Below are 288,358 nucleotides of genomic sequence, written 5' to 3'. Positions count from 1 at the left end.
AGGAGAGTGGGCATTCATATTGCCTTGCCACATGTCTCCCTTCCCCCACATCCTGCTTGCTTTGGGGGAAGATCCAGTAACAGACCTGGTTGGGTTTAAAGCCATACTTAATAGATAAAGACAGATTTTAATTTTTTTCCTATTTTGCTTTCCAAAGTAATAACTAGCACCCAAGGTGACCTTAGCCAAATTTTAGTTTTCCCTACAAGTTCTTCTATAATTTTTAAACAAAGCTTTAAGTAGTCTTTTTTTGGGAGAGCTGATAGCTCTGCCCTCTCCTGCCGCTTTTGAGATCAGAAATGGAGGATCTGGCGGCTTTTTAGAAATTACAGATTTTCGATCCTCAAAACAAATTAGGTTTTTTATGATTTGCGCAAGAAATCACATTAAAGATGACCACGACACTCTTTTTTCAGCCTGATTTAAAAAAGTACCTTTTGATATTCCAATTTCTTTATAATTTTGCCTTCTAACCAAAATTTTCCCCATTATAATCTGACTTAAACACAAAGTATCTCCCAAGCACTTATGGATCCATGGGGTTCCGAAGCTGACATGGGCTCTACGCATAGTTAATCTTACCACCATCGCTGGTGTTGTTTCTGCTCAGGTGAATCCTTCTTTCTCCAGTAGCGCACCATTAATGTTGGTGTTGCAAGGGTTCAGGAAGCCCCAGTTCGGGTCGCCATTAATGCCAGTGTTCTTGTCCCAGCATTAAGAAGCGTTCAGCAATCTGGAGAAAGGCTGTGGGTAGATTAAGTAAGAGTCCAGAGACGAAAGATAATTTTGAAAGGCATTGGGGGTCAGAGGAGCTTTAGCTAAAGGAGCTAAAGGTCCAGTTCTTCATTCGTAGTCTCTCTTGTCTCAGGACCCCTGCTTTTTATTAACACAATTTGTCCTAAGGCAAGGTGGAGATAATACACTTCAAAGGGTAGGGTACAGAGGCATTGTCAGATTGAGGAATAGCCTACAGCTGTTCAGGTGTTTGGCCAACAGGAGGCAATAACATGTAGATTAAGATGCCCTGAGCTGTCTGGCAGTAAACAATTATCCTATTCAGGTTTGGAGAAAGTGCCTTCCAGCTGTTTCAACAGGTAATTACATATGTGACTCAGCCCTTGTTGAGCCCCCAAGTTTCATCAACCTTTTGATAAAACTCTTGTAATTATGACATGCTGGAATTGGCTTCTGGCAGTAGCCCACTGTTTTTCCCATTTTATGGCCATCAAAATTACCTGGAGAATATGCTAAAATACAGCTTGCTAAATCCCACTTCAAAATTTTTGATTCAAAAGTCTTGGGTGGGGCAAAGAATTCACATTTCTAAGAAGTTACCAGACAATGCTGATGCTGCTGGTCCAGGGGCTACACTTTGAGAATCACTGATTTAGCCCAGTGGTTTCCAAACTGCTCAGCAGAGCCCTAGGACTTCTGAAGAGCCACCAAGGAGAATTCATTGCAGAGGTTGGGAAAGGTGCTCTGGGACTGTATGTCAGCTCCAATCAGAGCATCTCCATGAACATCTGTTTTACATATTGGACTTCCATGTAGACCTCACAAGAAAAAAGTGTTCTAAAACCTTTTCTTAGAAATCCTTTATCTTATGTGGATCTATCCCTTGCACTGAACTTATAAACTCATCATGATTCTGGACTCAGGTTCCGCTGCCTGCTTCTTTGAAAGCCAACTCTCGAGCAACAGTGCCAATGCAAGGAAAGGTGGTTTATTCAAGTGTTGGCAGCCTGAGAAGATGGTGGACTCCCGTCCCAAAGACCATCTTAATATCTCAGTCCAGGCAGGGTTTTTGTGTTTTTTTTTTTTAAATCCTCACCTGAGGACATGTTTTTATTCATTTTTAGAGAGAGAGGAAGGGAGAAAGAGGCAAAGAGAGAAACATCAATGTGAGAGATAAACATTGATCAGTTGTCTACCATACACATCCTGACTGGGATCAAACCTACAACCTAAGTATGTGCCGTGACCAGGAATCAAACCCACAACCTTTCGGTGTATGGGACGATACCCAACCAACTGAGCGACCTGACCAGGGCATCAGGGGTTTTTATTAGGAAGGAGAGGGGAACTAGAACAAAGAAATCAGGGGGAAGTGATCTGAAAGTTCTCTACATCTAAGTCAGCACAGTCCATTCTGATGATTATCTTGAAACTGGTCAAGAGGAGGTCTGGTTTTTATGGTTGAAAGCAAATATGGAACTGGAACATCTGGTTGCTGGAGTTAGCCTGAAGCTAGTTTCTGAAACTTTCACAAATATGACATTTGTCTATCGGTCACATATTAGTTAATTCATCTTTTACAAAAACACTTTTAACAGAAACAATGTTAAAAGAATAGAGGGGTGGGTTGCAACCACACAGCCTGGCTCTTTGATAGTTTTTTTTTCTTTTTTAAATTTTATTTTATTGTTTAAAGTATTACAAATAGTAGTACATATATCTCCTTTTTTCGCCCATTTACCTTTCCCCAGCCTCCCTTTCCCCCTGGCACATGCCCTCATCCACCCCTCTCCCAGTGTCTTGTGTCCATTGGTTGTGCTTATATGCATGCATACAAGTCCTTTGGTTGATCTCTTTCCCCCTCTCCCCAATACTCCACAGCCTTCCCGCTGTAATTTGACAGTATGTTCCATGCTTCACTGCCTCTGTATCTATCTTTTTGCTCATCAGTTTATAATGTTCTTTATTATCCACAAATGAGTGAGATCATGTGGTATTTTTCTTTCATTGACTGGCTTATTTCACTTAGCATAATGCTCTCCAGTTCCATCCAGGTTGCTGCAAATGGTAAGAATTCCTTCTTTTTTATGGCAGCATAGTATTCCATTGTGTAGATGTACCATAGTTTTCTAATCCACTCATCTGCTGATGGGCATTTAGGCTGTTTTCAAACCTAAGCTATTGTAAATTGTGCTGCTATGAACATAGGGGTGCATATATCCCTTCTGATTGGTGTTTCTAGTTTATTGGGATATATTCCTAGAAGTGGGATCACTGGGTCAAATGGGAGTTCCATTTTTAGTTTTTTGAGGAAATTCCATACTGTTCTCCACAGTGGCTGCACCAGTCTGCATTCCCACCAGCAGTGCATGAGGGTTCCTTTTTCTTCGCATCCTCACCAGCACTTGTCATTTGTTGATTTGTTGATGATAGCCATTCTGACAGGTGTGAGATGGTACCGCATTGTCGTTTTGATTTGCATCTCTTGGATAATTAGTGACTTTGAGCATGTTTTCATATGTCTCTTGGCCTTCCTTCTGTCTTCTTTCAAAAAGTATCTATTTAAGTCCGTTGCCCATTTTTTTATTGGATCATTTATCTTCCTTTTTTAAGTTGTATGAGTTCCCTGTGAATGTTGGAGATTAAACCTTTATCAGTGATAACATTGGCAAATATGTTCTCCCATACAGTGGGCTTTCTTGTTGTTTTGTTGATGGTTTCTTTTGCTGTGCAAAAGCTTCTTATTTTGATGTAGTCCCATTTGTTTATTTTCTCTTTAGTTTCCATTGCCCTTGGAGAGGTATCAGTGAAGAAATTGCTTCGGCGTATGTCTGAGATTTTGCTGCCTGTGGATTCCTCTAGTATTTTTATGGTTTCCCATCTTATGTTTAAGTCCTTTATCCATTTTGAGTTTATTTTTGTGTATGGTGTAAGTTGGTGGTCTATTTTCATTTTTTTGCATGTATCTGTCCAATTTTCCCAACACCATTTATTGAAGAGACTGTCTTGACTCCATTGTATGTTCATGCCTCCTTTGTCAAATATTAATTGAGCATAGTGGTTTGGGTTGATATCTGGGTTCTCTATTCTATTCCATTGGTCTATATGTCTGTTCTTGTGCCAGTACCAGGCTGTTTTGAGAACAGTAGCTTTGTAATACAGCTTGAATTCTGGTATTGAAATCCCACCTACTTTGTTCTTCTTTCTCAGGATTGCTGTGGCTATTCAGGGTCTTTTTTTTTTTTAATTCCAGATGAATTTTTGGAGAGTTCTTTCTATGTCTGTGAAATATGCTGTTGGTATTTTAATGGGGAGTGCATTGAATCTATAGATTGCTTTGGGTAGTATGGACATGTTAATGATGTTGATTTTACCAATCCATGAACATGGTATGTTCTTCTATCTGTTTATGTCTTCCTCTATCTCTTTTTTCGGTGTCCTGTAGTTTTCCGCATATAGGTCTTTTACTTCCTTAGTTAAGTTTATTCCTAGGTATCTTAATTTTTTTGGTGCGATGGTAAATGGGATTGCTTTTTTAGTCTCTCTGTAAGTTTACTATTGGCGCATAGAAATGCCATATATTTCTTGGCGTTAATTTTGTATCCTGCTACATTGCTAAATTCATTTATTAAGTTTAGTAGTTTTTTTGATGGAGTCTTTAGGGTTTTTTATCTACAATATTATGTCATCTGCAAATAAGGATAGCTTTACTTCTTTTCCAATTTGGATGCCTTTTATTTCTTCTTATTGTCTAATTGCAATGGCTAATACTTTCCGTACTATGTTGAACAGGAGTGGTGAGAGTGGGCATCCCTGTCTTGTTTCTGTTCTTAGGGGAAATGGTTTTAGTTTTTGCCCATTGAGTATGATATTGGCTGTGGGTTTGTCATATATGGCTTTTATTATGTTGAGGTCTGATCCTTCTATTCCCACCTTGCTGAGAGTTTTTATCAAAAATGGGTGTCGGATTTTATCAAATGCTTTTTCTGCATCAATTGATATGACTATCTGGTTTTTATCTCTCAATTTGTTTATGTGATGTATCATGTTTATTGATTTGCAGATATTGTACCATCCTTGCATCCTTGGGATAAATCCTACTTGGTGATGGTGTATGATCTTTCTGATGTACTGCTGGAGCCGATTTGCTAGAATTTTGTTGAGGATTTTGGCATCTATGTTCATGAGGGATATTGGCCTGTAATTCTCTTTGATTGTGTTGTCTTTATCTGGTTTTGGTATTAGGGTGATGCTGGCTTCATAGAAGGAGCTTGGAAGTGTTCCTTCCTCTTGAATTTTTTGGAATAGTCTGAGGAGGATAGGTTTTAGTTCTTCCTTGAATGTTTGGTAAAACTCCCCTGTGAAGCCATCTGGCCCTGGGCTTTTTGTTTGCTGGAAGCATTTGGATTACTGCTTCAATTTCTTCCATAGTTATTGGCCTATTGAGATTTTTAGATTCTTCCTGATTGAGTTTTGGAAGGCTGTATTTTTCCAGGAATATGTCCATTTCCTCCAGGTTGTCTAGTTTGTTGGAATAGAGTTGTTCATAGTATTTTGTTAAACAATCTTTTGTATTTCTGTGGGGTCTGTTATTTCTCCTCTTTCATTTCAGATTTTGTTTATTTGGGTCCTATCTCTTTGCTTCTTGGTGAGCCTGGCTAGAGGTTCATCAATCTTGTTTATCCTTTCAAAGAACCAGCTCTTGGTTTTGTTGATCTTTTGCATTGTTTTTTTTTTTTTTTGGTCTCTATGTCGTTTATTTCTGCTCTGATCTTTATTATTTCCTTCCTTCTGCTTACACTGGGCTTTTCTTGTTGCTCTCTTTCTAACTCTTTGAGTTGTAGGGTTAGGTAATTTATTACCATTGTTTCTTGTTTTTTTGCAGTAGGCTTGTAGAGCTATGAACTTCCCTTTCAAGACTGCTTTCACTGTGTCCCATAGATGTTGGATTGTTGTGTTTTCATTGTCGTTTGTTGTCATGATGTTTTTTATTTCTTCTTTGATCTCTCTGGTAACGCAGTCATTGTTTAATAGCATGCTATTTAGTCTCCATGTGTTTGATTTTTTTGGATTGTTTTTATTGTAGTTGATTTCTAGTTTTATGCCATGGTGATCTGAGAAGATGCTTGATATGATTTCTATCTTCTTGAATTTGAAGAGACTTTGCCTGTGACCCAATATATGGTCTATCTTTGAAAATGAGCCATGTGCACTTGAGAATAATGTATATTCTGTGGCTTTGGGGTGAAATGTTTTGAAGATGTCAATTAATTCCATCCAATCTAGTGAGTCATTTAGGATTGATGTTTCTTTGCTGATTTTTTGTTTAGAGGATTTATCCAGTCGTGATAGTGGGGTATTAAAGTCCCCTACTATGATTGTATTGCTGTCTATCTCTACCTTGATATCCTCCAGAAGTTTTTAAATGTATTTTGGTGCTCCTGTATTGGGTGCGTATGTTTACCAGAGTTATTTCTTCTTGTTGGATTGCTCCTTTTAGTATTATGAAGTGGCCTTCCTTATCTCTTGTTATGTCCTTCACTTTGAGATCTAATTTGTCAGATATAAGTATTGCTACCCCAGCTTTTTTTTCATTTCCATTTTCCTGAAAAACCTTTTTCCATCCCTTTACCATCAGTCTGTGTGCATCTTTTTTTCTGAGGTGGGTTTCCTGTAGACAGCAGCCACTGGTCCTGCAGGGGACTGTGCAGTCTCCAAAGGACTAAGCTTTAATATGAAGCAGAAACTCAGGACACTGGCCCTCGTTTTGGTCTTGCTGAAGACACAGTTGGACTTTTTTTTACAGCAGTATAGACCTAGATGGACATTAGAAACTCATCTTGTCACACCAACCGCATTCTTCCATGTGCGGATCCTTGGAATGCTTTTCTTGTGATCCCATGGAAGAGCCTGATTTCCACCAGCAGTACATTTATGTGGGGAATTCACATAGACATGATAAATCCATGAAGGTCCCAAATACAGTGAGGCAATATTGGGTATGTAAGACATATTGGACAAAAGACTAAGGGAGGTAATGGGGTATTAGATTTCAGAAGTGAGAATGAGCACTTTGCAGGCAGTTGAAGAACGGAGCATGCATGGCAGCCAAATCCTTGCTAGGTGACTTAGAAACAATGGGACACACAGGGTACCTTGTTTACCATATTTAATTCAAATTAGGCTAAAGGGACAAACTAGGATCTCCTTTCTGAATTAGGTTTCTGTCTGAATCTCTTGAGCAGGAAAGGGGTGGCGGGGGCGGCGGGGGGAGGGGGGGGGGGGAGAGGCTCAAAGGTTTTTTTCTGAGTCTTTTTTTTTTCTTAATAAATAGCTTAAAATAAATATCCCAAAAAGTAGCTTCGAGGGGGCAGAATTTTGGTTCCTTCACATATGTACTTTTCTTTTTTCACCTGACTTTTTTTTTGCATTTTTATTCAAAAGAATTTAATTTCAAATTTCTCTTACATGATTCTGACAAATCAGTTTTGTCTGAACAGAAATATTGTCCTCTTGGCATAAAACCCCAACTTTCAAAGAAGTTTCCAAGGATTGAGCAACCATTTTCTATTCTGGGAGCACCTGAGGGTACCTGTGACAGAGAAAGAGAAAAGAAAATGGGGGGATAGCATTAAGAATGGCCATTTGTCTATACTATTATTTAAATTATGCAAAATAGACTATGCCGTATATTAATAGTAGCAGCTAACAAATTTCGCTCTTGCTCTCGAAAGAAAGTGCCCTGGTTTCTATCATGTGATCACTCTACTCACTGAGCATTTGTTTTGTGCTATGTGATCCTCAAAGTGCTTGATATGGACTCATTTTTTATGTAGTCATGGTCCCATCCTATATAATAAAGAGGGAATATGCAAATTGACCATCACTCCGCCGCAAAGATGGCTGCACCCACAGCAGAGGCCGAATTCCCGTAATGAGCCTTAACGAGCAATCAACAGGGATCTGAGCCCCCCCCCCCGTCCCCATGGGGCTTGACAGGGGACCTCAGGCCATGCCCCTCACCCTGGCGCCAGGACGGGGGACCTCAGGCTGTGCCCCCCACCTGGCAGGGCTTGACGGGGGACCTCAGGCTGCATCCCTGCCCCGGTGCCAGGCTGGGGGACCTGAGGCTGTGCTCCCTGCCTAGCTGGGCTTCATGGGGGACCTCAGGCCACGCCCCCCGCCCAGCGCCAGGCCAGGGGACCTCAGGGTGCTCCCCTTGCCCCGGGCCAGGGGACCTCAGGCCATGCCCCCCACCCCGGCACTGGGGGACCTGAGGCTGCACCCTCCTCCCGGTGCCAGGCTGGGGGACCTGAGGCTGTGCCCCCCGCCCAGCAGGGCTTGACGGGGGACCTGAGGGTGCTCCCCCTGTCCAGCGGGGCTTGATGGGGGACCTCAGGCCATGCCCCCACCCTGGTGCCAGGCCGGGGGACCTGAGGCTGCGCCCCCCACCTGGCTGGGCTTCAGGCGGGACCTCAGGCTACACCCCCCCACCCCGGTGCCAGGGGACCTGAGGCTGTGCCCCCTGCCCAGCAGGGCTTGACAGGGGGCCTCAAGGCGCACCCCCCGCCTCGGCCCGGGGTGGGGGACCTCAGGCTGCGCCCCTACCCCAGCACCAGGCCAGAGGACCTCAGGCTGCGCCCCCTGCCTGGAGTGGCTTAATGGGGGACCTCAGGCAATGCCCCCCACCTGGCAGGGCTTGATGGGGCCCTCAAGGCACGCCCCCCCCCAACCTGGTGCCAGGCTAGGGTACCTCAGGCCATGACGCCCTCCCTGGCACCGGGCTGAGGGACCTCAGGCCATGACGCCCTCCCTGGCACCGGGCTGAGGGACCTCAGGCCATGACTCTCGGCCCAGCGCCGGGCCAGGGGACCTGAGGGTGCACTGGGAGACCTGAGGCTGTGTCCCTGCACCCGGCATGCTCCAGAGGACCTGAGGCTGCGTCCCTCCACTCGGCGGGGCTTGATGGGGGTGGGGCCAGCTGGATCTGGATCTTGCCCAATGGGGTGGGGTCAGCTGGGTCTTGCACGATTTTGAGGCATTGCGGGTGGGCGGGGACTTGACTCTGGGTCCTGCAGCACACCCCAGACTCTGACAGGAGGAAGATTTTCATATACATTTTACTAATTTTCTTTCATCTCTGACACTTCTATTATAGAGAAAGGGCTAATAGCAATATTAAAATACTTCCTGTAATTAATCCCCTTTTAATGTGCATGAATTTTGTTCCCCGGGCCACTAGTATATCATAAGAACATTACCAATTGAAGACAATTAACCATTCAGCATTAGCTAGAAGGATATTGTGCAAGCTATTAATAGACTCCTCTTAGCATTTTCATTAGTCAGGAGTATAATGGTGTTGGGAAAATCTAATAAAGGTAAGCAATGGTAATTGGTTGTTGTGGATTAATCAACGCAGACCATATAAATTTTGGATTTAATCATCACTGTTTGGAAGTGTTCTGTGTCTTTTCAGGGAAGATGAATGAACATTGAGAGAAAACTGACATTTTTTTCTCATTAATGACACTTCTTTTCATTAAACATGAGTTTTATCACCAGTAATTATCTTCTTTCTTTTAGCAGACTGGTGTAGAATCATACAGCCATAATTAAGTGGAAATTATTGGTTTTATTTTTTTTCAAATATATTTTTATTGATTTCAGAGAGGAAGGGGGAGGGAGAGATTGAAGCATTAATGATGAGAGGGAATAATTAATTGGCCGCCTCCTGCACACCCCCTACTACTGGGGATTGAGCCTGAAACCTGGGCATGTACTTTGACTGGGGATTGAACCAAGACCTCCTGGTTCATAGGTCTGTGCTAACCACTGAGCAACCAGCCAGGCTGGTTCTTTCACTTTGCTCTTCTGTGTAACAAAGGCTAAATGCATTTTAGTTCCCTGACAACTCTGTGAATATTCTAAAAACCATTGAATTGTATACTTTAAATGGGTGAATTGCATGATATATGAATTATCCTATATCCGTGGTTGGCAAACTGCGGCTCTTTGGACCCTTGAGTGTGGCTCTTCCACAAAATACCACGGCCAGGGCGAGTCTATTTTGAAGAAGTGGTATTAGAAGAAGTTTAAGTTTAAAAAGTTTGGCTCTCAAAAGAAATTTCAATCGTTGTACTGTTGATATTTGGCTCTGTTGACTAATGACTTTGCCGACCACTGTCCTATATAATAAAAGCCTAATATGCAAATTGTCCCCTGGACTGGGAGTTTGACTGCTCGCTATGATGTGCACTGACCACTAGGGGCGGCATGGAACATGGTGATGTGGCACTGGCAGTGGGCGGCAGTGAAGGTGCTGCTGGCCTCAATGGGCCCCAAAGAGAGTGAGACTGTGGCAGGATTGTGGAGCAGGTGAGTGGGTGGAGCCAGGCCAAGGTGGGTGCAAGCAGGGACCTGATCGCCCCTCTGATTGCCCTGCAGAGGGCGACCAGTGGTGGCGGCGGGGGCAGGGCATTGAGGGGGGCGGACGGGGCGACCCTGACTAATCGCCCGATCAGGGCTGGGCCCCAGGCTGGGACAGGGAACTGGGGGTGGATGGTGGTGACCAACCTTCCAGGCACCTGGGCAGGGGGCTGCGACCTCTCACCGGCTACCTGGGGGTGATGGGGATGGAGGTGTGGTGAGAATGTGGGGTGTCCATCGAGCTCCCTCTCACTCCCCCTGCTACACTCCCCTGGGACGCCAGGGCTTGTGCATCGGGGAAGCACCCGCGCTCAGGTGCTGGGCACCCGTGAGGAGCCTGCCCCGCACCTGCACGGCCTCTTCCTGGTGAGCCAGGTCACAGCCACCGGGACTGCAGTGGCCGATCAGACTCCCCGAGGGTTTGTGTAGGAGCCAGTCTGTGAGGCTGGCCGGGAGAGAATGCACTGCCCGCTCAGCTTCTGAGCGGCGCCGCTGGGTGGCCCAGAGGCCCACGCTGTGCCCTGGCCTGCAGTGTCTGGCCATGCTTACCACATCTTCACGTGGGGACTCTGCCATGACTCAGGCGGGGGTGGGCGCATGGGGCCCAGGGGCCCAGATACTGCCCAGGGGCCCAGATGTTGCCCAGGGCGCAGAAGTCAGCTGGGACCTGCCCTTCCACGCCAGACGCTTGTGCTTCAACCGCTGGCCAGGCCTAGGGACCGCACCTGTGCACGAATTTCACGCACTGGGCCTCTAATATCACAATAAAGCTGTTATCAAACAAACAAAAAGAAAATGAGGGGTAAAAGTAGTGAGGAAAACTTCGAGAAAGCATTTATTTCACACTTAGTAAAATTTCCACTAGATGGCAGTAACACTCCAGGAATAAGATTCCTAAACTTCTTGGAAAAGGCCTAAATCTACTTGGAAGGCGCTGTGGAGCATGTTTCGCGCAGTCTCCGGCCTGGTGCAGAAATCCTTTAAATGGATTTACTCTTCAGATCATAGTAATTTAACTTTTAAAATCTAGTTCTCAATCCTGTTGATCTCACTGTAGTCTAACAAAAGAGACACTCCTTTTGAATCAAACTCTACACGGGGCTCAAATCAGACAAGATACTATGAAGAGTAAATATTAAAAATAATGTTAAGATTCAGTAAAGTGTATTTTTAAACCTACAGTTAATTAAAGTTTCTTTATTGTAAGTATCCTAAACTCTTTATTCTTAGTTCAACTTAGTTTGATCATGATTTTAAAAACAGGTTAAAAAAATAGACAAAATTAAAAGTAAGCTAAACAGCAAGATTCATGCTAAATCCGATTAAGAACTGGCAGCTATCTTAAGGAATTGTAGAGGTAAATATCACACCCCCGATAAATTCAGCAGATCTTGCAAAAATCACTGTTTAATATCAGTCACAGCCTTTCATGGCTCTGTTAGGCTAGAAGAACTAAGTAGCTTCCATTGGCAGGCTCATCCCATCAGCTAGGCAGGTCGGCAACTAGTCTTACTGCCAAAAGCCACATATTGAGAGGTTGGGAAGCGGCCTGGAACCTGCAAGCAAGTGCCAAGCTGCAGGATTCCTCTACTCTTCATCCTGGTATTTGGCTGCTTCCTACTTTCCAGCTGGAAGTGGGAAAGTGGTCCACACAGGAATTCTGATAGCGCTGGGCTGAGCTGGGGATCCTAATTTGAGGAAGTGACAATACAATCCCCAGAACTGACTTAACAAGACCAAGCACAATATTCACTAGTGTAATATGACACGGAACCAACTGTTTCCATAAGTGTGGAGGGGAGAAGTGATTCCATCAACTGGGACTAGCCCGGAGGGCTTCCAGGAGTAGGTGAGATCTGAAACAAGTGCTGAAGGGAATGTAGGTATGAGTTGGTATTTGGGAAAAGGTAGACACTGTGGCTAGGAGGAAAGATGTAAAAAAAAAAAAAGATAATTGCAAATATGCCATCAACATTATTTCGTTCTTCCATGATGAAATGAAGGAAAATATGATTTAATTCTGAATGCAAGAATAGTATATAACGGTCATAAGATTTTTTTTGTGTGAATGTCTTTTACTTTTTCTTCCCCATCCTTTGCGTTTCTACCACCAATATCATACTAGATGTTGGCTTTCTATTACTAGTAGGCTTTGCTACTAGATTCATAAGTGATGAATCCACTACTTTTACCATCACCAGTGAGATTTGTATTTTCATATGTTTTCTTGTTACTAGTCAGCACCCTTTATTTTCAGTATAAAGAAGTCCCTTTAACATTTCTTTTAAGACTGGTGTAATGGTAATGATAGTCTTATGGGGGTTCCCTTGTATGCAACAGATTATTTTTCTTTCGATGCTTCTAGGACAGCAAGACATGTGTAAAGCTTCCTTTTGGGAGATACTGGGGTTTGGAGCATGGTAGAGGGAGGGTGCGAAGATGACACCTGCTGGCTGGAATTAGGTAGAGGGAGAGCATATATATGGTGCCGCAGAGAGAGGGAGGGAGAAAGGGAGAGAGAGAGAGAGAGAGAGAGAGAGAGAGAGAGAGAGAGAGAGAGAGAGAGGAGAGGAGAGAGAAGACTAACACTGAAAACAAACAAAGATAAAGATAAAGATAAAATAAAGATGCTGGCTTCTAGATATGTGCTGAATGAGATGCTGCTCCTCAGGCCTACACTTTAGGAGCCTCATTCACGTAATGTTGGTTGCCTTCTTGCAGAGCCCTGGGGCAGGTGAGTCTAAGCACCCAGGCCCTTTAAGAGCCATTTCTCAGATCCTTATAGCCGTGGGTCTCATTATGGGGAGCCCCATAAGTTTTCAAAGCTAAATGTTTTGAGAACTCACCTCTCAGGTGAAGATCTTAAAAGTTGGGGTGCTTGATGTGGGGTTCAGACCCTTCACTCCTCAGGAAGAAGCTCCTGGTTTTGAGTTCTCTTTATGGTGAAATTGTGGTTCAGCCTCTGCCCAGCTCACTGTTGTTTCCCTCTTGTTTGTGTGATGTGAGGGCCGGAGGTTTTTAGGTGTTTTTCCAGAGGAAGTTGTCCTGTGTGTAGCTGCAGATTCGATGTGTCTATGGGGGAAGGTGAACCCAGGATCCTCCTGTCACCAGAACCTTCTCAGCGTTTTACTCTCAAAAAATCCCTCTCTGATGGGAATCAAGAACCATGGGCTGCGATTGTGGTGGCAAGACCTCAGAGAGTCTGGAACCTTTACCTCTTCGGCAAGTTTTTTTGTCTTTTGTTTTTCTTCTCCTGTGTAGATCGTCAGTGAACACCCTTAAGATGGAAAGGGCCTGTGTGCTTGTCTTCAGGGACAGCACAGCAGGAAGAGGAAAAGGCGATGACTGCCCTTGTTGCAGCTGGTCTTGGGAAGGGGACGGAACCCTAAGGGTTGGGCCGATGGAGGCAGCTTTAAGAAAAAGGGAAAAGAGCAACGAGGAGGTGGCTCGGGAGCAGGTGTGGGCCAAGAGTGTCTTGGGAAATCACAGGCACTAGATATCTGACTCACAGGTTCTTCCATGGTGGGCTTCTAGAAGGTTCTGGTACATTCTCAGTTAGTACTCTCCCAAACTGCCTGCATGATGGAACCATCTTAGGAACTTTGAATAGTACAGATTGCCCGCCCCCCCCATCCCAAGTCTGAGCCCAGAACTGCAGAATCAAAATCTCCAGGAGTGGGGCCCACAGGTCTCTATGTAAAAGTCCCTTGTTGACTCTCTTGCAGTTTATTCAGGTGGATATTTAGGAACCACAGCTGTCAACATATTAAAACTTATACATAAATAATTTCCCCCAGAGAAGCAGAGTGTGTTGTTTCACTCCATGAGTGTCTTTTTTTTTTTAAAAATATTTTATTAATTTTTTACAGAGAGGAAGAGAGAGGGATAGAGAGTTAGAAACATCGATGAGAGAGAAACATCGATCAGCTGCCTCTTGCACACCTCCTACTGGGGATGTGCCTGCAACCAAGGTACATGCGTCAAGGGAATCGAACCTGGGACCCTTCAGTCCGCAGGCCGACGCTCTATCCACTGATCCAAACCGGTTTCGGCTCCATGAGTGTCTTAAACCCAGGCACTAGCATAAATAAAATCATGTTATGGTACATGATACATATTAATACATTTTGACAAATAACATTTACTGGTTAATGATATTTATAGTACTTTTAAACTTTCCCCCATCCTTGCTTATCTTTATTATAACTACTCTGTAAGGTAATTAACCAACTTAATGAGTTCCTAGTGTTGATTGGGAACGAACGGTGCTGGGTAGACAGGGAAAGGGTTATTGCTCCCACATCACACATTGGGAAATGGATTGTAAGTGACTTAACGAAGGGCCCAAGGCCAGTTGTAAGTCAGGAGTCAGGACCTGCAGTGATAACCTGGCTCATCCTAGATGCTTGGAAAGCTGTGAGCTCACCTTGCTTGAGGTTGTCACAGTTACCTGGGGAATCTCCTAAATATCAGTGAGGGCTTAATGTATCCATTTTTCAAACCCTGTTGTTCTCTTTCTGTTGTATTCAAGCTTTTAATTACACAGGAAGAAATCTTTTAACGTTTCCAGCTCATCTCATTTTCCTTGTAGGCTGTTAGAACAAGTGATCTATAACAACTGACTCCAGCATCAATTTTCTCTTTTTGTCTTTATAGTCTCTTTCCTCTCCTCTTTGCTCCACCCAAGTAACTGTAATTTAGGTCACACAATTCCCCCTCACCGTTAATTAGAATAGACACTTCTGAAAACTTTCTTCATTCCCCACGGCCACCCTTTTCCTGCCTTTCACATCCTCTTTTCCCATGAGCTACCAGTCTTTCCTCAGTCCCTCCTTTTCCTTCTTATCCTTCCAGTTGTTTCTCCAGTCATCCCCACACAGGCCCTAACTGGGTCCCCTGCTTCTGCTCTCCTCACTCATCACACCCTACACACAGCTTCCAACAAAGAATTCTCTACAGTCAACATCCAATTCAAAAGGCCATGTAGGCCCTTCAGAGCCTGTGCTATTAGGTCTAAATTTTTATCCATCTTGATCTTCAATACCCTTAAATGGTTGTCCTTTTATTCACCATACTCATACTTTGCAACCATCCCTAGTAACTTTATCACTCCTGCCAGACAAATAGATTTTATACTTTCTACCATGTGCTCATTCTGTCCAGGACATCGCCTCATGAAGAAGCTCCGTCTTCCTATGCCTTGCCAGGTGATGTCACTCAGCAGCAAGTTCTTCTCCCGAGGCAGCGTGGACTTGAGAGAAAACACAGCCTTTGGTCTTGGGTAGACACTGGTTCAGACCTTCTACTCTTCAGAAGCTTTGTCACATTGGGAGAGCTACTTCACTTCCACTTTCTCATCTTTAAGAGGAGGATGTCGACCCTTTTTACAAGTCTATGGTGAAGATCTCAGATAATTTTGACTAGCCCACAGTGGACACAGATTAAAGCTGGCTGCTACGATTACACTAAAAACAACTAGCAATCATTGCTCCCTCTCCTGAGTCCCTCTCCGGATAGAGTAGCAATTGGTAATTGTTTTCATGTTTTTCATTTGCACTGTTTTAACATGCATATGATTGTGCTTTGTTTGTGAATTTTAAAAATATTTCAGAACATATTTGAGAATGATTCATGTTCCTCAGTAGGCTGTGTTTTAAATGCTCTTATTGAGCCTTTCATTGGAGTTTAGGACAGTTTAGTTACTAAACTTTAGTACATTATAGTGGGGGATAGTATTTTTCTCCATACTGTCTCAGGTTTGGAATTTGGAGGTACTTCGAGGGTCTATTTGCTGGGAATCTCCTTTTAGGTATCTACACTGAGAACTGGCACTCTGTTGTTACTGAAAGGGGCCAGACAAGGAGGAGCCAGGACCTGGCAGATGGATACAGTCTGTGAGGGGCTGGGGCCCATACTGGGAAGAAGGTCCAGCTGCTGGGAGTGAAGGGAGTAAAGCTAGTAGGGAGATGTGAACCAGTATGATTTAGAGGCCCGAGGACATTCAGGGATTGGACTTTAGTCCTTGGGGGAGGGGACTGGCCCAGTAAGAGCAAGGTAGAGTTCTAGTTTTCAGGGGTCCCAGGCAGAGACTTGCACAAGAGACTGGGCAGAGGAGAGAAAGTTACCTGGCTTCTAGGGTACTCAGAGGTCAAGGGGTGGACTGAGAGTTTCAACCCTCTAATTACATGGTTGACTCCATTGGCAATCAGCCCCCACCTTAAGTGCTTTCCAAAAGTCACCTCATTACCATAAAAAAGACAAGTCACCTCTGTCCCTCTAATCACTTAGGAAATTCCAAGAGTTTTAGGGTCTCTGTGCCATAAACAGGGACAGAGACCAAATATATATTTCTTATTATAAATCACAATATCCCAGGAATACGATTTGCTGAGTACCAACAATATAGTAGGCCATTCTGCTAGTCATTGAACATAAAGCCATGCATGAGACAGTCTCTTTTTTCAAGGAGCTTAGAGTCTTAAGGAGAAGACAGACATCATTAAACATCAGCATGATGACAATATGAATCATCCTTTTTGTCTTTGCCCTGCAAGTTATAACCAGTAGGACACCCGTAACCCAACAAAGGATGCTTTGCACAGCACACCAGGATGCCTGCGAGATCCATATGTATGTACATCTGAAGGTGGGTGGACTGGACCTGGTGGAGGCAGTGGACCCAAAGGAGCAGTGGTGGCAGAGCCCACGACCAGAGACTCCAGGAAATGTGGCAGCACCTGAGACTGGAGGCTCCAGGAACTGTGGTGGTACCTGCGGCCCAGGTATCCCCCCTCTTCCCAACAATGGCAGAAGTGAGATCCCAGCCCTCCAGCACCCACAAACCTGGTGTCACCAGCAGTTGATGATACTCTAAGCACATGGTAACCAAAAGAAAGTGATACTTATATCAGACAAAATAGACTTCAAGGCAGAAAAGATAACAAGAGACAAAGTTGAACATTATATAATGATAGAGGAGACAATTCATCAAGGAAACAACATTTATTAATATACTAGAGGCCCAGTGCATGATTGAATCATGCACGTGTAGGGCCCCCTACACGCTTTCGCTTTTCGCGGTGGAGCTGGGTGCCTGTCCGCTGGTGCACCAAGCCTTTCAGAAGCCTCCCGCTCAGCGGAGGCTTCTGAAAGGCCTGGTGCCGGAGCAGATAGGCACCCAGCTCCCCCGCTTTTGATGGTCCGCGGCCGCTGAGGCGGGCTGCCCTGCTGTTGAGAGGCGCAGCTGGGTGTCCGCGGCAGGCCCCCTCAGCGGCCGCGGATCTGGCCGTTGAGAGGCACAGGGGGCGGGAGTCCCGCCCCCTGCGCCTCTCAACAGCAGGGTAGCCCCCCTCAGTGGCAGCGGATCCATGCCTCTCAATGGCCGGATAGGCCACCCCGAGTCCCGCCCCCAGCCTCCCACTGCCCAATCGTGGGCGTAGCGGAGTGATGGTAATTTACATGTTACTCTATTATTAGATAGGATATGCACCAACATAGGAGCATCAAAGTATATAAAGCAACTTTTAGCAGACCTAAAGGGAGACACTGACAGCAATCCTATATAATAAAAGCGTAGTATGCAAATTGTCCCCTTGACTGGGAGTTGTCCATGAGTTTGACCAGGGGGTGGGGCTGGCCGGGGGAAGGGAGGGGAGGCCCCGGCTGGCAGCCGGCAGCTGCTATGGACCCTAACAGTGCACAAATTTTGGAGGAGGCAGGAGGCAGCCGATGGATGTTTCTCTCTCACATCGATGTTTCTCTCTCTTATCAATGTTTCTCTTTCTCTCTCCCCATTTCCCTTCTTCTCTCTCTAAAAACAAAACAAAATAACAAAACAAAATAAAACAAACACACACACACATAGAAGAAAAATAGGTGGCAAGCTTATCTTCTGGACATTTGTCTTAGCAATGTTTTTGTGTATCTGACTCGAAATGCAAGGGAAACAAATGCAAACCTCCCCCCTTCCCCTCCCCCAACACACACACACACACACACACACACACACACACAGAAGAAAAACAAATAGGATTACATCAAAATTAAAAGATTTTGTACAACAAAGAACCCATCAACAAATTGAAAAGGCAATCTACTGAATGGGAAAAGATATTTGCAAAACGTATGTCTGATAAGGGGTTAATGTCCAAAATATATAAAGAATTCAATAGCAAAAATCCCAATCCAATTAAAAGTGGGCAAAGGATCTGAAATACATAGATATGCAGTGGAATACTATTCAGCTATAAAAAGATGAGATATTATCATTTGCAACAATATAGATGGACGCTGAGTATATTATGCTCGGTGAAATAAGTCTGGAGAAAGACAAATGCTATATGATTTCACTCATAGGTGGAATATAGAAGACAGTACAACAAAACAAACAAAAACAAACAGAGGCAGACAACAAGTTGGTGGTTACTAGAGGGGAAGAAGGTGAAGGGAGGGGAAATAAAAAAGGGGATCAATTGTATAGTGATGGATGAAAACTAAACTTTTGGTGGTGAGCACGATGTAGTATATGCGGATATAATGTCATACATATGAAACTTATATAATGCTGTAAACTAATGTTACCTCAACAAAACAAAACAAAACAAAACCACCCAAACACCTGTTTTCTGACTTAAAGGTGCTTAATGTAGAATGAAGGACGTTCATGATAATGTTAATGACCTTTCTAAAGATCATTCTTCAATAACCAGAAATCTCATCTGTGCTTCTCTTTAGAATAAACTCTGTCAATTTAAAAAACAAAACAACCCGGCTGGTGTGGCTAAGTGGTTGAGCATTGACCCATGAACCGGGAGGTCAGGGTTCGATTCTCGGTCAGGTCACATGCCCGGGTTGCAGGCTTGTGCAGGAGGCAGTTGATTAATGATTCTCTCTCATCATTGATGTTTCTCTCTTCCTCTTCCTTCCTCTCTCTGAAATAAATAAAAACATGAAAACAAAACAAAACAAAGCAAACAAAAATTATAAGTAACTAAGTAAATAGTTAAAAGTATATAAAGAAGCACAGGATGCTGGAGAATTGTATGAGCCTTGAGACTTATTTTCAGTCAGATGAAGGAGTACAGGGTCAGGAAAGAATGAGATTGGTTCTGGGATCCTGTAGGTGGGGGCTGAGTTGAAGAGCCTGTAGGCAGAGGAGGCTGGGCCGGCAGCCCTGGCTAGGGGGATCTTGGTTTTACAGTTCTAGATACTTCCTGTCAGAACCCCCGCTGGGATAATTTCTCCCTATGTTTGTGTGACTTTCTCTACCTGTTTGTGCTTGTCCAACTTTAAGTTCTGTCAGCCCATCAGGCAGGAAACATCTTGTTGTGCAGGTGAACTCCAGAACTCAAAATGTGATTTCTAGCAAAAATATATATTTACAACATGGTTGATGAAGTTACTGTCCCTAACATGTATAGTCTAGGACAATCAGCGAACATTTCTCAAGTTCAAATTTATAGGAAGATGATTAACAGTAAGAACTACCTAATATTTGGACTATTAGGCTCAGTATGATATACAAAAGTCATTTGAAGAAGTATTAACTAATCCATTGAACAGACACATTTAATTACCTTATTTATTTACACAGTTTTCTCCAGCAATTGAGTCCTGTTCATGCTTACTTTGTTCTAGAAAAAAAGAAAGCTATACGATGCAGACAAACTTATTGGAAGATGGAGGTGGTGGTGGCAGCGGTACGGGTGGATATAAGGGAAGAGCAAAGGAAAAACAAGATAAAAAGTGACTGAAAGTGATATTTTAATTTAAAAAATTTATTTCTAATACTTGTTTTGAAATTGGGATATATTTACAGTTAGTGAAATTTGGTTGACTTTACAAATTAGACTTAAAAAAATATTTATTCCCTAAAACTCATTTTTTATGAGTTTGGATAAATGCATACCATTGAGGATCCATTACTGTAGTCAAAATACAGAACGATTTGATGATCTCAAATGTTATGTTTGTTTCGGATTTCTATTGCCATGTTTGGGTATCAAGTTTACAAGTACACTTCTCATGTGATAGCTCATCCTTGGCATCGTGCCTTCAATTCCAGTACCTGGCCCAAAGTGGACGGTGGTGCCTTTTAGGGAGTCCGATGTGGCTAACTGATGACTGAACACATATTTCATTTCGTTTTACATGTATCTATATATGTACCAGTGATGCCTTGTCCCTTGCTAATGACACACACCCGTTTGCCTCATCTCTGATCATTTCTCTGTGTATGCTCCCCAAAATGGGAGGATTAAGTCCCAAGGTATACACACAGGTGAGGTATTTTGTACGCCTCCAGGTTGCCCTCCAGAAAGGTTGCACCATCCACCCCCTCACCACCAGCGTATGAGACTGACTGTCCCAGGGTGGCCTACAGATTGCAGAAGGATGACCATGCAATTGATTTTCTCAGCCAGTGGCGAGGGTGATACTGAGCTGAGCATTAGAATTGGCAGGTTGTGCTCACAGCCTTTACCAAGATATTGATCATTAAGTTGATCAGTGGGAACTGGGGTCAAAGAGCAGCTGAGCAGAAAATCTTGAATCTTGTCACCAGGTGTGGGATAGTGGAAAGATCATTAAAGTGGTGGTCTGGAGGCCTCGGTTCTGGGGTCTAATAAATGTTAGATTTCTTTTGCTCCCTTTCTGATGGTCACTTGTCTCGCTGATGGCACTGCTCCCAGCTCTCACCCTGAGTACGGCTCTGAGGGGCATGCCTGCCACTTCGCCAAAGGAGCACGGTGAGCGTTGTTAACAGGGAGAGACGGCAGATGCTTCTTGGTGAAGAGTGACACAGAACGGGACTGCTCTTGTAGCCCAGCTGTTTGTTATGCCTTTCAGAGGCAGTGATTCAGATCTTATCCCAAGAGCACATTCTAAGAAGTTTCCCATAACAGGAGAAAATGCTGCTGGTGGTTAGTCAAGACGTTTACATGTCCCTTGGTGATGGATCCCTTGTGAGTCATGGTGACTGTGATGCTCAGCATTCAAAAGACACAACCCTGCAAAGAAAGACCGAAGCTTAAATTGTCATCCCTGGGGATACGTCCTTGCAGAAAAATTTACCCATCAATTGGTAAGAGCTGGGGATATTGGGCAGCTGCATCTGGGTAGCCCATTGATTGGCACATACTAGGTTCTTACTGGATGAATGAAACATAATTAGAGCAGGGATAGGAAAGTGTTTAGGGGAAGATTGACATCAATCAGTGCTAACATGGTGCTTGATTCTGTGGCTGTTACATGTACTAGAAGGCTCTTGCACAGTGCTTGATGCAGGGAAGGACATCAACGTTGTAAGTGCTCCAGTAAAGGATGAACAAAAGCTATGGGGGTACAGCATTCAGAACCCCAGCAAGAGAAGTTTTATTGCTCCTTTAGGGCTTAATCCCTGAGCTGGAAAGAAGTACATTTATTTCTCCGGTCCAATGTTTCAATCATAACAAGAAAGTACTATCCATACACTAGGCTATCTTCGATCCTCACAGCTGGATGGGGTAGGTTCCACTATTGTCACCCCAATTTTACAGATGAGGCAACTAACCCCAATAGGGTAGCTTGTCCAGTGGTATTTGTCTACAAAGTGGCAGGGCCAGGCTTCACCCACAGGCAAGCTTAATCCCAGAGCCCCCACTCTCGCTCTCATGCAATGTGTCCTCTTAAGACACACAAGGCCTGTTCTGTGTTCTCTGTACCATGTCACAAGGATATTTCCCCCAAATGAGGCATCTGGTCACTTTCAAAAAAGAGAGGGGAGGAAGTAAACTCATTACTACTTACCAATTAACCACCACTCATTTAGCAAAGGAAACAATTAGGATAAAATATCTTGATCATGGAAAGAATCAAACGGCCCTTCCAAACCAACATTTAAGGCACATTTTCTGTGGCCTGGCTTTATCCCTGTATGGGTGGTAGATGGACTAACCTTTTCATTTTTTTCCCCCCTGAACATTTTGACATTTTATAGACGTACATAAATGCATTTGTGAAGTGCTCATAATTTGAAGTTTCTGCATAGCACTCCTCCCTGTATTCCTTGCCACGATAAACATGCCCAGATAGCAAGTTCACAGAAGGTTGTGAGCTTTGAAGTCTTGGAAAAAATCCGAAAATTATATGACAATGTTGTATATGTAATCACTGGTAAGAGCAAGCCAACATCTCCCCAAGTGCCAGACACACGGCCCCTATAAATCCCGGGCTAAGAGCGGAGAGTGGTGGTCCTGTTTACTTAAACCGCAGGAGGGAACGGGCATGGTTAGCGTCACGGTAACCGACACAATCAGCAGATCCAAACAGAATTGCTGCTACTAGTTGTGTGCATTTAGATGTCATGCCTGTATCCATAGTTCAGAAGAAGAAAGTCTCCACACTCAAGGCTGGATTAAATAAAGCAGCTTCAGCTTTCATTGAAATGTATGTCAGCGAATTACTAAATGCCTGAGGATCGTACAGTTCAATCCTGAGGAGATAAAGATTTATCAGGGAGAATTTACACTCTTTTGGAGGCCCTTTGAAGTTCCATCTGTGTTCTCTTAACTGGACTGGAAGTTTCCCGGTCAGACCCAAGAGGACCCTGGGACGTTTCTCTTTATGGTGCTCTGCTCCAATGGCCTCAGTATTTAGTTACCGTTTTATGTCTATCAGGTTTCCATTAGGATGACCGGTGAAAGTGTGTCCAGGAAGTAGACTTCAGTTCATTGCTTAGCAGAACGCATCTGATTATCGTGTTGCTAAGGTCCCATGTGGAATTCCTGCACTTAGACTTTTCAGACAATTTGTTCCCCACACTTTTGGAAAATTATGCAAATTGTGATGGGTTGTTTTAAGTTTGAAAGCATGTCTAGGAGTATAGATAAGTGTGCACTGAAAATGTCACCCGAAGCAATATTGATGGACAGATGTGACATGTGAAATGCTCTGGGTTTATCTCAAGCAATTCCCACAAACCACAGTGAGAATGATTCCTGGGAACAGCATTCAAATGGAAGGTTCTCTGAAGTGTGATACCATCAAGTTATGGTGGAGTGATTACAGAGTGAGAGCACTATGGAAAGACTCTTCAGAATATTGGCAGAGGGTGGAATCCAAATGAGGAAATCTACAGTACCTCCTTGATAAACCCACAGCTTGAGAGTTTGTCACACTAAATATTTAATATGGATGAAACTGAATATCTCAAAAAGAGAAAAGAGAGCTTTCAGATTTCAACCCGCTAAGGACTAAAGAATGGCAACATAAAACCTTTAAAACTTTCCTCTAAGGTTAGATTTTGAAGTTCAAGTTAAGATTGTCATTCTAGACAGAGCCCCTGAACATTCAGGCATCCTGAAGGATCTGGTTAATAATGTGCAGGTTTCATTTTACTGATGAGAGTAAAAATAACTTCACCCTCATATCTGAGGAGTCTCAGAATGACTGTTGACCTTGAAATGTTCTCTCTTCCTGCTTGGTGATAAGCTAGCAAGACTTGGACATAAAGCTCAAATAGATGGACTGGGGACATGCCATCATCTTTGACTTTCCTCCTCTCCTTTTCCTTTCTGTTGCCAAGTGTTATTTAAAAATTTTTTTTCTTTATTGATCAAGATATTACATATGTGTCCTTATCGCCCCATTGCCCCCCCCCCTGTCATTCCCCCACTCATGCCCTCACCCCCCTGTTGTCTGTGTCCATTGGTTAGGCTTACATGCATGCATACAAGTCCTTTGGTTGATCTCTCCCCCTTACCCCCACGCTCCCCTACCTTCCCTCTGAGGTTTGATATTCTGATCGATGCTTCTCTGTCTCTGGATCTGTTTTTGTTCATCAGTTTATCTTGTTCATTATGTATATTCCATAAATGAATGAGATCATGTGATATTTATCTTTCTCTGACTGGCTTATTTCGCTTAGCATATTGCTCTCCAGTTCCATCCATGCTGTTGCAAATGGTAAGAATTCCTTCTTTTTTACCACAGCATAGTATTCCATTGTGTAGATGTATCACAGTTTTTTAATCCACTCATCTGCTGATGGGCACTTAGGCTGTTTCCAAATATTAGCTATTGTAGATTGTGCTGCTATGAACATAGGGGTGCATATATCCTTTCTGATTGGTGTTTCTGTTTTCTTGGGATATATTCCTAGAAGTGGAATAAGTGGGTCAAATGGATGTTCCATTTTTAGTTTTTTGAAGAAACTCCATACTGTTATCTACAGTGGCTGCACCAGTCTGCATTCCCACCAGCAGTGCACGAGGGTTCCTTTTTCTTCGCATCCTCGCCAGCACTTGTTTGTTGATTTGTTGATGATAGCCATTCTGACAGGTGTGAGATGGTGCCACATTGTTGTTTTGATTTGTATCTCTCTGATGATTAGTGACTTTGAGCACGTTTTCATGCGTCTCTTGGCCTTCCTTTTGTCTTCTTTGAAAAAGTATCTGACAGGTGGCGCCTCGAACAGGCACCTGAAAACACTGGAGAGGTGATCCGGCCAGAAGCGCGCGACAGGTTATAGAGGTTGGTGCCGGGAAAGGACGTTCAGTCAGGAGTAAAACTATGGGGCAAAGTAGTAGCTCTGAGTTGTTCTTGCAAGTTCTGCATAGCTCGCTCTCGCTTCGCGGTGTAGCAGTAGAGACTAAAGCTTTCTAATTTTATAGCCTTTGTAAAGAAGGTGTGCCCTTGGTTTCCCGATTCTGGCACTATTAATATTGAAACCTGGAAGAAGGTGGAAAAGCGCATACAGGGGTACTTCCAAGCAAACGGGCCAGAAGCTGTTCCCGTGGACGCTTTCGCTTTGTAGTCGCTCGCTAAGGACAGAGTAAATGGTTAATGCAGAAAACGGGGAGAGCAGGGAGAGATAGGTTTTTGTTGATTTTGCTGGGTACAACCAGCTCTGCTGGTGTCCTTGGTTTCTTGCTTATCTGAACTCTGCTGGCAAAACACAGTGAATCTTCTCTGCCCGTTTTCTTCTCTTTAACCCTTCCAACGCACATGAAGACTGAGCCTGGCAGGGTAAGGTTACTGGGTACTTCTTGGGCGGTGTTGGAATATTCAGCAAAGGAACTTTAAGATATAATATCTTTAATGTTTAAGTTTTGAAAATCTCTGTCTCTCAAAAAGAAATATTTTTACCAGCTCTTAGTTTTATCACAGAAGGTCTAAGTCATAAATGTTGATCTAAGAAATTCTGGCTGTTTAGTTTTTAGGATTCATTAAAGGATTGAGGTTTCAAAGAATAAGGAATACTGAGTAGAAGGTCTGAGGCATGGTTATGCATTTTTAAAGGACATAGAAAGAAGGTTTAAAGGCTAATTTAGAAGTGTCTGTTTCAATAGAAGGTTGTGTAGGTGTAAGAAGGAGAAGAGATATGTTGTAAAGAAATCAAATAATACAGGCCAGTAAGCCAGGAAGAGTAAATAATTTGCATTCTGCCTCCCTAAACAGAGAGTAAATAGCTTATGCCAAAGTACTTAGGGAGGGACTAATAAAAGAAATCTAACAGTTACTGTTTTTTTATAATTTGAAAAGTCCGTAAAAAGGACTGGCAAGGAAAAATTCTATCTTAAAGCAGGTCAGTGTATTTTTCTCCTTATACAATTCCTCCGAAATTTGGCAATACATTTCTTTGCATAAATACAATAAGATTGGTTTCCAATAGTGGTTTTATTAATCAGAAACTTTAACTGGAGTATGTTTTAAAGAGCCCTGCCTGAACTCTGAAGACTTGAAGCCAATAAGAGTGCCATGGAGAAAGCCTGGTATCCTGCTTGGTAGCCCTGAAAATAGCTGGTGCTGGAGCATCAGGCCCAAACCCTACCATCACTGGCGGTTGGTCAGAGTAGAAGGGGAGCAATAAGGGCGCCTCTGCGTCCCTGCGGGACTCCCACGCACTCTGAGCCGCAACGGGTAGGAGGGCTACTGAGATGGGCCTTAAAGCCTAGGGCGTGGGCCCAGGTAGGGCCACTACAGGTGAGGATTCACCTAACTCAGCAGGTACTACAGGCAGGCCTGACAGCAGCTGGATGGCTTGGCTTCCTGGCCCTACGGGGCACATTAAGATTCAATCATGAAATTCCGGCAAAGGTAGTCAGTTACCATTCTTGTTATGTTTATGCAAACAATCAGGCCAAATTAAATACAATAGATAAATTAATCTTGATTTGGCTCTTTGGATAAACATGGGGGTAATTTTGAGGAGAAAAATTCTACTTCAATATTAGTGATTAAAACTGAAAGGTTTTCTTTCCCTTCCACCAGACCATTTGTTACAGTTTGTCTCCGCCAGGTCACAAGCCCACCTCCTTCTGTGCCCAGGCCTCATTGTCCCTCTGACAGACAGCAAGGATCTCTTGGCTCTGAGAGAAACTTCTGACCCGCCTCAGCAGGAAGTAGCTAGAAGAGCCTAACGACGTCCATTTTCCCTAAAAGAATTCAGAGCCAGGATCCTTGAGGTAATATATTAGGCAGTTAGACAGATATGAGCAGAGCAAGGACGATGGGCCAACTAGCACTACCAGATGCAATTAAGTCTTTCCATCTCTACCTATGTGAGACAAGGGAACTCCCCAGAAGCAAGAGGGAGCAAGGCTGCAGATGAAGCAGCCCAGGAGGCTGCCCTAAAACCAGTGGGGCCTCTACAGATTCTAGTGACTTCCAAACCCTGACCTACCCATCTCACCAGCTTACATAAAAACCCAATCTAAAAAAGCTGAAATCCATAACCAATCTTTACTCAAGTTCTTACAGGCTTTACAGTCTACCCAGAAAGCAGTCCAGAAGCATCTCTGATCGGGTCCATCCTTCCACCTTGGTGACTCTGACTGACTCCTACCTGGAAAGGACCACCTCCACAGCAATCAAGGTCGACGAAATCCCGATGTGGCTTAAGGGTTATACTTATGCTATGTCTTATCCCTTGGGGCTGCAAATTGATTTCAACTCAGGTTGCTAACATCATGATTAGTATAAAAAGGCTGCAACTGCAGCAAGAAAAGGAGCAAAGTTTTCTTCATTTATAATAAATTAAAAAGGGGGAATTGTGGGAAAATTCATGGGGCCTCCCTATAAGGGCACTGGATAGACGGGCCTTGAAAAGGGTCTGTCTCTAACTGGTGTTCTTATTCCAAGGCAGCTGCGTGATTGCCTGTCCTTGGAAAGGGGTCACATGAATGTTATTTAAGCAAACTGTAATAGTAACAGATATAGAGGTTAAGTGTTCTTGGAGTGAACTTTGCTCAAGGAAGAGTGGATTGATTAAGAGTCCATGTCTCAAGGATTGCTTTGTCTCCACAAGGAGGTGCGTGTGGCTCGCTGCCCAGACCTATAGCATGACGCCCGGGAGTTCGGGAGGGGAGCCAAAATTTAGGATATAAATGTACTGCTCTCTGTGAATAAACTTGCCTTCAACAGCATCACTGTTGTTGGTCCTCCTGACCCCCGCTTTTGCTTCTCTTTCTTTCTTTTTCCTCGTCACCGTCTCCTACTTTCAGGATTACCCTGTTCTCTGTCAGAGCAGGTCTCCGACAAGTATCTATTTAGGTCCATTGTCCATTTTTTTATTGGATTGTTTATCTTCCTTTTGTTACGTTGTATGAGTTCCCTGTAAATGTTGGAGATTAAACCCTTATCGGTAATAACATTGGCAAATATGTTCTCCCATGCAGTGGACTTTCTTGTTGTTTTGTTGATGGTTTATTTTGTTGTGCAAAAGCTTTTTATTTTGATGTAGTCCCATTTGTTTATTTTCTCTTTAGTTTCCATTGCCCTTGGAGAGGTATCGGTGAAGAAATTGCTTTGGCATATGTCTGAGATTTTGCTGCCTGTGGATTCCTCTAGTATTTTTATGGTTTCCCGTCTTATGTTTAAGTCCTTTAGCCATTTTGAGTTTATTTTTGTGTATGGTGTAAGTTGGTGGTCTATTTTCATTTTTTTGCATGTATCTGTCCAATTTCCCCAACACCATTTATTGAAGAGACTGTCTTGACTCCATTGTATGTTCATGCCTCCTTTGTCAAATATTAATTGAGCATAGTGGTTTGGGTAGATTTCTGGGTTCTCTATTCTTTTCCATTGATCTATATGTCTGTTCTTGTGCCAGTACCAGGCAGTTTTGAGAACAGTGGCTTTGTAGTATAGCTTGATAGCTGGTATTGAGATCCCACCTACTTTGTTCTTTCTCAGGATTGCTGCGGCTATTCGGGGTCTTTTTTTTTTTATTACAGTTGAATTTTTGGAAAGTTCTTTCTAGGTCTGTGAAATATGCCATTGGTATTTTAATGGGGAATGCATTGAATCTATAGATTGCTTTGGGTAGTATGGACATTTTTATGATGTTGATTCTACCAATCCATGAACACAGTATTTTCTTCCATCTGTTTATGTCTTCCTCTATCTCTTTTTTCAGTGTCCTATAGTTTTCTGAGTAGCCAAGTGTTATTGATTCTATCTTTGGCATACTTCTTGAATCTAAACTTTGTTCTCCATTCCCATTGATAGTGCCTTAATTTCAGGTACTATTATCAATTACCAAGATAATTGTGAGAGGCAATAATCTAACCCTAGAGACTGTTTTTCTTCCTTATTTCCCACTATCTCCTTTTTTATTTTATTTTAAATTTCTTTGTTGATTAAGGTATTACATATGTGTGCCCACTATCTCCTTCTATACTCTGTATTTCCCAGACATACTGAAGCATTATGTTTGACAATCCTTGCAGATTCTCCATTGTTCTGACTTCTCTGACTTTGCTCCTGCTGTTCTCTCTACCTGAGTGGCTTTCACTCCTTATTGTTGTACACATAAATCATACCACCTTCCAGGCCCAGTGCAAATGCGTTCTCTTCCCTGAAGTCTTCCCTGATCATGAACCTCTTCTCGCTCTGTGTCCTTTCCCATTGCAACTTTCTTTCTACCTTTATAAGGGCATTTATAACAGCAAATTTGTCATAATAATTTGTTATGTTTTATTTCTTCTACTAAACTCTAACTTTTTAATGTAAGAATCCATGTCTAATTAGCACAATTAACACAAGCTTAGGATGTCTGGTTCTGTAATTTTTATTCTGCAAATCATGCAACTAATGAAACAGGATACTAATTATATAATGGTACAGATTGTATCTAAAAATTGTCAATAACTTGTCTATTTTCATATTAGTTTTCTGGATGCCAAACCAGAGGCCAGTTGCTGAATGACTATTATAGTGTGATTGTTTTATAACCAGGCATTGAACCAATGGGTTTTTTAGCATTAAGTTTTACAAAAAGCTAAAAGGACAAAATAAATTTGATAAAAGTTTTGCCTGTGAAATGTTATAAGTAGAATCATTAAAATTTCCAGAATAAAATATTTCTTTCTAATGCTGAGAAAGTGTTGAGACATTCAAAAGTAGTAGTGACATTATTTTACAATCTTTATTGTTTTACTAGAGGCCCAGTGCACAAAATTCATGCATGGGGGTGGGGTCCATTAGCCTGGCCTGCACCCTCTCCAATCCAGGACCTTTTGGGGCAGGTCCAACTGCCTCTTACAATCCGGGACCACTGGCTCCTAACTGCTTGCCTGCCTGCCTGATCACCCCTAACCCCTCTGCCTGCCTGCCTGATTGCCCCATAACCACCTCTGCCTGCCTGATCACCCATAACCACCTCTGCCTGCCTGCCTGATCGCCCCTAACTGCTCCCCTACTAGCCTGATTATCCCTAACTACCCCCCTGCTGGCCTGATCGCCCCTAACTGCCTCTGCCTCGCCCCACACCAGGGACCCAGGATTCCCTCCTCTGGCCGGCTGCAGGCACCCAGGACCCAGGCTGGCTTCGCCCGGGCTGGCCGCAGCTGCAGGAAACTGTGGTCGGTGGCTTTGCCTGGGCTGCAGCCACAGGCGCCTGGGACTGCAGGGTGGGCGGCTTGTCCCTCTCCTGGGCCGCAGGTGCAAACACAGCCTCTGGCACCTGGGATAGCAGGGACCGTGGGGCATGCAGATTATCCCTTTCCCAGGCCGCAGGTGCAACTGCTGGTGCTTGGGACTGCGGGGCGAGTGGCTTGTACCTCTCCCAGGCCAAAGCCTGGCTGGTCCTCATTCCTCTCTTGCAAGCTCATTTGTGCCTGTGTTGAGTGTCTGAGCCATTAAGGCGTGATGGCATGAGGGTGTGAAGGCGTGAGGGCGTGAGGGCGTGAGGGCGTGAGGGTGTGAGGCTGTGAGGGTGTGATGACTATTTGCATATTAACTCTTTATTATATAGGATGTACTACTAATTATAATTAATTTTAATAATACATGTAAGTACTGTTAGTATCATTCCTAATAATATACTAAGAATTTGAAGAAGAGACTTTTGAAGTATATCAATGCTTTTAGATACTGCTGTTAAAATTAAATTATGGGTTATTTGAATGCTGCTCTCTCTTTTTTTTAAAAAAAAAATATTTTATTGATTTTTTTTACAGAGAGGAAGGGAGAGGGATAGAGAGATAGAAACATCGATGAGAGAGAAGCATCGATCAGCTGCCTCCTGCACGCCCCCTACTGGGGATGTGCCTGCAACCAAGGTACATGCCCTTGACCAGAATCGAACCCAGGACCCTTCAGTCCCCAGGCCGACGCTCTATCCACTGAGCCAAACCGGCCAGGGCGCTGCTCTCTTTCTTTACCTAACTGTACTGAACTAGAATTTATATTTCTAGTATGTCTATGGGGCTCAGATACATCTAGGCTCTTATATGGAATGAAAGGAGGCTTTATATACAGAAGCAGAGGTAGTTGATAGGCTATGCACATAGATTCTAAAAGCAGACTGTTAGGTTCGAATTCTAGTTCTGACACCTTCTAGCTCCGCAACTTTATGAAAGTTTCTATTGAAAGTTTCTATTGAAAGTTTCTATTGAAAGTTTCTTAATAGCTCTTTCTCTGATTCCTTATCTGCAAAAAGGCATATGTCACAGGATTGCAAAACAACAACAACAACAACAACAACAACAACAACAACAACAACAAACACTGTAACTGTGTGTAAAGCACTTAGAACATAGTAAATACTGCACAGCTGTTAGGAGGTCTTACCTATCACTATTATTGTTGATTGGTAGATTTAGGAGGGTTGCATAGACATTTTAATCTGAGCTTATTATTTTGTAGATAAAGAAACTGAGGCCCAAAGAAGTTGAGTACAGTGGTTCCTCAGGTCCCGAGTCCTCATCACAGGGGTGGTGGGCTCTTATATTCTGTGCTAGATTCAGTGATGTGTGTGGGGCATTGACTTGCCACTCTCAGGTACTGGATGCCCAGACAAGTAGACAGGCGAAGATTACAGCAAGGCACGTAATTGATCGTGATGGGAAGTGCAGCATCTCATGGGAGCTTGGAGGAGTTCCAGATTTCTTAGAGATTCTCATAGGGGGTTCCTCGGGGAAGTGATAATGCAGGGAAGAGCTGAAAGATGTCTTAGTCTGTCCAGGCTGCTATTACAAACTTCCATAGATTGAATGGCTTATAAACAACAGAAATTATTTTTCATGTTTCTAGAGGCTGGAAGTTTGAGTGACAGCATGGTTGAATTCTGGTGAGGGTCCTTTTCCAGGTTGCACACTGTCTCATTGTGTCATCTCGTTTTGTCCTCACAGGGTGGAAGCACAGAGGGGGAAAAAAAGCTATCTTTTGAGGACACCAATCCCATTCATGAGGAGGGCCCTATTCCAATGATCTCACCTAATCCTTGTTACCCCCAAAGCCCCACTCCTAATACCATCAAAAGCAGGGGTTTCAACATATGAATTTTAGAGGGACACAAACATTTAGTGCATAACAGATGTGAAAGACTGAGCCAGATAAAGGAGGCAGGGGAAGGGCATTCAGGCAGTGTGTGCAAAGGCCCCAACATGCATCTAACGTATATAGAAAAGCAAAGAAGTTCAGTCTGGCCAAAGCGTGGAGACCTCTAGCTTTCTTTGCAGCAAATGAAAATCTTCTTAGACTCTACCCTATAATTTCAATACTGGCCGACTATTAACATTTTTGCATTTTACTGAGTTCAATAATGTGCCCTAAAATTCATGTCTACTCAGAACCTCAGAATGTGGGCTGATACGTAGAATAATTAATTAAGTTAAAGTGCGATTCTACTAAATCAGGGTGGGCACCAAATTCAATGTCTTTATATGAAAGCCATGTGAAGACACGAAGACACAGAGGAGACGCACAGGGAGAATACCATGTGACACGGAGCAGAGAGTGGAGGGATGCATCTACAAGCCAAGCAATATCAAGGGTTGCCAGCAACTACCAGGAGCTAGAAGAGAGGCATGAATAGATTCTCCCTCAGTACTTCCAGAAGGAACCAACCTTTGCCAACACCTCGATTTCAGACTTCCAGCTTCCAGAACTGTGAGGGGATAACTTTCTGTTGTTTTAAGCCACCCAGTTTGTAGTAATTTCTTATTGCAGCCCTAGGACACTAATACAGCATTCTTGGTATGAGTAATTCTTCCAGGTAACAAGAAAAAGATACACACGGTCTGCCTTCAGTGATGGAAATGAGTGTGGTGGGTCACAAGTTACTCACTCTATTATTTACAAGCCTTAACCAATGTGGCTGCTTAAATCTTTTATTTATTTATTTATTTATTTATTTATTTATTTATTTACCAAATATCTATTTTTTTCCTCACTAAACTACGATGGATAAGTACTGAAAAAGAGTCCCCAACAAGACTTTAAATAGCCAACTTAACAGTATTTTCCAGCTCAAATAAGCTCCTTTTGATTATTTAGTCTTTTTAGGGGCTTGGGGTGTCCTTCGCACCTGCTCCTCTCTAAGAGGGCATCTGGGTAAACGGAGAATTCATTTGACTTTGTGACAATGAGGGAGGTGGGAGCCTTGGATCCCTGCTGGGTCCACTGAATTCTTTTTGCTCAAGTAGGTAGCTATCTTTAATCTGCCCTGGGCTTTGCTCTTCATCAGCCACAAGGAGGCAGGAACACAGCCTCAAGGGTCTGGAGCCATCTTCCTCCTCCAGTGCTCTCTTCCTGCTCCCAGCTTTACTGGATTTGATGTCATGCTGGACAAGGGCACCCCTTAGAGCTGGAGGAAACAGACCACTAACCCAGATTTCCTAGGTGCCTTTACATCTTCCTGGATGCTTCTATAGTCAGCTTTTTCTTGAAGCTTAGGCCCCAAGGTAGGAAAAACCAGGAGTCTGCTGTCTGTCTCCATTGTTCCCCTTCTTTCTCTGGTCTCTGGCATGTCTTAACTCCAAGTCTCCTCCTCCTTCTCCTCTGGGAAGATACTATGTTCCCTTGTCCTGATAGACAACTTACACTACAGCACAGCCCAGCACCTTATGCAGAGAAGAATGCATTCAGGTTGCTTTCCTCAGAGGCGGGATACCCAAGGCAGTGCTTGAAGCCTTCAGGACTCAATGCCTGCCTAGCCTGGTCTGTGAGTCACTAGGACCTAGTTATTACTGTCACTGAGATACTACAGCGATGATGACCTCACTTCTGCTCTCCACATTCACGAATGCTGTAGGATGTGTGTTTGTGACTCACTCCAGCCATTTGGAATGGAAATGCAGGTGACAGAGAAGGCTGCAGTTCTCTGAGGCTGGGGGGAGTAGTAACAGAGAAGAGGGGATAAAAACTATCAGTGACATTTTTTTTCCTATTGGACTATTAGCTTATGGAACTAACAAGATCCTCTCTACTTGTCTCCTACTCATCTTTTAGGATTCAGCTTCACGTTATCCTGAGGTTTACCTTGACAGCTTCACAGTCACATAGAAATAAGTGCTTCTTCTCCTGTAGTTCCAGAGTGTATCTGGACAGAGGGTACTTCTATTAGAGCTCCTACCATATTGCATCACAGTGACTTATTGACAATTCATTTCCCTTCCCACTAGAACGAAAGGTTCTCACTAGGGCAGGGACCAAGTCTTGGTTATTTTGGGATCCCCAATATCTTGTAAAGGGGTTGGTACTGAACTGGGGCTTGGGAAATAGTGATGAATGTATGAAATGTCCTAGAGATAGTCCTGATTAGGAGCCTGAATTCATTTGATCTTAGAGCCTGCACTTTCCAGATGACATGTAAGAGGTAGGGGTTTTTCATCTATTGATGTGCAGGGCAGGCTAAAAGGGTAAAGAGATAAAGGGAAAAGTTTCTTTAAAGCCATGTGGCCCTGGCCCTTCCTTCTTGCTTGGATGACAGACTGCTAAGGAGAAAGTGGGGCTGGGGTAAATGTTCCTGAGTCTCTGGCTGTTCCTGTGTCCTGAAGGTTCGAAGATGGCAAGAACCATCAGTGTCCTGACACTGATCCAGATGCAGTTCCTTCCAGATGGACTCCTCCATTCTGGCAAATACCACTTACTGTTGTAAGGACTTCTTGTGATGTTAATCTATAAAAAAGTAGAGCCCCAAAATATTTCTTGGGTACTTATTATGTGCAAAGAAGACACTGTGCTGTCCTGATAGTAAGAGATACATCATTTTGAGGAGTGTTCCTCTCACTGTTGCCAACAGTCTATCCCAGGATTCAGTTTTGGTTGTGGAACACTTGCCATTTGGAAACTAACTGTTAGAATGACTTTTACAACTAGGTATGCCAATTGTCTGGCTTGGGGTTAGGCTGTCTGGTTTAGAGCTAGGTCATCTAGTTTTGGAACACATGTTTCAGCATGCATTTGAAAGGGCAATTTAAATGCAAGTCACCTGGTTTGGGTGAGTTGGATTGGAGAACAAGCTTCCTGGGTCCTACTCTTCTCCCTTTTGTCTGAGTGTCTGCACTGAAAGGGATATTCAGGAGAGCCAGTGAGGGAAACTCTGAATTGCTTGTGAGGAGCTGGTCCCCAGAAGTGACTTAAAAAAAATTTTTATTGATTTTTTACAGAGAGGAAGGGAGAGGGATAGAGAGTTAGAAACATCGATGAGAGAGAAACATTGATCAGCTGCCTCCTCCACATTCCCCACTGGGGATGTGTCCGCAACCAAGCTACATGCCCTTGACCAGAATCGAACCTGGGACCCTTCAGTCCGCAGGCCAACGCTCTATCCACTGAGCCAAACCGGTTAGGGCCAGAAGTGACTTTTAACACCCAGAAAAAAAAATTTAAACCATATTAGTTTAATTTTAATGTAGTGGTGGATTTATATTATTTTTAGTTTACTTTTGATTTCTGAAATTTTAACAGTAGAGGAAGAAACTCCTCTATTCCTAAATCTGCATCCCTATCCAGAGCTTAAACGTCTAAAACAATGTCTTCCTTCTTGCATTCTCTGATTTTCTTTTTGTTCTTTTTGAGAGTTGAGTAATAACTAAAACTCAACTGTGAGTCTTCTTATGAAGATGGAAAGTTTCACATAGGAAATGGCACCACCAGAAATGGGACAGTCGTTCATGTTGGCCAACGTAAGGAAACCTACTTTCTGACACAAAAGGTTAACTAACCAGCAGGAAGTAATTGATGAAGAGATTGTGGGAGGAGGAGTTGACTTGCTTTCTCTTGAACTCCAGCCCACCACACCATGGGAAGTGCCAGATAATAAATGAAACTACAAGAGGTTAGAAAACTCTACTTCTTTTTTTAGATACTAAAGACCACGAGGGTATGTGTTATTTGAAAGGTTTGGTGAACCTGTTCCTGAATGGGAAGTGAGTAGGTTTTAGTCACTGAAAGGAAGAGGGCAGGGTGGGGCAGCAATATTTTTAGTATCCTTCTGTTAGCAGCACCGTGGGCTCTTGGTTCTTTAGTTTGGTAAAAAAAAAATAATTTAGAGCCAAGAACTCTAGCACAAGGGGACGTTTATTTAGAAAGCAAAGGGAAAGTACACTAGAAAGGAACAATCGAGCGGGCTGCTCAGAGATCTGCCTTGGCCTTTTAGAAAGTCTCAGAGGCAGAAGAAAGTGAGCCAGCTGGGCTGCGTGAACTCAGGAAGCAAGTTACAGAGGCACATGAAGGGCCATTGGATAAAGAGAGCAAAGATGGACACCTTAGGGTCCTTAATCTTAAGGTTTTTTTTTTTTTAAAATCTGTTTTCTAAAGGCAAAAATTTTAGGAGATCTCAGGGGAGGATCTCAATAGAATATTCATCAGTTTTCCAGTTGTGTCCTTTCAGGGTCTTGGTCTCTACTTATTGGTTGGAGCTAGGGTAGAGGGTCATTAATCACAGCTTGTCCTAATGTCAGCCATGGCATTGTTTCATCTGATTTTGCTGCTTTTCTGAACCTGGAGCTGAAACACAACCGAGGCCTAGATGTTATCTCTAGTTTGACCCAAACTCTGTGGTTAACAGACCAGAGGCTTTGTTCCTAAGATTATTTGATGCTGATCAGAACCTCATTGTCCTGAGGGCTGAATGCTTAAGGGAGTGGTGGTGCAAGGGAGAAGGAGGCAGGTGAGTGAGGGTGCTGGATCTGTCTCAGTTTCCCCATTCTACTTGCCAAGGAATTTTCTGGGCTTCTTACTATCCTGCCTTACTTCTGTCACCTGCTGAAACTTTTTGTACTGGTTTTCAAACAATCCCGTGGGATTCAGGAAGAATATACTAAAACTTCTATTTATTCTGATTGATCTCATTCTTTAAAACTGTCTATTTCTCGTGTTGTCTTATAGAAAGGATATACTTGGGTACTACTGTTCTAGAGAGAAGAGGAGAAAGCAAGTGGTTGAATCAGAATGGAAGGAACAGAAGATATAGAGTAGCTCAGACCTCAGAGGTCTTCCTTCTCTTATAATGAAGGGAATGCGGTAGCCATTGGGGAGATTCTGTAGAGAGAGCAGGGAGGACATTGACCATGGTTAGGCAATGTGACAGATGTTGGGTTATGTGTTATTTGTTCTTGTTCTATCACTGCACACACACTTTACTCATGCATTCATTCCTTTATTCATTTAGTGAATATCTCATTCAATTGTCACAAATAGCAAAAGGAGGTTTTACTTTTTCAAATTTTACACCCAGGAAGCTAAAATTTAAGGCATTAAGTAATTTGTACAGTATTTTATCATTTATACTGCAGCAGTTCTGAAGCTTTAGTGCGTAGGTGGGTTTACAACATAGACTCCAGGGCTCCTCTCAAAGGGATGCTGCTTCAGGAGGTTCAAGCTAGCTTCTCATCTGCTCACAGCAGGTGGATTGTTCAAGAATGTGTTTATAAAATTGGGAAATACTTTGTTCTGTCCCCCCTTTTATTGTATATGTTTAAATCATAATTTTAGGCCACAGGTACTTCTCTGTCATCCGGGTTGACACCAAGGCTTGGTTTGACATATCAGTGAACTCAATCTTTCTTTCTTGGTATTAAAGCAAGCAAGCAAACAAACAAATTAAAAACACACACCCATCAACCCTTGCAATGGCTACATTCCAGGGAATTGATGAAATCTTAATTAGGTTCATTTCATTGTGATTAAATTGAATTGACACAAAGTGATGATTCTACTGCTTGGCAGTCCCACAATCAACAGCAGAGCCGCTTTCTCCTTTTATTATATAATCCCCTCATCTGCAAGTCTGGCTCCTCCCAGCACTTGACAAGTGTCTCATGAGCAGGAATCACATTTTTTTTCATCTTTCTATATCTCAAAAAGTGCCTAGCAGAGTATTTGCATTTGTTGAATAAAAATATGTTTAAATCCATTTCTTCCAACTGACAGGAAGAGTGGCAACTACTGTAATGTTATGTTCTTGAGATTGATGAAGACCTTTGGGACTTTAAATAATGGGACAAATAAATCTGATGCTCTGTGATTTTAAGTATATAATTCTATGACACTGTAAAATTATTTTTTATTTAAATACCCAAAGATCCATCTGCAAAAGATACTTGCATTTCTAAATGAATGAATATTTCAAAATGATAAGAAACCAGTGCTTGGAACCTCTCTCTCTCTTTCTCCCATACACACACACACACACACACACACACACACACACACAGACACACACACACACACACACATTATGAAAGCTTCATTCATGAGATAAGAATGAGCATCATTGTGTGATGGGCCCTTCTCTATCCTTTCTACTTGCTTCTCCTATTAAGATTCCTTGCTCTGCCAGTGTCCTTAGTTATGAAAATAGTTTGATTATATCAATTGACTAATCCTATATAATAAAAGCCCAGCGACCAAAATGGTGGAACAACCAGAACGATCAGAGACCAGAATGACCACAGCCCCTCACCCCGGCCAGCCGCCCCCCAGCGAGCAGTTAGGAGCGATCAGGCAGGCAGAGGTGGTTAGGGGCTATCAAGCAGGCAGGCAGGCAGAGGTGGTTAGGGGCTATCAGGCAGGCCGGCAGGCAGGCAGGCAGGCAGGCAGGCAGGCAGGCAGGCAGAGGCGGTTAGGGCAATCAGGCAGGCAGAGGTGGTTAGGGCAATCAGGCAGGCAGGCAGAGTGGTTAGGTGCAATCAGGCAGGCAGGCAGAGGTGGTTAGGGGTGATCAGGCAGGCAGGCAGAGTCGTTAGGGGGATCAGGCAGGCAGGTGAGTGGTTAGGGGTGTTCAGGCAGGCAGGCAAGCAGATAGGGGCCAATGGTCCTGGATTGCAAGAGGGATGTTTGACTGCCGGTTTAGGCCTGATCCAGAGATCGGGCCTAAACCGGCAGTCAGACATCCCCCAAGGGGTCCCAGATTTCAAGAGGGTGCAGGCCAGGCTGAGGGACCCCCTGCTCCCGTGCATGAATTTTGTGCACTGGGCCTCTAGTTAGTACATAAAACTAGAGCATTTTAAAGCAATTTAGAGCTTTTTAAAGAAGCATTTGGCAAGAATATTTTTATTTTTATTTTTTTTTTTTTTTATTTTTTTATTTTTTTTTATTTTTATTTTTTTTTAATTTCTTTATTGATGAAGGTATCACATATTTGTCCTCGTCCCCCCATTCCCATCCCACTCCCTCCCCACACATGCCCCCACCCCCCTGTTGTCCTTAACCGCTGGTTAGGCTCATATGCCTGCACGCAAGTCCTTTGGTTGGTCTCCCCCTTTACCCCCACCCTTCCCTACCCTCCCCCTGAGGCCCGACAGTCTGATCCATGCCTCCTTGTTTCTGGGTCTGTTCTTGTTCATCAGTCTATGTTGTTCATTATTTCCCCTAGATGAGTGAGATCATGTGCTATTAGAAATACACTTATAAGAACCGAAAATGAGACAGGCAATAATGGTTATGGTGACAGGCAAATGAATCAGTGTGTAGTGAGTTTCTTTCTGGGCCAACAGTTCTTTTGAGACCCAATTTCAATGTCCAACAGTTCCTTATGTGTACATGTCAGCACTGACATTTCAGTTCTGGATGGTGGACAAATGGTGGTAATGCAGGTCCGACTCTGTCCGGTTTGGTCCTGGGCAATCTGCAGTGATGCACAGCTGCTAACTGCTAGTATGGGAAGGCCACATCAGCGTCTTCCGTCTCTGGACTGCTTCTCTTCTGTCTTCATGGCTGGAGTAGTCCTGTCGATTCCTCTCTTGCTGGAATCCACATGGTCTCGGAGTTGTTTTCTGAAAATATACAAACATATTCTCGACCAAAGGTTAATAAAGGAATATTTTCTATAAATTTGACTGGGGATCCTTTTTCAATTTTTGCCCAAATGATTTTCCTCTGGCTTGTTTTGTCACCTTGTGTGTTTTTCATGGGTGTCTTGCTTTTAGCCTTACAATTAATTTTCTAACGTATTAATTTTCTAGATGTAATTTACTTACAGGATATTTTTCCTTACATGATATTCCTCTACTATCCCCTCCTTTTTTGATTTAAATGTTAGGAGGCTTTTGAAAATTTTATAATGTATTCTTGGTGGCTTTTAAATTTTAATTTTTTGCACTATAATATAGCTGTTTTAGGTTCATTATATGGTGCACACTTTTATCATGAGATGAAGTACCAATAAAAATTTTAGTTGACTCTTTAGGAACACCTTTTTGTCTGGTACAATTAATTTTTCTAGAATATTCACTTGTTTCAACTAGCCAATTTAAATTTGTCTGAAAACTTGACTACTATTTTACTGTCAAATTTATTACTCTAACAATAATCTTGTTTTACCCTGTAAATATTGGTGGAAGGGATTATTTGCCTTCTTGAGTAGGTCCTGAGCATTCCTGGTGGTAGGCTGGATTTAGATATCGTAAACCCCCTTCCCCACACCATGGGTACAGGGCAACTCAAACAATTCTTGTTGGAGTGAGAGGGCAGCTGCTGTCGGCCAAGTCTCTGTCGGTCACCTGGTTCCTGATCTGAGCTGGGCATGGGAAGCACAAAGCAGCCATGGGGGCAGGAGACCTCCCTCAGAAGGGGCTAGGATTCAGGCCCCTGCAATGTTGGGGGGGTGAGGGTCTGTGCCCCACCTCTGTTGATCCCCAAATTCTCTCCTGATGGCCCCTCTGCGACTGTGCCTGTCTTAGGTTGTTCCTTCCTTGAGGAATCTTACCCGTCTCTGGCTAACCAGCCATCCTCCGGGGCCAAGCAGGGTGATGTGAGGTTCAGTTTTGTCTCCTTGGTAGCCTATGCCCCCGTGGCCTCCATGCCCAGCACCTGCCTTGGGATCCCCTCGCCTGCTGGCGGGGCCCCAGCACTGATCACATATCTTTTGGAACCCAGGTTTCTTCTCCAGGGAGGGCTCAGTTCGCCCTACTGGGTGATAGACAGATCCATGGCACCAGTCGTCACGAGACTTCAACCTCAACATGAACTGATAGCTCATGCAACAGCTGTGAGCAATTGAATTGTGAGAAGAGGGTCTCTCTTGGCCTAAAGGGTAAGAGGGACCCATATAGAATGCTCAGGTGCCCTCCCAGGAGGCCCTCTACCCAATGAAAAGGGTTAAATCCTTACATGTCCTTTTTAAATTGCTGCCAGACATTCAAAGAATTAGTTTGTATGTTTGCTTGGGATAATTGTATATTATGCTGTAGTAATTCTAAAGTATCAAGAGATGTGTTAAGTTTGTCTCCAAGCACCAGACATATGACTTTTTTTATTTTATTTATTTTTTATCCCCAAGGGTGCGAGGAACTATTATAAGTACAGGGGGTGTTCCAAATCTGGGAATAATTTTTAATGACAGTGTAGGATAATATCATGTAAGGATATTCTTTGTTCTAGTCCATAGGAATTCCCTTTCAGACTGGCTGTCCATTTCTTTTTATATAGACAAGGTCTTAGTTACATTTTCTGCACCTCCACCGGGGGCACGTAATGATAGTAGTGACACCCTTTCTTTGGTGTCCACACAAGCCAGAAACCTCTCTTTAATTGTACACACAAAGGGGCATTGTTTTGATTTCGTATCATACAAAAGGGAAGCTGGGTGGGGACCCCTATGTATTTATACTTTCTTGCCCCACCCATGGACCTCCTTGATGTCCAGCGTGTTTGGTATTATTGGTACCTACATTAGTCAGAGGATCAGCCCACGTAAGGGGTCTTACCCATGAAGGGTCAGGAGCGTAAGATCAAAATACTTACCCTCTTGTCCCCGGTAAAATTACCGTACATCTGATGGTTGCTAGCGTGGCTAGAGAGGCGTTCTCAGGCATTTTTGGGTTTCTGGTTACCTCACAATTTCTTCCCTGCGGTTTGACGTTCTGATTGATGTTTCTCTGTTTCTGGATCTATTTCCCCCACATCGGTTTATGTTGTTCATTATATTCCACAAATGAGTGAGATCATGTGATATTTATCTTTCTCTGCCTGACTTATTTCACTAAGCATAATGTTCTCCATCTCCATCCATATTGTTGCAAATGGTAAGAGCTCCTTCTTTTTTACCGCAGCGTAGTATTCCATTGTGTAGATGTACCACAGTTTTTTAATCCACTCATCTGCTGATGGGCACTTAGGCTGTTTCCAAATCTTAGCTATGGTGAATTGTGCTGCTATGAACATACGGGTGCATATGTCTTTTCTGATTGATGTTTCCAGTTTCTTGGGATATATTCCTAGAAGTGGGATCACTGGGTCAAATGGGAGTTCTATTTTTAGTTTTTTAAGGAAACTCCATACTGTTCTCCACAGTGGTTGCACCAGTCTGCATTCCCACCAGCAGTGCACGAGGGTTCCTTTTTCTCCACAGCCTCTCCAGCACTTGTCATTTGTTGACTTGTTGATAATGGCCATTCTGACAGGTGTGAGATGGTACCGCATTGTTGTTTTGATTTGCATCTCTCTAATGATTAGTGATTTAGAGCAGGTTTTCATATGTCTCTTGGCCTTCCTTCTGTCTTCTTTCGAAAAGTGTCTATTTAGATCAGTTGCCCATTTTTTGATTGGGTTGTTTATCTTCTTTTTGTTAAGCTGCATGAGTTCCCTGTAAATGTTGGAGATTAAACCCTTATCGTTGATATCATTGGCAAATATGTTCTCCCATGTAGTGGGCTTTCTTGTTGTTTTATTGATGGTTTCCTTTGCTGTGCAAAAGCTTTTTATTTTGATGTAGTCCCATTTGTTTATTTTCTCTTTAGCTTCCATTGCCCTAGGAGCAGTATCAGCAAAGAAGTTCTTTTGGCATATGTCAGAGATTTTTTTGCCTGTAGATTCCTCTAGTATTTTTATGGTTTCCTGTCTTATGTTTAAGTCCTTGATCCATTTTGAGTTTATTTTTGTGTATGGTGTAAGATGGTGGTCTAGTTTCATTTTTTTGCATGTATCTGTCCAATTTTCCCAACACCATTTGTTGAAGAGACTGTCTTGACTCCATTGTATGTTCATGCCTCCTTTGTCAAATATTAATTGAGCATAGTGATTTGGATCAATTTCTGGGTTCTCTATTCTATTCCATTGATCTATATGTCTGTTCTTGTGCCAATACCAGGCAGTTTTGAGAACAGTGGCTTTGTAATACAGCTTGAAATCTGGTATGGAGATCCCACCTACTTTGTTCTTCTTTCTCAGGATTGCTGTGGCTATTCGGGGTCTTTTTTTATTCCAGATGAATTTTTGGAAAGTTCGTTCTAGGTCTGTGAAGTATGCCGTTGGTATTTTAATGGGAAGTGCATTGAAATTATAGATTGCTTTGGGTAATATGGACATTTTGATGATGTTGATTCTACCAATCCATGAACATGGTATGTTCTTCCATCTGTTTATGTCTTCCTCTATCTCTTTTTTTAGTGTTGTGTAGTTTTCCGCATATAGGTCTTTTACCTCCTTAGTTAAGTTTATTCCTAGGTATCTTAATTTTTTTGGTGCGATGGTAAATGGGATTGCTTTTTTAGTCTCTCTTTCTGTAAGTTCATTATTGGTGTATAGAAATGCCATAGATTTCTTAGCATTTATTTTGTATCCTGCTACTCTGCCAAATTCATTTATTAAGTCTAGTAGTTTTTTGATGGAGTCTTTAGGGTTTTCTATGTACAGTATCATGTCATCTGCAAATAAGGACAGTTTTACTTCTTCTTTTCCAATTTGGATGCCTTTTATTTCTTCTTCTTGTCTGATTGCAATGGCTAGTATTTCCAACACTATGTTGAACAGGAGTGGTGAGAGTGGGCATCCCTGTCTTGTTCCTGTTCTTAGGGGAAATGGTTTTAGTTTTTGCCCATTGAGTATGATGTTGGCTGTGGGTTTGTCATATATGGCTTTTATTATGTTGAGGTATGATCCTTCTATTCCCAGCTTGCTGAGAGTTTTTATCAGGAAAGGGTGTTGGATTTTGTCAAATGCTTTTTCTGCATCAATTGATATGACTATATGGTTTTTATCTCTCAATTTGTTTATGTGATGTATCACGTTTATTGATTTGCGAATATTGTACCATCCTTGCATCCCAGGGATAAATCCTACTTGGTCGTGGTGTATGATCTTTCTGATGTATTGCTGGATTCGATTTGCTAGAATTTTGTTGAGGATTTTGGCATCTATGTTCATGAGGGATATTGGCCTGTAATTCTCCTTCATTGTGTTATCTTTACCTGGTTTTGGTATTAGGGTGATGCTGGCTTCATAGAAGGAGCTTGGAAGTGTTCCTTCTTCTTGAATTTTCTGGAATAGTCTGAGGAGGATAGGTTTTAGCTCTTCCTTGAATGTTTTATAAAACTCCCCTGTGAAGCCGTCTGGCCCCGGGCTTTTGTTTGCTGGAAGCTTTTTGATAACTTCTTCTATTTCTTCCATAGTTATCAGCCTATTGAGATTTTTAGTCTCTTCCTGAGTAAGTTTTGGAAGGTTGTGTTTTTCTAGGAATGAGTCCATTTCCTCCAGGTTGTCTAGTTTGTTGGAGTAGAGTTGTTCATAGTATTTTTTGACAATCCTTTGTATTTCTGTGGGGTCTGTTGTTATTTCACCTCTTTCATTTCTGATTTTGTTTATTTGGGTCCTCTCTCTTTGTTTCTTGGTGAGCCTGGCTAGAGGTTCATCAATCTTGTTTATCCTTTCAAAGAACCAGCTCTTGGTTTTGTTGATCTTGTGTATTGTTTTTTTGGTCTCTATGTCATTTATTTCTGCTCTGATCTTTATTATTTCCTTTCTTCTGCTCACTGTGGGCTTTTCTTGTTGCTCCCTTTCTAATTCTTTGAGTTGTTGAGATAGATGATCTATTACCATTTTTTCTTGTTTTTTGAGGTAGGCCTGTAGAGCTATACATTTGCCTCTCAGGACTGCTTTCATTGTGTCCCATAGGATTTGCAATGTTGTGTTTTTATTGTCATTCATCTCCAGGATGTTTTTAATTTCTTCTTTGATCTCATTGATGACCCAATCATTGTTTAGTAGCATGCTATTCAGTTTCCAAGTGTTTGAGTTTTTTGGAATGTTTTTATTGTAGTTTATTTCTAATATTATGCCATTGTGGTCTGAGAAAATGCTTGATATGATTTCAATCTTTTTGAATTTGGGGAGACTTTGCTTGTTACCCAATACGTGGTCTATTTTTGAGAATGTCCCATGTGCACTTGAGAAGAACGTATATTCCATGGCTTTGGGGTGAAATACTCTGAAGATGTCAATTAGGTCCATCTGATCTAGTGTGTCATTTAGAATTGCTGTTTCTTTGCTGATTTTTTGTCCAGAGGATTTATCCATTGATGTCAGTGGTGTATTAAAGTCCCCTACTATGATTGTATTGATGTCGATCTCTCCCTTGATATCTTCCAGCAGATTTTTTATGTATTTGGGCGCTCCTGCATTGGGTGCATATACGTTTACCAGAGTTATATCTTCTTGCTGGATTGCTCCCTTTAGTATTATGTAGTGGCCTTCCTTATCTCTTATTAAGGCCTTTACTTTGAGGTCTATTTTATCTGATATAAGTATTGCAACCCCAGCTTTTTTCTCATTTCCATTTGCCTGAAAAATGTTTTTCCATCCCTTCACTCTCAGTCTGTGTGAGTCTTTTGCTCTAAGGTGGGTCTCTTGTAGACAGCAAATATATGGGTCATGTTTTCTTATCCATTCAGCTACCCTATGTCTTTTGATTGGTGCATTTAATCCATTTACGTTTACTGTTATTATTGATAAGTATCTGTTTGTTGACATATTTTTCCTTAGTGTTTGTGTTTCTTCTTGCCTTTCTCTTTCTTCTTTTTACAGCAGCCCCTTTAGCATTTCTTGCATTGCTGGTTTGGTAGTGATGAACTCTCTTAGCCCTTTTTTGTCTGTGAAGCTTCTGATTCCACCTTCAATTTTGAATGATAGCCTTGCTGGGTATAGTATTCTTGGATTCAGTCCCTTGTTTTGCATCACTTTGTATATTTCATTCCATTCCCTTCTGGCCTGGTGTGTTTCTGTTGAGAAATCAGTTGATATTCTGATAGGAGATCCCTTGTAGGTAACTTTCTGTTTCTCTCTGGCAGCCTTTAAGATTCTTGCTTTGTCGTTGGTGTTCGTCAATTTAATTATGATGTGTCTTGGTGTCGGTCTTTTGGGGTTGAACTTGTTTGGGACTCTGTGTACTTCTTGGACTTGGATAGTTTTTTTCTTGCCAATATCAGGGAAGTTTTCTGTCATTATTTCTTCTAACAGGTTTTCTATTCCTTGCTTCTCTTCCTCTCCTTCTTTTATCCCTATTATTCGAAGGTTGTTTCGTTTTGCGTTGTCCCGAAGCTCCCTTAGGCTCTCCTCTTGCTTTTTAAGTCTTCTTTCCAGTTGCTGCTGTGTTTGTGTGTTTTTTCCTACCTTGTCTTCTAATTCGCTGATGCGGTCCTCAGCCTCTTCTACTCTACTCTTTAAGCCTTCCATTGTGTTCTTTATTTCAGCTATGTCGTTCTTCATCTCCTCTTGGTTTCTTTTCATGTTGGTGACATTTTCATTCAGCTCCTTATAGCTCTCATTGAGTTGTGTGTATTTCTCATCCATCCGTTTGAACATCCTTATAACGAATACTCTGAATTCTTTCTCTGTTAAGCTGCTAGCCTCAAGTTCATTTAACTCGCTTTCTGGTGTTTCTTCCTGTTCCTTCCTTTGAGAATTTCCTTTCTGTCTTCCCATGTTTTCCTGTAATGTTTTAATTGTAGTTCCAATTGCTTTGCTACCCAGGATCTTTTGGTGATGGTGCTACTGGTATAATCTCTCAGTTCTCCTGGGCTTGGCAATCTAGTGTAGCTCCCTTCTTGAGCTACTTGGGTTCTCTTGATGTAGGCCTGGAAGCTTGAGAGGCACAACTATGGTGTCTAAAAGTCAGCAGCTATGGAGTGGGGTGTCCCAGTTTTTGCTGTCTTGCACCCTTAGTTGAAATCGCGCGTGTCCAGTGGGAACTCACAGTGGCACCCAGGAACCGTCTGTTGGGGGAGCTCCCAGTGGCTCCCACTAGCACCCTGTGTGTAGATGGGCTCAGGGTGTCTGCCTATTGTAAATTCCCTTCTGTGAAGGTGTGTTTGCAGGTGCACAGTTCTGACGCACTTTGAGGGACTCTGGCACTGAAGTTAAACAGCTAGGGTGTATGTGGGAAGTTATTCAGGAGAAAGGAATTCAGAGTTTTTGCTGTGGGGCAGCGCGTCCTTGGCTGTACAGAATAACTCCCAGCAGAGGCTCACAGCAGCTCCCCAGAGAACACTGTGGATATATGGGCTTGGGGTGCCTTCCTTTGCTGTGGCTGAGAGTTTGCCAGCCCTGGAGTGTGCGCGATCTTGTGGCACACCCGCTGGCGCACACCTCTGACGCAATTTGAGAGACTCTGGCACTGAAGTTAAACAGCTAGGGTGTATGTGGGAAGGTATTTGGGAGATAGGAGCTCAGATTCTCTGCTGTGGGGCAGCGCGCCCTTGCCCGCACAGAATCACGCCCAGCAGGGGCTCAGAGCAGCTTTCCAGAGAACCTTGTGGATATATGGGCTCAGGGTGCCTTCCCCAGCCGTGGCCGTGAGTTTGCCAGCCCTTGGGTGTGCGCGAACTGGTGGCTAGCCCGCCGGCGCACACCTCTGACGCAATTTGAGAGACTCTGGTACTGAAGTTAAACAGCTAGGATGTATGTGGGAAGGTATTTGGGAGAAAGGAGTTCAGATTTTCTGTTGTGGGGCAGCACGCCCTTGCCCGCACAGAATCACGCCCAGCAGGGGCCCAGAGCAGCTTTCCAGAGAACCCTGTGGATATATGGGCTCAGGGTGCCTTCCCCCGCTGTGGCCGCGAGCTTGTCAGCCCTTGAGTTTGCCAGCCCCCGAGTGCGCGCGAACTGGTGGCGAGCCCGCTGGCGCACACCTCTGACGCAATTTGAGAGACTCTGGCACTGAAGTTAAACAGCTAGGGTGTATGTGGGAAGGTATTCAGGAGAAAGGAGTTCAGAGTTTTTGCTGTGGGGCAGCGAGTCCTTGGATGTACAGAATCACTCCCAGCAGGGGCTCACAGCAGCTCCCCAGAGAACACTGTGGATATATGGGCGTTTGCCAGCCCTGGAGTGTGCGCGAACTGGTGGCGCACCCGCTGGCGCACACCTCTGACGCAATTTGAGAGACTCTGGCACTGAAGTTAAACAGCTAGGGTGTATGTGGGAAGGTATTTGGGAGATAGGAGCTCAGATTCTCTGCTGTGGGGCAGCGCGCCCTTGCCCGCACAGAATCACGCCCAGCAGGGGCCCAGAGCAGCTTTCCAGAGAACCCTGTGGATATATGGGCTCAGGGTGTCTTCCCCCGCTGTGGCCGCGAGCTTGCCAGCCCTTGAGTTTGCCAGCCCCCCAGTGCGCGCGAACTGGTGGCGAGCCCGCCGGCGCAAAGCTCCGAAGCCCCCTGGCACTGAAGTTGCACCGCAGGGGTGTCCAGCTATTTAGGAAGAGGCAGTTCAGAGATTCTACTTAGGGCCGTGCACCCTTGACTTTGCAGAATAACCCCCTCAGGGGCTCTCAGTGGTTCCCAAGCACTGCCTGGGTAGTGGAGTGCCCGGGTGCCTAGGGCTGGGGACTCAGCGAGTCCTGAGTTCCGGCGCTGGGGAGGGGGAGGTTGCACTTACTGCTTTCAGCGGCTCACTTTTGGAGATGGAGGTCTCAGGGTTCTCGTTTCTGCAGCTGGGGTGGCAGGTCTTCTACCAGAGTGGCTGTAGTGACCAGGTTTGCTTCCAAGACCAGACTAGGTGGTGGTAAGGTTAGGATCCTAGTCTCTAGCAGTTCCGTTCTTAAAGATGGCGGGGTCTCTGTGCCACTGGTGTCCTCCCTGGAGTGTTTGCAGCGGTCTCGGGGTTTTGCCAACCAAGACTGCCTGGATTGGATGCCCCCTGGAAGAACTGCAGGGTCTAACTGTCCCTATTTCATTCACACACACACCCACACAGGTCCACACACACCTCTGTCATTCCTTCACTCGATCACACGCTCACCCTCCCAACCTACCTGCCGGTCGCCATCTCTCCTCCCATCAAGAATATTTTTAGTAAGTCAAGGAAAGGCATCTCTAGCCTTGAAATTTCAGGGAAAGTGACAAGGCATATGCACTTTTTCTGGCATCAGAAACTCCCTTGGGCAAATGTAATAAAAACACAACATGTAGCTCCTTAATGTGCACTCACACCTTTACAGTGCATGTCTGTGTGTGTGTGTGTGTGTGTGAGAGAGAGAGAGAGAGAGAGAGAGAGAGAGAGAGAGAGATGCAAAACCAAAGACACAGTCCTTATAGTCCTCACCTCAAGCAAAACATTCTATGAGCAGGTAGGGGAGATAGCAGACAGTTTAGGATAAGTGCAGGTGGATAGTACCAAACCCAGTCTCTAGTAGTGCCCACGAGGGAGGGACCAGAGATGCTGGGAAGATCAGAAAAGGCTCGGGTGGGCACATAGAGGCTTGGGAACTTGCTTAGAATCACCTGATCTGTCACTGGTGGAGACAGATCTGAGCCCAGATATCTGATTCTCCACTCCAGTTCTCATCCCTCTTGATGGCTGCATAGGACTCCTCTATACAGATGCACCTTAACTTATTTAGCCAGTCCCCTATCTTTTTTTTAAATTTAATAAATCTTTATTGTTCAGATTATTACAATTATTTCTTTTTCCCCTCATAGCTCCCCTCCACCCGGTTCCCACCCCACCCTCTGCCCTTACCTCCCCACCTCTGTCCTCAACCATAGGTGTACGATTTTTGTCCAGTCTCTTCCCGCACCCCCACACCCCTTTCCCCCTGAGAACTTTCAGTCCACTCACTTTCTATGCCCCTGATTCTATTATATTCACCAGTTTATTCTGTTCCTCAGATTTTTAATTCACTTGATTTTTAGATTCACTTGTTGATAGATATGTATTTGTTGTTCATAATTTTTATCTTTACTTTTTTCTTCTTCTTCCTCTTCTTAAAGAATACCTTTCAGCATTTCATATAATACTGGTTTGGTGTTGATGAACTCCTTTTGCTTTTTCTTATCTGTGAAGCTCTTTATCTGACCTTCAATTCTGAATGATAACTTTGCTGGGTAGAGTAATCTTGGTTGTAGGTTCTTGCTATTCATCACTTTGAATATTTCTTGCCACTCCCGTCTGGCCTGCATAGTTTCTGTTGAGAAATCAGCTGTCAATCGTATGGGTGCTCCCTTGTAGGTAATTAACTGTTTTTCTCTTTCTGCTTTTAATATTCTCTCTTTGTCTTTTGCTCTTGGCATTTTAATTATGATGTGTCTTGGTGTGGTCCTCTTTGGATTCCTTTTGTTTAGGGTTCTGTGTGCTTCCTGGACTTGTAAGTCTATTTCTTTCACCAGGTGGGGGAAGTTTTCAGTCATTATTTCTTCAAATAGGTTTTCAGTATCTTGCTCTCTCTCTTCTTCTGGCTCCCCCATAATTCTGATGTTGGTATGCTTGAAGTTGTCCCAGAGGATTCTTACACTATCTTCAACTTTTTGGATTCTTTTTTCTTTTCCAGTGGAGTGTTTTTTGCTTCTTTGTATTTCAAATCTTTGACTTGATTCTTGCGTTCCTCTATTCTGCTGTTGGGTCGCTGTATAATATTTTTTATTTCAGTCAGTGTATGTTTAATTTCTAGTTGGTCCTTTTTCATATCCTTGAGGGTATCACTAAATTTATTGGCCTTTTCTAGGAAATTCTTGAAAAACCTTATAACCGTGGTTTTGAACTCTATATCCAGTCATTTGTTTTCCTCCATTTCTTTCATTTGTGATCTGTTTCTTTGTCTCTGCATTTTCACTGCTTCCCTGAGTTGGTAGGGTAGTTTTGTGTGCTAGGTGTCCTATATGGCCCAGTGGGTCAGCCTCCCTAGTTACCTGAGGTGGACACTCTTGGTGTACCCCTTTGTAGACTGTGTGTACAGCCTTGCTGTAGTTAAGTCTTGATTGTTGTTGGTATCACTGGGAGGAATTGACCTCCAGGCCAGTTGGCTGTGAGGATCAGCTATGTCTATGCCAGGAGAACTTCTGTGCTGGAGACAGCCTTATGAGACAAGATTTGCAAAATTGCAAAAGCCTCTGTGCTCAGCTTGGATGGGGCGGAGTCTCAGGGCTGAGCAGACAGTCTTGGCTTCCCGTCAGCCCTGGGCCTGAGGCCCCTGGGTCTCAGTGTCCCTCGGTAATCGCTGCAAGCACCTCTGAGAGAAAGCCGCCCTCAAGTTTCGCCCACTGCCAGACAGTCCAGTTTCTCCCCCAATGAATCTGGATTCACAGATTCTTGCCCAGAACTGGGGTTCAGTGCAGTCGGGAGCTTCTGGTTCCCTCCAGCTAGAGAAAGCCAGCAGCACACTCAGTAGTCAGTCCTCTCTGCGCACACTTGCGCGTGCGCCTCCAGACCTCTGCCTTTCGCGGCTCCCCTGAGTTTCCTCCTGACAGTCCAGATTCCCCTTGTAAGAGCCTGAGTCCCCAGGGGCTCATCGTAACTGGGGTTCAGTGCAGTCGTAACTGGGGTTCAGTGCAGTCGGGAGCTTCTGACTCCCTCCCGCTAGGGAAAACCAGCGGCAACCTCAGCAGTCAGTCCTCTCTGCCGCACTCGCGCGTGCACCTCCAGACCCCTGCCCTCAGCAGCTCCCCTGAGTCTCCGTGTGCCTTTCTCTCTACCTAACAGTCCAGACTCCCCCCGTATGAGCTTGGGTCCACAGGGTCTCGCCCGGAACTGGGGTTCAGTGCAGTCGGAACTGGGGTTCAGTGCAGTCAGGAGCTTCCTTCTCCCTCCCGCCAGAGAAAGCCAGCCAGGCACTCAGATGCCCTTCCTCTCTGTGTGTGTGTCTCCGTACCTCAGCCCTTTGCAGCTCCTCTGATTCTCCGTGAGCTTTCCTCTTTCCTTCTAGTTGTAGAATTTCCACTCAGCCAGCTTTCCTGTGGTTCTGGATGATGTCCGTTCTGTCTTTTAGTTGTAGTTTTGAAATTGTTGTGCAAGGCAGCAGTTTAGGTGCTTACCTATGCCGCCATCTTGGTTTCTCCCAGTCCCCTATCTTTAAGACATTTTTAGTTGTTTGCTTTTACAGACACTGCTATAACTAACATATTTACAGATATGTTTGCTTGTTTGTGATCATTTGTAAAGTAAATTTCTAAGAGATGGAAACATACACATTTCTATATTTAAAGGCATTCCTTAGTTTCCCTCTAAAAATATTTTACAAATTTCTATTCCCACTAATGGTGTAGGAGAAGATACTGATTTCCTTATACCAAATAGTTGCCAATATGATAAATTAAAAAATGGCTATAGAGGCTATACTTAATTTTTTTAAAATTTAAAAGTTTTTCATTTTAAATATTTTAAAGAAACAATTGCTTCATTGCATAGGCTGTTTGTTCTTTGTCCTTTTTTTAAAATTTGATTTTTTAGATAGAGAGGAGGGGAGAGGAAGAGAGAAATAGAAACATTGACGAGAGAGACACACTGATCAGTTGCCCTCTGCATGCCTCATACTGGGGACCAAGCCTGCAACCAGGGCTTGTGCTCTGACTGGGAATTGAACCCAGGACCTCTTATTCCATGGGATGATACTCAATCCATTTAGCCACACCAGCCAGGCTCTTGGTCCTTTTTATCATCCCAAAAAGAAAGCTATCATTCTTGTTTCAAGAATTTGCCGTTCCTTGTTACTGTAGAGCCTTGGGAGGGAGAGGCCCTCCTTTCCCTCTGCCCTGGCTCCGTGGAAAGCTGGGGGCTCAGGACCAGATGTCCTAGAAGAATGGAGTTGATAATGCACAGGGGATCAGCTTGCGCTGGTGATAGAGACATGATGAAAACATACTTGGTTTCAGTACTTAACTGCAAATCTGATGCAACTTCTGGAAAATCCATAAATGGATTTAGACATATTTAAAAGGGACTATAATCCTTTCATTTTAAAAATAGTCACAAACCAAAATATTTTGTGTTCACCTAATCCCACGTTAAAAGCCAGAACTCTCTCAAAGCGATTTTGAACTACAAAGTCAAGTCCATTTCCTCCATGCATTTGTTCTTTGGCATCCTCAGGGTTAACTGTTTGCTTCTTCTGAGCTGAAATTCAGGCTGTTGGGAAACAGGAAGTGTCATTGCCCTGCCTAGTAAATGTTGCATGAGTGTGCTTAGCTTTCACCCATAACAGAGTTGAATTCCCCCTTGTAATGACTAGAAAAACACACAAACCGACCCTTGCTAATGCCTTCATGTCTGGGAAAAACAGGTGAGAACTCCAAAGATGTTTGCTTATCTCTCTCCCTCAACCAAGGGCTGATAAAAGTTTGGTAAGCAGAAGTGGTAGCTGGTCACCCCTTCCGTTGTCCGCTTCCATCCTTCTGAACTCTTGGTTCCCACCGAGGAAGTCAACCTCCAGAAGCCAGCCTCCAGGGAGCTTCCTTTTGTTTCTCCAAGATTAACCAGTTCTGCCCTGGCAGCAGCAGGCGGCAGCGATCGAAGGAGAGACTCTTCTGGGCTTTTGGTGTTTTTCCAAGGAGCGTTTTCTCCCCCAATTCCTCACTGGTAGTGAAACTGCTCTCCCACACCATCTTCCTCTTTTTCTGATGAGGTGCTGATTCTGATCTGCCACTTAGCTGCTTCCGGCGGTGGTAAGTGGTCAAGAGTGTTTTTCCCGGAGTTGGTCTCAGGTTTTCAAGAATGTCCCCTAGAGACCCAGCCTGTTTTCTCTGTAATTACTAGAGCTTTCAGAATAGCCTTGCGTTTCGCACTGAGACGGTCATGGAATGGGTACCTGTTTGATCTTCCTGCACAGCTGGGAAATCTCCCCTGTGGGGGAGAGGGTTAGGTCCAGGCTGAGGTGAGTCGGAGGGGAGCTTTCAGGAATTGGTGACTTGGGGAGACTAAGGAGTGCTAGCTCCGTGCTGTTTGGGGCTTTCCTTTTCTCTTTTCCATGTGGTTGAGGCTGAGCAAACTGTCTTTTTTATTCTCCTCTTACTAAAAAGTAAATTTGGGAAAAGTTAGTTTGGTATGGGAAATCGGACACTTTCTTTGATGTGGATTTTTCTAAATCCTGTAATCAACACCTATTAAACAGCAATGGGAGCAGCATCATGTCCCGTTTTTTTTTCGTGTGTGTGTGTGTGTGTGTGTGTGTGTGTGTGTGTGTGTGTGTGTTTTAATTGGTGGGTATTTATCACTTCCTTTCATAGGAGTTAGTTTTAGTTTTTTGTTTTTTTTTGTAGGTAGTGCACCTGTTCAAGGTGTTGTTTTTTCTGTGGTCAATTCATGCTTTGGACACGAACAGTTTGCCACTAAGCTCTTCCTCTGAGGCTTGAGGGATATGCTTTCAGTTCTGAGATGTGTCTGAAAAAAATTCATCCTTCTAGTCGTTTCGTTGATAGACATGAGGGACTCTCAGGTCCCTTGTTAACAATGAGCTGTTTTGAAGAAAAAAATACTGGCAAGAAACATTAATTGGGGGCTGAAGGTTTATTAGAAAGAAGATGAGGAAATACCGTATCACATATGTGATTCCAACATCCGTGCCCACGATCTGTCACCTTTGCCCAGGTGTTGTTCCGTGCTAGTAGCCTTGGAGCAAAATGTAAATTCAGAGTAGATTTTAATTTATATTTATTTTTTGTGCTTTTATATTGTTTCACCATGCGTGCATCATTAAAAAGGAGGGGCCAAGTGATTTTTATACCCCTGGCAGATATATTGTTTTTCCACAGGAGGATTTTATTTTGTGTTTACATGGTTAACTAGAAATTTTCATTTAGCAGGGAAACACTTAACCTATCATATCAAAGTAAACTGGAAATTGTAGCTCTCCTTGAAACAAACTTCTATATACTTGCAAGGCATGGACAAGAATTAGATGCTAGTATTTGTTTTCAGGATTTCTCATGAAAAGTAACAGAAAATGGTAACCTCCAAATGTTACACATTTGTAGCACATGTCTAAAGTCTAACTTAACTTCTTAGCAATATTAAATATTTTTCAAGTATTAACAAAGAAATTTCTGAGTGCAAACGTTAAATATTATTGATCATCGTGTTTGCGGAAACACTCTCCTCCCGTAATTTGAGGCCACCTTTATTTCCTCTCTCCTTTTCTTTACTCCACTCTGGTTTGCTGAGCACCTACCCTTTGCCAGGCTCTGGGCTAGGTGCTGAGAGGATGAGAGCTCAGTTAGGCAAGCATGGCATTTCATTTCAATGCACCCCTCAATGACCCTTCTTTTGAGGTTGAGTGTCCCCTAGGGACTCTGTCCTTGTCCTTTTATTGACTTATCCTCACCCTCTGTCCTCTCCTCACTTCTCTTTATTCTTGTTCTTCCTGAGTGAGATCATTCATTTCCCATGACTTCAACATTTCCTTATATGTCGATTCCAAGTCTGCAAGTCTGTCTTTTCTCTTTAGTGCTGACGATATTTTCAGTGACCCAGAGGCCGTTTAAGCCTAATGGGTTCAAACTGAACTTATTCTCCCACCCCAGGTCCTGCTCCTGCTCCTACACCTTCTCCTCCTCTCTCTTCACTGCTGTATTTGACATTTTAGACAACGGCACCTCTATCCCCTCATTGTCCCAAGGGAAAAACCTGGAAGTCACCCCAGATTTCTCCTTGTTCTGCACCATAACATATGAGCCTTTTATAAATTCTGTCAGTTCAACTGCAGAAACATCTCTAGGATCCAGCTCTACTTGCCTGCTGTCATTACTCCCCCTTCTCTCTCCACGCCAGTCCATGCTGAGAGAGTAACCTTCCTAAAAACTCTGACAGCAGGCACTTGCATGGAGAGAACAAGAGAGCGAAGACAATGGACAAGGGGGGCTGGATTCTAATCATACATTCTATGAAGAGATCTCTTCTGCCTTCCTATTACCTGCAGGGTCAACCACAGGCTCTTGACCATAGTGATGCTCTCTGTCATCTCATCTATCAAATGGAGATAGTCTCTGACCATAGAGTTTTGGTGAGGATTAAATGAGATGATATATGTCAAGTGCTTAGCCTGAGGTCAAGTACCCAGTGAATGATAGTGATGATGATAACAATGATGAGATTTTGCCTTCTTTCAGAATCTATCTCTTATCTATTTTGCCAGCCCCAGATCACACCACATCCTTCCATGCTCCCTGCAGTCTGGTTGCTATGACTGCCACTGCTCCTCAAACCTTCTCTTTCATGCTTGATCTTTCCACATGTTTCTCCGTTCACCCGTCCTTACCTAATTTTATTAAGCAAAATCTATTTCTTTCGAAAGGATTCTACTTGGAATCACCATCTGTGAGGTCTTAGCTGACTCTGCAAAGCAAGCTTGGTGACTCCCTCCCCTCTGACTCCATGGATCTCGGTCCCTTCTTCTATCATAGCCCTGCACATGCCACGCTAATGATTCTTCCATGTATCTGTCTGTCTTGTCTTTCTCAGACTGTGGGCTTTTGAAGGACAGATGGGGCCTAATGATCTTTGCCTCCCTCTACCCAGCCCAGGTTTGACATAGAATAAGCACCTGATAACTGATGATTGAACATCAGTAGGGATGGCTCTTGGATTTGATAGGAATTTTCCTACTTGTGGAGAGTTAAAAATACACTTAATAATAAGAACTTCCTTTTTTGAGTCTTAACTTGGTAACAGGAGGCACTGTGCTCATTCCTTTACAGTCATGACCTTATTTAGATTGCCTAGTGATCCTGGAGTTACCCTGATGGCCGCTTTGACAGATAAAAAAACCAGGGCTTAGAAGGGAGGGGAACTTGTGGAGGTTACAGGGCTAGCAGGACCAAACCCAGCGCTCTACTCTAGTACTGGTGGATGAATAGGGAAGTGAGAAGGGGAGGGAAGAGGACCAAGTCAGGGGAGGCATTTTTGGGAAAGAAAGGCAGGATGAGGAGGGTGAAAATACACAAGGGAGGCAGAGAGAGCAGGCTAGGGAAGGAAGAAAAAGGGAAGAAGAGAGAACTAGGAGACCAAGTTGGAAAATGAGCAGGGGATAAACAGGACGAGGAAGGGGAGCAGGGTTCCCAGTGCTTTAGAATTCTGTGGCTGGGTAACAGCTGCATGCTGAACAGAATATAAACAGACTTCAGTGTTGACATGACAACTCACAACAAAATCAATCTGATATATATTATATGGGAAATAAAATAATTTATTGTTGAGGCATGCAAGTTAAATATAATTGCTAAGCAATTTATAAATTTGGCTGTACTAACCACCACTTTTATAAACATACATATAAATACGCAGACTGGCTTAAATTTTTTTTTTTTACTTCTATTTTTGCCCAATATCTACAATCTGTAAGCACTATGGTTCTTGGCAGCTGTCACTGACACCAAATATGATTAAAACATTATCTACACCTTCCACCCTAAAACTACACTCCAGTTGCACACAGAGGCCTGGGCTGATTCCTCATCCCTCATTGCTCTCACCTTCCAAGGCTGAGATTTCCCTGCCCTCTTACCCCCAGGATTTCCCTTCCCTGGGTTCTTAGAGCTGTGCTCTGGGGCCTGACCGGGGGTTATCTCGGGAATATTCTTGGGCTGGCAGGGATGGTTGCCAGCAGATATGACTGCAAGGCTGCTGTGTCCAGGGGTGGGAGGACTCAATAAAGCATTGCTTTTCAGCCTCTGGGAACCTAGAGCTGTGGGAGGAAAGCCGAGGGGTAGGACCAGAGACGATGGAGGGCATCATGAGGAGAGAAGGGACTGGTTCCCTAAACCTGCCATCACAACTTCCCATCCTCAGACCCCACTGTTGTTCACGTTAAAGTTGTGGGGAGTTAAAAATACACTTAATAATAAGAGCTTTTTTTTTTTTTTTTTTTTTTTTTTGAGGATTAACTTTGTAGCAGGAGGCACTGTGCTCATTCCTTTATAGTCATGGCCTGATTTAGATTGCCGAATGATCCTGCGAGTTACCCTGTTCAAGCAGGTGGCTTTTCAAGGTTTACTTAAGTTCACCCTGATGCTGGCCTCCCAGGGAGCCCCCCCTTTTCCCACTCTTGGTTGGGTCAGTCCTCAGAGAGGTGTGTTGGGTTGGAAAGCAAGTGCTGTAGTGAGAAATATGAAGGAAATTCAGGGAAACAGGGAAAGGAAACTGGAAGATTGAAAGAGGAGAGAAGGTGGGGAGTAGGAAAGACAGACTGGGGAGGAGGTCAGGTGGGGAGGGAATACTTTTACGGAGTGAACTGTATATGCATGTTTATTTAACCTCACATCACCTCTGGGACGAAGGCAATATTATCTCTATTTTACAGATTCAGAGGTTGAGTCTTAGGAAGGCAAAGTGGCTTGGCCAAAGTACCACTGGAGAGAAAGTACCTGAGCTGGGATTGGAACCTGTTGTCCTAAAAGTCTCTCCTGCATGGTACAGTCTCCAGAGGGAAGAGGAAGCAGAGTTGGGGAAAGAGGAAGACAAGCAGAACAGAGCAGAGACTGGAGACTAGAAGGAGCGGAGGGCAGGAGGTCCTCACAGGGGGTGAGGACTGGGGTTAGGCTCGTTGAAGATGGATGGGTCCTTTCCCCATTGGCCCATCTTGTCCCCGAGTCCTGAGAACTGGAGAGAACCCACTGCTAAAAGGACATAGAGGATTTCTCCCAGTGGGGGAACCCCAGTTCTTCCCTGGACCCTGAGATAAAGCCAGGCAGGAAGGGGCTCACCTGGGCTTACTTGCCCTGAGAGAGCTGCCAAGAATGTGCCCCATGCTACTCTCCTGTCCCGGCTTTGAGTGCCCCTGTCTCTTCCCCAACCGCCCTGGCTTCTTTCTTTTCCAATCTCCTCCAATTCCTTTGCCTCTTTGTCACTTTACCCTATAGTTTCAGTCTTCCTCCACTGGCTCTGCTCCCTCAGTTTATACCCATGGCTCTGTCTTCCTATGCAAACACATCTCTGTAAAGTCTCATTACCCATTTACATGCATTTCCTTTATTTTACTGCAGAATGTCTTAAAGGAGTTAAATTCACTGTCCTCATTTCACCCTAACACTTATGTAGATACTTTGACAAAGAAAGCCTTAAACATAACTAATACAGTATACCCACTTTCATTGTGTGCCCCATCCCCAACAGCCTCCCCCCCGCCTCCCCCCCCCACCCCCCCCGCCTGTGGGTTCTGAAGCTTGCAGAGCTTATTTGCCCAGATTCTGTGATGATTTAGTGCTAAAAGCAGGACTCCAAGATCAGGCTGCTTGACTCCAAAGGACAAGCTTCCAGCCACCACATCCTGTTGCCCTTGAGAGGTCAGTAGGCTGTCCCCTTGGAGGCCTCTTGGCGAGTTTGCTATGGCCAGAGTGGATTGTTGGTCCTGTAGACGTAGGACCATATTTCAATAGCATGCCAAAACCAGACCCGTCTTTCTGGGGCAGACTAATATTAGCTCAAGAGACGGATGATATCAAATAAAAATGACAACATATTAACTCAACATGTGTAATAGGCCCTGGCCAGGTAGCTCAGTTGGTTAGAGCATCGTTCCAATATACCAAGGTTGTGGGTTTGATCCCTGGTCAGGGCATATACAAGAATTAACCAATGAATGCATAAATAAGTGGAACAACACCTCTCTCTCTCTCTCTCTCTCTCTCTCTCTCTCTCTCTCCTCAATCAATTAAAAAAAATGCAATGAAACTGCCAGGAGCACCAGCCGCTCACTTCGGCATGACTAGTGCATTTTCCCCCCTGCAGGCAGACTTCCGTGGGAAAGCAAGTTATTATCAGCAGGTTGCCTAGTAATCCTGGCATTGGAGTAGGAGAATTAAATATAATAACTTGATTGTTGAATGGTCTCAGATTATTAAAGGGCATTTCAATTTAATCCTTTGCTTAAGGCATTGAGTTACCTGGGTGTCCCCATTTTAACTATAAGTAGGGACCTCCTTGAGGAATCATAATATGGACAGGATGCCCTCTTCTCTTCTGCTGCTTCAGCTTAAATGTCATGTTATCACCCTCAATCTCAAGGTGTTTGAAACCAAATTCTTATTTTCCCTGAACAAACTGGAGCCATTTTTTTTTTTTTTCATTAGGAGAATTATTTTCTGGGCCAAGAGTCAAAACCTGAACTTGAAATGTAAAAAAATAAAATTTTCATGCAAGTATAACTTTCAATCTTTTTAAAAAAAAGAAGTTGTTGCACTTTTAAACGAATTAAAGGACATAAAATAGTTATTATTTCTTAGCTACTTTTTTCTCTTCTTACTTTTCCCACTCCTTTATTTCTTATAAAACACCCCCAGGGCTTTCACACAAGGAAACCACCATTTTAATCCCTTGGGTAAGATGAAGTCAAGGTTAGGATAAGACCTGCAGGCAGCTCTCCTTTTTTCATTTCCTCTGCTTTGGGGTGATGTCAAAAAAAGAAAGAAAGAACGTATTCATGTAAATATTGTTTGCTTCAACACTTGTAAATGGTTGGATTTCAAAATCCAAAATTCCTATTTCTAGAGCTAGCTTTCACTTTAGCAAGCCTTTTTTCTCACCTGATTTTGTTTACTCTGATTTCCTTAGACCTTCACTGATCCAAAGGTTCAAGAAAAGATGACTTTGTGTTTACTCCAGCATCCTTTAGAGGTGAAGCAAGTGTCAGCTGGAGTATTTTGGTGAGTTGATGAATATGCAGGAATGAAAGAACTAAATTTTACTTTCTCTAAGTGAAACTAGAATCTGTTACCTTAGACTCCTCCTTGAATATGCCTGGATTCCACTGTTACAAGGAAAAGATTGGACTGAAGGAAGCATAGACCTGAAGGTCAATTATTAATTTTTGTTGTAACTTGATATCTTAGAGCAGTGGTTCTCAACCTTTCTAATGCCGTGACCCTTTAATACAGTTCCTCATGTTGTGGTGACCCCCAACCATAAAATTATTTTCTTTGCTACTTCATAACTGTAATTTTGCTACTGTTATGAATTGTAATGTGAATATCTGTGTTTTCTGCTAGCGGGTCTCAACCTGTGGGTCACGACCCACAGGTTGGGAACCACTGCTGTAGAGCCTAAGACGATCGGAAAACAGGGTTGCCTAAGACCACCGGAAAACACAGATATTTACATTACGATTCATAACAGTAGCAAAATTACAGTTATGAAGTAGCAACGAAAATAATTTTATGGTTGGGGGTCACCACAACATGAGGAACTGTATTAAAGGGTTGCGGCATTAGAAAGGTTGAGAACCACTGTCTTAGAGAATAAAAACAGTTGACTAAGATCATTAATAAAAGATAACTTTCACAAATCTTATAGAAATATTGTTTAATTCATACAACAGTGATTATAGTATCACTCTAGATTAATTACGAAGTAGAGAATATTTTGTATAAAAACAAAAATGGATTTAAAATAAAAGGTTTTAAAGATACTTTAAAAATGGTATTAGATCTCTCTCTCTCCCAATTTTTTTTTTTTTTTTGGAGGCAAGCAAAATTTTTGGTGGCCTTAAAAAAAGAAAAAAAAAAAGAAAATGGTATTAGAGAAAGTAAAAGCAATGAAATAGCTGTATGACTTAAAGGTAATTTTAGAAAAAATATGATATGGCTTTATGTTTTATTATCTAGGGGCTTTTATAATTAGATGTTCTTATAGGAGGATCTAAAATAAGAGAGACAAAGGGCTACATGGATAGTTTCTCTTTAGTTACTTTTATGTTGCACAAATGTACTTAGGCTCATCTTTTGTACTGGTTATCTGTTAGTACTAATCCCTCAAGGCAATCTAGCAAACCAATAAGGAGAAAAAAAGAATAAGTTGGCCAGCGGCCAGTGCTCTTATTAACTTCCCGAGAGATTGAATTTGTGCCTGCATTTTCATTGCCACCTGTCAGGGTAGAGTCCCTCTTGACACCTTGCCTAAAGAATCACTCTTCCTTCCACCTGCTCCAGGGACTCTGGGCCATGAAAACAGAGCATGTTCACTTAGTCCCCAGAGAGAGTTTTCAAGCCCTAACAAGTTGGATTAGAACTTGCTGATGAGCTGTAACCTTCTGGCCAGATGGGGCCACCCGATCCAGATGTCATTGTTTCAGAATCTATCCACCCCTCTCCCTGTTGCCATTTTTATCTGTTGTGGCCATTTTTTTGGGAACAAAAGAGCCGTTCATGGACAAAAACCCACTTCTGTCCATGTTATTTCTCATAGGAAGTCTTCACCTAAAAAAAAAAATCATTTTTGTGAATCTTATTTTTAAATCCTCACTTAAGGATATTATTTTCATTGCTTTTTTAGAGGGAGAGAGAGAAAGAAACATCAATGTGGGAGAGACACATTGACTGTTTGCCTCCCACACCTGCCGCGACCAGGGCCAGGGATCAAACCTGCAACCCAGGTATGTGCCCTTGATTGGGAATAGAACCCATGACACTTAGGTCCAAGGGCCAATGCTGCAACCACTGAACACACCAGCCAGGCTTGTGAATCTTTTTTTTTTTTATAGCCAGAGTGCCTCCTCTTGTCTTCCTCCCCCAAGATTTGCTTATTTCCTCCTTCTTTCTTGTGCTCTTCAATTTACCTGCAACACTCCTCCTACTGCTAAACAAATATTGCTTGTCCTTTGAGATGCTTTCTAGGCCGGGTATGGGGTGCACAGGAGGATGGGGACCAGTCAGAGGGAGGGAGCAGCCAAGAAAGCCACTATGACCTCTAGTTTGGGAAGATTTAAGGCACTTGGGTCTGGGGTATGGGAAGGGATAGTTGCTAAAAGGGAAGTGCATTTTAGCATTGGGAAGCCCTTGTTCCATTCTTTTTAGAAACTGAGGATATCCATATTTTATTCATTTAGCAAATGTTTATTGAGCACTATCTGCCAGATACTGGAGATACAACTATGGACCAGACAGATGAGGTCTCTGACCTACTGGAGTCTTGGACTATTGGGGAAACAGCCAACATACCAGGCAAATATGTTCTGGGGTGATAGGGGCTCTGAAATGGGAGGTTCTGGGTTCTTTGGGAGCACGTTGGGAGGTGCTCCTATCTCTGATTTGGGGGACTAGGAAGGTTTTTTTAGAGGAAGTGATGCATGTGTTGATATTGAAAAGTAGGAGTTAGTCAGGTGAAAACGTTAGAGATGGGGTTAGATGGTAACAGGCAGAGGGAAGAGCATGTGGGAAGGCCCTTGAACACAGTATAGATGTGAGAGGGTGCAAGGAGGAATGAGGGCAGTGAGGAGAGTGTTCAGAAATCGGGCTAGAAAGATGAGCAGGGACCAGGTTGCAGAGGGTCTAAAAAATCATTTTAGAATTTGATCCTTTTTCCCCCTAAGACCAATGGGAGGTGATTGGAGGGTTTTCAGCAGGGGGGTGGGGGGGTGACATGATGCCATTTACCTTTTATAAGGATGACGTTGGCTTCAATGTGGACCCTGGTCTATAGGCACGCAAGGCAGGAGCACGGAAACCTGTTTGGAGGAATGTAAGGGAAAAGCAATCACTGGTCAGCAGGCACGTCCTAGAGGCTGGGGTGGGGGGAGCAGTTAGGAGGGGAAGGGGGATTGTCTTGGGCAGCCTCGGTGGCAGTGGTAGAAGATGTGGGAGAAGAAACAAAAGAGTTATATATTTGAGGACCTGTCCCTATTTGAAGCAGCACCTGGCAGCAGGACCCCCATCTTCTTGCTCAGATTGGTTTTAGTCACTGGTCCCTAGAAAAGCAGTGGATTCCACAAAGTGCCTTTGGCCCTATCTGTCAGGCATACCCCGGGGAAGTGGGGGGTTGGGAGGGGGAGAGGGGGCTGAGCCCTCTGCAGGCTGTTGCTTTTCTTGGAGGTGTTGGATGGGAACTCATGGATCTGGGAGCATGATACGGGGAAATATCGATGGTTTCAGGCTTTTTAGCCTCTGGAAGATTAATAGTGCATAAACTTTAGTGTTGATAAACTTCCTGCGTCCTCTTTTCTTGTGACTACTGAGCCATAAGTCTTGGTCTTTCTCTCTTTTGGTCTCCATATGACTGACCAACTTCTTTGTGTACTAGTATGTTTCCTGCATCCTGCCACTCCACTGCGTTGAGCAGGCAGCAAACAGGCCATTTCCCTTCCTAATGGAGAGAGCTTGTACTCAGTACCTCTGCCTACCTGGCCGTGTGTTTGCTAAGGTGCCTGAGCTCATTTCCATGGTCTACTCACAGGCGTCCTCAAACTACGGCCCGCAGGCCACATGCGGGTGTTTTTGCTGTTTTGTTTTTTTACTTCAAAATAAGATATGTGTAGTGTGCATAGGAATTTGTTCATAGTTTTTTTTAAAACTATAGTCCGGCCCTCCAACGGTCTGAGGGACAGTGAACTGGCCCCCTGTTTAAAAAGTTTGAGGACCCCTAGTGGGTTCCCGAAGTTTGAAATCATTTGTTTTCCCCTTTATTTATTCTAAATCTTTAATAGAGTTTACTATATGAAAGACATTGGAACAGATGTAGGGAAAACAATGAAAGATAATAATGACAATATTCTGGTGTTTTTTTTTTGTTTTTGTTTTTTTGTAATTACCTGGAGAAGACTATTCACATGAGAATAAATTGAGGAAACATTTTGGTTGTATTTTGTTCTCTAGAACCTGGCTGATAATTACCTCTCACGTGTAACTCCCATGGTTTAGCAGTGGTTCGCAGCTCCGGCTGTGGGAAGGAATCACCATAGCACTTGAATAAAAGGCAGATGCCTATGCAAATGTCTAACCACTATGCTGCACACCTGAAACTAATGTGATGTTGTATGTCAGCTGTGACTGGAAAATAAAAAGGCAGAGGCTGGAGCTTCACCCCTGAGATACTCTGATTCATAGGGTTTGGATTATATTAGAAAATTTGGCTCAATTTTAATGCCAAATTGAATAGCACACTTGTGCTTACCTTAAGTTTGTTTATGTAGCCTTTATAGTATAAATAGTTTTATATAGAATTATTTTTGTATAGAATTATTCTTATCTAGTTAGATTTGAGCCTGAGACATGGGATCTGTTATTCCTTACTGTGCCAATGGCTTCCAACTCACCTAGATCTGACTAGGAAAAAAGTGAATGGATAGAAATGTATGGTTAATGAGCACTTTTCAAATAGTAATGCTGTGCACTTTTCTTTTGTAGGCCAACTGTTGAGACCCGGTGAAAAATAATCGGTGCAATAATGTTCTGCAGTAAAAAGAAACCACTTGGTAAGTACTGAGCTCTTCAAACGATACAAAGCGAATATGATTTTTAAATTAAACTAAAGTTTATTTTGTGGAAGAGTAATTTATGTACAAAAAACCCACAGATCTTAAGTGTTCAATTTGATGAGTTTTGACAGTTGTGTACATCTGCGTAACTACCACCTGAAAACAAGATACAGAACATTCCAATCACCACAGAACGTTTCCTTACGCCCCTTTCATTCATTCTCCCTGCACTCCACACAACCGTGTCTGATTTCCATCAGTTAGTTTTGCCTGTTTTTGAAATTAACATAAATGAAATAATAAAGCACATATTCCTGTGTCTTGCTTCTTTTACTCAGCATAAGGCTTTTTGACACACATCCATATAGTTGACACACATCAATAGTTTGTTCTTCATTTTTTCTTTCAAAGCAGTATTACATGGTATCAATGTACCAATATTTAAAACTAAGATCACACAGTTAGAAATAATTTTGGTTCACGATGGCAGGAAACACATGTTGTTTTCTTGGTTGGGTAATTGGTTTAGCTGAACAGCACGAACAATATTCCAGTTTCTTTAATATAGCATCCTGGCCAGAGAGCACTGATGTTCTCTTTTGCCTCTAGTTAGTGACAGACATTTATGTAATTTTTTTTTCAATGAATGTGTATTTAATTAATTACCGCTATTTTCTCTATATTTGACCATAGACTTTTTAGAGACAAAAGGCAGGATTAGAGTTGATCTAATGCACTGTTCCTCCATGTAATAACATTTCTTGACAGGTGATTAACCTACTTAGAGAGGCAATTGTTTCATGGTGAAGTCTATTCCCTTTTTGGGCACTTATTTATTGCAACATTCAGCCTCATAATGAGCTGAAATCTGTCTCAATGTAGTTCCTACCCAGAGGTCCTTAGTTATACCCTCTGGAACAAGACTTTCATTATTCCCAATGCCAACCTAAGAGTTTAGAGCTATATTGTCATAATTTTTTATTTTTTTCAAATGAAATGACTTATTTATATCAAATCACTGGTATAGTCTTGACAGTGTAAACATTAGATTGACCAGCTTTAACAGGGACACGTTTCCAGCAGCTACTGCTATAGGGTTTGCTGTGTTTTGGTGACACAGCTGGGGCTGTGCCTGCTCTGGCGCTGATTTGCAGAGAAAGCTGAGGCCAGCCCCTTCCTCTTGTTCTTGTTACAATGGCCACACGACTTGAGGGACTGTCATTTGTGTCACTCTCATTTGCATCATTATGACTGTGCATGATGCACATCTTTAGGCCATAGCAGTTCCTGTAGATCTGGTATAGTTTTATGACCTAAAATAGCCACTCACTTACACACTCAGCCAACAAATGGTTTTGAGCTTCTATGGTAGGTGAGGTAGTATCAACCTTTCTTGATTTCAAGTAGTTTTTTATGATTCCGTATAATACATGTGTCCTCACACAGTTATCAAGTTTACAGTAGCAATAAATGCTGGGGTTCTTTCCCTGCATCTAGAAGGGTTCAGGAATCTGGAGAAGGGCTGTGAGTAAATTAATAAAGAGACTAGACATGAAATATGAAATTGGAAGGCATTTTGGGGAGCCAGAGGAGACCTAGCTTCAGTCCAGAGGAGACCTAGCTTCAGTTACCAAGTTCTCTGAATGTCTGGACCCCTAGACTTTTTACAAACACAAATTGCCCTAAAGCAAAGCAGATATACATATCAAAGGTAAGGTTTGGTAGGCATTATCAGGTTGGGGGAACGGCCCTCGGCTGTTCAGCTGTTTGGCCAGTAGCAGGTAATAACATGTAGATTTTCAGGTTTGGGGAAATGCTTTCAGATATTCCAGCAGGCAATAACATTATTCAGCCCTTCTGAATATGTAGTAGAAGCCCATCAACCTTTTGATGAACTTTTTGCATTTTATTATGCCACGCTGGAATTAGCTTCCAGCAAATAATAGCTTGAAAACAGTTTACTAAACATTCCTTGAAGTGGTATATTTACCAGAGGAGCACAGACTTCTAATCAGCCTGGGGTTGTCAGGAGAAAAATCATGCAGAAGTGGTATTTTACCTCAGTGAGATATATAATATCTGTAGCATTAATTATGGTGTACTCACATTTATACCAAATTTTACAGAATCATCAGGAAGCTTGGATCAGTGATGCTGTACTAGTATATGACAATATACCAAATACTAGAGGCCTGATGCATTAAAATTCATGCAAGAGTAGGCCTTCCTTCCCCTGGTTGCCAGCACCAGCTTCCCTCTGGCACTTAGCACCTGGGCTTTGCTCTGGAACTGGCTTCATCCAGAAGGACGTATGGAATGACATCTGGAAGGATGTCCGGTCTAATTAGCACATTACCCTTTTATTATCTATACTAATAATAGAGGAATATGCAAATTGTCCTGGACGCTGTCATAGTAACAGTATTGACCAGCAGGCTGCCTGGGATGACAAGGCCGGCAGGGGGATTAGTGAGGGATGACCAAACGACTGAACAGCAGGCTGTGTGGGGTGACCAGGCCGGCGGGGGGGGGGGGGGGGGGGACAGTTGGGGGCGACCAGGCTTGCACGGGGGGCAGTTAGGGGTGATCAGGTCAGCAGGCAGAGGTGGTTAGGGGTGATCAGGCTGGCAGGGGGGGAAGTTAGGGGCGATTGGGCAGGCAGGCAGGTGAGCAGTTAGGAGCCAGTGGTTCCAGATTGTGAGAGGGATGTCTGACTGATGGTTTAGGCCCAATCCCGGGGGCCTAAACTGGCAGTCAGACATCCCCCGAGGAGTCCTGGATTGGAGAAGGTGCAGGCTGGGATGAAGGGAATCCCCCACCCCTGTGCACAAATTTTGTGCACTGGGCCTCTAGTTATAGATAACAGGTCAGCCACAGTGTTGTGGGAACACAATTATTTTCTCCCAGATATGCTTTATTGTTTATTAATTCCACATTTCTAGAAATCTCACATTCTTCAAGCTGTAAAAGTGTCAGCTAATTGACTCAAATATTTAAAATATTAAGATTATAGTCTATTTTCTGTTTGTTCTTTGTAATTCACCCTTTCTGTGTAGCTTGATGGGAGGCCTGAAGACAAATCATTTTAAGACATATATGTGCTTTTCTACAGAGCAATCAAGAAGAGTATTGCTCTTATGTAAAATACCTAATTCAGATTTCATGTAGTTTGGTAATATGGAAAACAAAAGGAGTAGATAATTAGAGGCTTTCTTTTAACTTGCTAAAGTTGCTCTTAACTCCACAATGTGGGGGTGTGGAGCCAGCATGCTCCACAGTGGAGCCCTTAGTATGTTTATAAGGTGCGGGGTGCAAAAAATCAGACCAGGGTCACATATGTCTTTTGTGGGCCCTTCCTCCAAAAATATTTAAAAATTATATCTTACAATTATAGATATAAAGACAAATATAATCCAGATAAAAATCTTTACTGTGTATCCAGTATTATGTTTATTTTTCCTTCTCATCTTAAAATATATGAAAATTTAAACATTTTTGTGTGCCCCTCAGAGTACTGTGGATGCTAGGCACTGTGTCTACTGTGCCTACAAATAAAGCAGTTCTTTGGTGGAAGTTTATATACCTGCTTCTCAGGCACTTTTGAGCATATACGCTAGCAAGTACTGCATTGGTTCTGCAATAAAGGGTTGGTGATAAAAAAGACGAATAAGACATGGAACCAACCTTTAGAGGTACTATGTCAATGCCCATAAAGGTACACATATGTGTATTAATATATATGTTTTTTTTCTGCTTGGATTTACCCCTTATGGAACAACAACAAATCCAAAAGCTGTTTCTCGAGGAGTTATGCAATCATGCTTGTGAAGGAATTAGTTTTTGTTGAACTTGCTTTTTGTCTACTATAGTAATTTGTCTGTAAAATCGGATCGAGTTTTTTTCAAGATCATCTATTTTCTTTGTTTAGCTAAGAACTAGGCCAGTGCAATGGAGTGCCAATCATTACTGACACAGCTATGACACTTAAGACAGTGCTGGCTTCACAAAATCTTTCTTGTAACCTGGGGGTTAGTACTGGCTCAAGAGCTCTCTTCTACTTTTTAATAACTGTTGGGGTCCAGAGAGGAAAGGGCATGGGAAAACTTTTTTGTGCTAGAGGGGAGGCCCCTTATCTGGATCCCAGCACCGTCTGACCTGAGGCAAAGGGTGATGGGGGTGGGGGAGGGGAATCAGAGTGGCAAAGATCTTAGCCCCTGTGGCTAAAGTATTTACTTTTGCAAATAAAAAACTAAAACAAACAAACAATGCAAACTCATTTCTGGTGCTGCTCTCAGGGCCTTGGGATGGAAAGTGCAATGAGCTGAAGCTTAAGTTTCTGTGGCTTCATGGTATGCCTGCTTCTGGTGGAGTCTTGAGGGCAGAGAGGTAAAGGGGTGGGTGATTGAAGATCAATCAGGATCCTGACGCCTTTGCAAAAACTCACTTCTCTCTTGAGATGAAGGGACATTGGACATTTTGAGCAGGGGAAAGAGATGATTCTTGTGGTAGACAGGGTAATGCCACCTCCCACCACAATGTCTATATCCTAATGCTTGGAACCTATGAATATGTTACCTTACCTGGGAAAAGGGACTTTGCAGATGTGATAAAGTTAAGAATCTGGAGATGGGGAGCTATCCCTGGATTATCCAGGTGAGCCCTCTGTAATCACAAGGGTCCTTATAAGAGGAAGACTGGAGAGTCAGAGACGGCATTGTGACAATGGAAGCAGAGGTCAGAGTGATGTGGCCATGAGCCAAGGAATGCGGGCAGCCTCTAGATGCTGGCAAAGGAAAGGAACAGAGTCTTCCCTAGACTTTCAGAAGGAACTAGTCCTGCGGCAACACCTGTAAGATCCATTTTCAGACTTCTGACTTCCGGAACAATAAGTTAATACATTTCTGTTGTTTGAAGCCATTAAGTCTATGGTGATTTGCTAGAGCAGAAATAGGAAATGAATATATTTTTAAAAGGATCACTCTGTTGCTCTATTGAAAGTAGATCATAGGGATGGGGCAGAAGCAGGGAGCCCTGAGGGGCGGCTATGGCAGCAGCTGCGGGGAGAGGTGAGGTGACTTGGACTAGAGTGAGGGAACACGAGGGGGCGAAAAGATGGCAGATTTCCTTTCTTCCCAAAGTTCTGCCTCTTTTATCTCTTTTAAAAAATATGTATTGTTTGAATGCTTCACGAATAGATAAAGTGAGGCTCCCATTTTTTCTTTTGGTCTTTTCACGCCTGGTCGTACAAGGAGGAGCAGCCGAGGAGGAGCTGATGTCCTCTTGCGAAGTGCATGCTTCACCCCATCTCAGGTGGCAGGCCCCCTCTACCAAACTCCCTTCAGTGAGTGACTGCAGCTTCGCGTGGATAGGTGCTTGCAGAACCCCCTAGCATTCCCCAGAGTTTGCATTCAGCACAAGTTCCCTTCAGCGCTGCCTGGGGCAAGTGAGGATGCCTTTTAAACACCCCTTTGGCCTTGGCTTTCCTTTCCTCTGGGTTCGTGGCCTCCCTGCTGTGCTGGTGTTCCTGGGCATGCCTACCCTTCCCAGCAAATCCCTGTCTTATTGGTTTCTCCTTCCCGGCTTAGAACAGACCCTTGCTCAAAGGAGCTCAGAAAATAATTCTGGAATAAATAAATCACTTTGTCTTTGCTCCAGCAGATTTTATTTGAAACATGGATTCAGGGGTTTGAGACACAGAAACCGATATGTACTAAAGAAATGCAATTTATAGCCCCACACATTTCAAAAGGACAGCCACAAGCTTTGAAAACCACAGTTTCCTGTGCAACCCCTGAGGTATCAGGCAGATGAGAGACCTCCTCACATTTCTTTCTCACGTGTCTCTCTTTTCCACCTGGGTTTTTTCCCTCTCACTTTGTGACAGGTGGCTTGCTTTCCTTTGGATGGCTGAAATGTGTCTCACCACGGAAAATTAAATGTCCTCTAGCTTCTTTTAGTCTCTCGTGATCCTTGGGGTAGATCCTGTTTTCTTTTTTTTCTTTTTGAATGGGGTACTATAAAAAGATGAAGCTATTTTCCATCTTTACTGAAAGCATTCTGATCCTGGCCCAGTCAATAAAAATGCAATTTTCCCTATAGATAATTAAATAGTAAAAGAATGTAAGTTTTGCCCTGGCTGGTGTTGCTCAATGGATAGAGCATCGGCCCATGCACAAAGCGTCATGGGCTCCATTTCCCGTTAAGGCAGTGGTTCTCAACCTTTCTAATGCCGCGACCCTTTAATACAGTTCCTCATGTGTGGTGACCCCCAACCATAAAATTATTTTCGTTGCTACTTCATAACTGTAATTTTGCTACTGTTAATGAATCATAATGTAAATATCTGTGTTTTCTGATGGTCTTAGGCTCTACAACAGCGGTTCTCAACCTGTGGATCAGGACCCACAGGTTGAGAACCGCTAGCAGGGTCACCTAAGACCATCGGAAAACACAGATATTTTCATTACGATTCATAAGAGTAGCAAAATTACAGTTATGAAGTAGCAAAGAAAATAATTTTATGGTTGGGGGTCACCACACATGAGGAACTGTATTAAAGGGTCGCGGCATTAGAAAGGTTGAGAACCACTGCGTTAAGGGTACATACCTGGGTTGTAGGTTTGATCCCTGGCTACGGTCGGGACTCTTGCAGGAGGCAACCAATCAATATCTCCCTCTCTCTTTTTTCCTCTTTCTCTCCCCCTCCTTTCCACTCTCTCTAAAAATCATTGGAAAAAATATCCTCAGGAGGTTAACAAACAAAAAAGAATAAATTTAAAGAATGTAACTTTTGAAGCGGGGTTTGGGAGAGTATTCTCAGCAAGGACTGCCCAAAGGCTCCAAGGCGAGGGCAGACGGGTTTTCTAGGAAGCCTCCAAGGTGAAATAGAGAAGCCTAGAAGCGATAGAATGTAAGAGGTCACAGGGTCACAAGGTGAACTGGAAGGGGGCATGTGATTTGAAGGACATTCTGGATTATTGCATTCTATGAGAAAGGCTTCTTTTCTCTCTCCTTGATCTCTGGACACAGGCCCTCACTAATTTGCATTTTCCAGTAATCCCTGCACAGTACCACCAGCCATCTCTTTATATACAGAATTTATTTCAAGCTTCCTTTACAAGGGAGGCAGTTTGGCATTTGAATTCTGATCCTACTGCATAATCTTCCTAGGTATTTTTTTTCATCTGTAAATTGAGGATCATAATAGTATGTATGTACCAAATAGGTCTGCTTTGAAGATTGATGAAATAATACACATGAAATAATTCATATAGTATCTAGCTTTTAACAAATGATCAATAAAAGTTAGCTCTTATCATCATCATCATCATCATCATCATCATCATCATCATCATCCTCCTCCTCATCATGTTGCAGTAAGTCTTAAGTCTCCAGTTGTGAATCTATGCTTAGAAAGCCACATGCCACAAGCTTACTGTATGAACATTTTACTGATTTTACTTGTAACTGGTATAATACAATTTATGTATACTGGAAGGAGAATGAATCCATAAAAAATTTTACATTTCTTTGAGAAGATATAGTAACCTTGGGAGGCATAAAGCTCCCAATAAATCAAAATTTCCAACTATCTGGACCTGATGAGCAAACTGGCTCAGTCTAGAGGAAAACAAACCCAAGGCCCTTTATTATTTATTTGAATCCCCTAACTTTGTTTCCAAGCATTTTTTTTCCTGAGGACAAGAATAAAAAAAATTGTGGCAAGATTTTCTTTTTTGCCTTGATTCTCCTTAGTTTGCTGCTTAAATGTCAGTAAGTCCCACCAGCTGCAGGTCACCACTGCATTTCAATAGGAAACCCCGATTTGAGACACATCTTTTTCATTTGTATTAGAGTGTGCGCTTGGAGTCGAACCAGGAAATCTTGGAGACTGAATTCTTTTCTTCAAAGCTCTCCCTACTCATTGTTCTTTCCTCATGTCTTTAATGAATTGGTTTGGCTCCCAAGCACACAGGCCAGATTGTGAAGAATGAAAGAAAATTAAGAAAGGAAAAAGCTTAAGTTATTGATTTGGCTCAAGGGAATTTTTCTGAGATCTGACCCAACCCAAAAAGCCACCACCACCAACAAAACCCAAATGATACCCCATGTGTGGACATAGGGACATGCTTCGGGTTTGGATGGGGACCCACCTTACTGAGCAAGTGTCAGTCCATGCCATCAGGGTTTTGTACAGGGACCCCAATTTATCCATGGTGTTTCATCATTTCATGATTTTGGGGATCTAAAGCCAATTGCCTGAAGGCTGTCTCCTAAGCCACATTTGGTAAAGGACAAAATGCTCCGGTGTTGATTGAACAAAGAGTCATGTTTGCTAACTACAGACTCATAGTTGCTGCAATTACTCACAGGTCCAATGGAAGCCTCCTAAATCTTCCTCTTATCTTTGATCTTGTTAACAGAGCTGCTGCATTCACTAACTAGTCTTAGATACTGAGGTGTTATGAACTGTTCACAGACAAACTAATAAAAAAGATGTAAATGACTAGTCTTCTCTTGCCCACTGGAAGTGAAAGCTGGGTAATATTTAATTTATTATGTTATGTGGGAGAAGAGCCCAGATTAAGAGTTGGGTGTTGTCTTAAAGGACCTGGAGTAGAATCAATAGGGATTTGCCAGTTTCCACTAAAAATATTCAGAAAATTACTTCAGACCCTTTTGGGAAATAATAATATAACCAACTCTAAGACTGACTATCCATTTTTCAGCTATTTGCTATTAAATAAAGTTTTCTGATATTTTTCTGTTTACAAAATACATTTTCTCACTTAATAATGGCAGCACAAAGTGGCATTATTTTATGGAGGCACCGTTGGTAAGGAGAGGTCATGAGTTTACATATGCTTACATGGATGATTTGGTGGAAGGAGATCTTGGGCCTCTTGCTTCAAGATCCAGGCCTCCATTGCATTTACACCATTTGGAATCAAAGCCTCTTAAAATGGCAGATGATTTGGATTTTGACTCAGGAGATGCAGGGGCTCAGCTACCTTCCCAAAGCAGTGCTCAGTATTAGGTAAGAATGGCTTTATGGTGCTCAAAGGCCAGCCATGTGAGATTGTGGAGGTGTCCCCTTCCAAGACTGGCAAGCACGGCCATGCCAAGGTTCACCTGGTTGATATTGACATCTTTACTGAGAAGAAATATGAAGATATATGCCCGTCAACGCATAATATGGATGTTCCCAACATAAAAAGGAATGATTTCCAGCTGATTGGCATCCAGGATGGGTATCTATCATGGCTCCAACACAGTGGGGAGGTGCCAGAGAACCTTACACCTTGGCAAGGAGACTAAGCAGAAGCATGGGGAGGAGATTCCCATTACAGTGCTGTCTACCATGACAGAGGAGGCAGCTGTTGCAATCAAGGCCCTGGCAAAATATCTGGCTCCCAGGCTGGTGGTGGGGCAGTCACTACTGTAGAGGCCCCCTCTGCTCGCTTGGCCCAGCTCTGGCCTGGCCTTTAGCTGGACTCTTACACAACTTATGTGATGTTTTATCTTGGTCTTCCTTACCCCCCAAACTGCTGGGGAGCCCCTGTTCTTCACCCTGCTCCCTTGGCCAGGAGTGAGTGAGCCATGGTCTTGGTGAAGCTACCCTCTTCTTCTCCCCTAGAAATACAACCCTGAAAGGGGAAAGGAGGCAGGTGCTGCTTGTGGTTTAGGCTTCCCTCACCCCACCCCAATTCATTCTGGAATCAGAAAACTGTGGGTTCTGGCAAATGGTCCTTGTACTCTCCCACACCATCCCTGGTCTTGTCCTTTGCTCCCCCGTAGCCCTTTACCCCAAGCACCACCCCTACAGACTGGGAGCCAGCCTCCTTCCCATGCCTATGTCTCTCCACAAATCTCGTTAACAAGAGAGGGAAGAGGTGGAGAGGGAAGGGGCATCTGGGAGGACCCTGCCCCATGGGCTTCACACTTTGTTAAAATCAAACCTATATTTGCTTCCACTCCACTTTACTTTTATAATTTAAAATAAATGTTTTTCCTGTTGCATTTTCTTGAATAGTTATTTTTGAGGTGGTCTTGTATATAAATACTCTTACATAACTAAACATTTTTTTTTTATTGCTCCTTCACACTTGCTTATTTGTCTGGGTATAGAATTCTAAGTTCAAAAAGATTTTTCCTTAAAACTGGAAGGCATCAGTCCAATGTCTTCTGTCATCCTTGTTGCAGAAGAGAAATTTCATGGTCTGATTCTTATGTCTCTGGGACTAATCAATTTGTTTTTCTTCTGGAAGTTTTTAATGTTTTGCCTTTGTTTTTGGAACTCAAAATTTTACGCAGAACTGTGGGCCCACTTTCTTTCATCTTGATTGGCACTTGCTGACCCTTTCACTTTGAAGAGTCATGTCTGACTCTGGTGCAGGGAAATTTTCTTCTATTTATTTGACTATTTCCTCCCAGTCATTGTTTATGTTCCCTTCTCCTAAGTTTTCTCCTCACATTTTCCTCCTCTTTGTCATTTTGGAATGTATTTTGGGAGATTTCTTCAATATTATTTTACAGTTTGCCTATTAAACATTTTAACTCCCAAGAACTCTTTCTTGTTCTCTGTTTTCTTTGTTCCTATCCGCTTATTCTTGTTTCATGGGTGCCATGTCTTCTTGAATATCCTTCAAGGTACTAATGAGAATAAACAAACAAACAAACAACCCCCTCCCCCCACTTGTTTTTGTTATTATCTCCTCCACTTGGGTTCTCCCTTTTCCTTTGTGCTATAGGTTTGTCTCAGATTTCCGGTGACTCATGGTTGCTGGCTTGTATTTACAAATGGAAGGCTGGATGGATTCGTGCAGTTGTAATTATCCCAGCCAGGCCCCTCCTTTAAATAGGAAAGCCAGTGATGGAGCCAGTTCACAGAGAGGTGCTTCTTAGTCCATTCTGGCTGCTATAACAGAACACCATAGACTTACTGGCTTACAAACAACATGCATTTATTTCTCACAGTTTGGAGTCTGGGGAGTCCAAGCTTAAGGCATCAGCAGATTCAGTGGCTGGTGAGGGTCTGCTTCTTGGTTCGTAGACAGTTCCCTTCTTGCTGTGTTCTCACACGATGAAAGGAGCAAGGGAGCCTCTTACAAAAAAGCTCCGACACCATTCATGAGGGCTTCACTCCCATGACCTAAATACCTTCCAAAGTCCCTCCAATACATTGGGGATTAAGTTTCAACCTGTGAATGTGGGGGAGGTATAAACCTTCAGTCTGTAGCACTGTGTGTTGTTAGTCCAGCAATGTGGCAAGCCCACAGCTGCCGCCGTGAGGCAGGCTTTCCAAGGCCGGAGTCTGCTGTAGCTGACGTGGAGGTTCAGAACTGCTTCTCTCTTAGACCTGGCACCCAATCCTGGTTTCCTCCCCGGGCATGTTGCCTACTCCTTTAGTGGGCAGGGAAGCGGGTATGTGGCCCAACTGGCTTAATTATTATTTAATTATTCTGGTGATGCTCCAAAACTAAGGTGATCAGATCATTTATTTTCCAAACTAGGACACTTCTGAGATTAAAAGGGAGCCCTATTATTTCATCAAGACAATAGGCATAAACTGGACTGTCACCCTAGCCCAGTGGTCGGCAAACTCATTAGTCAACAGAGCCAAATATCAACAGTACAACGATTGAAATTTCTTTTGAGAGCCAAATTTTTTAAACTTAAACTTCTTCTAACGCCACTTCTTCAAAAAAGACTCACCCAGGCCGTGGTATTTTGTGGAAGAGCCACACTTAAGGGGCCAAAGAGCCGCATGTGGCTCACGAGCCGCAGTTTGCCTACTACAGCCCTAGCCATAGCACACTCTCAATCTTTGTATTTATTGACTAAATTTGGAATTTTTCTGGGCTTCATTGGAAAGACCCACTCTTCTAATTTTTTTGGTTAGAACTGCTATCTTTTTTCCCCCCAACTTGATCCTTATTTCTATACTATTTTCTAGACTTTCTTTAAAATTTATGAAGCTCTACTAAACCCCACTCTTATTTTCCAGCACTGTTTTGTTTCTATTCTTTTTTAAAAAAAACACACCATGTTTTCTGTCATGTTAGTGGGACCTGAAAGGAAAGGGAGGTAGAAAGATATACTCAGTTTGCTATCTTGAACGGGAAGCTCTTTTACACCACTTTAAATATGTGCTGCATCGCTTTATTGTATATCTGTGTGGTGTATCACTTTGCTCCTTTTGGGAACCAAATGCAGTGATAACAGTTGTTCAGCAGTGAGCTTACACTAGTGAATCATAAATCCCTTGGTGAATTCTTAGCTTTTATTACTCTCACTTCTGGAAGGAAATCACGATGCCTATGAAAGATCAGGCATTAAGTCATTGAACCTCTGAGCAATTCTCAGTGGGAGTTGTTTATGGGGGATTTCTTTTGAGCTTCCTCTTCTTGCAGGATATGAATTATTGCCAAGAAGCACCCACCGTCAGCACATGAAAGAATGTCAACTCCTGCAAAGACAATTCAGGCCTATCTTAGTCAGGTTAAAGGCTGGAAACTGTAGGGATTTAGAACCAAAGCCTTTACTTTGCAGAGCTCAGTGAAGGGTTGGAAAATCTTCTGCCAGGTTTAGGCATGAAAACTCAGTTCAGAAAGACAATACTTACTGGAAGTACAGAAGCAAAGATGAAGACTTAATAATAAGAATTTAGAAGCAAAAAGAAGACTTCCTGGCTCTAACAAGGTCTCATGGGACAAGAGCAATGAGGATACTCAGAAGAGGATCCACACTTCCCTAACACAGAAATTACTTCTTTGGCTACTTTGGGAAAGGGCTAATCTCAGCCCTTGGGGAGGGTGGTTACATGGAGACACTGGACAGGAGTCAAGATTCTGGTGTTTGGAGTGAGTAAAATTAGACGCAGAACTATAAAATGTTATACTTGGATATACTTCATATAAATATGAAATAAAAATGATCATCATCTAAATATATATGATCTGAACTAAAGCCAATTAATATGCAAATTAGCATATCCAATTTTTGATTTGCAGCTAAAGATAATTTGTAAATTACTTATAGGATGCCAGTAGACCAGGGTAACCTTTGCCATACAGAAGAGGCACCCCACCCCCACCTTCCTAATATTAATACCCATTGTTTTCCTGTCAGCAGTTTTACTATATCTGAGTTAAGGTAGGGGTATATAAACAAGGGTACATATATAGCTTTTAAAGCTTTTAAGTCCCCTCACCCTCCAAAATACTATTTTGAGCTTTGATAATTTTGCCCTTTGTTGGGGAATCAGCAAGAAAGAGGGGATGATGCTTTTATAGCCAAAGTTCTTAACCTTCCAGGATATGGTCGGTTAAGAGGTTGCTTCCTGACGGGTTCTGGATTTCAGAGTTGTACACGATAGGGGAAAGGCCCTCAGGTGTCATCAGCTGTGGACATCAATCCAATGTTGTTCTTATCAGCAGTTAGGTAAGCTAGACTGGAAAACATGAACAATCATAGGGAACTGACTTCCTTAGTTGGGTAAGAAGGAAGCCATGTTAAGTGGATGTCAAACAGACAAATACTCTTCAAATGGTAGAAACTCAACTGTAACCAAAGACAGAGTGTCATTTGTCAGGAGCATTCCTCAGAGGTGAACTTCATACTTGGAATTTGAGCCACAGGGGCTATAGAGACATTTAGATTCTCCTTGGACTTTTGGGAAAATGTAGTCAGTTCTTATAATTTATGGTACCTGGCATATAGGGGATGGGTGCGAAGATAAGTTCCTTTCTTCCTTGAAGAAAGGAACTTATCTTCATCTCCTTCATCTCCTCCCTCTTCATCTCCTCATCTTTCTCATTTCCCTTCTATTTTCAGCTCTGCTTATATTTTCTTTTCTCTTGGTCTTCCTTTTCCCACCCCTAATATGTGCTTCTAAGTTACTTTCCACCTCCAGTCTTCTTTATCTCTTGTTGTACCTACTCTAAATTCAGACTCTTATCCCTATCCCATACTTTCTATCACCTGTCACTTATCCAAGCAGAGAGCTGCAAGATTCAGGTATTCACATGTGAGATGGTCAGGCCATTAAACCATGAGAATCTAACATTGACATCTGGTGATTAGTTGGCCGACCTTCTTCCCATAGCTTTCATTATTCCCTCATTACCCTTTGTCAATGCTGGACCCGGCAAATATGGAGCAAGAACTTGCTACCCGTACTACAAAAATATGCTCTGCTGTTGTTTCTGGGGCACTATCTTTTCCTGCCCTTTACAAATTTTAATTTCTGCACTATCATAATCTTTGGGGTTGTTTTCCTTTTATTTTGTTATTTGTACCTGTGTTTGCCTTTGCTTTTAGGGGATGTAGAGGTGTCCCGTGATAGTAGCCACAAAAATCAAGGCACCAGAGAAGAATATAGAAGGACTTTTCTGGAAGATACAGGTGATCTGGAATGAGGCAGAAGAGGAGTGCTAAGATTGCGTTCATGAGCCTTCGTTCATGAACCCCTCCATGGGCCCCTATGAGTGAGCCAAACCAGGGGCCTGCCCCTCAGGCCAAAGCTATGGAAAGCAAATAGGTCTCTTTCTCAGAAAGACTGGAGGTGTGTTTCAGTTTGCCATCTGTTCAGTGCCCTGAGGGTGGTAGTCTGCTAGGAACGGAATTTCTGACAGCCCCATGGGACCCAGGCACGAAAGCTCCCCTGGCCTCCAGAGCCAGGTGATCAAGGGGCATCCCCTGGGTGGCAGCTGCAGAAACCAAGTCACAAGACATAAAAACCAGGGCACCAGACATGTGTAGAAGCTCCCCTCTAGGAGATACTGGTGTTCCGGTGAGTGGCAGAGGTTAGTGCGTGAAGATAGTGCCCACTGGTTGGAGTAAGGCAGAGGAAGATTGAAAAAAAAGAGGAAAGAAAAGGAAAAGAGAAAAAAAAAAGAAGAAAAGAACACAGAAAAAAGGAGGAAAAGAAAAAGAAAAAAGGGAGAAAACAAAGATGGCACCTGCTGGCTTTTGTAAGGCAGAGGTGGAACAGGAAGATGGGCCCGCCAGCCTCCCTCCTGGGGAGTATCCCAGCAGGCACCTCTCCTCGGGCCAGTGCTTTAAACCAGCAAGTGAGTCTTTTCACATCATCTGAGCACTTTCAAAGGGCTGCTTCTATGCTGGGCTCTGGGGTGGGTGAGTCTATGTGAGCCCTTTAAGAGCCAGCCCTCAATTCACTGCAATACCCTTCTCTCATGGGTGTGAGCCCCGCTGGTCTTCAAAGCCAGGTGTTTTGGGGGCTTGTCTCCCAGGTGCCAGTCTTAAAAGTTGAGGGGCTCTGGTGTGGGGTTTGAACCCTTTGCTCCTCAAGGAGAAGCTCCAGTTTTGAGTTTCCTTCTGATTGTGGGTTGGTGTGGGGTGTATGGTAAGATTGTGTCTCAGCCTCTCCTACCAGCTTTGATGTGGTTTACCTGATGTAAAGGGGTTGCTCTTGCAGTTTTTAGTTTTTTTCCCCTGAGAGGAAATGTTTTCATATATAGCTGTAGATTCCGTGTGTCCATGGGAGAAGGTGAGTATGCGATCTTCCTATGTCACCATCTTGAGCCAGAACTCTGCATTTGCTTTCAGAAGAGGTTTTATTTTTGGCTACATCCAGCTGAGGGCAGGTCTCAGTCTTCAGATGATGTGGAGTTCCCCTCAATAGCCTGGGTGGTTTACAAATATCACCCTTGACTCCGTGACCATAAGGTCAGCAACTTCACTGGCTGTTTCAGGATTGTTTTGTTTGGCTATGTTATACTTTATGACTTTGTAGCAAAAAAATAAATAAATAAAATAAAAAAATCCTTCCCAGAGTGGCATTTGATTTCAGCAGCTCCTTCTCCTTTAGGAACTACTTGAAGTTAAGAGAAAGAGTCTTTGTGTAGCTGAAGTGTGTAGAAATTGGAGACACGTAATGTTTTGCTTTATGGCTGGCATCAGAAAGACAATGAGAAACATTTTAACTTTCCATTTTTGGACTTTCCAATACATGTTCCAACATTTAGGCTGGAAAAAAAATCAATGCCCTTCAAATTTCAAAGGAAATAATTATTGTAACCTTGATGAAATTCAAAGTAACCTAAGAGATGTTAGTTTAATGAGTTATATGTTTCTTTGGGTTGAAAATTTAATTTCATACCTGATTTCTCTTTCTCTTTAGAAGTGGAGCGGATAGTAAAAGCTAATGACCGTGAATACAATGAAAAGTTCCAGTACGCAGTGAGTAAAATACTCATAGTACACTCATGCTGGGTAGGCCTTACCTTAAGGGCAGTAGGATTGATGCCTTCTAGAACTTTAATACTTCACTAGAAACTTTCTTTGTTAGCCCATTTTAATAGCAAGGTGTCATATCTATCTACATATATAAAAACCTAATATGCAAAGTGTCCCCTTGGGAGTTCCACTGACTGGGAGTTCAATCACTCGCTATGACGTGCACTGACCATCAGGGGGCAGCACGGACTGAAGGAAGGCCCTGGCTGGCAGCCAGCAGCTGCTAGGGACCCTACCCGTGCATGAATTTCATACACTGGGCCTCTAGTGTTTCCATAAACACAGAACTTAGTAATATTTATATACTTATTTCTATTTTGCACTGAGTGTTTTTTTTATGATTATGCGAAGAAGATGAAATATCTTTCCCAAGAATTCATGCTTAGTCCACTTTGGTGCCCATTTGGGCACTAGAATACACAGGAATAATATGAAATGGGTCTCTATGGTAGTACTTAATGATTGAAGTGGTGGTAATGGCTGATGGGTGATGAATGGCATTTGGAGGATTTTCTCTAAGCAACTCAGGCTGTATGTAGGAGAAAGTTCCCAGATCCTGAATGATTATATTTACTGAGTGGTGAGAAAATGACTAGTTAAAATGTGTTCTTTAAGTTTGAACTTAACTATTTTTTAAAAATAGTTAAGGGTTTTCTTCATCTACATAAATATTTACTGAGTGTCTACTAACTGACTGGCACTGTTCTAGAAACTTGGGATACATTGGTGAACAACTTCATGAGTTATATCATGGGCCCTCATAAAGATCTCCTCATTTTTCTATGATTCAACCTAAATTGCTACATGGAGTCTTTTATTAGCTCTAAAAAAGATAATTAGTAGAATTGATTCTGTAGGTGACATGTGGCCTATCCAATTGAGTACCAGCACATTAAAGGAAGAAAGTCTCAATTCAAAGCGGATTTTGATGACTATTAAGGCGTAGAAATGTGAGTGTCAAAGGGAAAATTGTGGCAGTGTCCATCTAGGCACTAGCCAGAGTAGAGAGAAATTTGGCTAATGGATTATTTTTAGTATTTGTTTTTCTTTTATTTAGCATTTGATTTGTTTATTTCTCTGAGCATTCTATTGGTAGGTCTTTCCCATATATGGGGATGGATGCATTTGGTTAGTGCAGCTTAATAATATTAAATTTCAACAGAGGTAGCTAACTTCTCTTTTCTCATGCTGTGCTAATCATATAAACTGTGATTATAACTTAACGTTCAATGTAAGCTTCCTTACAGGGGTCAATACACTGTCTCTGTGACAGATTTCTCACTGTAAAGTCATATATTGGCATTCTGATTTTATTAATCCATCTTGCAAACTTCGTTAAAGTAAGTCTGCCCTTGAGAGAAGGAATCACTCTCAGGAGGCAGATGAACATGCTTCTTAGCCTGAGAGAGGGAGGGACTATAATTTTTCATGGTGATTAATGTTTTGCTGTATGACATCTAGTCATTTAGCCCTTCTGGCCATCACCAGAATTGGCCCCCTGCCTTTCTGTCCATTCTATAGCCAGTCCTTAAACATAGATATTGATCCTTGAAAGTCTTGACCATCAAACCCTAAATCAGAGGTGTAGACATGTGTATATTTTAAAACCTTGGGAAAAAACAGAAATAAGTAATCTACTATAGGATAACTATGCATGTAAGTGCTTAGCTGCATTTACTTGTTTTCCAACATATAAAAAGTGTTTTCATTCTGTAAGTAGAAACTCTATAAGGGAAGTCATATTTTATTTGCATTTTGTAGTTATAGTTCTTTGTACTTAATTTATGAATATTTTAAATGTACAGAAAAGTACAGGAAATAATATGACACCTGTATGCCCATCACCAGGTTGAATAGATGTTAATAATTTGCTGTGTTTGCTTCAGATCTTTCTTTCTTTTAAAGGTAATAACATGCCAATGATACAGAGATGAGATGGTTTTCTTTTGAGCTTGCATGATACTGAACAAAAGCACACAGATGTGTGGCTATGGCTGTGTTTTCTATTGGGTTTCCTAACAACAAGACAGTAGAACAATTGACTTGGGTGGTGAATACACAATAGAGTGTACAGATGATGTGTTATGGAATTATGTACCTGAAACCTGTATAATTTTGCCACTCCAATCTACACTAATAAAAGAGTAAGATGCAAATTGACCATACCTTCGCAACACCCACCAGCCAATCAGGAGTGAGTATGAAAATTAACCCAACAAAGAACACCATGGCGACAACGCAGGCGTTCTGCACCGCCCCAGCCGCTCCGGGCCTCTGGGCAGTGTGGGAAGGTGAAAAGGTGGCTCTGGCCAGAGTGAAGGCAGTGCTGGCAGCCAGAGGAAGGAAGGCCCATTCTTGCATGAATCTTTGTGCATCGGGCCTCTAATAAATTTAATAAAAAGAAGAAAAAGACAATAGAACTGTATTCTGCAGCTGCATCAAATAAAACATGGCAGTTCGGTCACTGAGTTTGTTCTTACCAAGGAAAGAACAAAACCCATAATGGGCCAGCAAAACCAAGAATGACAACATGAGCTGAGAAAGGGGATCTGCAGTATACAGAGGTGCAGGTCTAATGACCACGACAATGGCTCAGAGGGGATGAACCAGGTCCTCCTAGAATGAGCATGCGTCCCCACTTCTAGCTATCAGTTGGAGGTTTCTTGATTTGGGAACTCTCAACAGCATGGTGGGTCATACATGAGTTGTGGGGCCTCTCTCAGTCTCAAATGTGGGATAATAAAAGTACTTATTTTATCCAGTTATTGTAGGATTGAAGTAGAATAACACACAATGACCTTTTGAGCCAGTCTATGTAGATATGGGATTTGATTGTAAGGCTTTTAAATATCCTTTTAAGAGAGGCAGAATCCAGGGGCCTTTTGCTTATCTTTAACAGTTATTACCCCAAGTGGAAATGGATTTGAAGAGACCCTAATTAATCCCAGGGAGAATGGCCGTAATAATTGAAGTAATATTCCTACCTAAAGACTGAGAAGGAAATGGGAATAAACTGAGACTTATTATAAAAAAGGTGAAAGGAGAAATGATAAAGGCCCCTCAAGTGTAGTGGAAAGAGTGTTTTGGGATAAGATAGACCATAGTTTGAATCCTTTCTCTCTTTCTTATTTCCTAACTTGTGATCTTGATTTGTCTATTTCTCTGAGCATCAGAGTTATTTCTTGAAATGTGGAATTTTCCTCATAGGATTATTTACTGAAGGATCAAGTGAGATAATTTGTATAAAATATTTGATAATAGTAAGACTAGCTAATATATTAATACTTACTATGTACCTGTTAAAAATTTTATATGAATTTTTCTCTTAATCCTAACATGGCTGTGGGCAAATACTCATAATAAATCTTAGATTTTCTGTAAAACACTGGCTAAAGTAAGTTATCAGTGATAAAAATGTTAGGAAGATACTGAGAAATTGGCTAAAATTGTATACTTTTTGCAGCAGGTGACATGCCCCAAATTAGCAAATCTGTGATATTAAAGATATGAAAGTTGCTGACAAATTATGCAGATGATGCAAGAATAGAGAAACAAATGTACCTAAAACAAGAAGATTACTGGTGATTGTGGTAGTAGCTATTTCACCTCCTTGCCCCACTTAATAAGCTATATGGAAGTGATAATAATTCAATGAGATACTTATTGATTATTTACTCAATAAAGCATTTGATGAGAAGATTTTGCTGATGTTCTTAGTACATGTTAACAGTGATAATAATAAAATAAAGTTAGCGATGATGATGATAAGAATAGCTTACACATATATAGTGATTACCATACAAAAGGCATGGTTCTAAGCACTCTACTATGTTGAGCTTATTTAATCTCACAACTCTATGAAGTATTTCACTTTTATGTATGAAGTAAGTGTCTCACTTTTATGTACGAAAACATTGAGGCACAGAGATCTCAGTTAAGTGGCTTGCTCAAAGTCACACAGCCAAATAATGATTCCCATTCTCACAGCTGTGTACCAGGTGTTTTGCACATATTGCTAATCTTCCACCAAACAGATAGATGAAATGGGGCTTCATTTAGTAAATGAGGTCACATAGCTAAGAGGTGGCAAAGCTGGAATGCTAATTCATAGTGACCAGAATCCAAAGGTTTTTTTCCCATGATACCAGGCTGTTCTTTTGACCAATCCTGAAAAACAATGAACAACAACAAAAATAAACAAACCAAAAATCTCCCAAATCTCTGCTCCTTCCCTCACATACTTACTGGCAAAGTTTTTAAACTCTGGAGGCAAAGGCCGATAAAAGTGATATAAAATGTTACAAATGTGAGGCTAAGAATGACCTTAAATCTTATCCTTAGCATTTGTAGATGAGAACTTGGGAGAAAAATTTACACAAAGTTCAGATGAATGGTGTGATTTCCACAAACACTAAGCCTGGCCAAGAAAACTTTTCTCTTTGAAGGCCGAAGTAAGATATTTCAGTACCTAGAGAACCTTAATTTAACAACAAAGCCTAAAGTTTCAAAGTATATTATAGGACATAGCACAGGCTTAAAAACTATTAAAAGTGCTTTCAAAAGGTAAAGCGTTTAGAACATAAACAAAAGACAAGGTTAATGATTCTAAGTGAAATTAATTGGTGAGTTAGACATGATATTGTGAAAACTAGAAGGTAGAAAACATAAAATTACAAGAGGAATTTCAGACTGCCAAGACGTGTAAAACAAAGTAGGATTGGAGAGTGGAGGGAGAGCAAGCCAAGTGCTAAAATTATTATTCTCATTATAAAGGAGTTCAAAGGTTTCTTGGTTAATAATAGGAATGAATAATGGAAGTAATGAAAACAGTATTGTATTAAAATATGTTAATATTAAAAATGTTAGAGTGGGCCAAGCAGCCAGACTCATTATCCCTATTAAAAGGAGTTCAAAGTGAATGGTAGTAGTGAAAATAGCTGTAGCTGTATTAAAATGTATTGATGTAAAAGAAAATAGTCTGAAAATGTATTAGATTAATTAGAGCTGTTTTCTGGCTTCATTCAAAAAGAAAGAAATGGTGTTAGAAATCATTGGTTTCCACTAGTTCTTGTTCTCTCCTTCTCACATAGGCACAGGCACACTCTACTCTCATTCAAATTCTTAATAGAATTTGAGAAGGGAGATGAACTCATTTGAGTGATAAGAAAGTTATCCAGCCTCAAACTCAGAAACTTTAGTAAAGCTGAACACTTAATAACTTTTATCTGAGTGTATTTCATGCACAAAGGTAGATGTGAAGTTTCTAAAGATTTTCTTTTTCTTTTTTCCCTTGAGCTTAATTATTGATCCTATCCAGGAAGTGCACAGGTTTATGTGAGTTGGTGAAAAAAATATATTTTATTGATTTTTTTTACAGAGAGGAAGGGAGAGGGATAGAGTGTTAGAAATATCAGTGAGAGAGAAACATCAATCAGCTGCCTCCTGCACGCCCCCTACTGGGGATGTGCTTGCAACCAAGGTACATGCCCTTGACAGGAATCGAACCTGGGACCCTTCAGTCTGCAGGCCGATGCTCTATCCACTGAGCCAAAACAGTTAGGGTGAGTTGGTGAAAATTTAACCAAATAGTTTTCCATCCAAAAATTGAGATTCCAACACTTTAATTTATTCCTATTATCTTAGAATGTCTTATTGATATTGTGATTATTGGATGGAACCTGTAGCTGCGCTGTGATCGATAGAACAATGACTATTGAGTTTTTCAAAGAGTGTTCACCCAGTGAGACAACATAGCTGACTCAGCAGATAGTGTGACAATGACATCACCAAGACTCTCTTCTACATTTCCCTCCTATTTAGTTAAATGGGACTTTGTATGTTTCAACAATCACCTTTATTTTCTCTTGACTCAGAATAAGTGGTTAAGAGTGGAGTAGAGAAATGTGATCCACCATCATTGCGGGTCTGTGAGCTTGGATTGGACCTCTTTAGGCTCACGTTATGATAACGTGTTTCTCTAGGACCAGAGTGGCATAACAGTAAAACTGTATGTTCCTGTGTGTGTGCGTGAATTAATGATTGGTTGTCTTTTTTTTTATAGAACTAAAAATGATTTAAAAAATGATATATTCACAATGTGCCTACTGTATGCCTAGCAATGTGCGTGTTTGTTGACTTACTTTCCAAAGTGGTTTTTGAGGCAATGTACAAAAAGAAGATAAAGCTCAAGGGAATAAAAATACACGAGGAAACGAGGTGGGCCCTAAAGTATATGTGTGGGGGCTAAAAATACATGGATACTTTTCCTCCTACCTCGTAACTTCTTCTGGCTGGGCCCATAACCAAATTAAGAGAGACAGATTAACAGGAGAACAAGTTTAATACATGCGTATGGGGAATTCACATAGACCGTGATCATTCCACGAAGATTCCGAAGATAGTGAGGAAACAACATTGGGTATCTAAGACATTTTGGACAAAGGACAAAGGGGAAGAAGGGGGTATTAGATTTCAGAAGTGAGAACGGGCTATTTGAACACACATGGCAGGAAAATCCTTGCGAGGCAACTCAGAAACAGTGGGACACAGGGATTTTCTAGCTAACAGACACCCACCTGCCTGAATCCCTCTTGTTTACCATACTTAATTCAGGTTAAGCTAAGGCAGCATCCTAACATCTCCTTCCTAAAGCAGATTTCTCTGTCTGAATCTTAGGCAAGAAAGGAGGAAAGGTCCAACGTTCTTTTGTGAGTCCTTTGTTTCTTAACAAACACTTAAAATCAATATCCCCCAAAGCATATTCAGGGTGGCAGAATATTGGTCCCTTCACACATTAGCAGGCCCTATTTGCTTAGACTGGCAATGCGTTGAGCTACTGGGGCTATTAAGAGAAGGGATATACATTGTGCTCTCCATTTTCAAGGAGCAACCAGAAAAAAAGAAAGAACTTGACCATAGGTAATCATCCAAAGGCAATGCTAAATTCTAATTGTGTTAGGGAAATGAAGGCTCCAGGTGAGTGGAAGTGTTTGAGGAAGTGTTGCCAGAGGAAATGGGAAATGATTCCAGCCTTGTTTTTCTATTTACCACTAAAGTTAGGAAGGAGAGACAGCAAAGTCCTGGAGTCTAATTGGTGGTGAGGTGTGTGTCGTAGGAAATTGTGGCTCAGATTATAGTATGTTAAAAAAAGAGCTTAAATACGAGGTAATAAGTTTTCAGGAGCTGAGGAGTCACAAAGTGAAAAGGGATTTTATTGCCCTCCAAATGAAATAGACAGATATTCAGATGGAAATGCCCAGGTAAATATGGAATGTAACTTGGGTGAAGTTAGAGCTGCAGACTAGAGATATCTGGAAGGAAGTTCTTAAAGGTGGGAGAAAAGTAGAATTTGTTAAGCAGTGATGACTGAATTGTGGGGTGTTGGGGTGGAAGCTCTCAGTAAAGACTGGGAGGGAAGGAGCCCAAGAAATGAGCAGAGAGCAGCAAGGATTGAGAACAAAGAGAAGCCAGTGGGATGAGCGCCTAGGGCAGTGGTCAGCAAACTTATTAGTCAATAAAGCCAAATATCAACAGTACAATGATTGAAATTTCTTTTGAGAGCCAAATTTTTTAAACTTAAACTTCTTCTAATGCCACTTCTTCAAAATAGACTCGCCCAGCCCTAACTGGTTTGGCTCAGTGGCTAGAGCATCGGCCTGCGGACTCAAGGGTCCCAGGTTCGATTCCGGTCAAGGGCATGTACCTTGGTTGCGGGCACATCCCCAGAGGGGGTGTGCAGGAGGCAGCTGATTGATGTTTCTCTCTCATCGATGTTTCAAACTCTCTATCCCTCTTCCTTCCTCTCTGTAAGAAAATCAATTAAAAAAAAAAAAGACTCACCCAGGCAATGGTATTTTGTGGAAGAGCCACACTCAAGGGGCCAAAGAGCTGCATGTGGTTCGTGAGCCGCAGTTTGCCGACCACGGGCCTGGGGGAAAGAGCCTCTCAGGAAACAGGGCTGGGTAGCCCTGTATCTGACGCCTGGTGCCCATGAGATTAAGAACTAAGGAAAAACACCTTTAAGTCAGCAGGAAGCAACCAAAGAACCTCTAAAGAAAACAGTTTTAATTTTTCTTTAAAAAGTTGGGATTTGGAAGTCAGAGGGCAGGAAGAAATGCAAGGAAGAAGAGAGTAGGGTAGAGTCCACTCAATTAAGAATTTGTAATAAAAAGGAGAGAAATACTATAGAAGCTTTCCGGCCCAGGGAAATGAACCATTTTTGAATCACTCGTCTCGCATATTTTGCCTATCCAAGTACATAACGTCCATGGAAAGGTAAAAGTAAGTATTTTCTTTGGGAGACTTTTGGGATATCCACATGCAGGGACACGTCCCAGTCCTGCTTTAATCCCCAGCCTGATGGGAACTCTGGGTTTCTCTTTCTTTTCTTCACGAGCTGCATGTGTAGTTGCACTGCCAGCATGCGGCAGATCCTCACCAAAAGGCCTGATAACGCAACAACTGAATAGCTCAGATGACGACAAGCAGCGTGACAAGTTGGAATTAAGTTGTGGAAAGTGCCAGTAACTTGCATTAGTTGTGGGTTTCTGGTTGTTGGTTGTTGCTTTGTGTGTGTGTGTGTGTGCGTGTGTGTGTGTGTGTGTGTGTGTGTGTGTGTGTGTGTGTGTGTGTGTTAGGGCATTACCATAGTAACGGTGGCTTTTTAGCAAACATTGAAAATGCCTTCTGTTTTGCGTGCTGTTATGTGAAAATTATTCTACGTTCTATATGACAGTTTTTATTTATCTTTTTGTAAATAATTTAGCTGTAGGAGAAAAGATAATTTTTGGACATCTCTCCAATTCACTCTGGATTCAAGAGTTTTAAAGTATAAACATTTTATCTTTTTGACATCTGATTTATTTAAAGAGTGTTATTCTTTAGCTAAGCGGTTGCCTGATTCCTTGTTTTCTTAATTTGTTTGATCTGTTTTAATCTTTTGTTTTAGTTTCTGAATTCCTATTCCTAAACGTTCTAAAATGGCACATTCAGATAGTTAAAAAATCTTGTGTTTTACCCCCTCTAAATTGTTATCTCATTCACAGCTTTATCATATTCAACAAATTCTTCTGTTGTGGGAATTTACAAACATAATCCTTGGTATTAAAGAAATCCAGCCGTCTGAAAACTAGTTTCATAGGATCACAATTTTAATTCATAAATTCCATATTTGGACTATTTCTGTATGGTCCAATAACTATTTTGACAAAGGACTTAATTTGCTATTTTCAGGAATTTGTCAACTTATTTGTCTCAATTTTCACAGCTGGTATGATGTCACTAGCATAATCCCCCTATTCCTCAATAACCCCTTCATATAAAATTTTAGCTCTATAGAGTTGGCAATGTTTAGGGAGGTATTGTAAGCACAACACGTGTAGCAAATCCCTCACCTTATGAAATCTGGATTCATGGAATTAGAGTTAGCACGGCCAGTTGCCAGTTCCCTTTATCCATAATCTCTTTTTATACAGAATACCTGAGGACCAAATTTCACTCAAAGTAAATAGCTTTTTAAAATATATTTTCAGTTTTTGAATTTGGTGATACCTCTTCAGTTAAACTTCCTGGTTACCGATAACCACACCTAGGTTTGGAGTCTAACCTCAAATGCCAGTCAGTGGTGACTGCTTCGCAGTTAAAGAGGCCTTCTTGCTGAGCAGCTGTTACATAGGTTATTAGGGCATCTTTAGAACTTCTCATCGTTTAGAGGCTGTCAATAGGTACTGTTTATCATATAACTAACTTTTGGGGCACTGGAACACACCAGAACTAAGAATTATTTTGTCTTACACTGTCTTTATACGTATTAAAATCAAGAATCCTCTCTAGAATACATAGGCATCTTGTCTGAAATGCCTGTACTTCACCCAAACAGGCCGGAAATGAGGTGGGAGTGAAAATCTTCGAATAAGATGTGGGGGTGGGGGGTGAGGGCAAGGTTAGTCTGCATGTAAACATTAGCTTTTTATAAATATTGTAACTGATGAGTATAAAGTAGAAAATAAATATAGTTATACATTTGTTCTCTAAATTGTTAAACTTTAAAAATATAATTGGCTGCTAAAAATAGAGTGTGAGGAAAATTGGTGCCACTTTAAAAAATGAGATCTTGGGCCATAAATGCAGCTGAACTAGATATAAACATTAGTTCACAAATTAATGCTGTCAAAGGAATGAGTAATTGAACCAATGACACTTCATTCTAAATTATGTGGTATGATCAAACACAATCACCTGGAATTTTTATATTTTTCTTTATACAGAGGTTATGTATTCTGTGTTTTTGTTTTTTTAAGAGAACATTTGAAATCCCACAGATTGACACTTTCTATCAATCCTCACTGTCCTCAGTAATCTTGGAAGTTTCTTTAAATTACATACCACAGCAGAGAAACTGGATTGTTTTTGTATATAGCACTGTATCCACCTGAAATGCAATCACAGTGTTTGTGTGTGTGTGTGTGTGTGTGTGTGTGTGTGTGTGTGTGTGTGTGTGTATCTTGTACATGACATTCTGAGAGTTAACAATGCATGAACTTATTTTATAAACTCTTAGACTATGTGTTTGACTGATAAAATATGTACAGTACTAATGTCAGCCATATCTTAAAAGTGAGCCAATAAATATTATTGTATAATTTTCTTTGGTCAGAAACATTTGGACGAAGTAGTGCCACTCAACTCAGGTTTTCTTCAGTGCCATTTAGCAAACAACTGTCTTTAGTCTATGCAATTAGCAGAAATTTGTATAATGCAATGGAATATTTATTGTTGTCACACTTTAAATCTCAAACGAGGGGTTCTTCACTATTCTTCTAGAACTCCATCTAGCAAAATTAGAGGAAGGGCCCTAAGGATTTATTTTTGTTCAGAGAAAAAGCCTACATTTTCAGGCAAAACAGATGGGCCTACTACAAATCATAAAACCTGTCTACTATCTCAGCCCTCCAGAGAGGTTTGGGAATGTCATTTGTGCTTTCTGGGGGTTAGTTGGATAAAATTGGACAGCTACAATTTTTCAGTCCCATGTGCCTCCTCAATAAAATTACGAGTTTGCAAATTGACTTGCAGACACAAAGCAGCAACTATCCTGAATGTTGTTGGGCTTTTTTCCCCCTTTTTTTGGTAAGCGGGAACATTTTCCAACCAGACTCATGCCATTTAGTTTTCCAGTGTTGATCACACAGTTGTATAAAGCATCAAACCTGAAGGGGGCTGATTGTTATATATACTTGCATTTCTTTGCATGGTCTCATTTGAGATAATTGGTGTAAGAATCTTGACTGTTTTAATATTCAGAAACATCAAATAAATGGAAATAAGTTAAAAAGAAAGATAGTTAAAAAATCTTGCTAAACTAAACCTCTCAAGTGTTTCTTATTTACCTGTTCCAGGCTTGTGATATTTCAGTACACCTATAACTGGTTTCATTTCATCTGCTTTGTGAAGTAAATTTCAAGTAAATCCACACAGATGTGGCTTACTTATTTATTTTACTTATACTTTCTTCATTGCAATGATATGAAGTTTAAAGTTTATAAGCAATATATAATTGGAATTAGAAGAGTTAATAAGCTAACTTTGATGTTAGAATTTTGGTGCTGTGTTATAGCCTAGCTATAGTGAAATAGGTTTATACTAAGTCTGAGAATGAAAAGATAGAGCAGGAAGAAAAGTAACTTCCTGTGTGAAGGGAGAATGACAAATGAAAATTTCTTGGTTGGCAAGTGGATTATGAGAGTCATCCATAAATCAACCATGTGGATAAAGTTGGGCAAGCTCAGTAACAGTTGAGAGTTAACAGAAAAACCACCAACCCCAACGGTCTCAAAGTGGTTTTTAATCTTGTTTTGTAATTTTCTTTACTGGACCAAATAGTTAGGTTCTGTGAATCATATTATTAAAAGATGGTAACTATCATATTTGACATTTTGTAGTTGAAAGATTAATCAGATCATCCATGTTAAAAAATGTAGCCTCAACATGTGCACCATTACAAAACCAGTACTCAGATTACTGTTGTATTTTATATCTGCCTTTCCATGCAGTTCCTTACAAAAGCAAGCTATTTAGGCATTAAATTTAAATTTGAAAACACTTTATAAATGACTAGAGGCCCAGTGCACGAATTCGTGCACGGGTGGGGTTCAGCTGGCCCGGCCCCAATTGGGGTGGATTGGGGCTGGGCCTGTTGGGAGGAGGGGATGGCAGGAGGTTGGCTGGCCAGCCCGCCCTGATCAGGTTGGGGGGGACAATCTGGGGTGGGGCCAGGTGGGAAGACGATCTTTGGAAGGTTGACTGGCTGGCCCCACCTCCCACCCCCTCAACCCTGATAGGGCCGGTTTGCTGGCCACAGTGGGCATCATAGTGACCTGTCGTTCCAGTCATTATGGCATTACGGTCGCTGGCTTTTTATATATATAGATTCTAGGGGTTGATTATGGGCCACATCTATAAATGTATTAGTATATACAGTATGTGTGCAGGTAGGTAAGGTTGTCGTTGTAAGAATGTGTGTACATCTTTGTAAGAATGTTCTGGCTTGAACAGGGAAGAACTAGTCTGAAAAATTAAGCAAAGGACAATAATCAGATTCTTACATCCAGATCAGTGACCTATACCTATAGCTGCTGATCCCCTTGTCTTGCCTTCTCTAGCAGCCTTCATTGTCCTGTGTTTCATGCCTGCTCCTTGCTTGCAAGCTTTTAGAGCTGTGGCTGTCCAGGTGCAAAGTAGACTGTGTTGCGGATAGTGACACCATTCTGCACCAATATTCCAAAAGTGCTGGGAAGAAGAGTTGTTTTGTAGAGAACTTGACTGCCTTCTCTGGTACTGTTAAGTTAGCCTCAGTTCATGATGGACTCTCAGTGCGAATTATCCAAGCAAGCATGTCAAACTCAAAGGCTAACATGGGCCAAATAAACAAGGTTTGTGGGCTGCAAAAAACAAAAGCTTCAATTTTCATAGAAACGTAGGTTTATTTCGATAGGGACATGCTGAATACAAAGGGCTGAAATAAATGAGTAATCAGTAACATAAAATAACAGAACATTTTAATAAAAATTAATATTTTTTCTTGAACATTAACTTACCAGACACTGAATAACTGCACAAATTAATAAGCATAATGCAAAATAAACCTATTTTTCTTGTTCTCTGAAAGCAAAATATTTCCTGTTACGCACACCAAACAAGTCAGTCCAAGACTAATGACGTGGCTGGGCTGCAAAAATATTCATTGTGGGCCGAGAGTTTGACATGCGTGCTCTAAAGCTTTCCCATCCACTTCTCTCTATAGAATTCTCACCAACTACCTATCTAGTCTGTGTATATTCCACTAGGGGAGGGGAAACCACTGCCTCCCCAAGCGACCTTTTCCGTCTTTGGATAGTTTTGATTTTAAACAGTTTTTCTATCAATTGAGCCACATTAATCTTCTCTTGCTTTTTTATCCGTTATTGTAGAATTTCTTCTGAGGCCAAAGCAGAGCCAACATGTCTCCTGTTTTACGTGCCTTTTTGTTGTTGTTGTTGATAATTTGTATTTAAAATATCAAACTTGGGTTCACTGAGTAGACTAACTCCAGGACAATCACCTGCAATTCCCTTTCTTTTCAAAGAGCTTCAGCTTTTCTATAACCTCTTAACATGGATTGCTCCAAAGTCAAACAATATTTTGGAAGTCATGTGACCAGCTTGAAGTAGAATTATTAATATAGCCTAAAATGGCACTAGCATTTTGTTGATTTTTTGACTCATGTTAATCTCACATTAAATCTCATTTTCATCTGTATCTTACTTGTCATAGAACTTGGCACACAACAGGCACTTATTCTGTCATTAAATCTTCTTTTTATTAACGTGTCACATGTGGACTTAATGAGCATGTCGTCTACATCTTTATTGATATCTGATCCAATGGGTCAATAGAAAGGGAAGCTCTGAGGATGGAGTTCAGGCATTTTTAAGCTCCCCAGGTGATTCTAGTGAGCAATCAGGATTAAGAATCACTGATGTAAGTTATTAATGAAAATATTGTGTACAACATAGTCAAAGACAGAGCCATGTGCCTCATCACTAGATACTTCCCTACAAGTTGCCACTGGGCCATTAATCATTACATCCTATTGATTTAACTACTATACTTCACGATTCTATAATTAACTTCTTGCTGCCAACCCATTTTTTTGGTTTAAATATGTTATATTATATCTCTCTATCCTAAAAAAATTAATGTATTACAGAACTGGTTTAGACAACTTCTATATTGAAGCAGAATGAATAATTGAAATTTGAAGATTCCTTTCCAAGTCATGTTTCTATGATTTTTGCAAACCACTTAGTCCCATGTTGCGATATTTTAAACACTCTTGGAGACCAAATGCCACAAAAATGCTATTGTTCTAAGCAAGACATTTTTGAGGTTAGAAGCACAAATGGACTGAACTTCTTCATGATGTTGTGCAGAGGAAACGTTGTTCAGACTTTTCTAGGTGAGAAAATAAGCTAAAGGAGTGTTTGACTTTTTTCTTCTCCTTTACTCTCTGAAAAAGTAATAAACTGCATGTAGATATGGTGCTATAAAATGTGAAAGATTTATATTTATTCTAGTGCCTATCTTTCTTTGGCAAAAGTACTTCTCTAGGTATGTACTAGAAATTACTGGTTTGTGTTGTGAATTACTAACAATTTTATCAGCTCATATTCTGTTCTGATAAGTAGAATTGCTTTTCCACTATGTATTATTTTGTATTTTTTTTTCAAATGGGTTTCTCTCTCTTGTATTGAATAATTAGTAAGTGTTTATCATTTTGCTAAATGCCTTTAGAGACTTAACAAAAGCATAGAGATAGGTCTTCACCTCCTCAGAAACTTGCTATCCCCTTGGGATTTTGATATTATTTTATATGCATAAATGAAATGACAGTATAAGAATTTGTAATATTATGTATGAAAATGAGTGATGTTAAACTAGTAATTAACATTTTTACTATATTTGAATTTGAAGGACAATTTTCTAAGAAGAGATGAATTCTTTTCTTTAATTTGTTCAATTGGTTATATATATATATATATACCATAGTATATATGTTGTTGTTGTTGTTGTTTAAAGTATTACATACTAGTATGTTTCCTTTTTTCCCCCATCAACCCCTACCCGGCTACTCCCACCCCCAATAAATATATATTTTTAATGGCGATAAATATCTTTGAAAAATATGAGTGGTAAACTACCATGTGCATGTATATAGTATAAAAATGATCTAACTGGAGTTGGAAACTCCACTCCACTTTTTTCCCACTGCACTTGAATCCCTGTCTGGATTTGGGGAACCATTTGGTTACTCAAAAAGCCAAGTGCCAGTCACCTTAAGCCCATATAAACCTAAACTGACTGAATGAAATTATGAATTCACTCAAAAGTACTTCTGGGATAAACTGAAATGGAATGTTTTGAGTATAAAAGGCAGTTGAATTTTATATAAGTCAAATATAAATTTATATATGTAATTACTAAAAATCAATACTTAAAATATTTTGATACTAGGGGATAGTTCTGAATTTATGTTTTATGAACAAATAATTATGAATAAAATGCTGAAACCATACAGGTCTAATATGCATTGCCTGTGAAAATATTCAGTATTTTTCATTTTATCATTTAAAAGAAAGGATTTTTCCCCTCTTCCCCCCATTTCTTTTCTTTACTGTGTCATGCTCCCCCTTGCCTCCACATACCTGTTGAATTTCCTCCATGGTTCTTTGTTTTCCAATTTAATGCTTGATCCGGTCTTTTTATTAGGCAGGGCTTAAATTGAAAATGCATGATATTTCTTTTCATCCAATGTACTTTTCTAAGGATTGAAGGAGAAGAAATCTAGAAAAATATGTTCAGCTGAGTCCAGAACACTTTGTTTTTGTTGTCTAAGTCTAAGTGTCAGGCATTTCAGTATTTCACCTGTGACACTGATGCAGGTCCATGGTCTAGTGGTAAAATCAAGTATCTCCAAAGACTCACAATCTATAGGAGACAAATGGGGACTTTTTTGGACTAATTTAATTGAATTGAATTATTTACATAGCCTTTTAAAATAACTGTGAAACCTCTCTTTTAAGCGTATCTAAACTCTTAGAGGCCATCTGCTTCTTGAAGTTGGTCCACAGGACTTAGACCAGCATCTTTGCCCTCCCTGGGAGTTTGTTAGAAATGCAGAATCTCAGGACCCACCACAAAACTATTAAGTCATAATCTGCATTTGAACAACCTCCCCAAATGATTCATATACAAATGTTTGTGAATGAAACATTTGAATTTCATAAACACTGGATCCTTCCACTATTCTTACTTTAGTTAGGAGTGCCCTAAGGATTTTGGCAAAAGCAAACAGGTGAGGAGGAAAAAGGTATTTAATGATCAGGTACCAATGTTAATGCTTTTTATGCATTATCTCACCTGATCTTCACAAATCTGCTTGGTAGATATTATCAGTTACATTTTTCGGATGGGGACTAAGAGATTTTTTTTTTTTTTTTTTTTTTTTGGGACTAAGAGATTTTTTCCCCTCCAAGTCACTTAGTTAATAAAATGTGGCGTCGCCTATCAGATTCAGGACTCCAAGCTCTCACTTTTTCCTAATACTCAATGATCTCCTGGGACAATTGGCATTTACCCAAGTATTTATTAACTGGGTTTGTTGTTGTTTAATGGTGAATATGACTTAGATATATATTTTTTGGAAAATGACCTCAAGAAGTTCTCGAATCTTTCCTGAAATAAGATTTGCAGGGAGGGTCTTTCTTCTTAATCTATGCATCTCAAATTTGAGGATTGATTTGTCATTTTCCAAATGTAACTGCTTTCTTCCCTCCCTCCCTTCTTTTCTTTTCTCCCTTCCTCTTTCCCTTCCTCCCTCTTTTTCCCCTTCTTTTCTTTCCTCCTCTTGTTCTCTGCCTCTTCTTCTTCTTCTTTACAATAGTTTTTGTTTAATTAGGATATATTGAAAGTATTTTAGGTTACCATTTTGCAACAGAAACTTGGCATATTTCAATGGCATTTTCAGGGAAACTGTGGGGCTTTCATAAATGAAAAATCCAGTCTGAATTCAAGGTGTGGAGGGTGTAGAATGCTATGAGTTCTATAGGCTGTGATAAGCTCCTTCCTCAATTCCATGCCAATGGTAAGTGAAGTGCTTTCAACTAAAGCTACTTATGAATGGACTATGCCATACCATCATATCTTACTTCCCATGTCTACCCAGTTGCCTGATGCTTTCCTGTTTCCAAGATCTTTCCTATCAGCAAGGAAATCCTCCTCACATTGAACCGTTAGAAATTAAGTATTACCCTCCTTTGGGTATTTGAATGATCATGGAGATCAGAGGCCAGAGACAGTGTTTGACTCAAAGAGTTGGCCTGAAAGTGATGCATCTGCATCCCCCTCCACTCCTATTCCAGGAGTAGCACATTGCCAGGCGTATAATAGGTGTGTACATTTTTGGTAGAGGGCTTCTCTGAGTCATTGCTATAGACTACTTCTTATTTGTTCATTTATTCATGCATTTATTTAAAAAACACAATTATTATTAAAAATTAAGAAGTGTTATTACAAATTAAATCATTAAGAACGACAATTATTCAAGAATTGCCATGCACCTGGCACAGGGGTGAGGTACATAGATGTGGACAAGACTCATTGGTATTTGCCTTCAAGGAGCTCACAGTCCAGTGGGGCCACTTCTTCAGGTTTAGAATCAGAAAATTTCCTAGAAGCCCAAGGGCATGCTGGGGGCCAAGCCTCTGGTGTGGTATATGCAAGTGCTTTCAAACTTTCTGGATGTCACTTTCTCTACTAAGGCTATAGGCAAGTCATTTCACTGGAAAGGACTGTTGTGGGAGAATATCTAAAATGGGGTTGATATAAACAATAACTATTGGGTGAACATCAGTTTCTCAAAAAGGCCCCTAGGTTTCATTTTCTCTACGCCCTTCAATCCCAGTCCTATTTGTAGTGCCACTGGTGATTCTCAGTGGGAAGCACAGAGCATAGTCTTCTGTTTTCATGAAATGCCTCATGATTCTGTTCTTCCAAACCCACCAACCTCTCTGGCTTCTTCCTCCCTGAAACCAACACACTTGCATAGGGGTCTGGGTGAACTTCATTTTTGAAACTTGCTTTTGATGATGGGAATGAGGAGGAAGAATGTGGTCGAGGAATGCACTGGGGAGGAGGAATATGAAGGAAGTGGGATGAGATGGTGGGCAAGGTGTGGGTGCTGCAGCCAGAAGTCCCTCACTCATTCATGTGTTCATTTATTCATTTAGGAAAAAGGGGGAAGAATCTGGTCTGCTTTGTTCCAGAGCAGCTTTGTACACTCACTGTTACTCACAGCTGGCTGCCCCAGGGGTGCTTGGGTGGATCATGAACTATTAAATAAATGAGTGCCCACTGCAACTTGCCCTGGAGCCTGGTACTTACAATTGCTCCTGTGAGAAGCAGCTCGGTTACAAATCTGCTCAGCAACTTAGAGCATCTGTTCTAGTGAATTTTGTGACTCACATTTGAAATCACTGTGCATTTTCTGTGTTCACATCATGGCAGCCTTGCTCTGCTCAGCACTCATATGAGCTTCTTGAATCTCTGTGTCAGCTCTTACAAAAGACAACTGCGTACTTCTGTGTATATCATTAGGGAGACCCACTGCCGCTTCCCCAAAGCAAATTTAGAGTAGTCTTTGTTTTAACTTAAGATTTATCCTAAGCAAAATCTCCAAATTTGGTGAAAATTCATTAAATCCTTTGTGTCTGATGTGATCACAAAAAATAAAAGAATGACACTTCAATTTATTTGTAAATTATTATACTTATTGTGTTTTAATGATAGAAGATGCGTTGAAGCCTCTCTTCCCCCTAACTCCATGTAGAGAATTTTCCTTCTGTGTCTCCCCACCCAGTCCTAGATTCTTCCCTCTCAACACCTTGACTCCCAAACAAGAACCACCCAATAAACAAAAAAACACAAAGCCAGGTGGCGGGGGTTTGTCTAAATTGAGATTTATTACTCAACCCAGGATAAGAAGAGGCTGGAGACCATGAAAAGCTAGGAATGTTTTAGGGCGACATCTTTATGAGTTGGCCAGGGGTCCCAGTTGCCCCAGCACTCTGCAGAGGGTGGGGGCTCAGAGCTGCACTTCCCACCTGATCCCCAGGGGGTCAGGAGAAAATTTCACGTTACCCCAGAGCTGGTGTTATTTGTGTAGAACCTTAGTGTCAGATTAGACTATTTGTAGTGTGTTATTATAACCCCTCAGCCCTTTGGGAAATTCTTTATGGGTGTCTTTCCTCGTTAACTGGACTTTTCCATTGTGCGTTTGTTATTGTCGTAAACACTGAGGTCCTGCCTGAAATTTGGCTTAGTTCCCAGACTGCACAGCAACATGAACATGGTCTAATTTTTAGTCCTAATAAACAAAGCAGGTCGTATGCACTAAGTTGTCCAAAGACGCAGCTGTAGTTTGGGAAACTGGCCTGAGCAAGCTAGCCTCACATTAACGTAAAGAAATGCCCACCCTGGACATTCAAGGTCTCTAGAGCCCTAGAATGAGATGGGCCGATGGACCAGCACTCAGGGCCTGCTACCAATCAGATGGCTGAGCTACAAGAAGGAGGCACAGAGGAGCTTTGACAAAGCAGTAATAAGAGGCAAACAAATCATTAGGGATGCTCTATAAAGGTCCCACTGAAATACAACCTTTTCTTTTTTTTTTTCTTTTTTGCATGCCTTCATTTTGTTTTACCTCTTATCTGAAGGCATATTCTAGTTCTCTCTCTGTATAATTTAAGAGTATTCCCAATCCTTTTTCAGATGTCACAAAATAAAAGTTAACATTTTATCTAGAACTATTTAAAAGTCTTTATATATTGCATGAATCTAAACACCCAGGAGGAAAAAAAACTGTGATTAAATTAACCTCAGAGGGAAATGTAATTTGTTCCCCTGGTAATTGCCCCAAATTAGTACTTCGTGGATAAATTACTATTTATAGGCTATTTACTAGCTCTAGAACAGTCTTTCAGATGCTGGAAACTATACCCTGGCCTGAGGGTAGAAAAAAGAACAAGGTTTATGATTTGCTTTTTGGGGAGACTGAGGCTGGGAAGCACGCCTAGTCACAGTCTGAGTTTCTGAGGTCTACAGCGGAAATGAAGCGCCCCAGACAAGTCCTGTGAAGCTCTCCCTAGATTGAGAGGATTGAAAATGACTGCTTTAGCTGATTGAGTTAATGTGCACAGGGAAGACCCTGTGCTTTAGTTTAAGACAGTGGTCGGCAAACTCATTAGTCAACAGAGCCAAATATCAACAGTACAACGATTGAAATTTCTTTTGAGAGCCAAATTTTTTAAACTTAAACTTCTTCTAATGCCACTTCTTCAAAATAGACTTGCCCAGGCCGTGGTATTTCGTGGAAGAGCCACACTCAAGGGGCCAAAGAGCCGCATGTGGCTCACGAGCCGCAGTTTGCCGACCACGGGTTTAAGAGGTTCTCTTCTTCACCAGATCAAGAATGTTTTACAAGGGTCAGTGAATTCAATGGTCATGAGGGAGTGTAGAAACTCTTTGTTTTTGACTCATTTCCCAAGAAACACCATTTGGGAGAACACAGGAGTCTACAAAACATAGCTTTTATGGGCAACCCTTGTCCTGCTCTAAGCCTCAGTTTCCTTACCTGTAAAATGGCACTGAAATAGCAATAGCTCACTGGTTTTTTTTGAAGATTATCTGAGATGATGTATGAATAGTGCTCAGCACAGTGCTTGGCATATGTAAGTAGACAGTACGTGTTAGTTGGTGTCATTGTATTACAGAACCATACATTCTGCATTTTGTGTCCAAGTCTTGGTGACATGTAGGTCACCTCATTTCCTTCGACCATAACAGTGTCTTCAAACTTTTGATCATGTTCTCTACTTGTAAAAAGAAAACCTTTCCTATATATACATTTATTTATATACTAGTGCCCTGGTGCACGGATTCATGCACATTGAAAGGAAATTAATTAGAAGGTGGCCAGCGGGCAGAACTGGGTGAGACAGGCCGGATAAGCCCTGGAGCCAGACTCCCGCGGACCCTCCCTGGTTGGCCGCACCTGGGGTGGTGCTGTGGCTCAAAGGGCATCTGTGGAGTAAGTGGTGCCCCTCGGCCTGGCCTGCAGGGATTGGGCCGAAACCAGCTCTCCGACATCTCCCGAGGGGTCCCGGAGTGGGAGAGGGCACTCTGCAAAGTAGCTGTTATACAGGGTGTGGAATGCAAATGCAAGTGTGCAGCAAACCAGATTCGGGGCCGATAGTGCCCTAGCAACAACATAACCCATGGTCAAAGGTAGAATTGCGCGGCTCCGTGAGGAATCAGACTCCCTCCTCTCTGGTTTTGGGGTGCATCACCCAAGAACTGCTGCTGCCAAGTCACTGCAGCTTGGCAGCTCCTGTGTTGAGCGTCTGCCCCCTGGTGGTCAATGCGCATCATAGCGATCGGTCAGAGAGTCGGACACTTAGTATATTAGCCTTTTATATATAGAGATATTTATTTATATAACTATATGTATATACATAAGTATATGTATGTGTATATCTATATGGTAAATACAATCTGTGCATTAAACATTAGTGACTTTAACTTAAAATTCTTTTGTTAATATATGCAGAAAAGTTATTTTTTTCTGATAGCCTGAAGAAGTATTTTGGGCATCCCTTGGCGGGGACTGGTGCCCCAGCGGTCTCATCAGATAGGGTAATCTTGAGCTAGCATTAACCTGCAAAGTCAAACAGCAGGCTTCCTAAGGGAGTCTTGGCAGCCAGGTGCTCCTGTTGTGTTGCTGTTTTCTTCATAGCACTGATCACTCTGTTAAATTGTGTCATCAGTTTACAAGTTGATGGTCTGTTCATTCCTGCCTTGTTCCCCACAAATATATTATAACTTGTGCCAGGGAGACTTTGTTTATTCATACCTGCAGTCCTGGCTCAAGGACATAGTGCCTGATGCATAGCAGACCCTCAGTTGAATGAGTAGGTGAATGCAGGGGGAAACATACCCTCTGCTTTTCCCTCCCACAAATGTTTTTGTTGATGGTGGAGAGCCCAGGCTCAGGAGAATGCTACCATGATCATGGTTGTAGCCAATGTTGACTGGCAGCTGTCTGTAAAACCTCTTCTGTGGCTTGCCCCTCTCTCTCTCTCTCTCTTTTATAATATATTTTATTGATTTTTTACAGAGAGGAAGAGAGAGGGATAGAGAGTTAGAAACATCGATGAGAGAGAAACATCAGTCAGCTGCCTCCTGCACACCCCCTACTGGGGATGTGGCCGCAACCAAGGTACGTGCCCTTGACTGGAATCGAACCTGGGACCCTTGAGTCCGCAGGCCGACTCTCTATCCACTGAGCCAAACCGGTTTCGGCTTGCCCCTCTCTCAACAGTGCTCATAGAGGGGCACCATCCTCTCTTCTTGGCTCCCAAAGCTGAATGCAATGGACTCCGGACTGGGCACCATTTGACAAAGCTGAGAAGCTGTGGTTCTGCCTCGTACCAGTGAGGTGCCGGACGCCGAATCTCCAGGCCCATTTGCCCCAGACATCATTCTTTTGGAATCTTTACATAAACATGGGTGTTTCACATATTTCCTGAGTGGTGCAAATGCCTTTAGGCCACTTCCTTTTTTATGCAAGTTGTCTGTGGACACAGTTTCTTTTTGGTTTTTGTTTTATGGTTTAGCGATAATCTCTCCTTAAGAGTCATGACTGTTTTTCTCTCTGGAATTCAGATTGTACCATAACAGTATTATATCTGCCTGCTCTTATGGCAAGAAAACTAGGCTCCCTCTACCCCACCACCCAAACTCCTGACAGTTACTTTTTATAGTTGTTATGACATAAACATGTTTCATCAAATGTGGAAAGATCTTTTGATAGTGCTCAGACCGTGGTACTCATTGCGAAAGCTCCTGGGGTTTGGCCTGTGGGATTCGCAGACGCAGGCAGTGTCCCCAGGCAACCACTGAACACACGCATTTACGCTTAGCCTTCAGTGACTCATTTTTTAAGGCAAATAACAGATAAAAATAAACTGTTATACAAAAACGTAAGCTGATCTTATATATATTATTAGTGTCCTTACCTGGTGTTTGGTTGGTTGGGAGTGAAAGAAAAATCAATTCAAATGGACTTAGACTATAAAAGAAATGACAATATAACTAAAAGTGCAGGGATAGGGCTATCTTCAGGAGAGGCTTGGCCTACTTTCTCTCTCTGCATTTCTCAGCCCTGCATCTGCAGTGTAGGGTTTATTCTTGGCAGCATCCCCTCTCAGGATCCCAAGATGTTATCAGTGACCCCTAGTGCTACTTCAGGTTGGAATCCAGTAGGAAAGAGAAAGCCTTATATCTCCAACAAATCCCCAGAACTGACATGGGTCATGTGCTAATCCCTGAATTTTAAAATTGTAATTAGGAGGATAGGCCATGTGGTTGGTTTAAACTAACCCGGGCCTGACCTTGGAGTTATGGACGGGAGTTGAATCCATCCAGACCACAGGACTAAGCAAGTTGGAGCCCTGTTAGCTGAGGTGAAGGGCAGGTAGTCAAATAGCGGTTCTACCTGACATTCAAACAGGACTGGATGTGCAGCACTGACGTAGGTTTCTGACGTTATTGTTTGGAGCTGGTGTGTCTTGTGTCTCCAAAGATTAGGGCTAGTTTCCATATCTGGTTGTGGTGGCCGTTAGTCATGTCCATCGGTGTTTCTGTCTTTCTGCCATTTGGGTACACGGCGATTCTTTCTGGTCAGTGAGTTGTAAGCATTCGGATTAAAGCGTTAAGTTGTGGGTGTGAGGCCCTCCAGAGCGCTCTCTTTCCCTCTGGTACCGCAACTTGAAGCATGTGAAATGGTGTCTGGTCCATTGAGAGTAACTGTGATGAGCAGCGTCTCCCTGCTGGCTCATGTTGGATGTAGTAGCACGAGCAAGAGGCAAACACTTACTCAGTTAAGCTATGAGGATTCTGGAGGTGTTTGTTACTGTGGCATACCCAGTTTATCCTGCCTCGTACATTGGATTGCCTAAATTCATTTGTATTATTTAGGGGTTGCTCACAAACCCCCTATATTTGTATAATTCTTACAACTTAGCAAAAACGCTTTCACATCTATGATCTCCTCTCCACAATAGTCCTATATATAGACGAAAAATATTAGCTTCATTTTGCCAGTAGAAGAATTGAGGCAAACTCCTCAAATGTTCTATTTACAGTGTTTATTATTTTCTATTTGTTTTGTTTTCTTAAGCAATACAATTACACAATCAAACTGTACTGTAAAGAATCATGTTGCTCATTTTATTAATATTTTATTTGATGGCCCACCTCTGAAAATTTTGCTGTATTTTTCCCCCACACCCAGCAGTCAGTGTTGAAAATGTAAAGGACTTTGGTCACTGCCGCTTCTCTTGGAAAGCTTAGCTAAGGAAGTGGCTAGCTATACAGTTTGCCTGCATTGAGCTGTGTCAGGAGCAAAGAGAAACACTCTTGAGGGGGGTTGAGAGGGAATACAAGGAAGCTGTAATCATACATCGGGCAATAGAGAACCGGGACTCTTACTGAACAGGATGACTCTTACTGAGAGGAAAAGGTAGATATACAGGGTTTCCCTTGGCCAGAAAGTGGCAGAAGACTAGCAATACAGAGTGGAGGAGAGAGCAGGAGCTGATTGCTCTGAATGCATAGGAGACATCTGCTGTGCACTGAATTGGGGGAGCATTAGGGTGAAGAGTGCTTGGATTCAAATCCTGGTTCCCCCACTTATCAGCTGTGTAACCTTGCACAAATTACTTGATCTCTCTGACCTTGGATTCCCCTTATATGTAATTGGGATATTAGTACCTATTTCATAAGGATATTGTGAGGATAAAATGAGTTGAGAAATGTAAAGGTCTTAGAACAGTACACACAGTAAAAGCTTGGTAAATATCATCATCCTATATAATAAAAGGGTAATATGCAAATAGACCGAACAGCAGAATGAACACCTGTAGCCCCTTGCCCTGCCGGGCCCCACCCTCCAGTGGGCCCCCCACCCCGATTGGGGTTGGGGCCGGGAGGCAAACCACCTGCAGCGGTCCCTCACCCTGGCTTGCCCAGACTCCGATGGCCCCCATTGGGGTGGGCCGGCTGGACCCCACCAGTGCACAAATTCGTGCACCAGGCCTCTAGTCAATAACAACAACAACAACAATAATAATAGTTCTAGCTGGTTTGGCTCAGTGGATAGACTGTTGGCCTTCGGACTGAAGGGTCCCGTGTTCAATGACAGTCAAGGGCACATGCCTGGGTTGCAGGCTTGATCCCCAGTAGTCGGTGTGCAGGAGGCAGCTGATCAATGATTCTCATCATTGTTGTTTCTATCTCTCTCCCTCTCCCTCTCCTTCCCTCTCTGAAATCAATAAAAAATATTTAATAATAATAATAAATAATAAATTTGTTGCCACCCTTTCTGCCACCATGTTGGTCCAAGCCACACATTATCTTTCACTTAGACTAATTCAAAGACCTCTTCATTGGTCTTCACATCTATTCTTGTGTCATTTTGTTTGTTCTCCACCTGGTAGCTAGGTTAATGTTTTAAAATTAGAATTCATGAAGTTACTTCTTTGCTTAAAACCTTTCAGTAATTCCTTTTTTACTTATGCTTTTAGTCTTTATCATAAAGTATAGCTTCCAAGGAACTTGTTTCTCTGCCTCAGTTTGTGCTGACATCCATAGTAGATCCCCAAGTGTGCCATCTTCTGCCAGCCTCAGGGCCTTTAGACTAATATACTTTAGAGGAGCAATGCCATTTCCTTATCTTGATGTTGCTTTTCAGCTGGAGGGGTCTCTACTGGGGTGATACTTCTCTTTCCACCTCTACTCACTCTGCCCCATGGGAGGTGGAGTCATGTGTCAATCTCAGAGGAATACCTGGGCCTCCTGAATTTGGCTCTGCCCTCTTCCTCTCAGAGGTGAGCTTCCTGCAGGGAGCAGGCCTTCTCTGATGTTCCTCTAGCAGTGGGCTCTTTCCCACTACCTAGGAGGTCTGCCCTGTTCTGCAATTGCCTCTGACTGTGTGATTAAGCCTACCTCACTATATAGGGTCAGTTAACTGGCTCACCTGCCTAACAAACTAAAGCCATGACTTCCAGCCTGGCTTCCATCAGCACTAAAGATGCTATATGGGTTCTTCAGACGTGTTTCTTTCTACTTTGTCTTTTCCTTTTCCTCTTCATGATTGTCCTCCTCTGGATTGGGGTATTTCTAGTAGTCTGTGGTAGAAAAGCTAAGAGGGTCATGGACATCTTCCGTGCTGTATTACGGAATGAACTATGCTAAAATTTGACTGTAGGCTGGCTCAATGAAACTGCTGAATATCAATGTGGCTGATTTAAGGTCTTAACAATGTTCATATTCTTGGACAGGGCAGTGGAAATGAAAACATTTCCCCCCACTTTCTATTGGAAAACAAAGGTAAATGGGTCCAGAGAGTCTCCAGGAGGGGGAGCCCTGGTTCCTTGTTCTCAGTCACAGCTGTGAGGATTTGCATCATCTGTGACTAAGTCACAACAGAGCCAGTAAACAAACACAATCATTGCTGGAGTTTAAGCAAATAGGAGAAAATTGTCAGTTGGCATCATCACTTTATACCATGCAATTAGCTGTTCACCTATGTGGAATTCAGTTTTGCAGAAGAATTTGTATTATAATTCTTGCCATGGTTTTGAATGTCACAGCCAATGTTCAGTCTGTTCTTTTAGTAAGATACAGGCTCACACTTAAACTAAATTTTTAGTTTACACTTAAACTAAAACAAACATAAAAAACAAAAATAGGAATATGTGATTCTTTTAGTTAACTGCTTTTTCTCCTTAGTTTTTCGCTTCCTTATAATGTTTTCTAAGTTTCTCCTTTAGAAAAATGTGTTGTTCAGTCGTCCCTCCCAGCCCAGCTCTTGAGTAGATAACTCATTGTAAAATAGCCATCATTTACTTAGAGAACAGCTTTTAGCACATTACTATGCATCAGACCAACTAAGCTGGATATTCTTCTCTTGACACCTCTCTTACTGTCCCACACTTATTGCCAGAGGTGGACACATTGATTCATGGTAAATGTTAAAAATGGCCATTTAACAGGTGACTATTTTCTTTAAAGAGTATCAGTGATTACTAGGAATCAGTGTAGGTTCACTTAAAACAAGGTACACTGACTAATCTCAGTTTTAAAATATTAGTGGATGGAAACACCCTGGGCATGCTGATTCTGAATTTCAGCACTACTCCAAATTTCATGTTTTCTTTGTAGATAAGATAGATTGAAGCATCATGGGAGTATAGTTAGGTGGATTTATAAATGGTTAAATAAAACATACTTAGTATCTTTATATATAAAAGGCTAATATGCAAAGTGTCCCCTCAGGAGTTTGACTGGGAGTTCAATCTCTTGCTATGATGTGTGCTGACCACCAGGGAGTGGCACAAAATGAAGGAAGGCCCCGGCTGGCAGCCTGAAGACCCCGATTGGCCCTGATCGCTAGCCAGGCCTAGGGACCCTACCAGTGCACAAATTTTGTGCACTGGGCCTCTAGTGTTTTATATAAACACTTGAGAAAGATGTTAATAATAATCTGTGTAGAGATCTCCAGCAGTTTGCCAAAGTTTTATTTTTTTAAATTTTTTATTGATTTCAGAGAGGAAGGGAGAGGGAGAGATAGAAACATCAATGATGAGAGAATCACTGATTGGCTCCCTCCTGCATGCCCCACAATAGGGGATTGAGCCCTCAACCTGGGCATGTGCCCTTGACCAGAATCGAACCTGGGACCCTTCAGTCCGCAGGCTGATGCTCTATCCACTGAGCCAAACCAGCCAGGGCAAGTTTTATTTCTTTAATTAAAAATTTGGGGTTGTATTTAACCCTGTTCATTTTTAAAAATTCAGTTTATTGGGGTGAGATTGGTTAATAACATTATGTAAGTTTCAAGTATACAATTCTATAATACATCATTTGCATATTTTATTGTGTGTTTAACATTCAAGTCTAGTCTCCCTCTATCACCATATATTTGTTCCCTTTACCCCTTTATCTACCACCGCCCCTGCAACCATCTCCTCTAGTAACTAACCTTCTGTTGTCTGTGTCTATGGAGTTGTTTGTTGCTTTCTGTTTTATAACTCACATACGAGTGAAATCATATAGTTCTTGTCCTTTCTGACTGACTTATTTCACTTAGCATGCTACTCTCAAGATCCATCCATGTTGTTGCAAATGGCAGTATTTCATCTTTTCTTATGGCTGAGTAGTATTCCATAGTATATACTGTATGTACCACATTATCTTTATCCAATCATTCATTGAAAGACACTTATAGCCCTGTCCTTTTTAATGTATAGTCTATAACTTCGGAAGAATAATAAAAGGCATGTGTTTGAAATTTTCTGATGACACAAAGCTGGGAGGAATATTTAATAGTTTGGGATAGTTCAGTTAAGGTAAATATTTCTTTATTAGGCTGGTATACTAGGAATATACAAAATATCTTGTACATTGATATTTTAAAAAATCAACTGTATATGCTTAATGGGAGACCTGATTTAATTGTAATTTATGAAGAAATAATCTAGAGATTTTAGTTCATCAAAACGCAATATGAATAAACAGTGAGATACAATTGCCGAAATGACATTTAAGAACATCTGTCTCTGTTCTAAAGGGATTAGTTGAACTAAATTTTTAATATGTGTTTGGTTCTGGACACAATGTTTTAAGAAAGATGCAGAGAAATTGGGAAAATTCCAGAAGAAGCTGATCAGGAAGAGCTGTCTATAAAATAAGTCATGGAGAATGGCTGAGGGGTTCGAGAATGTCTGGACCAGAGTGCAGAAGGTTTATGGGAGACCTAGGAGTGACTCTTGAAAATTTGAAGGTTGTCAACATACAAAGGGCTTAGATTTGGGTTAGGTTACCCCAGAGATGGAATTTGTCACATGTCAAGAAGTTATAGGGAGGCGGATTTGGGTTTCTCATTATAAAAACCTTTCTAGCAATCTTCATTCTACAATGGAGACAGGCTGCCTTGCAAGGTGGTTAGTGTCCCACCACCGAAGACTTTCAATGACAGGTGTAGGGGCCCTTTGTCAGAGTTATCAAAAGGGCCAGGCTTTAGGAAGGTGTATCAATGATCCTTGAAGTTCCTTCCAATCTTATGGGCCCCAGCATGAGCTCAGTGTTTGCATATAGTAGGTGTTCAAGCAACATATGCGGAATCAATAAATGCATAAAAATAAAAAAAATCTCAGGGGCAGACCTTTGCACTTGATATATATATATATATATATATATATATATATATATATATATATCAATATATATATATATATATATATATATATATATATATATATATATCAATAAATGATTTTATGGCATTGAACAGTAATTTCACGTAGTTTCAGGAGCATATCATCTTAGAAAAAATGAAGGCCTTGGGCCACACAGAGTTTAAAATTTCCTAGATAACTGGCTTATATTTCTTGCTGTGGTATAACCCATTCTCAGCCTTGTAAGTTTTAGAGCTATTTCTGGTAATGAACAGGCTTTGCCTCAAACTGACATGATGCTATTTCTTTTCCAGGATAATCGTATCCACACATCCAAGTACAACATTCTCACCTTTTTGCCAATTAATTTATTTGAACAGTTCCAAAGAGTGGCAAATGCCTATTTCCTTTTTCTTCTGATTTTACAGGTAATGTTTATGCTGTATTTCTTCATGATCTCTTTGTTAAAAGTATTCATATAATTTGAAAAAGTAAGTTAATTCACTTAGTTAAATGTTCATGATTAGGTAAAACCATCCTTATGAGATTTTTAATGTTATTATTGCTGTTTCTCTTCACAAATGTGGGAGGGCTAGGAATGGGTAAAAACTAGCACATTCATCATTTTAAACACTGAGGTAATTTTAAAATGCAGTCTTGCACTTTACTTGAACCAAGCCAGAGCCTAATGATTACTGTTCACGGCCTCTCCCCTTTCTTTATCTCCCTCTCATGTCAACAGTTTGGGTATTGCCAGAGTGAAGACAATGAGTCTAGCAGAGTGGTAGTTTGTGGAACTTAATATGGCAAATTCATTTGCATCTAAGAACATTGTCATATTTTGCATATATATTAAAATAAATGATGTATGATATATGTTATTTCACTCTACAATGATTTTTAAAAATAGTTTAAGTGGTTAATTGGTAGTTATAAACATTGCTTTTTCCTCCTATTTGACTAAAATTTTTCCTCCTATTTGAAAGAAAAAAGCATAGCTCACATTAGCCAGTTATTTACTTAGTATTTATTTCAGGGTAATTTAATCACACTAAACTAGTAGATTCAGAATGTGCTGGAATCTGTGTTAATTATAGGAGGTAAGAAGATAGATTAGATGTGTGCAGTCTAGATGAATAGTTTGAGGACTATTTTTTCTTTAGTTGAATAATTATTTGTATTAAGAATCTTTTGATTATAAGTGGCAAAAACTTAAATTCTTTTAAGCAAAAAGGGAATATATTTAAGAATATATGTCATTTCATGTATTACTGGATTTATGGGCAAACTATTTCAACAGATTGTGATGTTTCTTTTCTCTGTTTTCCTTCATGTTGGCCTATTCTCTCACAGGCTTTCTGTACCTGGTAGATGCTAAAAGCTTTAAACTTTTATTTTCCCAGCTTCAACTCCAATATGTGTGTGTGTGTGTGTGTGTGTGTGTGTGTGTGTGTGTGTGTAAGAGATATATATATATATATATATATATATATATATATAGAGAGAGAGAGAGAGAGAGAGAGAGAGAGAGAGAGAGATTGGCCCATGTTGAGTTACACCTCTATCCGTAAACCGATCACTGTGGCTCAAGAATTTTTCTAATATGTTTGTTAAAATTTTATCTTTATTATTGAAAGTATTACAGATGCCCCCTTTGTTTTTCTTCCCATTTACCCCCTCCACCTGCCTTTTAAAAATTGATTTCAGAGAGAGGAAAGGAGAGGGAGAGAGATAGAAGCATCAATGATGAGAGAATCATCGATCAGTTGCCTCCTGCATACCTCACCCTCCCCAACCCCCACTGGAGATTGAGCCACAACCTGGGCATGTGCCTTGACAGGGAATCAAACTGTGAGCTCCCGGTTCATGGGTTGACATTCAATCACTGAGCCACACTGGCTGAGTGTGGCTCAAGAATTTGATGCAATGATTGTCTTGACCTTGATCACATGCCAAAAACTAGAATCAGGATGGAATCAGTGCACCAAAATTACATGAACTAAAAGTAGAAGGGGGTGGGTAGATCCCTAAGAAAATAAGGGTTAGTTGAAAGAACTAAATGTTAAACAGAAAAAACAACAACCCACAAATGATGAATGTGCATCTTACAATTTATTGAAGAGACTTTAGAATCCTAGATTTCTTTCTTTCTTTCCCCCCCTGTGAATTTGCTTTTGGTTTCTTCATATAATCCTTTGTACCATTCCAGAATTTTGAGCTCATTTCTCCAATGGATTTCTTATTTATGGTCAAAGACTTTTGTTCACAAAATTTTATATCCAGAAGGGGCCTTTGGGAAAGTTTAGTTCAACCTCCTTCCTTTTATTGATGAAGAAATTAGACCTAGAAACATTAGATGATGTATAATGCTTTTACAAGTTAATGATAGAACTGGTTCTAGAATCCAGCTTTTCTGCCAACAAGCCCAGGGTTTTTCGTGGTACCTCAAAGTCTTTTGAGGTTTGTTTGTTTTTAAATTTTATGTGGAAGCTATTATATAAAATTAAGTTTAGAGTTGTTTTAATGAGGCCTGATCTCCATACACTGACCATCTCTACCCAACCCTTTCCCGCCTGAGAGCCCTGAACCACCTCCAAATGGAACCCCACTTGAAAACCACCCAAGAGAACATGCCGGTTGTCATGGTGCCTCTCGCAGGTGGAGGTATAGGCACAAGGCTTTGGAGTCAAATAGATCAAGGTTCAAATTTTAACAGCTCTTGGCCCAATTGCTTGACCTCTTAGATAGTTATTTATACAGTGGAAAAATGATATCCAAGGCTGCAGCTTTTCTTGACTCTGGGACACCATTCATAGTGCATTCTGTATTTTACACTGAGGTGCTATTTACATGGAATACAATCCCTAAGGGTTTATATAAAACAACTTGATACAGAGTCTAACTCAGTGGACTTCTCTCAAGATTAAATGACATGATATATGGAAAGTACTTGGTACAGTGTCTGGCTCAAGGTAGATGCTCAAAGAATCTCTTTTTTAGGAATTGGTGAGGAATTGGCAAAATTGTTAAAAATTGAGATGAGTAATTGAGAAAAGACAGGTGATGTTTATTTTTTTTTAAAAAAATATTTATTATTATTATTATTATTATATCCTCACCCGAGGATATTTTTCCATTTATTTTTAGAGAGTGGAAGAGAGAGGGAAAGACAGAGAGAATTATCGATGTGAGAGAAACACATTGATTGATTGCCTCCCATATGAGCCCCGACCAGGGCCTGGGCCAGGGAGGAGCCTGCAACCAAGGTACACACCCCTGACTGGAATAGAATCTGGAACCTTTTGGTCTGCAGGCCGATGCTCTATCCACTGAGCAAAACTGGCTAGGGCTTATCTGGGGGAAGATCATCATCTATGAAAGACTTCACGAAGCTTACTTCTTAACTTGTTATAAAAATTATATATTTTATCAGGAAGTCTGAAAAGTGGTTCAATGATATGTTTATTCTATGTACCTTATAACCGAATGCAAACAGAAAGTCATTCTATATGTATATAAATAACTGGAATATAATCCCATTAATCTTTGGCAAGTCTTAGAAAATTAAGTGACAACATTTGGAAGATATACTTACCAAATTTAAAAGCCCTAAACTGTTTAAAATGTTTATTTCAGCTAATTCCAGAAATTTCCTCCTTGACCTGGTTTACCACCATTGTGCCTTTGGTCCTGGTGATAACTATGACAGCTGTCAAAGATGCTACAGATGATTATGTGAGTATTTGCTTTTGAGCATTCCTGAGGTCTCAATTTCAATTGTGACCTCTCAGAAGTAGAAAAAAGAGACTCATTTGGAATTTTTAAATTAAGCTCTTTTGGTCAATATGATACAAAAACTCTCTTGCTAGTTGATCATTAATACAAGTCATAGAATTAGCAATGATTTGAATAATGACATCTTTGCAATAAATGCCTGACTTCCCCACATTATATGATCTATCAGGAATAGTACTCATTTAGGTACATGAGTTCCCACAACTTGGCTTTAAAGGCCTTATTCATATAGACGTACTTCATAGGAGAGTAAAATGGAAGAGCAGAAAGAAAGACGTTTTGGAGAAAGATACCTTACCATACTATGTTCTAGCAACGTAACATGATGCAAACCACTTCTTTCCTTGCCTGAATAATGTGACCAATGACATCAGCATTGTAAGAAAGACAAAACAAGATGCTGTGATATTGATGTAATATTTTGAATATTTTTAAAAGGCAAAAGCACTAATTTTGATGATTATGATCTATGAAATCAATTTCATGATATTCCCCCTTGTTCATCTGTGCATTTAGGCTAATTGGTTTGAAACAACACCTTATATTGTAGCTTATAACTATCTAATCTTGGCAGTTCACGTAGAAAGTCTGATCTGAATGGCTGCTAACTTATGAGTTTAGTAGAGGAATCATAATATATAGATTCTTCTAAGCAACATAAGATATTTACATTACTGGAATACACAATAAGAAATAGGATCACTTGGGCATAAAAACAGAAATCCACATCAAATGTGGTTCAGTATTATACTTTGATTTTAAAAGAGTACTCAGTATTTAATGAAAGTTCAGTGTTAACAATTATAATTTCTAGAGAATAAAAGTACATGTTGTTACAAGTAATTTCTTGGCTTCAAAGAAATCCATAAAACAGAATAAATGATGTTCCAGTAAAGTATTGAGCACATATGTAAGAGAAATGGAAGTCCTCATTCTCTGTTGAAGACATTAAAATTAATGTATGGTTTTCTCTGGAACTATGTGGCATATTGTCTTCTTAGAAACAACTAAAAATGTGTGGAAATTGGAAGAGCATGTGGTTAGACTTGTTCCGCTGGTGACACCCAGAATAAGGTTTAGTGAGAGGGGCCTTGATTCAGATTTAGAACACGTAGAGATGGGTCCATGGTAACCATAAGCTGTGCTCATTTTGGGCAGATGGTGATAGTGTTCAAATGAACTGAGAGTACTTTCAGTGTCCTTGCTTGTGCTGACAAAGTATGATTTAATGTGTTTTTTCACAAATACTTTGATTTTTAGTTTCGCTACAAGAGTGATAATCAAGTGAATAATCGGCAATCTGAAGTGCTCATTGACAGCAAGTAAGAAATACATTCTTTGCTTTATCTTTAAGATTTCTGGGACCACAAGATGGGGTCTTGACAATGGGTGGCTTTCTCTTTTAATTAAATATATATGTCTTTCCCCCTTTATTGAAAATTGCAATGTAAGTCCATTTTGTGTTCATGGTTCTTTTTCATGCTGATCAAATGCTTGTGCTGAACACTCAGCTTCTACTTCAAATCCCTTTGGAGTTTCTTTTGTGGAACACAAACATATCATTGTCACTTTCCATTTCTAGGTCCAACACTGCTTAGAACTGGCACACATATGATGTCTTGTATGTAGAAGATGTCTCATAAGTACTTGCATATTTAATTTGGTAATTTCTGAGGAGTATTGCTAGAGAGACTTTGACACATTACTGTATCAAATGACAGTGATAAGAATTTTTTATTCACTCATTAACTGATTTTAGAATGAATTATTCACCATAACAGATTTTTCATTGCTTTTAAATTCCTCTGTCAATAAAGAAATCTTTATGGGAATGGTTCTTGAGTTTGAAATGCTTTAAAACATGTATTTACAAACAACAGAAAAAACTGCTCCAGAAAACTTAGCAAAAAGTAAATCTTCATTCCACTGTTTCTTACTCTTTATCTCTTTGTCCTGTTTTGGCTAATAATAAAAGATGGAAAAGTAAATTTGTGGCAAGTACTTCAACATTATCAACAACATCTTCCCATGATTTTTTTAAAAAAAATATATTTTTAAATTGATTTCAGAGAGGAAGGGAGAGGGAGAGAAAGATAGAAACATCAATGATGAGAGAGAATCATTGATTGGCTTCCTCTTGCACGCCACACGGGGGATCGAGCCAGCAACCCGGGCATGTGCCCTGACCGGGAATCGAACCATGACCTTCTGGTCATAGGTCAACGCTCAACCACTGGGCAACACTGGCTGGGCATCTTCCCATGATTTTGAATCATTTGGATGCTCTGAAGAATATAATTTTTAAAGGAAATATTGTAAACAAATTAATCATATGAAATGAAAAATTTCAAGAAATTAAAGCTATTGAGAGGGGCTAGGTAGCCTAGACAATAACTAATAGAATTGAACTAATTAATCTCTTTTCATTACTAAATTTTGACCAATGACTAATTATGTAATGAATACATATAGTTTTTCTGTGTTGGATTATTTTAGAAAATGATGTTAAATACATGGTAAAGAAATATGACCTTAATCTAAATCCCTCGTTATAGAGATAGAGACTCTCAAAGTGTGATCCTGGTGTGTGGATAAGCCATAAAGATGCCTGGAAACTTGTGGTTCAATTCCAAGTTAGCAGGTTTTGAATTGTTGCCACTGTAGTATGGTGTTTAAAAGCATGGGTTTTATACTCAGACTTTAGGTATGAGTTTAGTCCTGACCCTGAATAATTCTGTGGTCTTAAGCAAGTTCTGAAGAGATAGTGACTTTTGTAAGCTAATGTGGTGTGTGGCTTTGAGCTGTACTCTTGCATATCTTGACTTTCTCAAGTCCTGCAGTTCTGACTTGCTATTACACTGACATTAATATGATTTGGCTAATTTCCTAGGAACATCTGATGATCAGTCTTATTATCTTGACATATCATCTTTTATAAAGTGTGTTAAAATATGTACAGTTGCATAATGAATTTGAACTAATGGACTGAGTATATCTTTTAATGTCTCTCAAATTACCAGTTAAAATTTGTGTCATTATATGGACAGTGGTAGATATTGAAAACCCTACCTAGAGGCCATAGGTTAATCCAGTAACTTAGATATTCAGGAACTTGATGATCAAATGTCTCTCACACACACTAGCTAACATTGTCATTACTATTGGAAGTAGCATTAGTGTCACTTTCTTGTGGTTTCATTTAGCTTTTTGTTGAGTCCTTATGAGGTAGCATCTCTTTGTAATTCAATATGGTGTGACATTTTTAAAAAGTACTGTTGCTGATGTTGTAAAGTTGAAGGGAGAAGCACATATCATTGAGAATGGAGTATTCTTTAGGATTCAGTTAAAATCAGGCACGATTTTCCATGTGTAAGATTACCTACTACTGTGAGTTCCTTGAGGGCATCTTTCTTGATCAGGTCTGTGTCCCTTGAGCCTAACACAGTGTCTGTTAAATTTTCAAACTGAGCAGTAACAAGTGTCCTTGCTGAGAGGGAATTTACCAGAAGAGCTTGATCTGTCAAATTTTGCTGAGTCCCATCACTAGCCAACTCCTGTGGCTGGGATGGTGGTCTTCGTAGAATGTACTCAGGCTCTGGAGATTGGCTTTTCACTTTTTGGTTTTGAGAAGTTGAAGACATCAAATGGGCTTAGGTCTGAGATAGACCAGGGCGGTTTGAGTCCTCCTTGGAGCTGGTTGTAGTTGAGGATGCAGTTGGTCTCTGATCAGACCATCACTACCTTCCTGTGCTCACTCCCTGTGTGCATTGCTTCTAAGGGCTTACGCCTGCCACTTTCTTCAAAGCACTACCCTTGGGCTGCTGGAGCCAACGATTGATTGGTGTGGGAGTAAGAAAGAGCAGCACCCCTGCCTCAAATTGAACAAGCTGTGAGATATAATTTGCACCCCTGAGCTCCTGTGGAGACCAGGCTGAGGATGGGACTTTGCCTGCAATCACACCCTTGTGTGGCTTCTTTTCTTCATTGTGTTGCTTCTCACTTCTCTTACCGGTTTATCCCAGAAGTACTTTCCTATGAGCCAAGTGCATGTGAATCTGCATCTCAGGTTCTGCTTCTTGTGAGCTTGATCTAAGATAGTAGTTAATGAATACTTAACCCCATGGCAATGCTAGTGGAAAATATCAGAAAAGTGCTTTTGGGTCTACCCTTGGCACCTGTGGGTCATAATCCAGGGATAAAATAAAAAGCCTGGAGAAAATCATGGAGTCCAGGTATTTCTGGAGGTGAGTGTCATACTGGGGTGGGCACCAGCAGGTACTTGTGGCTTCCCTGTGTGCTCCTGTTGGAAGGTCTTGGACTTGGGGTTCATCAGGGCAGCAGCCATCATCAGCTTCTCCTGGAGCAAGAAGAAGCATGCGGGGAGGGAGTTGCCTGAGGGGAAGGGGTACAATGAAAGCACTTTGCAGGGAACCTGGGTCTATGTAAGTGATCACTATGTGACTTTGGCAATTAATTTTCCTTCCGGGCATCAGGTCTCTCTCTTTCTGTGCTCAGAAGTGAGGAAGGTGGGCAGCTATGTTCAGATTCAATACATATGTATTGAGCACCTACCATGAGTGGGCCACAGTACTTCCACACATAACTCTTACAAATCCCAAGGTGTGAGTAATAGTACCTCATTTTAGAAATAAAGTGATTAAGACCTAGAAAGGGAGTGACTTGTTCAGGCAAGTAAGAATCCAAATTAGGCTTCTACCCATTCATAAAGCAATGTGTAAGTATGAACGTTGTGGTCTGATCATATCTATTTATTTTATATTTGAAGGGCTTTGTTTACTCATCGTTTTTAGCACTGTGCAAGCTGTGATGTTGGACATTGTAAACCTAAGCCACAAAATAACTAGAGAAATAAAACCCTTCCTTTATAACCTTCTTTTTCAATTTTAGTTTTTTGGTTTTGTTACTCATACTCCTTTAAAATCAGGACTAATCTTCTGCACCTGCAATCTGTTATAATATGTGAAAGTGCGTAAAAAATAGGTGTTGTATTTGACTTGAATAAAACGTTTTGGTGACTTTAGTTTTAAAAGTAAGTAGGAGTGCCCTGGCCAGGTGGCAGAATTGGTTGGAGCATTGTCCCATACACCAAAAGGTTGCAGGTACAATTCTAGGTTGGGGCACCTATGGGAGGCAACATCTCATATTGATGTCTCTCTCTCTCTCTCTCTCTCTCTCTCTCGTCAATAAAAACATATCTTTGGGTGAAGGTTAAAAAAACCACACTAAGTAGGAGTGGCATGATTCCATACAGTAAAAATTAATATGACTGCCAAATAGAAGGTGCACATTCTTGCCTCAGGTAAGACAACATATATCTGCTCACTGAATCTGTGAATATCAATAGACTAGAGACCCGGTGCACAAAATTCATGTATGGGGGGGTGTCCCTCAGCCAAGCCTGCACCCTCTTGCAATCTGGGACTGCTGGCTCCTAACCGCTTGCCTGCCTGCCTGCCTGATCACCCCTAACCCCTCTGCCTGCCTGCCTGATCGCCCCTAACTGCCTCTGCCTCAGCCTCCACATCTGGAACCCAGGCTTTCCTCCTCCAACCAGCTGCAGGCAACTGGGACCCAGGCTTCTCTCCCTCTGGCCGGCCGCAGGCACCCAGGACACCGGGAGGCACCACCCAGGCCTTGGCTTTGTCAGGAAGGACGTCTTCTGGTCTATCTGGCCTAATTAGCATATTACCCTTTTATTAGTATAGATACCCAATGTTTCATAAGAGGAGGTTTCCTCAAGTCATGCTAGCATTAAAAAAAAAAAAAAATAAAATATATATATATATATATATATATATATATATATATATATATATATATTATTGATTTTTTTACAGAGAGGAAGGGAGAGGGGAAGAGAGTTAGAAACATCGATGAGAGAGAAGCATCGATCAGCTGCCTCCTGCACACCCCTTACTGGGGATGTGCCTGCAACCAAGGTACATGCCCTTGACTGAAATCGAACCTGGGACCCTTCAGTCCCCAGGCCAATGCTCTATCCAGTGAGCCAAACCAGCTAGGGCTCATGCTAGCATTCTTGGCCACCATGGGAGCAGGTGAGGGGCTATGAGAGGGCATCTGGAAGTTGCTGCAGAGGTCATTTAACCCGATCTCCTCAACCTGGGCTGCATATTATATCCATGCCCCAAGCCCCAGCCCAGCTCACAGCAATTAAATGAGGGTCTTAGAGGTGAGGCTCTGGTGTTTTTATAAAGTTTCCAAGATGACTCTAACATGCAGAATTAACAGCCTCTAATGGCAGCCATCTCTTTACCCATATCTATATCTCTATGCTTATTTCTCTCTAATATTAAAAGCATCTAAGAAAAGAAATTCCATTAATTCTTAAAATGGTAAGCATAGTTTTCCATATTATAACTCTCCTTACAAAAGAATGATTCTATAATGCTTAAAGGCTGCATAACATTCCATTAAATGCATGTCTCATAATTCAAATGAGTACTTCCTTATTGTTTGATATTTAATCTGTTTTTAATTTAAAATATTGTTTTTTGATCTTTCTGAATTATAGATTAAATCTGGGTTTTTGGGATGTATTTATAAACTCACCTAGGAAGATTACATTGTACCCATTATTTCCTATATGAAGTAATTAGAACTTGAAGCATTATTTCTCAGTCCACTGAATATCAGAGAATCTAGGGTTTTAAGTGTGAGCAGGACCAGGTTGGGCATATTGACTAAATCCTGGGAGGGTTCAGTTTCATCAAACATGGGGGTTCCTGGATGGGTGGCTCTCAGACTTCCAAGTTTATGTTTTCTTTTAAAAAAATACTTTTTATTGATTTCAGAGAGGGAGAGGGAGAGATAGAAACATCAATGATGAAATAGAATCATTGATTGGTTCCCTCCTGCATGCTCCTCACTGGGGATCGAGCCAGCAATCCAGGCATATGTCCTGGCAGGGAATCGAACCATGACCTCCTGGTTCATAGGTCACTGCTCAACTACTGAGCTATGCGGGCCAGGCCAAAGTTATTTTTTCTTAATCATGGAAGAAACCCCCCCAAAGTTCTGTTTTTAAAAATGTATTAGTGACATATGCAAACCCCCAAACATCAATAATTTGAGACAGTTGAATATAAGTTTTATGTTATAATTACTAGCTACATAGCACTCATGTGTAAAGTATGTACATCAGTTGTGGTCTGCAGAGTTCCTGAATACAATTGGGCAGCGACTGGGCAGTGTGGCCATCAGATCCTTCAGGAGGCTGTGATGGAACTCTTTCCATTTTCTTTGTCCTGCCAGATTAGAGGCATGTAGACTGACGGTCAAAAGATCTATCATTTGCTGCTGAATTATTGGAAATAACTTACCCAAGAGAGGGGGAAATTCATGTATGGCATTGCCCTCTGTTGGATTTGATCCAAAATGTCAGTCGTGGGTAAGAGTGGATTATTATTATTAAATATGCTCCTCCTTTTCCTCTTTGGGCACCTGCAACAAAAAATACCAAAGATCATTGAACTTCATGCATCTGAAGCTGACACATAGTTGGTGAGTCTGTGTGCTTCTTGTAAGTGGGGGAGTGGGAACGCATGAGGTTTTGGGATTCTTTTGGGAGACTGATGAACCCTGCATTGAGTTACCTTGTCTTCATCAAGGCTTTGTTGGCTTGCAATTGGAGTGGAGGCTTCTGTGGTTAAACACATGGCAGAACCCCAACTTTCTGAGATTTAAAAAAATTTTATCTCCAGCCCACCCAGATCATTTATATGTTATTAGAGGCCTGGTGCATGAATTTGTGCACCAGTGGGGTCCCTCGGCCTGGCCTGCGGGATCGGGCTGAAACTGACTCTCCGACATCCCCTGAGGAGTCCCAGATTGTGAGAGGGTGCAGGCCAGACCAAGGGACCCCACCAGTGCATGATCAGGGCCAGGGAGGGATGCAGGAAGTTGGCCAGCTGGGGCCGCGAGCTCAGCGTCCTGCTGGCCCAATCAGCTACCCCGGCCACCCTGAGTCCCGCCCCCTGCGCCTCCTGCTGGCCCAATCGTGGGCGTAGCGGAGTGATGGTAATTTACATATTACCATTTTATTATGTAGGATTACACTTTAATTGGTTGAACGGCTGACCGGACACTTAGCATATTAGGCTTTTATTATATAGGATGAGGTACCACTGGGACTAGGGGACAGCTATTTAGGGTCTATATGAAGAGACTGCCTATTTGAAAGGAATATTGAGGCAAAAAACTTGATTCTTCTTCTTTCAAACAATGCTAATAAAACATACTATTATGGGCTTAAATGACAATGAGTTCAAAAGCAAGCTAATGGGAGTACTCTCAATGCTTTTTTCCCAGAGGAAGTTATTTAAAAATTAATTTAATTTTTAGCTCATGCTGCTTACTCACGGAAAACATGTTTCAAAAATAGTTTCACCCTCAATAAATTAATTTCAGTTTCTTCAGTCTTGGATTGATCATTTTTTTGCGCAGTTTTTGCGTGTCAGTTTTGCAGATGGAACTGTCCATTTGCCAATGTGCTGGTTTCTGTATGTGAGCCATGACACTGTTAAGGTTCTTATAAATGATTCTCTATTGTAATCAATTATTATAGTGCATAAATACAATTTTTTTCGTGTTAAATTTGTAAATGGTGACTATTTCCCCAAATGAAGTACATCTTGAAATAACAGGAAACTATAACACTTTCAAAACTCTGTACATGGGCTTTTCAGAGGCATCTCCTGATTTCTTTTTAAAATTTATATAATCCAGATGTTAGCTGTTCCCTTTTTCTCCTCTTAAAGCTCCCTCAGGTATCCTCCCCTCCCCTCCCCCCCCCCCAAAAAAAAAAAAAGCATTAGAGAGCAAGGTAGAGTTGAATGAAGATTTTGTGGGGTTCATAAATGAGGGGTTTTATATCATATAGTTCATAGCAAACAATGTGAAATCCCATTTTAACATTTTTCTTCCTCAAAGTTCTCTTTCTGCTGCTGGCCTTGTGTAATCTCTTCCCCATTCAGTGCTCAGTGTAGTTGGCTGCAATCTCATTCTCTCAGTATTTGGGGCCCCTCATATTTATCTCCCTTTTATTACTCAAAGTACTTTGGTTCATCCTTGGCTCTGAACTCAAACCCATCTCAGCTGCTCACTAAAATAGCAGATTCTTCTGTAATGAGGACCCACTTATTTTGCATGACAATGAAAGCTTAAAATACACCATGTTCTAGGTAATATTTAAAACTTGATTCTCTCTACTTAAAAAAAAATAGATTTATGTATCTCTTCTCTGTTGTCATAGGGAGGAGATCTAGAATTTCTTTTGAAAAAATAAACCCAAACCTAAATCACAAAGGCCTTAGGGAGTAAATAATGTAAAGCCCTCTTAAGATCTTAAAATCTGAAAGCTAAAGGAGATTATAATATTACAGTGAGTAAATTTGGTTTTAATCAGAGCCCACATGTTGTCAATACCAAACCAAACAAATGTTTTAACAGCATTTGTTGATTAACTACTTACTGTCGATTAACTACTTACACATTTCTCCTACAGGGACATTTTGCTTTAAGTATCCTGAGATAGTATCAATGAGTTAATTTCTTCCATGCATTTAGATCTGTTTGTTGTAATAGGAAATTAAGAAAACTTAAAAGAGTATAAAGAAAATATATAGGTTACTGTTGGTTCTAGTGCCCAGCTTAGAGTATAAACTACAATGAACTTGTGAAGGCATTTTATTGATCCTGTTTCTCCCCAATCTTTACTTTCTCTCTCTTTTTTTTATCCTTTCAACTCTTCCACACAATATTCATTTAAAAAATAATTATTTTACTATACATTATTGTCATGGTTTGAATGATGGTCCCCCAAAAGATATGTCTACTGGGGCCTTGAATGTAATCTTCTTCAAAAAAAGCGTCTTGGCATATATAATTAAGTTAAAGATCTTGAGATGAGATCATCCTAGTAATCTATCACAAGTGTCATTACAAGAGAAGAGAAGGAAAGAAGACACACAGCAAAGCAGATAATGTGAAGATGGAGGCAGAGATTGGAGTAAAATAGTCCAAATCATGGAATGCCTGAGGCTACCAGAGTTGGGGAGTGAGGCATGGATCAGATCTTCCCCTGGAGCCTCCAAAGTGAGTGCTACCCTGATGATGCCTGGATTTTGGACTTTAAGCCTCTAGAACTGAGAGAGAATAAGCTTTTGCTGTTTTAAACTATCTAGTTTGTAGTAATCTGTTATAGCAGACCTTGGAAATGAACGCTCTCTTGTTTTTAGCTTTTAGTTGAGAGGTTCTGTTTGTTCATTTGGTCATTTTCTTTTTACTCAATAGACATTTATGAAATGCCTACTGTGTGTCAGGCAGGATGCTATATGCTAGGGATGCAAAATTAAATTAGACACAATTTCTGCCTTGAATATAATGCAGTCATACATATATGGTATTCAATAAGCTTATCTGTAGAATTGTCACAATACTCTCAGCATTTTATTGTTTTTACTAATAAGTAAGGCGAGTGAGCAAAATGACTAATCTCATTAGGAATGTGCAGCTTTTGAAAATTCTTATCAATATACAGGCTCTGTAGACAAACCAATGCCAGGTGGCAAAAAAAAAATTCAGTAGGATTTGGGAACCTGGTTGGAAATGGTGCCTTGAAGCTGTAACTCAGGCAAACACTAAACCACCTTTCAACTTGAGTAGTATTCTCAAAAACTAAGATCTATTTCCTTATTTCATGCCAAGAATTAAAAAAAAATTTCTTTCTGCTTGTTGACTTTTGGCAAGAATTAGATGTGCAGAAAAAAGAAGAAAAACAAAGAGGGGCAGAGAACATAGAAAGTAAGAGTAATTATCTCTAAATTATATCCAAAGACTCAAAGTACCTGGGAAATCTGGGGGCTATAAGAGTGATATTGTCAGCAACACCTGGAAAGAGAACTTTGGCAGTGGCATTGTGGACCAGTTGCCAGAGATAAGGAAGGAAAGGAAAGTGTAACTTGGATTGTGATGCTAAACATTGCAGAAGGAAGCAAATGAACCCTAATGATTGAGAAAGAATAGATTTTGAAGATGGTGGGGTGCGTGGGTGGGAAGAGATCAACCAAAGAACTTGTATGCATGTATGCATAACCCATGGTCACAGACAATAGGATGGTGAAGGCCTGGGTTGGGAGTGGGGGTGGGCTAGGGAAATAAAGGGAACATATGTAATACTTTCAACAATAAAGGTTAAAAAAAATAAAAGTTGATAGCATTTTTAAAAGGAGAACATAGGTGCAATAAAGTTTGCTTTCTGTAAGTTTTAGAAAAGAAGTGAGCATTCATTCAAAGTAAGTACTTACTGGATTTTAAATTTGACTAATGTCCTATGTTAAGGCCAGTGTGAGAGAATTTGAAGGGGAAAGAAGAAAAGCAAAGTACTGAGAAATGGAATTAAGATTAGAGAGGGCTTCATGGAGAACACAGGAACATCAGTAAGATAGAAGGGGCTATGTTAGCAACAAGGGATGAATTTTATTCGGATCATTTAATTTGCTCTGTGTGCCAGCCACACACCTGTTAAGATTTCATCAGGGACATGAAGTAGAATTCTACAGGGGCATTCAGAGTAGTGGCAGGAATTTATGTTAACCACTCATCCACCTATCATTCAAGCCACACTTATGTGACACTCCCATATACCAGCCACTATGCTAGATACTGGGGATATAGGGATTACTAAGACCTACGTTCCTTCCCTCAAGGAGCCTGGAGTTTAGGGGCAGAGATGGACAAATAAACAGACTATTTTACAGGAATAAGTGCCATGATAAAAGGAAACCTGAGATGCTGTGGGAGCACACACACACATGTGGGAGGACCCTAACACAAGTTGGAAGGCCAGTAGCAGGGCTGTTATTGTCTCAGAATAACTCATGGAAGAATCGGCCCCCAGCAAAGATCAGCCACTGAAGAGCTAATTGAATGATAGGGTGAGAGAGAGGGGAGATCAGAGGAGGATTAGGGAAGGATCCAGGTTATAAAGGATGGCTAGCTCTTCATATTATAAGTAGAAGGAAGCTAAGAACATGCTAGATGAAAAATAAGAGAGAAGATCTGGCATACATTCATTCTTTCCCTGTCTCTTTCCCATCTCCCCAGCTATGTGCTCTGGTAAAGTGTGGTCCATGACTGCCATCCTCATATATAGACTGGTCATATAGGACTGCTGGAACCTGCATTGTCTTTTCCACCCCATGAGGCAGGAGGGTGTTGGGAAAAGCCCACCGGCCTGGTGGCAGGAGGCTGAGGTCTGGTCCCGGCTCTCTCACTAATTGGCTGTGTGACTAAGAACCATGGACTTCAGTTTTCTCAGCTTAAAACAAGAGGGTTGGATACCGGTCATTTTCAAACTCTTTCCAATCGGCAGAGCCCTTTCAAATGAAATCTTATATGGAAGCTCAACATACAGAGCAGATATAAGTGTTGCTGCCCAGGATGAAACTTGGTGGGGGTCCAGATGTGTTCTTGGCTGCTCTCTCATCCTCTGTGGTGGTCCTGGAGGGGCCTCTATGGACATCACTGGGCTGTATGGTGCTTGTCCAAATGAGGTCTGAGAACTGCCTGGGTCCAGATCAACTGGGCACAAATTCTTGAGCCTTTTCCCAGACTTCTAGAATCAAAACCTCTAGGTTTGAGACCTATGACTCTATTTTAATCAGCCCTTAATGGAATTCTTATGCACATTGAAATTTGAGTACCATTGGGCTGGATACTTCAAGGTTCCCCTCACTCTTTAAATACTGAGACTCTGTGACCCTCTTTAGCTTTGTTGTGAGGGTGAAGAACCTAAGAAGGGAAGTCAAAGACTCTACAGGATAAAACGGGGAGTCAGAAGTGTAAGGGTGGATATTATGGTAATAACAATAATAGTAATAATAGATGCAGTAATAGTAATAACAATAATAGATGGCAGTGGAAGAGGAGAATTGGATATAAGCGAATAGGTTACAGAATGGATTAGGGAAAGTAGAGAGCAACTTTAACCACAGGATCTTCTAAAACTGAAGATAGTGTATTCCAGATGGATGAAATTGTCGCAAAAAGTGTCAGGAGACAATTCAGAGCATGAGGCTGCCAGGGGTAACACCCTGATGAGATTTTTCCACAAATCCTGTGCTCACCTCTGTCATAGCACATAGCATCTTCACGGTCTCCTTACCATTCATGTATTTGTCTATATATACTGAGGCTGTTAGGTGATGGGAATACAGTGAACCCAAACAGATAAATAGTCATGCTGAGTGGCATTTAATTAAAAACTGAGGCAAGAGTGCTGCTAAGGAAATGATTATAGCTCTAAAAAAAGAGGTGTTTGTTTGTGTGTGTGTGTGTGTGTGTGTGTGTGTGTGTGTGTATGTGTGTGAGAGAGAGAGAGAGAGAGAGAGAGAGAGAGAGAGAGAGAATTAGGCAAGGGAGGGGGTGATGGGACGAAAAGGAGAATTGCAGATAGAGGTAACGGCATGTGCAAAGGCTCTGTGGACAGAGGTAGGGTGGGGATTATGAAGGACTGAGTGCCAGAAGCACTGAGAGAAGAGCGGTGTGAGATGAGGCCGGACCCTGCAGGGCCTTGAAGACCATGTTAAGAGTTTGGAAGGTGGGGGAGGGTGGGTGGGTGGGAAGAGATCAACCAAAGAACTTGCATGCATATATACATAACCCATGGACACAGAGAGTAGGGTGTGAAGGCCTGGGGAGGGTGGCGGGAGTGGGCTAGAAGAGGTCAATGGGGGAAAAAAGGAACATATGTAATACTTTCAACAATAAAGATTTAAAAAAAAGAGTTTGGGTCTTTTTCTTAAGAACAGAGAAAATACATGGAAAGGATTTACCTTTTGAAAAGCTCATGCCTGCTGCATGGGGGAGAAAATCAATGGAGGGGGCCAGGGTAGATGTAGGGAGGGGGTGGCTTTCTATTGCTGTACTTGTCTGTTCTTATACTACTGTCAGTTACTGGAGATTGAAACAATCTCTATATTCCCATTACATCCCTGAACAGTGTCCTGTATCCAGATGATGCTCAATAATTATATGATGGATGAGCTGCGTGCATTTAAATGAATTAAATGAATTATTTGGAGTCAAGGTCAGAATACCTTTTATGTACTTTACTTTCCCCCTTTTTCTTTCCTCCAGCTAATATGGGGCAAGGGGAGGTGTTCACATATTGCAGGTTCTTTGACCATCATTGTCTGCTGTCATTGCCACTTGAGACTGGTATTTGCTGTGGGGTATTTGGATAACAGCCCCATCTTTAATCCAAGCACTCAGTGTTACTGGGGGTCTCCCTGTAACATTGCTACACCTTAATGTGCCTGGGGCCATGCCTGACATTTAAAGAAAGGGACAGGATTAAGTCCATCTGGGCTTCACTTGAATGAGCAGAACTCAAGGTAGTGTTTGAAACAATGCTTACTATTTCTTTTGTAGCTACTCCCTCCCTCGGCACCCCCGTCACAGCATGTTGGAAAACAAGCACGTAGGAACCTGGGACAGAGGTGCCGAGATAGGCTTCCTCATGTCCACCTCAGATGTTGGCCTCCAATCGGACTTTCTGAACTGCCTGGCTAACAAATCCTGTTAACCCAGATTGCCTCATCTGGTTACCTTGCCCCTCACCAGGCATTTCTGTTTAGACATGTTTTCCCCCTTCACACAGCTAAATTTAAGGCTAAATTTTCAAATCAAATGCTCATGTGGCTGGTTGCCTGAGAAATCACATGTGGGAGCTGAGAGACCCACACAGGGAACTTGCCCTCGCTTCTGGAGAGCGGGTCTGGAAGCCATATGAATTGTAAATAGTTTTAAAATGTAAGAAAGTAAAGCGTTCTGCCAAAAGGCGAGAGCGGAGTTTCTCTCCCCCCCCCCCCTTTCTAGACTCAGTTATTAGGTATCTGTTGAAAATTACTGACCTCTATCATACAATCTGTTTACTGTCTCCATCAGCTGCGGCCGGACCAGCCAGATTTACCCCCCCCCCCCCGCCCCTGAGGACTCAGCTCTGCCAACACTTGCTTTATTAGAAATAGGGTTGGGGGTTACAGCTATGAACCACGAGTACAGTTGTTAGATACATGATTTTCACGGAAATTTGCCTTTGTTCATGGAATACTTCCTTCTGAAACTTGGGTGATAGAAATAGGTTAATATTTTTTAAAACAACAGAGCCTAGTCCAGCTGGTGTGTCTCAGTGGTTGAGTGTTGACCTATGAACCAGGAGGTCAAGGTTCAATTTCTGATCAGGGCACATGCCCGGGTTGCAGCTCCATCCCCAGTGTGGGGCATGCAGGGATCAATGATTTCCCCTCATCATTGATATTTCTCTCTCTCTCTCCATCTCCCTTCCTCTCTGAAATCAATAAGAATATATTTAAAAATATAAAGTAACAGGGACTAATTTTCCAATAAGAGCAAGAGAGAAAATGAATAGGAAAAGGGACATGGCTTCCTTTACTTGCTCCCCACCAAGTACCTAGCATACTACGACATCACTGCCCATGTTGAGAAACATTGCTCAGCATATGTCCCGTGTCTTTGTGCTTCCTTCTCTTACCTGATCTTTCATTACAGAAAGTAGTTCCATAGACTTTTGTTGTTGTTGTTGCTTTTGGATTTCATTCTTGTGGGCGCCAAGGCACAGAGACAGTCACTATTTCTTACATATAGACTACCAGAGACACCCTTCCATTCTGTATTGGCAAATATCTTCAGCTTCCTCTCATTTTCCTCTTGTGTTCCAAATTTTGTCCTTTTTTTTCTGTGTTGTATTTCTCACTCCTCTTCTAGGGTAAAGAAAAAGAAAACTAGAGTTGAAATACAAAGAATGATAGGAAAACAATATTCAATATAGGCCCTTTTTGTCAAATATTTTAATTGATTTGTAGGAAGGAAGGGAGGGGGAGAAAGAGATAGAAACATCAATGTGAGGGCAGAACATAAATCGGCTGCCTCCTGCACACCCCCCACTGGAGATGGAGCCTGAAACCCGGTTTTATTTGTAATCTACAAAAATATATGTGCCCTGATTGGGAATCAAAACAACAACCTTTTGGTGCGTGAGATGATGCCCAACCAGCTGAGCCACGCTGGCCAACACAATATAGGCCCTTTTAATTAGGGAACATCTTAGGATATTAGATGTCTAAAAAGGTAGAGATTATAGCAGAGTTTATGCAAATAAATATGCAAAGGATCGCAGCATAAATGCTTACAATTGGCGTGCAGATTTGTTCATGTTCAGTTTCAAATCTGGTACTGATAATGTCGAACTGCTCAAATGGTACCTAATTGTTGGCCACCATCTCTGGCATGAAATCTCCCAATTAACCAAGTCAAAAATACAATTCCCAGCAGTGGGTCTTGTGATTAGGAAAGAAATTCAAAAGAGAACAGATTGCTTATACACATATTGAGATATATTTTTGAAGATTACGAATAAAACCATCAGGCCTGAAACCCTCTGATAGCCAGATAACAAGGGGCTTGGGGGAGTGTGAGGCCAGCCTGTCATTGCTCTGAAGCAAAAAACTTCATCCTGGAGCTGGGTGGAGCACACATATAGAGTGTTTCCCAGAAAGCAATTGAAAGGGCAAGATTTTGGCAGAAAGGTTTCATTTTCCTAACAGAGAAAACCAGAGTCTATTCCAGACAAAAGGCGTCCTCTAGATATGTCCAGGGAGCAGAAAATTCTAGAGTCTTTGGGATTTGAGTAATGCCAGAGAGCAATAAAGGGCTTGCATTAGAAGGCCTTTATTACCCCTCTGGCCTCCAAAACATAAGAAATGGAACCACCATTTGACATATCAGTCCTCAACCCAAAGCTTTCAGCTGTTCCAAGGACTTACAGAGTGGAGGTCTATGAGGCATGGGCCAGGGGGTGTGTAAGGACCTCACAAGAAGCCAAGTTTACCTAGGCCTGGGAGCTCTAGTTCATGCCCTACATTGGGGCAGGGGAGTGTGTTAGCAGCTCCTGCTTACATCCCAATCCTACTGGCTTAGATGGGAAAAAGCTGAGAGGGCTCAACAATACAGCAGGTCTCATTGGGGCCAGTTGAACTATTGTCCCAGCACAATTAAAACCAGATATATGGCTTCTCTGAATAAAAGAGGAATGTTTAGGCCTTAGTTCTCCAAATATTAAGTATTTTCAATGTACTAAAGCTGATTAACATGCCATTGCTAGTTTCATGGATTCAAGCTTTGTGGGGAGAGAGAAAAACCAGTGGATAGTTTCAGTATAGCGTGTATGATGATGGAAATATGCACAGACTGCCAGGGAAGTACTCAAGAGGGGATACCTAGCCCAGTTTAGGGGTCAGAGGAAGTTTCCTGAAAGAGGTGAGTCTTTAACTAAAATTAATTTTAAATAGTCAGAAACCCAGAAAAGTAAAAATTTATACTTTTTAAAAAGAATATTAACCCTTGTATTTATTTGTTTATATTTTATAAATATGCATAATTGCAAAGAAGCCCATAAAATATATACAATTTTGTATTTCAGTTTTTTTCTTTTGATACAATAACTCATATATTGACATTAAAAATTCCTTGAAAACATTTTTAATTGCTGAATAATAGATATGCTATAATCAGTTATTTCTCTATTGTTGGAAAATTTTTTCTATTTTTTTGTATTTAATGAATGACTCTCAGAGGAACATCTTTGTATATAAGTTTCATATGATTATTTAATTATTTCTTTAGGCTAAATTTCTAGGGGATTGAGACTTTGCCCTTTTAAAAAGATTCTTTTTATTTTTAAAAGATTCTTAATACATGTTATTATATTCTAGGAAGTTTGTGCCCATTTATCTTCCCATTTGAACAAATGAGTGGTTTTGCCACTCGATCACAACTTTGAATATTATCTAGGCCACTGGATAAGTATAAACAGGTGTCTTGTTATTTTAAAAATGCATTCATTTCTAGTGAAGATGATTATTTTTTTCAAGTATTTATTAACTGTATTATTTCTCTTTTTAGTGATTTGTCTACTTATATTCATTGCCCATTGTTGGTCTATAGTATATTTTGTGTCCTGTTTGAGAATTTATTTAAAATTTTGTCTTCTAACAAATTCCTCCAATGGGAAACACCCCTGATTGTACACAGAGATATTGCTTCAGGGTTTTTGCTAGTGTAGTGTGCATACTGAGCATAGTTTTCTAAGCAGGACTGGATTGTGCTAACTTATCTACATTCCAAACAGTTTTCTTTCTATAGGATAATTCAGATCAAAACACATTCCTGCTAAAAACTCCTTAGTAACTCCTCTCCCCATTCCTTACTGTCACAGCACCTGCTTCAATCAAGCTTCCAGCTCGCCTTTCTAACATTGTCTATAGTTGCGCGGAACTACTTGTTTTGCTTAAACCTGCGATGTGCTCTTTCCCTTCTCCCTTTTTCATCCATCAGGGCTCAGCTCCTGTGTTACCCAACTTTGGAAAACCTCTGATAGCTATTTCAGGCAGGTAAAACAGTCAGTACCTCTCTGTGCTCCCACAGCAGGTACCTGTTACCCGGTTAGAGGTAAGCATGACATTGTAACAGTCCATTTTAAGCCTCCCCCTTGACTGTGGCCTGTTTGGGCGGGAACCACACTGCATTTATCCCCAGTGCTTGGCCCACTACCCGGCTTGTAGTAGGTGCTCCCTGCTTGTTGAGTTCAGCAGAATCCACTTTTCCAACCAGCAACATACATTCAGGACATAGATAATAATAAAGAAATTGGAAATTTAAAGACATAAAAGAAGTTGGCATCCTTGTGGATGTACATCTTCCCTTATAGCCAGTCAGCAGTACGTACTTTGAGGAAAATGAAGAATGCTTTTATTCTCTAAACTGTCATGCTTTGCCCTGCAATGATTCATCGTATCTCTACCTTCTTTCCATACTTTGCAGTTATCTCTGCTATACTTTCTTAGGGCCTTCTGAGCAGGTGTAGGTATGTGGAATTATTATTTACTTCAGCCCTAGAGCTAAATGCATTAAGCAAACAGCATGAGTGACCATGTAAAAAATTAGTCCATTCAAACGTTCGTTCAACAAATATGTATTAAGCCCCCAATATGTGCCAGACACTGTGTTATACTCTAGGGATATACCAGTAGAAATAAGCAGGACTACAAATTTATAAGAAGCCCCTGTCTAGTGAGAAAGATAGACAATAAAAATAAAAATAAATAATATGATTTTAAGCAGTAACAAGTACAACAAAGAAAATAAAATAGAATAATACAAGAGTAATGGGATGGGACAGGAGCTGATGTTTAAGTAGGGTAGTCAGAGAAGGCCCCTTGTAGAGATGATATTGAAGTTGAGAGGGAGCTATCCATACCAAGATCTTAGGTCAAAGGAACAATAAGTATAAATGCCCCTAAGTGAAAATGAATTTGACAGTAAGATGTTGACTGTGGGTTGAGTATTGTGATAAAGAGGAGTTCTGCGGGGTTAGAAAGAGCAAATTCTTGTAGGTCACAGTGGGGAATTCAGTTTTATATGACATGTAATGAGGAGCTATTGGAGGGTTTTAAGCTGGAGAATGACATGAAATGACAAAAAAGACTTCTTTTACTACTGTGTCAACAGTGGACAGTAGAGAGAGGCAACAACAGAATTAGGATGTCAAATCAGGAGTTTCCTCCTGTCATCCAGGTGAGATGATGATGCCACACACTTGGGGGAAAGAATCAGGAATATATGTATCTTATTATGGGTTTTCAAACACATGAAAATAGAACAGTACAATGAACTTTTATTTATGTAATAACCATTTGCAGCCACCATCAACCTACTGGTATTTTTGTATCCATCCTCACTTTTTATTGTCTGGGGTATTTTAAAAGCAAGTTTTTTATGTCATATCACATTATCAGTAGACACATTAGTGTTTGTCTTGAACAGATAAAGATTTAAAATGTATTTAGCCATTATACAATTACTACACCCAATAAAGTAGCAGTACTTCCTTAATATCATCTAATACCCAATGATTGAAATATTTTAGAAGGTAGAGCCAATAAGAGCATTGCTGTATTGATTGTGTAGGAAGAATGAAATCAGAAGTGGTTCTTAGTTGAGGTTTTAAGATGAGGAAAACTGAGAAGGAACATGTTATTGTGGTGGTAGGTTTTTTTTTTTTTTTTTTTTGGTTGTTGTTTTTTCCCTGGACTGGGAGAACAGAGTTCTATTGAGATATTAGTCATTCTGTAGAGATGTAGAATGGGCAGTTGAAATTTACTGGAGATGTCTAGCCTGAAGATAAATATTTGAAAATCATCTGGCCAACTATCATGAGAGTCCATCCTCTGAAGAGAGGAGCGCTGGGGCACTCTAAGATTTGACGATGGGAAGAAGAGAAAGGGCTGGCTAAGGTTTTGAGAAGGGGTGGCTAATGAAGTAAGAAGAAAGCCAAGGGAATGTGGCACTCTAGATTTAAAGCAAAGAAAGTGAAGAAAGAGGAAGTAGCTAACTGTGCTGGGTAAAGTGAAGACTGAGAACTTAATCTTGAATTTAGCAACATAAAGAGAGTTCTATTTGGAGTAATGAAGACAAAATCCTGCTTGGAGAAAGCATGGGAAATAAAAAAGTGGAGATAATGAACATAAATAGCTCTTTGAAGACTTGAAATATAAATAAAAATGTACTATCCTTATAATAATAAAATCAGTCACAATACTTTAAAGTATACATTATTTTGTAGCTTACAAAATGCTTTAATAAATTTATCTTATATGAAACTCTCAGATGTTATAATAGATAGGTGTTTAAATGTCAGGTGGGTTTATCCCATTTTCAAGACCTTAGGCTTGCCATAGCTGGTTTGACTTGAATAGAGTGTTGGCCTGCGGACTGACGGGTCCTGGGTTTGATTCCAGGTCAAGGGCACATGCCTGGGTTGAGGGCTTGTTCCCCAATAAGGGGTGTGGAGGAGGCAGCTGATCAGTGATTCTCTCCCTCTCCCTTCCTCTCTGAAAAAAAAAAAAAGACTTTAGTCTTATGACTAAAGAGGTATTCTGAGGGCTCGGCATGCGCCTGCTAATGTAGGTCATAGTGGGTATTTCCAATTTTGGTCAACTTCTTGCCTAAGACACATGGCTGATTGGATGAACTGGGACCCAAGTCCATGTCTTCTGATTCCAATGACATGACTCTACTATGTTGCATCATTTTTGTCATAAACAAGAGGTCAGGATTCTTCCTGTTAAGAATATCAGGATAAAAAATATTTGATTCCAACTTCTGGTCCACTCTGAACAGTATTTTGTTTTTGCAAGCATCACGATTGTACCTACAATGTCATCTTCAAAGGACAGCATTTTTACTATAAAATTTCTTAGTTTTTGTTTAAACAATTCATTAGGGTTTGTCATTCATGATTTTGATATATTACCTTGAATTTGTTTCTCCTCATCATGAAGGTGTCAAGGGTACAAAACTGATGGTTCATTGAAAGGAAGCATTCTAGTAATTGTGAGCAATAAGATTTATATTGGTCTTGGGATAAAAATGAATGACATAATGATTGAAGCTTCAGAAAACAGAGATGTTTTACTCATGACCACAAATAAATCCTGATTGAAATCTGTTTGGTGTAATGTTAAGTCATGATTCTGAGAAGCCAAATCTAGAGGGACCAGAGTAATATAGTCCAGGCATATAGTTTTCTGATGAGCTCATCATATAAGAAGACAAAGCTGGGAATATCTTGAGGAATGAAAGTTAATGCATCCTTATTAGACAATTTCTCTGGTCTATCAATTTTTGCTGGGTTTTTTTATGAAAGCTCTGTGGCAAACAATCTAACACTGAGGTCATTCTCCTAAGGTACAGGTATTTTTTATTGCTGACTAGAAGAGTGTCCGCATGCTCCAGGTACCAGAAGGCAAAGATGATTTAATCAGGGTTATTTGAGAACCAGATTTATATTTTCCCACTAGTCTCTAGGTTTCTTTATAACCACAGTCTGTACATAACTCCAACACTCAGCCCAGTGCCTAGCTCAGAGTGCTCATTTTGTGTGTATGATGGTCTTGAACGCATTAAGGAAGGGTTGGTGGTACCTCACATGCCAGTTGGTTATGTTCTAATTAAGAATTCTACCTATATGCTGTCCTATTTCCAAGAAACGTAAAATGATAAACATTACAGCCCACTATAAAGTAATATTTTAAATTTTTCCTAAAAAGTCTTGAGGAGTTAATGTGTCTGCAAATGTAGTAAGCAAATAAACTCATGATTTTCCAGTGATATCCTGTACTTCATTCTCCCAAAGTAGGAATGCTATTTCCAGAAAACTAGGTTCTCTGACCAGAGCAAACCAAATCACACAACTGAGAGGTGCCTTTGCTTTATTTATGTTGATATGGCACGTATTATTACTTGGCATGTTAAACATTTTTTTCCCCTGGCTTTTGGTTCTCTCTGACATTTGGTTCTCTCTTAACCTGGCCCAATATAGAAAAATTAAAAATATCACTAGAGTCAATGGGAAAACACATACAACTTTTATCCTGGAACCAATATATTCAGGTTTGATTCTCTTCCATTTGGGAGCTATCTACTTTTTGGAGTGTTTTTCAAAAGGAGAAGTTATTATTCACCACAGAACTGGGTAAGAGCATATTCCCCAATTTCTCAAAATAAAGTAGGCAACTTAGATAAAGAGAATGGTTAATCTACTCAGGCTAAGGTGATTGCTTATATATTTTTCATCAAAATATGTTCTTTATATAAGGAATATTTCAGAAACAGTGATTCCTCCCCCAGGCCCAACCATAGACATTATTGTTAGGACATTTAGGTAGTCAGTGGTTATCTGTAGACTATTTTTTTAAAAAATGGAAATGTACTGAAAATTTATCTTCCAACTTTATTTACTAATCATTGGAAAAAGGAGTCAATTGGATAATTCAAAGTTTTACAAAATTATTCTGCAGTTTTAAAATAGAGTTGGAGAGAACACAAATATTGACTCTATAGACTTGAAATGATACTAGTGAAAGGTGAAATGGCTTAGCATTAAAAAGGAATATCCTCAATATGTGAACATGCTGATAGCAAAATTGAGAAGTGGGCTTTCAGTGTATAGAGGATGCTCTGCACATCCCCTTTCCACTCTGCAGAATATATTTCTGCAGCTCCTCCGTTTTCCTATTGCCTGTAGGGTTATCTACATACAACCTTCCACTCTCTGGAATTGCACTTGGCTGAGAAGAGTTGTTTTGCTCAAGTTTAGCTATTCTTGCTGGGATTAGACTGCATCCAATGGCGGAACAAGGCCAAGGTATCTGGCCTGGCCCCCAATCTCCAACTCTGACGGGCATTCCAGCTCCAGAGCTCCACATGGGGTCGGCTGAGCCGCTGTTGTGATCGCCATCAACAGCCCATTTCCTCCCTCTGCCCAACTGTGTTTCCTTCACTTCCCCAAAGGTGTTAATCCGAAGAGTACTTGCCAATACACTTCCTGCACACAGATCTCCCTCTGAAAAACTACTGCTGAGAAATCTGAGCTAAACCTAAATAATTCTGTTTTCTCCACAGCCCATCTAAGGTATTTCCTTTAGCATTCATATGTGAGAGCAGGTGGAATAGTCTTCCTCTGGAAATAATTTGTGGTCTCATCATCTATTAGCCAGGTATTAATGGAATCCTACTAAGAATTACAGAAGACAAAGGGTCTTAAGAGATGGATTCAGGAGAAGGGTTTCAGTTCAGGGAAAAGATTAAAGAGAGCACATTTTCTGCACACCTCTCAGTTGGCTTACACAGTTCAGGTAAATCTTGGTAAGTGAATTGATCATTCTATTTTCAAAACAGTAGGCTACATTGTGTATGTATTTCTATACTCCTACTAATGCACAATAGGAGCTATACGGATTTATATAAATTAAGTGAGACCTCTCTAAGATTGATTACTTTTTTTCTCAGCAAATTGTTGAACTAAATTACCTACACTGTAGGACTGCATCTTTTAGCATCTCCCCTTCTTCCCACCCTTTGCTCCTGGCAAAATTGGTGTGAGAGCATCTTCAGCAGCTGACCACAGACCTCCCCATGTGATTCTGCCTCAGCATAAGCATTGTGCTAATAAGAAGGGAGGGAAAGGGGGGAGCATCTGTATTCTTCAAAATAAATAGATTCCAAAGATAGGAATATTATGCTATTCTCAATGTAATGAGATTCTGTTCACTAGTCTGTTGTTAGAGGATTTGGGCCAAGCTGTATGTCTTCCTCTAGTGTGACTCTGACAGCAGTGGGAGTGAAAAGAACCAGAAACTGCTGCTGTCCACTGAACATCTGTGTCATGTGACCATGACTGCACGCTGTCTTCTGATCGGCTGGTTTTAAACACTGGGAGCGTGCACTATTGCTGTGATCAAATTTCTTCAGCTCCTTCTTTTTCTAAATAGGCAATACATAAGTATCAAAGAAAATAAAGTAAAAGAGAACAATAAATATAGTTTTATTAAGAGCATGGACTTTGTAAACTCAGGTTCCAATCCCAGCTCTGCCACTTACATGTGACCTTGGAAGAGTTTATTTTTCTTTTTTCCTTCTCCATTGGTCTTTAAAATACCTATATTAATGCCAAAAATTTATAGACTGAATATAATCCAAACAGTACAAAATAGTGTACAATGAAGTCTCCTTTCCATTCCACTTCTCTTTATTTCCTTTATCTTGTGGCAACCACTTATGCATGTAGGAACAGAGATATGTGTAGGTATATCGCTGCTTCAAAACATTGTTAGAACCTTACCATGCAGTGTTCTGCACATGCTTGTTTTAACCTAATAATTAACTTCTAGAATATTTTATATCAGCACATTTAGACCTATATTATTCTTTTTGTGGCTTCATTGTATTCCATTGAATAGATGGTTTACCCTGGTATGTCTATCTAGTCCTTTTTGGTAGGCATTGATGGTTTCTAATAGGTTGATATTACAAATGACACTGCAATAAACATCCTTGTACAATCACTTATTTTTTTAAAATATTTTTTTAAATTGATTTCAGAGAGGAAGGGAGAGGGAGAGAGATAGAAACATTAATGATGAGAGATAATAATTGATTAGCTGTTTCCTGCACACCCACACTGGGGATCGAGCCTGCAAATTGGGCATGTGCCCTGACCGGGAATCGAACTGTGACTTACTGGTTCATAGATTGACGCTCAAACACTGAGCCACACCAGCTGGGTGGTAAGATCACTTCTTTAAAGTGAAATATTTATATCAAAATGTGTAGGCATTTAAATTTCTGATAAATGCTTCAAAATACGTCAGATATCTCAATTTCTCTGAACCTCAGTTTTCCATTCTATAAAATGAGAGTGACAGCCTATTTCATAGGGTTGTTGTGAGGATAAAATGAGATAAACACGTGAATAGCATTGTCAGATATAGCAAATTAAAATATAGGATATCTAATTAAATTTGAAATTCAGATAAATAATGATAATATTTTAGTATAAGTATTCCCAAATCTTAATGAGATATACTTAAAATTATTTGTTTATCTTACATTCAAATTTAATTAGGTATCACTTATTTTATTTGGCAATCCTGTACATGGAGGAATCACCACAGTCCCTGGCACTAAATAAATGTTGGTTGCTATAATTCTTATTAGACATTCAGGAAAATGCTGTCATTCAACAAATTTTTTTTTGGAATAATCATTTTGTATTCATTAATTTATCATTTTTTCAACAAATATGTATTGAGTGCCTACAATGAACTAGGCATTATCCTGAGGAAACAATGGTGAATAAAACAATGTCTGTATGAGCAGAAGAATATAGGTCTGAGATGAACTTGAGACTAAAGAAGAAACCACACTTAGTGTATGTAAATTGATTGGTTTATTAGGGGAGGTCAATAATATTGACCTTCTTTATTGTGTTCTTTTTCTAGTATCTCAACCCATCTGTTTTTTTTTTTTAAACAAGTAATTTATTTATTTATTTTAAATATATTTTTATTGATTTCAGAGAGGCAGGGAGAGGGAGAGAGATAGAAAAATCAATAATGAGAGAGAATCATTGATTGGCTGCCTCCTACATTCCGTACTGGGGATGGAGCCCACAACCTGGGCATTCACCCTTGACCAGAATTGAACCGGGGACCTTTCAGTCCACAGGCCAATGCTCTATCCACTGAGCCAAACCAGGCAGGGCTTCTATAGCTTTTGAGGAAATCCTCTTTTCAGGAATCAATACTGCTAATGGGCAACCAGGTGCATTAGAGTATGGAAAGGATGAAAGAAGCCTTCAGAGCTCCTCCCTCTGTCCCTTAAGGCTTTGGCAATGGGTTTGTGCAAGGTAAAAACTTGATTTCTAGCTTCTGCAGCCAAAGCTTCAGTGACATGGATCATGGTAGGTGTTACCTCACTCTCAGACTTTAAGAAGATTCTCAGCAAAGCCTAGCAGCTCTTGGGATGCTACAGCTCATCAGGAAGAAGCAGGTTCAACAATTGTTAGATGCAGTTTGCTCAGTCTCACCACCTTTTCTCAGAACTCAGATTCTCTGATGTTCTGAGAGTAGACATTATACAGGCATGCCTCATTTTATCGGGCTTCACAGATGTTGCAATCTTACAAATTGAAGACAAGACCCACCACCAGCAAAAATATTATGATTCATTTGTGATACTCGCTTCATTGTAGTGGTCTTGGAACTGAACCTGCAATATCTCTGAGGTATGCCTATAGTTAATGGGTGTATTAAAATATTTTTTTTCTCTAAGTAATTCTAGTCACTATTCTGTGGCAGTTAAACTCCATATGTTTTATGGTGCCATTGGAATTTAAATTTTATGAGATCTTTTCTTGAATTTTGGCTTATTTAACAATTGGCTTGTGACTTTACTAAGGTAAAAGCTATCTTACAACCCCATCTGTTTTTGAAAAACCTGGTTCAAAGAAGCATTAACTAGATTATATCCATTTAAAAGCCTGAAATGAAATACACATATTTTAAAGTCTTGGAATATCTTGATTCGGTGCAATGAATTGAATTAACTTGTTTTCAGAATAGTCCTATATTGCAATTCCTCCATGAGATCAGAAGGCCTTTCCCCAACAAAAGTAAAAGCAAAGTTTGTTTGTGTCAATTCTGTGAAGCTAAGTGTCATTTTCACAGCCCATGAGGTCATCCTGTGTCCCCCTCACAGAGCTATGGGGCAAGCTTGCTTCAAACACCAGCCGTGAAAACAGCTGTGATGCACATGGAGAGGCAGAGTGTCCGTTTTCATTATTTTAGAATGATGACAAAATGCAGTCACTATACAAACTCAAACTTTAGAAGAAGTCTAGAAATATTTTGAAGACGAGCTTTAAAGCAAATCTTCCTATCTGCCTCTCCAGTCCTGCTGGTATGTCTTTTATGTCTTGTCAGTGGTGGTGGGAGTGAGTAGAATGAGAAAAATGGTGGAATTTAAAATAGAAATGATTTGAATGCATTTGCAGGTCTTTATCAGTTTATACTTGTTCAATAAGTTTGGCTACTTCTTAGATATTACCCTTAGTATTCATTAAAATATACCTCTGATGTTCTAGTTAAGTACATGTATAATATGGTAAGATAGAATAAAAAATAACATTAAAAATTATGCTTTGATTGTACTATACACACTGATTGTTCTGTAGGTGTGTATTCAAATAAGGAGTTTAACCAAGGTATCACATACTTCTATAATCCTATCTAATAAAAGAGTAATATGCAAATTAACCATCACTCTGCTACACCCACAAACCACACACACCAGCCAATCAGGAGCGAGTATGCAACTTAACCCAACCAAGATGGCTGCGGCCACAGAGCAAGCAGGAGGCTTGGGTTTCCCTGGCAATGGAGGAAGCCAAGCTTTCCACACACCCTGGCCAGCCCAGGCCTCCACTCAAGGCTACAAAGTTTCAATTATAGAAGATAAATAAATCCCAACAAAAATGGCGGCAGCCACGGAGCTGGAGAGAGCAAGAGGCTTGAGTTGCCCCCGGCGATGGGAGAAGCCAAGCTTCTGCAGCCCTGGCCTGCCTTGGCCTCTGCTTAAGGCTACAAAGTTTCAATTTTAGAAGATAAATAAATCCCAGATACCGGGGCCTCTGCTTGGGTCACCAAGGGGCGTGGCCGGTCTGCAAACCACCACAGGCCCCTCGCCAAGCCGCCTCACACCCCAAGGGAACCCCCACCCTGATCCGGGACACTCTTCAGGGCAAACCAGCTGGCCCCCACCCATGCACCAGGCCTCTATCCTATCTAATAAAAGAGTAATATGCAAATTGACTATCACTCCAACACACAAGATGGCTGCCCCCATGTGGACACAAGATGGCCACCACAAGATGGCCAGCAGGGGAGGGCAGTTGGGGGCAATCAACCCTGAAGGGGAGGGCAGTTAGGGGTGACCAGGCTGGCAGAGGAGGGAAGTTGGGGGTGACCAGGCCTGTAGGGAAGGGCAGTTGGGGGGCACCCAGGCCTGCAGGGGAGAGCAGTTGTGGGGGGACCAGGCCTGCAGGGGAGGGCAGTTAGGGGTGACCAGGCCTGCAGGGGAGGGCAGTTAGGGGCAAACAAGGTAGCAGGGGAGCAGTTAGGCATCAATCAGGCTGGCAGGGGAGTGATTAGGGGGTGATCAGGCTAGCAGGCAGAAGCGGTTAGGGGCAATCAGGAAGGCAGGCAGGCGAGCAGTTGGGAGCCAGCAGTCCTGGATTGTGAGAGGGATGTCCGACTGCCCGTTTAGGCCCGATCCTACTGGATCGGGCCTAAACGGGCAGTCGGACATCCCTCAAGGGGTCCCAGATTGGAGAGGGTGCAGGTTGGGCTGAGGGGACCTCCCCCCCCCCCCGTGCACGAATTTCGTGCACCAGGCCTCTAGTTTACCAATATCTACAGGCCCTTTTTCTTCAAAACTCTAATTACATTTATAGAGTGTTAATTTCTCCCCTCTAAAATAATCTATTTTGTTCTTCCTCTTCCTCTTCATACAGTTTCTTCAAGTCATGTTTCTTTGTAAGGGTTATGTTCTCTTTTTGATAGAATGATGTCCTCAAATCTAACTGACATGTCCATTGTGTCAGTTAATGTAATGATGAGGTAATTAAATAGTGCTGGATTCAGGGTCAACACCTAGGGAATACTGCTTGCTGTTTCTTGACAGATTGCTAATAGTTTTGGATAATATTTCTTTTGAGGACATTTATCTTATGATTGTGTACCTTCACAACATTTTGCTTAAAGCTCAGAAAAATTTTGTATCAGCCTGCATTGTTGCCTGGTGAACGATCTCCACAGCCCATAGCCCACAGAGGTGTTATTGTGTTACATGGAATTTGCGCATACCAGAAAAAAATTTAAGATTTCAAATACTGTTAATCTTAAGACTTCGGAGGCAAAATATTGGAGTACTTTTAGGAGAGAATGTTCTATTGGAACAGGTGGAGAAGATTAGGTGATCAAAGATAGGGCCTTTGGGAAGAGAAGCTTAGAGAGACTGAAAGGTATATGTTCTGGGTAGCGGGTAGGCAGGTGGCAAGAGAAAAAAAAGAAAGAGGGCTAGAGTGAGATAACATAAGGAATCCTGGATTCATATAGTATTATAGGTACTTTCTGCTTTTTTGGACTATTAAATGACATGAGCAGATCAATAATCAGATCTTAGCAAAGCATGATCAAATGCATTATTCTGAGTGTTTTTCTGCATCTGGAAATATTTAATAAGTTAAAAAAGCATATATTAAAATACAGGTGGGTAGGAGGGGAATGGACATGAGGATTTTATCACTCCTCTCTATGGTCCCTGTAGGACATGATGTTTATAATCATAGATATCAGGGATTCTTTCCATGCTCTAGAGTTTTGCAAAATTTTCCTTAAAGAGGTTTCGTTCTAGTATTTTTTCCAAATGTAGCAGTTAATTCAAGTAATTCCCTTTGATATCATCGCACCTTGAAAACACCTTTCCGAAAGCTTTGGTTTTATAGAGGGAAATAAGATACTGAATTAGAGAAAAACAAATTAGAATTTAAGTAAAAAACCTTCAGGTTTTGGTTTGTTCCCTCAAATAGTGGCTATTGCCACTTACCTGTGCAAACGTAACTGTCAAATGTGCACTCTGAAATGTATTTGAGCTCCTGTCATGTTTCCTTTCCACTATGGTTGGGGTTTCTTTTCCATTTTGTTGGGAGAGGTAAGGTGTAGTCCTTCCTTATAATGTATAGGTAGGAGGAATAAGAGTATGAAAGTGGAACTTAATATTATTTCAGCTTCTTCCTGACACAGATGTACTTTATTTTTTTTAAATTTTATTTTTCAAGACAGTTATATTCAATATAATTTTGTATTCATTTCAGGTGTACAGCATAATGGTTAGGCAATCATAATGCTTTACAAAATGTCCTCCCACCCCCGGTATTTCCACTACCCACCTGGCACCATTCTTAGTTATTACAATATTATTGTGAGCAGATGCACTTTCAATAGAGACTTCCAGACAATTCAGTAGCAGTGCAATTTCCATCAATAAAGACATGGTCTCCATATTGGTCTGTTCACAACAACTTTTACCTGAAACTCTGTCCCCTAGGAAATGTGGCTAAGGCTCCAAAGGAGGTGTCCCCAGGAGAAATAAACCAGCACCTAATCCGTACCTGTAAACATAAATAAAATGAGATTTAGAAGGCTTGTTAGGTTCTTCTGTTGTCTTTGAACTAGATAAAGTGCAGGAAAGTATGGCTTTGGAGAAATGATTGAATTCTGGCTAGAGATGAAAATGCTGCAGTTGAAAACTTTCCAGAACAACATGTACTTGGATCCATATTAAAGAAAATATTTTTGAGTGTTTAAGCCAAATGACCCAGCAGGGTTGATAGTGTGAGGCATACTTCACAGTTGTATAAATATTTAAAACTGTTTTCCAGCCTATAAAACAAAGTAAATTAGGTTGTTTTTAAAAACGGCATAATGAATTTAACCTGCCCACCTTAACTTGTTGAGGAACCTGTCCTAACATCCCAGCCTTCTCTCCTGAAAGGGAATCGCTCAGAAAAAAAGTGTGATGAAGGCTTGCAACTCGGAAAACAAGCTGGTTTACGAAGGTTTCAGAGTTTCAAAAGGGATGATCAGGGTCAGGGTAGACTGCCACAGGTGGTCTGTTTCCAGGTAGCCTGTCTGCCTAAATTGTCACTAGGGGCCCAACCAACGAGATACAACAGCTTTTCATCATAAACTCCTTTGAACTCGATGAACAATAAACTCAGGGCTCCGCTGTATACAGGAGCCTCAGACAAAGCAGTACAGCACCTTGGCTGTGCTGTTCTCAATTCTGAGCTGCTGGCCCTTGCCGTTAGAATGCCACCAAGTCCACCCTTAGCCACAGGGCTGGATGACTTGTAGGTGGTCTTTCTCATTCAGTCTTCCGAGGCTGCTGCTTCTTCTTCTTCTTTTTAAAATATATTTTTATTGATTTCAGAGAGGAAGGGAGAGGGAGAGAGAGAGAAACATCAATGATGAAAGAGAATCATTGATTGGCTGCCTCCTGCACGCCCCCCACTGGGGATCGAGCCCGCAACCCAGGCATGTGCCCTTGATTGGAATTGAACCCGGGACCCTTGAGTCCGCAGGTCGACGCTCTATCCACTGAGCCAAACCAGCTAGGGCCCGAGGCTTCTTTTATCACCTGTGTTGTTCTTGTCCTTTCCAAAATTTATTCTCTTGCATTTATTCTTACCTGCATTTTAGCTATTGCTGTGACCTAGTCTCCCTTGCCTCTAATACTATTGTAATTAACCTAGTTATTAATAATAGGAAAGGAGCAAAGGGAAGGCCAAATATTATAGGCAAGTCATTTGGGCAGCTTCATCAGGAAGCTACCTTACACTCCCCAAGGGGTCCAACAAAGGGGAGATAGATGCATGCCCAGTAATGTTGGGGTACCATAGGGAAGGTGCTTGCTGTCAGTCACACCTGAGAACAAAGGTCATTGGCCAGAATGGGCATGGACACTGCAAGGGCGTGAAATTTGGGGTATTTAATCCCCTGAACAAAGGAGTTCACTCTCTTGTGCTCCTGGGACTCTTGTGCTCCTGGGACTCTTGAGACTTGTGTGACTCCGGGCTTGTGGGACTCCTTTGCATTCGCCCACAGGGCCCACGGTCATGTGGATCCCCACACACAAAGGACTAATGGACTGCATGCTGCTGTGCTAGACCTGCCTGATGTTGTACTGGACCCGTCTTCCACGTGGAAAGGAAACTCTGGGCACTGCCTCTGCTTCTAGCTCTACTGAAGGGTGTAATTCAATGGAAATAAAGTTTTCTACATTTCTCATCCTCTTGTGGGTGCCTCCAAAAATGCTTATTCCAGCTGTACCACAAGAACCCCACTCCCACTCACAGTGGGGAAAGACCACCCACATTTTTCTCTAATAACCTCTAATAACCTCTCTATCCTCATTCACTTATTGCCTTCAGTTACACAGACTCCTGAGACAATGACAATAACAGAGTTTGAAAAGAATGTGGTGACCGAATTTATCCTTGCCTCCCCCGCCCCACTTAATGTTCTGGCCAAGGAAATGCAAGCAAGAGTTAATAGCTTCTATATAAAACTGGCACCATGGGGTGGTGGAAAGAGCACCCAACCATCTTGAGTTTACCCCCATGGCTATCACTAACTCACTGAGACCCTTTGGCCAAGTCAGCTGACTTCTCTGGACCTTGGTTTCCACATCACTCAGGTAAAAGATTTTGTCATGTAAGGTCCTTTGAATTGAGCATTCTAGAAAGCCTTGTGTGCTTCTTTTGTCATATGATGCTCCATTGTGTATACTAGTACATTCCCTGAACTCTTTTCTTGATCCTGAAAATAATTAATTTTGTTTTTGTTCATAGATTGCAGAATGAAAAATGGATGAATGTCAAAGTGGGAGACATCATTAAATTGGAAAATAACCAATTTGTTGCTGTGAGTATTTAGTATTGTTTGAATAATGTACATTGGGTTGAAACATACTGCAGTATTTACATTTGCAAATTTAGTAAATCTATACTAATGCACAGTAATTATAGAGGGAATGCCATGATGCATTTGTAAGAAGTATCAATTATAAAATGTTTTAAAAGACATATTGACCCTAGCTGGGTAGGTCAGTTGGTTAGAGCATTGTCCTGATACACCAAGGTTTCGGGTTTGATCCCCCATCAGGGCACATAGAAGAATCAACAAACAAATGCATAAATAAGTGGAACAACAAATTGACGTCTCTCTCTCTCTCTCTCTCTCTCTTCTATCAATAAAAATATTGAAAGATATATTGACTAATTACTTTCAATGACATGGTAACTCAGATAAAGCTGAATGATTATCATCTTATCTATTTCCTTTGGGATCATTTAAAGTAGTGGATACAAAAGATTTACAATTGTTTGATTAAATAAGAGCTTTTAAAATGCTCCAGAGTAACTTTCAAAACAGTTTGTCCTCCCATAATTTGAATATTATCCTTCAATAATGGAATTAATACTGTTAATTTAAAGTATACTTGAAGAAAAGATAAGCTACAGGAAGAGAAAATGTATGCTCCATCTGAATTATTGCAATCAGGAAGTTTCTATTATTGTTTTGAATTGCTTTGTATAGCAAATGAAAGGACTAGAAAGATGAAGTTGACCTAAACTGCCTTCCTGGCAAGAATAGGCTTTGGCTTTCTCTGGACTCATTAGGTGTCTCATCTAGTCTTTTTCAGCACCTGTCTTGGACATCCTTCTAGAGAGGCCATTTTGTGGTCTAATTGCCCTCTTTGTTATTTTAAGTTTTATGGCTTCAAGTCAGAGTTACTTGTTTTATTCTAATTTCTGTAAATAAATCCTCCTTTTAAAAATATGAGACAGAAGAAAGTTGGGAATTTTCAGAGAAAGATGTGTTTAAACATTTATCTGAGTCATATTGAAGAAGAAGCTTCTTGCTACAGTGTAGAGGTGCAACATATGATTTTCTACATGAAAAAAAGGTAAATGGGCAATGTTCTGTTTATAAACAATTACTAATTTGTGGGAGTGAAATATATGAGCAAAGATTTTTTTTAAAAACAAAGAGCCTATGATGTTCATTCTTCTCCCTTCTCTTCTTCTTCTTTTTTTTAAAATATTTTATTGATTTTTTACAGAGAGGAAGAGAGAGGGATAGGGAGTTAGAAACATTGATGAGAGAGAAACATTGATAAGCTGCCTCCTGCACACCTCCTACTGGGGATGTGCCCGCAACCAAGGTACAGGCCCTTGACCGGAATCGAACCTGGGACCTTACAGTCTACAGGCCGACGCTCTATCCACTGAGCCAAACCTGTTAGGGCTCCCTTCTCTTTTAATCATCTTTTTGTTAATCTCAAATCAATTAATTTATAAAAAACAAAAATAATGATACATCTAGTACATATTATTGCACAACATGCATTTATTGTATGTGAAATTTAAAATAAAAACATTATCGATAATCTCACACATTTTCATGACTTTATTCTGATTTTTGTCTATATTAACATATTTCCCCCTAAGTGTACTCATACCGCATGAGATATTTTTGGACTTCTATTTTTGGACTACAAAAAAAGAAAAGATAATATTGTAGATGACAAAGAAGAACTCCATGTGTGAGAATGCCTTAAAAAATAAAGGAAGATCCAAATATGGAGTTCCAATAAATTCTACAAATTTATCTTTCCTCCAGGTTATCGAGCCACTATCCCAATATTTTCACCTTTGTACTTTTGGTTTTTGAACACCAACAAAGCAAAGCAATAGAGAGCAAAATGCTTTGTTTTTTGTTCTTTTTTGTAGTTGTTATTCCAGTGACTTTATAGTCACCAGACTAAAGAGTGTACATTTTGGGGTCAGAGTTCTGAATTCTAGTTTCAGGTCTGCCCTCTAAGCTCTGAGTGGTCATGCTATGGTGTGAAATCTCTTGGAGCCTTGGGTTCCTCAATTAGGTGTGTTAACACTCTCACCATGACTTTGTAAAGGCCATGGGTTTTTTACAAGTTTATTTAGCTCAATGGTCGGCAAACTGCGGCTCGCAAGCCACATGCCGCTCTTTGGCCCCTTGAGTGTGGCTCTTCCACAAAAAAACATGCGGGCGCGCACATACAGTGTGATTGAAACTTCGTGGCCCATGCGCAGAAGTCGGTTTTCAGCTCTCAAAAGAAATTTCAATCGTTATACTGTTGATATTTGGCTCTGTTGACTAATGAGTTTGCTGACCACTGATTTAGCTCATCTAATGCTTGTGGGGCCAGAGATGATCTTTCCAGATTTCTTATCCATACAATGGGAACAGTAGTACCTTTTCACAAAATTGTTGAGAAAATAAACTGATGCAATTATGCAAGAGTGTTTTGTAAACTCTTAAAGACTTGTACAGCTTCTAGGTGTTATCATTGCTTGAGGTTTGGCTTCATTTATTTATTAACTCAACAAGCATTACTTATGCCTAATAAACCTATGAGGATAATGTCATTGGTTCTGAGGACTCAATGAAGTTCAGTGAATTCTTTTCAGGTTTTCTAATTGGAGTATTTGTTTCAGGTTTTCAAGAGTCAAGGACTTGGGTTCTTTTTGTTGTTGTTGTGGAAGGTGGGGGAAGGGGCGCTACTTCATTCTTGGGAGACACAGTTAAGCCTCTCTTGACAGGGCACGGGAAAAGGCACCAAAAATTGAGAGAAGAAAGTACAAATGGGCTTGTAAGGAAGATGGTTTTGGTTGGAATTAATGACTGTTTGCCTGCTACCCCTCCTCCCCCATGAGTTCCAGTAATCATGCTTTCCCTGTCCTGAGGAATAAATGGGTTTGCATTATCAAGGCTCTTCATCTATGAATGAGTCACAGAAGTCTGTGGTGGCAGAAGTTATTTTCTGACTTGTCCCAATGTAATCTAAACATACTCACTGTAGAGGAAAGGTGTGAAGAATGTATACCATTCTTGAGCTAAAATTACCCATCTTGATTTTTTTGTTTGGTTTTGTCAATCTTCACTGGAGGATACTTTAAGAGAGCATGGAAGGGTCTGGGCTGGGTGAGAGGAGAGAGAGGGAGAGAGAGAGAGAGAGAGAGAGAGAGAGAGAGAGAGAGAGAGAGAGAGAAGAAGAAGAAGAAGAAGAAGAAGAAGAAGAAGAAGAAGAAGAAGAAGAAGAAGAAGAAGGAGAAGGAGGAGGAGGAGGAGGAGGAGGAGGAGGAGGAGGAGGAGGAGGAGGAGAAGAGGGGGATGAGGGAGACACATCGATTGTCTCCTGTGTGAGCCCTGACTTGGCCAAGGATAGAACCTGCAACTCATTCCTTGACTGGGAACCTGACACCCTTCAGTGCACAGGCCAACACTCTAACCACTGAGCAACAGAGGCCAGTGTAATATCCCGTAGGTCCATCCATTTGGTCACAAATGTTTCATTCCTTTTTATTGCTGAATAATATTCCATTGTCTATATATACATATTTATACATTTCACATCTTTATCCATTTTTCTACCGATAACCAGCAATTCCACTTCCGAAGAAACAAAAACACTAAATTGCAAAGCTATGTGCATCCCTATGCTCATTGCAGCATTATTTACAATAGCTAAGATGTGGAAACAAAATCCCTTATTTTTAATATAAAATTTGAAACTTGACATAAAATAAACAGCCTCTCAATATAGCAAGGTACCAGAATTCTAAAGTTAAATTTTAATGTCATTTCCAAAGCTCAAATGGACAGCCACATAGAATGATTTCTCTCGGTGAGAGACCAACTACTCAGTCTCTGAATGTTTTCCACTGTCTTTTACCACATTTTCTATTCTATCTTGCCCTCTTGCTTAGTCTCTGCTTTATTTTCTCTTTCCTCTTGTTTAAATCCCACCATCCTTTTATTTTTCCAAATTATTTTTAATTTAATTTTTCTTTTAACTTTTCTCTTTTTAAAACTTACTTGTCTCTATTATTTTTCTATTGTTTTCAACTTCCTCCTTCTACTTCACTTATGTCTTTCCCCATCTTTTTTTTTTTTTTTTGCCTGCCCCCTGCTCTTATATTTCCATTTATCTTATCTATTGGGAAAAGTTTTATATTTTCCATCAGTAATGATCAAAGCAAGAAAAGAGAATTTTATATATTTCTTGCAAAAAAGTAAATGAAATGACTACTTATCTTTATGATATTTCCTGCCCTTGCTTATGTTCTAATGGTCAACGCTGTGCAAAACAGAAACAGGTAAGTAGAGGGAGGGTTTGATCCCGGGCATATAACAGAAAGGTGGAACAGGATTTCACCTCTCTCACTTTTCCTCTAAGGCTCACTGACTCATAGTGGTGGAGAGATGATACAACATAGAAGGCTTTCAACCAATCTCCTCTTCTCAAATATTCTTTATCCTGATTTTTTAAAAATAGGCTGATCTGCTTCTCCTATCAAGTAGTGAGCCATATGGCCTTTGCTATATTGAAACTGCTGAGCTTGATGGGTAAGTTGTTAAAGTTAGAATAATTAAGTAGATTGTTTTTTAAAATTTATTTAAGAGTAATAGTTTTAGGAACAGGACTTAAATCCTAATCCTATTCTTCATTTTATTTTCTTGGAAGAAATAGGAGTCTAAATTGCAAAGTCCATTTGCTAATTACTTTGCAGACTTTTTGAAAACTCTGTCTTTTCTCTTGAATTTATTTTCTTTCAGTAACAGTGAACCAAACACACATATGTAAATAACATCGCACAGGGATGCTTCATTGAGATTCCTCAGAAGGGTTCTTTTTTGGGTTGGTTGGTTTGTTTTTAATTTCAAGTGTTTCTCCAAGGAAAAGGAGAGGAGTAGTGGTCAAGATCTGAAGAAAGAAGGACCAGGAAAGAAGATGACCTGTTGGAACTGGACTGAATGACGACAGGGAAAGAAAAAAGAGAAATGGAGTTTGATGCAGCTTTGACATTGAAATTAATTTAGAATTTAGTTATAGACTAAATTAGAGTAGTTCTGTTTCAGTAGATTCAATTAGTCTGTCTGGCATAAGAACATTTATTGAATGCTTACATTAAAAAAAAAAAAACACCACCATACATGTTCTATAGATGGATTTTATAATTTAATCCTGAAGTAGAAGTATATATAAGCCCCATTGTATAATAAAAAAAACCCCCCACAAAAACAAGTCTTAGAAAGACTAAGTAATTTGTCTCAAACTTCTAAAGACTGATGACAGGACTCAAACCTGGCAGCCTGACAAAAGGGCCGATGGTTTTAAAGACTGCCTCCCAAATCAAGAGAAAAATTTATAGCAATAAACATGCAATTTAAAAGAGAAAAAGTTTCAAATCACTTTCATCTCAAGAACATAGAAAATAGAAAAATAAATCTAAAGTTTGCAGAAGGAAGGAGATGAAAACAAGAGCAGAAATCAATGAACTTGAAAACAGGAAAATAATAGAAACAATCAATGAAACAAAAAAGTTGGTCTTTTGAAAACATCATAAAATTGATAAATCTTCAGCAGGACTGAAAAAGAAAAAAGCGAAGTCACAAATTAATAGTATCATGAATGAACCAGGGAATGTTATGACAGGTCCTATAGAAGAATAAGGAAATACTATGCACATAAATTTAACAACATAGATGAAACGAACCCATCTGTAAAATAACAAAACACAACCCACAAACTATAAAAATTAATCCAATATGGAGTAGATATTGAATAGCCTTATAATTATTAGGAAAATTGAATTCAAGTGTAAAACATAAAACTATAAAACTTTTAGAGAAAAACATAGCAAATCTTCAAGATCTAGGGTTAGACAGAGTTCTTAGACTTGACACAAAATTCATGACCCATAAAAGGAAAATAAGGTAAACTGGACTTCATCAAATTAAAAGTTTTCTGTGTAACAGAAAAAATAAACTACACACTAGGAGAAAATATTTGCACACCATCTATCCGACAAAAGGTTTGTATTTGAATATGTGAAAAATGCTCAAAACTCAATAGTAAAAATACCCCAAACAATTTAATTAGAAAATTGGCAAATGATATGAAGAAACATTTCATCAAAGATGACATACAGATGGCAAATAAGCACATGAGAAGATATTCAACATCACTAGCCATTAGGGAAATTAAAACCACAATAAGATATCACCACATACCTATCAGAATGGCTCAAATAAAAAAATAGCAGCAACTCCAAATGCTGGCAAGGACGTAGAGAAATGGGATCACTCACACATTGCTGATGGGAATGTAGAATGCTACACTCACTCTGGAAAGCAGTTTGGCAGTTTCTTAAAAAACTAAACATGCAACTGCCATACAACCCAGCAATTTCACTTCTGGGCATTTATCCCAGAGAAATGAAGACTTACATGAAAACTTGTACACAGATGTTTATGGCAGCTTTATTTTGTCTAGAAACAACTTATATGCTCGTTAACGTGTGAACAGTTGAACAAACTATGGCATATCCATATCATAGAACACTACTGAGTAATAAAATAGGAATAAACTATTGATAAATGCAACAACCTAAATGAATCTTCAGAAAATTATGTTGAGTGAAAAAAAACCACTCCCAAGAGGTTACTACTATATTATTCTATTTATATACCATTCTTGAAGTGGCAAATTTATAGAAATGGACAACCGACTATTGGTTGCCAGGAGTTAAAGATGGTAGGAGGAGACAGGGAAGTGGGTGGGGCTATAAGGACAACCTGAGGAGTCCCTGTGGTGATGTAAACGCCCTGTATCTTGACTGTGTCAATGTCAATATCCTGGTTGTGATATAGTTTTGCCAGATTTTATCATTAGGGGAAACTAAGTAAAGGGCACATAGGATCTTTCTGTATTGTTTCACATGCTGAGCCAGATTAAGGAAGAGTATATGGCACGACAATGAAGGGATTAATCTGGAGTCTTGGAAAATATTATTTTTATCATAAGGAGTATGTGTGATTATTTTCCCCTTTAGTTTCTACATCTGAAGGTGGAAATGAGATATTGGAGAGAATCCTGAGGAAGTAACTTAAAACGATGATACACTTTGATGAATGACATGATGTACTGAGTAGGGTAAAGGAATGAGGACTGTCTGGCCTAGTTGGTGTGACTGACTACCTCTAGTATTTGAAAAGTTGTTTAAATGAATGCATTCGTTAGTCCTTTAATCTCAGCACTACTATCTCACTCTTGTCTGTCAAGTCCAGCTCAATTTCTGTTTCAATTATGAAGTTATTTATTATCGCAATCTCTACTCACCTCTGCCTCCTAGGAATTAATAGATTTTGACCAATGAGGTTACTTTTAAAAAAAGTAACTTCAATTATACAACCAACTTCCCTGCAGAAAGCTATTTTACCAATGGGGATACTTTGAGTTGGGTTCATATTGTCTTAACATCATTGTGAAACTAATTTATGGGAAGTTTAGATTAAATGCCCTCTCAGGTATCTGCTTCTAGGTTCTCTAAATTCTATTACTTCAAGGTTTGACATGTACTTCCAAAAGGTGATATTTGCTTTTTATCTACCACTTGTTTCCCTCAAGAGGACAATAACCCTCTTGGGGCATCATTGAGTGACATGGTATGTATTCAATAAATATTTGTTGACTGAATGAACCCAATACTAAACATTTTCATAAAAGATAGAACTATGACAGAGAAGCTCCAATAGAAGAGAATTCTTTGAACTCAGTGAGAAAAACTGGTGTGGCAAGCTCTTAAACGTAAGATGTGAATGATGGTCATGGAATCTTCACTGCTGGTCATTTCATGAACACCAGAGAGCAGCCATCTGTCCAACGTATGTGTGGTCCTGCCTGGAAGAAGATGAGCAGCTCCCTGTGACTTGCTGAATTCCTGTTTGGTTGTTTGATTTTAGATTCTTGGCTTGATTTTCCAAGAAAAAGAAAGCTGTATTCCCTTTTCCATTTAAATTTCAGCTACTGTGAAATTAGCCATGACCATTTTTTGCAAGTAAAACTCCTGTGTAGATTGACTCTGGAGTGATACTGGCCTCCTTTATTTGGCAATTGTGCTCCCCTCCCTATTGTGTTTTGTAACTCATGCATGATGTCTGAGTATTTATTATGTCCTCTGTTCTTTCAAACAGCAAAACAGATTACTGTGTTGTTATACAGATGTGCTGTGGGTAGAATGCCAATTCTTAGGAGCCGGCAAAGCCCTGTCTGCTTTCCTGAGATAGTGTGTGAGATGTGAATAACATTCAAAGGGAGTTTCTTGAATCTCTTGTGTTGGATTTGGCATGTGCTGCACCCACCTGATTGCTTTGTATAAGATGCTGTTGGGCTGTTCCATATAAAAATTCATGTCATGTCAATTAATTTCACAGGGAAACGAACCTTAAAGTTCGCCATGCACTATCAGTTACCTCAGAACTTGGAGAAGATATTAGGAGACTTGCAAAGTTTGATGGTGAGTCTTTAAAGTAGAAAAACAAAACTCTCAAAATCAAAAAGCTTTTGTAACAAAAATAGAAACAAGCTAATGACCTGAAATCCAATTTATGGTTTGTTTGTTTTTTATTTGGTGAAAGGACATAAAATTCTCTAGGCACCAGAGCCTGTAATCTCTTCTCACGCTAAAGAGTAAAAGTGTTTACCAAGGGAGAATGACTTTATTAGCTCATCATTCATTTCGTTCTTGTATCTTCTCCTCTAGATTGTGTTCCCTATGGTCCCACAATACCCTTACTTGCCTTGCTTTGGCCTCTCTGGCACTGTACCAGGTATATAAACTTTCTGAGGATAAATACAGACCATACTTTTATTCCTGGCTCTAGGTCTAACCATTCCTTCATTCTCTGACATCATAACAAACACCAAATGCTAGACAGAAAACTTTGTGAAGACAGTAATCATGCCTCATATGTTTCTGTATCTTTCCTAGTGCCTGGCATAATGTTTTAAAGATAGTAGGTGTGTAGAAAGAATATTCTGATTTATTAATCAGTTGGTCAATGGTTGCTCTTTATTTTAGACCACGGTTTTATCACCATCTTCACACCATTCAGCCCAGGCCCCTGCTCCTCGGCATGGATTCTCCTCTGCCTGTTCTATTCCAGCTATGTCTTCTTGTTTTCTGTTAAAGCTGTCACAGAAAAACAAAATCCTTCAAGAATCCAAGGAAAGAGCCATTAATAATAGAACATTAGGCACCATGACAGGCTGTGGAATCTTTGGGGCCTTCCTATCACCTCTCAATGGTCTCTTGCTTTACACATTTGCGTGTCTGGCCTTGAATATCAATATTTACATACAGATTGGTTTTATTTGTTAATTAGAGGCCGGGTACACGAGATTCATGCACTTGGGGGGGGGGTGTCCCTCAGTCCAGCCTGTGCCCTCTCGCAGTCTGGGAGCCCTCGGGGGATGTCTGATGGGGAGCGGGCCTAAGCTGGCAGTGGGACATCCTTAGCGCTGCTGTGGAGGCCGGAGAGGCTCCCGCCACTGCCGCTGTGCTCTGGCTTCTGGCTGAGTGGTGCTTCCCCTGTGGGAACGTACTGACCACCAGGGGGCAGCTCCTGCGTTGAGCGTCTGCCTCCTGGTGGTCAGTGCGCATCATAGCGATTGGTCGTCCCGCTGTTCGGTCGATTTCTATATTACCCTTTTATTATAAAGGATGAATATTTATGAGTTTGAGACTATCTTCCAAAATGTTTTCTTTGGAGTCCACTAAAGGAAAATGTGGACAAGGGTCTTAACATGATCCCATGAGTTAAAGAACAGGTAAATTTACATTATAAAGTTTCTCCATTGCATAGTTTAGAATTTATATTACATGTACTTTGCATTTACTTGTAAACTTCCATCTGGATTTTGTTGATATTTTAATCTCTCTTAAAATTATATCAAATATTTATAGAAAAAAATATTCCTCCAGTTTGAGATTTAAGTCAGGAAAGAGCCAGGAAACTTTGAATGGCCCAAGAAATATTTTGATTAGTTTAAAACAAATTACAAATTTTCTACTAAGTAATTTTTTCAATGAAATTTTACTGTTATGTGAATCCAAGAAAAAGTAATTTGTGTCCATGAATTAAAATACTTGCTTAAAATACCTCATAGAATATTTATGGAATCCTAAAAGGGCAACTTAAATATAATTTACCATTATGTACTCCTTTCCTGCTGGAATCATACCTTTGTACCTCTGTCAATCTATGAGGAGGTAAAAATTCATGATTTATTAGTTTTCTTTACCATTAAAAAGCAAAAGATGATTGCTATAATTATCTAGTTCACTTTGTTTCATAAATATTGGCACAGAAAGCCTACACTATGATTCAGTTACAGACAATCTTGAAATCTCAGTGGCATAAACAGTAAAAATTTATTTCTTGCTCATGTTATGTTCTGATACAGGTAGGGTGGCATTCTCCATCTTGTAGCCATGGTGCCTAGACTAATGGCCTCTAGGGGCAACACATCAGAGAAAGGGTGAGATAAAAGAGACAACCTTATGTTTAACTATTTCTTTCTCTCACATTTCATTGGCTAGCATGAGTCACATGGACCTGCCCTAACTGCAAGGGAGCATAGGAAATAACAAGTATGAATATTTATTGACTGCTAAGTGTCTGTACCATGCCCTTCAAGAACTCTGATCACAGATAGTGTGTAAAAGGCCAGGCTGAATTACATGGATTTCTTACTTGGAACCATAGACATGAGCTCTAAGAATTATCCTTGTTTTTTAAAAAAATTTTATTTATTGATTTTGGAGAGAGAGAGAGACAGAGAGAGAGAGAGAGAGAGAGAGAGAGAGAGAGAGAGAGAGAGAGAAAAGAGAGAGAGAGAGAGAAACATCAATTTGTTGTTCCACTTAACCATTCATTGGTTGATTCTTTTATGTGCCCCAACTATGTAGTGGGATGATGCTCTAACCAACTGAGCTATCTGACCAGGGCCAAGAATCCTCCCTCTTAACATGAGTCTTTGTCTCTCAATAACCCGTCCTACTTGACTTTTTCTTTTTCTCGTAGCACTTATCACCATCTGATGTACTCTATAGCTTACTTATTTCTAAGTTATTCTTTATTGTCCATCTCCACCTGCTGCAATGTAAGCTGCCCAGAGATCTTTATTTTGCTCACTGATATATGTCTGGCTTCTAGAACAATATCTAGCATATAGTAGATGCTCAATAAAAACTTGGCCAGAGTGTGGGGGCCAGGATCAGTATCAGGCCTCACAAAGACATGGGAGATAAAGGGAGGGACTGGGAATAGACTGTGAAACCATGGAGCCTTGAAGGGCAAAGCTAGAGTGCTGGGTGTCCTCCTCCAGCGGGCAGGTGGCTCAGGGAGAGGGATCATCTGGTATGGTGGTTTTATAATGCTTTTACATCAAAATCCTTTCTTCAAACACAGTTTAACATAGAAGCCCCAAATTTAAACCAATATAGTGGTGTTGCTCAGGCTGAAGTAAGAAAACACTTCCTCACCTAACACAATTTCTTTTTACAGATGGGGTATCCTGAAGGGTTAAAGGACTTGCTTACCTGGTATACATAAATTTGGTCTCTTTAAATTCTTCATAAAATGTATTCTTACAGTGCAGTAGTAATTATTACTTACTAGATGTGGCCTGAGTTTGCATCACACAGCATAGGTAACTCATAAAATCTCTAATGTGTGTGTGTGTGTGTGTGTGTGTGTGTGTGTGTGTGTATACACTAAAAGCCTGGTGCATGGAATTCATGCACAGGGGTGTGTGTCCCTCAGCCCAACCTGCACCCTCTCCAATCTCAGACATCCCTCTCACAAATCAGGACTGTTGGCTCCCAACTGCTCACCTGCCTGCCTTCCTGATTGCCCCTAACCGCTTCTGCCTGCCAGTCTGATCACCCCCTAACCACTCCCCTGACAGCCTGATTGATGCCTAACTGCTCCCCTGCCAGCCTGTTTGCCCCCAACTGCCCTCCCCGGCAGGCCTGGTCACCTCTAACTGCCCTCCCCTGCAGGCCTGGTTACCCCTAACTGCCCTCTCCTGCAGGCCTGGTCCCCCCCAACTGCTCTCCCCTGCAGGCCTGGGTACCCCCCACTGCCCTTCCCAGCAGGCCTGGTCGCTCCCAACTTCCCTCCTCTGCCGGCCTGGTCACCCCTAACTGCCCTCCCCTGCAGGCTTGATCGCCCCCAACTGCCCTCCCTTGCAGGCCTGGTCCCTCCCAACTGCCCTCCCCTGCTGGCCATCTTGTGGTGGCTATCTTGTGTCCACATGGGGGCAGCCATCTTTGACCACATGGGGGCAGCCATCTTGTGTGTTGGAGTGATGGTCAATTTGCATATTACTCTTTTATTAGATAGGATAGAGGCATGGTGCATGGGTGGGGACCAGTTGGTTTGCCCTGAAGGGTGTCCTGGATCAGGGTGGGGGTTCCCTTGGGGCGTGGGGCAGCCTGGGCGAGGGTCCTGTGGTGGTTTGCAGGCTGGCCACGCCCCCTGGTGACCCAAGCAGAGGCCCTGGTATCTGGGATTTATTTATCTTCTATAATTGAAACTTTGTAGCCTTGAGTGGAGGCCTAGGCCAGTCAGGGTGTGCGGAAAGCTTGGCTTCCTCCATTACTGGGGAAACCCAAGCCTTTGCTTGCTCTGTGTCCGTAGCCATCTTGGTTGGGTTAATTTGCATACTCGCTCCCGATTGACTGGTGGGCGTGGCTTGTGAGTGTAGCAGAGTGATGGTTAATTTCCATATTACTCTTTTATTAGATAGGATATATGTATACTAGTAGCCCATTTGCAGGAAGAATCCTGCAAGCGGCCGTTGTGGCCACGTGCGCTGCCGCTGCCGCCACCTTTGCAGCCGCCGCGCCTGCACCTGCTTGCCACTGCCGCCCACCCCGCTCCGCCCTGCTCCGCCCCGTTCTGCCCCGCTCCGCCCCGTCAGGGCTTTCCCTCTGGCAGCCACCTTGCTTTCCGCTTTTCCTCCCTCTTCCTTCTAATTTGTCTTCAGTCTTCACTCCTCCCTCCCTCAGCGTATGCAAATTAACCGCCATCTTTGTTGGGTAATTTGCATACTCGCCCTGATTGGCTGGTGGGCGTGGCTTGGGCTGGTGGGCGTGGCTTGGGCTTAGTGAAGGTGTGGTCAATTTGCATATTACTATTTTATTAGGTAGTATATATATATATATATATATATATATATATATATATATATATATATTTTTTTTTTTTGCAAATAAAGGCAACACGGACCTTTCTTTTCTATCATTTATATTTTAAATGTGGTCACTTTTCAGAGAACATGTAGTGCCAAATGCATCAGGCTGGTACACTTCTGGTTTCTGCTAAATTTACTCTTTCATTCATAAATCTTGGGTTGAATTTCAATCTACCATAAAGTTCAAGGCAATATGACTTATTAAAATATGATATTTTGTTTCCAAGAAGCATCTGAAGAATGAGTAGAGAGATTAAGGAGAAATAAATTAGATACAATATACAAATTAGATTCCCCCTGTTAGCAGCCAAATTTAAAGACCAAGAGGGTGATGCAAAAGATGGTATAAAAAGTTTTTGAAAAAGTTGGGACAATTAACAAATCCTAAATCCTTCCCACAATTGCTCTTGCTTTCCTATAGTCTTCAACTTTTCCTCCATTTCTTTCCTTTTCAATCCCTAGTTTACATGTTTTAATTTCAATCTCTTCCTGCCTCTCTGACACACACATTCACACACTATACACCATGTACACACGTTTCTCTATCCATTTGGCCAGTTCCCTCTCTCTTTTCTTCCTTCTCTGCATTATTTCTTACCATTCTTTTTCCATATTCCTCTTCCAGTGTTTATCTTAGTTTACTTATTTTCTCTACCTGCTCACCTTTTCTGTTTTTTTAAGTCTCTGTTTTTATCACTCTCTCCATATTAATGAATTTATTAATTCTATTTATTAAATTCCTTGTAAAGATAAGATACAGTACAAAGTATGTAGAATTATAAAATGTCTCCACATGTATTAGATGTTTCTTTAGATTCTTTTACTCCCCCATTGTTTTTTTTTACTTCCTCTTTTTTTGGCTCCCATATTCACCTTTATTATAATGGAGTGTCAGTAGATTTCAGAGTTTCTTCTGGTGACTAGAAAAAGACTTCCTTGTATCATGGGAATTAAAACCAGATATTGCATTCTTTCTTTTAAATTAAAAATATGATGTCAGCATTTGGAAATGGCCTGCCTAGTTATAGCAAGGTCATGTAGCTATGGCAAGGTCACATGTGAGCATGCCTGTCTGTGCTAAGTATATCTTTTAGCTTGTGACTTTGGGGCAAATCTGGGTATGACATTATTTTTGCTTCTGAGACTTGCCAAAATATGTTCTCTAGCAACAAAGTACAGTGTTCTGTCCCTGAATCATAAGTGCACATCTTCCAAGTATCTGAAAACCTGAATGCCCCTCTCTTATCCTTAGAGAAATCCCCACTGAAACTCCAAATTGGGGACACCAAGGGTCAAAACTGAGATGCGTAGGGTCTCAGGATAAAATGTCTCCTCATGTATTATATGTTTCTTTAGATAGGATAGCTTCTCCACCTCCCCCTGTTCCTGAGGGGCAATCAGGGCAGCAGCTGCTGCTCACACCCACTGCTGGTGCTGGCCCCAATCACTCCACACCATCAGTGGGTGTGAGCAGGACTAGCACCATCAGTGTGGGAGCAGTGGTGGTGGCGGGAGCGGGGCTTCTGGCAGACAGGGGACCAGGGGCCACAGAGGGAGGGGCCAGGCGGGGGCGTGGAGGATGGGCCAAGACCTGCCCCTGTGCCTATCATAGCCTCACAGCCCACAGTTCCTTTCAAGGTGCTCAAATTCATGCACTGGGCCCCTAGTGTTAAATAATTGCACGCAGCCCTATTAAATCCTGACATCCCTGGGAGGAAGATATTATTATTACCTCTACCTATGACAAGGACTCTAGACCCTGATAAATCAAAAAATTGTCCCAATGTCACATGGTTACTAAGTGGAGAAGCCAGAATATGAACCCAGGACTGCTGGCAAAGCCTTTTCTCCAAAAGGACATGGCACAAGAGGCTCTAAACTACAGTGGAGACAGCATTGGAGAATTGGAGGAATTAACATGACAGCACAGCCCCTGAACAGTCTAGGGTTAGGGTAGGGTAAGACATAGGCGATAAAAATACTCTAAACCTAAAGGTGCAAAATGAATCACCAGACATCAGTTCTTTCCAGGACTCAGATGACATTATCATATTTTTAAAAAGTATCACTGTTCTCAGTGGTCTTGAATGTTAGGATCCCTGACAAGAGTTTATAGAGCGGTGGCAAAACATAGAGACCAGTAGACATGAGGTAGAGTTGGATTTTGGTAGGTAAATTCATTTATTTGAAAAGTTTTCATATAAATATTTTTGCTGTACATGTTTCAAACATCAGAAAAAATTGGTCTGTAGTTTGTTGAAATTTATAAGAAAAGATACATAGCTTGTTTGAATATTATAATACATGTGAAAATAGAGTGGGCCTTGATTTTTTCATGTTAAAATCTGGGAATTGATAAGTTTTTACAAATAAGTAACTGGAAATAGTTGCCAACTATACATTTATCAACTGGTCATTTTTATGCCTTAGGGAGAGCCCTGGCTGTAAATTGTCCAAATGTGTTTAAGAATCTTTCATATGTTGTTACTGACTGAACTAAGATCTGTTTTTTGCAACTTATGACAAGTTTACATATTTTGTATGACTGTTAATACTGAGTTCTGAACTGGGGAAAGGTTGACTCTTTATTTCAGGAATCTTTGTGTATTTTGTGGTCCTTTCTAAAGAATAGCATGTGTGTAATTAAAACAGTGAAAAACAAACATCTCTTTTTGGTTAAAAACAAAACAAAAAGGCTTGGTTAGCATCTTGTAAGTTTTTTACCTACCAGATAGGTTTCCCATTCACCTGAACATAACCCAGCAGCATAGCATAGATTCCATGTAAGGACAGGAAGAATAACTTCCCTATTTATTTCTGCTGTTGATGTGGTCATGATGGTGGTGATGATGGGTGGCTGAGGCCTGATGTTTGAAGAATAAAGAGGCTTTAGAAAACAGGAAGGTGACACTATTCTTTCTAAGAAAAAAATATTTATCACAATTATCATGGCAACAGTAGTGGGCAATCTTCTAAACTTTAAGAAACTCTTGGCAAGAGAAATGCTTAAACAGTAATAATGATGTTTTACTTAATAGATGATTTATCTTAAGGAAGAGTTGCAATGCAGATAATAAAAAATATTGCTAATAATAATATACATAGAGAAATAAAGCCAACTTCTCTGTAAAATCATGGAATACTGGGTATTGAGCTCCATTTTCATGGTAAGCTACAGATTTCCACTTGGAGGTAAATACTTTAGTTTTTAGGTTGCTAATCAATGAGTAATCTAGCTGACTACAGTGAGAGTGCTGAGGAAGGTTCAGAATGAAATCTTGGGGATTTTGCTCAGCATGGACCTAGAGCATTTCTGTGTGACTGTGAACTGGATGACTTGCTATCTGCTTTCATGTGTGTTCTCTTCAGTGGTTGACTGGCTAGTTTGATTATATCTGTATATAATTTGATTATATCATCAATGACATAATTCTCCCCCAGTTGTTTTATTGCCAATTAAAGATGACTTATGTTCTAAACATGTTTTTAGTGCATAATTACATGAGAAACAATGCTGTTTTTCCTAAACAATTTTTTCATCCATTGTCAACCTGTTTACTGTCTGTTACTCTTCTCTGATACAATTAGCAAAAGGAAGAGGCTTCTAAAAATGTCTCCTAGTCCTTATTATGTTTTATGGCTGGGGTATCATTTTGGTTGCTTCTAATGTGCTTTAAGGTTCCTACCCCCCCCCCCCCCCCCCCCCCGCCAATGTTCTTAGGTCCGTTTGTATTCCTTTAGAGTTAGACCAGCTTAAGCTCTCCATTGTGGCTGGGCTATTAGGTTTTCCACACTCTTTTATCATTATTACCATGGAAATATACCCACTTCTTTCATGTATCCTAGATTCACTCTAATGCCCATCTCATCTCCCAACCATCTGACACTTTTTCTATTCACTTCACCAACAAATGTTTGTCAAGATCCTATCATGTAGGTTAGGCAATGTAGTAGGTTATAGAGATACAGAAGTGAATTTAGTGCACCTCCAAAGGAACCTGTTCACCCCTTTTGGAAAGGGGCAGAAAAGAATTTGGAAAGCTGTCTTTTATGCTAACAGGGCTAAGAAAGGGGAAGCTGAGCACATCTGAAGTTAAAGTGTGTAATTTGGCTTTGTTCCTGCCATTTTGTTTTGACTGGGCCTATTGTTTAGTACTTAAATCAGTGGGACTACATTCTTCAAGACAGGCTGAGTTGGGGCTTGGCCTTTAAGAACCTAGGCAGAACCCCTTGGCCTTACTGCCTGATCCTGTCTAGAACCACACCCTTGGTGTCAGGCCAGGAGGCTGGATGAGCCTTGGGGCCTGGGAGCAGCAAGCCAACATGTTCAAGGCTGCATTTGCCTGCATGTCAGTCTTTGCTTGTGACAATAATAATGATCAAGTGAGCCTGTTTTTTTATATTCCTATTGGAAGGGACTGTGTATCATGTTTTTGCCAAAAGCATTTTTTTTTTTTTTAAAGTGGCCAAGTTTGAAGTCTGAGAAATTGAGTCTTAGGTAAAAAAAACTGGAATAAGCTTTGAGGGTTGCTGTCAACCTGTTATTTTATGTAGGTTTTGCTGGTGACATCCAAGTCAAGGTTGTACAAAATTCAGGAATAAAAATTATTGGTCAAGAAAAAAGGATACTGAATTCTTAGAATTTAGAAAAAGTTCTCCTCTTCCACCACATAATTGTCCAAACAACTTGGGCCAGTTGAAGTTAGTTTTAATTTACTTTTTATTATCATTGATAGACCATAATGAGAATAACCAGAATTCAGCCACTTCCCTTCATATAAAAAATGACTTTGTACAGGTTATTTAGCTTCATCCAAATCCTCCTGCCAGCACTCTCTCATCTAGCAGTCGCTGTCTGGGAAGATGCCAGTGAGTGCCTGAGGGAGGGCAGCTAGGCAACAGTTGTATTATACTGAGGAAAGGGAGATGGTATTTGGAAAAGCAGTCCTGAGGCCACAAGTTGCTCATTTCTTTCAAGGTTTTGCTTGTTTTTTCTTTTCTTTTTCATTGTTTATTTTTTTAATTTTAATTTTACATTTATATATTTTTAATTTTCAATTACAGTTGACATTCAAAATTATATTAGTTTCAGGTATACATCCCAGTGATCAGATATTATATAACTTACTAGATGATCATCCTTGTAAATCTCATACCCATCTGACACCATGCATAGTTATTAGAATACTACTGACTATATTCCCCAATGCTGTACTTGACATCCCCATGACTATTCTGTAACTACCAATTCATACTTCTTAATCCCTTCACCTTTTTCACTCATCCCCCAAATTCCTTTCCCATCTGGCAACCATCAAAATGTTCTCTGTATGTATGAGTCTGTTTCTGTTCTGCTTATTTATTTATTTTGTTTTTTATTAGGTTCAGTTATTGATAGATATGTATGTATTGCCATTTTATTTTTTATATTTCCTTCCTCTTCTTCTTCCTCCTCCTCCTCCTCTTCCTCTTCCTTTTCCTTCTCCTCCTCCTCCTCCTCCTCCTCCTCCTCCTCCTCTTCCTCCTCCTCCTCCTCCTCCTAAAGAATACCCTTCAACAGTTTATGCAACACTGATTTGGTGGTGATGAACTCCTTTAGTTTTTTCTTGTCTGAGAAGCTCTTTATATGTCCTTCCATTTTTAAATGATAGCTTTCCTGGGTAGAGTTGGTTACTCCCTTGTAAGAAGCTAACTGCTTTTCTCTTGCTGTTTTAATTTTTTTTCTCGTTGTCTTTAACCTTTTGCTTTTTAATTATGAAGTGTCTTGGTGTTGGGCCTTTTGGGGTTCATCTTGTTTGGGACTCTGCTCTTTCTGGACTTGCATGTCTATTTCCTTCACCAGGTTAGGGGTTTTCTGTCATTATTTCTTTAAATAGGTTTTCAATTTCTTGCTCTCTCTCTTCTCCTTCTGCCAACCCCATGAGGTGAATATTGGTTTGCTTAAAGTTGTCCAAGAGGCTCCTTACACTATTCTCCTTTTTTTTTTTGGATTATTTTTTCTTTTGGTTGTTCTGATGGGATGAATTTTGCTTCCTTACATTCCAAATCGCTGTTTTTGATTTTTGTTTCATCTAATGTACTGTTGATCCCTCTAAATTATTCTACATTTAAGTTAGTGTATCCTTCATATATGACTATTTTTTTCTTATGGTTTCCATGTCCTTTTTTTATGCTGTTGAAATTGTCTCTAAATTCATTGAGCATACTTATAACCAATGTTTTGAACTCTGAATCTAATAGTTTGCTTGTCTCCATTTTGTTTAGTTCTTTTCCTGCAGTTTTGATCTGTTCTTTCATCTGGGACATGTTTCTTTGTCTCCTAATTTTGGCAACCTTCCTGCATTTGTTTCTATGCATTAGGTAAAACTACTATGTCTCCCAGGCTTAGTAGAGTGGCCTAATATAGTAGGTGTCCTGTAGGATCCAGTGGTACAGCCTCTTGATTACCCAAGCTGGGCACTCCAGGTGTACTCACCACCTCCTATTGTAGTTGAGTCTTGATTGCTGTTGGCACATCAGTGGAAGGTATTTACCCCTAGCTCAATTGACTGCAAGGACTGGCTATGCCCACTAGGTGGGATCAGCTATGCAGGGCCCCACACCATGAAGCAGGACTTACTTCGGTGGGGTTCTGGGGCCTACTGAGTCTTCTTCTTGACTATATCACTTGTGGAGGTGGTTGAGTGGTGCTTTGATGTGGTCTGAAGCTTTCCACCAGATACACTGGCTCTGGGGCCTTGGAGAGGTGCAGGCCAAGGTCAGTTGCCCCTGTGTTCTGCCTGCGACACTCAGCGTGAGCTATAGAGCAATCTGCATATGGCTGCTACTTGTGCTGGGCTTGGAGGTGCCCAGGGGAGGCCAAACTGTGAACCAAAGCTGGCTGCTGTTAGTGTCAGGCCTGGGGCCACTTAGATAGAGTTACAGGGCATGCCGAGGCCAGATGCTACTTTTTAAAGAGCTTTTCGTAAAGTCTGAAGCATGAGCCAAGTTAGGCCATTCATATGAAAAAGCCACTGGAAACAGCTGGGGTGGGCTAGCAAGTTGTGTGGGGTAGGGTCTCAGAGAATCACCAGGACAGGAAGAACAGTAGTAGTCAGGTTGATGGAGACTCAGATATGGTTCCTGCCTGCAAACTCTGTGGAATAAGGTCTCAGGAAAGGAACAATGGCCTCTGCCAGCACTTCTGTTTGGGAAAAAGCTGCCACTCCAGCTCTCATTTTGATGCCAGATGATTCAATTCCTTCTTGTATGTCCCGGTGCCTTTTGAGCTACTTCCTCAGCACTGGAACTTAGAGGGAGTGAGTCCAACTAAGTCCATGCCCAAGCCCTTTAAGAACTGCCTGGGACTCCAGCAGCCCTCCGTCTCACTCAGCCACAATCCCCACTGGCTTTTACAGCCAGAAGTTGTGGGGCATCTCTTTCTGGCACCAGAACTCTGGGCTGGGAGGCCTGGTATGGGGCTGGGACTTCTTGCTCCTTATGGGGACGGGACCCCTTGTTCCTTATGGGGACCTCCGCAGCTGAGATATCCTTTCTGATTTTTATCTGCCACACCTGGGTGTGAGGCCAGCCTGTTTCTCATCTCCACTCCTATTAGTCTCAATGTGGCTTCTTCTTTATATTCTTAGTCGTAGGACTTCTGTTCAGCTAGATTTTAGGTGGTTATGAATGATGATTTTTCTGTAGTTTAGTTGTAATTTTGATGTGGTTGTGGGAGGATGGGAGTACCACATTTACCTACGCTGCCATCTTGGCCAGAAGCCTGTTTTTGTTTTTTTCAGGCAAGATCTATTAATGTTGGTAATCTGGTTGGTCAGAAGTGATCAGACCAGGTGAAAACCGGCTGCTGTCCCCTAGGTCTCAGAGTTTTAAAAGGAAAAGTTATCCCAGGAAGGAAAGGGAGCCTATGTAAGAATGTCCTAAGTTTAGGTGTTTGGTGAGTGGGGTAGCAGTATAATACAGAGGTTCTCTAGGTGGGGCTGGTCTCCCTTCCCTTCCTTCAATCAGTGCTGGAGACATGCCTTTGTTTTTCAGTTTCCAAATGCCATTTATTATGTTCCAACCCACTATTTGGCTTCTGATTAAATACATGTATTTTAATTGTTTTCAAGAGAAAGAATTTTATAGGTACTAACCTGTTTGCATCTACCCTGTTTGGATCTACCCACAACCTCCTTTTATATTCTTTCCTTGCACTCTCTGTCTTTCAAGTCTTTGTACTAATTACTTATAAAAATTTAAACCTCAACTGTTTGCAGTACAAATGTATGTTTTTAATTAAAGTTATCGGGTTGACATTGGTTAATAAAATTATATAGGTTTTAACTGTACAATTCTATGATATATCATTTGTATATTGCATTGTGTGCCAACAACCACCCAAACTAACAATGTATTTTGATCTAATAGTTATATTTTGTGACAGGGTCCATAAAAGATCACTTCTGGTTTCTTTTTCTATCAGGAAACTACCCACCCTGAAAGTGTATATTCTTATTGAAATAGTGGAACAAATTGATTAATTGATTTGGAGTGGGCATGCCCTTGGTTTGGAATGGGCTTGGAATTTAAAACAAAACAAAACAAAACAAAACAAAACAAAACAAAACAAAACTAGATACATCTTCTGGCCAGGTTGAGGCAAGTTATATGGTGTCTTTGAGAGTCTCCAGAACTCTGAATCTAATCAAGATAAGAAGCATAGAACAGCTGAAAGGAATCACAGGTATTGTCAGGCACATGTAGCAAACATGGCCCAGGTTTCCTGGTGTGGAATATAGCAAAACCCTTAAAATTCTGATTATGAGCCTAGAAAAATCTGATTAACTTTGGCTATGAAACTGAAAGTATACCATCTAAACCTGTGGAAGAGTTTACATTAAATTAAAAGTGATGGAATAAGAAAAACTTTTAGGACAGTCCACACTTAATCTTGTCAAAGGTCATTGTTACAAACTAAAAGTAGAGAGAAGTGATTTTTTTTTAAGTAAAAAAAACAAACAACTCACCCATATTTCTTGAGCTTTCTGTTTTTATTTAGACAGCGCAGTAAGCTATGTTTAAAACATTTGATGGGCTTCTATCTTTGTACCTTCTAACTTATTTTCCCTAGCACAATTGTATATATGTAATTCTGTGTTGTCTAAAAGAGAAGGTAAAGCCTGGCCAACGTGGCTCAGTGGTTGAGGGTCGACTTATGAACCAGGAGGTCACGGTTCGATTCCTGGTCAGAGCACATGCCCAGGAGGGAGTGTGCAGGAGGCAGCTGATCAATGATTTTCTCTCATCATTGATGTTTCTATTTATCTTTCCCTCTCCCTTTCTTTCTGAAACCAATTGAAAAGAGAGAGAGAGAGAGAGAGAGAGAGAGAGAGAGAGAGAGAGAGAGAAGGTAAAATATACTGTGTCTGAGAAGTAAGGTGGTAACAAAATATTGTGGGCTTCTAAAGAGAGTTCAAGGTAACTCATAAAAAGGCTTTTAAAATTATTTTTCATTTTGCAGGGATTGTTGTCTGTGAGGCACCTAACAACAAATTAGATAAATTCACGGGAATTCTCTCTTGGAAGGACAATGAGCACTCCCTCAACAATGAGAAGATAATCCTGAGGGGCTGTGTCCTGAGAAACACCAGCTGGTGTTTTGGAATGGTTATTTTTGCAGGTAAATCTGACTGCTGAGGATTGGTTGGGGTGTGTGTGTGTGGGGAAACCCCTTCCTGACATCTGGGGCTCTCCAGGCTAGATGAACACAGTGCTTTCGTTTATCTGCATTGACTGCAGAGTGCAGGGCACTGGAGGAAGACACCAATGCTCTGGAACTAATCTGTGTGGTCCCACTGTGTAAGGAACCACTGACATCATGAACTTATTCCTAAGGCTGTTTGGCCCTGAGTTACTAGTGGGTGGTAGATGCCTACAGTTTAATTTCTCCTTCTTTAACCCCATCTCAATCATGTTCATCATATATGTATTAATCAACTTGCCTTTAAAGTGGGGAAATACTACGAAAGAAATCCCCCTGCTCTGCTGTTAATTTTGTAGTCTGCAAAAGTCAAATAATTCTTTTGGAAAAGCTTTCTTGGAGCTTCTGCAATCATTTTTGCTTATATTCCAAAGCTTCTTCTGTTATTCGTCAATACGACAGTGAGCCCTGGAAAGTCTGTGTGATGGAGGTGGGGTGGGAATCAGGGAAGAGAGGGGAGGTACCTCTTCTTCTTCCTGCTGGCCACTCTTCCATTCTCTATATTATTTCAATGGGCCCAAGGTGGCCCTCTCCTGCTAAGGAAGCTTACAGTAGCACCATTTCATAAAGACACTCAAATTGTACTCATGGCTTCAATTGCCAGCCCTTGATTTTTAAAAATTCTGTTTATTGTGACACCAAATTAAGATATGTTTTGGGCCCATGGACTATATGTGCAATCAAAATTGGAATGTTTTTCTTAACTGACTTTCCTCAACAACAACAAAATGTTCATTAAAGACTCAAAAGGGTTCCAAACCTGGAAAAGTCCTCCCATTTCTTTCTAAATGCTCTCAGCTGTGGGTGTTAGCAAGGTTCTTGCTGCTTGGGATATTGCCATTGAAAGGACTTGGGAAATCCCTGGAAATGAGGCAGTGCACGTGCTTTTATCTGGGAATGAATCTGGTTTAATAATTCTCTCATCAGATGCTTTCATTCTTTTGTCATGGAAATAAACCTATGTTATATATTTCTTCATTTGCATCTTTCTTGCATTGAGTAAAAAGAGAGAGCCAAGCTTATACACTAACCTTCGTTTACCTTCCTACTTAATAAAGGAGAGACTTATTGAAGGTGCTCTGATGGGAAGGACCCTCCTAGTTTGCTCTCTGTCATCATGGAGATGGAAATGCTTCATCCTAGGAATGGGCTGTAGCCCAACATTTTGTTTGCATTTATATGATCTTGTTTGAAAAGATGGATTCAGGACTATGGTTCAGCTACAGCATGTTAAGCTAGAACAGCTGCTGTGAAGCATACAGGGGCCAAGTTTTCCTTCATAAGTTTGACTCTATGGGAAAATGCTCCTACATAGAAGGAAGTAGGGTGGTAAGTTGAGCAGGTCTCCCTCTAAGCAGTATAACAGAAAGTTTGCACAATTTTGAATTGGGCAGATCTGGGTTCAGACTTGTTTACCAGCTGTAGGATGTTAAACTTTGGTCACTGAAACTTCCAAACCTTTAGATTTCTGCTCTAAATGGGGATAATAATAAGTACATTAGATAGTCATTGTGAAAACTCAGTGAGACAATGCATATGGGAAGGGGATGCTTGGCAAATGTTTTCCTTTCTTCATTGCTTCTTCCTTCTTTTGGCATCAATTCGGAGTGCATAGGCTGAGATTGAGAAAATGTACTGCTCTTTGGATCTTGGCAGAGGGAAGTCGGGGAACACCCTCTTCTTTTGTGATGTGGCCTGGATGTTTCCTGGCAGGAAACCTTCATTTGGCAGATATTTGTAATGCAGAAAATGCCTCCATTGTTTTTAATATGGGCACAAATGTTGATAAAAAGCTTTACTAGAATGATGGCAGGCAGAGCAATGGATGGTTTCATCAATGTCAAAGTTGCACAGATGACTGTCTCAGAACCCTTAAGTCTTGAGACATCTAATTTGGGGAACTAGTTCCAGGTAAACACCTAGATCAGTGATGGCGAACCTATGACAAGTGTGTCAGCACTGACAAGCGTAGCCATTTCTGATGACACGCGGCTGCTGAGGCGGCCGCATGCCGAGGATGTAACATTGTTGCTCCTGAGGATGAAACATTTGCAAAATAATGTTTTTTCCTCAAAGTGACACACTACCCGAGTTATGCTCAGTTTTTTGGCGAAGTTTGACACACAAAGCTCAAAAGGTTGCCCATCACTGACCTAGATGTTCTGACAGTTATCCAAAATAAATTGTTAACTATTCTTTCTGTGTTATTACTCTAATTATACCTACCATTGAGGATTATTCAAGGAATATAGTAGAGACAGACATGGTTTACTTTACAAATCTATAATTTATGAGGGTCTAATGTACATTAACACCTAGGCCATGCCTGCCTGGTAATGACTTTTCCTTTGTACCCAAGAGAGGAGAAACTCTGGTTTCTGAGGGTAGGATACTTATTCATTTAAGGTGTTCACTCCATCTTGGCACATAGTAGTTTTTTTTTTGTTTTTGTTTTTGTTTTTGGTTTTGTGTGTGTGTGTGTGTGTGTGTGTGTGTGCTGAATGTCTTCTATTTGCCCCTCCAGATCTACTGTCACCCTTCTCCACTCTTCTCTCTGGCCTAGAGGCTGACTTGCATGGTTTACACTCATAGGTTTCCTTGAACTTTGGCTTTTATTTGGGCCATGGTCATTGGAGATCCCTGGGAAGAGATAGATCAAAGAGAGAAGGAAGGTTGAGATATAAAGGAAGATTGAGGTATTTATTCTTTCTGACTGTCTCCCTGAAGTCACTTCAAGTTAGCTGGGTCCCTCAATATAAAGTTACTCTTCTTCTAAAGGCTGCAAATTCTACATATCTCTTTCCTTTAAAGTCTAGTAACAACTCTCTCCCTTCAGCCCCTCCCTTCTGGCTTAGATAGAAATGTCTTGATTGCTACTAAGTCATTGGTTTCTTTCTTAACCTTTTGCCTTCCATGCATACTTTTGTATAGTCCCTTTATAAATAAACCTTTCTCTAATTATTCTTGTTCAATGTGTCATCTATTTCCTGTTTGGACTCTGAATGAGTCATCATCTTAAATACACATTGATTAAATGAGTCAGTGAAGTAATGAGTTAATGGACTATTTCATATAATTTTTAAAATAGCGTTCAAGAGCAAGAGATTAAGAGTTAGCTAAATCTGGGTTCAAATTCTGGCTCTGACACCTGCTAGAAAAGAAATACTAGGCAAGTTACTTAAATTCTTTAAACCTCAGGTTCATTATTAGTAAACTAAGGATAACTAATTTGTTGGCTTATTTTAAGCATTAGCTGAGAAAAATAGATAAAGAGCACATATGTATATTGCCTACCACATAGTAGGTGCTTAATAAATTAATTCATTAAATAATTATTTATTGAGTGCCTACTATGTGTCAGGCACTATACTAATTACTCATTTGTGATGAAGAATGCGACTAAAACAAATATAGTTCCTTCAGTCATGTGGTTTTGGGTCTAATAGGAGACAGATACTTTAATGTAAAACAATTGTAGCCTTAACTATAGAATCCAAATGGAGATGAGTACTCTGAAGAAAAAGAACATGGATTCACAAGAGTATATAATGCAGGAATATGAAAGGAAAGAGCAAATTCACTAAAAGGCACATTATAGGTAAAGAACCTATCGCAGGCATGAGGATGGTGAGGTAAAAAATAAAACCTAAGCAGGCCAGTGTGGAGCATAGAGAGCAAGGAGGCTAGAGATGAATGAGTGCCTAGAGACATGCGTGAGGGTTGGACCATGTAGGACCTTGTGGTCCATCTCCAGGATTTTGGTCTTTATCCTAAGAACATTGGGAAGCCATTTCAAGTTTTCAAACTGATGATCTGTGTTTATGTGTTAAATTTCAAAAGTTCACTCTTGACTACAGTGCTTGCAAAGGTGATAAATAGCAGATCCCAGAAAAATGTATGATTGTGTTAGGGAATGAGGAAAAATATTGATTAGAGTTGGGGGAAGAGTGGATTTAGGGAGACAAAGTTACTTTGGATTAGAGTGTGAGTCATGGAGCTAGATTAGACTCCTAGGTTTCTGTCAGCTTTCACAACTGGATGAGAATTGGTGCCCTTTGCTAAGGTGAGGAACTTTGGAGCATGGAGACCATGGAGTATAGAAATGGACATATGCCTGGAGATTACAAGTTGGGCTGGACAAGGGCCACTTGAGAAGCCTAAGAAAGATTCAGGTGAAGATGTCATATGGGCAATTACATATAGGGATTTAAATATATGGGTTTTTAGAGCTCAGGAGCAATTTGAGCTGGAGATATACATTTGGTCTATAAATGATAATTGGAGTTGTGGTCTTAGGTGAGATTTTCCAGGGAAGGTTGACTGAAAACATAGAGAAGATGGCCTCTACAAGCTTAATGAATCCCAGTATTTCATGGCTGAGTAGAGAGTGGTGGTCATCATGGAACACAAATAAGGAGCTACCAAAGAGGTAGGAGGAAAAGCAGGAGAACATTGTAACAATGTGTGTTTCAAAAAGATGGAATAGACAACAGCCAAAGGCTGCTGAGATGTCAAAAAAGGCATAGAAGATATTGATGATAGCACCAGATCTGTTGAGTGGAGTGATTGGCCTAGAAACTAGGTTGAGTAATGAGTAAGAGATGAAGAAACAAGGACTGTTGAGTATAGAAAAGTCTTTCAAGAGATGTAGCTTTGAAGGCAAGAAAATATGTGTGTATCAACCTCTGTGCTGTGGATATCTATAAATATAAAAACCCAGTGACCGAATGGCAGAACGACCAGAGTGACTGGTTGACCAGTCACTATGATATGCGCACTGACCACCAGGGGCAGACACTCAATGCAGGAGCTTCCCCCTGGTGATCAGTGTGCTCCCACAGTGGGAATGCCACTTGGATGACCTGGATGAGCAGCATTCCCACAGCAGGAGCAGCCGCTCAGAGGGTTGGTGCACAGCTACTTGGCTGACTGGGATGATTGGTGCTCCCACAGCAAGCCAATCCCCACAGGCCACGCCCTTCACCAGTGCACGAATCATGCACTGGGCCTCTAATATTTAAATAAATGCTTAGAAATACATTAAATAGATTCTTTGCTAGTCTGGTGTGCATGTATGACTAAGAAATGTAAATTTTAGCACACAGCTGTTAATATTTCAGCTTTTAGCAATCACAAACTTTATTTGCTTTTTGTGATCTGTGCCACACCAGCACGGCCATGGGTGAACTTGAGGGGGCGCGGTGAAGGATTAGAAAAGACAGACAAGAGAATAAAGCTGGGGCTAGGTGGAATGCTGACCTCTGATTAGAGAGATAGTGCCCCAGCCTGCAAGCCGAGTCTTTATTTTATAGCCAGATTCCACGAGGCAAAGTAAGGGCATGGTCAAGATGTTTACAACATTCTCATGGGTTTCGAATCTACTCAATTACATGCACCTGATCAAGCTTTGTTTACTTGCTGCACCTCCCACAGCCTATATCACTTAGCCACTTGGGAGCTTCTCTTCACATCTCCCCCTTTTTTCCCCTGTTTTTAAACACTTCTATTTACATCATCAAAAGCTCTAGGCAAATTATGCAGCATAACCAAGACATAACAAAACTCTGGCTATTAATAAAACAATAACAGAACAATGCCAATGCAGCACAGCAATAAGAGAAATCAAACTACAGACAGGTTAACATTTTCAGAACTATTTCTACAAAATGAAAGTTTCTTTTGCTGCTGGAGTATATCTTATTCAGAGTCCTCATATTTGGCTGTGCAAGACTTTACAGAAAACTGGCAGCTCACCAACACTAGCATAGCTGGAAACATGGCTGAGGGAGTAGCTTCCACTCCTTGCTTTTCTACCATCTACTGGGTCTCAGTTGCTAACTTCTTCAGCTGACCATGTTGGCACCTTGGTCCCTTGCGTAGCCTCTGCATCACAACTCTCAGTCTTTTGAACGGAGGGACAAGGAGTTTCTCTGGGTCCCCTGCACCTCCTCCAGCCACCAGTGCTGCTTCTCCATCTCCTCAATGAGGAGGCCCCACAGCTGCCACAGGTTGGTGAGCCTCTGCGGGATGGCCTTGACATTCAGGCTGCTGCTGTTGTGACGATGCTCTGGCTCCTTTTGAAGATGCCATCAATGTGAAGATGTCATCGATGCAAGGCTGGTGCCCCTGGATTTCCTCCTGGAGTGTCTGATCTTTCTTTATAGTACTCAGATTTGGAGTACTATAAAGAAAGTACTTTCTTTTGACTTCAATTATTTGCTTTACAGTCCTTAACAAAATGTCCTGGTTCTAAGCATCCCGCTGACCAGGACTTCCATCCTTTGCTTTACAGTTCCTAACAAAACTTAAGAAATTTAAAAATGCTTCATTGAGCATTGTTTTAGAGATCCCTTTCCTGAGATCTGGAATTTCCCATGTTTTACATGTAGCTGCTACCAAACCTCACTCCCTACCCTGCTTTTGCTTTCAGCATGTGCTTCATGGGAGCATCCTTTCACCCCACAATCATAATTCCCCCGTACTCAGGTCCATGTTTGTGGTCCCTGTTCAGGTGCCATATGTGCTGTGCCAGGATGGCCATGGGTGAACCTGAGGGCGGGGGGCAGTGAAATATTAGAAAAGACAGACAAGAGAATAAAGCTGGGGCTAGGTGGAATGCTGACCTCTGATTAGAGAGATAGTGCCACAGCCTGCAAGCCGAGTCTTTATTTTACAGCCAGATTTCACAAGGTAAAGTAAGGGCGTGGTCAAGATGTTTACAACGTTCTCATGGGTTTCGAATCTACTCAGTTACATGCACCTGATCAAGCTTTGTTTACTTGCTGCACCTCCCGAAGCCTATATCACTTAGTCACCTGGGAGCCACTCTCCACAGTGATCTTTACTATAAAAGAAATATTTCCCACCCTCATTGTCCACATAATTTTAATAAATTATTTGAGAAAATGTGGGTGGCCTCCTTTACACATAAGTGGCTGGGAATAGGGCACTGGGGTACAATTTTCAACTCAAGACAGTGAATTGTTCTGAGACCCAATCTTTGCTTCAATTTCTCTTCAAAGTATTAGGTGTATCAGTTAATAATGCGGATTTTATAATCAAAGAAAACACGATAATTTCAAGAGAAACATCAAAAGTGCTTTATTCAAAGTAATGTCCATCGCTAGCTACATATTTCCCCCATCTTTCAGGTAATTTGTGGATCTGTCTCAATAGAACTTTTCTTGTTTTGAGGCAAACCATTCAGAGACCCATTTTCTACTTCTTTGTACGTTTTGAAGTGCTGCTCAAAAAGTGCGTGTGCCATCAATCAGAACAAGTGGTAATCTGAAGGAGCAAGGTCTGGTGAATATGGCAGGTGGGTTAATACTTCCCAGGCAAGATCTTTTAACGTGTCTTTAACTGGTTTTGAAGTGTGTGATGTTGTATTATCATGAAGCAAAATTACTTTGCCATGTCTTCTGGCCCATTCTGATCGTTTTACAATCAAAGCATGGCTCAAATTGATTATTTGTTGTCAGTAGCGATCAGAATTAATGGTTTCACCTGGTTTTAGAAGCTCATAATACACTACACCTTCCTGATCCCACCAAATGCAGAGCATTGTCTTCTTTCCAAAGCCGTTTGGCCTTGCAGTCGATGTTGATGGTTGACCTAGATCAACCCTTGATTTTGTGCATTTGGGATTCTCAAAATAAATCCACTTTTCATCGCCAGTCATAATTCAATGCAAAAAAAGGCTTTCTTTCGTGCTGTTGAAGCAACATTTTACTGATGACTTTTCGGTTTTCCATTTGTCTTTTGTTTAGTTGATGTGGCACCCATTTTTCTTCCTTTAAAATCTTTCACATTGTTTGTAAATGATCAGAAATTGTTTGCTGAGCAATGTTTAATCTTTCTGCAAGTTGTTTTTGAGTTTGACATGCATCTTCATCCAATAATGCTTGTAATTGTTGGTCTTCAAACTTATTTAGTTGACCTGGACGTTCTTTGTCTTTCACATCGAAATCATCACTTTTAAAGCATTTAAACCAGTGTTCACAAGTATCTTGAGATGGAGCATGTTCACCATAAGCTTCCCTTAGTATTCAGCAGCATTCTTCAAAATAAACTAATGAATTAAAACTTCCCACAAATGCTCTCTTTTTTGGCACAAAATTTGAAATTTTTAAGCGTAAAAATATCTATGATGTTAACACCACCAGAAAATTTGACATATGAAGTTTTGAAGTGTGTTGTCAATATAACAAAATAGCATACATATCAAATCGCATATATATCAACATATGTGTAACTTCATCTATTGAAAAAAATCCGCATTATTAACCACTACACCTAGTAAATGGAAGTCTTTAAGGGTTGCTCATTTTACCCTGACTTTTGAAATGGAGTAAATTTTATGTGTGCCTCCCATCCTTTCTTTTATTTCTCTTCCTCTCCTATATTAAATGGCTTCATGAATTGAAAATAATCTGGGGGGAAGATTATGTGGAGAGGGAAAACCAGAGAAATTGGGTATAATTAAAATTTAATCACTTCTATTTAGCATCTTTTTTGCCCACAAGAAATCTCTTTAGAAATATAGTCTAATATTCTCCTTTGTTAATTACCTAATAATCTACTTCTAAGGCAGTTAATAATATTCTTAGAATTCCTTGAACAAGGCACTTAGTGTATCATGAGATAACGTATTGCATTTACCTGAAATTAATCTAACACAAGATTAAAACAATTTTTGCTGTTACATGAAGTACATATTATATACACAGTATGTAATACATAGTAAAGATTTAAATTATCTTCTCACTAGAAGCCCAGTGCATGAAATCGCATGGCCCTGCCCACCCATGTGTGCCTCGCCGTGCACGCAGCCTTCTGGTGACCAGTCTTTGGTCATTATGGTGTTACGACCACTGGGTTTTTATTATATAGATGCATGGTTTGTAGTTATTCTAGTTTCTCTATTAAAGGCGTCTCAAATCTTTTTGGGAAATAGATTCAGAATTTTTTTTCTTATTTTAACTTTTCATTTTTTATGTTAGTGTTCTGAGTTATATTTATTATTACAATAGAGGCTTGGTGCATGAAATTTGTGGGGTCCCTAGGTCTGGCCAGCGATCAGGGCCAATTGGGGCCAGGCTGATCAAGGTTGGGCCAGAGAGGAGGCAACGGTTGCCAGGCCAGGCACGGAAGGAATGGCCGCCGGCCGCTGCTGCCATAGTTGGTGCCCCGCCACCATGCTGTTCCCCATCTCCCTCCCTCTTCCTTTCCTCACTGCTGTGCTGCCACTGTGGCAGGTGGGTTGCGGGCCAATCAGGCCTGCTGGCTCGCAGTAGGGACGGGGCACAAGAGGTTGGCCACTGGCCCCAAGGAGGGAGCTGGCCCTTAGCCCCCCTGAAAAAGGGGCCATGTCTGCCGCCACCCACCCCAGTTCCCCGTCCCAGCCTGGGGGCCGGGGGAAGTGATCGAAGGAGGTTGGCCAGCTGGAGGAGGGGAGGGACATTGGGAGGTTAGCTGGCGGAAGGAGGTTGGCTGTGGGAGTACTCTGACCATTAGGTGGCAGCTCCTGCATTGAGTGTCTGCCCCCTGGTGGCCAGTGCGCTTCATAACGACCGGTCATTCTGGTTGTTCCAGCTGCTTAGGCTTTTATATATATAGATTCTTTATAACATTTTCAAATTATTCATCACTTTGATTGACTTAATTATTTTTAACTGCTCCAAACTACAAAGATATTTGTACACAGATTTTGAAAAAATAGCATTTCTTAAATATTTCAGCTACAAGTTCTCTCTGGATTTATTTTGTGCTAAGGAAACCAACTCTCTTGTAGTTTCCAGAGTTGTTGTTAAGCCACCAGTTGAGAATCAAATACAACTTGATAATGGCCCTTGCTTGCTCTTGATCGAGGGAGGTTGGCCCTCGATCAAAAAGTTAAATTATTTAAAAATATATATTCTTTTATTTTCAGGTACATTTAACATGAGTAGGAATTCCTCCTCCTCCTCCCTATCATCATCATCATCATCATCATCAACATCATCATCATCATCATCTAATCATTTCACAGTTGTTATTAAAAACATTTTTTTTGCAGGTCCTGATACTAAACTAATGCAGAACAGTGGTAAGACAAAGTTTAAAAGGACAAGCATTGATAGATTGATGAATACTCTAGTATTATGGGTAAGTTACTATAACAAAAGTAGGAAATATCTCTAGTCATTGTTATATTAATATATTTCTTATATTTTGCTGGGAATTCTTTCAGAAGTCTACATTCTGCTTGTGTAGTGTGTATTGGGGATTCTGCACTTTGGGCTCAGTTATATAGCCCTCTACTTTCCAGATTATGATTTTTTTAACCATTGGTAGAGTTTCTTATGAGAGGTAGGTTAGTGTTTATTGAGCTTCATGGTCTTGTAAATTCTCCATATCCTAAAGATTTGTTTTTGAGAAACAAAACATAATTTTTAAGGTAGTTTGGTCTTTCTGTTGTCTTACTTTTGCTCACATCCTCTCAACATAGCTTATGGACAGGGCCAACTTCATGACTGTGTGACCTGTTCATTTGCACAGGCTCCCCACTCTGAAAGGCCTCATGTTTGTTATTGATCTGCTGTCACTATGTAGGTGTTTTTTTTTTTTTAAATTATTAATAAATTTTGAACAAGGGAAGGTGTCACACGTTTTCATTTTGCACTGGGCCCTGAAAATCATGTAGCTGATTCTACTTATGAATTCTTTGACGCCTAAGTCATAGTTCTGCTTCATAAAACCTTCTAAACCTCCTTGCTCATGGTTATTTCTTTCATCTGAATATTATTTCTCCTCTGAATTTTTTGAAATGATTTCCTCTACCACCCACTTACTAAAAAATGCCAGTTATTTCTTGTATCTTATCCTTTTTTTAGTTAGTCTCATTCTACCTTAGGCTGTGGATCTGATTGTTATCTGATTTTTCATCTAATATTGCTTTGCCTCCTTATGAAGGGGTTAAGTTTCAGGACATTGACCTTGAAATATGAGGACAGTAACTTTGAACCATGTTTCTCCATCTGCCCCATCACAGACTCACAAGTAATTATTTGCTTAACTGATATGTAATGGTGAGATTCTGAATAAGGAAAGAAGGAAACAGACTTTTATTTGGACACAAAATATTGTCCAGGCTCTGTTTTACTTTCAGTATTATCCTCAGACCTGGACTTTTCTCCTCTCCTCTTGGGGCTGAATCCCTGGGTCAAGGGGACCTGCCCAGAAGGGGTCTGTGTTCCTCCTAGAATTTCCAACTTAAATGACCCTGAGCTCACTCCCAGGGTTTGTGTGGGGATTGTATATCTATCCACCACAGAGTAAAATTACTGGGTTGTGAGTCAAGGACTGTCCCAGCTTTTTGTACTAGACAATTGGATGATCCACTGGGGTATTAGAAGCCGAGTCCGTCCTTAAATTCAGGCATTTAATGCTAACTATCACCAATTTTAATGCTCTTACAGTAATTCAGTTAAATTAATTTGTAGTATTAGCCATTGAAAGAAAGAGGATACTGTATGATACAGGTACCACACTGGTAGGATTTCAGGGATTCACAATTCTACTTTTCTCTAATACATGGTTTTCTAATGTACTTTAAATTGCCTTTCCCCAAACTTTGTTTTCTTAATGTGGTTATCTTGTTCATAAGAGAAAAAAGAAGAAAGCAGTTCTAGAACATCTGAATATTCTTTCATGGAGGAGAAAGGAAATCGGAGGGAAATGCATTCCTTTTCTTTAGTCCCACTCCTCCCTCCTTAGTGGTTGGTCTCTGCTCCTATCACAGTGTAGCAGGGCAAAGTCATTGAACACTAAGTTCAGCTCAGGTCTTACCTTGTTCACTGACGTTGTGTTCTTCCTCTTTAAAGCTGGAATTTTGGGCTCACAAGGAACCGACTTCGCTGTATTTCTGTTTGCTATACCTCCAAAATGTCTGCTTTGCTAATACTGATACTAATCACAATGTAAGAGTCAGCTAATTTTTAGGTTGCATCCTACATTTTTTTCTTATTTCAAAAGGAAAGTATATATGTCATGAAATCTTTTAATTAATCCTTATCTTTCTTGTTGACCTTAGGTAAGTATTGTGTAGCTAGAACTGTGGCCAAAAGATTTGCTCAGTCTGGGACAGTTATCATTGAATTTTTTTTTCCTTTTGCTTTTGTGCTCGGGTGATTATATAACTTATTTAAACATGATACTTTTGAAGGGGGAAGGAAGGAACCCTATTCCTAGTAGATATAAACTGGGGTTGACCAGGGCACATCAAGATGTATGAGCTTCTTTACTTAAGCCACTTAAATATATGTGCTCATTATGAATCAAAGAATTAAAGTTATTAGCTTTGTGACTGTGGACAAGTACTATAATTTTTCTGTGCTTTTACTGTATTTTTGTTTTGTTTTAGTTTTTGACCAGTAAAGTGTGGAAATAATTGTTTCTATCTCAGAGTCAATGGGAGAATTGAAGAAATATATGTAAAATATTTAGCTGAATTCCCTACATAATAATGTTAAATTTTACTCCCATGATTAGTGATAAGTAATAAGAGCTTTGTATAACCTGCTTTTCAAATGACAATTTCTTGGCGTTAGATGTGCAAATAGATTGCATTGATATGAGTAGTTTTGAGTTCAAGGCAACGTTAACCAGTCTCCTATTCTCATTTCAGATATTTGGGTTTCTCATATGCTTGGGAATTATTCTTGCCATAGGAAATTCAATCTGGGAGAACCAAGTTGGGGCCCAATTCAGAAGTTTCCTTTTCTGGAATAAAGGAGAGAACAACTTTGTGTTCTCAGGATTCTTAACATTCTGGTCCTATATTATTATTCTCAATACAGTTGTACCCATTTCATTATATGTGAGGTAAGATGAGAGTTTATACTTTAGGGAAGCCATTTCACCAAAAGCCTTTGTTTGCGTAATCACTTTTGTTTGTTTTAAAATTACCACAGTGAGATAGATGTTTTGCTCTGTTTATGATCTGCCACATCTGTTACAAATGAAGCAACTAAGCGGGTTAATCTGTTTAACTTTTACATTTTCAAATGACAATACATGCATTTTATTTTCTTCATTCGATTCGTTTTCTCACGAATCATTTTTTTTGGAATATATGGACTATAATATAATCTCATGCAACCTGACCGATTAGAATTGGGTTGATGTTGGGTAAGGAATAAAAGACTGTCTGGGGAGATCTATGGTGATGGTGCCTCCCTGCCACTAGTCTGACTCCAGATACCTCCTGGATTCAGATTCTATTCTACACTCACTAGCTCTGTAAATTGGGCAAGTTGACTCACCTTTTAGTGCTTCAGTTTTCTCATTTTAAAAATAGAGAAAAATAATAGGATTGTCTGAGGAGTAAACAAACATGTAATGCTCTTAGAATGATGCCTGACACATTATAAGAGCTTAATGAATATTCATTTTCCCTATTACTGTTTGTAACTATAACTGAGTACATGAAGGAGTTGAAGTATAGCTGGTGGTGCTTAACCATTGTTAAATAGAAGCATGATTCATAACTTCCACTACAACTTGATCTGTCATTTCTAGAGCTAAAATGGTCTCTCTTGATAGATACACACACACATACACACACGCGCGCACACAATACTCATATATAGATAGATATAGATATATATGTGTATGTGAGTGTGTGTGTGTTTGATAAGTTGGCCCTAGAGTCTGTACCTGAGACATTCGTGATCCTAATTCTACCAAGACTGAGCCAGACAGTCCTAGAGAGGCTAGAGCCAAGAGGAGAGTTGGTTGTTTGACTTTCCTCATCATCAGTATTTTAACAATACACAAAATCACCAGCTCTAAATCTCCACTAATTTTTATGAGCTTCTTTTTCTCTCTTTCCAAAATTCTAGCTATGATGAAGCAAGGGACGTTTAATGCACAAAATCCGCCCTTGTTTTGGATAGCGGTCAGGGAACTGAAATGTCAAGTTGTGGGAAATTGACTTGAAGTAGTGGCATGTGGCCATAACACCACAAATTGCTTTGAGCCTTCTGGAACTGTGGTCAGAGTGGGCTCTATGTAAACTGTGTCCTACTGGCTCATCTTTGATTCTGAGGACCTCTCAAGCTTGTATCCAATTATAAAGTCTGTAGTAAATCCTGCTCTTTGCCAGAACAGCTATGGTCAGCTTTTATAGCTTTCCTTTTATGTCCTAAATGAATAATAAATGCTCATAGTGGCTTACCACCAGTAAGTGTGCAGTTTCATATGACCTCATGAAGGAAGAAGTATATTCTATATACATTCTTTCTTTGAAGTGCATTGGCATTTTTCATTTAATGATTTGAAAGATGTGTGTGTGTGTGTGTGTGTGTGTGTGTGTGTGTGTGTTAGACACGAGGATAGATTCCCAGGTTAGCATTCCTTTTCCTTCTGATGTGCCCTCTGTAGTGGTGGAAAGAAAATCTGTTCGGAATAATCCAAACCCAGGTTCTGGTCATGGCACTGCCACCAATAGCTGTGTGACCTTGGAAAAAGCACTTGACCTCTCTGTGTCTCAGTTTGCCTATCAAATATTTGCTACTAAGTAAAATGAGGGGATTAAAATAATAGATTTCTGTCTTTCTGCTCCAAATAATACCACTTTACCTTTAGATAGCATTTTATATTTTATATAAAGTATTTTCACCTACATTTATGTCTCCTAACACTCTTAGGAAGTAGTTATTGCTGAACATTTTTCAAAAATGAGACTATTCACTCAGGATCATGGTACTGGTTAGAACCAAGATCCAAACCCAAGTCTTCTGACACTTGGCACAGTGTTTTCTCCTCAATGCCCAAGCTGTGTATGATTTAATCATCAGTGAATAAATCAAGAATAAAAAAGAGGCTGGAATCCTCTGTCTGTTGGTAAGGCACAGTATTGATGAGGATAAATGTAAGCTTTGCTTTCACTAAATAGGAACAGTGATTCTGATCTGAACTTGGGGTCGGGGGAGCATTCTGAGGAATTTCAGGTTGCTCAGTCTTACAGACTGAGATCTAGAAAAAGAGAACTCCTAAATATTTCTGTTTGGAAGGATAAAGGCCTTCACCAGAAGCTTCCCTTAGGCTTTTGAATAGCTACCAAGGATAAATTAGTGCCATATGTCACTTGAGAGTAATAGTGCAGAATTTACTTTGAATGGTTAACAATTCCACGTGAACAAAGGAGGTTGATTGTGGTAAGATATTTTTATGCTGTCAGTTTGTTTATCTGTAGTGTTAAACATACCCAGCTATGGTTTCTTATATATACCAACTCAAAAAAAAGCAACCGTTGTATTCCAAAGGAATTAGCTTCTGAGTGTTTTTTCCAAAGCAATAGGCACTCCTTTCCATGTTGCTTATTTAGCCACTGAATAGGGGGAATCGTTAGCCTGTTCTTTGAGCATGAAGGCCGAGAACACTAAGCGGCTTGATCATGCTAACTTTGAATATTTGTCTCCTTTCTCCGTCATAAAACAAAAGGCTGCATGTTCCACTGTGACTCTCTTAAATCCTGTTTTCCCAACAAAAAGGATGTGCTTTCTCTCAACAGACTATTTTAAGGTCTAAGAATTCAAGTTAATTTAGAGTATTTCCATTGGTTTGTACTGTAACACAGAAGGATCAAATTCTGTTCCATTCATTTTTTTGCCTTAAGTTTTCAGGGAGCTACTTTACTTTTAAATAAATGAAAGCTTCAACTGATTTGTGCGGTTACTTGCATAATGTTGTTCTTATGGCATTCTTTTTTTAAATATATATTTTTATTGATTTTTTACAGAGAGGAAGGGAGAGGGATAGAGAGCTAGAAACATCAATGAGAGAGAAACATCCATCAGCTGCCTCCTGCACACCCCCTACTGGGGATGTGCCCACAACCAAGGTACATGCCCTTGACCGGAATCGAACCTGGGACCCTTCAGTCCCCAGGCCGACGCTCTATCCAGTGAGCCAAACCAGCTAGGGCTCTTATGGCATTCTTAAGGCCAGGTCTGCATTGGCCTTACCAAATGCCTGAATTCTAGTCTTGGCTCTGTGGTTAATTATTTATGTGACCCGGGGTTACTCACTTAGCTTTTGTTAATGTCCTTATTAATGAAATGAATGATTAATCAGGATTCATTCATATAATCCTGACTGACTGCCTATGACAGGTAAGGCGTTGTGCCTGGACCATGTGCACTAATGCTTTCTGAGTGACGGAATAAGGAAAACAAAGCTGAATTAGAACAGCTATCAAGGAACTTATAAGAAAGTGTGTGTGGGTGGGGGTGGTGGTGTAGCGGTGGTGGTGGTGGTGGATACAGAATAGTAAGCCATAACAGGAAAACATATGAGTAAATACATGCAGAGTATGACACTTATTTTTATATCATATGATTCTACAGAGTCATAATGTGATTTTTAGTTTGGGTGAAAAAAATTGTTACCATTTAAATAGTTAGAAAATGAACTAACATCATACCACTTTGGGGAAGGAAAATGTAGATGTGTCATGCAGTGACAGAGCTAGAAGCATATAATTTAATGCCCTGGGTGTCCTCTTTTGTCTTCAAGGAGATGAATGTTCAGAGGTAGTGTAACAGGCTGCTGTGAACTTTCTCACTTTACAGCTGAGAAAACCAAGGCTTAATTCCCATTAAGATCAGAAATGAGCTATAGGTTCTTGCTATGACCATTACTATTTTGTTCTGTTCTGGATGTCTTTGTTAATGTTACTAAGACATGCAACTGAAATATCACTACACAAAGTGAGAGATGAAACTGAAATAAACCTATTAAAAAGGAAGAGCTTAGACAATGTGATTACAATTGTAGAAAATCCAAATACTTTTAATATTAAAAAGTTTTCATTAAGCCAATAACAATTTTAAAAATTATCAGTAAAAATATACAATGTCCAGGAACAAAGTTATCAAGCTACGGTGTGAACCTATGTGAAAAAAAATAAGACTAAGCTAAACTTAAAAAATAGATATTTTTATCAATTCCAGAGAGGAAGGGAGAGGGAGAGAGAGAGATATAAACATCAATGATGAGAGAGAATCATTGATTGGCTGCCTTCTGCATGGCTCCTATAGGGGATGGAGTCCACAACCCGGGCATGTGCCCTGACCAGGAATCAAACTGACCTCCAGGTTTACAGATTGATGCTCAATGGCTGAGCCATACCAGCCAGGCTAAAATTTTTTAACAATAAAGGTACTTTTCAAAATTGAATTCCTGGAAATATTTATTCTTCTTGGAGTTGTTTTAGGCATTATAAAATATCAGTTATTTAAAATAATCCAGAATCCAACACAGTTAATAAAAACCTAAGTAAGTTTTATGAGAAAGCTGATACATTGATTCTAAAGTTTATTTAGATGAGTATGATGATCCCATCATCATGGATTAAATGAGTGATTATAGCTAAGAATCTTTGAAAAAGAAGAGAATAAATGTTCTCTTATCTCTTCCCAGGTATTGCAAAATTTTATAAAGCTACAATAATGAAAACAAGAAATGTATTAAAGTGACACACTAAGGAACACAATTGAAATTCCCAAAATAGGTTCTAGTAAGGAAAGTAATTTATATCTGACATGGAAGCAGTCCAGCATAATAGGGGGAAGGGCTCAGTGTTAAACAAATGGTGATGAGAACCTTCCTGTTGGTAAAAATTGAAATGAGCTCTTAATGTGTGTATCATACTTCAAAAAATTCTGATGTGACAAATAATTAAATGTAATAAAATTAATAAAGAAATAGAAGAATAATGTGGTTATCTATATGTATAATCTTGGCACTGGGAGGGCCTAAGTAAAACTCCCCAAACTGAAATTATAAACAGAAACGATAAAATATGGGTAAATTGGATCAATTAAAAAGAGAAAACTTCTGTATGTTAAAAACAGTGGAAACAGAATGAAAAGACAAATGATATATTGGGTGGCATATTTGCATAATGTCTATATGTAAAAAATACATGTTTCTTAACAAATAACTAAATACACTAACATCTCAATAGGAAAATAAAATAGGCAGATAACACAATTAGATAATTCCTAGAAGAAAACAACTGGCCAATAAAATCTGAAACAAATGTTTAAATGTTTACTGAAAAGAAATGCAGTGAAGAGCAATTAGATGCATTTGACTTGGCACCTAGTAAAAGATAATCTTCAATAATCTAATGGTAGAAACTTACACTATCATAACCCTTTTAGAAATTGATTTGGCCTTATATATGATAAAGGTTGAGAAAGTTCATACCTTGGGCTACAGAAATTTCATTTCCACAGTTGGAAAGTCATAAATCACCACTAGATTGTAAGACAATGCTCTTGTCCTGGTAAATAGGCAGAGAAATATGACAACACCCCCCCGTTTCCACTCAGTATCGATTATGGCTTTCTCCCTGCTTCACAGAGATTCTTTCCACATCTTTTGGCAAAGTGAAGCCACATCAAAGAAAGTATTGGAGAGAAAGTCCTCAATGACATACTACTTCAGATCAAACATCTGAAAAACATCTTTAATAATATTTTCTCCTAAGATATAGGAGAAATGCCAACTAGTATGTAACACAAGAAATCTCCACTGGGCCTGTTTAATGTAAATAGAGAACCATGAACTGTTCCCTAAGGTTTTATGCAAAGTCAGCCTATTGTCTCCTGGAGCTGTAAGGAAACCACCTAGGAAGGTTTAAGAAATAGGCTCGGCTGAGATGCTTCTGAAGGTCACAAGGGACTAGGGATAGAGCATCCACAATTTCTTCTAAACTCCAAGGACTTTGGCAGACGTCTTACTTTGGCAAAGCTTTGTATGTTCTGAAATTGATGGAGCGACTCTTTTTCCCCCTCTATGTTAATGGATGAAAGTGTGGAAGTAATTCGTCTGGGACACAGTTACTTTATAAACTGGGACCAGAAGATGTATTACTCTGGAAAAGCAACACCTGCTGCAGCTCGAACGACCACGCTCAACGAGGAACTGGGCCAGATTGAATATGTTTTCTCTGACAAAACGGGCACCCTCACTCAGAACATCATGACTTTTAAAAAATGTTCCATTAATGGGAGAATCTATGGTAAGGGAAACAGTTCCTTTTTAAAAATGATATTATTAATGGTCCTGTAAAAAATGAGCAAGCCTATATATTGTTTCTTATTAAGAACTCTAAACCATCACTGCTTTCTTGTTAATATGGGTGCCACCAGCATCTAACATAGTGCTTACCACATAATAAACACTCACTAAATATTAGCTGGATCAATAGATATTTATCCAATAACTTAAATGTTTTTAAATTGAATAATTTAAATGTTTTTAAATGGATTTTAGAGAGAAAGGGAAGGAAAGGAGAGAGAGAGAGAGAGAGAGAGAGAGAGAGAGAGAGAGAGAGAGAGAGAAACATCAATGAGAAAGAAACATTGATTAACTGCCTCCTACACATACCCTACTGGGGGTTGATCCCACCACCCGGGCATGTGCCCTGGCAGGGAATCGAACCAGCGACCACCTGGTGCATGGGTTGATGCTCAACTGACTGAGCCACACCAGCCAGGCAATATTGAATAATTTAGATGAAACTGAATTTTTTACCTTTCATGTGTAAAGAAGGGGCTTAGATGTGATACTGTCTGAAGTTCCATTCAGTGTCCCAACTCTGTGATTCTGCTTTGTGGTACATAATAGGGCCATATTCCAGAGGGGACAAGTTCTTGGTAGTATTTTATACATCCTTCCCATCAGCTCTGGAATTGATTTTAGTGCCTGTATTTGTGAGAATTTACTATTCATTCCTGAGAATTCACATTGTAGAGAGCTACTCTGAGGGGCCAGACAAGCTAGTTCATCATTATGCAGTTCCTGTTTGTAAGCTTTGTCAGGATACCTGCTCTGTATTTGAACTTCAAGCATTCTATTTATATGTGACCTTTCTCACCCAGACTTTGGTCAATTGGCAGACAATTCCTTCTGCTGAGAGCATGGACACTATGCAGAAGGTTTCCGTTGGGTTCCCCTGGACTCCTGATCTTATTTCACTGGATTCTGAGAGTCCAGTTTCTCCAAACAGAAATCTCAGGAAGTAAAGGAAATCCAAGAAACACAGGAAGAAATTCCCATTGTCTCCTGATGGGAAACGTCACATCCTCCCAAATATTTTAAAGTAAGATTTGACCTTGAACAAAATTAAGAACACAAGACGTTGATTTTTATACTCTCCTGCCTTTTAACCTCCCTCTTTCAACCCACCCCTGTAACCCGGGGGCACCATGGTTTCCTCACCTCTCCTATGCCCCCTACTCTTCTGGCAGTGGACCACATGGTTTTCAACCTGGACTCCCACAAGCCTCAGCTATATTGTGCATTTCGTATGTCCCTATCATAATTGCTAGTAAATAAAATAGAACCTTTCCTTAGAAAGCTTTATGGACATTATTTTAAAGACTTTCTAAATACTGTCTTAACCCAAAGAGTAGTTTAAATGGGAAAATTTTAGAGTATTGGAGGTATTTTGGATTTGGGGGAACTTTTGAATTATTTTGCCATGGCATCTATTGATAATATAATAATAATATCACTTCTAGGAAATGATGTTAAGTAAATTATCAGACATATGGACCCAGATTTGTTTGTAGAGTTGTTTGTCACAGGAATATTTTTAGAGAAGGCTTTTGATATTCACAAAGTAAGTATCCCAAGATCTTTGCAAATCTCCAACTTACAAATCCCATGATAGCTTATAATTTCCTCATAAAATGCAGCAAAGTAACTGAAATATTTAAGTAACCTCTTTAGACCCTTAATTTGTATGCCATAATAATTTATGTTTCAGAATAACTTTTCCCTGTTATACATGTTGGTCTTGTTTATATCATAGATCCAGGCCTTGCAAATTTTTGACATTATACTCTGATTTGTCTAAATCCTCTATTTTCTGGCTCAGAACTATTATTTTTCTTAGACCTCTTTAATATTCCTTCACTCTGATCACAACCCTAAAGGTGAGCTTCTTTGGGGGGGACCATTTTACACAAAGACACAGCTTTGTTTTCATTCTTTATTAGAGTTATTGTATATGGGGTAAGGACTGGAACATAAGCACGGTGAGTCTGAAATTTAAATCAAGGTGCTTGGTTAGGTTTATTCATTAGCACAAGGACTCCTCCCACATGCAATCTCAAAGCAGCCCACATTTAGACCTGTGCCTCAAAAACACAACAAATAACTGTTAATCAAGTGTCTTTTTTTTTTTTGTCACAGCATTATATAGTGATAAAAGAGAGGCTTAAGTTCAAAAACCTACTCTGCTGCCTTTGCAATTTTAGTTTAGTCATGTTACATTGAACTCATTCTTCAGTTCACTCATCCATAAACAGGAATGAAAATCTTCACCTGGCAGGTTTGTTATAAAGATCAGTGATAATGTAAGTTTCTGGCACAGGATGGATGCAAATAACTCATTATTTTTACAAGAATTATAGTCCTGGCAAATAGTATTAAACCTTTAAATGCCAAGCAAAAATTAGAAAAATCTTAAAGACCTCCAGATAGGATAAAGCTAAAGTAAATAATGCTACATGGGTTATCATACAATTCTTCAAAATTAGATTCACAAAGAACTTTTAGTGACGAGAGAAATTCTTATACTCTAAGTGGTTAATAAACAGCAGGAAGCAGAAATTTATGACTAGTATGGTGAATATATGTATATCTGCAAACAAATACACAATATACACACACATGCTAGTATAATCAACCTCAAAACAACTCTGCAAACATTGGTTTTCTCTGGGTGGCAGGACTTTTAAACATTTTTATTTTTTACTATAAATGTCCAGTATTTTACAATCCTATCTAATAAAAGAGCAATATGCAAATTGACCATCACTCCAACACACAAGATGGCTGCCCCCATGTGTTCAAAGATGGCTGCCTCCATGTGGATACAAGATGGCTGCCACAAGATGGCCAGCAGGGGAGGGCAATTGGGAGGGACCAGGCCTGCAAGGGAGGGCAGTTGTGAGCGATCAGGCCAGCAGGGGAGGGCAGTTGGGAGGGATCAGGCCTGCAAGGGCAGTTGGGGGCAATCAAGCCTGCAGGGGAGGGTAGTTAGGGGTGACCAGGCCAGCAGAGGAGGGAAGTTGGGGGTGACCGGGCCTGTAGGGAAGGGCAAGTGGGGGGGCCCCAGGCCTGCAGGGGAGAGCAGTTGGGGGGGGACCAGGCCTGCAGGGGAGGGCAGTTAGGGGCAATCAGGCTGGCAGGGGAGCAGTTAAGCATAAATCATGATGGCAGGGGAGTGGTTAGGGGGTGATCAGGCTGGCAGGCAGAAGCGGTTAAGGGCAATCACGAAGGCAGGCAGGTGAGCAGTTGGGAGAGGGATTGTGAGAGGGATGTCCGACTGCCCGTTTAGGCCCGATCCTACCGGGATCGGGCCTAAACGGGCAGTCGGACATCCCTCGAGGGGTCCCAGATTGGAGAGGGTGCAGGCTGGGCTGAGGGACACATCCCCCCACCTCCCACCCCCGTGCACGAATTTCGTGCACCGGGCCTCTAGTATATCTATAATGATCAGATATTGGATTTATCCTAAGAAGTTATTTTTAAGTGTCTGGCACATATAGTAGGTGGCTATGTGCTCTGCCTGAAGAAGGCACTGCCATTGTTTAAAGTTTACATGCTCGTCTGACCTTCATAATACACAGATGTATCTGGCCTCAACCATGGTAGACAAAGATGTACTCACCAAGCTCTAGCATTGACAGGAATTGGTCTGTATTGGATATAATTTTGGACTCCCCAACAGGGGGGATAAAGTAGAAGGTAAAATTTGCATCTCACAAACATCATAGATAATAATATGCCAGAATGATGAAATATCAGAAATACATAATTGCAAATTTTGCTTAAATGCTTACTGCATGTTAGTTCTATCTTGGGCAAACATGAGTATCTATCTCTGTAGATAGCCATGTTTAAGGTTATAATTTGAAAATACTCCTAAAACGTCTACCTTTGAACCCAGAATGCCATCCAGTAGTGGTACTTTAAGTGTATTTCTGAAGATTAAAGGTCTAAATCTAGTTTCAATTTCATTTAGTTTTAATTCTCAATTTTTGTTTGGCAGGTGAAGTACATGATGACCTGGGTCAGAAGACAGACATAACTAAGGTGTGGAGGTGATAAAATTTCAATTTTACTTTTAATTTCAGATTGTGCATGCTTTTAAAATGATGAATTCCTAAAGGTCTAATTTCTGCTATGACCAGATGAGATACATAACATTAAAATATTTATATGATTCAAAATTTCTTCTTATGCAGGTTCCCCAACCCCAGAATTACCACTTCCTTATTCTAATATTTATATATATGCAAGCAAATGTATTTCTCCATTTTTTAAGGTAGATATATACACTGTTCTTTCAACTTTCTCAGCAATGCATTTTGGAGATTTTTCTTAATCCTTAAAAAAGAGTACTTCTTATTCTTTTTAATGACTGATAGTATTTTGTTACATTGATGTTCTGTAATTTATGTAAAGAGACACTATTGGACATTCAGGATATTTTCAATATTTTGTTATTAAAGAAAATGCAGCAAAAATAATAGTGTGTACCTATGCTATTTCACATGGATCCTATATACTAACAAGTTCCGTTTTTAGAAATGAATTACCAGCTCAAAAGGCATGTGCATTTGTAATTTATAAATATTGCCAGATTACCCTTTTTAGAATTTATACCAATTTACTCTCCCACAAACACACTCACCAATACTATGTTGTATCAGAGTTTTTGATCATTGACAGACTATGTGAGACACAGTATATCAAAATGTTTCAAATATTAATTTCTCTTATTATGAATGAGGTTGAACATCTTTTCATACTTTTAATAGCCTATTGTATTTCCTTTACTGTGAACTTCTGGTTCATAATTTTTTACCCACTTTTCTATGGATTATCATATTTTTTCTTGTCTTTTAATCAATAAGTTCTGCTTTTATCTTTATTAATGCATTCTTTCATCACTCCTTAGCTTTCTTTTGTTATTTTTCCCCAACTTTTTAATCGGATGTTTAACATTTTGCTTTTATTCTTCCTTTTTAAAAATACAAATATTTATGGTTATTAATTTCCCCCTGAACACTGCTTTAGTTTTATCACATAGATTTGGGTATGTAGTTTATGAAATTATCTTTACCATGTCTATTTGAATATCTATATTGAACCATCAATTTTTAAGAAAGAGTTTTAAAATGTCCAAGTGGTAGGGGCTTTTCCCCTCTGACTTGATTTGTACTTTTAATAAAAGAATATATTTGCATTATTTCTACTTTTTGGGAGTTTTCTTTGTGGCTTATTATGATCAATGTTCCAGGGTCCTTAAAAAAAAAGCATATGTATATTCTGTTTTCAAAGTATAAAATTAGCTAAATGTCATTTAGTACTGTCTTATTAGTTATATTATTTAGGTTTTATGTTTCATTATTTATCTTTTATCTATATTATCTCTTTGGATTAAATAGGTTAATTAAAGTGTTCTGATAATCTCTCTCCTGCTCCTATATAACCTGAAATTTTTGTTTTGTTTTGCTATTTTGGAGTGCATTAATGTTTATAGTGGTTACATTTTTATTATGAATTATACAATTTAATGTTAAAAGAGCTCTTCTTTGACTTATTTAATTCTTCTTGGCCTGAATTTAACCTTATTTGCTATTAAGATCATGACTTATGATTTCTTTTCATTTGCATTTGCCCACTTTTTATTTTCAATGTTCCTGAATGACTTTATTTTAGGTGTGTCTCTGTATTTAGCATAGGCTTAGATTTTGCTTTGCATTCCAAACTTTCAAACTTGTCATTTTATTTATTCTTTTTATTTGCTTGTTCATTTGACCTATACTATGCCTCATTTCAAAAGGCTTTATAGTGAATTTTAGACACATAATAATAAGACAAATAGCACATATCCATAAGATTGATAAGAAATGGCAGCCAAGTAGTAAAATTAAGCAAGGAGAGATGGCAAACCTACATGCACTCCAATCACACAAATCTCAGTGTACATATAATGGCACACAATTGCATACACACACTATTGACTCTCCAACTTTTTAAAATAAGATATGTGTTCTCTTAGTTCCGTTATAATATTTTAGGTTATCCTTTGTGTCTGTATACATTTCTTGTAATATTTAGGAAAGTATTACATAATTTTTCTACTATCTACTTTCAAGTACAGCTTTTGAATTTATTATTTATATATATTTTTTTCTTGGCTTTTAATCAATAAGTTCTGCTTTTATCTTTATTAATGCCCTGCTATATTTTGTTATGCCATGCTAATCTCTCTATTTCTTTTAGACTTAGTCCTTCAGTTAGAGAGATTTGGTGCTCACCACCAACTAGTCTTTTTCCCATGTTTTTTCCAGTTATCTCCAGTTTCAAGAAGGATTAAGAAATATCTGTTCAAAACTATCTGTTGACTTTATATTTGAATAACAGTTTGGCTATTATCTTTTTGAGTCACAATTTCTTTTGGGGGGTGGGGAGGTGGGAGTATTCAGGGATATCTAAGGTTAGTGTGTATTTTACTCATTAGTGAGTTAATCATTTTCCTCCCCAATAAATTTTTTAATTTTTTATTGTTTAAAGTATTACATATAGTAGTATATATCTCCTTTTTTCCCCCATTGACCTTCCCCCAGCCTCCCCTACCCCCTGTCGCATGCCCTCATCCCACGCCCCCAGTGTCTTGTGTCCATTGGTTGTGCTTATACGCATGCATACAAGTCCTTTGGTTGATCTCTTTCCTGCCCTCCCCAACACTCCCCAGCCTTCCCGCTGTAATTTGACAGTCTGTTTGGTGCTTTACTGCCTCTGTATCTATCTTTTTGTTCATCAGGTTATAATGTTCTCTATTATCCATAAATGAGTGAGATCATGTGGTATTTTTCTTTCAAATGCCCATCAGCAGATGAGTGGATTAGAAAACTATGGTACATCTACACAATGGAATACTACGCTGCTATAAAAAAGAAGGAATTCCTACCATTTGCAGCAGCATGGATGGAACTGGAGAGCATTATGCTAAGTGAAATAAGCCTCCCCAATAAATTTTGTTCAAAATTTATTACATGGACAAAATAATCTGTGATTAAATAAGTCTTTATGATTCTGGAATAAACACAACTAATTGAGTGTCTTATATATGGGTCTTCTCATATATCCTATATAATGAAAGGGTAGTATGCAAATAGACCAAACAGCAGAACAACCAAACAACCAATCAAAGTGTAATATGCTAATGATATTCTAAGGCTGCTCAACCACTCACTATGCGGTGCACTGACCACCAGGGGGCAGATGCTCCAACCAGTTGGTTAGCTTGCTGCTGGGGTCCGGCCGATTGGGACTGAGTGAGATGGGCCGGACACACCTTGGAACCCTCCCATAGTCCCTCCCTGGACCGATCGTGCACCGGTGGGGTCCCTCAGCCTGGCCTGCACCCTCTCGCAATCCGGGACCCCTTAGGGGATGTCAGAGAGCTGGTTTCAGCCTGATCCCACAGGCCACTCCCCTTGGGAGGGCGCCAGATGCAAGGCACATAGCTGACGAGTGCTGCTGTAGCAGCACGAGCCTCTCCTGATTGGGACTGATTGGGTGCGAGCCCGTGGTAGGCACAGTGGGGCCAGGATGAGCGGGAGCGGCAGGTAGGAGCTGCAGGTGGCATTGGACTGCGGGTTTTAGCCTGACTGAGGGTTTCAGCTTGATCAGCCAGAGGGACCCCACCCATGCATGAATTCATGCACTGGGCCTCTAGTTTGGATATAATATACTAGAGACCTGGTGCATGGATTCGTACACCAGTCGGGTCCCTTGGCCTGGCCTGCACCCTCTCACAATCCAGGACCCCTTGGGGGATGTCAGAGAGCTGGTTTTAGCCCGATCCCCACAGGCAAGGCCTAGGGACCCCACTGTTGCACGAATTCATGCACCGGGCTTCTAGTATGCATATAAGATCTTTGGTTAATCTCTTCCCGCCCTCTCCCCTGCCCCCTTTCCTCTGAGATTAATCAGTCTGTTCCATGTTTCCATGCCTGTGCATTAAGCGTCTACCCCCTGGTGGTCATTGCGCATCATAGCTACTGGTCGGCCAGTCGCTTAGGCTTTTATATTTATAGATAATTTTATTCTACAGTATCCAAGACAAACTGTATATTAAAGTATTTTCCCATCAATTGTTTTTGCAAAGACATTATCACAGGACCAGCACTTTGAGTTATAAACTTTTAGAAGTACATTTTGTGCTTTCTAGAAGTCAGTGAATTAATAGGAATCTTATTTACTACTAGAGGCCCAGTGCACGAATTCATGCACCGGTGGGGCCCCTCTGGGTGGCCTGTGGGGATTGGGCTGAAACCTGCAGTCCAATGCTGCCTGCAGCTCCTACCTGCTGCTCCCGCTCATCCTGGCTCCACTGAACCTGCCGCAGGCTCGTGCCCAATCAGTCCCAATTGGGAAAGGCTCGCTCTGCCACAGCAGCACTCGCCAGCTGTTAGCCCCGTGTCTGGCACCCTCCCAAGGGGAGTGGCCTGTAGGATTGGGCTGAAACTGGCTCTCTGACATCCCCTGAGGGGTCCTGGATTGCAAGAGGGCGCAGGCCAGGTTGAGGGACCCCACCGGTACATGATCGGGCCGGGGAGGGACCAGGGGAGGGCTCCAGGGTATGTCTAGCCCCGTCTTGCCCAGTCCTGATAGGGGCCAATCACGGCTGGCTGGCTGGGAAGGGACGCTGGAGGTTGACCAGCTGGGGAGGAATCGCGCGAGGGCTCCAGGGCATGTCCGCCCATCTTGCTCAGTCCTGATTGGCCGGACCCCAGCAGCAAGCTAACCTACTGGTCAGAGCATCTGCTCCCTGGTGGTCAGTGCACGTCATAGCGAATGGTTGAGTGGTCTTAGCATATCATTAGCATATTATGCTTTGATTGGTTGAACAGTTGACCAGTCACCGGATGACTGGACACTTAGCATATTAGGCTTTTATTATATAGGATTGAACCATTTCCCACTATTTTGTCCTGTTCTTTATTGAACCCCATTTCTTAAATTTTTTTTTTTTACTCAAAAAATTTTTAAGTGTACAATAAAAAGCACTCTGATTGGGTCTTTTCTGCTGGGTCTTGTCTTCCAAATTGCTGACTCAGTCTTCTGCTTTATCCAATCTACTGTTTATTCCTTCTAGTATATTCTTCATTTCAGATATTGCATTCTTTATTTCTAACTGGTTCTTTTTTGTGGTTACTATATCCTTTTTCTCACTAAGTTCCTTGAGCATACTTACTGGTAGTACCATTTTTTTTTAGCTCTATATCTATTAAAGTGCTTACCTCTACTTCATTTACCTCTTTTTCTGGGAATTTCACCCTGTTCTTTCATTTGGGGCATGTTTCTTTGTCTCCCTATTTGGGCTGCTTCTTTGTGTTTGTTTCTATGTATTAGATAGATCTAGTGTATCTCCCAGTCTTGGTAGTGTGGCCTTATGTATTAAGTATCCCGTGGGATTCAATGGTGCAGTTTCCTTGATCACCTGAGCTGGGTGCTTCAAGAATGCCCTTTTTGTGGGTTATGTGAGCCTTCCCATTGTAATTGAGTCCATTTGTGCATGGGTTTGACCCTCAGGCTGGCTGACTGTGAGGATTGACCTCGACCACAGTGTATGAGCTGCTGTGTAGGTACTGACCACACTAAGTGGAATTTGCTTCAGCAGGGTCTGGTGCCTCCCGAGATTTCCCTTGTGAAGGTAATTGGATCCTGCTCTGATGTAGTCTGAAGCTGGCCACTGGGTGAATTGGTTTGGGGCCCCTTGATAAAGACTCTGGTGCAGGTCAATATCAGACGCTGCCTGTGACTGGCCCTGGGCAACCTGTTTGGAGATACAATGTGATCCAGAGTTTGTGGCTGCCTCTTCTGGGCCTGGGTATGCATGGGAATGTCCAAGCTGTTGCCTATTGTTGGCCTTCACCAGCACTGAGCCCAAGGGCAGTCTGCAAAAGACCCAAGGCATCCTGAGACCTGCCTCTGCCTGCCTTTGTCTGCCAGCTGCCTGTTACAGTCACTGAAAGAGTCTACGGTGGTGCTCGAGTTGCATTAGGAAGGTTCTCAGTGAGTCACCAGGTAGGGGTGGGTGATACAGGTTCAATCTTGGTGCTAATGGTGGGTCTGAGGACACTCAGCAAAACCCCAGGATATACCAAATCTAGCTGCCACCCACCAGGTGCCTGCAGACCTTTGTATTTGGGTGGGGTCTCAGGGAGTTGTCAGGGTGAGGCCAGCAGAGCTTATCAGGCTCAAATAGACCAAAATTTGTTTGTGTGAAGGGAGGGCTCTGCATCAGTTGGGCATGCAAGGAAGAAATGGCTGCTGTCCACAACTCAGTCTGTCCCAGATTCTGTGGGACACTGAATTCAGCAGGGTGGGGGTACAGGGAGTCAGGAGGGTGGGGCTATTGGATGTCTTATGAGGTTAGAGAAAGGTGGGAGTGTGGCCCCTGCCCCAGAGCCACACAAGTCAGTCACTGTTACCCCCTAAGTCTGCCCAGAACTCCACACCCTTACCCAAGCAGCTGACTCCTCCGCAGGGTGTGAGCTCTGCAGTTTGGGACAACAGGGAGTCCAGAGGGTAAGGCTGTTACATTCCCCCAGGCTGATTCCATAAAGAGGGGAGTGTTCTACCCAAAAATATGGTGTCTGGTGTGGGAGGGGAACTCAGCACAGGGATCCTGGTGGTTGTCCCTTCAACTATCTCCCCAGAGCCACAAACCCCAGTCTCTCCTCATCTGACTCTAGTCTGCTCTGCCCTCCATCCACTGGAGTGCAGGGTGAGTGGCTGTGAACGAGATTTTGTGCTTTGGCCCTTTAAGCGGGCACTTGTGTTTCTGTCAGACTCCTGTTTCTTCCTGACAGGCAGGATCCATGCTGATTTTTCCAGTCAGATGGGCAACTCTTCCTGGCTCTGATGCTCTGAGCTGGGGTGCCTGGTGTGGAGTTGAGACCCTACACTCTTAGGGGAAACCTTTATAGCTGAGGTATCCCTCCAGGATCTCAACCACTGCCCATGTGAGCAGGTCCATCCCTTTTCACATCTCTGCCCTTCCTACCAGTCTCGATGTGGTGTCTTCTGTAAACCCTTGGTTATATGACTTCCGTTTAGCCGGTCTTCGGTTTTATTCAGGTTGATGGCTCTATACTTCAGTTGTAATTCCAGCTTGGTCTTGGAAGGAGGTGAATGTAGCTTCCACCTACTCTGCCACCATCTTGGATTTTATACCACATATTCTTTGTCCATTTGTCTGTCAATGGACATTTATATTATTTCTACTTATTGGCTATTGTGAATAATGCTGCAATGAACATGTGAGTGCAAATATCTCTTCAAGATCCTGATTTTAATTCTGTAGTTATATTATGCAATATCTCCAGTGAGATCTGAGAAAATATTCTATAGTCAAACACAGTATTTTTGTATCAGAAGGTATTAATTCACACTAAGCAGGCTAAAAAAATCTATAACTAGACACATATCAATCCAGGTCAGATATTGCAATCAAAATGAGTTCAAGTCTGGTCAGGTTTTGCTATCGAGTAAGTTTTGGAAAAAAACTTCTCAGGTTGCAGGGCTTCTTTGTATTTTGGAGTTGCAATAAGCTTTTGAGGATTTTTACAGCCATTGGATATTTTCCCTCATAGGCTTTTGGAAAGCTCACTATCTGCTGCATGGCTCTGAAATGAGAAGACAATATTTAACGGTAATGAAACAGAAAGCCATTTTAGTGCCAGACGTTTGATGCTGAAAAATCATATAAGCACTAAAAATGCTTAGAGGAAATGTTTTTGAATTTTAAAAGATGACTGTTGGAACCAGGTTTCTAGTTCTTTTTGTTGTTGTTCCCCTACAGAAAAAAAAGCCTGTGGATTTCTCAGTCAACCCCCAAGTAGATAAAACATTTCAGTTTTTTGACCACTCTCTGATGGAATCCATTAAACTGGGTGATCCCAAAGTGCATGAATTCCTGAGGTTACTCGCCCTCTGCCACACTGTAATGTCAGAGGAAAACAGTGCAGGTAAGTGGAAAGTGTGTCTAAGCGGTGAGCCTTGGTTTTTAAATCAGAACTGATATTTTTATTTAAAACGTTTGGAATTGGAAGGATTTTCTAACTAAAAATACAACTTTGCATAGCGGCTTATCTACTACACTAGCTTTTCTTTATATTTATTTATATCATGAATATTTTCCAGTTATCTCTCAATTATTGACATACACATTTAATAGATACAAATGACTATCAGGTGTATGCTCACAATGAATTTTTCCAGTAATGGGGTAGATTTATACTGATAAAATAATACTCTTATATAGTCCCCAGTATGAACAAGTCTTCACACTTAGTAAGATGGTTGTTTAGAAACTCAGAGTTCCTAAAATAGAACAAAATCAGTGGGGCCACTTTAATATTAAAGTGATGAGGTGGGTAGATAATGGTGTTAATGAATCAGCTTCTTGTTCCAATCAAGCCCAAACTATTTTATTTTCAAGTTATTTTTTCTTTCTACTACCAACTATTGACTAAGAAGTATCACCCAAGTAATTCAATTCAAAAGTGAAATACTATATATGTAGACTGTAGACTCTTTATATGTACACTAGTGCCCCGGTGCACAGATTCATGCACATTGAAAGGAAATTAATTTGAAGGTGGCTGGTGGGGTAGGACTGGGTGAGACGGGCTGGACACACCCTGGAGCCAACCTCCCGCGGTCTCTCCCCAGCTGGACACACCTGGGGTGGCGCCATGGCTCGAAGGTCATCTGTGGAGTGAGCGGGATCCCTCTGGCAGGTGGGGTCCCTTCGCCTGGCCTGTGGGGATCGGGCTGAAACCGGCTCTTGGACATCCCCTGAGGGATCCCAGATTGTGAGAGGGCGGTTCTTGGGTGACGCACCCTGGAATCAGGCTCCCTCCTTTCTGGTTCCGGGTGAATTACCAGAGACCGCAGCTGCCAAGTCACCACAGCTCAGTAGCTCTTGTGTGGAGCGTCTGCCCCCTGGTGGTCAGTGGGCTTCATAGCTACCGGTTGAACGGTTGGATGGTCACTTAGCCTTTTATATATACAGATATGTGTGTGATAGATATCTATATCTATATCTATATCTATATCTATATCTATATCTATATCTATATCTATATCTATATCTATATCTATCTATCTATATCATCTATATCTATATCTCTGCACACATACACTGTGTATATTTTTCTTGTTGGGACTATATTCAAGCCATAGTTTTGTCCTTGATGATTGACAATATTACAGATGTTCTGCATTTTCTTCTCCTTTGCTCCTCCCCACCCAACCCCTGACCCATCCCAAGCCTTCACCACACTATTGTCTATGTCCATGGGCTATGCATATATGCATATAAGTTCTTTGGTTAATTTCTTCCTGTCTCCTCGCCACCTCTCCCTTCAGAGATCTGCCAGTCTTGCCGGGGTTCTTGTCTCAGCATTAAGAAGGGGTGCAGCAATCTGGAGAAAGGAGCTGATGTATAGATTCAATAAGGAGTCCAAAGACGAAAGATAGTTTTGAAAGGCATTGGGGGTCAGAGGAGCTTCAGCTAAAGGAGCTAAAGACTACCCCTTGACTCAGGACCCAGTGCTTTTTATTAACACAATTTGTTTTAAGGCAAGGTGGAGATAATACACTTCAAAGGGTAGGGTTTCAAAGGGTAGGGTTTACAGAAGCATTGTCAGATTGGGGAATAGCCTACAGCTGTTCAGGTGTTTGGCCAACAGGAGGCAATAACATGTAGACTAAGATGCCCTGAGCTGTCTGGCAGTTAGCAATCCTATTCAGGTTTGGGGGAGATGCTTTTTAGTCGTTCCAATAGGTAAACTACATATGTGGCTCAGCCCTTGTTGAGCCCTCCAAGCTTCACCAACCTTTGGATGAAACTCTTGTAATTATGACATGTTGGAATTGGTTCCCGGCACAGTTTGTTCCATGCATCCATGCCTCTGGACCTATATTCTCTATGTTTTTTAACACGTCTCTCATTTTTCCATTTCTTTATCTCTCTGGGATATATTCTGTAATTTTCTTTATTTTTTCAGCACACTAATTCTTTCTCTCATTGTATCTAATCTGTAGTTTTTTATTTTTAATTTCTACAAAACCTTTAATACTTTTTCACATCTGCTTAATTTTATGCCTCTCTTTTATGTCTTGAAATCTATTAAATATTTGTAATGTGCTATTTCTAATAATTCCAATATAGGGGTAACCAATGGTAACTTTTGGTATGAATCATTTCACCTTTTCCAGTTACAGATAGTAGATGGTTTATTTGTTTTTAATGAAAAGGAATCACAGTATATACATTAATACACAGCTTGTTTTCTTAACAATTTACCTTGGCCATCACTATAAATCAGTAAATATGAATCTTGCTCTGTCTACTTTTTCTAATTGATTTTTACATACAAAGATAACATATTAATTTTATGTAGGAAGGCTTACTTTATAATACTGTCTTTTTAAAGTGCATTTTTGTGTTATTTTCTTCATTATTTCTCTCTCTTACCCTCACCGCAACACATACATATTGCCAGGTGCCAAGGATTAACATCTGGTTTGATTCCTTAAATTTTAGGGAATTTCTTATATACCTTTTCATAGAAAGGTCTTTAGTGGCAGACTGAAGTGGAATTTGGAATATCTGCTCCATTATTCTTTGACTGTGTGATTTTGCAAAAATCATAACCCCTCCAATCATAAGTTTCACCAGTATAAAATAGAAATAATACTTTTAATAACCCCGATATCTAAGGCTTGCCATGAGGATTATGTGAGTTAATAGATACTAAGTGCTTTAGCTTATGAAACTTTCACGGTACATCTCTTGTTACTGAAAATACAAAGGTATGGTCTCTGCCCTAAGACACTTGCAGCATAGTGGAGAGGCACACTCAGCAACAACTATCTTTTAAAGTAAGACGACACAAGTTACACTGGTAGTATGCATAGCTCACAGGATAAGCACCTGCTCTAGCTGGTTGGTGAGTAGAAAATGTCTGATTTCTAGAGCTGTCACTTGAGCTGAGTGTTGAAGAATGAGTTGGAGTTGGTATTGGCATTCTATGAATGTTAAGCTATTCTTTTTAGTATTCATATATTTGTTTATTTTCCTTTTTCAAAATACCCTTTCTTGGTTGTTGTTTAATCCACTTTTTTTTTTCCCTCTTAGGACAGCTGATTTATCAAGTTCAATCACCTGATGAAGGGGCTCTAGTGACTGCTGCAAGAAATTTTGGGTTCATTTTTAAGTCTCGGACCCCAGAGACGATAACAATAGAAGAATTGGGAACACTAGTTACTTACCAATTGCTTGCCTTTTTGGATTTCAACAATATCAGGAAAAGGATGTCTGTCATAGGTGCGGTTGGTAGCTGAGATTATTTTTGAGCTTTGCTATGGTTATATTAAATAATTTTGAATAAATTATTCATAATAAATCATGAATAATTTTGCTCTTGATTATGTGCTGAGAGTTGTGATATTTTTGTAGCTTTGTGAACTTCTATCATCCTCAACTTAGCCTGAAAACTGTGTAATAAGCATAACTAACATTTAACAAATACTTATTATGTGTCTAGCACTGTTCTAAATACTCTACATGAATGAACTGATTTAATTGTCACAAAACCCTATAAGGTAAGTACCATATTTTAATGACCATTTTAATTGAGTAACTTGACCAAGGTCATGTAGCCTGAAGTGGAATAGCTGGGATTCAAATCTAGGAGTTCTGACTGCCAAGCCCATTCATTTCATCACTACACAACACTGCTCAGGATGAGTTCCTGAATTCCTTGGCACATGCTAGTTATTGTTGATATTGTCGTTTTGTGAACACCATTATCAGCCTCCTCGTTATCATTCATTGACTCTCTTTACCTGGATTACTGGAGATGATCACCTAAAATGGTATTTAGTACCACAACAAAGAATGCTTTTTAAACTGTGCTAACCCTTAGTGTTGCCTCAGTGTCCCTCTCATTCGTACTTTGCTCCTCTTTCCAGTCCTTCTAACAGGTGTTCTAAGCCTTTTCCCTTCCCTCAAGTCCACAGATTTGTCATGATCTCCTTCACTCTTGGAAGCAAAATTCATCTTCTATTTCTCTAAAAAATAGAAAAAAATAGAGGCCTTCTGAGATGTGCACAATCAACTTATACGTTTCCCTATCCTCCTCCTTCATCCCCAAGTTGTAACTGTACTCATTTTTTTCCCCCTGCCTCAGAGAAAAATTGCTCTTGTTCCTTTTCAAAACTGAAGGTTCTATCTGGTCCCCTCCCTCCCTCCCTTGCTTCTCCCTTCCCTCCTTCCTTATGTCTTTGATTTCTTCTTTATCACTGGCTTCTGCCTTCAGCCCACAAATCTGTAATTATCCTATTTCCTTAAAGTTATTGTTCATGCTCTGACTTCCACTGATTTTGCCACCCCATTTTTCTTCCTTCCATCACAGTTTAATTTTTCAAGGTTAGTTTTTTCTCCTCACCTTTATTTTTCTTTTCAGCCTATTAGGGTGAGGCTTCTGTTTCTACTACTCAAGAAGAATGCTTTCTCAGAGGTTTTCAATCACCTCATGGCTTCTCCATGCAGTTGTCTTCTCTGTCATCTATCTATCATCTATCTATCTATCTATCTATCTATCTATCTATCTATCTATCTATCATCTATCTATTATCTATCTATCTATCTATCTATCTATCTATCTATCTATCTATCATCTATCTCCTATCATTTATCTAATCATCTATGTATCTATCTACCTAACTTACCTACCTACTCATCTATCTCTTTAAACTTACTAATACTGAGCCTGTTGACCTTCTTCTCTTAACATTCCTCTTTTGGCCTCTGTGACCTCACTGACTCGTGGGTCTCCTCTTGTTCTGTCTTTTCTTTCTCTTACTCCTTTGCTGACTACTCTCCATCCCATTCTTCAGCATTGTCCTTTTCTCTTCTTACTTCCTGGGCTCCTCTTGAATAATCTTGACCACTCATATAGTGATAGCTATTGCCTATATTCCATGTCCTTCCTGTACAGTTCTTTAACTTTAATCTCTTTCGGAGGTCCACACACATACTCAGTCTTCTCCTGGATTCTGCCAATGGGTCATACTATGGTTACCTCAAATGTTATATGTCTAATATAGAACTTTCTTTCACAGGTATTGCTTTTTCTATAGCCCTTATTAAAATTGCTAACAATCACTTTTTTACTGTATTCCTGTGAGTAAATGGAGCACTTTAAAATGAACTATTTTATTAAATTCTTGCAATAGTATGTCACCCCATTTAGGAGATGAGGAAATTAAAGGTCAAAGATTTTAAGTAACTTACCAAAGATTGTCACACATCTGTCACATGACTTCTCATACAGGTGGTAAGATGCAGAGCAAATATTTGAACTCAGGTCTATCTTTCTCCAAAGACTGGCCTCTTAACCCCTATTTTAACTCACTTGCTTTTGACAGCTCATCTCTTTTATGCCCCTAGGTTAGTGGTTCTCTAACTTTACCTCCCATCCAAACCACCAGGAGAGCTTGTAAAAACACAGATTGCTGGGCCTCAGTCCCAGAGTTTCTAACTCAGTAGGTTTGGGGTGGGGCCTAAACATTTACTAGTACATGTCTAATAAGCTCCCACATTATGCCAATACTGGTACTGCTGGTCAGGGGACCATTGTTTGGTGACCACTTTCCTGGACTAATAGATCATCAAATACTACTCCTTACATTCCCAAGAGCTGTGTGGAGCATTTCTGAAACCTGTCTTCTTCTTTGCTACTCTCTCCACTCAGGCCTCAGCATCTCTTGCCTTATTTACAGAATCCTCAGTAGTCACTCTGTTTCTTTTTAAAATTAGCCTCAAAACTCCCTTTTATTGTAAAAGCCTTCTTTCCTTTTCCCTTATTTTCCAGTACCATGGCTTTAGTTAAGTCTCTCATCACTGCTTGTTTGCATTATTGCAAAACCTTCCAAGTTCTTCCTCCTTAAAATAATCCTCTATGCTGACAGCAGGGCATTCTTATTAAAACATTGGGCTGATTTTTCCATCACTCTCTTAAAAAACCTTGGTGGCTTCATAGAATTTAAAGGATAAAGTCCTTAGGATGTCATTCAAGATTATTTGCAATCTGACTGCAATCTGATTTTTCTTCCACTTCTCCAAATTTTGTGCTCCAACTCAGTAGACTTCACCATTCCTGGCATGCATTGTGCACTTTCACACCCTTTGTGTGTGCTATTTCCCCTGCCTAGAACTCTCCTTTTCTCTACTTCTTTCTTAAAAAACTCCTACTCACCTGGTAATGTCCAGTTCAAATGCTACCTGTTCTCTCAATTCTTTTCCTACTCTCCAAATAACTGTATTCTCCTTTGTTACCCTGAGCCCCTTGTTCATAACATGAGTGTGATACCAGTCCCACGAGAGTCATGACTTTCCCAGTTGTTGGGGTGTGTACTAACTGAAGGCAGGTGCTATACATTAGTTTTGACTTAGTCTTCTTTTTTAAAATAGTATTCTTTAAAAAATACTTTTATTGATTTTTAGAGAGAGAGAGAGGAAGAGAGAGGGAGAGAGAGAAAAACATCAATATAAGACCAAAACATCATTGGGCTGCCTCCTGCATGCCCCCTACTGGGGATCAAGCCTGAAAACCCAGGCATATGGCCTGATCGGGTTTAAAACCAGCAACCTTTTGGTGCAACCACTGAGCCACACTGGCCAGGGCATGCCTTAGTCTTAACCTTTTGCACTCGGATGTCGAGTGTGACTCGACACGGTTAGCATCGGTAGCAGCTCTTTTTATATTCTTTGAATGTATCAATAATTTGAAATATAAAAAAATCCAAATAAATAAGTTTGTATGAAAAGAAACTCCAGTTTTTTTATTCTACTGCCGCGCTTTGTAAAATCTGGGGTATTTAAAAAATTAAATCCAGAGTAGAATAAAGGAATCGAGAAAAAAGCAAGCGAGTGCAAAGGGTTAAACTGCCCAGAGCCAAGCACAGAGCTTAGCACACAGTAGGTTTTCTATAAATGTTTGTTAAATAAAACTTAACCCAATACTTTGTAACTTATGGATATCCTGATCCTCATATTAAATCACTTTCTACTGTGGAAAACCTCTGTGTTTATGTAATTGTAGGGTTTTTGGTCTTTAACTACTGGAAACTAGCCCTAGAAGATTGCTCTCAGTAGGTAAAAACTAAACATCATCTGAGGATGTTTATTTTTATATTTTTAACAACAGGTTATAGGCAGTTATCATTGATGTTGCCAATGAGCACAGAGGCTGCTGCTTTAAGTGTCAACCTAATGTGGTATCAGTGGGAGCTATCTTCTATTTACAGCGTCAGGGGAGGTGTTATTGATGTTGGGTTGGCCCAGAACTGGCTCTGAGGGTGTTGACAAAAACCTAAGATTGCTACACAGGGAAACTTTTGGCTTTTCTCCAGCATCAGTCACCATTGCAGGCTGTGGAGAAATCACAGCCTAACCACAAACATCAGATGTTTGCCTTAATGGATCCCATATGAAGAAAGGTAATGTTCCACCACAGAACGCATGGAGGCCTGAGGGCTTTATTTTGGTTCTGTGTGGCTTTTAATCTGGCGGACTTTGAAAGAGAGACTGCACGAGGGTACAAAAGTCTTTGTTTGATAACAAGGCAAACACAATGCCAGTCTCATGGTTGTCACATGGCTTGGTCTGTGGGGAAAACACCCAGATGTGAAGGCTCAGACATTTGCTATGTTTCGCCTCCTCCTCCTCCTTTTCCTTCTCTTTCTTCTTCGTTCTCCTTCTTTTTCCTCCTCTTCTGTTCTTCCCCTCCTCCTCCTCCTCCTCCTCATTCTTTTTCTTCTCCCCGCTTTTGCCTATCATTTATTGAACCACAAATGTATACCAGTAGTACTTTCATTCTGGAGCAAGACCCCTGATTTAATTTAGAGGTATGTAAATAAAAATTGATTTCTATAGAGACTTATGTCAGAGGTCTAGAATCTACTATATTGATAAACATATAAATCTCATTATATAGTTTTAGAAGCAGGAATTCAACTAATTATGTAAATAAAAATACAGAGATAAAGTTCAAAGACATTTATAATAGAGGCTAGTGGCAAGTAATCATTAACGAAGAATACATTATAATAGCTCTTTGAAAAGTCCTTACAAGGTCCTTAGATAAGTGTTGCTCAACTCTTAACTGTTCAATGCTTATCAGTAAGAATCATATTGCCATGTCAGGCATTTCTCAGTGTGAATGCATGAACAGCCACCCAACTGAGAAGCAAAGCAGAATTATTGATCACCCTTCACAGTGCTGCTATTGCATTTACTCTTACAGCATAAACCTGTAACTGTTTCTGACCTTTGTCTTTCCTTTATGTCACAAAGCCATAGCTGCTGCTCTCAATAAATTTTACATCATTATAATTCAACTCAATTAAGCAAATATTTATTAAGTGCTTACCATGTTCCAGGGACTTAAAGCTAAGGAGAAGGTGGAATTAAAACATGTTCTGTGTGGTAGCATGGAGGAGAAGATGGTAAAGCAGGGCAGGAAACAGGCTGGAAAAGGGCAGATCTGGATGGCCCCTGAGTATGCTATGTTAAGGAATGACACCTCATCTAAGGTTAGAGGGAAGCTGTTGCAGGTCTCTAAGCATTAGTGGGAAGATGATTCTGTCTGGATTACAGAAGAGTCTGGGGGAAGCAGGACTGGAAAGAGTAAAACCATGTAGGTTAATGTGATAATCTAGGCAAGAGAGAAGGTGACAGAGAGAAATTCATGACTTCAGTTGGATGAATGGGTGTGAAGGGGGATAGCTGAATGATGACCAGATATCTGATTTGGAGACTAAGTGAACGATGAGTCTGGCTATTGTATCTGGGGACATAGGAGCAATAGCTAGTTATTGAAGGAAGATAATGTGTCCATTAGAGGGGCCAATGCTCGGTTAGGAGGCAGCATCAGAGATGGAACATTTTTATTGAATCAGAAAGTTGTACAGCTGAAAAGGACCTTAGAAGTTAGATTTTTAAAAAAACATCTCCTTTTCACCTGTAGAAACTGAGACAAAGAGATATTAAGGAATTTGTGCAAATCACAATGGGTTTGTGATTGCCCTAGACAAGTGGTTCTCAATGTGTTGTCTGGGGAATGTTTTTTAGAGGATGCACAAGGACAAAACTATTATAACAATAATACAAATGTCTTTTTCATTCTTTCTCTACTGAGTATACTGTGGAGTTTTACAAAGACCACATGCTGTGTAATATCACAACAGATTGAATGCAAAGCAAATATGAAAATCCAACTGTCTCCTATTAGGCCAGACATTAAAGGGACCTGTAACCATGTAAAGCAATGCACTCCCCAAACTAAATTTTATTGTTCTGGAAAAATATAGTTCTAGTTCATAAAAATGTTATTTATGTAAATAGGTTTATTATTATAATAATGATCATTATAGTAATATAGTGTCATAAGACTATTACTATAATGAAATTTACCAGTTTTAATTTCTAACATGGTAAATATTGATAGAACCCATATAAAAAGCTCTTTGGAGTCCTCATGAAGTTTTAAGAGGGTAAAGGGGTTTTGAGACCCAAAAGTTTGAGAACGGATGTCCTAGTCTGGACTATCAAAAATGGTCACAGGGAAGTCCCACTGGCAAAGGTAGGGTATATATGCTTTGCTTTCATAGCTCTGGCGATGTGAGGAAGAAATTATTTGGGAAATGATCAAATTGGATTATTATAAAAGTAAGAGGAAGCCTTTGCTAGGATTAAATGCTCCCCCCCCCCACTTGAACAATGAGATAAATTGCATATATATTTTCTCTCTTTCCCTCTAAAAAGGCAATTAAAGCAAGAGTGTAAGAAAACTGCATGAGTTATGGCAACTAGAAAATCTGACCAAGGATCTTAGAAGAGATGATGAACCTAGACAAGTCTCAGTACAAAATCATTTCCAGGGTGCATTAGATCTATCCAAGCCAGGGAGAAACTAGAACTGATTAATGTTAACTGTCATTAGAGGTGAGAGGGAAAAATAATTTATTTTACAATGATATTTGTATTTCTTTAAATCAAGTTGCAAATTTTGAGTCCTATTAAATGAATAGTAATCCATATTTATGTTCATCTGTTTTGAGGCATTCTATCTTTAGGGGAAAGGCATCATTGAGTGGAAAACATGTATAATCTATGGCTCGATGAAGCTTGTGAGGGTCAATGTGTTCAGACCATGAAGTTGTGACCCAGGCAGTTGTCTTAAATTGTAGGCAGTTCCTGGAAAGAAATACATTGCCATGCCATCCATTCATTCATTGATTCATTTAGTAAATAATGAAGTGCCTAATATGTGCCAAGCTGTAAAGCTAAGCCTACAAAGGTAGGCCAAGTATTCTGCAGTTTACAGACAGACTTGTCTGACGACAACATGTGGGACATCGGAGGGAGGATTGGGTATTGGAGATGAGGGGAGCCTAGTGAAGACTGTCCTTCCCAAACCCGGGGGCAGGTTAAAAACCCAGCCATCCTAATAAAGACTTCCAGTGGGAAGAAGGTAGAAACTTTGATTTTGAAAGCCCCCGGTGAGGCATGCTTACAGCCAGGATTGTGACTCAAGAATGAACCACCAAGAATGAAAGGGCTTTTCCAAGGAGTAAAGGGGTAAAGAAATATGTTAGCAAGGGCTGAGAACTAATGCATAAAACATTGGTTTGGATGGCTTGAATTCCATATGGAGATCATTTGGCATAACACTGACAGTTAGTTGATTCCTACTGTAGGTCTTAAATTTCACACCAGGAGAGAGGAAATTAAGCTCCCAATTCTGCTCAATACAGGCTTAATTTAAATGTATCAACCCTTCGGAAACAGTAAGCAAGAAAAATAGGAAGGCCATACACATCAGAATAAAAACACTTGTTTCTGAGTTTGGGAAATCAAAGGATTCCAATAGATGAAATATTTCTAAGTTAATAAAACAGGAATAAAGCCAAGCAACTTAGATAGTGACCTTTTAACCAAAGACACTGAATATTTTACTACTGGCTGAAACATGCACATTTCCAAATTGCCTGGCTGGAGCCCTGGGAGAGCCTCGTTTTGACAGATTTTATTGATTATAACCTACTTTCCAAACTTTTTTCTTTTCAGTTAGAAACCCGGAAGGACAGATAAAGCTTTATTCCAAAGGAGCAGACACGATTTTGTTTGAAAAACTTCATCTGTCCAATGAAGACCTTCTGGCTTTGACGTCAGACCATATCAGTGTAAGTGCCTCTGTTTTAAGGTTAGCACAATGGCCCTTTGGCCACTTGTTATGGTTAGGTCTTGTTTTAAAAATATCAGCTAAATGATCTGACTTCTGAAATAAAAAACATGTGGAGAGTGGTTCCACAGGAAACTGCCAGTGAATGACTGGAAACTGGCACGTGGCCCCACCCCCTGCCCCGCTGAGAGTCTGGTTGGTCTCATCACAGGTGGATTAACACACAGCAGCTGAGAAGTAGCCCTTGAATGTGGGCTCCCTACCTCCAGCCAGGAGAAGGCTCAGACACTGGCTCTAACTCCCCTGAGTTGGGGGCTGCTCCCCGTGGGAGACTGGACTGGTTCAGGGAAGCAAAGCTGGACAATTGCTTTCACCTGAGTTTCATTGTGTCTGGCATCAACAGAATCTCTTACAATCATCATCAGTGAAAAGCTTAGGGTTGTGTTTACAGGGTGAGGGGAAAATAGTCTCTGTAGCCAATTTTCTCTTCCAGGGGTCTTTTTATTGAGGACATAAATCATGATGAGTCACTTACGTTCCCTGGGTTGAAGTTACCAATTGCATACATTCTGAAACTATGCATTATTTCTTTCCAAAGGTTTTCTGAAGAGAGCAGGGTGATCTTTGACAAACTTTTTTTTTTAAAAAAAGTAAGATTCTATGAATTAAATAGGAGCATTACCTGGTTTAAACCTAAGGTTCAAGTGTCTCTCTAGTATTTGCTTGAGGTTCTGTTTAACCCAGTATGAACTTTATGGGCAACTGGCCAAAACTCTCATTTCCTCATTGGTTTCTCTCCTTTAAACAATTATTGAGGATTCATGTTCTTTGTCAAGCCCTATATTTTATACAAAACATTCCCTGAATCTTTAAAAAACAAACAAACAAAATGAATAAAAAACCCTCTACTTGACTCAAAGTTTAAAAAATGATGGTTTAGTAATATTGGGTACAAACATAGCTATTGTTTTTGTCTTTCCAATAGAGGATTCTTGATTTTCTTTTAATCTCTTCCAGAAGGCTGGCATGGTCTTTTTAATTTTTTTTATGAGAACAACATTGGAATCATAAGTATCTAATTTTTGTCATTGCTCAAACACTAAAGCCCTAGATATTTGTATGTTCGCCTTTCATACTAAAATATAGGAAGACTAATTTGGCCTTTTTACATTTCTAGGCAAAAGAAAATTTTTTTCAGGTAATATCAATTTGATTTGTTCTTTGCTTTCATTGACTTTATTCATTTTGACTTTCAAATTCTGAGGTTTTAAATTTATATTTAATTATTGATTCTGAATTGTTTAATGATAGGAAACAACCTTGCTCAAATGCTCATTTAGGATTCAATTTGTGTTTCATGTACTAATTAAATAACTTAAATCATCTGTCCCCTTTTGTAATGTCTTCTTAGAGTTGATTCACTATTGTACAGAACAGAGAGGAATGCCCAGCGGGGTTGCAAGTTAAAGGCAAAGAAATGTTTGTGCGAATTAAGAGGATAAAAGATGGTTACAACACAGTGGCTCCACATTCAGATCAGTAGGGGACCCAGTGGTGGTCCTGGAAGGCAGGGCTTGTAAATGTGATTGCAATATCCAAACTGCTACCGAATGCCTACAAGATAAATTTGGACAAATTTTCTCATGGCCTCTCTGGGCAGTCTGCATTGACTTTTTCTTTCCATTAACCTCATTAAAATGTGTCACAGTTTAACTTGTGTATGATCACAAACCTTTGTGTGTTGTGTAAGCCAAAACACATAGCGAAGGTGTGCTCAATGGCAATGCCCAAAGGCATAGGAATGGCTATAAAAACGCTTATAGTATACAGGCCCATAAAATGACCACTGGAGGCCTAGGCAAAGTGGGAGGTTTTCAGCATTTCCCCAAAGCAATCTACATGTTTCTAGCCACTGTGGCCGTGTGAGACACTTAGCAACTACCAGTCTCCTAATTTAAAATGTTTCCTTATTAGAAGGATAAAGCACCAGAAGTATCATTTAAGATTGTCAGTTTACTGAGACATGAAAGGAAAAGCATAATTCTCCTATTAATTTAACCTGTTATTAAATACTAGCTCCATAGAAAACAGTTTAATAAAAAATAATTTTAAAAAACTAACCTGACCTTATGGTGTCTTTAAAGTTTTAAAACATTTTTATTATATATATTCTATATAATAAAGAGGTAATATGCAAATTGACCATCACTCCAACACACAAGATGGTTGCCCCATGTGGTCAAAGCTGGCCACCCCCATGTGGACACAAGATGGCCACCACAAGATGGCCAGCAGGGGAGGGCAGTTGGGAGGGACCAGGCCTGCAGGGGAGGGAAGTTGCGGGGGGGACCAGGCCTGCAGGGGAGGGAAGTTGCGGGGGGGACCAGGCCTACAGGGGAGGGCAGTTGGGGGCGACCAGGCCAGCAGGGGAGAGCAGTTAGGGATGACCAGGCCGGCAGGGGAGGGCAGTTAGGGGCAATCAGGCCTGCAGGGGAGGGCAGTTGGGAGTGACCAGGCCTGCAGGGGAGGGCAGTTGGGGGCGACCAGGCCTGCAGAGGAGGACAGTTGGGGGGGACCAGGCCTGCAGTGGAGGGCAGTTGGGGGGAACCAGGCCAGCAGGGGAGGGCAGTTGGGGGCAACCAAGCCTGCAGGGGAGGGCAGTTGGGAGTGACCAGGCCTGCAGGAGAGGGCAGTTAGGGGTGACCAGGCCAGCAGGGGAGGGTAGTTAGGGGCAATTGGGCTGGCAGGGGAGCAGTTAGGTGTTGATCAGGCTGGCAGGGGAGTGGTTAAGGGGTAATCAGGCTGGCAGGCAGGCGAGCGGTTGGGAGCCAGGAGTCCTGGATTGTGAGAGGGCAGTCAGACATCCCTCGAGGGGTTCCAGATTGGAGAGGGTGCAGGCTGGGCTGAGGGACACCATCCCCCCATGCACAAATTTCATGCACCGGGCCTTAATTTATATATATATACATAATTTTTTTTAAATTACAGGAGATCTAGAATGAAAAATCAGCCTCTCCTTCTATTCCTACTTCCCAGAAGCAAACATTTATATTGACTTTCTGCCTTTCTCTCCCCTTTTCCCCTAGGGGTTTTTATTATCACATAATATTAATAGGCTTAAACTTCTATTACCTCACTAACATCTATTTATTCACCTATTATTGACTTTTAAGTTTTTATTATGGAAAATTTCAAGCACAAACAAAAGTAGGACTGAGTTAATTTTTTTAAATTTTATTTTATTTTATTAAGGTATTATATGTGTACATATCTTACCATTGTCCCCCCCACCCCACACCCATACATGCCCTCACTCCCCAGAGTTTTGCGTCCATTGGTTATGCTTATATGCATGCATACAAGTCCTTCGGTTGATCTCTTATCTCCCCCACCTCTCCCTAACCTTCCCGCTGTAATTTGACAGTCTGTTTGATGCTTTACTGTCTCTGTATCTATCTTTTTGTTCATCAGTTTATAATGTTCTTTATTATCCATAAATGAGTGAGATCATGTGGTATTTTTCTTTCATTGACTGGCTTATTTCACTTAGCATAATGTTCTCCAATTCCATCCAGGTTGCTGCAAATGATGAGAATTCCTTCTTTTTTATGGCAGCATAGTATTCCATTGTGTAGATATACCACAGTTTTCTGATCCAGTCATCTGCTGACGGGCACCTAGGCTGTTTCCAAATCTTAGCTATTGTAAATTGTGCTGCTATGAACATAGGGGTGCATATATCCTTTCTGATTGGTGTTTCTAGTTTCTTCGGATATATTCCCAGGAGTGGGATTACTGGGTCAAATGGGAGTTCCATTTTCAGTTTTTTGAGGAAACTCCATACTGTTCTCCAGAGTGGCTGCACCAGTCTGCATTCCCACCAGCAGTGCATGAGGGTTCCTTTTTCTCCGCATCCTCGCCAACACTTGTCGTTTGTTGATTTGTTGATGATAGCCATTCTGACAGGTGTGAGATGGTACCGCATTGTTGTTTTGATTTGCATCTCTCGGATAATTAGTGACTTTGAGCATGTTTTCATGTGTCTTTTGGCCTTCCTTCTGTCTTCTTTTGAAAAGATCCTATTTAGGTCCGTTGCCCATTTTTTTATTGGATCATTTATCTTCCTTTTATTAAGTTGCATAAGCTGCCTGTAGATGTTGGAGATTAAACCTTTATCAGTGATAGCATTTGCAAATATGTTCTTCCATACAGTGGGCTTTCTTGTTGTTTTGTTGATGGTTTCTTTTGCTGTAAAAAAGCTTTTTATTTTTATGTAGTCCCATTTGTTAATTTTCTCTTTAGCTTCCATTGCCCTAGGGGCAGTGTCAGTGAAGAAGTTCTTTTGGCATATGTCTGAGATTTTGTTGCCTGTGGATTCCTCTAGTATTTTTATGGTTTCCCGTTTTATGTTTAAGTCCTGTATCCATTATGAGTTTATTTTTGTGTATGGTGTAAGTTGGTGATCTAGTTTAATTTTTTTTGCATGTATCTGTCCAATTTTCCCAACACCATTTATTGAAAAGACTGTCTTGACTCCATTGTATGTTCATGCCTCCTTTGTCAAATATTAATTGAGCATAGTGGTTTGGGTCGATATCTGGATTCTCTATTCTGTTCCATTGATCTATATGTCTGTTCTTGTGCCAGTACCAGGCTGTTTTGAGAACAGTGGCTTTGTAATAAAGCTTGAGGTCTGGTATTGAGATGCCTCCTACTTTATTCTTCTTTCTCAGGATTGCTTGGCTATTCGGGGTCTTTTTTTAAATCCCAGATGAATTTTTGGAGAGTTCTTTCTAGGTCTGTGAAATATGCTGTTGGTATTTTGATGGGGAGTGCATTGAATCTGTAGATTGGTTTGGGTAGTATGGACATTTTAATGATGTTGATTCTACCAATCCATGAACATGGTATGTTCTTCCATCTGTTTATCTCTTCCTCTATCTCTTTTTTCAGTGTCCTGAAGTTTTCCGTGTATAGGTCTTTTACCTCCTTAGTTAAGTTTATTCCTAGGTATCTTAGTTTTTTTGGTGTGATGGTAAATGGGATTGCTTTTTTAGTCTCTCTTTCTGTAAGTTCACTATTGGTGTATAGAAATGCCATAGATTTCTTGGCGTTAATTTTGTATCCTGCTACATTGCCGAATTCATTTATTAACTTTATTAGCTTTTTGATGGAGTCTTTTGTTTTTTTTTATATATAATATCATGTCATCTGCAAATAAGGACAGCTTTACTTCTTCTTTTCCAATTTGGATGCCTCTTATTTCTTCTTCTTGTCTAATTGCAATAGCTAATACTTCCAGTACTATGTCAAACAGGAGTGGTGAAAGTGGGCATCCCTGTATTGTTCCTGGTCTTAGGGGAAATGGTTTTAGTTTTTGCCCATTGAGTATGATGTTTGTTGTGGGTTTATCATATATAGCTTTTATTATGTTGAGGTATGATCCTTCTATTTCCACCTTGTTGAGAGTTTTTATCAAGAAAGGGTGTTGGATTTTGTCAAATGCTTTTTCTGCATCTATTGATATGACTATGTGATTTTTATCTCTCAATTTGTTTATGTGATGTATCACATTTATTGATTTGCGGATATTGTACCATCCTTGCATTCCTGGGATAAATCCTACTTGGTCATGGTGTATGATCTTTCTGATGTACTGCTGGAGCCGATTTGCTAGAATTCTGTTGAGGATTTTGGCATCTATGTTCATGAGGGATATTGGTCTGTAATTCTCTTTTATTGTGTTGTCTTTATCTGGTTTTGGTATTAGGGTGATGCTGGCTTCATAGAAGGAGCTTGGAAGTGTTCCTTCCTCTTGAATTTTTTGGAATAGTCTGAGGAGGATAGGTTTTAGTTCTTCCTTGAAAGTTTGGTAAAACTCTCCTGTGAAGCCGTCTGGCCCCGGGCTTTTGTTTGCCGGAAGCTTTTTGATGACTGCTTCAATTTCTTCCATAGTTACTGGCCTGTTGAGCTGTTTAGATTCTTCCTGATTGAGTCTTGGAAGGTTATATTTTTCTAGGAATATGTCCATTTCCTCCAGGTTGTCCAGTTTGTTGGAATAGAGTTGTTCGTAGTATTTTGTAACAATCCTTTGTATTTTGGCAGGGTCTGTTGTTATTTCACCTCTTTCATTTCTGATTTTGTTTATTTGGGTCCTCTCTCTTTGCTTCTTGGTGAGCCTGGCTAGAGGTTCATCAATCTTGTTTATCCTTTCAAAGAACCAGCTCTTGGTTTTGTTGATCTTTTGTATTGTTTCTTTGGTCTCTATGTCATTTATCTCCACTCTGATCTTTATTATTTCCTTCCTTCTGCTTACACTGGGCTTTTCTTGTTGCTCTATCTCTAATTCTTTGAGTTGTTGGGTTAGGTAATTTATTACCATTGCTTCTTGTTTTTTGCAGTAGGCTTGTAGAGCTATGAACTTCCCTCTTAGGACTGCTTTCGCTGTGTCCCATAGATTTTGGATTGTTGTGTTTTCATTGTCATTTGTTGCCTTGATGTTTTTTATTTCTTCCTTGATCTCTCTGGTAACCCAGTCATTGTTTAATAGCATGCTGTTTAGTCTCCATGTGTTTGATTTCTCTGGATTGTTTTTATTGTAGTTGATTTCCAGTTTTATGCCACTGTGATCTGAGAAGATACTTGATATGATTTCTATCTTCTTGAATATGCAGAGACTTTGCCTATGTCCTAACATATGGTCTATCTTTGAAAATGACCCATGTGCACTTGAGAAGAATGTATATTCTGTGGCTTTGGGGTGAAATGTTCTGAAGATGTCAATTAATTCCATCTGGTCTAGTGAGTCATTTAGGATTGGTGTTTCTTTGCTGATTTTTTGTTTAGAGGATTTGTCCAGTGGTGATAGTGGGGTATTAAAGTCTCTTACTATGATTGTATTGCTGTCAATCTCTCCTTTGATATCTTCCAGGAGTTTTTTTTAATGTATCTTGGTGCTCCTGTATTGGGTGCATATATGTTTACCAGAGTTATTTCTTCTTGTTGGATTGCTCCCTTTAGTATTATGAAGTGGCCTTCATTATCTCTTTTTATGTCCTTCACTTTGAGATCTAATTTGTCAGATATAAGTATTGCTACCCCACCTTTTTTTTCATTTCCATTCGCCTGAAAAACCTTTTTCCATCCCTTCAGTCTCAGTCTGTATGCGTCTTTTTTTCTGAGGTGGGTTTCCTGTAGACAGCAGATATATGGGTTTTGTTTTCTTATCTAATCCGTTACCCTGTGTCTTTTGATTGGGGCATTCAATCCATTTACATTTAAAGTTATTATTGATAGGAACTTATTCGTTGCCATTTTTATTCTATACCCCTGTGTTCCTTCTTTGCTTCTTATTTCTTTTCTTTTTTTCTTTTTTTTTTTTTACAGCAGACCCTTTAGCATTTCTTGCATTGCTGGTTTGGTGGTGATAAGCTCCCTTAGTCCTTTTTTGTCTGTGAAGCTCCTGGTTTCACCTTCAATTTTGATTGATAGCCTTGCTGGGTACAGTATTCTTGGATTGAGACCCTTCCTTTGCATGACTTTGTCTATTTCATTACATTCCCTTCTGGCCTGATGAGTTTCTGTTGAGAAATCAGTTGCTAGTCTGATGGGGGTTCCTTTGTATGTAACTTTCTGTCCGCTTTCAAGATTCTTACTTTGTCGTTGGTGTTTGCCAATTTAATTATAATGTGCCTTGGCGTTGGTCTTTTGGGGTTCATTTTGCTTGGGACTCTGTGAGCTTCTTAGATTTGTGTGGGTTTTTTCTTCCCTATATCAGAGAAGTTTTCTGTTATTATTTCTTCAAACAGGGTTTCTATTCCTTGCTCAGTTTCCTTTCCTTCTGGCACCCCTATTATTCGGATGTTGTTTTGTTTCATGTTGTCCCAAAGTTCCCTTAGGCTTTCCTCATGCTTTCTAATTTTTTTTTCTAGAAGCTGTTCTATTTGGGTATATTTTTCCATCTTGTCTTCTAGCTCACTTATGCGGTCCTCTGCTTCTTCTAGTTTATTCTTGATGCTTTCTATTGAGTTCTTTACATCAGCGATGTCATTTTTCATTTCTTCTTGGTTCTTCTTCATTTCCTCTTGGTTCTTACTCCTGTTGTCGAATTTGTCTTCCATTTTTTCAGCCATCTTATGACCATTTCTCAGAATTCTTTCTCTGATAGGTTGCTTGCCTCTAATTCGTTTACTTCCTTTTCTGGTGATGCCTGCTTTTCTTTCCTATGGGGGCTGTTTCTTTGTCTCCCCATGGTCTCTCTTCTCCGGATGTCTGGTTATATAGTTCTCTCTCTCCTTATTCCAGGCGAAATCTGACCTTTCCTTGGTGCAGTGAAGAATTCCTTTGAATCCGCGTGTTTGCGCCATTTGGGGACAGGTACTCTGGTGCTCACAGCTGTAAAGTGTTTGCTGTTGTCGTGGAAAGTCAGGCTTCCAATAAAATCCTCCTTCCCTTGCAAGATGGTGAGGTTTCCCCCGCTGAGCCCGCAGCTCTGGGAGGGAACCCAGCTGCTATGGGTGCTGCATGGTCAGGGGAACCCTGCCTAGCACTCCCCCACCTTCTCCTGGAGTTTAGCTGTCCCTTAGCTTGCCAACAGACACTCCCCGTGCAAACCTCAGCTGTTCTTACTCTCTGCCCCAGAACCAGGCTCAGAACACGTCTCTATTCAGCCGCCATTTTTTTTTTAACCAGGACTGAGTTAATTTTAGACATAGCTGTATTATTAGGGGAATGTGACAAGATTTTGGTGAGTTGTCATGCTACAATCTCTTCAGAGAGCCCCTGCCTTTGATTTGAGAGCTATGGCTCCTCCAAGCGTCATTTTGTTTCCACTAACATCTGAGTGACACGGCCATGAAACAGGCTGGGTTCCCTCATTGCCAGGAGGGCTTCTTGAAAGTAGAGGATAGTTTGGAAACCAATATATGTTGGTTCAAATGGATATCTCAAGTCATCGGCACCGTTGATCACTCTCAAGTAGGACACTTCAGCTGGCGTTTTAGATATCTTTTAGGGGGAAGACTAGCTCCCCTGAATGTTTTAACCCAATAGAAATAAAATTCAAAATGCAAATATTGTCTCATATTTTCAAGGAGATTAAAAAATTGGAAGTCAGGATGGCCAAGTTATGCTCTTGATACAGTGAATTTGAGCACAAAACTTCTTACCCATTATTGTTATTGTTCTTGCTATGATTATTGCTTTGGTATGGTTCTTAAAACAATGTCTGCTCTGGCAGGAATTTGCAGGGGAAGGCCTTCGAACCCTGGCCATTGCATACAGAGATCTGGATGATAAGTACTTTAAAGAGTGGCATAAGATGCTTGAAGATGCAAATGCTGCCACAGATGAGAGGGAGGAACGAATAGCTGGGCTGTATGAAGAAATTGAACGGGATTTGATGGTATGAGTTTAGAAGCATGATGATTTGTGTTTATAGAGAGGACAGTATGTGTTTAGAGATCTAGGATAGGAATAATCCATTGGCTAAATCATCTTGCATACAGCGGATGTTACTTTTTCAAACATCGAATCATGTGTTATATGTTGGCTTTGAGTTTGCCATGTGTGAGGGCCTAGAGCAGTGGTCAGCAAACTCATTAGTCAACAGAGCCAAATATCAACAGTACAACGATTGAAATTTCTTTTGAGAGCCAAATTTTTTAAACTTAAACTTCTTCTAATGCCACTTCTTCAAAATAGACTTGCCCAGGCTGTGGTATTTTGTGGAAGAGCCACACTAAAGGGGCCAAAGAGCTGCAAGTGGCAGTTTGCCGACCACGGGCCTAGAGGATTATTTCAATTAGTTGTAGCTTATGTAATTGGAAGTCCCCTAGACTGGACGATAGCAGACTTCCTATTGTTTGTCAAACCTCTGGTATATCATTGATGTTATTTTCTCCCCCTCCCTGCTTTATGATCTACCTTTCTAGAGCAGGAAACTTGCCAGGAAGAGTGGGAAGTTTTACATCTTAGACCTATGAGATTTTGATGATATCTGTGCTGCCCAGAGTATGAGAGTATCATTTATTCTAGAAACTACTCTTCCCTGAGGCCCCAGTGGCCAGGAAGCAGCTGGGGAGTTATTAAGTCCTTACAAGCCCAAATGGTTTCTGATTGTTTGTGCTAACAGGATCTCTGCCAGTAGTTAGTGTTCCTATTAGTTGGCTTGATTAGAGAAACTCCTCTTGGGTCTTTTCCCAACCCACCTCTGCACATAATAGTATGTTTACTATATCAATGCATCATCCTTTTTGCCTTCAATTCCTGTTTCTTAACCTCTGAACTCTGTGATTGCAAGCCATAAATGTTATGAATATTGTTTGCATGCATTAACATAAGATATTCTCTATTTTTCAACAAAGCTTCTAGGTGCCACTGCTGTAGAAGACAAGTTACAAGAGGGTGTTATTGAAACGGTTTTAAGTTTATCACTAGCCAATATTAAGATCTGGGTCCTAACAGGAGACAAACAAGGTAATTTTAAAACAGATAATGATGTTTTGAACAGAGGGCAATAATTTATATGGTAAAATTTTAACTATTCAGAAAGTTTCATTAGTTAGATATGTGCCCAGTTCTCTATATTGGAAATAGTTGAAATACAAATAGGAAAGTTAATATAAGAACTTACTATTTAAAGATAAAAACAAATTAAGAAAATATCTTCTAGAGTATACCCTGGGGTCTGTTGAATTTCAGCTTAACTCACTTCTTAAATATAATTGTTAAACCTATAGGCAACAATGGAATTTAAAAAGTTTACCTAAAGGTTTATGTGAGCACTGCCTCCAATCAGGACTGAGACTTGCATAATACTGAAGCAGGACATTAGAGAACTTAGGGTTACTCCTTTACTTTCTTGATGCTATGTAGAGAGGTTTGGGGATCTTAGAGGAGGGGACAGGCTTTTGGGAGGCTCAGGGAAGCAACTGTTTATCAACTGGTCTGTAAATATTTTGATATTTTAACAACCACAACAGTTGTACTAGAGTAACCTAGTTTAATTTCAAGCCTTCCCATGCAGTGGTACAATGGGAGCTGACCCACTTTCAGGCATGACAAAATGCCAAGTCATCAGAAAAAAAGTCATTATGTTCATAATTCTGTGTTTGTTAAGAAAGATTTTGGATCTATTGCTAGCAGTAATGATTAAAACAAAAATGCTTTTACACTTGGTCCTCAGTAAACCAGAAATATTCAGTTAACTGGTGAATACATGTTTTTAAGATTCTATCTACCTGTAGATATTTTTAGAACATTTAAGGATTTTCAGATATGGTAAATCAATTCTCTATATGTTCACCCAAATCACTGATCACAAAAATAAACATTAGAAAGTTGAGCTCTGTGGTGTGTTACTACAGACTTCTTGGAGTATGATGTTGATCAGTGGGTATAGCTGCTCAATTATTTATGAATATCCACAAGTTTACTATTATTTAGCTTTAATTTCTGTGGTTTATACAAAGCACATGCTGAGATTTTATCAGTTGCCTTCCTTGACTTAGGATAGGCAAATCTAATGATTCCATAGAATTACGTAGAGCCTAAGAACTCAGTAGAATTAGAATCAAATGACTTTATTGAAAATGGAAGGGTCACCTAACTATCCTAGGCTCCATTTCTATAAAATTGGAGGAAGGAATGCCCAACATCATGTAATTTTCCAGTTTTCTAGCAGCAGCAGTCCATTCACTTAATGGGAAAATGACAATGTTGCATGTGGGAGAACTATAAAAATTTTATAAGAGCATTTTTTTGCTGTCCAACTGAACATTTTGTTGAGCTGTTTTTCAATTTTCCTACTAAATAAGAATTGAAAAAATGGCTAAGTTTAGTATTTCAGCTCTCCAAAGGTAGTATTTGGGACCTCCGGTAAAAACTATATGAGAAAATTGAGGATTCATAGATGTGGCTATGGATCCATGGAGTTAGCAATTGATAAATTTGATCATGGGAGCCAGGGCTTTGAAATTCCCTCTGGGTCTCTTGCATTATCACCCATTATGCTCTTTCTGACATTAAGGGAGCCTGTAAGCTACAAGGAAATATAGCAATGACTTCAAAACTTCTATAGAAAACACACACACTTCTATGCAAGTGTACTAGAGGCCTGGTGCATGAAATTCATGCATGGGTAGGGTCCCTAGGCCTGGCCGGTGATCAGGACAGATAGTGGCCTCTGGCTGCCCGCCGGGGCCTTCCTTCTGGCTGCCGGTCAGGGGACTCTTTTCCCTGGCTGCTGGCTGGGGCCTCCCTTCCCCGGCTGCTGGCTGCTGGCCAAGGCCTTCCTTTGTTCTGTGCCACTCGCTGGTGGCCAGCGCATGTCATAGTGAGTGATAGAACTCCTGGTCTCCTGGTCGAACTCCCACAGGGACACTTTGCATATTAGCCTTTTTTATATATAGATTATTAAGTAATGTTCTAACTGAAGTAGGTTTTATTTTGTATCAGAAACTGCCATCAACATTGGCTATGCCTGCAACATGCTGACTGATGATATGAATGAAGTGTTCATTATAGCAGGGAACACAGCAGTGGAAGTCAGAGAAGAACTCAGGTAAGTGTTAAAGGAAGAAGGGAAGAGTGGAAAAGGGAGAAAGGGAAAAGGGAAGATCAGGTAGTTGAGAAAGTGGAAAGACACTATAATTACCTATGGTCTTCATTTAATATAGAGCTCTTTCTCCATGTTTCCTAAAATTCTATTCATTTTGGTCACAAACAAAAGTAAGTTTATTAACAGTGGTGAGTTAATATCTTCAGGCCTCCAACATTTCCCAAGTATTTTTAATTTAATTTAACTTTTTTGTTAATCCTCATCCAAGGATATTTTCCCATTGATTGTTAGAGAGAGTGAAAGGCGGGGGGGGGGGGGGGGGGGGGCGGGGGGGAGGGTGTGGGACACACAGAGAGAAACATCGATGTGAGAAAGACACATTGATTAGTTGCCTCCTGCAAGTTCCCTGACTGGGACTGGGGCTCAAGCCTGCAAGTGAGGTATGTGCCCCTGACTGGAATCGAACCCACAACCCTCCAGTATTCAGGCCAATGCTATATCCACTGAGTCAAACTGGGCAGGGTTCCCAAATATTTTTAGAAAATGATTTTCAATCATTTACATGGTTAGCCTTTAAAATTATGCATTGGTGATTAACCTGTCAACTCTACATGATAATGAGTGATCAGTATTACTGAGGGCACTTGTTAAAATACCAGTTCTCTAGCTTTAAAATTAAGAATATTAAGAATTTATATGGGCATAGGACTTTGTATTTTAATAAGCACCTAGATGAAGCTTATGATTAGATAAACTTGGAGATGGTGTGTAAAGTTGGAATAGTCTTTCAAGAAAGTAGACATTTTGATATAGATGCTATTGAAATAGCATACTACACACCTTGTGTAACCACTACATAGTACCAGAAAATGTATAAGTGGTGAAATTGAAGGTAAGAGTGGACAAACATTAAATTTTGAGAAATAGTATTTCTTATTTGCCAATTTATTATTTTTGTTACTTTATTTGAAGAACATTTTACAAGTCTGCATAATTATTTTCCTAGCACTTCAAAAATGCTGTCCTATAACAATTTTTGTTTGTTGATGCTTGTAGTAGCTTCTCTAAGTTCAACCCAATTTTGGGACTGACTAAATAGACTGTTGACTTGGAGGCAAACTGCTTGCTACTTGTTGTTTACTCTAGAGGGGGGCCTAACCTTCCCTTCACAGGACAGTGGTGCACTATGGGTTTCCTTAAGGCATCTCCTTCATTAAACTTTTGTTCCTGAACCTTAGAAAGAAACGAAGTCTCAACCGTTAGCACCACTAATCAATATTTGTAGATCAAATCTCTCAACTTCTTCTACACTAACTTTTCCCACCATAGGAAACTGCCATGTCATGCTTGTTGGAAGCTATGTCTTTGCCAAATAAAAATTGGGAAATCTAATTATTACTGATATAATTTTATTATTATTATTTCTATAACTTTAATGATACATCCCATAGAGTCTATTGAAGAAATATTGGTGATTTGCTTGATAATTAATAATTAAAATTTTTTATTTTGGGAGATTTTATCTCTTGCTGAAGGAAAATAGATGCGAGTATATCCAGATTCTAATGAGCTTACTGCTAAATGCTTTGAGACTATGCCTGGGACGCTATTGTTAGTAGTATTCATGTATTACCTCATTTTATTCTCAAAGCAATCTAATGGAGAGACATTATCATTACTCCTGTTTACAGATTAGGAGGCTGAGACACAGGGTAATACGCCCAAGGTTCCACAACTAGTTGGTGGGTCAGCAGGGATTTGAAGCTAGTCAGTGTGGCCCCAGAGCCTATGCACCGAATTACTTGCTATGTCTCTCCCTAAAAACACCTTAGATGTATTCTCACTCCTTAAAAAAATTAATATAAAAAATGTAGTTGCTAGGCACCTTATTGCTTCACTTGTGTTCAGACACTAGATGAGCAATTAGGTGAGAATAAATTTCAGGGAGAGACTGCAGACGTAAGAGGAAGAGCATGAACTTCCTGTTTACTGGAGCCTAGTTAACATCTCTGCTCCATGCTCACCGGCTGGCTAAGTGACTTTGATATGCTGTTCAATTTCCCTTTGCTTGGTTTCTTCATTTGTAAAATAGAAAAATATACAAATATGTACCCTAATAGATTATTTTATTTTGAGGATTCAGTGAGTCAAGAATTTAAAACTTTATGGCCATTAATTAACATCCTTCTTGCACTCCCTACTCTTTCTACTTCCTTCATTCCTTCTTCCTTCTTTCCTTCAGCCATTGTTCCCAATATTTCCACCGACAAGCACTGCTTTTATTATTATTTCCCCAATAGACTCTATGGAGTCTATCATTAAAATTATGTAAATAATAATAAAATTATGTCAGTAACAATTAATTAGATTTCCCAATTTTTATTTGGCAAAGACATATGCAATCTCCAGTCATAACTTCTAACCAGCGTGATATAGTAGTTTCCTAGACCAGGTTGGTGCCATGGTAGCCAAATAACACAAAACTTAAAAAAAATTAGAGATTCTATGCATTCTTATCATAGGGAAATCTATATTTTTTATGAACCTTCCTAAGATATTAAAAACGCTCACCTTTATTACAACTTTTATGGACCATCTTCCTCCCTTGATTACACTGGATAATGATACTGTGGGTTGCTGAACTAGCACACACAAAGGCATAGAAACATGAAAGAAGTCATGTTATTGTTCAGGAGCAATATTCCAAGTTGTAGCTAGAATGTTTCACACCTAAGGGTAGAAACATTTTTTTTCAGAGATGGATTGATGATAAGCAAAAGTGATTAGACTTTATCCTGAAGGTATTGTATACAATACCGGAAAGTATTGGGTAAATGTGAATGGTCTCTAAACAGAAGGGTAACAAACTCGATTTTGCATTTTAGAAATAACATTCTAGTGACAGGATAGATTATGTTTGCTGGGGAAAATGGATGATACATCAAGAGGCTGTTGGAATACTCAAGCTTAGAGATGATGAGGGTTGAATTAAGGCAGTGAGGTTGTAACAGAGGGAAAGTACTTTGGAGGTAGGATGAATAGGACTTAGAATTTGATTCCATGTGAAGAGGAGTAGAAGGAGGCTCTGTCATTTCTAGCTGTCTAACTTCATAGTCCAGAATACATTCAGGTGTGTAAGAACAGAAACTTATTACATTTTCTAAAACTGAACTTGAATCTCTTTTCTGCTTGATGACAATACAACTAAACTGGGCACTTTTGGGTAACTTTAGTTCAAGTGTAGGATGCACAGTTGCCTTACCTGCCATTGACCTTAGAGACCCTGCTGGTATCTAGCATTTCCCACTTCTGTGTCCCTGTCTGGTCTCTGGTCTCTTGAGGTTGCTGGCTGTCCCTCTTGTCTGACTTCCACACCCTCCTGCGAGTGGCTTCCTGACCTGTGTCCCAGAAGACTTGTGCTCTCACATGGCTGCCACTGTTCCTGAAATCCCTTTACTAGCCTCCATGTCACTGAATGTCAGTGGCAACTATTCCATTCTCAGATTCCCAAAAACTTATCTGAGGGTTCTATTACCCACATGGTTCCAACCACCAGTAGTCCAGGATGTGGGTCAGCATCCAGGTGTCTTTTAGTGACTCATCAGCATCTAAACTCCTTTTTAAATTCCTTTCCCTGTAGGCTGGATGGGAGTTGGGAAAAAGAGGTCATTTCTTTCTAGTATCCAACAGTTTATGCCCAGATTGCGTTAAGGATTAATCTCATGAGACTTAAAGAAACTTTTTTCTTCCCTCTTAAAAAGCCCAATTAGTAAAATTCCAGATTGATGGAATTCAGAATGACAATGCTACTGTAAGTATCAAGAGCCTATTTTGGTATTCAAAAAAGCAAGTTCTTTTAAAAAAAATTTTCAATTACAGTTGACATACATTGTTATATTTGTTTCAGGTGTACCCCCCAGTGATTAGACATTCTGTGACTTACTAAGTGATCATCCCAATAAATCTCACACCCATCTGACACCATACATAGTTATTAGAATATTATTAACTATATTCCTTATGCTGTTCTTTACATCCCCATGACTATTCTGAAACAACCAATTTGTACTTCTTAATCCCTTCACCTTTCAACCTATCCCCACAAGCCTCCTCCCATCTGGCAGCCATCGAAATTTTCTCTATCTCTATGAGTCTGTTTCTGTTTGTTCATTTATTTTGATTTTTTGGATTCAATTGTTGATAGATATGCATTTATTGCCATTTTGTTGTTTATAGTTTTGACCTTTTTTTTCTTCTTCTTTTTAAAGAAGACTCTTTAATATTTCATGTAATTCTGGTTTGGTGGTGATAAACTCCTTTAGCAAAAAGCAAGATCTTGACTTTTTGTCTTCTCTATATTTGGTTCTGTCATCCAAGGCAAGGTATGTTTCTGAGGAAACAAAGAGGGCCACCTGTGGTAATGGTGGTGCTTGCAGAAGGGGTGGGGAATCAAGGTTAATATCTCCAAATTTTATTCAGCTACATTTGGTTGACTAAGTAGATGACATAACTTGTTATGTGAAGGAATTGTGGAGAAATATGAATTCTTACATACTGTTGTTGGGAGTGTAAATTGGTAGAAACGTTCTAGAGGGAAAACTTGCAATATATTTCAAAATTACACATATGTACATTTTATTATTATTATTTTTAATCCTCACCTAAGGATATACACTGAGTGGCCAGATTATTATGATCTCTGAACGCATAATAATCTGGCCACTCGGTATATATATATGTGTGTATATATATTAGAGGCCCGGTGCATGAATTCGTGCATGGGTGAGGTCCGGCCAGCCTGGTCAGGGGGAATGGACATGGGCAGTTGGCTGGCCTGCCTGCTGGTTGAACTCCTGGTCGAGGGGACAATTTGCATATTAGCCTTTTATTATGTAGGATATACACTGAGTGGCCAGATTATTATGTTTTCAGAGATCATAATAATCTGGCCACTCAGTGTATTTTTCATTGATATTTAGAGAGAGAGTGAAAGGGAGGGAGAAGGGGGAGAGAGAGTGAGAGAGAAGCACCAATGTGAGAGAGACACATTGAATGGCTGCCTCTCATATGGGCCCCAACTGGGACCAGGGATTGACCCTGCAACCATGGTATGTGCCCTTGACTAGGAATTGAACCCGAGACCCTTTGGTCAATGGCGAATGCTCTAACCACTGAGAAAACTGACCAGGGCTCACATATGCACATTTTTTACCCAAAGATTTCTACTTCTAGGAATTGCCTTTAAGAAAATAAATGGACAAATATATGAGTAAATATATAGAAATATTCATTGCTGCATCAGTTATGATAATGGAATATTAGAAATTGTTCAAATACCCAGCCACAGGGATTTTGTTAATTGCTTTGCTATATACCTACAATGGAATTCTATGCGGTCATTAAAAATGGTTCTTTATTGACATTGGAAGATATCCATGATATAGTTAAATAAAAGATGAAATCATGAAACAACATGCAGAATATAATCCTTTTTAAAAATAAAAAGCATGTATGTTTATGTGTGTATGTACAGGGGTGGGTAAAAGTAGGTTTACAGTTGGGAGTACATGAAAGTTTATTATTGTACTAGAAGCCCGGTGCACGAAATTCGTGCACGGCAGGGGGTTGTCCCTCAGCCCAGCCTGTACCCTCTCCAAAATGGGACTCCTGGAGGGATGTCCGACTGCCCGTTTAGGCCCGATCCCACGGGCCTAAACGGGCAGTCGGACATCCCTCTCACAATCCAGGACTGCTGGCTCCCAACTGCTTGCCTGCCTGCCTTCCTGATTGCCCCTAACCGCTTCTGCCTGCCAGCCTGATCACCCCCTAACCACTCCCCTGCCAGCCTGGTTGATGCTTAACTGCTCCCCTGCCAGCCTGTTTGCCCCCAACTTCCCTCCTCTGCCAGCCTGGTCACCCCTAACTGCCCTCTCCTGCAGGGTTGATCACCTCCAACTGCCCTCCCTTGCAAGCCTGGTCCCTCTCAACTGCCCTCCCTTGCAGGCCGGGTGCCTCCCAACTGCCTTCCCCTGCTGGCCATCTTGTAGTGGCCATCTTCTGTCCACATGGGGGCAGGATCTTTGACCACATGGGGGCAGCTATATTGTGTGTTGCAGTGATGATCAATCTGTATATTACTCTTTTATTAGATAGGATAGAGGCCTGGTGCACGGGTGGGGGCCAGCTGGTTTGCCCTGAAGGGTGTCACAGATAAGGGTGGAGGTTCCCTTGGAGTGTGGGGCGGCCTGAGCGAGGGGCCTGTGGTGGTTTGCAGGCCGGCCACGCCCCCTGGCAACCCAAGGGGAGGCCCTGGTATCTGGAATTTATTTTCCTTCTACAATTGAAACTTTGTAGCCTGGAGCGGATCCAAGCCTGGGGCTCCGGCAGCCATTTCTGTGGCAGTTAATTCACCTTCTACAATTGAAACTTTGTAGCCTTAAGCGGGTGAGCCCGGCCAGGGTGTGCGGAAAGCTTTGCTTCCCCTGTTGCCGCCGGCAACCCTGGCCTGCTCTCTCAAGCTCCATTCTGCCGCCATTTGTTTGAATTTGTTTACCTTCTATAATTGAAACTTTGTAGCTTGAGTGGAGGCTTAGGCCTGCAACGGCTATGGAAAGCTTGGCTTCCTCTGTTACCTGGGAAACCTTGCTCTCTGTGGCTGTAGCCATCTTGGATTGGGGTTAATTTGCATACTCGCCCTGATTGGCTGGTGGGCGTGGCTTGGTTGGTGGGCGTGGCTTATGTAGCGGAGTGATGGTTAATTTGCATATTACCATTTTATTAGAGAGGATTATTATTCACTAAGTGTCGTATTTATTATTTTCCATATGAACAACTGTAAGCCTACTTTTACCCACCCCTGTATATGTATAAACACTATATATCTATATCCATATCTGTCTACCTACTTACCTATTAAGCTCTGAAGGACATATACAAAGTTGATAGTTCTCAGTGAGGGATCAGATGGATCATGTTTGCTTTCTTCTTTATGGCTCTTTGTATTATCTGGAGTTAAAATAGTATTCATACAATACTTTTACAATTAGGGAAAAAAACCCAAAAAATTATCTCCATTTTTTAATGAGAAAATATATTTAGAGGGAAAAAGGAAATAATTTCTAGCTAGATTAATTATTTCAGGACCCTTAAAGCCATGTTGTTTAACTGACTGGCAAATAATGTTTTTTTCAACCAACCTTGGAGCTCACCCCATTTCTAGAGTCTAAGATAGAGAGGAAATGCATAGCAGAAAATTCTACATCCATTTATAATATTCATTTTCTTAATATTATGATGGGGGGGGGGAAGAACATCTAAGAAAAGTAATTGCTAAAGGTGCTCTCTATAATTTCAATCTTGGTTACTTATATCAAAGCCCATAGTTTTGGGGATAAAACATTGAAATAATAAATTTATACCATTAACTTTTCTTGTTTTATGCTTTTGAGTTCAGTGGGAGTTCATGTAAAACCAAACAAAAAAAGTGTATCAAAAGAACAGGATCTAAGTGATAGTAGCTATTCGGAAGAAATGACCTAAAAGCTTATATTTAAACCTGTCAAGTGTATTTAGATTATTTTATAAACATGGATATGTAATTTTCATGCATATCGTGCATATGGCTTGTTTCAAATTTAGTGTCATGAAGTCATTTTAGACACTTTGAGTCCTTTGTTAACTTTACTGTCATAGCTGCTTTAGTAGTGAGGGCATCCCCAGAAATCTACAATTAACTTCTGCTATGGTTTCTCAGAAGATTACTGCATTGATTACATTTCACCAATATATATATCTTCTGCCCTAAAGAAAATAGACTAGAATGTAATTTTGCTTGGGCTGACAGGCAAACTCATTCCGTGTTTCATTTTTGTTGCATGTATCACATGCTTTATTGTTAGAAAAATTCATGTCTTATAACTAATTAAACCATAAAGTGACTCCACTGCTTCTGAGAAGTATACCAGTGATATACTTTCCTCCTTAATAAAAAACTTGGTGGAAAGTTATTTGTTTGAGTGAGCAGAATTCATAAATGCAAATGACTCCAAGGCCAGAAAGGTAACATTAGTTGCATGATCTGGGCTAGATATAAGATACTAGTGGCCTGTTGCAGGAAGATTCCTGCAATAGGGCTTCCTGCTGTGCTCTCCCTACCCCGCCTGCTTCCCTTCCTTCTTCCCCACCCCACCTGCTTCCCTTCCTTCTCCCCCGCCCTGCTTGCTTGCTTCTCTGCAGCTTCACTCCCTTCTGCAGCGCTTGGCTTCTTTCCACGCTGTCTTGATATGCAAATGAACTGCCATCTTGGTTGGGTTAATTTGCATACTCGCCCTGATTGGCCAGTGGGCGTGTCTTGGGCGTAGCGAAGGTGCAGTCAATTTGTATATTACTCTTTTATTAGGTAGGATTAGGGAGGGGTGGGGGCCTTTGAAAAGGCAAACATCATCTTGTCCATAAACTCATACAGATTTTTTAAAAACACTATGCAGTCCAAACAAAGTGCATCTTGTTCCTAATTCCCAAATGCTAGTCATCCAAGCTAACTGTATTTAGTAAGTTAAGTTTCTATCATAAATGGTAAAACCTTAGAGAAATAAGTAATTTTCGAGATCTTCTAGTATACTCTTGTATAGCTGCCCAAGTTTTCATAGCTGTTATCATCCAGTCTGATTAGCTGGTACCATTCCCCCAGTTTCTAATAAAGAAATCAGTTTCTAAACTAGTGCAGGGCTTTAATGTCTTCTGGTCACACAGGTAGTAAGGGATGGAACTAAGGCTTGAAATAAAAATTTCATGTACTTTCTCCCTTCCAGTTGGCAGGGTAGTCCCTTAATTGCTCCCCTGTCACTGTGTCTTGCCCCAACCTAGAAACAGCCTGCAGCTGGTGGCAGACTCTATAGTAAACTTACTTGGTGTGGCAAATCAAGAGCTAGGAATTTGAAGACCTGGGTTTTAGCCTGAGATTGTAATTGACTAATCAAGTGGCTAGATGTCAGAGGCAGACCTCAGGCCTGAACCTGTAAAAAAACAAAAGAAATGGAAATTTGGCTGCCTGATGTAACAAAAGCCAAATTCCTGAGGCAGGTGCTGGTGCAAAAGGAAAGATATTTTATTTAGGAGCCACAGGACCTGGGAGAATGGCAGACTCTCCTCTCAAAGACCCAATCTCTTTTTCTGCTGAAGACCAAGGATCTTATAGGTATAGGGAGGGGAGGGATTTTTTTTTCTATCCAATTATGTTGCTAGATTTTGGTACCCTTGGGCCCTATCCAGTAATATGTCTAGTTTTGGGCACATTCAGTGTGACAACCTTCCCCTCTATCATCTTGGCCAATGAGGGAGACTCCCTGGCACTCCAACTGACTGTCTAAGGCCGTGGTCGGCAAACTGCGGCTGCGAGCCACATGCGGCTCTTTGGCCCCTTGAGTGTGGCTCTTCCACAAAATACCATGGCCTGGGTGAGTCTATTTTGAAGAAGTGGCATTATAAGAAGTTTAAGTTTAAAAAATTTGGCTCTCAAAAGAAATTTCAATCGTTGTACTATTGATATTTGGCTCTGTTGACTAATGAGTTTGCTGACCACTGGTCTAAGGTAACAAACCCAGGTCTTCAGGTTCCAAGCCCAATGCTCTTATATTAAAGTCAAGATTGTCTTCTTTTAAGCATGATATCATGATTTCAATCCATTTCCTAACAGGTCCTTTTAATATTTGAATATAGGGTGTCTTAAGAGGACTGACAAAAGGACTCTTTTCCCTACCATCTCTTTTCTTTATAGGTTGCATACCAGCCGACATGGGCCTCACTGGGCTTTGCTGTGTTTGTAGTGGCATGGGGCTGTGAATGCTGCGGTTGCTTCAATCATTAATCCATTTCTACATGCCAGCATTGTAATAGACTGCCCTTCATTACAAAGCTTGGAAAAAGGCATTCTTTTGTTTTAGCATGTGTTATTTGTATTCTGTGGGTAAGCATTGTGTGTTATGCCTGCAAAAAATATAGTGCATATTCTTTGAAGGGAGTTGTGTGTAGCCTTTGCTCTTCTAATAAATCGTTTTTGCAAGAACCAGCTGGTATTTGAAGAGATGTTCCAGAAGAAAAAGAAATGACAACTATAGAACATGGGCAAAGGTTTGAAAATGCACAAGCCCGATCTGGTGAGGAGGGTTGGCCCGTATGGAGGGAGTGCAGCGGGAATTGAAGCAGAGCTAGGAAACCTGTCCTTTGTCTGCCTGGAAAAGGTTCTTGTGAGATGTTAGGAAGACAATTTAGGGGGTAAAATACTAAGTAAATAAAATTTCAGCCAATACTTTTATGAACTCACCCTTCTTTGGAATGTTTTCATTCTCCTGGGGGAAAACAGAGATTGAGTCATTTATACAGCGAGTGAGAACTTTACGAAAAAGGAAACCTCAGGAGATGTTTGCCCTTTGGTGCTTTCTTCGGACCCAATTTATGAGCTCTGCAACATTGTCAGGAAAATGATCATTTCTGAGGAACTCGTCTCTTTTGCTTTCTTCATTACATGGGACTATACATTTCCATGACTGTGAGGAGGATTCCCTGACATGGTTATCTGATGCAAAAGTCTGTTCCTCCCACTTAAAACAATAACTTCTCATGGCAGTTCTCCCTCTCCCTCCTCACCTTAACTCCTTAAATTTCACACGCAGCACGCTGACATTATAAGCCTTTTATTTTGATCCTGCAAACTGATGCTAAATGCATGATATCATCCTTGGAGCTAGGGCCATGTAACCTCTGCGTTGCTTGGGTTCCTAAATACAGGCTGTGATTTGGGTCCTGGACAGCAGAAGGAGATGTTGAGCCAGAAGATAAGGTTTTTGTTTGCTGTTTTTTTAACTTAGTATGTAAATAATTAGTGTTACATTTTCAAATAGAAAGTTGTGGACTACAGTGATTGTTTTTGTACAGCGAACACACTCTTCTTCCAGGGGAGTCACTGCTGAAAACCATTTTATTAAACTTCTTCTATGTAGGATGAACCTTTGGGGAACCACTTCATTTTGCTCTAAGCCAAAACATCCATTTTCTGGTCAGTCTCTCACTCCCCATTTTCTCATGGGCACTCATCCTATATAATAAAGAGCTAATATGCAGATGGTCGTCATGCCCTCATGCCATCACGCATAACGGCTCAGTCACTCAACACTGGGGAGAGAGGAATGGGGACCAGCCAGGCACAAATGAACTTGAGAGAGAGGAATGGGGACCAGCCAGGCTGCGGCTCGGGAGAGGGACAAGCTGCCTGCCCCGTGGTCCTGGGCACTAGCAACGGCATCTGCGCCTGTGTCCTGGCCTGGGAGAGGGACTAGCCGCATGCCCCATGGTCCTGGGCGCCAGGGCCTGGGGCTGCAGCCTGGGAGAGAGACAAGCCACCTGCCCCGCGGTCCTGGGTGTCAGTGCCTGCAGCCTGGGCAAAACCACCCACCCACACTCCCCTGCGGCTGTGGACAGCCTGGGCGAAGCCGGCCCAGGTCCTTGGTGCCTGTGGCCAGCCAGAGGGAGGGAAGTTCGTGTCCCGGATGCCTGCAACCGCCTCGAGGGGAGAATCCTGGGTCCCGGGTCAGGGCGAGGCAGAGGTGGTTAGGGGCGATCAGGCCAGCAGGGGAGCAGTTAGGGGCAATCAGGCCAGTAGGGGAGCAGTTAGGGGTGATCAGGCAGGCAGGCAGAGGTGGTTAGGGGTGATCAGGCAGGCAGGCAGAGGGGTTAGGGGCGACCAGGCAAGCTGGCAGAGGGGTTAGGGGCGATCAGGCAAGCAGGCAGGCGAGCAGTTAGGAGCTAGTGGTCCCGGATTGCGAGAGGCAGTCAGACATCCCTCGAGGGGTCCCAGATTGGAGAGGGTGCAGTCTGGGCTGAGGAACACACCCCCACCCCCCGTGCACGAATTTCAGGCATCTAGTTTTGTATATGCAAGCTGTAGCCTGAAGTGTTGGTGGCTGGCTTTGACATTCATCTTCAGGGAGTGTCTGCTGAGTAGCTCCCTGTTGTGGTGGAAAGTTCAGTAGTTGTCAGCTTGCCCTGTGTTATTTCAAAGCCTGTCATTCAAGGGTCTTCAGAGAAGAAATTTCCTTTTGTCTAAAAGCATCATCTTTTCATTTTCAAGAGAAAAGGAAAAGGCCACTTCTAAGGCTATTGAGTCTCCATACAGTCTTCCTCTTAAACAGCAGAGATAGATGAGATGTGGGCAGGATTATTCTACTGCTGATCAGAGCTAGGGCATTGAAGAGAGTTTCCATTTGGAATGCCCTCTACACTTTGGTGTTTATAGTTTCTTTCTCAGAATATTTAGTCCATTGTTTGAGCTGATGAGTACAATTTTCACTTGTAATAATCCATTATAATATAATGACTAGGCCAATTCAATGAATGCTGTCATTTGTATTATTGTCAAATATATTGTCCTTCTTAGAAGCCTGCTGTTTTAAGATGGATTGTATTACATTGTTCTACAAATTGATTAATTTATTTACTACATAGATACCCTGGAATCCCTAAAAGATATCATGAATTTTCTTTAGTCTTTCCCTTTCATTATTTAACAATATCTCATGCCAGATAAGTGGTTCTTAAGTCCTTGAAACGTAGACAACCTTATATACCAAATTTATCATGAACCCCTAGTTCAAGGCCAGATCAAGATGGTGATTTAGCTTTTAAGTAATTTAGAACATTCAAGATGATTCTTTTTTATTTTATTATGTTTTCCTTCCTACTTTCTGGAATTTGGAAATTTGCTATGGTATCCCTATTACAAAGAATTATCAAGCTTGCTATAACTGAATCTTGTGTCACAGTCTATCTAAATAACGGCAAAATGAATTTACCTCTAGACCAATCTCTTGTTAGAGTTAAAAGGTGTGCTCTGTATACTTTGTTATAATTTGTTCTCTCCCCCACCCTCCTTGCCTGTAAGGAAAGCAAAGGAAAATTTGTTTGGACAAAACAGAAGTTCTTCCAATGGCCATATAGTGTTTGAAAAAAAGCAGCAGCTGGAGCTGGACTCAATTGTAGAAGAAACCGTAACAGGAGATTACGCCTTAATCATAAATGGCCACAGTTTGGTGAGCTCACTTAAGGCTTTTGTTCTTTCTTTTTCTTCACCCTAATAATCGTCTCCTTTGTGTTGTCATAATTTCTTTTGTGTTTTCTAAACAAATGACACTAATGGAAACAAGACTTACACTTGATTTCCTGTTTGTGAGGTAAAAGGAAACTTTTAATATACATTTTATGCATTATTGCTTGAACTACCACAGTGAAGGGAGGATCCAAAGAAATACCAAATTCACAGTATATCAATCTTGTCTAAGTGACTGTAGAGCATTTAGCAGTATTGTTTAAGTGCTTTCTGAGGGAGAATGTCACAGTTCGCTGTTATTTAATTAAAATAATGCAACTGGATGAATGTATTGTAATTATTGCTCTTGCTAATGTTTGTGATTTGCAGAGTACAACCCGACCTTCATATAATTACCACTCCAAATTATTGCCATTAAGATACCTCTGGTGGTTTTTCTAAATAGCAGCATTTTACAGCTATGCCAAACAATTTACTTTGATTAGGAAATCTGGTTCTTGTCGTAATAGAATAAACTTGCATTGTACTTTTAATGTAGTTCAGGTTCCAAATCTTGAACAAATATCAAAACGCTCTTCTGAGTTTCTAATTTAGAAAACAAATCTGTGATTGCACTCCAGCAAAGTTATCATTTCTATGCAAAATGAACTAATCTCACATTTTTCTTCTGCTTTGATGACCCCTTTTCTCTTTCGAACTTTGGAAAATAAGTGTATCTTCTTGTAGACATTTTCTTAGAGGACAAAAAAAGTTGGATCTGCATTTCCCCCCTGTGATCAGCTGTCTGTTAGCTCTGAGGGCTCAGAGCATTATCCAGCTGGATTCCAGACATAATGATGTGTTGCCTTCTACACCATGGAAAGTTACAGAGCTCAGCTGCAGGCCAAGCTCAGTTGAAAGTTTGTCCAGATGACACGAACTTCTCCCTTGCACAAATGAATAGCAACTGAAAATTATAAACCTGTCATCTTGGAGTTGGTGGCCTCCAAGCTGAATGGACCACAATATGGAAAGGGTCCCTAATGAGCTGCATTTTGACTTTCCCTCAGGCTCAAAGAAGCCACTGTGTGGTGGGTTAGAGTACTCAGGTGATACCATATAGTATTCTGTCTCTGTTAATAAATAAGCGGAAAAAGCTAAGGTAGATCCTCTTTCAGAACCCTTTCAGCTTCAATGCCTGAAGCTTGTGAAACCATGAAATGTCATTTTTCATTTAAGGAGAATGGACCCTGTATCTGATAGTATATTCAAAAGTTTACAAAAACAAACACATTATAATTCCAATTTGCTGAAATCTTGATGCTTTGCAGAATGTAACTGGATCTTTCTTTCTTAGAGTCGGGGAGTCAAGGTTTTGTTGATAATAAAGAAAAAAAAAGAGAGAAAGGGGGACCATTCTGGGCAAGACAGCCAGTTACATACTTTCTTTTTCAGAAAGGGCATTTGTATTTGAGAGTGCTAACTCGCAATTTCCCGTAGGCGTTATAGACCTTGACATGAGAATTACCTATTTCAGCACATGTTTTTTATAGCCATTTGCCCTTCTTTCTAGACATACCACTTACATTTACTAAGCATGTCTAGGTCACAGTCCTAGAGCCCGAAGATAAGGATATAAATATTTTGATATTTGTGGACCTTACTTTAAGGATTGCCATCTGGTGGAACAACTAATCTCACAGTGGTATGGCACATACTATAAAGAGTAACAAACAGTGCTTTGAGAGCATAGAGACAGACACATTTAATTCTTTGTGGGAAAACCAGGGAAGACTCCCTGGAGGAAGTGATATTTTCAGGTAGAGGAGACAACAGTGCAAAGGTAAGAAAGAACCTGTAAAATTATGGAAATAAGCAATTTGGCATAATGGGAGTAAAGAGAAAACTTAAAGGTAGTGGTAGAAGACAGAACTCAAAGGGAATATAGGGGCCAATTGTGAGGGGCTGTGAATATCTTGTTGAAGATTCATTCAAAGATGACTTAAAGTTTAGGTGGATTACTGTTTCCTCTTATTGTGTTTATTATAGCAAGATGTGTACAGCAAGATGTTTTCTAGAAAAAATTACACAGTTAATTGAAAAGGATTAAATTTTTTTAAAAAATATATATTTTATTGATTTTTTACAGTGAGGAAGGGAGAGGGATAGAGAGTTAGAAACATCGATGAGAGAGAAACATCGATCAGCTGCCTCCTGCACACCCCCTACTGGGGATGTGCCCACAACCAAGGCACATGCCCTTGACTGGAATCGAACCTTGGACCCTTCAGTCCACAGGCCGACGCTCTATCCACTGAGCCAAATCGGTCAGGGCTTAAACTCTCTTTTTCAGTTATTTCTTGGCATATCTAAAGGCTGTTATGTATTCGGAGAGAGCAAGGGTGGAAATGGTTGAGGAACTCTATCTCAGACACCACCTGTTTTTTGCACACCATCCTTTTGTGCAGGCCTCTCTTGATTTCAATCACTATGTTCTTCAGCCTGATCTCCAGATTATCTGCTTTTCATTAATCCGTGCATTAATGAAAACACTAAATATACCAAACAGCAATGCAAACGAAACAAAAATTCCATCATGAGAACAAAGCACCATTTTGTAATTATTATTTTTTTGTTATTATTATTTTTAAATCTTCACCTGATAATATTTTTTCCATTTTTTTTTTTAGAGAGAGTGGAAGGGGAGAGAGAGAAACATTGATGTGACACATTGATTGGCTGCCTCCTGCCCACACCCTGGGCCAGGGATCCAACCTGCAACCTAGGTACATGCCCTTGACCAGGAATCAAACCCATGACCCTTTGGTCCATGGGCTAATGCTCTACCTATTGAGAAAAACAGGCCAGGGTAGAAATCACCATTTTGTAGTTCATTCTAAATTTGGTGAGATGGTGACTAGGTTCTGTCTTGGGCTTTTCCTTATTTTGGAGATTCTGGAACTTCTCTGGCATTTAACTGTGTCTCCTGTTCAACACGATGATGTGTCAAAGAGGACATGCAAGAGCACTGTGTCTTTTATTTTCATTCTAAAATTTCTTGGCCTTTAGAAGCTTAACACTCATTTCTTTAGTTAGCTGTTGTTACTTAACATAAATTTAACTGTTTAGAAAATAAATCAGTTGAGAAACAAGAAATATGCTTCCCAAGTGATGCCTTTGATTTATTACTTCTTGTTCTACTCTGTATTTTTTTTTTTAAAATCACAGGCTCATGCCCTAGAAAGTGATGTCAAGAATGATTTCCTAGAACTTGCCTGCATGTGTAAGACTGTGGTGTGCTGCCGAGTCACGCCACTCCAGAAAGCCCAAGTAGTAGAGCTGGTGAAGAAACACAGAAATGCTGTCACTTTGGCCATAGGCGATGGAGCCAATGATGTCAGCATGATCAAAAGTAAGGGAACATTTGCTCAGTGGGGCATGCTGCATACCTGAAGTCCTCAGGTTCAGCATTGGGCAATATGTGATGGAGACTCCATTGCAACTGCATTTTTCTCAGTGGTTCTAAAATGAATGCTCTGGTTCCAATGAGTCCACCATTATTAGCATTCATAAAAAACAACCCACCTCCTTGTCTGTAATTAAGTAATTTGTGTATTTTTAGGCTAGAAAAGGGCATTGGTACAGAGGAATGAACACTGGTCCCACAGTCCCAACACTTGGGCTTAGTCCCAGCTTTGCCACTTACACATTGTAAAACCTTGTGCAAGTTATTGAACTTTTCTGTGCCAATGTCCCCTTTTGTAAAACTAGGATAAATATCCATCAGGAGTGGTTCATGAGATAATGTATGTGAAAATTATTAATGCCATAGCTGTAAGGTTCCTGTAAATAAGTAATACAATAAAAGAGCAATGACAAGTTCCCCAAAGAGATTGCATCTTTGTTTGGAGAATGAAAGTGTTCCTTTTCTTCTTTGCAGGTGCTCACATTGGCATTGGAATCAGTGGCCAGGAGGGCCTGCAGGCAGTCTTAGCCAGTGACTATTCATTTGCACAGTTTCGATACCTCCAAAGGCTTCTCCTTGTTCATGGAAGGTGGTCCTACTTCCGAATGTGCAAATTCTTATGCTACTTCTTCTATAAGAATTTTGCATTCACACTTGTGCATTTCTGGTTTGGTTTCTTCTGTGGCTTCTCAGCCCAGGTTGGTAAAAAAAAAAAAAAAAAAGGACTTTTGTTTCCTTTATAAGATCCCCTGGATTATAATTTACTAAGCTTCATGGCTTTTTACTAATAAATAGTGACACTATGGCAATTATGTAATTGATTTGAACTTTAAAACCAAGAAGAATATATATTTAGCTGGGATTTTTATGTATTTTTCTCTTATTTACATAGCAACCAATGAGTACTCATTTCTTCAAGTTTTTGTCTGATGACAGGTAAGCTTGATAGAAAGTTTTAATTCAGAAGTCTGAGGAACAATGACAAGAAATGTTGAGGTATATTTTGGGAAAATGGTCCCTCACCCAACACCCTGAATGTAAATATTTTAAATCAGGGAGAAGTAACTGATGCCCTGACATCAAGGATGCTTTGACAGCAGTTCATTGGCTAAAAAATTGCTGTATAGAGTATGTTGGTCATAACAAAGAAAAATTAGCAAATTTATAAATCAGGATTCTATTTTTATATCCACTCATCTTCATTTTAAAGGATATTGCTTAACTCCATATCTTGGATATTAGTAAAGTTTTATTCTGAGTGTCAATTGTGAAAAGGAAGACCTATAGTATTTAAATATACTTATGAATTAAAAACTACATTATTGTTTTAAACAACAACAAAAGAACAAGATTGTCCTTGAAAATGAACTGGTAGTCATAACTCTCAGACATTTCTTCAATTATTCTTCCTTCCTCTTGGGTTTAATCACTGGTTTCAATGATTTGCATGAAGCTGATATTTTCAATCATTTTATTTTAGAAAAATTGAGTATGAATTAAATATTGGCATTTTATGTTATCTTAAATGGGCCAAGGGAGATTAGCAAATTCTCTTTGCAATGAAAATAGATGTCATACATCTTTTTCTTTTTCTGAGAAGTTGAGATTTCTTAAAGTGAGGCACACCTATACCCATTCCTAATTTTCTCTTTTAAGGATAACATTCTCAGAACTAAAATAAGTTTCTGTTGATTATTTTTGATAATCTGTAGGCAGTTGAAGTAAAGCAAAGTCTTGATTTTATCTCTACTTTGAGAAGGCATCGGGATAGAGATAGTTACCTGCTTACAATTCCACCTTTGTCCAACAAAGACAGGTGTGGGGGTAAGAACTATGCCTTCCTAGGTGGGTGACTAAAAAGCAAGGCTGTTTGCTAAGCAGTGTTTCTGAGAGGTCCAGTTTTCATACTGCAAAGGTTTGATGCTTTAGAAAAATTACAAAATTATGAAAGGATGTCCTAATCCTCACATAGACCTCTGTGGACACAGACAAGTTGTTAATGATTTGTATGTACACATACACCAAGCTTGGATAGGCAGGTTTACTGCCAAAGTTGTGTTCATTAAAACTTTGAAGTTGAAATTTATCTCCTATGACTTGTACCCTCTACATTTAGGTGATTTTCTGCTCTGCTTTAAAGATCTGATAAAATTGGTCAGAGTCAGATGTTAAGCAATTATTCTTTTGAAGTCTCTCACCAATGTTCACATTTAAAAAGAGAACAGCAAGGAGAACAATAAGATATTTTTAAACCAAAGACATGGTTAAACCCATTTGTCTCCAAAGACATGGTTAAACCCAGTTGTAAGACAGACCACCTATCTGCAATGAAGTTTCTCAAGTGTTTGAATTGTAGATGGGCAGAGCCCCTAGCCAGGATCCCACTGCTGCAAGTAAGAATGAGATGCACCAATAGTGAGATCTGAGTATTGGTTCCTGTAAGCCCCACCCCCTTTTCCATCTTTCTTTGAGCCTCTGCAGATTTCCCCAGTGATTCCCATGAGGCAAGACTGGAATAGGCCTCCCAGGAAGTGTCCTGCAGTGCTGGGAGAGCTAGGTGTCTGCCTGGGCCTCTCTTTTCTCCACTGGAGAAACAATAGGCCCTGAGGGACCCTCTTGGTACAGTGCTGTGCCACCTGGGTGAGGGGCGATGCAGTCAGAATGCAGCCCCTCCTCTTTCCTTTGGATGTGGTCCTTCTCTGTCTCTGGTCCCCTGTGGTGCTTCAGCCTCATCCCCCTGCTCTGGGATTTTCACATGTGTCTGTGGATAGTTGCCATTGGTCTTCTTGTGAGGGGAACTGATATTGGGAATGATCTATCTTGCCATCTTGATGGCATTATTCCTGAAGCCATTTTTCCCCAGAGATAATTTACATGGCTTTTGCCAGTTTCCTGGGGATATGGCCTGCCTGAGATCTCTTTCTCTATTGCAGTATTTTTTGAATTTGGATTTCAAATCCAGTGAATATCATTTGTTGTTGAAATTTTTAAGAGAAATTTTTTTTGTTTAACCCTTTAGCTAGTACCAAGGTTGATGCAAGCACATTTTTCTATAGTCCCTCTCTGCAAGAAAATTTGTTTCTCCTTTATTCTCACACTAAGGGGTTATTCCTTTGCTGCTTTCGCTTTATTAGATTCCTCATATGGTCTAATTTTGGCATCGGTAATGGTCTTTCTTACAATATATAGTGTCTTAGAGCCGATTCGGTATTATTACTCAGACTCACTTGCCACAGAGCCCTGTTTTTCTTTCCCCAAGTAACATGCATATTGTCCTGTGGAACAGGACCCACTTTGGGAGATTCTGGAACACATGTCCCTATGGCCACAGTTTTAAAACCTGACATAGCCCTGCTGTTTATCTTAGTTCCAATATTTTGGAAGCAGTAAGGTGTATGAACGACAAAATGATGCTAAGAATACTTATCTCCAAAGAAACAAGCTATTTCTTTTTCTCCCTTTCAGGAATTTCCATTTTCTTGAAAAAAAAAGATTTTAAATATAATAATATTACCAAAACTGTACCAACATAGTATGATATCACAAAAGTTGTAGGAAATGTTAAAAATCTGCAAATAACAGAATTACTTCTATTATATTCTTAAATATTTTTTCTCTGGCCCTATATTTTTTTCATCAGTTTATGTTGTTCATTATATTCCACAAATGAGTGAGATCATGTGATATTTATCTTTCTCTGACTGGCTTATTTTGCTTAGCATAATGCTCTCCAGTTCCATCCATGCTGTTGCAAATGGTAAGAGTTCCTTCTTTTTTACAGCAGTGTAGTATTGCATTGTGTAGATGTACCACAGTTTTTTAATCCACTCATCTGCTGTTGGGCATTTAAGCTGTTTCCAAGTCTTAGCTATTGTAAATTGTGCTGCTATGAACATAGGGTTGCATATATCCTTTCTGATTGGTGTTTCTGATTTCTTGGGATATATTCATAGAAATGGGATTACTGGGTCAAATGGGAGTACCACTTTTTATTTTTTGAGGAAACTCCATACTGTTTTCCACAGTGGCTGCACCAGTCTGCATTCCTACCAGTAGTGCATGAGGGTTCCTTTTTCTCCACATCCTCGCCAGCACTTGCCATTTGTTGATTTGTTGATGATAGCCATTCTGACAGGTGTGAGATGATACCTCATTGTCATTTTGATTTTTATCTCTTAGATGATTAGTGACTTTGAGCATGTTTTCATATGTCTCTGGGCCTTCTGTATGTCCTATTTTGAAAAGTGTCTATTTAGGTCCTTTGCCCATATTTTTTGATTGGATTATCTTCCTTTTGTTAAGTTGTATGAGTTCCCTATAAATTTTGGAGATTAAACCTTTATCAGAGATAACATTGGCAAATAAATATGTTCTCCCATGTAGTGGGCTTTCTCGTTGTTTTGTTGATGATTTCTTTTGCTGTCCAGATGCTTTTTATTTTGATGTAGTCCCATTTATTTATTTTCTCTTTAGTTTCCATTATTCTAGGAGCTGTATCAGTAAAGATATTGCTATGACATGTGTCTGATATTTTGCTGCCTATGGATTCTTCTAATATTTTTGTGGTTTCCCATCTCACATTTAACTCCTTTAGCCATTTTGAGTTTGTTTTTGTGTATGGTGTAAGTTGGTGGTCTAGTTTCATTTTTTTGCTTGTTTCTGTCCAATTTTCCCAACACCATTTATTGAAGAGACTGTCTTGACTCCATTGTATGCTCTTGCCTCCTTTGTCAAATATTAATTGAGCATAATGGCTTGGGTCAATTTCTGGTTCTCTGTTCTGTTCCATTGGTCTATATGTTCTTGTGCCAGTACCAGGCAGTTTTGAGAACAGTGGCTTTGTAGTATAGCTTGATATCTGGTATTGTGATCCCTCCAACTTTGTTCTTCTTTCTCAGGATTGCTGTGACTATTTGGGGTCTTTTTCTATTCCATATGAATTTTTGGAGAGTTTGTTCTAGGTCTGTGAAATATGCCATTGGTATCTTAATGGGGATTGCATTGAACCTACAGATTGGTTTGGGTAGTATGGACATTTTAATGATGTTGATTCTACCAACCCATGAACACGGTATATTCTTCTATTTGTTTATGTCTTCCTCTATCTCTTTTTTCAACATCCTGTAGTTTTCCAAGTACAGGTCTTTTACGTTCTTAGTTAAGTTTATTCCTAGGTATCTTAACTTTTTTGGTGCAATGGTAAATGAGATTTTTTTTTTTTTAGTTTCTCTTTCTGTAAGTTCATTATTGGTGTATAAAAAAGCCAGATTTCTAGGTGTTAATTTTGTATCCTGCTACATTGCCAAATTCATTTATTAAGTCTAGTAGTTATTGATGTAATCTTTAGGGTTTTCTATGTACAATATCATGTCATCTGTGATAATGACAGTTTTACTTTTTCTTTTCCAATTTAAATGCTTTTTATTTCTTCTTCTTGTCTGATTGCTATGGCTAGCACTTCCAATACTATGTCAAACAGGAGTGGTGAAAGTGGGCATCTCTGTCTTGTTCCTGTTCTTAGGGGAAATGGTTTCTTAGTTTTTGCCCATTAAGTATGATGTTGGCTGTAGGTTTGTTATATATTGCCTTTATCATGTTGAGATATGCTCCTTCTATTCTCACTTTGCTGAGAGTTTTTATCAAAAATGGGTGTTGGTTTTTGTTGAATGCTTTCTCTGCATCTATTGATATAATCATGTGATTTTTGTCTTTCAATTTGTTTATGTGATGTATCACATTTATTGATTTGCAAATATTGTAAACCTTGCATCCCTGTTCTAAATCCCACTTGAGCATGGTGTATGATCTTTTTAATATATTTCTGGATGCAATTTGCTAATATTTTATTAAGGCTTTTAGCATCTATGTTCATCAGGGATATTGGCCTGTAATTCTCTTTCTTTGTAGTGTCTTTATCTGGTTTTGGAATTAGGATAATGCTGGCCTCATAAAAAGAGTTTGGAATTGTTCCTTCCTCTTGGATTTTCTGAAATAGTTTGAGGAGTATTGGTATTAGTTCTTCTTTGAATGTTTGGCAAAACTTCCCTGTGAAGCGTCCGGATCTGGGCTTTTGTTTGGTGGGAGTTTTTATTTTTTTATTACTGCTTTTATTTCATCAGTTATTATTGGCCTATTCAGGTTTTCTGATTCCTTCTGATTCAGTTTTGGGAGATTATATTTTTCTAGGAATTTGTCTATTTCATCCACATTGTCCAGCTTGTTGGCATATAGTTGTTCATAGTATTTTCTTCAGCGCTTTGTATTTCTGTGGTGTCAGTGGTTACTTCTCTACTTTCATTTCTGATTTTGTGTCCTCTCCCTTTGTTTCTTTTTTTTTTCCTTTTTTAAAAAATATATTTTATTGATTTTTTACAGAGAGGAAGAGAGAGGGATAGAGAGTTAGAAACATCGATGAGAGAGAAACATCGATCAGCTGCCTCCCGCACACCCCCCACTGGGGATGTGCCCGCAACCAAGGTACATGCCCCTGACCGGAATCGAACCTGGGACCCTTGAGTCCGCAGACCAACGCTCTATCCACTGAGCCAAACCGGTTTCGGCTCCCTTTGTTTCTTGATGAGTCTGGCTAATGGTTTATCATTTTATTTATACTTTCAAAGAACCAGCTCTTGGTTTCATTGATTTTTTTGTATTTTTTTTTTTTTTTTTTTTTTTTAGTGTCTATGTTATTTATTTCTTCTCTAATCTTTATTATTTCCTTCCTTCTACTTACTCTGGGCTTTTGTTGTTCTCTTTCTAGTTCTTTAAGTTGTAGGGTTAAGTAATTTATTTCTTCTTCTTCTCCTTCTTCCTCTTCTCCTTCTTCCTCTTCTCCTTCTTCCTCTTCTCCTTCTTCCTCCTCCTCCTTCTCCTCTTCTTCTTTTCTTCTTCTTCTTCTTCTTCTTCTTCTTCTTCTTCTTCTTCTTCTTCTTCTTCTTCTTCTTCTTCTTCTTCTTCTTCTCCTCCTCCTCCTCCTTCTTCTTCTCCTTCTCCTTCTTCCTCTTCTCCTTCTTCCTCTTCTCCTTCTTCCTCCTCCTTCTCCTCCTCTTCTTCTTTTCTTCTTCTTCTTCTTCTTCTTCTTCTTCTTCTTCTTCTTCTTCTTCTTCTTCTTCTTCTTCTTCATCTTCTCCTCCTCCTTCTCCTCCTCCTCCTCCTCCTTCTCCTCCTTCTTCTTCTTCTTTGTAGGTATGCCTGTAGTGCTATGAATTTCCCTCTCAGGAATGCTTTTGCTGTGCCCCAGGGATTTGGGGTTGTAGTGTGTTCATTTTCATTTGTTTCCAGGAAGTTTTTGATTTCTTTCTTTATCTTGTTGGTAACCCATTCATTGTTTAATAGCATGCTATTTAGCTTCCATGTGTTTGAAAGTTTTTGGGTGTTTTTACTGTAATTGATTTCTAATTTCATTCCACTGTGATCTGAGAAGATGCTTGACATGATTTTAATTTTCTTGAACTTGTAGAGACTTGTTTTATGTCCTAACATGTGGTCTATCTTTGTGAATGATCCATGTGCACTTGAGAAGAATGTATATTCTGCTACATTGGAGTGATATGTTCTATAAATGTCAATTAAGTCCATCTGATTCAGTGTATCCTTTAGAGTCTCTGTTTCCTTGTTAAGCCTTTGTCTGGAAGATCTGTTCAGTGACATCTGAGGGGTGTTAAAGTCCCCTACTATGACTGTATTGTTGTTGATCTCTCCGTTAAAGTCCTCTAGAAGCTTTTTTTATATATTTAGGTGCTCCTGTATTGGGTGTGTATATGTTTGCCAGGGTTATATCCTCTTGTTGGATCGATCCCTTTAATATTATGTAGTGACCTTTGTTGTTTCATGTGAAACATATTCATTTTAAAGTCTATTTTGTGGGATATGAGTATTGCTAATCCAGCTTTTTTTTTCTTTTCCATTTGCATGGAAAATATTTTTCCATCCTTTCATTCTCATCCTCTGTATGTCTTTTGTTTTGAGGTGGGTCTCTTGTAGACAGCATATAGTTGGGTCATGTTTTTATATCCATTCAGCTACCCTACACCTTTTGATTGGAACATTTAATCCATTTACATTTAGGGTTATTATTGATAGGTACTTATTTATTGCAATTTTAATTCTGTATGGCTATGTTTCTCTCTCTATTTCTTCTTCTCATTACAGCAGTCCCTTTAGCATTTATTAATGCTGGCTTGGTGGTGATGTACTCCTTTAGCCTTTTTTTTTTTTTTTAAATCTGGGAAGCTCTTTATTTGACCGTCTATTTTGAATAATAGCCTTGCTGGATATAGTAATCTTGGTCTCAGATCCTTGCTTTCCATTAACTTGAGTACTTCATGCCATTCCCTTCTGGCCTGTAGAGTTTCTGATGAGAAATCAGGTGTAGCCTCATGGGAACTCCTTTGTAGGTAACAGTTTTATTGTCTCTTGCTGCCTTTAAGATCCTCTCTTTGTCTTTAATTTTTGGCATTTTAATTATGATGTGTCTGGGCAAAGGCCTGTTTGGGTTCTTCTTGCTTAGGGTTCTTTGTGCCTCCTAAACTTGTGTGACTTTTTCCTTTACCAGGTTAGGGAAGTTTTTTTGCCATTATTTCTTCAAACACGTTCTCTATTCCTTTCTCTCTTTTTGCCTCTTTTGGCACACCTGCTATTCTAATATTGTTATGTTTCATGTTGTCCCACAACTCCCTTAAGCTGTCCTCCTGTTTTTTAATTATCTTTTCCAAATTTTTGTTTCTCTGATTGACTGATATTTTCAACTCTGTCTTTTAATTCACTGATTTGGTCCTCAGCTTCCCCTAATCTGCTGTGTATTCCTTACAATGTGTTCTTTATTTGTGTTATGTCATTCTTTATCTCAGACTGTTCTTTTTTTCATAGTTACTATATCTTTTTTTCATGCTGTTGAGCATCTTTACCATCATTACTCCGAACTCTGTTTTAGATAAATTTCTTATCTCTGCCTCATTTATCTCTTCTTCTGGAGAATTATCTAGTTCTTTCATTTGGGGGTTATTTCTTTGTCTTCTCATTTTAGCCATCTGTTTGGGTTTGTGTCTATGTATTAGGTAGATCCTCTACACCTCTCCATCTCTAGTGCAGGACAGTGTTAAAAACTGTTTCTGACTAATTAGATCAGGCAAAGACTCAAAGCCTCCAGAGACTGCCTTAGCCTACAGACTGATAGGATTCTGACTTGAATATCCCCCCAGGTAATCGTCTTCAGGTGTGGCAAGAGTGTTTTTCAATAGGGTGGGCAGTTGCTTCTGCCTGGAGGCTAATTGTTAATTTTAATCTCTTAAGTGGCTTCAGGGCAAGCTGTTTTCCAACAGGGTGGGTCAACTGTGTTCCCCCCAGGCAAATGTCTATGTGGGAAAGATGTCCTCCACTTTGTGTGAGGGAATGACCCAGCCCAGGAAACTTGGGGTGTCTGCCTTCTGAGCTCTATCCTCCAAGTCCCCACTCCTGGTTTCTGCTCTCACAGCTCCAGTCCACTTCACCCTCCCTCTGCCAGAACACAGGCTGGGTGGCTCCACAGGGAATTTTGTGCATTGACCCTGTAAGAGGGTGCCTGAATTTTCAGCTGTCATTCCCTGGCAGACAGCACCCCGCTGCTTTTCATAGCCAGATGTTATGTGGGTCCCCTTATCAGTTGTGGTGCTCTCTGCTGGGGGGCCCAGCTTGGGGATTAGATCCTAGAGTTCTCAGTGGCAACCCCCCACAGATGAGATATCTCTCTGGCACTTCAGTTGCTTTCTGTGGGCGCCTGGCCAGTCCTTTCACGCCTCCGCCCCTCTACCAGTCTCTATGTGGTCTCCACTTTCGGTTCTTGGGTATCAGGGTTCTCTATTGTGAGTTTTCTATTGATTATTCAGGAGATTTTTATTTGTTTTAGTTGTAATTCCAGTTTGTTCCTGGGAGCATGTCCATGCAGCATCCACTTACTTTGCCACCATTTTTAATCTTTAGAAACTTCCATTTTCTTAATTAACTCTAGACTAACGGACTAAAGAGCCCTCTGTTTAACATGCTAAAGTGTGGAGTTTTACACTTAAACTTTGGCCAAGTCTTTTCCACTATCCTCAAAGATTTTTTTCTGATTATAAAAATAATTATACATGAATATATATCAACTTTTATGTATCTGAGGCCATACTGTTTGCATCTTTCTTATTTAATCTGAATAATTCATTCCTTGCCCATGGCTGTGAGTCATATGACATTATCAGATTGCTAGTAGGAATACTTGTTTACCATCTTGGGAAGAGAAAACAAAATGATGAATAGAACAAGTCCCTACACACCTGGAACTTATTTTATTATTGAGAAATAAAAATTGCATAAATGAGTCCAATAGAAGCACTATAACTGAAGTCAATATGAGAGCATGGGAAGGAGAAATGTGTGAGGATTTGGGACAACTGCAGGGGCTCGATCTCCAGTGAGTACATGAATTGTTTCAAAATTAAGTGGAGGTGAGGCCTAAAAGTCTAGCTACCTGAAGGGATTCAGCGGCTAGCTTCTGAAAAGGTGTGAGACTCTAGAAAAAAAGGAAGAAAACCCTCCCCCTCATACCTGAGCACTTTCCAACTATATAGCAGTCAGCTGAACTTGAAATCCCTTTTTAATTTCTAAAATTCCATTTTAACATCAACTCATTCAGAAACACCTTTTAAAAACTGCATGGTATTGAAGGAGGATCTTACTCAAAAGTGCTTTGTACAGCAAGCAGTGTCTTCTAGAACAGGAGTTATTCCATTATAAAGATGGAAACTCTGGTGTTTCCCACCCCCATCCCCACCCCACACAGGTGGTCTGGTGAGTTAGTGAGAATGAGAACCGGCTGTGAGGGCAACTCCGAAGTGGAACTGGGATCATTGTCTCTTTTCTATTTCCTGTTTTTCACTAGAAGTTTCTGATTAGCAACGGGGTTTAACGGAAAAATCTATTGGCATTTTTTCTTAGCCCTGTTTTTCTAAGGACAATATGCTGTAAATGAAGCAAGTGAAAAACACACATATTTGGGAAAGACACTGGTCTGCTGGGAACACGAATTTTTGAATAGGGGACATTTCTGTAATCATACTTCCCCTCCCACCCGGCATTGAGATCATTTGGTTGGCTTTGGCCTCTAAAGTCATGTGTTGGGTGACAAGGCTTTCTTACCCTCTAAATCCCATTAGACAGCCACTTCCAGTCTGTTAGTGGAAGTCGGCTGTCAGGCCTCTATCCCCTGCCATCCCTCCCCAAAATTCCTTCAATAGAATTGAAGGCTCCATGTTGAGATGGAGCCAGTAGTCATAAAATTCTAGGGCCTGGCAGATTTCAGAAACAGCAGGTGTGTGTCTAGAGGCTCTATTTTGTAGGCCTGATCATTAGTCACTTACCTGTCCCATCCTGATAGGAGTGAGACTCACACACACACATTTTCCAACACCAAACATACAGTCTTTGAATTCTAATTCATTTAACAAGAATAAACTGAGTGGCAGTTTAGGGCCAAGTGCTCTGCTGGTCTCAAGGGACACCAGAATGAACCAGAGGGATATAGTTTCTGTCCTCAGGGAACTTACATTCTGGGAACATTATTATTTTCATAAATGTGAGACTGATGTTAAATAACTCCATAGTCAACTTTCTCTTATTTTTCCACCAAGAGGTGTTTTTTTTTTTTTTTTTTAATTTAATTTGTAATGGATGTGCCATGTCTTGGGGCCAACTCTGTCCAATTTCAGCATGATTCATAAGCACCTAAATATTTCTTCCCTGCACCTCTTAACAGATTGCTTTGAAGTAGTCTACTCTGCAGCCGAAAACATCTGACCAAATGTAAACAGATTGTGCTTTCTTACATACGATGTTGACTTTTAAAAACACCAGTTTAATTACTTAATGAAGTGACATGTGCTTTTTCTTACTATGTTGGTCTGTCTCTTGGAGCCTGGTAAATTTTATCCAGGCTCTTATTCTCTGATGATATCCTTGGCAGATTCCAGCCAATGCCCCATCCTGGTAGGTGGGCTGGGGCAGATGTGCAAGCCGATCTAACTGTGGCGTGCGAGGCTCAAAAGGGCTAGTGGGTGGTTTCATTCACTGCCTGTGGGATGATGGCACTGAGGACATGTCAGATGAAGGATGATGTGATGCAGGCTGGGCTGTGCTTGCTTCCCAGACTTTCATCTGATTAACTTCAGTACCTCGCCTCTGTTGCGATTGCTCTGGGACACGGGGAAAGAATCTGCCTGGGAAGAACCACACTCCTTTTGCTTGCTTTCCTGAGAGAAACAGCTGGGACACAGAATAAAAAATGTATGTTTTGTTGAAATCTAGAATCTTTGCTTTGGCAGGGAGTGTCAGGGATAAGGAGTTTAGCCCTTCATTTTAGAGAGGAGGAACCCAAGTCGCCCAAGAACCAAGAATTAGGGGTAGGCAAAGCTGGGACTGGAAGCCATGTCTTCTGACTCTCCCTGCAGTGCTCCATCGCCTCTCTCCATAAGTGGCCACTCCAGTTGTCACAGACTTGAAAAGAAGAATGGCTGTATCTTTTTTTCTTTTTTTTAAATATACTTTTATTGATTTGAAAGAGAGAGAGAGAGAAGAAGGGGATGGAGGGAAACATTGATGGGAGAGAACTATCAATCAGCTGCCCCCTGCATGCCCCTACTAGGGAGGCCGCAACCCGGGCCTGTGCCCTAACCAGGAATCAAACCAGTGACCTCTCGGTGCATGGGACGACACTCAACCAACTGAGCCACACTGGACAGGCTTTTTTTAAAAAAAAAAATATACCAGTTTGTTTTTTTTTTATGGATTTTGGAGAGAGAGGAAGAGAGAGAGAGAGAGAGAGAGAGAGAGAGAGAGAGAGAGAGAGAGAAAGAGAGACATAGAAGTGAGAGAAAAACATTGATCAGTTGCCTCCCGTACATGCCTGATCAGGGATTGAACCCACAACCTAGGTATGTGCCCTGACCCAGGAATTGAACCTGCTGTCTTTTGGTATACAGGGACAATGCTCCAACCAACTGAGCCACACTGGCCAGGGTTCTTCATCTGTTCTTAAACTATCTTCTCCCAATCTAACCAGGCAAATGTTTGCTTTTATTTCAAATCTGAAGGAGAAACGTCTAGAAACTTTCAGTACAATATGACTATTGGGAAAAATGAACTCCCTTATTGAGAGAAAGCTATGTCTTGGCGAATGTCTCCCAGACCTTCCAGGGGTCCTCAAACTTTTTAAACAGGGGGCCAGTTCACTGTCCCTCAGACGGTTGGAGGGCCGGACTATAGTTTAAAAAAAAACTATGAACAAATTCCTATGCACGCCGCACATATCTTATTTTGAAGTAAAAAAAACCAAAACGGCAAAAACACCCGCATGTGGCCCGTGGGCTGTAGTTTGAGGACGCCTGCTTAGGCCCTTAGAAAAGCCAGGCCTGTCTCTAGGCAAACCGCCTCCCGGAGTCATCTGGAAGCTTGGGCCAGCAAGCACTTCAACTAAACTGCTGCTGAGAGACAAATTAAATATAATCTCTCCTGATGAGATTTCCAACCAGAGGGGTCTGGAAAAAGGTCAAATAGGTCTCTAAGCTGAATCATGGATCCTTTGTAAGGCTATGTCTCATCCTAAACTGTTATCAAAGCTCACATGATTTTCATGGAGTCCACTGTGGGTTTGCGTGCACCATTTATACATGTAACTTATTTTAAAAGTGTTCTATGCCCTCAGGATTTTTAATAAAGATGAGCTGTCCCCCACCAGGTATAGAGCCAAAAAATAAAAGACATTGGTTGCGGCTCTATTTAGGAAATTCACATTTGAAACTATGCAACTACTGGCACTGTGTACTTGTGAGATGATATTATCTGATGACAATTTATCATTGTCAGTGAGATACAGAGCTGTGTATGTATTTTTTTCTTTAATTCTGTGGTGATATGGAAACAATTATGTTGTCAAGGCCAGAAAAACTTTAGTTCTGACAAACAATATAAGAAAACTCACAATGAAAAGTTTGGAAAGTGATGTGAAAGAGTGCGACTAATCTCAAGGCTTTGATGACTTCATGGATTTGGTTACCTGTGAGCCCATCTGAACCTGGCATGGTGGTTATTCCCCCCCCCCCGCCCCCTTCGCCTTCCAGATGTGCTCTGTGGAAAACCCAGGGAGGGGCGGGTGCTCAGTCTCAGGCCATTCCTCCTGGATCCTGCTCGTGGGTTTCTGCTAATTACACAAACCAGGAACAGATGTGCTGAGGCCAAGCACCTCATATTTATTCCAAAATGTGTTTTCTTTAAATGACAAATGTTTTTTCAGGCCAAAAAGAAAAAAAATATTATTATATAGTTTTCTCCTGCAACACACAGCAAAACGGGGATGCATGTCTTCAAAGAGGCCGTTCATCCCATTGTTTGAACAAGGAGCTAAGCCAATGGTCTCAGAGTGGAAAGCCCTTTGTAACTGTGTAAGAGCCTTGTTAAGGTTTATTTAAATGTGGTATTCTATAAATCATAGAGTTTTTGTTTCCCAAGCGTTTAGAGGGTAATTTGTAGTTGGAGTATTTTTACTCTATAAAATGGTTGATAAGGTTGATAAATTGCTCCCCCAAAGAAAGGAGCCAGGAGGAGCTTTCCTTAAATAGGAAAACAGTGAAGTTGGAAAAATGGAGAACTCTCTCTCCCTTTTTTTCTGCTCTCTGAGGAGACACTTATATGGTTCCAAACAGACTAACGGCATCTCGCAGGAGCATGGATTTTCTATTATTCAGAATATTGTAGATGGGGAACTGACAATTTGGAAGTTGAGATGATATGACTGGCCCTAGGATACATTTTTTAAACTATTTATATTTAGCCCAGCTGGTGTGGCTCAGTGGTTGAGCATCAACCCATGAACCAGGGGGTCATGGTTCGATTCCCAGTCAGGGCACATACCCAGGTTGCAGGCTTGATTCCCAATAGGGGGTGTTCTCTCTCATCATTGATATTTCTATCTCTCTCTCCCTCTCTCTGAAATAAATTAAAAATGTATTAAAATATTTATATTAAAATATGTTTATATGATAACAAATATTACATGAACAGGAACTCCTGTTTATATAAACAATCTGAGTTACCCAAAATTAGAGTGTTAGCACCATTAGACTGGTCTAGTCTCAGGCCAGAATTCTTCACACACCAGAGGCTCCAGAAGAATCATTCCTTTTCTTTTTTCCACCCTGCCCATCTCTTTGAGACATCTGGTCAACTCGCATGTGTGCACGCATGAGTGTGATTGGAGGTAGGTGGGTAGTGGAGGTGTTAGAGGGCTTGAGAATACCTGAAAGGGGAGAAATAAGGATGGGATCCACATGGGTCATGATCTGGGCTAGTGTGGCTCTCTCAGCTGGTCCTAGTTCCCAGAAGTGGAGGGATAATTAAATTTTTTCTGAGGGTATCTAAAGACCTTCAGGATAGCTCTTTGAATAGGTAGAGATCTCTTGCAAGGGGAAGAAGAAACCTTTGTAAAAGAAATACTGCTTGTGACTTTAATTTTTGTGGAAGCCCTTAAACCTCAATTGTGCTAAGCCAGAAAAGGCATTTTTTAAAAGGTGAATGATTCAGATGAACACAGTTTGGTTAGAGTGACCAGTGATCAATATAATTAAGTATTCATGAAGAAAAAGCTTAATTATATCCAGGCATTCAGTTTTCTTTAAATCTTGTTCTAATTTTCTATTGATTTCATTAATACAGTAGTTTATTATAGAAATAAATATCTATAGTTAGTTATAGCAGTAGATAATTGTATTTTCATTAAAAAGTATAATTAGTGAAAAAATAGGCCTTTTCACTTACCCATCAAACACATCATTTGAAGCTTGGATCGCTCAGTCCCATCTTCCTTCCTTCCTTCCTTCCTTCCTTCCTTCCTTCCTTCCTTCCTTCCTTCCTTCCTTCCTTCCTTCCTTCCTTCCCTACCTTCTAAATAAAGGTATAAAGGTATGCTCTTATTGAGCACTATCTGTTTGTCAGGTGCTGCTGTACTGGCATTTACTTATTTCATTGAATACTCACTGCCTCCCTTGAATCCCCATTTTATAGCCAAGAAACCTAAGACTCAGAGGGATTATCTTAAGAATACCCAGTTCTGTCTTCTGATTTCAATTCCCTAACGTTTAAGACAAAGCTTCCTTTCATTGAGTAATTACCACATGCCAGGCACTGAGTTAGGTTCTTGGGTCGGTACAGATATGTGTAAGTCATATAACCTGCTCACAAGGAGCTCACAGTCTAGTGGAGGTGGTGCTGGGAACTGGCACATAAATAATTGAAGTTAACAGTTATGAAGCAATGAGGTGTGGAGTGTCAGGAGACTATTAAAAAGTCCCAACTCTGGAGGGTGGAAGGGAGCAGGGCTCAGAAAGGCTTCCTGGAAGACCTGTCCATGTACTGACCCTTCAAGGATCAATCATAGTGAAGAAGGTGAGGAGCAAGAGGATGGGCATCCCAGCAAAGGGGACCACAGGAGGAAAGTTATAGAAGTAAAGAATGACTTGGGCAGGAACACAAGCCATTTGGTGTGGTTAAATCTGTGGGATTTGGGGATTAATTTGATGTGGAGTATTGCAGAGAGAAATATCAGATTTCTAACTTGGGTCCTAGGATGGATTCTCATATCTGCTTCTTCACTCAATTGGTTGTATATGTATTTATGCAAGAAAGAGATAGAAAAGGGCAAGTAAATTAACTTGTTAGTACCTTTGTGAAAATAGTTTTGACCTTGTGGGTACCCTAGAAGTTCTCTAGACCATACTTTGAAAATCTTTATGTTCAATTCATTACATTGGGCAATCTCCCAACCCTGATGGGACTCAGTTTTCCCATCTGTAATTTGGGGGCTGTTAGTAGTAATGGCCTCATAAGCTTGTAAGGATTTCATGAGTCAATATATGTAAAACCCTTGAACTAGTGCCTGATACATAGTAGGGGCTCAGTAAATATCACTTCTTGTTGTGATTCTGAGTGGCAGTAAAATTCTTCCAAGAAATACCAAAAACTCATTTCAGCTTGATTCTCATGATTTTCCCTTCTTGTCCTCTCTTGTTCCAACTGTAAAATTAGGCTTCAAATTCAAGTTCCAACTTAAAAATGCTGCTGTGAAATAATTGTAGGTTTTAGTGCTAGTCAGTTTGTGACAATGGTGGTGGCACTTTATGTCAGACCATCAGCTACTGACAGTTTAGCATGTCATATTTTCCCAGATTCTTTCTTTCTTCCTAATACTAGGAATCATCCCTTCCCTGTGAGTGGAAGTTGGGTGGTAGATGAGGTAAAGGAAAAATAAGTGATTTGACCAGCACCAGGTGCTGCCTGGGGCCACAAGATTTCAGTTTGGCTGCTTCTCCCCTTTTATATTTTTCAAATTGCAATCATGAAATGAATTGATATGTTTGGAGAATGGAAGTCAGAGGCCATCACAAATAGTGGGGGATTTGTGTCAGCAATTTTTCTCCCTCTCTTTGATGGGGGCATAGGGATGAGTGAAATAATCAAACTTAACCTTGGCTTCCCAGTGAAATTACCTGAGAAAGGTTTTTTTTTTTAATCTTCACCTGAGGATATATTTTTAAAATTGATTTTAGAGAAAAAGGAAGGGGGGGAGAGAGAAACATCGATCAGTTGCCTCCCACACATGCCCCAACAGGATTGAACCTGCAACCTAGGTATGTGTTAATTGGTGATGAAATCTGCAACATTTTGGTTCACAGGACAATGCTCCAACCAAGTGAGCCACCTGGCCAGGGCCTCCTCAAAAAATTTTAAAACTACCGTTACCTGGATTATCCTACCCCCAAAGATACTGATTTAATTGGCCTGGAGTGTGGAATTTTAAAATCTTCCCTGTGTCCAAGTTTTGCCAGGCTATGACTATAAAAGGTCATGTGTTTTCCTTTTAAATTGTAAAATATAAACAATCTACAAAAAAGTACCTAACACATAAATGTCAGCTTAACATATCGTAAAACGAACACCCATGTAACTATGATCCAGTGAAAGGAACAGAATGTTGCCAAACTCCCAGAAGCTTCCCTTACCTTTACTCAGCCATGCCCTTTTTCCAATTCTTTAGAGATAACCATTACCCTGGCATTTTATAATCACGTTGTTGCTTTGTCTTTTAATTTTTACCATGAGTATGAAGAAAAGATTGGCACATTTTTTGAACTTTATTGAAATGGTATCATACGTTTTTTCTGGCTTCTTTTGTTCAGCATTTGATTCATTCTTGTTTATGAATATAGCTGTAGTTCTTGCTTTTAATTATTCTGTAATATTTCATTATGTCAATATGGTACACCTGATGGATGTTTTGGTTGTTTCTGGTTTGGAGCTATTACAACCAATGCTATGATAAACATTTTCATGTGTCCCCTGGTGCATGAAGGCAGACACAGTCTATCTAAGTAGAGTTGTTGAATGCATTCGCTCATCACAAGGAAGTGAGAGACCGAACTGCTGTTATGGTAGACTCTTGGGGTAATAGGAGTTGGCATCTGGGACCCTGTTAAGATTCCTGCTCTGGGCTGGGATTCTGTAAGGTTGCATACTACATTTTCTCAAATGTCACTTCTCAGTGAGACCCTCTCTAATCACCTTTTTACAACTACACCCCTCCCACACTTCCTATTCCCCTTTCCTCTCTAGTATTTATTATCTTCTAACTCACTCATTCAGATATATATATAATCTTGTTTATTGTCCTTTTCCTGACACCATTAGAATGCAAATTTCATGAGGAATTTTTATCTGAATGATCAGGTTGAATTACCATTGCTTAGAATATAGTATCTGGCACATAGTGGTTTCTTAATAAATATTGATTGATTGATTGATTGAATGATATGAGTGGCAGAACAGGCATTGTTTAGGAGCTGGAGACCTGGGTTTTAATTTTTGTCTTTGCCTGTATTAAGCTTTGTAACTCTGAAATATTCTGTTTCTACATCTCTATGTATTCATTAACAAATGGATATATAATACCTGTTTTGTATGTCTCATTGAATTTTAGTGAGGCTCCTGCAAGGAAGTATTCTATATAGATGTGAAGGGATATTTCTATCATCTTACTTGTTTATATGTAGTATCCTGAGCAAATAGCTCCATTCTACTTTACTTTAAACCACTCCCAAGAAAAAGCTCTCCCTTTGAAAACAGGCTAGAGCTGGCAGGTTAATTTTTGCATCTCCCTCTGAAGACTTTAGTGGATCCTTTGCATATCACTTAGGTTAGATCATTAGACTCATTATAAGCCATTGCAAAACAGAAGAGTGAAATAATAACCCACCACAAGGGTCTGAGGCTTGAATGTGTCCAGTGTTCTTCTCTCTGGGTCATCTCCTTTCATCCCCACTGCAAGTCTGTAGGCAGTGTATGGCTTCATTTTAAGGTGAAGAAATGGAAGTTGAGAGAGATCTAGTCTCCCACCAAGGCAGGAGAGCTGATAAGACAGAGCCTCGGGGAGAACTCGTGTCTGTCTAACTCCAAAACTAAACTCTCACCCACCTCAGGAAATTGAGAAATTTCATTAAGAACTGACAAGTAAATATATATTATCACTCCTATAGACGATGTTTCTCACTGATGTGCTATTTGTTTTCAGACTGTCTATGACCAGTGGTTCATCACCCTTTTTAACATTGTCTACACATCACTTCCTGTTTTAGCCATGGGGATTTTTGACCAGGTATGTGTTTTTCTCTATTTATAAGTTATTTTTCTCTGTTGATGCCTTTTAGTTGCTTCTAACTTCTAAGTAGAAGATACAAGTCATAGAAAGAATCTTAGGAGTGCAATTGTTTTAATAGGTATTGTATGGGTCATAACCCCTTTCAGATCCCTCACTGCCCCAAGAAGTTTCTCTGATAAAAGTTTGGCCACTCTCCTCTTAGAGATTTATACCCTAGATTCATACCCCACCATCTCAGAGCTCTTAAGGCTTTGAGCATTTTCATGTGTCCTCTGGTGCATGAAGGCAGACACAGTCTATCTAAGAAGAGTTGTTGAATGCATTCACTCATCGCAAGGTAGAGAGAGACTGAGCTGCTGTTCTGGTAGATTTAGTCGTTCAAGTCACTACCCCAAAGCCATACAGCCAATAAGTGATAGAATTCAGCCTAACTCCAGGTAGCTCTTAAGGCTCTAAGATGTCCTGCAGGAAATAGTCTAACTTCTTTTGAATTCAGCATTTTCCAAACTCATTTGACTGTACTTTTAGTTACCTATTTTTCATGTATCACTTATTAATATGCCTCAGAATTAGTGCCTTGTGGTTCACACACCGGGAAGGGCGGTATTAGCCTCTGAGAGTGTAGAGAACCATGAGCGATAAAAATTCATGGAACCAGGTTGGAGTGCAGAGAGCTAGCATCTACGGTAAGACTTCCTTGGTCAGCACAGTCCAGAACAGAACTACAGACAAACAGAGAACTCTCCCAGTGGGAGAGAAAGACACAGCCCCATAGCCACGGGGAGAGAGGGTGCATCGCAGTCTTTTGTTTAGCTCAACATGCTTGAGAGGAGAGAAGAGAAGGAATCATTTATAAAAGATGGTGGCTCCTTGGCATACTCAGAGCCTTGGAAGGTATTTTCTGGAAGGGGGGGACATGTCTGGCTGCCTGTGGGGAAGTGAAAGGCTAGCCAGAGGAGTTTCCATGGCACGATGACAGTGTATTGTTAAAAAAAAATTTTTTTTGAAGTATTTTTTAAGGAGACCAGATTTTCTCCAGGCTGTTGTTAGACCCATTTGCTAAGCCTCACTTTCTGGCCCAAAGCCATCTATTGCAAAATATAAATCTTCACATTATGAGCTCACTCCACTCTCCCATTTTGTGGCTTTGTAGTCAGCTATAAGTTTCACTTTTCATATGTAAAAAGGGCAGTGTGTGAATAGCACATTTTATGGAACTCTACACAAAGTAATAGACTCCTAAAGACCTTAGAGGTAGAGGATTTACGCGCATTCATTTTCAAGTGCCCATGTTGACAAGTGTCTCTTTTCTTGGTTCTTTGTATCTCCTCAGAATGTGGAATAAAATAATAAAAGTAAGGCAGTTTCTGGGAAAAGATGATTATTGTGCAATTTGAAAAAATATATATAATAAGGCCTCTATTGTCTGTTCCTTTCCTTTTCTGCTTTGTCAACTTTGGTTATTAAACTGATCCCAGGATCATGGAGTGCTATGCCAAGAGGGTCTCAGTGGTCACCTACAGATCACTCATTTTATAAGGAGGAAAGCAAGGTTCAGAGGTTCAAGTCACTGCCCCAAAGCCATCAGCCAATAAGTCATAGGATTCAGCCTGACACCAGGCCACTTGGCCCTGAGCTTGCTACCATATTATTACTATCATTATTTTATTTGTGATTATTTATAGAGGCATCCATATTTATTACGTAAGGTATGGCAGGAACTCTGCTGAATACATACCCATTTAATGATGACAGTAGTTCTGTGATGGAAGTGCATTTGTTAGCATGTCTGGAAACTAGGAAACTGAGGCTCAGACAGGTCTAAGACTACACAGTTACTAAACTGCAGAGCCAGGGTTTGAACTCAGGGTTGTTTGGTTTCAAAGTCTGTGCACTCAACTCCACCAGTCACTGGACTGAGAAAACAAGCCCCCAACAGCATTTCAAAACCAGACTTCCTAAAGAGAATATGTCAGTGTTCTTCCTGGGACCACATTCACGAAGACGCAGGCCATCCCACAAGGGGAAGGAGAACCTGGTCTGTCCCCAGAGTTCATAATGGCATTCCTTTCTCTTCAGCTGCTTCTCCTCCAACCATGCCCCTCTGATGTCCTCTGTGGTCAGTCCTTTTGGTTTGGGCATTTGGCTTTGGTGGTCACAGTGTGGTCATCAGCTTTGGAGCTGGTTGGAAATGCAGTCTCAGGCCCTAGACCTATTGAATCATAATCTGCTCCCCAGGTGATTTACATGCACATTAAGCTTGGGAGTCACTGTTTTAGTTTCTCCAGGACTCCCATTGGGGCCAAACATGATGCCCTCATATACTGTAGAAATCCTTTGTCCTGAACACCTGGTAACGGTCACTGGAATCTTCCCTGGGTAGAACACTCAGCTCTTCCTGCCCACCTGGACTCCCACATGCAGTTTTCCCCTTTTCCTGTTCCCCAATTCTTGCTCACCCACCCCTCTAAGTTGGGAACTCTGGTTGGCCAATTCCAACTCTGCAGCTCTCTGCTGCCATCACCTGGTTACTACCACTTACTGCCTTGGCAATGAATCCCAGGGCCCATTGACTGCACATGATGTACTAGGATCCTGGGGTCATGAGTGCTGCTGCAGGAAAGTACAGGAAAGAAAACTTAAACATGAAGCCAAACATCTGGGTGCGAGTCAGGTTTTGGTTCTGATATAAGAGCTGTGTAACCTCTCATGAATCTCTCTTGGAAACTCAAGTTCCTCCTTTATATAATAGGGATCATTTTAGTATCCTCTGGGTTATTGTGGGAACAAAAACAAGATAATGAGTAGTGCATATGAGGGCATGCTTAGACATGCACTTGCTATTTCTGGAGATAGGGAATTTGGGGCCTCTGACTTCTCCTCAAATCTCCTCTGCTGAAATAACTCTCTGTTGACAGGATGTAAGTGACCAGAACAGCATGGACTTTCCCCAGCTCTACAAACCTGGACAGCTGAATCTACTTTTTAACAAGCGTAGATTTTTCATCTGCATGGCACATGGAATCTACACCTCATTAGCCCTTTTCTTCATCCCTTATGGGGCCTTTTACAGAGATGCTGGAGAAGATGGGCAGCACGTTGCCGATTACCAGTCTTTTGCAGTTACCATGGCCACGTCTTTGGTCATTGTGGTCAGTGTGCAGGTAAACTTGTTGGTGAAAACATCTTAAATGATGGCTTTAGAACTTTTAAAAATCTGTTTCATTGTTTACTGATTTTGTCTACTTCTTGGAGAAAAAAAATCCTACAAGAACACTGGGGCTTCCTTTTGGTGTTTGAAGAAGAAAATTTTTCCGCTTATAACAGAAAGAAAAACTTTTACATGATTTCTAAAAGACTTAATAATTTCCAGGTTTTAAAGTGAGATCTAAGGTTTATCTGGCAATACCTTTCCTTGGAATTATTCAAGAGGTTCAGTGTTATATCTGTGGCACCTCTGAATCTGACAGAGATGATTTCTTTAAAAATATTTTTTTATTGATTTGAGAGAGAGGAAGGGAGGAGAGAGAGCAACATCAATGATGAGAGAAAATCATCAATGGTATGCTTCCTGTATGCCCTCCCTGGGGACTGAGCTCACAACCCGGGCATGAGCCCTGACAAGGAATCAAACCATGACCTCCTAGTTCATGGGTTGATGCTCAACCACTGAGCCACACCACCTGGGCAGACAGGGATGATTTTTTATCTTCTTCCACTGGATATCTTGAGTTGTGTTTCTATTTCCTTTTTAAGCAAATGATGGACAACACTAATAGATATGGTGTTAGAATTCACAAAAGCTTTCTGATCCATTAAAATCTGTAACTCTGCATGGATATAGCAAGCAATGTGCCTTCTGTTTTTTTTGTTTTTTGGTTTTTTTGGGGGGAGAGGTTCTGTTTGTTTGTTTTCTGGTTTTGTTTTTTTGAAGAAAGTATCAATCAAAGGGTTAATTTTTATAGAGTTTGAATTGCCTTTGGTCAGTCCTTTTTCTATCCTATAAACAATCTCTTTTACAAATCTTAGCTGCTCATATCCAACAAAAGATTTCACTAAACCCAGACTTTTTCTTCACGATTCAATATTTATTAAATTGAATGAATCAAATGTAAACATATTGCTTTAAAATGGCATCTTTGTCATTCCTTGGCCCATTTAAGTGATATCATTAAGTCCATACCAAAGCCATCTAACACTTGACATCTTGGAAGTTCAAAATTCAGAGTCAGATAAGTAGCATCCAAAAGCAGAACTAGATTTCTCCACTCAGAAAGGAGTTCTATTTGTCTATTTTACAACTAAATAAAGCATACTGGTGCTTTGTGAGCCCTCCAAGCCTAGTTCTCCAATGTTCAATTCTGCAGCAGAGGAGAAAATCATGGAGTGGCTTGGAAGCAACTGATGTAGCTAAGGCATTCATCAGTATAGTGCATTGTCGGATAAGGTCTATATCACCTCATCTTGCCACTATATTGGGCACGCCAACCTCTCTTGTTTTGTTGGCTTTGGATCACTGAGCAAATGCGGCATACCAGTATACTCTTATTGATCCAGCCCAGGGAATTGGGTGCTCTACTCCTTTCATGAGGCCGCATTTCCAGTTTTCTGGATTCTCCCTCCAGTGGGAGGGCAGCTGTGGGATGTACAGTGGCATCTTTTTAGTGGTAACATCTTTTTAGCTTATTCATCTTCAGGTCAGACCTGTTAGTTGGTGCTCCAAAAGGTGATTTGAAAGGTAGTAACTGAAATAAAGGACCAATATCTGAATAAAATGCAAAGGGAAACCATTCTTCACACTGCCCTTAACATTATCTGCAATATAAATAAGGGCAAAAATTTCCTGTAAAATTTATTGTAGACATGACAGGCATTATATTTAAAATTTATTGTAGTCATGACAGGCATTTTTAGTGAACTAGTTTTGAAAATTAACTCTATAATTTTGGGTTAGAAAGGAGTTCTGTTTGTCTGTTTTAATATCAAAAGTCTGTTGGTATTCTTATATCTCTTTTTCTCTTTTTTTCCTTAGCTTGTCCATAATCTTTTTTTTTATATATATAGTCTATCATAGCAATGCCAGTGCTAGGTTTCTATATTAACTTTAGATTTAGAAGCAGTTTTTCCCAGGAAGCACACAGTTCTTATTATGGTTGGATGTCACCATTAAATTTCTCCTTTTTGTCATAAGTTGAGAGATCATAGAAACAATCTTATTTTAAAAACATTGTTTATTCAAAAAAAGATCACAAAATTTTGCATTTTGTAATTTGAAGTTTTTAAAATCAAACTATTTAACATTTCTTACCTTTGATTATCAAGGTTTTATAAGAATGATACCCATGCGTTCTCAGAGGGATTCATATTTAGGACTCATAATAATTATTGGTAACCTGGTGGGGTATTTTCTACAACACAACTATTACTGAGTTGCAGGATATTTGGCATAATTGGGAAGCAGTAATATACACATGGAGTTGTACTTCTAAAGATGGGGCTATGGGTCTCACCACTTGGTGGCTGTGATCTCTTTGCCATGTTACAGGGTTAAAGTCCTCTAAGTCTTATCAACATACTCCTGTTCCATGGATTTCTCCTCGACCTGATTTCTCCCAGCCTCACCCATATGCCCACCATTAATTCTGAGTGCTGGAGGGGCCTGAATCAGCTGGGAGACTGAGGAATTTTCTGGATAGGAGAATGAGAAAGGAGAGATTGAGGCTACTGATGGTGGCCTAGAAGCAGAATGGGTGAGAATGAATACCAGTTTCCAACATCTGGCATGCTTCATTTATTACTGTACTCCAATTTAAACGACAGTGTCAAACACAAGTATTTGTTGAATGAATGGAAAGGCAAGAGATATGAAGAGAGAGGTTAAAGTTGAACAAAGGAAATGAGAAGAATTTGGGTGAGGTACCCAACTATCCCTGCTGTATTAATTAATTTCCATCTTACCTCAGATGACTAAAGCAAGTCTGTCCTTGGTGGTAGCCTTCAGAAACGTGTTATCATTACCACTATGAGTAAGATCATGCTTATACTTATTTTGCAGTGCCACTATGCAGTAGGTATTATTGTCCCCTTTTACAGATGAAGCTGAGTGGTTAAATGACTTGCTTGAGGTCACACACTGAGTTCCAGGTCCAGAATTGGAACCCAGGCCTATCTGACTCCAGCATTTTCTGGGATAAAGTATTTTATTTTACAGTAAGACTGTTTAAAATGCAAACTTTCAGGCAGTGTGAGAAGAAAGGTTACACTGAGCATAAAGGAAGATAGATACTTTCTTGTTTATATAGGAGAAAGAAAGAGAGAGGTCATAAAGCTAGGAGCACTGGGGTTTAGAAGAGAGAGAATATCTGGAAGAACAGAGGAAGAAGATGTCTGTAGACACTAAAAGCATTCTTGGCCCACTTGCTTCTGTCAGGCTTTTCTGGTTTTCAGAGTAACAACAGCAGCTCCCAATAATTGAACATTTCCTATGTAAATGAATTGTTACTGAGGTAATTCCAATATCTCATTTATTCCTTTCCCCTCACAGTCCTCTAAAACATAGTTGCTATTACTATAGATGAAAAAATTAAACATGTTATAGGCCAGGATTTAAACACAGATCTGACCTCAGATCCTCAACTCCAAAGCTATGTGGACCTCCCTCCTTTATAAAGGTAACTGGAAGCTATGGCCTTCCCCCAATACATAGTAGCTACAGGGAATGCATGTTCCACCTCTTTCTTCCATGAGGGGATACCTAGGACACCAATATCACCCTAGAATAAAGTGGGAGAGAAACTCTGTTAATAGATGATAAACACACAGATCCTCTTTCAACCTCAAAATTTCAATTTAAGAAATATATAGGTTAATTCCTGTCATTTTAGTCTATCACTTATTTTTATTTCTAGGAAGCCATGAAAATGTCTGCTTTACCTTAGAATTCTTAGACATGAATGCATAAATGTTTATAATCATAAAAGCTCAGCAATTTTGGCTTCAATCAGAAGTTGCTGTCCTATATATTTAGAATAATACGTTTGAGGAATTCTGTGAATGAGCTCACTTTGATGGTGGCATTAATAGCCTTTTCTCACTGTTTAAGCTTGACTTGTCATTGTGGTAACAATCCCTATGAAATTTCTTTGGCCTATAATTACAGTTATAAATCGTATGTATGTATTCTGCTATGCTATTGGCCAAACTGTACCCATCTCTATTATTTTTTAAATATCAGTTTTCTTCAGTTATTTAAATTATAAAGTTCTCCTTTTAACATTTCAAACAATATAGAAGGGTTTAAAATAAACTCAACCATCTTCCTTTCATTCCTTATAGTTCCCTGGTTAACCGCTATTATGATTACCATAGCTCAATCCGTCTATATTTTTTTCTTTGCTTTGAGACACACACACACATATGTATTCAAGAAAAATTCTTGTAATTTTTGTAATATGCTTTTCTCACTTAGTGACATATGTTGGACAGCTTTCCAAATCAACACATTCAGATCTATTGTAATCTTATTAAAAGCTGCACAGAATTTTATAATATGGATATATAATAATTTATTCATCCTTTCTCTAGTGATAGACATTCAAGATGTTTCTTTTTTTTCTTTTCCTATTTTTTGTTATTGAAGCAATGCTGCCATGCATATACTAGTATATAGATTGTATGTACTGTCATATAAATTCCTAAAAATGAAATTTCTGGAGTCAGAACTAACTTTTACCAATCTGATAGATGAACAATGGCTTTGTTGTTGTTTTTCCATTGCAGAGTCAGAGAATATATACATTTTAAATTTCATAAATATTGCCATATTAATTTCCAAAAAGATTGTAGTTACAAACAAGAGAGACTTCTCTAAGTCTAAAAGGTTTATTAAAAGCCACCACGTAGCCCTAGCTGGTTTGGCTCAGTGAATAGAGCATTGGCATGCCGACTGAAAGGTCCTGGGTTCAATTCTGGTCAAAGGCACATGCCTGGGTTGTAGGCTCCATCCCCAATAGGGGGCATGTAGGAGGCAGCCGATCAATGATTCTCTCTCATCATAGATGTTTCTCTCTCTCTCTCCCACTCTCTTCCTCTCTGAAATCAATAAAAATATATATATTTTTTAAAAAGCCACCAGGTAGTGGAGAATCTTCAGGAGGGCAAATGAAACAGGGAGAGCCACAGCGAGGCTTAGCCACTGGAGGCAGCACCCAACCACAGGGCAGGGCTGCACTGTTGTAGGGAGAACACTGCTGTTGCCACCGCTCACAGCGTGGCTCTGGTCACACTGGATGGCAGGTGAGCCACCGAGTCCCAGGAATCATCACCTCCACCACCAGGCTTGTCAAATGTTGAGAGAAGTTTAGTAAACTTTCAATGGTGATTATGATTCTCATCAAGCTTTCCTTGTATTTCAAGGAGATTTTACCTTAAATAATTAATATTTTTATTCCTCTTGCCTTTTTTTTGGGGTCTACATTTACCTGATATATAATCTGGGCCCATGCCTTCATTTTCATTTCTTTTTTATCCCATTCTATTAGTTTTTCTCCTTTGATAAGAGAGTTAAACTACTCATTTTATTATAATAACTTATGTATTTTACCTTGTTCCTTTCATGTTCTTTTAGGAATATTTTTAATTCTATGTTTTTATTTCATTTTTTTTCCATTATATACTTGGATGCCTTGTGCTTTTTTAATATCCTACTTATGAGTAATTTACAACTTTTACTATTGAATTCCTATTTTACTAGCGATTTCTCCCTATTTTCATAGTCGTTTAAATCTTTTTTTTTCTATACGACTATACCAAAACTAAGTAACAATAACCTTCACCAAATGCTTCACTATTCTGTTCTGCACCTTCACTCACCTACCTCCAAATTAAACAATTTTGGAAACGTTTTTACTTTACTTCACCCTCCCTGTCCCTACTCCTCTCTCCAACTCTTGCACGTTAATAATTTAGAACTTTAGTTCCAGGATGTTATTACATGCTCCTTAAACATATGTTTTGACTGTTTCAAAATTCTTTCTAAATTAATACTGCAGTTCATACTCACATTATTACTCATTTAGAGCCAACTACAAATTTACAAGAATCATTGCTCACCACCACTTTTATGATCTTTGTCTTCCGCTATTGAGGTCTTTGTTCTGATTTAATTTTTATTTGGTTGCAGCAACTTCCTTCAGTAATTTCTTCAAAGAGGGCAAATAGATTTTATACTTTTGAGCCTTCTTTATTTGTCTTTGTATTTACACTATTGGAATGGCATAAGATTGTTGAGTCAGAGCCTTTTTTGGGGGGAACTTTGTAAAAGTTGTTCCATAATATCCCAGTTTCAGTGTGGCAGTTTGATATTAGGTTGATTCTCTCCTTTGTAAGTAATATTTTCTCTAGAAGTAGGTGTTCTTTATCCTTGGACTTCACAAATGTCACCAGAATGTAACTTCTTTCATTAATTTGCCTTGGATTTAGATTGCTCCCCCACATTTGAAAAATCTTTGCTGCTTCTTATAGCAGAACAGTTTTCTTCTGTCATTTCTTTGATCTTTACTTTTTTAGTTTATTTATTTTCCATTCTAAAATGTCATTTTTGGCATATTGGGTCCAAGGATCTGACATCTATGGATTTCCCATCCCTGTCCCATATCTTTTTGCACATGGTTTCTATTTCTTCAAGTTTTTGCTCTCTGTTGTGAGATATTATTTCCATTTGTTTTTTCCAGAATATTAATTCAGTTCTCATTAGGGACTATTCTTATTTGGTTTCTCTACTCAACTTTTAAATTCAGAAATAATGCTTTTTTTCTTCCAGAATTTTTTTTTCTTGGTATCTAATTGCATCCCCTTAAGAGTTCTCATTACATTTTTTAGTTATTGTTGTTATAGTACTTGTCTGTCTTTTCCATTAGTTCTGCCTCAATAGGAGCCACCTGTTCTTTTTTAGCGAAGTCTTAAATTCGTTGTGATTTTTCCTTGCCTACTCATACCAAAGTGATCCAGGCTATTGGTGTCTCTGGATAGTGATGAACTGATAGGTGATAGAAGATAGATTTGGAGATTTTGTCTAATGTATTAGTAGCCAAACAAACTGGAAAATCAGCATCTCTTTGCTGGGGCATGGGTGGCAGGGCTTTCTGTTCTCAGACCTCTTGAGGGAAAAAAATGCTGTCCCTTTATAACCCCTGTATTTTACATCCAAGGCTGCCAGCATCCTTTTAATGGGTCAACATTTTAAAAAGCAGTAAACTTCAAGTGGGAAGTGGACATATATCTCCACGTGCAGAGAAGGATCTATATACTATGTAGGTAGGACCCCCTCAGGCAGGCGAGAAATCTGTGGTCTGTACTTAGAACATTTGGAACCTCTGAGGTTCATATAATGATGTCAGAACCTACTTTTTTTTTCTTTCTGAGAATGCAAGAGTTCATATTCACCAGTGGCTTGATTGACACTCTGATAGCAGCCCACGCTTTTAGCTGTGCTGCCACAACAAGTTATTGGAAGACTGAAGGGCTTGTGAACATGCTCCCAGACCACTATGAACCCCAGCATCTGAACTTTGTCAGAAGAGGATGAAGGATTTTTCTTTGTTATTATTTGAATAATTTAAGAGAAAGGATCATCAATATGAGATAGAATATTGGTGTCAAAGAGATTTTGCCTGTGTAAAAAATGGTCATGTGGAAATTTATGTTCAGATTATAAAATGTTGCACTTGCCCACTAAAGAAAATAATTTTTTTCCCAACAGAAAAGTTTTGAAAGCAATTTATAAAGTAACATTGAAATGAGAACCCATTCCACTTTCTTATTTTTCTATGAAAAGAAGCTTCACAGGTTGTCCCTTGATTCTGACTCAACCTTGACAATTATAATGGCTTTCAGATATAAGTTCTAAAGTCAGTTGCCAAGCAGAAATGTCAAGTCAGTGCCCTGTGCTGTGCAAAAAGTGGAAGCGCCTGTGGTTGTTTGGGAGCTAACAGGTGCAACCATTTTTTCACAGAGCATTTCTGGGGAAAGACCGCTCCGTAAAATGATGCTCTGGAAGATCTCCCCTGTGTATTTTACTTTGTTTGCAGATTGCCTTGGATACCAGTTACTGGACGGTCATTAATCACGTCTTCATCTGGGGCAGCGTTGCCACTTACTTCTCCATTTTATTTACAATGCACAGTAATGCCATGTTTGGTGTCTTCCCAAACCAGTTTCCATTTGTTGGTAAGTGAATCCTACTATCTACTGGGGCCTAGAGTCATTTGTTTGTCTTTGTAATTTATTTTCTGGGTTGGGTGGGACTAGGGGTGACCAATAATCTTTTCTCTGAAGGCTTCCAGACTTGAAACGGGCTCTGAAAGACTAGTTTCTGCTGTCCTTAACCAGATGCAGAAGAATCATCGATATAGATGCTTACTGGTTCCCAACAACCCAGATGCAATAAACTGCCCCTTTGAAAACAAGAGGCATAGCATACACTAGTGTATCAGGGCTACCTGAGACTTGTATGGTAGAGGAAAGAAAAAGAGCAAGAAATGCTGGGCTTTGCCTTTTATGCCATATTATAACCAACATATCTGTCAAAGATTACCAGTGGAACTTATTTGTATTAGGTAAGGAAAAAAATGATGTATAATTTAGAAACTTCTAAAAAATTTGGTACATTAATCCATAAGTGACATGAAGAGTAGGCTCAGACATTAGATGACCACAGTTCAGTGTCAGCTTCACCACTTATAAGCTGTGTGACCTAGGAACAAGTTTCTTTTCCTTTCCATGCCTTAATGTCTTCACTTCTAACCTGAGGATATTTATAGTTCTTAGTTTTATAGGAAATTTGTGAAGGTTAAATGAGACAATACATATAAAATGCTTAGCATGTGACATTTCATGTAGTACTTTAAACAAAACAAATGTTAACCATAATAATGGTGATGATGATGATGATGATGATGATGATGATGATGATTCAAGAAAATGTGGCTTGGGGACATTTCAGAGTGATTTGAGCAGCAAATGGGTAGCAAAGCACCTCCTAATATCCCTTACGATATTGATATTCTAAGATTCTACAAAAGTGTACATCTGGTCTATATATGGTGTATGTTACCATTGCTCTTCACATTTCAAAATGATCCTAGCAAGAGTCACTGAACTTTACACAGTGGGGCTACTAACACACTTTCTTAGAAGTTTTGAAATCTCTAGGGTGTGTGAGAGAAGTTGGTAGCAATGATGTTTTTGAGTTCATCCTAACAAACTATGGAGTGACATAAAGTGACAACCTTCTTAGGCTCAATCAGGCAAGACTGAGATTTGCATCTACTAATTGGGGAATCCATTCTACAAAAAGATATGTAGAAGACTTCATGTAAAAAGCAAAATAAGAGCAACTATAGCGTTATACATTTCCAATGATGTAAAGGTTCCTCAATTTGTAATTCCATTTGAATTCATACATACACTTAAGAATGTTATTCTTCAACTTTTGCCTTGCCCTGCATGTACATGGAAATTTTAAATTGCACCACTCTTACTTAATACGTAATATGAATACTTTGCTTACCAGAAGATTCCAGCCATGTAGAAGAAACATGATGGTTATGAATAAAAATAAGCATATTAGGAAAGAGAGACATTAAAACTATTTTTAAGGTTGTTGTTTTTTTTTTTTTTTTTGGCTGCCAAATCTGAAAGTTCAGTGCATTGACTAGAAGATTTTCAGTCCTAAGAGAGCATTCTAGAATGCATAATGGGACTGGAATGCCTCAACCAGAGAAAGTATTTTGTGTGGGGACTGCTCTCTCCAGCTAAGCACATGTCATTCCAGGAATTAATTACTGTGCTCCAATGAGACTTTTCAAAAGTTAGATCAACATTGGGGTTTAAGAAAAAAAAGTTTCCTTAGTAGCCAGCAGAAAACAGGAGTGTGGTTTTAAAGCAAAGCTTGTTTTTATTTTTATTTTTTCCTCAGCCCATGCCTGGGGATACTGAGCTTCAAGGAGCTCAAAGAGACTATTTCTTTATTTATCCTCACCCAAGGTATTTTCCCACTGATTTTAGGGAGAGTGGAAGGGAAGGGGAGAGACACACACACACAGAGAAACATTGATGGGAGAGAGATACATCTATTGGTTGCCTCACACAGCCTGCAACTGAGGTAGGTGCCTGTTATTTTTTAAGAAACAAAAGACTCAGGAAGAACCTTTGACCTTCCCTCTAACTGCCTAAAAATTTAGATAGAACCTTCTCCAAAAAGGGAGTTACCATCACAGATAACTATATTTTAATATAAACTAGGTGTGATAGATAGGGGGAAAACTAGCAAGGCCCATTTGATCTAAATACGTCCTGTGTCCATTGTTAAAGATGGTCCAACAAACATTTATTTACCAGACATTTGCTTCTCCATTTCCTTGTGAAGTGCCTTCTTTCCCTTTGAAGTTGAAACTACTGCTTCCCTCCAACCCCTACTCCCCTTTCTCCTTAGCTCAGGATAGCTTATAAGCCTCAACTACTAGGGTAAATGTGCCTTTTAAAAATAATGGCTGTTTTGCAGTTGAGGGATCTAGAAACTGGATGAGAGAATTGTGCTTCACTCATGAAGCTGGACTGAACCTGAATAGGAGGATGCTCCAGCTGACAGTCTCCAAGGGGTCAGGCCACCAAGCAGTTCCCAAGAGTTATCGGTCTTGCCTTCTCCTCATCACCATTGAACATACCATATAGTGGAGAAGACATCTAAATTAGTGGTTCTTTCTAGATAGTCCAAACATCGCCATTCCTAAAAAGGCCTTATGGGTATAGACAACAAGACTATTAATTCAACCATTCAATTCTATTTATAAACACAATGTATATTTTCCTTTAACGATAGGAAATGCACAACATTCCTTGACCCAGAAGTGCATCTGGCTTGTCATTCTCCTAACGACAGTGGTTTCAGTTATGCCTGTGCTGGCGTTCAGATTTCTGAAGGTGGATTTATTCCCGACCCTGAGTGACCAGGTATGTTGTACTGCTGGTGAGTCCTTGAAGGGCTGGTTCTTGGTTCTTGGAATTGTGTTCTTCTCTGCCTGATTGGAAGCCCAGTGAAGGGCCAATGAACTTTCCATTGGCAAACGCCTACAACGTCACATCACAGTAGATGGAATTGCCTATATCTGAATATACTAGCCTTATGAGAACCGACCAATAAAGACAAATGTCTAGACTAAATAAGGGTGGAGAGTCATAAATTACAAGTGAAGTTGGGTATTTTAAAAACTTGACTGGAAGCATTTTGGACAAATGTTCCAAGGGAAAGACAAGCAATGGGGAAAGCTATTGTCTTGGGGGCAAATAAAGGCTACAGTAAAAAGAGAGACAATCAAGGTATGTGGTGCAGGAGCTCTAAATATTTGTAGAAATATAGTGTCAGATTCAGAAACATGGAGGAGATGTTACCTTCTGAACAGATTAAGAAAGGGAACAGCAGCATAATGGATGGATTGGAAAATAGAATGGATTATAGGATTATCTAAACCAAGGGATTACCAGAACATATTTCAGTATTTCCTTCGAAGAGGAGCATTAAAGCAGGAAAATGTCAAGTTAGGTCTGGACACAGGTAAAAAGAGAAAAGGAGAAAGAAGGGGAGATACATTTGTAGCCACATCAAGAAAAGGGTAAAAACACTAACGGGATGAATAACTGGACCAATGATGCTGAGAGGAACTGAAATGGAACGTTCCTTGTCATGCTATCCCTCCCATTCTGGGGCCAAACCATAAAAATATTCCTTCTGAAATGATTCCTAGAGTCCCCTCTTATGTCTGTCCTTTTCCTTTGGCTGTGAAAGCTCATTCTTATGTAAACCAAGAAAATGATGGATGAGTTGAAGGAAGAAAGATGATGATCATTTTCTTCCTATATTTAGTCAGATTGTGACTTTTTGCTTAACAGTTTTTTAATGACACAAAAATTGGGGTGCAAGCAATCAGCTGAATCAGAGAACAAGGTGGCTTGCAAACCCTGTTCTAAACCTTGGATCTTTTCTCCTCAACTTTAGAGGGAAATGAAAGAAATATTGGAAACCCACCCAAATGATGTTGGCCTCTTCAAAAGGTGACCAACCCCGACCTCCAAAGAAATTAAAACCCTGAAAATCTCATAATACTTTGACCTACCATAAGAGATGAAAATTTACTATTCTCATTTTTAAAATTTTGTCCTTGTCTAGTTCCTAATGACTATTGGATTCTGAGAATCTCCAAAAAAGAAAAGGCCTGTTTTGAGGAGGAATGGGACTGTGCATTGTTATACTGACCATGTTTGGGTGGTGCATGCTAGAAAATCTTAAAGTATGTTCCTATTCATTTAAGATGGATATATGAGATGGAGACAATAATAATTTTTTCCTTAATACTTCTTGCTTACTTATTAGTCTCTTGGTAGAAATAAAAACTGACCAGTGCCCAGGTTAATCCATTAGTTAAAAAAGTTCTTAGTTTTTAGGTGAAAAACTCTGTTTTGCGATGAAGGTGAGTATTTTGTTAATGTTGATGTTGCTTTTACTGAGAAGACTTTCACTTCAAAGAGGAGAAGGCTTTCACTTCACAGAGTGGCCCCTGCCTGGAGTCTGTTATTTGGATGCAACATCTCACTCTGGGTCTCCTTTCTCTCCAGATCCGCCAGCGGCAGAAGGCGCAAAAGAAGGCACGGCCTCTGCGTAGCCGAAGGCCTCAGACACGTAGATCAAGCTCTAGAAGATCTGGATATGCTTTTGCTCACCAAGAGGGCTACGGAGAGCTTATCACATCTGGAAAAAATATGCGAGCTAAAAATCCACCCCCAACATCAGGGTTGGAAAAGACACTGAGTAATAGCACTAGCTGGATTGAAAATTTATGTAAGAAAACCACAGACACAGTGAGCAGCTTTAACCAGGATAAAACAGTGAAACTGTGAGTCAAGATGAATTTGAACCACATAGTTATCTTTCCACTTCAGCCGGGGCTGAAATTCAGCTGGCTCCGGAGTTTGGGATTGGGGCTAGGAGTGGGGCAGATTGCCTCACTTAATTTAAATCTGTGGCAGACAGCTGCCTGGTGCCCGTCAAATAGCGGTGTGCTCTACCGGAAACCAAGCCAGATGGTCACCATCTAATTTGTGATCTGGCAGACAAAACCCTCACAATATAAGCACAGGGGTTTTATCAACTTAGATACCAGTTGACCTGAACTTTAGAATTTTATATATTGAGAAAACTTATAAATCTGCCTATACAGTACATTGAATGGATCTTCAGGTGGATAAAAGGGTGTATACCCCAGCTGAAAAGGATGCTTGTTTACAGATAAACACATATATGTAAGATCACCCTTTCCCAAGATATACTTTTAACATTTAAAATTATACTAAGATGCTTTCAGATTAAGATATCTCCCTAGTCTTGATATCTACCTGTGGGTTCATCAAGGACAAAAATCACCTTCATGCCTGAAGAATAGAAAAACACATCGGTGTTCCTCATTTGTATGCTAGGCTAGAGATGGTACAGATTGAGCATTTTAGCAGTGGGATAAATTGGTAATTTGGTCAAATTTATTAAAAAAACTCTCATGGACCTGTTCATGAAATGTCAATGAGAGGCTCTCTAGTAAGTGTGCTAAATACTTTTCAATGAATTTTATAACAACCTTGGTAGGAACTTGCCCTGTGTTATCTTGAACCATCAATGGAAACAGCAAAGCACTGAAATTTCAAACTTTAATGATAGTATTCCATAAAGAATATGGGCAAATACTTTCAACATTTCTTATTTTAAAAAGTTCCATTTGAAATCAAATTAATCAACATTCTTTTTAATTACTATTAAATACCCAGGCTTAGGTCATTCAGAGTGAGTTGCTTTTGGTTTTTAGCTATAATGCTTATCATTGCAAAATAAACATATGTAGATGAGGCTGATTTTTTGGAGACGCTCTAGTCCAAATGTGAATCACCAATGTAGTTTCCATAAAAGAATTCAAGCAGATTTGTGTTCCAAGTCCAGCTCTATTGCTTCTTACCTCTATAACTCTCGGCAGGTGAAGTGCCTCTCTGAGACTCAGTTTCTTCCTATGCAAAATGAAGATATACTACCTACCTCATGTGGTTGTTTGAGGATTGTCAAAGCACAAATTCTTGAATCATTAAAAACATAATTCTCAGAGGAATAGATGATGAGGTTAGGTTCATTTAATTCACCATCAGAATAATAGAGCAATTTGAAAAGGATTGAAGAACTAGAATTTAGCTAATCACCGTGAAAGGCTTTGATGAAATGAGATTGCAAAGTAAGATATAAAACTGGTTAGTGTCCTACAGGGAAATAAAACTATGACCATGGAGGTGAATTTCTCTACCAGAAAGCAAAAACAAATCATCCTCAGGCCTTATCAATTTTTTACAAGTCAACCTCCAACTTTACAGGGTTCCTAATCTGGTCCCTATTAAATTATTAGTCAAAGTTATATTTCCCAAACGAGTCAAATGGCCCTTTGTGGGCTTGATGAATAATGGGCTAACATAATATTAGTAGGTCACACAATCCTGTTTTGTTTTGTTTTATTTGTTTTGTTTTTTGGCCTTAATTTCCAAGACTGGGATAAGTTTCTTTGAATTGGATCAAATAAGATATGTGTCAAAGAACCTAATCATAGTAAATGCTCATATATGTTCCCTTTGCCCCTACATGTCTATGTAGACTTACCAAGATATTAGTTTTCAATGTCTAATGTGTTTGCTCACTTTTTATAAAATTTTTGAAAGATTTGAAAATTTTCAGTAAATATTTTGGCAATATTGGTGTTTGATGTTTTGCCACTTCTTTCTTGGGAACTCAAAGAGTTTTTGTCACATTGGTCAGCTGATTTTTTCCCCTCTCTCCGCTCCACATGCCTGGGGAAAATATACATCATTCTTAGGATCAGAGTCAAGAATAAAACAAACCAATTGGACCTATGTATAAGGGATGGGAAAGATTAGGAATGTTGCAAGTTTGCAAATTCAGTTCAAATTAAATAAGGCTGTTTATAAACAGATAATGTGGATGATTGTGAGAGAAACACATTATCAGCTTACTTTGGCCCCATGAGATTCAAATCAGCTCACATACGCATTGCGAGATCATTTGATTACAAGTGCCAGGGATTATTTTGAACCTGAACAAAAAGAGTCTGAAGAGTGACTGTTGATGGAAGTACACTGGAGAATAATAAAATTTTAATTTTACATAACCATTATCAGATTATTTGGAAAGAAAATATATTATCTAGATTCAGGACTGATGTTGGTATTCCTGAGTTTTTAAAACCTTAGTTCAAGTTTTGAGCTTTTATAGGCAACTACAGGCCTGGTGCACAAAATTTGTGCACTTGGGGAGGTGTGCCTCAGCCCAGATTATGAGAGGGCACAGGCCAGGCCAAGAGACCCCACTGGTGTATGATTGGGGCCAGAGAGGGACACGGGAGGTTGGCCAGCTGGGGAGGGACCGTGGGAGGGCTCCAGGGTGTGTCCGGCCCTTCTTGCTCAGTCCCAATAGGCTGGACCCCAGCAGCAAGCTAACCTACTGGTTGGAGCATCTGCCCCCTGGTGGTCAGTACACGACATAGCGAGCGTTTGAGTGGCCTTAGCATATCATTAGCATATTATGCTTTGATTGGTTGAATGGATGACCAGACACTTAGCATATTAAGCTTTTATTATATAGGATTGCTCATTGTATTCCTTTGAGTTAGATCTGCAATCTTCCTCTCTCTCATCTGCCTCCGGGTATACATACCTGTGAAGGAAAGAAAGAGAGAGGGATGAAGAAAGCAAGAGAGATAAAGCAAGAGGGGAAGAAAGCAATGGAGAGAAAAGAGGAGAAAGGGAGATAAGAGTTTCCAGTTATATATCTCTGAAAAATAAATTTAATTCCTCAAAGGTTGTATTTGGGAAGTGAATACAAACCCTCATTCACAGTTAATGTGAGATCAAGAACATTTTATTAGAAAGGGGGCCAGGCGCTCTCTGGCTTCTCATTGCACAATGCTGCTGAGTTGTGTTGGGTGGGTCATACCACTGACTTCCCCAGGCCTCAGCGTCCCAGTCCATCAATGGGAAAATAGGCAGTATGGTATCAAAACCCTTTCTCATTTGCCCATTCTGTGAGCTTTTCTTGCTAGTGTTGCACACTGCTTATTTATTTATTTTTTTGCTTTTACTTCCCTTGCTTTTGAGATCAAGTTTACAAAAGCCTCTCTGAGACCAATTTGATTTGAGAGGCAGAGAGATAGAAAAGAGAGAGAGGAAAGAGAGAGAGAGAGAGAGAGAGAGAGAGAGAGAGAGAGAGAGAGAGAAGAGAGAGAGAGAGAGAGAGAGAGAGAGAGAGAGAGAGAGAAGAGAGAGTTTGATGTAGTCACATTCATTTATTTTTTGCTTTTACTTCCCTTGCTTTTGGGATCAAGTTTACAAAAGTCTCTCTGAGACCCAAAGTCCATAAGTTTGGTACCTTTTTTCCCCCCTATGTATTTAATTGTTTCAAGTCTTAAATTTAAGTCTTTAATTCATTTTTTAGGTAACTTTGTGTATGGTGTCCAGTAGCAGTCTAGCTTCATTCTTTTGTATGTGGCTTTCCAATTTTCCCAGCACCATTTATTGAAGAGGCTTTTAGAGGAGTTTCTTTAAGCCTCAGCTTCCTCAGGATTCAGGTTGAAACAACAAAGCTTGAGTGATTTTCTTCCTAGTTGTACATAATTTTTCAGTTTCTTTATCTATTTACACAAACTGTGTTCTTTGAGCCTCACCACAATCCTGTGTAGTGGTCAGAACGTTCATGTTAAACCCATTTTTAGGAAGAGGAAATGAGCTGCAGAAAGGTGAAGTACCTTGCCCTATATTTCCAGAGAGTAAAAAAGTCACTCAGATCTGACACCTAATCCAGAGCTTCTTACCTACAACTCCTCATTCCACACCCAGATCTTTCTCCTCACAGACACGAGATTCCTGAATAGTTCATCCCTCCTTCTAAAGCAGTCATTCGATTTCTCAAGTGTACAGATTCAGGGAAGGAGTAGAAACTAATGTCGGTGTTTTGAAATATATGTTTTAGGTGTTCTCTTTCCCTCTCGATGCAAATAAGCACGATTTCCTCCCTAGCCTTATGATGCCTTCTGGATTGGGGTGGATTTCTGCGGGTCAGGAGTCAGATAATGACGCGGGGCCACAATTTTCCAATTTTTACATTGACATCTGGTATTAAATGTCTGCAGTTTGCTCTACTGCGTCACATTTCATTCCTTGGTGACAAATCATGAACTTTTGCAATTCTCCAGCTGAAGCGTTTTGCTGAACTGCCTGGAAGCCAGAACATGACCCATGTGTTTCAAAATGCTCATTGCAAAATATTTGGAGGCCCTGGCTGGGCAAATCTGTAGGTGTGGAGCTATAACTTAACCAAGAGAGGGGCCTATCTGTCCTAGAGCTTCCAAACTCCTTGGCAGATCTACTCCTATAACCCATGCAGAATGCAAATCAGCTTGGAGCAGTGTGGTAAACATCCTGTGCTCAAGAAATCATAATGAGTTGGCCAAAAAACTCTGGCTATCTCAATTCGGATTCCTGTAAGGTTTGTAGGGGCAAATTTAAATTTTTAATAAACTGCAGCCCTGGGCTCATACAGAAAAATCACATTGAATTAGGATACACAAAGATATGATGCTTAATGTAATTTGAAGGTAATGATCAAAGAGAAAGGTGGTTGGTTCATCCTTATCATAAATGTTTCTATTCTCCCTGGCTTCTTCTAGGTAAGTGTGAGCAGTGAGTAGGATATTCCTTTTTTGTTGTTGTTAATCCTCACCTGAGGATAATTTTCCATTGATTTTTAAAGAGAGTGGAAGGGGGAGAGAGAGAAACATCGAAGTGAGAGAAACACATGGATTGGTTGCCTCCCACATGCACCCGGAAAAGCAGGGGACCGAACCTGCAACTGAAGTAGGTACCCTTGACTGGGAATTGAATCTGAGACCCTTTGGTCTGCAGGCCAAAGCTCTATCCACTGAACCAAACAAGCTAGGGCTAGGATATTCCTTTGATGGAAGATGATTTTACTGCTGGTCCCCTCTCTGATTATCTTCCCTCAGTGTGCAGCAACATGTAAGTATAGCTGATGCACTGAGATTAGAGATGAATTCCACTATCTACAGAACATCCTCAGAAAAGGTTTTGAATAAAATTCCTATTACTTTCTTGAGATGATGTCTCTGATGAATGAAAAAGTATTGGGGATCCTGATTAGGATCAATCAGTTTGGCAGGGATGTTGACCAATAAGAATGGACATGAGTCATTCATGACCGGTGCTGCCCCACTGCTAATGGTGCCTGGCACCCAGCCTTATTCTGACCACATTCTAAGTCACATATGAAAACAACCCATTTTTCTTCATAAGGTACCTACTTGGTCTGACTAGATAAAAACAAAATTCTAAGCCAAGTAATTCATAGATACTATAAGGCAGGTCAAAATATTTCCTTGGTGTTGGTTTGCTACACCAGCTAATAGTTTGTTTTCTAAAGTTATAAAATGATGTTCTGAACACCAGGAATAGCTTTTAACTGTACAACATTGATGACAAAATATCCTTAGGTATTGTGAATGATTTATTTGTATCTGTATGAATTAATGACTTTGTTGATCAAGTAGTTTTATAGATAAAATATTTATAAATAACTAGAGGCTCCGTGCATGAATATCGTGCATGGGAGTGGGAGCGGGGGTGTCCCTCAGCCCAGCCTGCACCCTCTCCAATATGGGACCCCTTGGGACTGCTGGCTCCTAACCACTCGCCTGCCTGCCTGCCTGATCGACCCCTAACTGCTCCCCTGCTGGCCTGATTGATGCCTAACTGCTACCATGCCAGCCTGATCGCCCCCAACTGCCCTCTCCTGCCAGCCTGATCACCCCCAACTGCCCTCCCCTGCAGGCCTGGTCCCCCCCAACTTCCCTGCGTGCAGGCCTGGTCATCCCCAACTGCCCTCTCCTGCCAGCCTGGTTGCCCCCAACTGCCCTCCCCTGCCAGCCTAACTGCCCTCCCCTGCTGACCTGATCTCACCCCCAACTGCCCTCTCCTGCTGGCCTGAGGGCTCCCGACTGCCCTCCCCTGCCGGCCCGATCATCCTCAACTGCCCTCCCCTGCCGGCCTGATGTTGCCCCCAACTGTCCTCCCCTGCTGACCTGATCTTGCTTCCAACTGCCTTTCCCTGTCAGCCTGGTCAGCCCCAACTGCCCTCTCCTGCCAGCCTGATCTCATCCCCAACTGCCCTCCCCTGCCGGCCTGGTCACCCCCAACTGCCTTCTCCTTCTGGCCTGGTCACCCCCAACTGCCCTCCACTGTTGGCCTGATCTCGCCCCCAACTGCCCTCCCCTGCAGGCCTGATCTTGCTCCAACTGCCCTCCCCTGCAGGCCTGGTCCCCTCCAACTATCCTCCCCTGCCGGCCTGGTTGCCCCCTACTGCTCTCCCAGGCTGGCCTGATCTCTCCCTCAACTGCTCTCCCCTGCCGGCCTGATTCTGTTTCTTCCTCAAAGTTCTCAGTGTAAGAGAACTTAAATTCAGTAGACACTTCATCATCTCAGATGAAATGTGCTAAATACATGTAGCACTGCTGGACTAAACACTGAATGTGGGAGGTGAGGGTATGAGGCTTATAAGAAACAAAACAGTTTCTCTTTCCTGCCCTTGGGAAGATTGTAATCTAGAATCTTTCCACTGAGCATTACACATACCACATAGTTCATTGAATTTAAGATGGCATGAATTCAAAGATGCGTCATTAATTTATAGGCTACTTGAAAACAAAAAAAAAATATTGTCAATTTTAGAATTATAAAAATGAAATTGCATGTAAGATTTATTCCTAATTTCAGAGATTTAAAAATATGAATATGGTCATTACTGGGTTGTAGAAGGTTGAGACATGGCTGGTGGAAAAATAAAGTGTATGGATGGTGACCACCTTTTAAAGATGTTTGAAGGGCATAATAGTTTCAGTAGTTGTTGGGGGATAATAAATTATTTTTATTTTGCAGCCTAGGGAAAGGGAGAGCCTGGAGAGGCAGGGGAGAGAAGGTGCTCTCAAAGGGGAGGGGGAGTGTTTCAGGGCCTCTTCACAGCAAATTAATGCTGCAAAGAACAGTGAGGGCACTGTTGCAGTGATCCTGGGCAGATGCACCGCACCCCCCAGCAGCCCACAGAGAGGATAGATAACCTCCAGGCAATTCCCGGGCCCTCTAGGCTTTGCCAGGTGCTGTGAGAACATCACTTCCTCCTTAGATACCCGCTGTATGGCCCATGGGGCCCTGGGATTTAACTGGTATCATTCTGGCTAGTTAATCTGATTAATTTACTTGCATTTTATGTTCTGCTGCAGCATCCTCCCAGAAAGAATGAGAAGGTTATTTATTGCTGGATTCATTTATTAATTTTGTAGAGGAAAGCACTGGTGTGGTGATTGAGTGTCTGGGTTCTGGGGTCAGTAGCCTGGGTTTAGCTCCATCCCCTCAAGAAAATTCCCTAACAAAAAGCTAAATTAATACAAATAAATAATCACAAGCTGCCCAGGTTACCAGAAAAACAACCACAGGTTTGTACTCCAGAGGGCTGCATCGCCCTTGCCCCAAAGGAAATTTAACAGGCCTTTGTGTTAAAAATTTAGGCTCAAGAAAGCTAGATAGAGCGGGACTGTTGGAGGGAAGGTTGGACTCTGAGGGGGTTAAGGAGAAGCCCCAGTGACTAAATGCTGGAAAGATGGATTTCTCACACCTGGGAGATAGAGGTTGGTGCATTTTATTGAGGGGCAGAGATTCTAATCTCACTTGCCTCTCAGAACCTCAAGAGACAGAAGGAGGTGTTACACCTCGATGCCTGGAGTATGCCTGGGGTATGATCCACAAGCATGGTCTATGACTAGTGGAGAGCTGGGAGGGCAGCCGTGCCCAGATATGGAGAGCCAGACATCAACAGTGGAGACATGGAGGCCATGGAAATAATGACACCTATTAGGGACTAAGGACTAGGTCCTTCCCTCGTTCCTGGAACCAGGTAAGACCTGAGATTCTTATAGAAGTCAAGGGGATGGGGTGGGGAGACTGAAGGTTCAGAGCCAGACTAATTGGATATAGAAAGATAAAAGAATGTAAGACATTTTTTATATTTCAGTTCTGTGGAGCAAACTCATACCCATGAAAAAGTCTTCCACTTGCTATTCTGTATAATTATCATCATTATCAGCTCATTTTGAGAAGGAGTTCTCATGAGTCATGTGTGTCTAGTCCACATTACCTGTAGGGCTTGTGCTCTCGCCTTTACCCCAAACTTTTTTATCCATACAGTAGTGGGTGTTCATTAATCCATCTACCCACTAGGCTGAAGTCAAGGATATCAGACCCACAAAGTCTAATCTCCATTGGACACTCATTCTCTTTTCTAAAAATATAATTTTATTGATTTATGAGAGGAAGGGAGAGAGAGAAGAGACATCAATGATGAGAGTGAATCATTGTTCCCACTGGGGTTCAAGCCCACAACCTGGGCATGTGCCTTGACCAGGAATTGAACTGTGACTTCACTGAGCCATGCTGGCTGATTTGGACACTAATTCTTATAAACTGTCATTTCCACTTTATCTGGGCTTTCTATCTGATCCTCTGAAAAGTGGCCTGGGGACTTTCTCTAAAACAGCATCATAGAACAGACAGAGGCATCCAGTTGGCTTATTGCTGGATGGAAGGGCTCATTGAAAAGAGGGGAAGAGGATGAGTAGAGTGCTTTCTCCATATCCTAGTTGCTCTGGATGGCTCCAAGGAGGAACTATGTTCTCTGGGTACCAGTGATGATTGAGACAGGGTGATAAGGTGGGTGGCCCGTCACTCAATTTTACTCTTCTCAACACCTACCAATTCCTTCCCCATTCAAAGGTTGCTCTTTTACCTTTGTCTCACTATCCTCTCAATTATCTGCTAACTCTTGTAAAAGTGTTATAGTTGACACTCCTGCATTCTGACAGGGGACTTTCTATTTCATGCAGGAATCCTCTTCAGAATAAGTCTACAGGTGGCATTCAACCTGTGCTCAAACATCCCCAGTGATGCAGCACTCATGAGCTCAAGGCAGCCGACCCCCTCATGGGACAGTCCCATTGGTGAGAAAAAAACCTCCTTCTCCTGACCTGGGATCTGTTTCCTCACAGACACCACCCATTGTCTGTTCTGCCCTTGGAGAAGAGGCTGAATCAGCCTCTTCCTCATGATAGCACCTCAAGTATTAGAAAACAGGTGTTCTCCCACCTGTCCTTCTCTCTTCCGAGTTCCATTGCAGCTTCTATTTACCACCTGTAGTGTTTATAGCAGTCTCTGGTCTGACATGGGAGTTGGAATTATCCATGATCTCTAAAATATTTTAATCTTCCTTGGGAACCTTGTCCTGATCTTGGAAGGAGTACCTTGAAAGTGGAAAATATACAAAAATAGAAACTGAGAAAAAAGATGATGACAAGCTGATGTCCAAATAGTCACAAAAGTTTCCTTAACGTCACTGCTTACTGTGGGGTAGTCCCATATGTCCTTGGTACAAAAAAAGTTGAAGAACAAAAACCAATAACAAAACAAAAAATATTCTCATGGTAAAAGGAGGGAGTTGAGGATCATGGGGAATTAGGAAGGAGGTATAATTGGGCAGAAAGCCATGAGACAGACTGAGTTGTAGGAAAAAAGTGAAAAACCATCTACACAATGGGTTGTCTGGCTTCCTGAGAAGCAGAGAGAAGGTGAAGCATGCTGTCATTTAGAAAGCTCATCACCTGTGGAACGGTTTAGCAAAGACACCTTCTTCTCAACCATTTCCCCACTGGGGATCATTGGACATTCCTTGCAGGGTTGTGAGGATTACATGAGAGAATGATTATAAAACAGAAGCTAACATTTTTTTTCAGCCGTTATTAAGAGCTGGGTATTGTGCTAAGTTGCATAGGCATTATCTCATTCAATCCTCTCAATAACCTAGTGAAGTTGGTACTATTATTTCCCCCCTTTTCAAGTGAGAGAAGAACCTTAGAAGTATCTTCCCCAGAGTCATCTATAATAATAAAAGGGTAATGTGCTAATTAGACTGGACATCTTCTGGATGTCATTCTGGACGTCCTTCCTGATGAAGCTAGGGCTGGAGGGAAGCCAGCCTGGGTCCCGGATATCTGCAGGTGGCCCGAGGGAAGCCAGCCCGGGTCCCAGGTACCTGTGGGAGGCCAGAGGAGGGAAGCAGCCCAGGTCCTGGGTGCCGGAGGGAAGACAGTGCCAGCAGCCAGGGGAAGGAAGGCCCACTCTTGCACAAATTTTCATGCATCAGGCCTCTAGTCCTATATAATAAAAGCCTAATATGCTAAGTGTCGGGTTGTCTGGTCGTTCGTTCAACCAATCAAAGCATAATATGCTAAAGATATGCTAAGGCTGCTCAACTGCTCACCAAGGGGCAGACAGTCGACTGGTCGACCAGTCACTATGATGTGCACTGACCACCAGGGGGCAGACACTCCAACTGGTAGGTTAGCTTGCTGTAGGGGTACGGCTGATCAGGACTGAGTGAGATGGGCCAGACATGCCCTGGAGCCCTCCCGTGGTCCCTCCC

General features: G+C 40.5%; 1 protein-coding gene and 1 pseudogene across 4 annotated transcripts; both read left to right on the top strand.

Moving 5' to 3' along the window:
* The first annotated feature begins 53,380 nt into the window (after positions 1-53,380).
* Positions 53,381-279,439, top strand: ATP8B4 (ATPase phospholipid transporting 8B4 (putative)). 3 transcript variants are annotated; one of them, XM_079767474.1, is made up of 29 exons: positions 53,381-53,515; positions 60,393-60,484; positions 64,955-65,022; positions 81,170-81,228; positions 110,990-111,103; positions 114,312-114,410; positions 115,731-115,792; positions 147,403-147,475; positions 151,932-152,002; positions 155,873-155,955; positions 170,203-170,361; positions 180,500-180,529; positions 183,153-183,306; positions 189,309-189,517; positions 193,562-193,605; positions 201,398-201,563; positions 204,743-204,931; positions 212,741-212,856; positions 222,094-222,258; positions 223,220-223,331; positions 225,312-225,417; positions 238,349-238,496; positions 241,721-241,904; positions 242,433-242,656; positions 261,586-261,669; positions 264,591-264,836; positions 272,760-272,898; positions 275,552-275,682; positions 277,342-279,439. In XM_079767474.1, the coding sequence occupies exons 3-29, from the start codon at positions 64,995-64,997 to the stop codon at positions 277,621-277,623; spliced, it is 3,477 nt and encodes a 1,158-aa protein (XP_079623600.1). In that variant the 5' UTR covers positions 53,381-53,515; positions 60,393-60,484; positions 64,955-64,994; the 3' UTR covers positions 277,624-279,439. The 3 variants fall into 3 exon arrangements, with proteins under 3 accessions (XP_079623600.1, XP_079623598.1, XP_079623599.1); XM_079767472.1 differs by having other exon boundaries at positions 180,500-180,588; positions 183,110-183,306; XM_079767473.1 differs by lacking the exon at positions 53,381-53,515 and adding an exon at positions 53,606-53,724 and having other exon boundaries at positions 180,500-180,588; positions 183,110-183,306.
* LOC307097550 (eukaryotic translation initiation factor 5A-1-like) lies at positions 73,973-74,470 on the top strand (annotated as a pseudogene). Its single transcript has one exon. The product of its transcript is annotated as a eukaryotic translation initiation factor 5A-1-like (transcript).
* Positions 279,440-288,358: the final 8,919 nt, after the last annotated feature.

The sequence above is a fragment of the Cnephaeus nilssonii genome, assembly GCF_951640355.1.
Source record: "Cnephaeus nilssonii genome assembly, chromosome: 4".
NCBI classification, from domain to species: domain Eukaryota; kingdom Metazoa; phylum Chordata; class Mammalia; order Chiroptera; family Vespertilionidae; genus Cnephaeus; species Cnephaeus nilssonii.
This window is presented reverse-complemented; position numbering and strand designations above follow the sequence as displayed.

Excerpts from the sequence above, each read along its gene's own strand:
- ATP8B4 (XM_079767472.1), top strand. The coding sequence starts at position 64,995 with ATGTTCTGCAGTAAAAAGAAACCACTTG. Across the intron at positions 155,956-170,202 it reads GAGACTTGCAAAGTTTGATG|GGATTGTTGTCTGTGAGGCA; the intron begins GTGAGTCTTTAA and ends TTCATTTTGCAG. Across the intron at positions 183,307-189,308 it reads CCCATTTCATTATATGTGAG|TGTGGAAGTAATTCGTCTGG; the intron begins GTAAGATGAGAG and ends AATGGATGAAAG.